General features: G+C 36.9%; 1 protein-coding gene across 1 annotated transcript; it reads left to right on the plus strand.

Moving 5' to 3' along the window:
* The first annotated feature begins 12,454 nt into the window (after window positions 1–12,454).
* On the plus strand, window positions 12,455–149,859 carry RFX7 (regulatory factor X7). Its single transcript, XM_063091316.1, has 9 exons — window positions 12,455–13,131; window positions 75,133–75,166; window positions 96,310–96,392; window positions 97,844–97,966; window positions 136,712–136,828; window positions 138,118–138,202; window positions 138,858–139,065; window positions 142,279–142,574; window positions 143,772–149,859. Exons 1-9 carry the CDS (start codon window positions 12,971–12,973, stop codon window positions 147,048–147,050), a joined length of 4,386 nt encoding a protein of 1,461 aa, XP_062947386.1. The 5' UTR covers window positions 12,455–12,970; the 3' UTR covers window positions 147,051–149,859.
* Window positions 149,860–261,755: the final 111,896 nt, after the last annotated feature.

A 261,755-nucleotide genomic window follows, 5' to 3' on the forward strand; every position in this document is an offset into this window, starting at 1 on the left:
CCCTTGGAAAATCTCTTCAAGGATCAGCAACATGGAAGGGTGATTGCTGGGCACAACTCCAGGGATAACATTGACAGTGCATTCTAAGGAGTCCTGTTCCAGGAAGCTTCATTTACAATGTGAATGGTGCCCTCTGGGGTTGTCTAAGGGAGGGACCCTTATCCAACAAGTGTCTGCCTAATAACACAAACTCCCTTGAAGCCTGCTTGGAATGGAGGGGAGGGAAACTATAAGGAGTACAAAAAGCAAATTAATAGCTCAGTAAGTTATCCTGTCACTCTTTTTTTTGTTTGTTTGTCTCTTGTATTTCACTTAAAAAAAAATATGGGCTGATATGTCTAGTGTTCAATTAGATTACAAACTTCTTTAAGATGAGAACAATATTGTACTTACTACTTATTTTTTAATCTTTCTGAGGTTCCAACATAATAATTTGTACATAGTAGGTACTTAAATGTGACTTAAAATTAATTGAGGAATGATAGAATTTGTGGATTATTGGTTAGGCTCCTTCAGTTCAGATAGCACCAGCACTGACTTCCTTATTGTAAGATTGGCTCTGGTATCTTTCCATTGCCACTTTTAGGGTTAGGTAAATATGCTTTTTCTTTATCTCCTTCTGTTCACAGTTGCTGCTGGCCTGAATTTCAGAGATACCAAATTTCTACTTGGGACCTTTTTGGCCCCAAATAGAAGGAAACACTTCCTTTAAAATTCAGACAGATATTAACTTGACCCTTCTTTAATATAAGGAAATTGAAAGTTACAACATAAACATATATATGGTAGCAACCGTGGAAAAGCCCTAAGTGAAATGAGAGCAGTACCTGGCATTCATTTTCATCATAACTTTCACTTGAAGAGCCAAGTACATTATGTGAACTTTATTCCATTAATCCTCAGAGATAAGTAAAGGGATCTGAAAGAATGGCTTGTATACATGGGCTCACACAGCTAGGTAGTGACAGTGTTATTAACAGCTTGCTGCTTTGCCCAGTAATTGAACAGTTAGGCTATTTTGTCATAACAGACCACTGTTTTAATGACGTAATGTATTATTTGTGCTCTAACAAGGGAACTCACATTTTAACATTTTAATTTTACGTTAGTGCTCCTGGCATCGAGAACATTTATCCAAATTTTCTAATATTCACTTAGTTTTGAACCCCCCAACTTCCCCTTCTGTGATCTTGCTTCCTCTTTATTTTTATTTTTCCCTCCCCAGTCTCCACTCCCCACTCCCGTCTCCCCTCTCTAATGCTATAAAAAATAAGAAATCACATTACAGCATTGGAATTTATTATGTCAGCCCTCCTAGGACTACTTGCATTCTGAAAGACAACAACTTAGCCCAAAGAAATTAACCATCACTTTTTGGTATCAGGGAAGAAGATTTTTTCAGGGTGAAAAGCCTCCTTTCCTTGTTTTGTTTACATAACCACATGTAGGTGATTACATATTCTACTTTCAGCTCCTAGCGGGAAAAGTTTGCAATGGAAGAAGGCAGATGAAGTAACAATCAGGGAAAAAGAGGATGAGGTTTACTTTTCAAGGGAGGAAAAAAGGAGAAGAGGTTAGAACCTTAACTTTTCTATATCTGGTGAACCACCATAATTTGTGGTAATGAAATGCACACTTTCAGCACTTAACCAAAATTTACCATTGATGAAAGCTATTTTAGGCCTCATCTTCTTTTGACAGAATAATCAACTCTAATAACATAGAGTAACATTTTGTAAAATGGGCTTGTTTCCCTTCCTTTATTTCCCCTCCCCTCTACTCTATTAAGGAACTGATCACAGAGTAAACACAGGGCTATGAGTTGTTCTCTCATCAAATTGTGCTCTTTCATGGCTTCACACCAGTGCTCTTGTTGCTCCCTTTACCTGAAATTGTCTTCCTTTGATGCTCTGCCTATTGAACTCCTATTCATTCAATGAAACCCAGTGCAGAATGCTAGCCAGGAGACCTTCTCTAAACAGCTCTTTTACCCTGAGCAGGATCGATCCCTCCCTCCATATGGCACTGTGGCACTAGTGGACATGATTATATTTTAGAACTCATCATCTTGTACAATTAATATATGTTAATATGTCTCTCATCATCTTGTACAATTAATATATGTTAATATGTCTCTCTGGAGTTTCAAGATGGCGGCGGCTGCGGCGGCTGGCGCGGAGTAGCTGAGGTGGAAAAGGTGGCCACTGGGCCTCAGGCAGCCAGGAAACTTGTGGTCCTTCCTCTGGCCATCTCTTAAGGGAGGACTGCTGCTGCTGGCCGGTCGTGGGGGCTCAACGCCACTTTGCCCCCGGCAGGAGAGGCTGCCTCATTTACCGGCAACAGCTTTGAAGTGTGGAGCAGGAAAAGAACTGATTCTTAGCTGCAAAAGCGAGTCTTGAAGCAGGGAGCACGGCGCCAGGGCTGCTGTGGATGCAGCCAGGATCCCGGAGGCTGGGGCCGCACTGAAGGCGGCCAGCTGCCCTATTCAGGATCCGAGGTTTCAGGCCGGCATTAAAGAAGATTCCTGGGAGCGCCCGAGCGGCGCGGCGACTGAACAGCCCGAGGCGGCAGCGCCGAGAACACGGAGCAGCGCCGAGAACACAGAAGGCAACAAACCAGAGACAGAGCGAGCGCCCGACCTGGCACAGCACTGTGAGTGATCCCTGGCACAGCTCTGTTCGGGGGGTGGTTGCCCACCCGGCACCCGCCTCCACCACCAGGCCACTCACTGCCCCAGTGCTGCCTCCATTTTCCCAGGTGCGGGCAGTTCCGCCCTGATCGGCCATCACTGAGCCCATTTGCTTGGCCTGGCGCGGGGCTTTCCGGACCCTGCGGGCCGGCCTCCTCTCCCACTCCCTCCGCGGTTCTCTGGCGGGGCTGGGGGTGTGGGGCGTCCCGACCAGTGTTGGGAGGGCTAGGAAATACGGGCGGGCCGACTGTCACTCCACCACACCCTGGACTCCGGCCCGGTAAACTTCCTGTTACTGGGAGGCAGATACCATCTCTGCGACCACCAGTTTGGAAAAAAGCCTAACGAATTTCTGGTTGGGAATAGTGTGGTAGGAGAGTTCCCAGGTCCGCTAGAACCTGCCGGAGAGCAGGCTGCAGGCGGGCACTAGACTCGGTTTATACTGGGGGGATACAAAGGTGAACAAGACCCGAGAAAGATCTACACAGTGCTACAAAGGCACCCAGAGAGACCGGTCGTCTGTGCCTAGCAGAATCCTGGTAGACTTCCTGGGCGAGGCGGTGCTGAGCAGGGTCTTGAAGGCCCAGCTGATAGACGAGGGGTGCAGAAGACACACCCCAGCCCAGCACAGTGTGCACAGAGGGGGGAGACGTGCGGCCAGGGAGGCGGAGACTCGACAGAAACCACACACCCGGTGGGGTCGCCACTGCACCATCTAACAGCCTGGGCCAGAGCACACGGAACGGGGAGAAGTCCTGTACAGAAAGTGAAAGCTCAACAGAGATCACACACCCTGTGGTGCGTGATCCACCAGCCCAGCAGAGTACAAGCTGACCAGAAAGGTGGATCCCCGGAGAAGCCCAAGACCCGAGGCAACCACACACACAAGACACTAGAGGCCAACTGAGCAGTCACGGCGGGAGCCATACCAAATTGGCAACCACAGCAACATCCTAGTTAGTCGTTAGTCTCAAACCGGTGGACTGTGAAACCCCCTGCCACAATGAATAAACACCAAAAAAAAGACACCAGAAATACAAAAAATCAAGAAAGTACACCACCAAAAGTTAATAAATCTCATACTCTAGATCCTATAGAACAAGAAGCCCTTGAAATAACTGACAAGGAATTTCGAGTGATAATTCTAAGGAAACTGAATGAGATACAAGAAAACTCAGCTAGACATCATGATGAAATGAGGAAAAGTATACAGGATCTGAAAGAGGAAATATACAAGGAAATCAATGTCCTGAAAAAAAATGTAGCAGAACTTGCTGAACTGAAGAAGTTATTCAGCGAAATAAAAAACACAACGGAGAGTTTAACCAGCAGGCTTGTCGAAGTTGAAGAGAGAACCTCTGAACTTGAAGATGGGCTGTTTGAAATAACACAAGCAGACAAAAAGAAAGAAAAAAGAATCAAGGACATGGAAGAAAATCTGAGAGAGATATCAGACAACCTCAAGCGCTCAAATATCCGAGTCATGGGTATTCCAGAAGGGGAGGAAAATGGAGATTCCATTGAAAACATATTCAACAAAATAGTGGCAGAAAACTTCCCAGGTATAGGAAAAATCACAGATCTGCAGATCCAGGAAGCTCAACGATCTCCAAATGTATTCAACCCAAAAAGGCCTTCTCCAAGACATGTCATAGTCAAATTGGCAAAACTCAGAGACAAAGAGAGAATCTTAAAAGCTGCAAGAGAGAAGCGTCAAATCACCTATAAGGGAGCCCCAATCAGGTTAACATCAGACTTTTCATCACAAACCCTAAAAGCTAGAAAGGAATGGGATGATATTTTCAAAATACTAAAAGACAAAGATTGCCAGCCAAGAATACTCTACCCTGCAAGGCTATCCTTCCGAAATGAGGGGCAAATAGTATATTTCTCAGACAAACAAAAACTGCGGGAGTTCACTACCACAAGACCACCCTTACAAGAAATCCTCAAGGGAGTACTGGGTTTGGTTCCTGAAAAATAACTACCACTGCCATAAAAACCTAAGAAAAATCTAAACCCGCTAGTACAATAAAAATGGCATTCATGAAGAGAAAACAAGCTAACAAAAACACTATCTACAACCTAAGGAACCAACAAACACAGAAACCAAACAGTAAATCAGAAAGCAAGGAACAAAAGACACCTAAGACAACCAAACAACCAATAAAATGCTAGGAATAAATCAACACCTTTCAATAACAACTCTTAATGTTAAAGGCTTAAATTCCCCAATTAAAAGACACAGACTGGCTGACTGGATCAAAAAGCAGGACCCAACTATATGCTGCCTACAAGAGACCCACCTCACCCATAAAGATTCACACAGACTAAGAGTGAGAGGATGGAAAAAGATTTACCATGCAAACAGAAAAGAAAAACGAGCTGGAGTGGCTATTCTTATATCTGACAAAATAGACTTTAAACTAAAAACCATAAAAAGAGACAATGAGGGACACTACTTAATGATAAAAGGACTGATCCATCAAGAAGACATAACAATCATAAATATGTACGCACCCAATGTTGGAGCAGCCAGATTTATAAAACAAACTCTATTAGACCTAAAGAAGGAAATAGACACTAATACCATAATAGCAGGGGACCTGAACACTCCACTGTCAATATTAGACAGATCATCTAGGCAAAGAATCAGTAGAGAAACACAAGATCTAAACAAGACTCTAGACCAATTGGAATTGGCAGATATCTACAGAACATTCCACCCAACAACCTCAGAATATTCATTCTTCTCATCAGCACATGGATCATTCTCCAGGATAGATCACATATTAGGTCACAAATCAAGTCTCAATAAATTCAAAAAAATTGGAATTATCCCATGTATCTTCTCAGACCACAATGGATTAAAACTAGAAATTAATAACAAACAAAACTTTGGAAACTATACAAACACATGGAAATTAAACAGCATTCTACTTAATGACATATGGGTCCAAGAAGAAATCAAGCAGGAAATCAAAAAGTTTATTGAAACTAATGAAAACAATGATACATCATACCAAAACCTGTGGGATACTGCAAAAGCAGTATTGAGGGGAAAATTTATTGCATTAAATGCTCACTTCAGAAGAATGGAAAGATGGCAAGTGAACAACCTAACACTTCACCTTAAAGAACTAGAAAAACAAGAACAATCCAAACCTAAAGTTAGCAGACGGAAAGAAATCATTAAGATCAGAGCAGAACTGAATGAAATTGAAAACCAAAAAACAATTCAAAAGATCAACGAATCAAAAAGTTGGTTTTTTGAAAAGATAAATAAAATTGACAAACCATTAGCATGGCTAACAAAAAAAAGAAGAGAGAAGACTCAAATAACAAAAATTAGAAATGAAAAAGGCGATATTACAACTGATTCATCTGAAATACAAGGAATCATTCGAGACTACTATAAACAACTATACGCCAACAAATTTGAAAATCTGGAGGAAATGGATAAATTTCTGGACACACACAAGCTCCCAAAACTGAACCGTGAAGACGTAGAAAATTTGAACAGACCAATAACAATAAAGGAGATTGAAGCTGTTATCAGAAGGCTCCCAACAAAGAAAAGCCCAGGACCAGATGGATTCACAGCAGAATTTTACCAAACATTCAAAGAGGAATTGACACCGATTCTTTACAAACTATTCCAAAAGATTGAAACGGACGCAAATCTCCCAAACTCATTCTATGAAGCAAACATCATCCTGATACCAAAACCAGGTAAAGATATAACCAAAAAAGAAAACTACAGGCCGATATCCTTGATGAATATAGATGCAAAAATCCTCACTAAAATACTAGCAAACAGAATACAGCAACACATACGAAAAATTATTCATCACGATCAAGTGGGATTCATCCCAGGGATGCAAGGTTGGTTCAACATACGCAAATCAATAAATGTGATACACCATATTAATAAACTCAGACACAAGGACCATATGATCATCTCTATAGATGCTGAAAAAGCATTTGATAAAGTTCAGCACTCATTCATGACAAAGACCCTCTATAAGTTAGGTATAGAGGGAAAGTATCTCAACATAATTAAAGCCATATATGACAAACCCACTGCCAATATCATCCTGAATGGGGAAAAGCTGAAAGCTTTTCCTTTAAGAACAGGCACTAGACAAGGATGCCCACTCTCACCACTTCTATTCAACATAGTGTTGGAAGTACTAGCCAGAGCAATTAGAGAAGAGAAGGAAATAAAGGGCATCCAGATTGGAAAAGATGAAGTCAAACTGTCCCTGTTTGCAGATGACATGATCCTATATATCGGACAGCCTAAAACCTCTACAAAAAAACTGTTGGAATTGATAAATGATTTCAGCACAGTAGCAGGATACAAAATCAACACACAAAAATCAGTAGCATTTCTTTTCTCCAATAGTGAACATGCAGAAGGAGAAATCAAGAAAGCCTGCCCATTTACAATAGCCACCAAAAAAATAAAATACTTAGGAATTGAGTTAACCAAGGAGGTGAAAAATCTCTATAATGAGAACTACAAACCACTGCTGAGAGAAATTAGAGAGGATACAAGAAGATGGAAAGATATTCCATGCTCTTGGATTGGAAGAATCAACATAGTGAAAATGTCCATACTACCCAAAGTGATATACAAATTCAATGCAATCCCCATCAAAATTCCAAAGACATTTTTCTCAGAAATGGAAAAAACTATTCAGACATTTATATGGAACAATAAAAGACCACGAATAGCTAAAGCAATGCTCAGCAAAAAAAATAAAGCTGGAGGCATAACACTACCTGACTTTAAGCTATACTACAAAGCTATAATAACCAAAACAGTATGGTACTGGCATAAAAACAGACACACTGACCAATGGAATAGAATAGAGAATCCAGAAATCAACCCACACACTTACTGCCATCTGATCTTTGACAAAGGCACCAAGCCTATTCAGTGGCGAAGGGACTGCCTCTTCAGCAAGTGGTGCTGGGATAACTGGATATCGATATGCAGGAGAATGAAACTAGATCCATACCTCTCACCGTATACTAAAATCAACTCAAAATGGATTAAGGATTTAAATATACACCCTGAGACAATAAAACTTCTTAAAGAAAACATAGGAGAAACACTTCAGGAAATAGGACTGGGCACAGACTTCATGAATACGACCCCAAAAGCACGGGCAACCAAAGGAAAAATAAACAAATGGGATTATATCAAACTAAAAAGCTTCTGCACAGCAAAAGAAACAATTAAAAGAGTTAAAAGACAACCAACAGAGTGGGAGAAAATATTTGCAAAATATACATCTGACAAAGGATTAATATCCAGAATATATAAGGAACTCAAACAACTTTACAAGAAGAAAACAAGCAACCCAATTAAAAAATGGGCAAAAGAGCTAAGTAGGCATTTCTCTAAGGAAGATATCCAAATGTCCAACAGACATATGAAAAAATGCTCAACATCACTCAGCATCCGGGAAATGCAAATCAAAACCACATTGAGATACCATCTAACCCCAGTTAGGATGGCTAAAATCCAAAAGACTCTGAGCGATAAATGCTGGCGAGGCTGCGGAGAAAAAGGAACTCTCATACATTGTTGGTGGGACTGCAAAATGGTGCAGCCTCTATGGAAAATGGTATGGAGGTTCCTTAAACAATTGCAAATAGATCTACCATACGACCCAGCCATCCCACTGTTGGGAATATACCCAGAGGAATGGAAATCATCAAGTCGAAGGTATACCTGTTCCCCAATGTTCATCGCAGCACTCTTTACAATAGCCAAGAGTTGGAACCAGCCCAAATGCCCATCATCAGATGAGTGGATACGGAAAATGTGGTACATCTACACAATGGAATACTACTCAGCTATCAAAACGAATGAAATACTGCCATTTGCAACAACATGGATGGACCTTGAGAGAATTATATTAAGTGAAACAAGTCAGGCACAGAAAGAGAAATACCACATGTTCTCACTTATTGGAGGGAGCTAAAAATTAATATATAAATTCACACACACACATACACACACACACACACACACAAACCGGGGGGGGGGAAGAAGATATAACAACCACAATTATTCGAAGTTGATACAACAAGCAAACAGAAAGGACATTGTCGGGGGGGAGGGGGGGAGGGAGAAGGGAGGGAGGTTTTGGTGATGGGAAGCAATAATCAGCTACAATGTATATCGACAAAATAAAATTTAAAAAAAAAAAAAAAAAAAAAAAAAATATGTCTCTCTGCTCCATAGAAGGTAAATTACTTCGAGTTGGGACCAGGTCTTATTTATTTATATTTTCTGTACTTGACACATTAATCAGGCATGATAAATATATGATCAATGTTTATGGGTTCATAAAGGAAGGAAGGTTTACAGACATAACAGAACAAGATGGTATAATGTACTGACTAGGAAAATTAAGGTTAGGTAACTATGAATTCAACAAGTATTTATTAAACACCAAGGAATCAGGAATTATGTCCTGGAACTACTAAGAGAAATAAAACATAGTCACTACCTTGAGGTGCTCACAATCCACGTTGTACAGCAGTCCCATGATTTACATATCATTTCATGTTGTTCGTTACAACAACCCTGTTAGGCAAGTCATTGTTTTCATTTTTATAGAGATAGAAACAGAGGGTTTGAATTTCCAGGTCTTCTGACTCTAAGACCAGGGTTTTTCTTCCCCACTACATCAGTGTTCCTCAAAATTTTCCACTGGTGTACCCTCTCACAGGGGAAAATAAATTTATACAGTATCACAATCTAGCGTGTTAGCTTAAAAACCCATGCTTCCTATAATGTTTTACATTACTTCCCACTGAGTCAAACGTAAGCTTTGAGAAAATGAGCCACATTGGTTTTGGGTCCTTGAGGGGTTTTAGTACAGGGTTTCATAACTAGAGGGGTACACACTCAATCTGAGAAGCACATGGCTACACTTCTGCCTTTATTCAGGGTTTCTGGGTTTGGCTTGAGTCCCCACCCCAAATTTTGGGTAACTCCAGGTGTTTTCAAGTTTCTTAGTGGCATAGTTTTATTCAGTCTTTTCTGAAGACTGTAACAAAACACACACTCTATGCCCATAGGTGAAGTGAGCAGTGGTGGCTGACCCTATCCTCTCTGAAAGGATGCCTCATTCTGGCAATAAGATCTCTCCGGTCTGATACTATCTGCCACCCTTCTCATTGTTGGCTGAACCTGAGTTCCAGATGTTTCCTTCAACCGCCTGTTGGTCCTTTGAAGGCCTGTACGGACCAACATACTCCCACCAGCACTGCCGCTAGAGGGCAGCTCCGGGTTGCAGCTCTGCTGAGCCCTCTAGTGGCTGCTGGGGCAACGTGGCTCTTTTATGGAACCTATTAAAAACTCAAAAGTTGCACTCGGGAAGCCAGCCTGTGTGACACCAGGTAGCGAACTTTCCAAAAAGTCTTAGTTCTCAGCTTCCTTTTCTTAAGGCCTTTGGCGGCAGGTCTCAGATACATTACCTTCCTTGGATGAGTCTCCCACTCCCTAAGGATCTCCCCCTCCCAGGGTGTGGCAACGTAGAGCCATCATTCTTTCTCCGCAAGGTAAAAAATTAGAACCTGGGGGACTTGGCAACTTTCCCCAATGACTTTCCCATCTTCCCCATGGATATAGAGCTTATATATATACAATCAAGATTTTTCCGTATAATCCTAGTTTCAGCATGACTTGTAGGCTCTGGAATTAAATTCCCAGGATTTAAACCCTGGCTCCTTGGGTAACTTTAAGGATATTTAACCTCTCTAAGATTCCATTTCATCTGTAAAATAGGGAGAATAATAGTACCTACATTGTACAGTTTGGGGGAGGAATAACTATGATAGTGTATGGAAAGTGCTACTCTGGCATACTGAAAGTGTTTAACAAACATTAGCTATTTTTATTCTTCTTCAAAGCTTCTGTCTAGTACACACCTTATCAATCTGGTCCAGAAAAATACTGTTTACATAGGACTCAAGGGCACATATGCAAAATGAATTTAATAAACAACCTATAGTATCCTAAAGAGGCTGAGCTAATAGGCTAAGCTTAGGTTATGGAAAAGGGGGCTCATTTGTGTGATACAATCAGTGCAATGGGTATTTGGAGCACAAAGGAATCCAAGTGGCCTGGATCCTTACGAAGGAGTTGTGTTTTGCACACAGGTGTCCTTCTTCCATCCTCCCACCCAACCCACCCCCATATGCAAGCATTCAGGGTGAGTCTGGGCCTCGAGTCTGGGCCGGGCCGAAGGGCACAGTGGACAAAAGCAAAAGGTTTTCAGGCCAAGGCAGGGAACTGAGCACTCAAAGGCCAGGCAACCCAAGCCAATCAGATTCACCACTCACTAGGAGTTGAAAAGGTGGCAGAGCCTCACAGCCCAAAGTCCACGCACAACAGGAAAGTGGCCAGAGGTATCTGACAGGTAGGAACCTGATAGAAACTCTTTCAGAAAAGTTAAAGCTGAAGGGCTTATAACACCCACAGGCCCAGAGAAAAGGTCAGTGTGAGCTGAGCAGCTGTTCCATCTCGTGCCAGAGGCCTTGGCTGTTGTCTTCTACACCCAGGCAGCTTAGGCCTCCCTGATCAGCCCCCCCTAGAAAAGCCAATTCCTCTGCTCTTAAAGGGGACTGGCTTGTTTGTGACAGGGAGTCTTACTCTTAGAGGGCAAAGCAATCTCTTAAGTATGAATGGGAAGGGGGGGCGGGTAGTGGTGCAGAGTCTGCGTCGGGGGTGGGGGTCGTATTCAACTGGCTCCAAAGGAAGGAGCTTGTGGCTGAAGCTTGAGCCTCCATGTTGTGAATACTACATGCGTTTCTTTCAGATACAGGCAGGGGCCTTGGCTGCCAGGGACCCTGACAAGCCGCGACTTGAGCTATGCCTTGGAGCCTGGGTTGAATCCGGAGCGGTATAAAGGAAGAGGGAGGGCATTCCTGGAAAGGGGGTGGGGTGGGGGTGGAGGGGAACAGCATGAGCAAAGGCACGAAGGAAGAATGAATCTGCTGCGCGCTGAGGATGGCATGGAGACTTCACTGATTGGAGCCGGGAGTTCTTGCAGGGGGATGGAGGCAGCTATGATTGGATAGCTAAAGTGGGGCCAGATTTGGAGGGCTTTGAATGCCCGACCGAGGAGCATTCAACCCAGCTCCTGACTTGCGATTTTCGTTCGAGACAGAATTACCTAAAGGGTGGTTAATTCCAACGGGTGCTCTTCTTGGGGGGCTTCTGGAAAGTCAGCTCAACCTCTTACCTGCTATAGTTCTCTTCATTTATTCAAGGAGAAAGTAATCCTCATGTGTCGAGGGGAGGGAGAATAACGTTGATTTATGTCACTTTACTTGTTTTGAAAATGCAAAAAATGAACTTAAAATGCCATCTCCACACGCCAAATATTATTAACTGTGGTTTCTCCTCCCCCTCCTCACGCAAGTTGTCTTTCTCTCGCCAGCACCTCCCCCACGTTTTCTTACTATCCTCCACCAGCGCGGCCAGTCCCCCCGGCCCTTGGCGGCGCTCCCCGGGCCACCCGCCCTCTGCACCGGTGCGCCCCCCGCCCGGCCCCCCGCGCCCGTAGCCCGCACACACTCGTCCACGCCCCCCCCCTCCCGGCGGAGCTGTAGGTGTTGTGCCTTCTACGCCGGGCCGCAGTGCGGCTGCGCGCACTGGGCTGCCTCCGGGGCTGGCAGGGCAGCGGCGGCCGCGGCGGCGGCGGCAGCGGCGGCGGGGCCGGGAGCGAGCGGCGACGGTGTGGGGAGTGGCGTGGAGCGGAGCCTGGGGCTGCAGCAGAGCGGGGACCCCGGAGGAGAAAGCCCCGGGGGCGAGGAAGGAAAGCCGGGCCGCCAAGTCCCTGAGCAACCGTTCTCCTTGGATTTTGCGGGGAGCCTGTCCCCCCGCACGTCGTCTTCAGACGCCCCCTCCTCACCACCCCACCCCACCCCCAGGCCCGGCCGCTGACGGGAGGCGGCGGCGGCGGCGGGGGGCTGAGGGGCGCCGCCATGCCTTTCCCGCGGTGAAGCGCCCCGGCCGTGAGGAGCCGCTCGGTCTCCCCGGTGATGTCCCCCAGGCGGCAGGCGAAAGCGACTCACTCGAGCCCTGGGGTAAAGGCCTAGCTTATCCAGCTTCCTTCCTCCTCCTCCTCCTCCTCTCCTCCCCCTCCTCTTCTCCTCCCCCCTCCCCCTTCGTCCTCCCCTCCCCGTCTCTTCCCTCACCCTTCCCCGCGCCCCCATCTTCCCTCCCTCCCTCCCACCCCTCCAGCAACGATGGCAGAGGAACAACAACAACCGCCACCACAGCAGCCTGATGCCCATCAGCAGCTTCCCCCCAGCGCCCCCAACTCGGGGGTGGCTCTGCCAGCCCTTGTGCCCGGGCTGCCAGGGACAGAGGCCAACGCGCTGCAACACAAGATCAAGAACTCCATCTGGTAAGAGGATCCTCCATCGCTGGGGTAAAAAAGCCCAGGCACATTTCTGCTGCAAAGGGGGTGGGGGCGGCGGGCGAGGGAGCGGAGGAGAGGCTGATGTATTCATTGAATGTGGGTTTCCCGAGTCGGGTGCATATTTGTAGGATCTCTGGAGGTATGGGGACTTTGCATCAGCCCCTGGTGTCCTTAGCCAAAAAATGCTTTTAAAACCCTCACCTCAATTGTGAGTGCAGATAAACAAGTTATTTGCGTTTTTCATTTAGCGTAAAGAGGAATATAGGTCGAAATTAAGTCGTATTGCATGATGGTAGCATGAATTTGGAACTGGGAAATGTAAAATGTGTTTACTCCTTTTTGTAGTCATAGAGGGAGGAAGAAGTGTATTGTGAATTTTCACCAGACATTGTGCGTAAGAATATTAATATGCAGCACAAAACCTAATGTGTCTCTTCCTTTCAGTTGGGTTAGCAGCTGTTTCTGGGTGTTTTTGCTTCCTTTATTCTAATATTAAATTTCCCTTCCAGGGAGTTTTTTTGGTCTTGTATTGATTGTGAAGAAAGTGCTTCTTAGTATAAAATATTTTACTTTAAGGTAGTAATTTACACCTGTAGTGATATTTTGATTTTAAAAATGGGAAATCAAATAAAAGTCTTGCCATTTCGTGTGTCTTTTTAAAGAAACTATAGATGAAATATCCTTTGCTATTTCTGTACTTTCTTGTATGAGAATTTCCAACATTTCAGCATCAGGTCGAACTCTTAAAGACTGGTGGCAGTCTTTTAATAATACACCGAGTTAAGCCTATCCTCTGTTAGAGCCATTGCAAATATTCCTTGAACATGAACTTGCATTGTTTTGAAGGATTCTTCATTAACTGACGTTTTTTAAAAGTGTAGCACTATTTTTAAAATGGAAAGCTGTATTGCTTTTTTGTTTAAGAGATTGCTTTTAATAAACATTTAAAAATAGGATTAAATGTGGTGTTTAAAAAAAAGCCCTGATTTTGAAAATTAAATCTTGCAGGTCCATCATTGAAATATAGCTACTAAAATATCAAAACTCCTTACTTTTATATTGCAGTTTAAAAACAAACGTATCATAAAGCAGCTGGCATTGCATGTGCAGTACTTGCACATTTAAAAACAGTGACAATTTTTAAAAACAAAATTAAGATTTGTTATATAGCGATTTTCATTATCTTCTTGGCATACATCCATGTTGTCATGATGGTAATATGAAGTAGGTCAATGCAAGCTTTAATAGTTTCCTACTACACAGTAGTTGGCAGTTGAATATCTTGCTTTCAGTTTTAATTTTAAAATGAAGTTTAAATATTCTAAAGGAGAATTTTTTGGCTTTGACAATAGTCATGTTGTGGCATCTTGAATAGGTCAGATAAATAGGATTGTCTTGTGTATGTGTGTGAGTGTGAGAGAAAGCAGGCTTTATTCTTCAATGGATACCCTCATCCCCTTTTTAAAGGTGTAATTTAAAAGAAAAGATGGTTAATTTCCTGCTTACCATCAAAATTTCCACAAAACCAGTGTTTTTTCCCCATCTTAACTTGATGTAGCTTAGTGTCTTTGAAGTCATCATTAAATTGAATTAAGCACCTTGGTTTTTACATTCAGATGAGGGACATCCAAGTTAAAGGACTAAAATCTTTTGAGAAAGGCAAATTTTAAAAGTTAAGGTATACTTTAACTTATTATGAGAACAATAAGGAAAAAGAATCTTCGCTTTATACTTTTAAAATAAGAGTTTAATAGGCAATTGAGTAAAGCATTTGGATAATGATGATAATAGAGTACACTCTTTAGTAAATCATGTAATTTAATTCTTTTATTGATAATTGATATTTACACATCCATTACAACTTAACTGCCCTGACTTTAACATGAGAAAAACTTCCGGAGTAGAGTGCACTTCAGTTTTTGATATTTGCTCTGAAAAAGTAATGGACAACAATACCTTAATCCCAAAATGCATTTTATATCTTTATTTTTCAATTGTGATGGCGCAGTAACTAGCATTGAATTTTTAGCTTTAGAAATCCTATTTGCAATAATGGTCTCTTTATATTATATTTAAAACTTTAGAATAAGCAACGTTAGTGGTTAATGAACAACATTAGTGGATATATTTGATATATGGTCTCATACCCACTGCTCCACAGACTGGATTTATATTATTCATCAAATGACTATATAAAATAAAGATGCTAAAAATTGAAAACTCCTTTATCATCTATTCCTAAGAAATAATTTATATGTATTGAATTTAAATCTCTTTAGTAGATAGGATTGCAATTCTTTAGGTATATCATTTCACATTTTTCTGAGGCAATAATACCTTTTTATCAATTTTTTTATCTCCTGATAATCTTCTGAGAGATTATCAGTTTTGTATTACTTCCAATATTATCCTTTGGTATCATTTCTAATGAAGAACTTAAAATTACATTCAAAAGAAATGTGGCATTTAAAAATGATCAGATATTGGGTAAGAGGCATAAAGAATAATTATGATTTGTAATAATGAATATACTAATAAAAAATAAATTAAAAAATGATCGAATGGGTTTTGCATTTAGGTTGATCATGGTTTCTAAATTACTGGGCTTGCAGGTCACAAACAAGTCTGTACTTGTCTTCCTACTCTACAAATATAAATATAGTATGTGATGTAGGCCTTTAGCTGGACAATGGGTTGTTTATTATCTCAGTTCATAATTAATTTATTCTGTTTATTAAACTAAAATACTGTTTGATAAAAGTATGTCCATGGTAATTTCAAGCAATAAATGAGTCTTTGAAAAAGAGATGAAGTATTCACAGTTGAAACCACGGTACTTAATGATATTGGAAACTATATTTCTTAAGAGTTGGAAATATAGTATGTTTTTAAGGTAGTTCTAGAAAATAAATATACTGCTAACTTGATAGTGTTATGTTTGTATGTGTTTATGAATACCTTCAACGTAAATCCAGGTTAATAAGCCTGCACATTTATTGACCTACCTCATTCCCACTCGGTAGACAAAAGTTCTAAATCACACTCTTCACTTGAAAGGAGACTTACTTGTAGAGGTGTGTTTTAATACTAAATATGCTATAAGAATGTTATTTGTATTTTCTAAACAGTAGAATTTTATGAACTTTTTTTATTAAAAAAAGAAAACTAGTAACCTATGTCTTTTTTCTAAATGAAGACTCATTCTGGCACCTAACACAAAGCCACAACTCAACCTAACTGTACAGTTCTTTAACTTATATTGCACCCATCTTTGGTTACCTAAAAAAAGAATACTAAAGCAAGTTTTCCCTTCCTCTTATCTCCCAGTGTCTTCCTAGTTAAAAATGTATATATGAAAGTTTGTATTTAGTTTAAACAACAACAAAAAATTTACTAAGTGCTTTTCTTTTCCTTTTTTAAGCAGTTGTACTTGATAGAATGAAATTACTTATAGAATAAAATTGCTATGGAGAAAAAATAGGATAGAAAAAAATTACATTTGAGATCTCTTCTGCCTGTGATTAGTTAAGTTTAAGAGTAGCCCATACCTACATGTGTGGGAGTGGTTAACATATTTGAGTTAGGCTTTAACATTGATGATAAACTTTTACCTACAAATTTTTTAAAAAACCTGATGTTTTATTGTAGAAAAAATCCTAATACTGTATTTACTCAACAAACAAATTCAAGGATTCTTAAAAGAATTAGTTGTTATAATATGTGTAACTCTTTATTTGTAGGTAAGACCTTATAAACCGTTTCCTGAAACGGCCCTATAAGATGTATCATTGTTCTACCCACTTTATGGTAAGAGATAAACTGAGTGACCGGGAAGCTGTAGGATTCCTCTGATTCATTATCAGATCCTGGAAGCAGTGCTGGGTTCAGTGTTCCTTGTCTTTATTTAATCCTGTAAGTCATACAGACTTCTGAATCTTGTATGTTTTAGAATGATCATCAGAGTAGAATTATTTATCTGGTCCATTTTGGATGTTTTCTAAATTCTAATTTAAATCCAAATTGAGCAATATTTAGTTTCTTATTGTGATGACAATAAACATTAGATATTAAGTGATTAGTCTCTTGTTTCCATCTTAACTTACAGTAAGCAAAGTATGGTGATCCATAATGTTGCCATAGTTCTGATTTTTGTCTCCTGTCCTAGAGCTCAATAGTTCGGTTTTATCCTTGGTTCTGGATCAGTTTATTAGCTCTGTCTGAGAAATAGTTATTGTGCCTCTAACTGCAGTGGGAAATATTTACGGTAAGCTCATAATTTAGAGTTTACTTTAACCATAAGTCCATGATCTTCATTTTGCTTTAAAAATAGACTGACTAGTACACCAACTGCTTTTCATATATTTTTGATTAGTTGGTTGACATGCTGCCTACACTGAGTTCAGCCTGTCTTCAAAAAGACTTAGGGTACTTTTTGCTTGTCTGTATTGAGGCAAGTGTAACAGTTGTGTCCCAACACTAAGTGTTTCTGATTCCAGAAAGAAGGCAGTTACAATTTGGAACTGATGAAATTGTCTTCCCTGTTGACCAAAAAGGCAAATTAAGTAATTTCAAGCCCGTCGATTTTCTCGTCTATTTAGTTTAGGTAACATATATGTATTTATATAAATAATTGGCCAATTTGCTCTCTCCATTGGAAGGTGACTTGAATGATGGTATGTGCTGAACTGATCATTTTCTGTCTCACCATTAGTTTTTCGTATTAGTAGGTGTTGGGAAAATAGAATAGTTTGGTCAGGACCCTCACCTCTGGTCCAGTTGGGTATGATTCAACACTTCCTTTGTAAGCAAATTGTGTGTGTGTGTGTGTGTGTGTGTGTGTGTGTGTGTGTGTGTGTGTGTGTGTGTGTGTGTGTGTGTGTGTTAGTGCGCATGCGTGCCAATGTATCTTTTTAGTTTTGTTGCTATGCTTGTGTTCTTCAGAGTTTGTGAAGCAGGCTGGCTGGCGGTTGACTACCTCCGGTGGCCACCGCCACACAAGCACCCATGCCTTTCCAACCTGCGGCTTCCAAGGACCTGTTTGCCAGTTACCTAGCTCATAGACCTGTGTGTAAGGGGTCTGGTGACCCAGCCTGGCATGTGAGGGGTCTGTGACTCAGTCTGGACAATGGGCTTGAGGGGTCTGTGAGCTCCAGACCCAGCCCTAGCTCAGCAATTGGCCTAGTTGGAGCAGGATTACCAGCAGGTAAAAGAGTCCGACAACTGGCGTGGTCTCGTAGTTTTACAATTGGCGTCATGAACAGCATTAAGATCACTACAATTGGCGATGTTGGCAGGATGCTGATATTAGTCGTAGCGCCACAATAGGCATAGTCTGTGACAGGATTCTGAGCAGGTACAGGAACAAAAAGCCCTTGGAAGAAGGAGGAAATGTGGCTACTTTTGAATATGCTCTGCCCTATGGCCACCTTCCTGTTGACCGGGATCTGGTTGCTGCACCGTGTACTGCAGGGCAGCATTAGACCAGGTACTACAACACAAAACCGTTTGGGAGGGGGGGGAAATGTGGCTGTCCTTGAGCTTGTGGTGCCCATGGCCACTTTTCTGCTGACCAGAGCCTGGCTACTGTTAACTATGCTGCAAACTGATCAAGATTTGTGGCAGAAAGCAGAGTTGTTGGAAGCACGGATAAATGTCCTGGAGGATGACATGCAGTGACTGGCCACTCCTGCCTCTCACACCAGGGAAGACGACTAACCCAGTGGTGAGTTAGGGAAAACCATGCGTCTCCAGGCACGACCTGTTGTGCAGAAGAAATTGAGACAGTATAGCAGCAGAAACAGGGAGAGCCCATGGCTGCTGCAGCTATGGGACGTAGGGGTGGATGGTGTAATGTGCTTTAGAGACGACATAGTAAACGCATGTTGCATTTGTCTGAATGAAGGCAAATGGCTCGGAGGGTGCCACTTAAACCCAATGGCTCGATGGGTACTGTATAAACCCGAGAAAAGAGTGCCACTTGCAGATGGGCAGATGACACGAGGATGGGTGCCCCTGCATAATTTCAAGTATGTTTTCACCTGGTGAAAAGGTGGAAAAGTTAGTCTCTGATACTATGTGCCTGTTCAGTGGCAGCGGTTACAGGAGAGCTGCAGATATGCACAGGGGCAGGGCAGCCATTGCTTGATGGGCTGGGAAAATGCAGCTGTTTGAACTGTGGGCAAATGCTGCTGCAACTGCGTGAGACTGAGTGAGTAGCCGGTGTAAGTTGAGCTGATTGAAGTAATTCAAAAGCCAGAATTTAAAAGGGAAGCAGAGTGTAAAGATTCAGAAAATTTGCAGCCTGGCCATGTGATAGAGAAGCAGACAGCAGGAGAAAAATGCAAGGGTGAAGCAGATAAAGTGGTTGCTAAAGACATTATCTTGGCTGTGAGGCAGCCAGATGCTACTAACCAGGACAATGGAGAAAATGCCCTAAAGGCATTTGAGAAGTGTGGAAGGGTGCCTCACCCATCACAGACCCTGAGGCCTAGAAGGACTGAGTTGTCCTGGAGGACAGACCTGGGGTGCAGCTGCCCTCAGCAAACTGCTCCCTCATCTTAGCTGCTTTGGCTGGAGTAATCCTGCCTCAGCACCTCTGAAGAAAAAGAGCCAAAAACCTTGGTGACGTTCACGTTGTGTTAAGTTTGCAGGCCAGCAGTATGTGAGAGCAGTGGAGGTGTGGCAGCCTCAACCCAGATTTCGGAAGATGTATGAAAAAGCCAGGGGACTCAGGCAGAGACCTGCTGCCGGGGTGAAGCCACTGCAGAGGTCATCTACGAAGGAATGTGGAACAGAAAATTAGGGTCGGAGCCCCCACGGAGAACCCCCATTGAGGAAATATCTAGTGGGGCCAGGATGGCAGGACTGCCACCAGGAGCCCAGAACTGTGGGGCTGCTGACAGTGTGCAGCGCCAGCCTGGAAAAACTGCAGGCACCATGGCAGCTCAATGGTCTGCACTTGGCAGAGCTGTAGGAGTGAGGTTCTCCAATGCTTTAGGGGTCCAGGTGCCCCAGTGTGCTTAATGTTTGCCCTGTTTGGGTTTTGGATTTGTTTGGGGACTGTTTTTCCTTTCTATTCCTCCCTTCCGAAATGGGAATGTGTACCCAATGTCTGTCCCACTGTATCTTGGAAGTAGATAAACTTGTTTTTGACTCTTTACACGTTCACAGCTGGAAGGACTTTTGCTTTTGGTCTCACAGGAGACTTTGGACTTTTGAGTTGGTGCTGCAATGAGCTAAAGGCTTTTGGGACCAGGATGGAATGTGTAATATGTATATGTAAGGGTCATTTATCCTCGCTAAGGGAACATCGTGGAAGATTCTGCACACGTAGATTGTAGGCAAGGGACCTGAAGGGGTAGATTGTTGGGAAAATAGAATAGTTTGGTCAGGACCCTCGCCTTGGGTCCAGTTGGGTGTGGTTCAGCACATCTTTTGTAAGCAAATTGTGTGTGTGTGTGTGTGTGTGTGTGTGTGTTTAGTTAGTGCGTATGTATACCAATGTATCTTTTTAGTTTTGTTGCTATTGTGTTCTTCAGAGTTTGTGAAGCAGGCTGGCTGGCGGTTGACTGCTTCAGGAGGCCACTGCCACACAAGCAGCCATGCCTTTCTAACCTGTTGCTTCCAAGGACCTGTTTGCCAGTTACTTAGCTCATAAACCTGTGTGTAAGGGGTCTGGTGACTCAGCCTGGCATGTGTAGGGCCTGTGACCCAGCCTGGAACAGGCTTGAGGCGTCTGTGAGCTCCAGACCCAGCCCTAGCTCAACAATTGGCTATGTCAACAGGTTGCCGACATTAGCCTAGCATGACAGTTGGCACTGTGAGCAGGATTCCGACATTTGCCGTACTGCCACACTAGGGAAAAAAAGCTTCACAGTGGTAGAAAAGACAGAAGTATCATATCTATTACAAAAGATACGCTTTGAATAAAAATTTATGTCAAATTGCTTTTTGTATTAGAAAAATAATATTGCACACTAAAATTGTACAAATGAAAATTAAAATAAACATTGTCATATTCTCAAATTTGAACACTTCAACCAAAAACAATATGTAAGTACACAACTGAGTATCTGCTGTATACAAAGTGCTGTGCTAGAGACTAGCATTTAAAGAATGCCCTTTCCCTTGTGATAATAACCCTGTAAAATTAACTTAAGCAAAAACGTGCAATAAAACTCTTCTATTCAGTTAGACGTCCAGGGAAAGAAGTGACAAGTGTCAAAGTATGAATTCTAGGAAAAGTAGACCTTAGTTTCCTCTTTTATAAAATGAGAGTATCATACTAAATAACCTTGCAGGTTCCTTCAGCTTAAGTTTCTAAACTCTGTTACTAAAGTAATATTGGCAACAACAATAAATCATAAATACACATATAGCACAGTGAAAGACTAACATAATTAACTTATCACGTGCAATCAAGAGAACATTTTCAATGTATGGATTATTAGGATTTGTCAGTGGTTGCTTGGGTGTTAGCCCAGGAGGAGTATTTGAAGGTATTATTTGCTTATTGTTACCTTATGCAAGGGTGCCGTTAGGTGAGATTAAGTCTGCAAATATTTATTGAGCATGTATTACATTTAGAGTATTCTGAGAGCTGTTGTTTATTATACAGAACTATGTAAGGCTATGTGATTGTCCTGGTTATTGGGGAATTTACTAGCTGCTGGTTGAGAGATTGCAGTAGAGTGGCTATTTGTGTGCTGCTTTTGTTTTGTTTTCTTAATAAAGAAGCGCTCAATACTTATAAGCACCTCACATAAGAACCTTTACTTGTAGTAATAATTTAATATTTTACAAACTATAGAAATGATCCCTGAAAGTATAGTCTTCAAATTTAATATTTTAAGGCTGTAGCGAATGTTATATTGTAAATTTGATTATGTGAGTAAGAAAGGTATATATTCTTTTCAGAATAATTTAGTTTAGGGTTGAGCTTCGTAACTATTCCTCTTCATCTAGGGTAGAAATTTTAATGAGTGATTTTGACAGTGTTCTTTGTAAGCTATAAAGAACAAGACAGAAAGATGGTTAACTCCGTATCTCTGACCAAAGTAGACCACACTTAGGCAGTGCCTCCTTTTCCATCAGTCTATGTTTAGTCTTTTACTTACTCTTCTGCTTTCTGGAAGGTTCTAAGAGTTCAAGTTAAAGATGAGCATCATGGGCCAATAGGAGGAAGAATCTTCCTGCTCTGGGCAGGATAATAAAATAAGGAACAATAAATTCTAAGGCCTTAGTGCACTTAGTTGCTGACTGTGAGATTAAGGTAGCACTCAATCTTAACCCGCATGAATAAAAATTTTAAAACATGATTTAATTTTTCTTTTTTGAGACTATAAATGAGCATTTACTTTTTTCTGTCTCATAAACTATATGCCTTCTATTTATAACAGGAAATAGGAACATAATGAGGTTTTGCTACTTCTGTACAGTATCTCTATCAGGCTTGTATTGCAGTAGCTCCTAAATATATTACAAAAAGTTGTATGGGAGGCGAGGTTTTATATTTCCTCATATCTAAGAACAAACTGAAAACATGCAGATATTCCTTGCTATTTGAATCTCTATTTTGGTTCCTGAGTTGAGAGAATGAGAGGTCAGAGAGTGACAGGTTCTAACCTGTCATTTCTTGGTGTTTCAGAAGGCAGGAGTCCATATGCTGTGAAATACCATCTTCTCCAAATAGGCTTACCTGAAAAAAAAAATTATCTGAACTCATTTGTCATCTAATTTGGGTAGCAAAGGTTCAGATAGCAAAGGACACCTTTACACTCATTTCCATACAGTATTAACTAATTGATTTGGATTTGCATGCTAAGTCTGATTGATTAGTGATGTCTACTAAGGGCATGGGAATAGGAGGTTATGGTACATGTGCCCTAAAATTGCCTCCCTTTTTCTTAGAATTTTAGCTTTGTTATAAATGAAGCATCAGAGTGATTGGTTATCATTGGAGGGTGAGAGTCACTAGGGCTATTGTGTTGCTATTTATGATGCCTAATTTTAAGATACGAACCAAGCATGGAGAGCACTTGGGTTTGTATTTTTCTTTCTATTTTTCTGTGGCTTTTCAATTTTGAGCTCATTGTACTGCCAAATAGCTATAAGATGAGAACGGGGGATTACCATATTAAGTGGCTACTTCAGTTTGCACTATCCATAATGCTTTTTCTTCACTTTCATTATCTAGTTTCTCTGCTTATGCCTGTGCTGGTCCCTTTACCTGCTACCTTAGGAACGTTTCACTTTTTTCTGCTGATGTAAGTATCTAAGCTTAAGATCCAGCACATAAACCACTGCCTCATGGACCTTTCTTCAACTCCCAGGGAAAAATGATCGAGTTGTGTAATTTAATTTTTTTTAGGAATTTAAACTTGCCTTACCTGAAATTAGTCCATTTTAGTGGGTTTTTACTGAATTTAAATGAAACACTGTCATTTTCTAATATGTAAAGTTCATAGGAATTCAGACTGAATATCTCTGAAATAAAGCATCACTGCATAATCAGTAATTTACAGTATGATAGTAGAATGTTATTTGTATATGGGAAAGCCAAGAACTTGCCATTGTTTTTACAGTATATATGAAATTTAAAAATTTAATTGGATTAAAGTGTCACTTCAGTGACATCTTACTTGGATCATAAATTTGGTGCTTCTGGGAACCTGGGAAAAATGTAGTCTGACAAAATGTTTGGTTAAATGTAAGTGAATCACTTCCCTAATTTGATTGCAGTTATTATATTAATAGCATATATATATATATATATATATATATATATAAAAGCAATCTGTGATTTAAAATCTGTCAGATTATTAAATGCATGATCCCTACTTCTGAAGCAGGAGCTATTAGCAAGCAACATTTGGGCAAATTCTACACACGTTTCCAAGAAGTGAGAAGATGAAGGATTAATCCTGAATTTATAGAATCAAGTGGTCAGGGAAAACTGAATTCAATACATGTTTATTTTAATGTTTATTACATATAAAGCATAGGAAGATTAAAAGGTGATAAGACATTATCCCTACCTTTAAAACATTCGACCTCTTGTGTGGTAGATATATGTATTATCGATTGAATTGAGTAAAAGTAAGACTTTGTTTAATGCAGTAATGGTGTAATCAATGGTATAAACAAATAAAGAATTAGATGAGGGAGGGATCCAGTGAGAACATAATTTTTTTCTTGGCAAAGTTTAGGATAGTGGCCTTAATGAAAAATCAAGGGATAGGGTATAGATCAAAACACTCTTAACAGTGTGCTTACTGGGACATCTTTATTCTCACTAGCAGGAATTAGGTTCAGAGTTGTTGATGACCGTGAGCCTCGCCAATAGTGTGAATAGCTTGGAAGAAAATTTGTTTGACTAAGGAGTGGAGTTTCTCAACCAGTCACAATCCTCCCATCCAAATACTGACTTAACAAAGGTAGAAGAAAGAATATAAAGTAATAATAGAGAAGAAAAGGATGGGGGTGGATGGAAACTGGGACAGAGGAGCAGAATACAGTTAGCTACCACTGTCACCTTAAACTTGGCATTTCATAACAACCCTTCTTTTAGATCTTAGTATCTTGCCACCTCAGTTTGCTTCCATTTCCAGTTGTTTTACTCCTTTAAATAGCAGATGTCACTATTCCTTCTTTCTATCAGTCTGGCAATATTGACTTCATCTTTGATTTTTCTCTCTTGTCCCCATGTACAGTATTTTAACAAGTTGTCCAGTTTGCACTGTAACTTAAATTTCTTTTATGTTCCTATGTCCACTGCCAAAGTCATAGTTCAGTGCTTCACCGTCTCACTCATGGACAGCAACAACATAGCTGCTGTCTGCCCTTGGCCTTTCCCCCCCACTATACTATGCTGTATATTGCTTTCAAATTGTCTTCTAAAACATTCTTTTTCATGTAGTTCCCTTTTAAAAACCTACATTAATTTCTTCTTGCTCACCATATTGTGTCTAAAGATTTCCATCAGGTTTCAAAGGCATGTATAATCTAGCCCCATACAGTTAACCCAACCCTATTTCTCACACCAGCATTCAACATCCACTTCAGTCCAGCAAGCACCTCACTGTATTCCTTATATTTTGTGTCCTACTTCTATCTCTGCTTTGTTCCTACTTTATATTTTTTCTGGAATCTTCACTTTCCTGTGTCCACATCCCACTTAATCACATCTTAGTTGTTTTTGAAGTCACAGCTCAAGTCATTGTACTGTGAAACATTCTCTAGTGACCCTAGTCCACATTGGCCTTTTCTTGACCTCAGACTGTATATTGAGTTCTGTACAGTTAAGCACTTAATCACTCTTAATTTTTTTCCCGTGCTGTTCTAATAAATGAGTTCTTTGAAACTAGGGGCAACATCTTTTGTATCGTTTTATTTCTCATCTAGTGATAGGTACTAGTGAATATCTTTTTTGTTTACTGATTCTTGGAGGCACTTCATTTTTTTCTATGTATTAATGTTTCTGTATTTGATATATTTAGTGTGGTAATTTTCTCCTTAAATGAGTTATTAAACTTATGGTGCATTTTATAGAATAGAGGATTTAATAGCAATTGATCTTTTAAAAAATTGCATTGGTAAAACTGAAGTAATAATTTATTAAGAGTTTCTGCTCTACTAGTCCCATATCTTTTACTATATACCTAGATTAAAAAATGTGTGTCCCGAGTGATAGCCATTGTGTCCCTCATTTTAAAAATACTGAGCAGATGACTATTACATGATTCAATAACCTTTCATGACTGAGTATACAACACTATTTAGTTAGAGTTTTGTGGACTGATTAGTTATTAAGTGTCCCAGCGTAGTTCCCAAGAGATAAACTTGGAATTTAAAGATCCCTTAACATTGAATTGGTAATGGCTTCCTTAAAGTTTGGTCATGATGGAGGGTTTGAGCTAATTTTTTTAGTAAACAAGACCCAAGGTGAAGGTAACTTGTTGAATCATGGTCAGAGCCTGAAGATGGCAACGGAAACCTATGAGTGAGGGCAGAGAAAGAATGAGGCAGGTTTATCTGGCAAATGAGGAGGGAATAGGATAAAATAGGAAAACAACTCTGAAGTGTTTCAAATTCATAAAACTGGGTACCTAGGCTACTGTCATAGAGCCTTTGGAAGGGAGATGGGAAATCTTATAATCTTCCTTTTAAAGACCCTTTCTGCTTTAAAATTGTATTTTATAATATAGTACTTGGTTTATTAGAGCAATGGTTCTCAAATTCTGGTAGTTTAGCATCACCTGGGAACTTGTTAGAAATGTTCATTTTGGGGCTTCACCCCAGATTTATTGTAACAGAAACTCTTGGGGTATGATCAGCAAACTTTGTTTTAACTAGCCCTCCAGGTGATTCTGTTTCTCAAACTGAAGTTTGAAAAACAGTGATTAGAGGATTTATCTTCTAATAAAAAATATTAAGCCACAGTTCTTTGTGGCAAAGTTTTAGTATTTTCAGTCATTCTTAAGTACTCCAGGTGGAGTGAATAATTTCCTCATTTTGATTTTCTTAGTATTTGAATATAATTCTGCTATGGCTTCATTTACATTGTTTTGTAAATATATACCTTTCTCTACCACTAAACTGAAATATTTAATCTCAGTAATTGAATATTAAATGAATTGATGCATAAAAATCAAACACATAGTGCATAGTAGTCGTTGCACTTAGTCCTAGTCAAAAACTAAAAGACATACATACGCACACACACATGCACGCACGTACTCACACTGCCAATGATTCATGTGTGAGAAAGTATGGGATATATAATCCAGGAAACTTTTTTTGAAAGGGCTAGATAGTAAATATTTTTGGCTTTGTAGGGCATAGAGTCTCTGTTGTAACTACTTTACTTTGCCATTATACCAGGAAAGTAGCCATAGACCATATATAAATGAATGGGTATGGCTGGATTTGGCCCTCAGGCAGTAGTTTGTGAACTCCTGTAATCCAATGACAATCTTAGAAAACAAAAAATACAGATAACAGTTTCCAATCTTCTCTCTCTTTCATTGACTAACAATGGATAATGGTCACCTCACCTGCTTGCTATTAACTGTCCTGTAATTCTTCTTTGGGTAAACACAGGATTATATGCAAAGCATATTAGAAGGCAAATGAGTGAGAGTTTTTTTCAGAGATAGTCCTAACTCAATTCCTAACAACAACAACAACAACAATGATAATAACAATAATAATAATAATAAAGTATACTGACCTCTGGTTTCTGTTCCAACACATCAAGAGCTTGGAAGTCCTTACTTCTATCATCACAATAAGAAAAAATGCTGAACACATAGAAAATCAACTCTTCTTAGATCCCTCAGAGAATTGAGGTCACAGGGTAAATAAAGTGCTGCCCTGAAATCTGGAGAGAGAGACGATATAGAGAATCACAGCTTTACCCAGAGCAAAGTTCCAGGAGTAGAAGCTCACAGCTGAAGCCAGTGTAGTTAGGAGCTCTTTAATCTGTAATTGATGAATTGCTGGAGGCCTAATATAGACTATCTTGAGAGTTAAAAACTCCAAGGGGGCCCAGTTTTAGGGGAGCCCTGCACTTTCTCGTGTTTTACCTGCTGGATCCCTACCAAGTGCTCACTGTGAAGGGCAGAGAAAAGTCCCTTAGTGCTTCCTGCAGAGGGAGGAGAAAAGTAACCATTTTAAAATATGCTCAGAACTCTGTGTTCTCTTTAATAAGACCCACCCTCAAAGGAAACTATTTTACCAGAGCCTTAACTTAACTGAGGCTTTACCAAAGCTAACTGACCTGGAGGAAGGAAAATATCCAACTCCAGCCCTCTCTAGCCTTTGATGTGGGGGAAGGGAAATACTCAACTCAAGCTCTCTAAAAGACTGAAACTTAATCATAGGACTATAGAATGCTTCCCCTCTTACGGTTCACCACCACATCACTAGGGCTCCTGTGTAATAACAGGATTACAGCTAAAAGAACTGTAAACCTCACTATTTAAGGAGTCTCAAGGGACAACCAAAGACAATAGGGGAGACAAAAACAAGCACACTAGAAAACATTTTAGCCTCTGACACCACAGCTACAACAGACAATAAACACAGCCTAACTGCTAGCCAGATAAACATAAAACCTCATAATAAATGTCTGTCTATCTCAATTCCATTTGCCCAATATATCATGTCTACTTTCAACAAAAAATGCCAAGGTACACTAAAAGGCAAAAAAACGCAGTCTGAAGAGGCAAACCAAGCATCAGCACCAGACTCAGATATGGCAGATTTTGAAATTATCAGACTGGGAATTTAAAATAAATGTTATTTTTATGCTTAGAGCTCTAAAGGAAAAAGTGGACAGCATGTAAGAACAGACAGGTAATATAAGGAGAGAAATGAAAACTCTAAGAAAGAATCCAAAGGAAATACTAGAAATCAGAAAATACTATAACAGAAATGAAGACTATCTTTGATGGACTTATCAGTAGACTGGACATAACTGAGGAAAGACTCAGTGAGCATGAAGATAGATAGGCAAGAGGAATTTCCAAAACTGAAATGTAAAGAGAAAAAAAGAGTGAAAAAGTTGAAACAAAATCCGAGAACTGCGGGACAGTTATAAAAGGTGTAATGTACCCATAATGGGAATATCAGATGTACTAGAAAGGGAGTAAGGAACAGAAGAAATATTTGAAATAATAATGGCTTGAGAATTTTCCACAGTTGACAGACACCAAACCACAGATATAGGAAGCCCAGGGAACACTAAGCAAGATAAATGCTGAAAAATTGACACCTAGGCATATTTTATACAAACTGCAAAAAATTAAAGACAGAGAAGGTCTTGAAAGAAGCCGGAGAGGGAAAACCACTTTACCTACAGAGGAATAAGGATAAGAACTACATCAGACTTCTCTTCAGAAACTATAGAAGTAAGAAGAGAGTGTAGTGAAATATGAGTATTTAGTGTTGAAGGAAAAAGTACCACACCAACATAGAATTCTCTGTCCACCAAAATTATCCTCAAAAGTGAAGGGGAAATAAAGACTTTCTCAGAAAGAACAAGGGAATTTGTCGCCAGTAGGCCTGCCTTATGTGAAAAGAAGTTCTTCAGAGAGATGGAAAATGTTATAGGTCAGAAACTCAGATCTAAGGGAAGAGTGAGAAGAAATAAATGGAGATAAAATAACGTTTTGTTTTTCTTATATTGATCTAGACAGTGGTTTGTTCAAAATAATAGTAGCAGTGTGTTCAGTGACTATTGCTTGTGGATAGGTGAAATGAATGACAGCAGTGTTAGAAGAGATGGGGTGGGTGGAGGAGTTGGGAATACTCTGTTATAGGGTACTTGCACTAACTGTGAAGCAATATAGTTTTATTTGACAGTAGACTTGCATTAGTCATAAATGTATATTGCAAACTCCAGGGCAATCACTAAAAAAATTTTTAGAAGGAAGTGTAGTTAATATGCTAAGAGAGTAGAGAAAATAGAATTACATAAAATGCTCAGATAAAACCAAAGAAGGTAGAAATAGAGTGGAAGACAAACAAACAGAAACAAAGAAAAAGGAAATGAATAGTAAACAGTTACAAATATGGTACATATTAATCCAATTATATCAATAATCACTTTAAGTCCTTTAAATACACCAATTAAAAGACAGAGACGGTCAAAGTAGATAAAAAAAAAAAAACAAGACCCAATATATGTTGTCTACAAACATATCATTTACAGACTTTGGTACTTTATCATTTAGTAACAGTTACTTGTAACATACTTAATGGGTGTATTGTAACACTGAATTTGAAAACCTTTGCTATAAAAGTTGCAAGCAAATGTCAAGGTGCTTAAATTATAAAAAGTTCAAGGGAAAACGGCCATATTTTGTACCCAATTTTGTGTATAAACCACTTAATTTCTTCCATTTAGAATTAACTTTACAACTAATTATTGAGCATTTCTTAGGTAGATTCTGATTTTTTATGAAACAGCTTTACTGAGATAACTTACATACCGTTAAATTCACCTGTTTTAAGCATACATTTTAATGGTTTTTAATATATTTTCAAAGTTGTGCAATCATCAGTATGAACTGATTTTAAAACATTTTGATTTTTTAAAAAGCAGTTGGGAAGGAATTTATTGACTGGGTTGCATAGCAATTAGAAGTAGAAAAGTTATTTAGTTATAATTCTGGAGAGTCAAAGGCAGTAGGAGCACTTGAGATAGTGTTTTTGTTTTACATGTCGATGAGACTTCACAATCAGACATGGGTTTCTAGAAACTCAAAAGATGAAGTTGCACTTTGTTCTGTTCTTTTCCTCTGCAGTCTTGTTATCCTCTGTGAATCAGTCTTTTATTATTTTAGATATGCTATAAAGTGTTCTTTTACTTAGATGCTTACTGCTACAACAGATGGTCAGTATTGTCTTGAGCTTCACCATAACTGATCAAATATTTGTGTTGGTCTTCCGATGGTCTGCATTATTTTTAGACACTTCTACTTTATGTATTTGTAATTAAAGAGCGCTGTATGTCAGCTATCTTTTTTTTTCTGGAACATAGTTTGAACCAGTGAAGTATTGTACTCACCTAAGTTAATTTTCTCTTTAAAGTGGATTTAAAAAATTTCTGCCATCCATAAAAACTCACAAAATAGAGTAACTTTATTTTTAAAAAGTTTGTGTGTTTAACAGTTTTAAAGTGAAAAAATTACCAAAATCACAAAGAGGCAACCTAATGTAGTCATTATAATACGTCGCCTAGGTTTGCCACTCAAGTCATCTAACCTTTTGAAGCTCTTTCCTTTTTCAGTAAAATAGAAGTAGTAATAGTGCTTACCTGGTAGGGTTATAGGGAAGATTAAATGAGATGATTCATATAAATCAGTATAGAATCTGGCGTGTGGTAAGTACTTGATAAATGATGGCTGTTATTTTTTAACCACAATAAAATTCAAAGAACCTTTTCACTTAGACATACCATCTATATAGAAGTTATATGATTACTTCTGATTATCATTATTGTATTACTGTACTGTGATGGAGGGAACAGTAATGATATATGAAGGAAGAGTTTTCCAGGCAGTGGAAACAGCAAACACAAAGGTCTTGAAGGCTGCATGCAAGGAAGCTGGGTGGCAGAAGTGCCATGAGTGCAGTGGAGTGTAGCAGATGAGGTTGGAGGTAAAGGAGAGGCAGATTTGTGTAGGGCTTTGCCATCTTGCAAGCACTAAGATGAGTGCTTTCAATCTGAGTGAGATGGGTGCTGTTAGAGGGCTCTGAGCAGAGGAGTAACATGACCTGACTGATGGCTTTAAAAGGCTCACTTGGCTTCTGAGAAGAGACTGTAGACTACAGAGCAAGAGCAGAAACAGAAAGACCAGGCCGGGCAGGGTTACTGAAATTTTACACTGGAGGTGTGTATAAAGGGTGAAGTAAATAAATCTAAATATTAATAAATGGCAGTCTTAGGGTCTTGCAGTTAGCTGTGAGTGGTTTTATTTATACTATTCTCTATTTTCCAAAAATTATGTGACATATTAGGGTTCTTGATTAAAGGGATGTATTTTCATATTAAGTACAATATTATAGGTGCTATTACTAAATTTGAAAGATTTGCTGTTTAAGAGAATGAGTGTTTATAATCTGTCTACTGGAATACAGTGAAGCATCAGCAGTCTTGAATAAATGGCTTACATAAATTAGTAAAAAGTGAGAATTAGAGAATAAAACATTTTACATATAATTCAATTATTTTGAATAAGTAGAATGAAACTAAACTAGAAAGAATATAATAACAATAGACGTACTAGTTTGAAGAAGATGCAAGTGTTTATCATTGTAACAGTCTGGCAACGTTAATACTACTCCTGTTTTCCTCTTGCAGGGGAGTTTTGTAAATTACCATTTTGAAGTCTCAAACTCTTAAGTAATTACATTTAGATAGTGGTTTTAATAGACCACTCTAATTGGCCTTGTTTCTTTCTTCCTTCAACTGTTGTCCTTTTGCCTAGTCCACTCTCTGCCAACCCCACTTCCTTAATAAATTTCTGTTTTTCAGAGCTCAGCTCAATTAACTACAAAAGGAGTCTTTCTTGAGTCCTTTAAGTAAAGTTCTAATTCTTGAGCTTTATTTAAAGGACCAGAATTTAAGTAAATTCTAGTTAAATTCTCAAATTTAACTAGAATTCTTGTTACCATACATTTTAATGGTTTTTAATATATTTACAAAGTTGTGCAACCTAATTCCAACTCTTGTTACCACACATTACATTTGTAATAAAATAATTATTTGTATAATTGTGTAGTTTCCTTTGTAAGATTATCAGCACCATAAAGATGGATTGTGTCTCCCTTACTTAAAGATGTTTCCCCAATGCAGAATGAATGAATACCTCAATGAATGGATGAGCTAAACCTAGTAACTACCAAACTTCTCTCAGACTTCAGTTGGGGATCTGGTGCAGTTTTCCTGCTATTCCTCCTCCCACCTCCCTTGTCCACCCCTCATGTGGTGTTTTAAATTATAAGTAACTAAGTGTGGTTGAAGTTATAAATGAAAACAGCAAAGTTTAGTATTTCTAACCAGTAAAAATTTTAAGCTTTCTTGGTATGCCATTTTCAACATCATAAAAGCATAGCTTATTGTAAATTTCTGTTTACAGATGACCTTTTTGAATGTTTCATTTAGTGTTAATGTAGACAGCATTACCAAAATAATTTCTTAGAATTCAAGTAAGTATGTATAATCCCAAGTGTTTTTTTTTTTTTAGCCTGAAGTTTGAAACTTTTTTTTTTGAAATTTACCTATATATTCTCCCTTTTCCCCCAGTGTGGTAGATTTTAGTGGTATACTTCCTTATAATATACTGTTTGATTATGAGGAAGTGTTTAGTGCTCTTAATAAAAATATGTTAAAATTTTTAATGATTTCTCATTGGGGACATAGGTGGAGGAAGCAAAATCAACTGTGGTGACACTGCCACACTTTTTTAAATTTTTTAACTTCTGAAAATTATGACATGTCAGATTAGTATAGCCTGACTTCTGTTGAAAACAAAGTATGAGGGAAGTCTGGCAAATTGACAGTGGTGACACTTAGCTGTGATCCTTAAGGCTTAATTTTGGGGGGATACAATTTCTGTCTTGAAGGCCATTTCCAAAGAATTCAAGATTAACTGAACACATGTTTTTTTTTAAATTTATTTTATGTTTAATTGGCAAATAATTGTGTTTATTTATGGGATACAATGTGATGTTTTGATACATGTATATATTGTGGAATGAGCAAATCAGGCTAATTAAAATATCTATCACCTCACATACTTACCATTTCTTTATGGTGAAAACATTTAAAATCCACTTTTAGCATTTTTGAAATATACAATACATCATTATTAACTGTAGTCACCTTATTCCTCCTGGCTGAAACTTTGTACCCTTTGAACAACATTTCCCCTTGCTCTTTCCACCCCCTCCCCCAGCACTTATATTTTTATGTCTGTCTCAGTCCATTAAACAAACTTTCTGATCCTTTTTTTTTTTTCTTGTAGACTCATAGCTTTTGTTCACTATTTCTTGTTCCCAGGGGCTTTTTAGAGTTTTAAAAAACAAAACACAGAGAACTTCACAAAGTTTCTCCTGTATAAAATGGATCTGAGGAAGCTTCAAACAGAAAGCAAGCTCCCTTTTGTTCTTTAGTGGTTGACCAATCCCACTCCCATCCCAGTGTTGTGTGCCACTTTTCTCTGGGGCTACAGTTTTGTTTTTATGCTCTTCCTCTGTGGAGGTTTTCATACAGTATATGCACAGCTAGCTTTCATTCTGTTCATGGAGATAAGGAAATCTTTGGGTACAGACTTGAATACTAGTGGATAGTTTACATCAGGGTCACACTTTTGTTAAATAGCAGGTCTTAACACAATGCTTAAGTACAGTCATGCACTGCATAAATGACTCTTCAGTCAAGGGATGATGTCCCATAAGATTTTGATAACATATTTTTACTGTACCTTTGCTATTTTAGATATGTTAGATAAACAGATACTTACCATTGTGTTATAGTTGCCTACAGTATTCAGTACAGTAACATGCTTTACAGGTTTGTAGCCTAGCAGTTATACCATATAGCTTAGGTATATAGTAGGCTATACCATCTAGCTTTGTGTAAGTATACTCTGTGATGTTCACACAGTGACGAAATTGTAGAACATATCTCCGTCTGGGTTTTCTTTCTCCGTTTCTTTCATCACTTTCTTCTCTTTCTCCAGTTCTGTCTCTGAAATCGAGGGCCCAGTCTTTGTTTTCCTGATAATAATAATCGGGGTTTCTTACTCAGCAGTCTCCCTGAGCCAGTCTTTCTCTAGGGTATGTCACCTTTCCCTAATAAGTAAAGAGTTATTCCTTACTTTTAGTTCTTCTCTAGATGACTTGCCTCTGGATAACTAATGTACTCCTGGTGGATGCCTATACCTGTTAATTCCTCTTATCTTTATAATGAATCACTAATTTCCCACCTTTCCTTCTAGTCACTACTTAGGTAACCTCTCTGTGGCCTCAAAATAAATGCGTTGGCTATTATTACATCTACTACTTTAAAACTTGTATTTTATAAATATGGATAATCTTTTCATCTAGTCTAAAGCAAGCATGAGATAATTTCCAATAAATTGTGAAAGAAAGTATATCCTCACCACAATTATATTAATATGAGGGTACTTCAAAAAGATTGTGTAAAAATGGAATTAAAAGATAATACAAATCTTTCCATGAACTTTTGAAGCCCCCTGGTATAGTACAAGGTGTTTGTAGTGGGAAATTAAGAACCTACTAGTATCTCCCTGTCTTTTGATGATCTCTGAATTTTTTCTTCATTCCCTTTTTGTTCTGTTGTCTTTCCTTTCATGTTCTTATACATTTCCCCCCTTTTTACCTTTTTTCTTTGTCTCCCACCTTTCTCTCCTCATCATAAAAGAAAAACGTTTATTTGTATAACTTATAAAAATGCTGGGTTTGCTTTTCTTACATTAGAATCTGAGAAGCTGACAGCTTTATATTTTTTTATCAGGCTGCTTAAGATAAGATGTGATGAACCTTTGATATAACAAAGATTATGCAAAATCATTTAATAATTTACTATAGAGAAGGTATGAGTCAGTGAGCAAGTTTACAGAAGGAAAGTGTTGTGCAGGACTGCTTGCTTGCCTGCTGTAGTCTCCAGATACGAGTACAAGGCTATCACTTTCCAACCTGTTGAGGGCACCTGTTGAAGGCACAGAGGAATTAAGCTAAAAGGACAGTTTGGGACTCCCAACTCCTGAAGTGAGATGTCAAATGTTGTGAATTCCCTACATATTCAACCTATTTGGATAGAAGTATAATTTATGTCTTGCTTTAAATAATATAATGAGCTCTCTATAGTTGTTTTAAGTTAGTTTTTTAAGTAAATTGGAATATATTTTCCAGCAATGGCAGTGCAGTATGAACAGTTAGAGGTTGTTCAGACAACTGCTCTACTGGATGAAGACAATGATCTTTGAGAGACTATAACTGAAACCCAGCAATAGAAATCCAGTTTTATAGGAAATTGTTTTGGATGTCAGTGGTACAGTGTTTGCTACTTGATTATATAGCTGAGGTTGCATGTGTTTAATATTTGTGATGACTTAAAGATGTGAATGGGCTCTCGAATGATGGTGACAGATTAAAAAACAATAAACAGTTATATTTTGGACCTGCATATTTTGGCTGTTTTAGATTGCAATTGTTTATCCCTTGAGTTCCAAATGTAAAACTGTTGCATTCAGTAATATTTAATAATGAAATCTTGTTTGTTACTGCCATTCCTTTTCTTTTTTTTTTCATTTAGAATCATAATCATGTTGTATTTTAGTTATAATACAAATAAATGATAAAGGAGCCACTACAAATCAGCAGGATGATTATTTAAGAAATAGTATTAGTGCAATTGGTTAGCTGTTTGGAGGAGGGAAGGAATAAATTTAAAGCCTCAACTCATAGCAGTCATCGCAGAATTCCAGATGAATAAAAACATTAAGTGAAAGAAAAGTGGGATGATTAAAAACACTTAAAGTAGAAATGAACTTGTGATAGAGTGAAAGATTTTTTCTGTTAGAGGTAATAGAAGACATCTCAGAACAAATAAGCACAAATATATTTTACTACTTAAAATGAAAAACAAAAAACTTAGGTTTTGGGGGTTTTTTTTTCACTTATACCTAACCCAGATTAAAATATAATCAGGACAGAGTAAAATTTGAATGGTTATACAGTCACTAAAATGTGCAAGGAGAGTATGCCATTATGTGAGTAAATTCCTTTCATAGAATATTAGTGGGTTAAAAAAAGCAATATAATTACACAATTATATACACATACACACAAAAAACCCTAATCTTAGAAAAAGAGAATTTCAAAATATTTATTTTCTTTTTTAATGTATTTTTGAGGCTTTCTGAAATGAGTACTTTACTTTAAAAATATTTCTTTTAAAATTCCTTACAGAATCAAGTTCAATTACTTCATAATTTCTTTCTATCTTGACTTGCCAGCTTATCTTCTCTGTCCTCCTTTGTCTTACACAGTTTCCCTGCCAGGGACTACACAGTTCTTTTTATAAAATCTTACAAAAATTTTAATATGAATGCCTTCATCTTTTTTATTTTACTAAGTGGCCCACCACATTTTATTTGTATTGTGTCCAGCTGCATCACACATTTGAGTTATTTGACAATCTCAGAGGGATATTCTTGCCTTGCAACCTTTGCCTGATAGTTAAGGAGTAACTTGGAGTACTTGCTGTTCGTTTCAAAGTCTGTCCTACAGTCCTCTATTGCTTTTCCTTGGCTTTGGCTGTACCTTTTAATGTGCTTACCTTTTCCCTCTTCATATTGAAAGACAGCTTTTAAACCCATAATATGGCCACCCCAGTTACCCAGTTTACCTTATACTTTCCAGTGTTTTTTTACCCCAATTTACCTTGTACTTCTCTAGCATTTATCCCAGTTTGCGTGTACTATATTTTAAAACTATATGTTTTTTTTCCCCAGTAGATATTGGGCCCCCGATGGGCAGCGACTGTATCTTATTCATCTTTGTATCTCCCACAGTGCTATATTAGAAAATATTTATGGTCTTAAGTTGATTCCAGTAATGATTTGTCACAGTTTAAATCAATAGTCAGGAAGACGTTTTAGTCCATTTTCACCTGTACTCATTTCTTTTTTGTTTGTTATGTAATCTTAATGCATCTTTTTTAAAAAAGAACATTTATTTTTTACATATTAAAAGCAAAAGCTTATTAATTATAGAAAAAATTTAAAAACACAAAATAATTTCCACCATTTATTTAACATATTTTTGTTCTTTTTTGATTCTTCCCCCCCATATGCACTTTTTTGTTTGTTTTGGTTAGCTCTGAATCATGTTGTATAGTATACCCTTCCTTAATATTCTTATAATTTAACAAATACAATTAATGAATATTAATTAAGCACCTATTATCAGACAGGTCCTCTTTTAGCATTATAGGACTGTAGCAGTAAACAAAATAGTAAAAAATGTCTGCTTTTATAAAGCTTATGTAGTGGAGGGAGACATAATAAACAATAAATAAAGATATATATGCTATGTGGTGTGACGGTAAGTTCTCTGAAGAAAAGTAGAACAAGGGATTAGGGAGTATGTACGTCAAGAAGAGGATTACAGTTTTAAATAAATTGGTTGGTCAGGCATCCTTCACCAAGTTAACATTTGAATAAAGACCTGAATTATGGAGTGAGCCATGTGGGTATCTGAGGACAAAGCATTTATTTATAGTGGTGGAAAATAAATATTAAACAAAAAGAATGCTTATTATCATTTTAAAATTACTATCAAGATTTTATTGTGTAGCCATAAAAAGATGTTGCAGTCAATGAATGTATAATGACTTGGGAAAATGCCCACCATACAATGTTAAATAGGAACAGAAAAATATATAATTAATTTCTTTCTAATTTTTAAGAAGATTTTATATGCATGTATGTATAAAATATCTGAGTATGTGCAGAAGAAAATACACTGAGAATTAGCGTATATTCTTTGTGGGGTGTGTTTTTGCTTTAAAAAACTTTTTTTTTTACATTTTTACATTTCTCAATTTTCTTAATGAGTATGTATTAAGATAATCTTTAGAAGGCATTTAAAAATTAATTTGCTACATTTTAACTTGCAGGTCTGGAAGTAATGATTATTGAACTCACCCTCTTTCTGTGATCAACTGTAAAACTGGATAAAATACATGAAGCAATTAGGTTTTATTTAGCATTAGATAGCACAGTAGAGGGCTGTGATCCTTAAGAGAAGGGAAACCCAAAAGATGAGCTCATCCTGGTTATCCAAACTATAGTTCAGGGAAGTAAAGCCCAAACAGAGACCAGAGGCCTGGCAGGAAGGAGGAAACAGTGATTGGAGTGCATTGTTGCTGAAACAGCTGAAATTTGTGAGGTCAGGTACTGGAAAGGATGGAGCTGCTTAGTTAGAGAATAAGCTTCAGAAACCCTTATAGGGGTTCATCCCACTGATTCTTTAGATGAATGCTGAATTCCACACATACAGAGTCAATATCTTCAGAGAATAACTACCAGGGCCTATAGTCAAGAGGAGATTCTGGAAGTCACAGAATGCTGAGAGACAGAATTTCAACCAGCCAGATTGGCAAGACCTTGTTGAGCACCTTGGGCATCGTTGAGACCTCTGAAAGTCTATATCATAGGACTAGGGTTACTTGGTAGAGTAAGAGCTATTCTAGACCTATTCTAACAAAGTGTTAAACTAACCTTCAGAAGAGTTGGGTTGAGTTGCCAGCAAATTAACTTTATGCCAAAAGAAACACCTTTTGAAGGAACTCCAGACTTCCAGCAGCATAGCACCCACAATGTCCAGCTATACAAAAATTACTGGAGAAATGAAGTGGGGAAAATGGCTATATGAAAAAAACAATGGGAGCAGACCCAGAGATGACAGAGGTGCGAAATTAGCAGACAGAAATTAGCAGACAATTTCAAATTGTCTCTGGTGACTATGTTCAAGGATTTAAAGGAAAAAATGGATGTAATTCATGCAAAGATAGGGAATCTCAACAGAAGTAGAAATCTACATAACAATCAAATGGAAAATCTAGAACAGAAGAATTCAGTATCCAAAATGAAAAATTGACTGGCTGTATTTAATGGCAGGCAGATTGGAAACTATGGAAGAAAACTTTAGTGAACTTAATTTAACCACATAGAGAAAAAGGGGAAAAAATGAACTAGCCTCAGTGACCCATGGACCAGCGCATTGAGTGGTAGTACATATGTGTAAATGGAGACCCAAAGATAAAGAGAACATCTTGAAATCATCTAGAGGAACAATAATAGGAATAAACACTGATTTTTCATCAGAATAATGGAGGCTAGAAGACAAGGGAGTGCCCTCTTTAAAGTGCTGAATGAAAAAGAAAAAACTATCAACCTGAAATTCTAAATCTAGCAAAAGTATCTTTCAGAAATGTAGGCAAAGTAAACATTTTCAGATGAGCAAAAGCTAAGAGAATTCATAAGGCTTTCACTATAAGTAATGCTAAAATAAGTCCTTCAGGCCAAAGGAAACTAATATTAGTCAGAAACTCAGATCTACGTGAAGGGATGAAGAGGGCCAGAATTGGTCTCTCTACAGGTAAATATAAATGGCATTTTTTCTTGTTTCTTATTATCTGTAAAAAATAATTTCCTGTTTAAAACAAAATTGTTGACAATGTATTGTGGGCTTATAACATGTAGAAGTAAAAAGTAAGGCACAATAGCAGGGAGGATGATAGGAAGGTAGATTGAATTGTATTGTTGTAAGGTGATAAAGTGGTATAATATTAATTGAAGGTAGACTGATAGACTAAGGATATATATTGTAATCCCTAGAGCAGTCACTAAACAAAATGGTACAGCTAAAAAGCCAACAGAGGTGATAAAGTGGAATGCTTTTACCAGATGAATCAAAAAGAAAGCAGGAAAGAAGGAACAATGGAACAAAGAACAGAATGATAGGTAAACAAATAAGAAGGTAAACTTAAAGCCAGCCATATTAATAATTTGCTTAAATGTAAATGTACTAAACATTACAGTTTTAAGACAGAAATTTTCAGATTGTATAAAAAAGCAAGACCCAACCATATGCTATCTACAAGATATGTTCTTTAAATATGAAGATACAGAATAAATGTAACAGGAAGGAAAAAAGATACACTAAGTAAACATTAGAAAGCTGAGAGGTTCTATTGATATCAGACAAAATAGTCTTCTGGAGAAAGAATATTACCAGTCATAAAGAGGGACATTTCACGATGGTAAAAGTACCAGTTCATCGAAAAGACATAAAATCCTAAATATTGATTTGCATATAACAATGGAGAGTTGGTATATATGAAGCAAGATCTGATTGAACTAAGGAACAAATAAAAGTTAATTTTGTAGTCTTGCTGGTTAATACTTGAGAAATTATTACATTTTAACTTTTTATAAGGAACCTGAAGAGAATATTAATGTTGTCAACCTGTATTTCTCCCAGTACCATCACGCTCACTTTTTTATCTGAACTGAGTTCCTTCATTCATTTACATTTGTTTAGTTGCTGTTTTAATATACATTTATTCTCTAATTGTGCAATTAGGTCTTTCTGTTATCTTATATTGGTACATAGTAGGAATGTCGGTGTGTAATAAGACAGACCTAGATTTGAGATCTGTTCCTTTTACCTTCTAGATTTGTATTTCTTTATACCTCATTTTGTAAGCAATGTGTATAAAACACAATGTATTGACACTTGGTAGATGATAGCATTATTATCTGGGAGGGTTTGCTTCAGTAAAAGAATATTGATTACTGTCATTCGCATGAGCTATTTAGTATTCATGCCTGAGTACATTGCTACAAAGTGACAGTTATGCCTATAATTCAAATTGTATCAAATTAAAGCTATAATCAAATCTTAACATATGCAATTCAGTTAATGTGTATCATAGCTAGTGCTCAAGTTATATGGACATTGACTCAGGACTTAAAATGTTTAGTGCAAAAGATGCCCATTTATTATGAAGGGTACGTTATATATATATTTTATTTATATATATATAAATAAAATACATTTGCTTTAGAATATTCCACACGTTCCTTCATGACATCACAAGGAAGCAATCACACAAATTCAGGGTATATGACATTCTCAAGACAACTGTCCTGGGCTCTTCAAAAAGGGAATATCATAGGGGAAAAAAAGGTGGGTGGACTGTTCTAGAAAAAAGATGTAACAACCACTTACAATGAATGAACCTAGATTTGATCTGGTTCTGGTTCTTCTGTCTTAAAAGCACTGTAACACATTGTTGAGATAGAGAAAATGTAAACGTGGACTTCATGCTATGTTATATTGTGGAATTATTTAATTTTCTTAGGTGATATAATGGAATTATGGTTATTTAGGAGTTTTGCTTATTCTTAGGAGATGTATGTGTCTCCTTATTTTTAGGAGATGTCAAGTGTTATAATGTCTACAACTTACTTTTAAGTGGTACAGCAAAATACATGTATTATATATATGTGTATGTGGAAAGAGAAAATAAATTTGGCAAATAATGTATCTAGGTGAAGCGTACAGTTTTTTGTTGTACTGTTTTTTCAATTTTTTATTGTTTTAACCATTTTTATAATAAAATGGTGGAGAATACCTTCATACATTTGGCAATTTAAAAAAATACCTCCAAAAAAGAAATCATGAGGAAAATTAGAATATACTAAGAATTAGATGGTAGTGAAAAGATTCCATATCAGAACTTAGAGATGTAGCTAACTGGTATTTATAGCAAAATTAATAGCTTTACTGGTTTGTACCAGGGGGCAAAAGGTTGAAAATTAATGAGCCACGCTTTCAATTTCACGTGAAAAGTGAGCTACAGAATCTAACCCGAAGAAAATAGAAGATAAGAGTAGAAATGTATTAAATGGAAAAATTAAGGTATGATAGGATTAATAGTATCTGATTTGGTTTCTTTGAATAGCAGACTCCTGTTCAAGACTCAGGAATGTCAGATCAAAAAAAGGTAGATATAAGTAATATTTGGAATTTAAAAATGTGACATAACTATTGATGCAGCAAAGATTAAAATAAGGGAATATTATAAGAAACTTGATGCCAATAAATTTTAAAAATTGAATGCAATAGATAAATTCCAAGAATGCTTTAAATTACTTCAGTAATAGAAAATCTGATTGTCCTTTAACCATTGGGGAAATGGAATCATTTTCAAAAACTGCCTTCAAAGAAAATACCAAGGCCCAGTAGTTTTATATGTGATATCTGCCAAACATTTAAGGAACAGATAATTCCAATCTTACACAGACTCAGAAATTAGAAAAGAGAAAATTCTCTGTGGTAGTTTAAAAACATGTTTACAAACTTCTAGAGGTGGAGCCTAAAATTCCCCTCTGCTTGAGTGTGGGCTGGGCCTGATGATGCAGTTCTAACAGAAAAAAGCAGAAGTGGTGATGTGGGACTTCAGAGAATAGTTCACAAAAGGTACTGCAGCTTCTTCCTCACTCTGTCTTTTGCATTATTTGTTCTGGGAGTGGGCAGCTACAATATCATGAGGTAAAAAGCCTACTCATGTGGTGAGTGAGAAACTGAAGCCTCCTGCCAGCAGGCATGTGGGTGAGCCATCTTGGAAGTGGATGGTGCAGCCCTGTTGACATCCTGACTGATCTGTCATGTGAAAGCCTCAAACAGAACCCACCCAACCAAGCCACTCCCAAGCTCTTGACACACAGAAACTGTTAGGTAACAAATGTTCATTGGTTTAAACCACTGTTTTTGGGTAATTTATTACACAGCAACAGATAACTAATACACACTCTTACTCATTTTGTGAGGTGAATATAATCTTGGCACCGAAATAGAATATAAGAATGGCTTTTAACTTTACTATCCCACTCATAAACATAGGAACAGAAAATCCAAAACAAAAATTAGCAAGTTGAAGGCAAAAAATATATAAAAAGGGTAATGCATCTTAGCCGGCTTGAGTTTATTACAAGAGTATAAAGTTTGTTCATTAGAAAATCTTTTTATATAATTTACCACATTAACAGATGAGGGAATGGAAGTTATTTGATTATCTGAATTGATGCAGGAAAGTAATTTAATAACATTCAATATCTGTTTGTGATAAAACTCTTAGCAAATTGGCAATATAAGGGAACTTCCTTAACTTGATGAAGAGTGTCTATAAAGAAACTACAAAAAATATACTTATTAGTGAAAAGATTTAAAATACCCTCTTTAAAATTAGAAACAAGAAATGGACAGAGTTCTTAGCACATTCAGAAGTAAAGAAAGAAATAAAAGGAGTAAAACTAAGGAATAATTAGAAGAAACAAACTTACCATAGGTTAACCTATATAGAAAACTCTCAATCTACACAAAAATTATTGAAATTATTAGTATAGTCTAGCAAAAGTCATTTACATATCTATATACAACAATAAAACATATAAATGTAATTTTAAAACATTTTTAATAACAAATAGGTTCCTGGAAATAAATCTAACTAGAGAGGCACAAGAGTTTATTATAGATTATAAAGCCTTATTGGAAGATTTTAAATAATTTAGATCCAAATAAATAGAGACATGTACCATGTTTGCTGAAATAAAAACTACCATAAAGATTTTTTCATTTCTCACTGAATGTGTGTACAGGCAATGCAATTTTAATCAAAATAGTATTTTTCAAAAAACTAGACAATCTGATTTAAGCTTTTTGTGTAAGAGAAAATGGCCCAGAACAGCCAAGGTGCTTGCTCCTAAAGAATAAGGTCAAAGTCAGGAATTGCCATACCAAATACCAAGACTCATTAAGATTGCAGTATTTATGGCAGTGTGGTATTCACACAAGGTTAAATAACTGGAGGAGAGGGAAAATAGTTTAGAAAGAGACCCATAGGACAGAGGTGAGCTTTCACACAGTGGGAAGAATGGACTATTTAATAAATGGTGCTAGGATAATTGTTTATCAATGTAGAAAAAAATGAAACAACTATTTTATCCCTTCATCCATGGTCAATTCTAGGTGATTGGAAGACTATAAAAGAAAACCTTGAAAAATATTAGAAGAAATACAGAGATTTTTTTTATAGAACAAAAAGATAGTCTCAGAGAGGGAAGGACACAAAAGCACATATCAAGAAGGAAATAATTATTACATTTAATTATATTTTATTTCTTAATTTAACTTTTTAATTTTTTAATTAAAGTTTTTATTTTGAGGTAACTTCACATGCAGTTGTAAGAAATAATATAGAGATCCTATGTACCCTTTACCCAGTTTCTCCCAATGCTAACGTTTTATAAATCTGTATGTTTATAAAGCTGCTATAAACATACATGTGCAGGTTTTTGTGTGAACATAATTTTTCAGGTCCTTCAGATAAATGCCAAGGAGTGCAATTTCTGGATCATACGATAAGAATGTTTATCTTTTTAAGAAACTGAAAAAAATGTCTTCCAAGCAGCTATACCATTTTGCATTCCCACCAGCAATGAATGAGATTTCTGGTTGCTCCACATTCTTGCCAGCGTTTGGTGACAGTGTCCTAGATTTTGATGATTTAGTAGGTGTGTATTAGTATCTCATTGGTGGGTTCCCACCCCCATTGGTGTTTTAATTTTCATTTCCTCGATGACACATGATATGGAGCAATTTTTTTGTATGTTTATTAGCCATCTGTACATCATCTTTGGTGAGATGTGTTCAGATCTTTGCCCCATTTTTAATCGGGTTGTTTATGTTATTATTGTTGAGTTATGAGAGTCTTTGTTTTTTGTTTTCAGTTTTATTTATATTTATTTTTTGTGGGGTACAGTGTGTTGTTTCAGTACATGCATATACTGCACAATGATTTGCTTAGGGTAGATATCATAGTTTTGTACCTATTAGCATACCACTTCCCTTCCCCCTCACCCCACCTCCCCTCCTGGCCTCTCCTAACCATTATTGTACTCTACCTCTATGGAAACTACTTTTTTTTTTTTCTTTTTTTTTTTTAAGATTCCACATATGAGTGAAACCATGTGGTATTTGCCTTTCTGTGTCTGCCTTACTTGAATTAACATGATGGTTTCTACTTCCATCCATGTTGCTGTAAATGATAAGATATTTCTTTTTATAAGTGAATAGTATTCCATAGTATATATATACCACCATTTTTTATCCATTCATCCACTGATGGGCATTTAGGTTGATTCCAGAGTTATAAGAGTCTTTGTGTATTTTGGATAACAGTTCTTTATCAAATGTATCTTTTGCAAATAGTTTCTCTCAGTCTGGGGCTTCTCCTTTCATTCTCCTGACAGTGTCTTTCACAGAACAGAAACTTTTTATTTTAATGAAGTCCAGCTTATCAATTCTTTTTTTGTGAATTGTGCCTTTGGTGTTACATCTAAAAAGTCATCTTCAAACCTAAGGTCATCTAGATTTTCTCCTGTGTTATCTTCGAGGAGTTTTATAGTTTTGTATTTTACATGTAGGTCTGAGATCCATTTTGAGTTAATTTTTGTGAAGGGTGTAAGGTCTGTGTCTAGATTCACTTTTTTTCATGTGGATGTTCAGGTGTTCCAGCACCATTTGTTGAAAAGACTGTCTTTTCTCCATTGTGTTGCCTTTGCTCCTTTGTCAAAGATCAGTTGACTATTATTTCTGTGCCTCTTCTGAAAGAGATTATAGAAAATTGGTATAAGTTCTTTAAATGTTTGGTAGAATTCGTCAGTAAACCCATCTTGACCTATTGCTTTTAGTTTTGGAAGGTTATTGATTATTGATTCAATTTATTTAATAGATGTGGGCCCCTTCAGATTTTATATTTCTTTTTTAATTTTGTCATATAGTCTCATCCAAGGGATTGGTCTGTTTCATGTATGTTATCAAATTTGTTGGCATAGAGTTGTTCATAGAATTCCTTTCTTATCCTTTCAGTGGCCATGGGAGCTGTAGTGATGTCTCCTCTTTCACTTCTTATATTAGTAATTTGTATCCTTTTTTTTTTTTAAATCCTTCTTTTCCTAGTTTCCTGAGGTGGAAGTTTAGGTTATTAATTTTTAGATCTTTCCTTTTTTCGTTTTTAAAAAAATTTTAACATTTAATTGTACGTATTTGTGAGGTACAGTGTTTGTTTCAATATGTGCATATACTGCACAATGATTCACTTTAGAGTAGATATCATAGTTTTGTACCTATTAGTCCACAAATTCTCCTCCTTCCAGCTCCCCTCCCCTTCTGGCCTCTGGTAACCATTATTCTACTCTCTACTTCTCTGAGAACCACTTTTTTGTTGTGGTTGTTAGATTCCATATACGAGTGAGATCATGCAGTATTTGTCTTTCTGTGCCTGCCTTTCTTCACTTGACGTGTTTTCCAGTTCCATCCATGTTGCTGCAAATGATAGGATATCATTTCTTTTTACAGCTGAATAGTATTTCATTGTGTATATATACCACAGTTTTTTAATCCATTCATTGATGGGCAATTTCATCTCTTGGCTGTTATGAATAGTGTTGTGATGAACATGTGAGTGCAGGTGTCTTTTTGATATATTGCTTTCATTTCCTTTGGATATATACCCAGAAGTGGGATAGCTGGATAATAAGATAGATCTAATTTTAATTCTCTGATGAACCTCCATATTGTTTTCCACAATGGCTGTACAAATGAACATTCCCACCAACAATGTAATAGGGTTCCCTTTTCTCCACATCTTCACCAACATTCCTTATTTTCTATCTTGTTGGTAATAGCCATTCTAATTGGGGTGAGATGATATCTTGTGTTTTTAATTTGCGTTTCCTTTATAAGTAGTGATTTTGAACATGTTTTCATGTGCCTGTTGGACATTTGTATGTCTTCTTTTGAAAAATGTCTGTCCAGGTCTTTTGTCCATTTTTTAATTGGGTTATTTGTTTTTTTTTTGCTGTTGAGTTGTTTGAGTTCTCTATATATTCTGGATATTAGCCTCTTGTCTGATGTGTAGTTTGCAAACAATTTCTCCCATTCTGTAGGTTGTATCTTCACTTTGTTGATAGTGGCCCTTGCTGTGCAGAAGCTTTTCCACAGAAGCTTCCATTTGCATATTTATAGTTCCATTTGTGTATTTTTGCCTTAGTTGCCTGTGCCTTTGTAGTCTCACTCATAAAGTGCTGCCCACTCCCATTTCACATTGCCTTTCTCCTGTATTTTCCTCTAGTAGTTTCATAGTTTAAATTTAAGTAATTAATCCATTTTGAGTTGATTTTTGTGTATGGTTAGAAATAGGGGTCTAGTTTCAATCCTCTGCATGTGGATATCCAGTTTTCCCAGCACCATATATATTCTTAGCACCTTTGTTGAACATCAGTTGGCTGTGAGTGCCTGGGTTTATTTCAGGGTTCTTTATTCTATTCCATTGGTCTATTTTTCTGTTTTTATGCCAGTACCATGCTGTTTTGGTTACTATAGCTTAATAGTGTATTTTGAAGTCAGGAAGTGTGATGCCTCCAACTCTGTTCTTTTTGTTCAAGAATGCTTTACTGTGCAGGGTCTTTTGTGGTTCCATACACATTTTAAGATCATGTTTTCTATTTCTATGAAGAATGTCATTTGTATTTTGATAGGGATTACCTTGAATGTGTAGATTGCTTTGGGAAATATGGACATTTTGATGATGTTGATTCTTCCAACCCAAGAACATGGGATATCTTTCCATTTATTTGTGTCCTCTTTAATTTTTTTCAACAGCGTTTTATAGTTTTCATTGTAGAGGTCTTTCACCACCTTGCTTAATTTTACTCCTAGCTATTTCTTTTTTTTTCCCCCCCAGTAGCTATTATGAGTGGTATTACTTTCTTGATTTCTTCTTCAGGTATTTCATTATTGGTGTATAGAAAGGCTATTGATATTGTGTGTTGATTTTGTATCCTGCCACTATACTGAATTCATTTATTAGTTCCAGTAATGTTTTGGTGGGGTCCGCAGGGTTTTCTGTGTATAGGATCATTGTTATCTGCAAGCAGGGATAGTTTGACTTCTTCCATTCCAATTTCAATGCCTTTTATTGCTTTCTCTTACTTTATGTCACTGGCTAGAACTTCCAGTACTATGTTGAATAAGAGTGGGGAAAGTAGGCATCCTTGTCTTATTCCAGATCTTAGAGGAAAAGCCTCCAGTTTTTGTCCATTAAGTATATTAGTTGTGGGTTTGTCCTATATGGCCTTTATTGTGTTGAGGTGCATTCCTTTTATACCCAATTTGTTGGATGTTTTTATCATGTAAGGGTGTTGGGTTTTACCAAATACTTTTTCTGCATTTATTGAAATGATTGTATGTGGGTTTTTTCCTATATTTTGTTCATGTGGTGTATCATGTTTATTCATTTGTGTATGTTAAACCATCCTTGAATCCCTAGGATGAATCCCACTTGATCATGATGAATGATCTTTTTAATGTGTTGTTGGATTCTGTTTGCTAGTATTTTGTTGAGGATCTTTTCATCTGCATTAATTAGGGATATTGGTTTGTAGTTTTCTTTTCTGTTGTTGAGTCTTTTTCTGATTTTGGTATGAGGTTAATGTTGGTTTTGTACAATGAGTTTGAAAGTATTCCCCTCTTGTCTTAGTCCGTTTGTGTTGCTATAACAGAATTACCTGAGACTGGATAATTTATAAAGAACAGAGGTTTATTTGGCTTAGGATTCTAGGACAGCTGCATTTGCCATGGGTCTCAGGCTGCTTCTACTCATGGCAGAAAGCAGCAGGCAGTTGGTGGGTACAAACAGATCACATGGTGAGAGGAAGCGAGAGAGAGAGAGGAGGTGCCAGGGTATTTTTAAATAACCAGCTTTCATGGGAACTAATAGAACAAAAACTCACTCATTAATTTACCCTCCCCCGGGGAGAGCATTAATCCATTCATGAGGGATCCACCGCCATGACTCAATCAGTTTCCAACACTGCCACATTGGGGATCAAATTTCCACATGAGTTTTGGAGGGGACAACATATCCGAACTCCATCACCCCTCTTCAATTTTTTGGAAGAGTTTGAGAAGAATTGGATTAGTTATTCTTTAAATGTTTGATAGAATTCAGCAGTGAAGCCATCTCATCCTGGGGTTTTCTTTGTTGGGAGACTTTTTATTACTCCTTCAATCTCATCACTTGTTATTGGCCTATTCAGGTTTTCTAGTTCTTCGTGATTCAACTGGTAAGTTGTGTGTGTCCAGTAATTTATCTATTTCTTCTAGGTTTTCCGGTTTGTTCTCATGTAGCTGTTCACAGTAGTCTTTTGTGATCCTTTGTGTTTCTAGGGTGTCAGTTGTAATGTCTCTTTTAGCATTTCTGATTTTGTATATTTGAGTCTTTTTTTTTCTTTGTTAGTCTAGGTGTTTATCGATTTTATCTTTTCGAGAAACCAACTCTGTTTCATTGATGTTTTGTATTTTTTTAATCTCTAATTTATTTATTTATGTTCTGATCTTTTTAATTTCTCTCCTACTTATTTTAGGTTTGGTTTCTTCTTTTGCTAGCTCCTTGAGGTGTGATGTTAGGTTATTTTTTGAAGTCTTTCTTATTTTTTGATGTAGGCATTTATAATAAACTTCACTGTTAGAACTGCTTTTGCTGTATCCCATAGGTTCTGGTATGTTGTGTTTTCATTTTCATTTGTCTCCAGGAATTTTTTGATTTCTTCTTTGACCCATTCATTCTTTAGGAGCACGTTGTTTAATTTACGTGTATTCATACAGTTTTCAATTGTCCCTTTTGTTGTTGATTTCTAATTTTATTCCATTGTGGTTGGACAATGTAGTTATGATTTTGATTTTTTAAAATTTGTCAAGACTTGTTTTGTGTCCTAACATATGGTCTATTCTAGAGAATGTTCCATTTGCTGCTAAGAAGGATATGTATTCTGCAGCCATTGGATGAAATGTTCTATATATGTCTGTTAGGTTTCATTGGCATAGAATAGAGATCAATTCTGATGTTTCCTGGTTAATTTTCTGTCTGAATGATCTGTCCTTTGCTGAAAATGGGGTATTAAAGTCCCTATCAATTATTGTGCTAGAGTCTGTTTTTCCTGTTAGGTCTAATAGTAGTTGATTTATATAACTGGGTGCTCTGGAGTTCAGTGCATATATATTTAAAGTTGTTATATCCTCTTATTGAATTGATCCCTTTATTGTTATATCATGACCTTCCTTGTCTTTTTTTGCTTTCCTTGGCTTGATGTCTATGTTATCTGATATAAGTATAGCTTCTTCTGCTCTTTTTTGATTTCCATTTGCATGAAATATCTCTTTCCATCCCTTCACTTTCACACAGTGTGTGTCTTTATAGGTCAAGTGAGTTTCTTGTTGGCTGCCTATTGCTGGTTCTTGTTTTATAATCCATTGAACCACTCCATATCTTTTAATTGGGGTGTTTAATCCATTTACATTTAAAGTTATTATTCATCTGTACAGACTTGTTACTGTCATTTTGTTCCTTTTTTTCTGCTTGTTTTGTTGATTTTTTTTCCCAATATTATTGTCTTCCTTTGTGATTGAGTGGTTTTCTCTAGCAGTGTATTTTGATTTCTCACTATTTATTTTTAATAATTCTTTTATACATGTTTTCATGTTATGGTTACCACGAGGCTTGCAAAAAACATGTTATAGTTATAATAGGTTATTTTAGACTAATAACAACATAATTTTGACATCTAAGAACAAAGCCAACTTTACACTTTGGGATCATTCCACTCCCACGTTTTGACAATTTGTTGCTTCAAGTTACATCTTTTGATACTGCGTATTTCTTATATAGTTGTTTGATATGTTAGTGTCTTTTAGGTTCGTCTTTTAGTCTTCACAGTAAGGATGTGAGTGGTTTTTTTCACCACCCTTACAACATTGAAGTATTCTGAAGTTGTCCATGAACTCACTTAACTAATGAATTGTGTGCCTTCACGTTTTCCTACTGCGCCTTAGCATCATCTTTCAGATTGAAGAACTCTCTTTAGCATTTCTCGTAATGCAGGTTTGCTGTTGATGAATTCCCTTAGCTTTTGTTTGTCTGGGAAAGACTTTATTTCTCCTTCATAGTTGAAGGATAGTTTTGCTGGATTCACAATTCTTGGCTAACAGTCTTTTTCCTTCAGCATTCCGAATATATCATCCCATTCTTTTCTGAGCTGTAGGGTTTCTACTGAGAAATCCACTGAGATGAATTGGAACTTTATTTAATGTTATGTGTTTCTTTTCTCTTGCTGCTTTCAGTATTCTTTCTTGTCTTCGGTTTTTGAATAATTTGATTATGATGTGCCTTGGGGGGTATTCTTGCTTAGATTGAACTTGATTGATGACCTCTGAGCTTCCTGTATGTGGATGCTGTCACCTTTTCCATATTTGGGGAATATTCAACCATTATTTTCTTGAATATTCTTTCTACGTTCATTCTTTTTTCCTCTTTGAGTATGCCAATTATGCAGAGGTTATTTTGCTTGAGGGAGTCACACATTTGCTGTATTTCTGTTTCATTTTTTCTTATTCTTTTTTCTTATCTGATTGGATAATTTCAAGTGTTTTATCTTCTAGTTCACTGATTGTTTCTTCTGTTTAAATCTGTTCATGCAGCTTTCTATTGAGTTTTTCAGTTCAGATATTGTATGCTTTATTTCTAGAATTTCTTTTTTTTTTTTTTAATCGATTCAACTTCTTTGTCACATTTCTCATTCTGCTTCTGGATTGTTTTCCAGATATCATTTAATTCTCTATCTGTATTTTTTGTGACTCTCTGAACATCCTTAAGAGGGTTATTCTGAATTTTCTGTCAGACATTTCATAAGTCTGCTGTTTCTCTGGGTCTGTTACTGGTGCTTCATTTGTTGGTGTCATACTTCTCTGTTCTTTGTTGAATTTTGTGTCTTTACATTGATGCCTTGGTATTTGAGGAGACTGCTACCTCTTCTAGGTTTTATAGGTGTTCTTTGGTAGTGTTAGACCTTTACTGGTTAATATCAGAGCTTTGTCTTCTAGTTTTTATAGGTGTTCTTTGGTAGTGTTAGACCTTTACTGGTTAATATCAGAGCTTTGTCTCTGGTCTGGGTTTTGGTTAATTCCAAATTTGGGGGAACTTCCTGTGGGTACCAGCACTTGACCCCTGTTGTTGAGCTAAATTGCTGCTTTGCTGCTGATTTTCTGGGGAAGGATTTTTGTGCAGACCAGATTTTAATTGTTGGCCTTTTAATCACTTCCAAGTCTTGTAAGGTAAGATACACCTGGGGTGTGTGGTAACTCTGGCCCAGGACTGAGAATTCCCAGCAAACTGCACCCCTCTCAGTTCTGTCACTGTGACCAGTCTCCACTGAGTAGGCTTGTGCCAATCAGAAGGCAGATCAGCTGCCCGCTGTGCACCTTGATGTTCTCCAAGGGGGCCAGCCTCCCCCACACTGGAAGCACTTCCATGGTGTGGGCCATGTTAGGACCCTGTGGTGACTCACTGGCCTCTAGGTGATTCCTTCAGTTGGCTGCAGCCCCTTGCTCCTATGTGGGTCCACAGGAACTCTGTCAGTGGTCTCACTGGCCTGGGGGCTGGTATGGTATGTTTTGAGGCCCTCTTCTCCCCTGCAGACTCCAGGAAACATCATGCAGTGTTCACCTGTGTGTTTTGCTGGCTCCTGTTCCATGTGTGTTGCAGCTTCTTTCTGCCTCTCACAGGGCTGGCCCTGAAGCAGCTGGGGATTAAAACGGTCAGAGTGGTTTTTCCTTCCTCTTGCTGTGGCTTCTCCTGCCTTCACAGACTCCACGTGTCTCTCCTATTCCCCTGAGCTCCGGAAGTCCCAGGTTGGCAGTCTTTGCTTTTTAATAGTTGTAAATTGGTTGATTGTGGAGAAGAGTGACACTGGGGACTGTTTATTCTGCCATCTTGATGACGTCTGTCTAGATCTTACATGTTTAACATATGCATTCAATGGTATAAATTTCTTTCTAAGAACTCCTTTTGTTGCTTCCCGCAGTTTTGAATTGTGTTTTCATTTTCATTTAGTTCAAAGGATATTTTAAGCTATCTCAACATTTCTTCTTTGACCTATGTGTTATTCAAAAGAGTGTTGTTTAATTTTCACATATTTGGGGGTTTTCCAGCTATCTTTCTGTTTTTTATTTCTAGTGTAATTCCACTATGGTCTGAGAGCAAGTATTATATGAATTGTGTTCTTTTAAATTTGTGAAGGTATGTTTTATGGCCCAGAATGTGGGGTTCATCTTGGTGAATGTTCCATGTGAGCTTAAGAATGTGTATTCTGCTGTTGTTGGATGGAATTCTCTCTGTAGGTGTTGATCATATCCAGTTGATTGATGGTGTTGTTGAGCTCAGCTGTGTCTTTACTGATTTTGTGCTTATTGGATTTTTCCACTTCTGCTGGTGGGTTGTTGGAGTCTCTAGCTATAATAGTTGATTCATCTGTTTTTCCTTTCAGTTCTTTCAGTTTTTTCCTCACATAGTTGGATGCTTTGTTATTAGGCTTACATACATTAAGATTTATTACGTCTTCTTGGACAATTGACCCCATTATCATTATACAGTGACCCTCTTTATCCCTGATAACTGTCCTTGCTTCAAAGTTTGCTCTGTCTGAAATTAATGTATTTACTTCTGCTTTCTTTTGATTTGTGTTAGCATGTTATGTCTTTCTCTCCGTATAGTTTAATCTACATGTGTCTTTGTATTTAAAGTGGGTTTTTTGTAGAAAACATGTAGTTGGGTGCTCTTTCTCAATCCACCCTCACAATCTCTGTCTTTTAATTGTTGCATTTAGACCATTGACATTCAAAGTGATTATTGATATAGTTGGATTAATATTTGGCCATATTAGTTATTGTTTTCTGTCTGTTGCCTCTGTTCTTTGTTCATAGTTTTGTCTTCCACTTTTTTATGTTTTATGTAGGTTTATCTGAGCATTTATGTGATTCCATTTTATGTCCTATATTAATGTATTAGTTCTACTACCTTTTTTTAACATTTTTTACTGTTTGCTGTAGAGTTTACAATATACATTTACAACTAATTCAAACCTAGTTTTAGATAACACTATACTGCTTCACAGGTAGTGTGAGTACCTTGTAATAACAAAATAATCCTAATTCTTGCCTCTAGTCCCTTGTATTATTGCTGTCATTCATTTTGCTTATACAGAAACATACATAGGGTGTGTGTATAAAACCATAAATAATTGAATACATTATTTCTGTTATCATTTTGAACAAACTATTATCTGTTGAATCAATTAAGAATGGGAAAAATAAAAATTTCATTTTATCTTCACTTTTTTCTTCTTTGTTGCTCTTCCTTTCTTTATGTAGATCTGAGTTTTGACCTCTAAAGAGTTTTCTTCTCTGTAATGAATTTCTTGTAACAGTTCTTACAAAGAAGCTCTACTGGCTACAGTTTCCCTCAAATTTTGTTTGTGCAAGAAAGATTAGTTTCTCCTTCACTTTTGAAGGATAATTTTACAGTTTTTTGTATTCTGTAGCTTGGTGGATTTTTTTCTGTCAACACTTTAAATATTTCACTCCACTCTCTCTTTGTTTTCATAGTTTCAGAGGAGCAGTCAAATGTAATTCTTGTCTTTGCTACTGTGGTATTTTTTTCCTCAGGCTTCTTTCAGGATTTTTTTGTTATCTTTGCTTTTCTGTAGTTTGAGAATAATATGCCTAGGTGTAGTTCTGTTTTGTTTTTTGTTTTTGACATTTATCATGGTGAGTGTTCTCTGAGCTTCCCGGATCTGTGATTTCACATCTGACATTAATTTGGAGAAATTCTTTGTCATTATTGTTTCAAAAATTTCTTCTCTTCCTCTCTTTCCTATCCTTTTAGAATTTCCACATTACACATATGTTACACCTTTTGTAATTGTCCCATAGTTCTTGGATCTTCTGTTCTTTTTTTTTTTAAGTCCTTTTTCTCTTTTCAATTTTGGTGGTTTCTACTGAAATATTCTCAAGCTTAGCTTCTTTCCTCAGCAGTGTCTGGTTTACCAATAAGCCCATCCAAGTCATGTTTCATTTCTGTTACAGTGTTTTTGATCTCTAACACTTCTTATTAGTTCTTATAATTTCTGTCTCTTTGCGTGTATTGTCTATCTGTTCTTGTAGGCTGTCTACTTTATTCATTAGAGCCCTTAGCATCTTAATCATAGTCTTTGAAAATTCCTGGTCTGATCATTTCAATATCCCTGCCATATCAGAGTCTGATTCTGATGCTTGCTGTGCTCTTGAAACTGGATTTTTCCATTTACTGTCTTATAATTTTTTATTGATAACCAGACATAATGTACTAGGTAAAGGAACTGCTGTAAATAGGCCTTTAGAAGTGTAGTGGTAAGCTGTGGTGGTAAGGTGTGCAGGGAGGGGAAGCATTCTATAATCCTGTAAGTGGATCTCAGTCTCCTTCACCCCCCTTTACATTCAGACATAATGGCTAGAGAGGTCTAGAGTTGAGTTTTTCTCTTCTCCCGGGTCAGTTAAACTCTGATAAAGCCCCCGCAGGTTAGGCTCTGGTTTACTAGTCTTCCCTAAGGAAAGAGCTTGTTAAGAATGCTTTGTCATAAAATACGACAAAATCCCCTTCCCCTGCCTGAAACATGAGATTTTTCTGCAGTATTCACTGTGAAAACCTGATTGAGCTCCAGGAGGTAAAATTCCAAAAAGTATGGGGGCCTTCAATTATTGGGTCCCCATGGAGTTTTTGTCTCTCAGACTTGTTCACACTGAGCGTTCAGCAATTTGTCAGTTATAGTTCAAGTTTCTCTGGTATGGTACTTGTTTCTGCAGAGGTTTGTGCTGGTAGGTTTCTGCTCCGGCAAGCTGCAGTTCTGTGCATTTGCCTTTCTGTCTCCAATTTTAATGGCTGTGATTTGCCCTGTGACCTTACCACTCTGATGAATCTAAGAAGAGTTGTTGATTTTTCAGTTTGTTCAGCTTTTTTTCTCATAGGGCTTAGTGGCAAATTCTAGCTTTTTACATGCTAGAGCAGAAACTAGAAGTCCTCCTTTTTTTTTTTTTTTGTCCTCTTCACAGTCTTTTGCAGAACAAAAGTCCAGTTTCTCTATTTTTCTTTTTTATAGATAATGCTTTTGATGTCAAGCCAGAAAACTGTGACTTGCCCTAGATCTGAAAGATTTTTCTTTTTTTTTTTCTGTCTAAAAGTTTTGTAGTTTTATATTTTAGGTTTAAGTCTGTGATCTGTTTTGAGTTAATTTTGTATAAAGTATGAAACTTAGCTTGAAGCTCATTTTTTAAACTTGTTTTATGGTAAAATATAACACAGAGTATACTATTTTTAAGAGTACAGTTCAGTGACATTAAGTACATTTACGTTGTTCTGCAGCTGTCAACACCATCCATCACAGAATTCTTTTCATCTTGTAAAACTGAAGCTCTGTACCCATCAAGAAATATCATCCCATTTCCCCCTTCTTCCAGTCCCTGGCACCCATGGTTTTACTTTCTATGAATCTGACTAGGTACCTCAAATAAGTGGGATCATGCAGTATTTGGCCTTTTGTGACTGGCTTATTTCACTCAGTATAATATCCTCGAGGTTCATCTGTGTTGTAGCATGTATCAGAATTTCTTTCCATTTTCAGGCTAAATACTATTCTATTGTGTGTGTGTACAATACATTTTTTTGTCCATCATCCACCAGTAGACAGTTGGGTTGCTTCCATCTTTTGGCTGTTGTGAGTAGTGCTACTATGAACACGAGCATTTGCATTCCTGCTTTAATACTTTTGGGTATATACTCAGAAGTGGAACTGCTGAATCATGTGGTAGTTTTATTTTTAATATTTTGAGGAAACACCATATTGTTTTCCATAACAGCTGCACCATTTTACATCCCCACCAGCAGTTCACAAGGGTTCCATTTTCTTTACATTCAACACTTGTTATTTTCTGCTTCTTTTATTTTTAAATAGTAGCCATCCTAATGAGTATGGAGTGGTGTCTCTTTTTTTAATCTAGGTTTGTCCAATTGTTCCAGTACCATTTGTTGAGAAAGCTGTCTTTTTTTACAATCTCTTTTGTACCTTTGTCAAAAATCACTTGAACATATGTGAATGGGTTTTTTTCCAGGTTCTCTGTCCTGTTCCATTGATGTTTGTTTCTGTGAGTCTGACCATGCCATGGTAATAACCAGCTTCATAAGATTGGGAAGTTTTCCTTTGTCTTCTGTTTTCTGGAAAATAGTATGCAGAATCGGTGTTAGTTCTTAAACATCTGATAGAATTCTCTAGTGAAAACACCTGGGCATTTACATTCAATTTTAAAGTTTTGTTAGTCAAACTTGTGTCAACATAATGAAAGTGAGAGGATAAATCACAAACTGGGAGAAGATAGTTGCAATACAACTGAAGAAGATTACTATTTAAAATACATGAAGATATTCAAACTAATTACTAAGAGAGAGAAATAGGCAAATAGAAATTTGGGGCAAAAAATGTAATCAGGTATTTTGTAGAAAGGAAATATGGTCAAAAAATGACTAAAACTTGCTCAGACTTGTTCTTTCTCAAGGAGAGGCAAAGTAAGACAACCTTTTCATACCCACCAGAATTGGTAAAAATTGGATGTCCTCTGCCACTGTCAATTATAATGATCTGTCCTGAGGACTGAAGTATTATTCTACTTACAGCTTCATTTTGTTTTCTCTCCCTTGATCCCACAGAAAGAGCATTCAATCCATACTAGGGATTTGTAGAAATCAGAATATTTTTCAGTGTGTGCTTTATCTTACATTTTTGAGATACCTCTGCAAGCCATAGATAAATCTCCCTCCTTAGGGGAAATAATTCTTTTTTGCATTATTGTCTTAATTGACACTCTTATAAGTATTTAAGGTCCCTTTTGGTTCTGGACAATGTGGTTGATTGAGATTTGTCTGTGTACCTTACTGCTGTGGTTTGAATGCTGGTTCCCTCCAAAGTTTATGTGGAAGCTTGATCCCCAATGTGGCATTGTTAAGAGTGTGGAAAATCCAACTATGGTATTTGAAAGGTGGTACCTTTAAGAGATGATTGGATTGTGAGGACTGTTCCCTCTTGAATGGATTAATACATTCGTTGATTAATGCGTTGATGGTTTAATTGATTATCAGGGAGTAGACTGGGGGCTTTATAAAGAGAAAAAAGCATGTGGAAATGTGCTTTTGCTCAGCCTTCGCCATGTGATACCCTGTGTTGACATGGGATTCTGTACACAGTTCCCACCAAGAAGAAGGCCCTCATCAGATGTGCTCCCTCAACCTTTGACATCCCAGCCTCCAAGACTAAAAGAAGTAAATTGTGTTTCTTTATAAATTAGCCAGTTTCAGGTATTCTGTTATCAGCAACAGAAAAATAGACTAGTACAGAAAATTGGTACTGTTGCTCATAATGAGTACCTGAAAATGTGGAAGTGGCTTTGGAACCAAGTAACAGACAGAGGGTGGAAGAATTTTGAGGAGGGCTTAGAAGACGAGAAGACCAGAGGAAGTTTGGAATGTCTTAGAGACGAGTTAAGTGGTGGTGAACAGAATGCTGATAGAAATATGGACAATGAAATTCATTCAGAAGTCTTAGATGGAAGTGAGAAGGAGTTTATTGGAAATTGGAGCAGAGGTCATTCTTGTCATACAGTTACTCTCTTTCGCTGGTTACTTCTTTAAACTTTGTGCTGTGAGGTTTCATAATGTTTTTAAGCATGCCTAGTTTCAACTGTAGCAGCTTTAGAGTTGATGAAAACCCTGACTCCCATATGATTTCATAAAGTTCTTTTTTTGTTCTGCAGAAACATAAGACTAAAATGAGATCATCTGGGGTAGGACTTTAATTAAATTTATTCTATGGTCCAGAGCCATTATTAGTTAAATGTAGATATGGGGTGGATATTATAGCTCTGTAAATAGATTACTGCCTTTTGTTCTTGGTCAAATAAACGTTGTATTAGTCCGTTTCTGTTGCTTATAACAAAATACCTGAACTGGGTGATTTACAAGAAAACAAAATTTATTGCTTACAATCTCTGAGGCTAGGAAGTCCAGAGTCCAGGGAACACAGCTGGTGAAGGTCTTGGTGGTGGTGACAGTGATGGCAGGGTATCACATTGTGAAAATGGCAGAGCAGAGAGAGCAAGAGACAGACTCTCCTCTTCTTTTAAAACCCTGAGAACCATGCCCCTGACCACCATTCTTAATCCATTCACTACTGCACGGTCCTACAATCCCATCATCTCTTCGAGGCTCCACCTTTCAATTACCATAATAGGATTTCCCACCCTCTTAGCAGTCACAGTAGGGTTTCTGATACATAAAAGTTGGGGACACAGTAGTAAGTTTCTGATACATAAAAGTTGGGGGACACAGTAGTAAATTTCTGATACATAAAAGTTGGGGGACACAATTCAAGCTTCAGCAAGTTTTGGGGGGACATAATTCAACACACTACAAAGGTATTCCTGATAATTTAAGTCCTTAGAGTTTATATTAGAATATTGTTAGGAACTAGACCCTGAAAGCTTTAGACCAGAAATATTCTTTTCCTGAAAGCCTTCGCCAGTATTCTGGCATTAATTCTTCCTGGGGCTGTGGGAGTAGCCTTACCTTTGCTTCTAGATCAACATTTCTCAACTTGGGATACTAGTTCCTCAGGATGATCCATGAAAATAAAGTTTCTTCATTAAATTGGTTTTGGAAATGCTGCATAGAATAGTCTCTAACCCACTCTCAAATGGACACGGTACATGTTAGAATATTAAAGTCCATGAACAATCTTGTATTAAAAGGATGGGGAAACTTAATCCTTAAATTACAATCCAGTTTTAAACAAAATAAGAATCCTGTCTAATTTTGTTTAAGCCAGCAATTCCTACATTTGCTTGAACATCAGCTGCTTTCTTTATGGGTTACCCATGTATATTAGGAGGAACAGTCCTCACAAAATGCACTTCTAGAATACTGGCAATATGTCTCTAATCTGTACTAATCCTGCATTTGTATATCTGTTCCAGGTGGTCAAATAGTTGGTTTCTAACATTTTCATACTCCTTTATATTTGACAGCTGTCTTCTGCCTATGTTATGTCATAATCCCTTACTGACCACAACACATAAATGCTTTATTGTCTGTGCCTGTGATTCCTGGTTTTAAGTGAAGGACAATAGGATATTAGTGACTTTTTTGAGGGGATAGATACTGGAATACCGATCATCTTACTGTCTTAGTAAAATAGAAAGGAATTATTCTGCATTTATTAAAATTGATGGCAGTCTACTCAAGAAATTGGCAGTTTTATGTACTTTATAGGGGTAAACCCTATGATTAAAGAATATCAGATAACCTCTTTTGTCTCTGCATGCTCACCCCTGAAGCAATCATCAAACTTTCTTATATTCTTTTAAGTATAGCCCACGAAACCTGCTGTGCCATAGAAATGCACTGTCCAGTACACTAGTCATTAGTTGCATGTGGCTGTTGAGCCCTTGAAATGTGGCTAAATGAAATTGAGATGTTGTAGGTATAAAAAACACACTGGAGTTCAAAGGCTTAATATAAAAAAAGGACCTAGAATATCTCCATTTTTATGTTGATTGTATATTGAAATGGTAATATTTTAATATGTTACTAGTAAAATATTTTGTTAAAAGGTTTTTATTTGTTTTTGACTTCTTAATGTCACTATTAGGTAATTTAAGTTTACAATGTGGCTTGTATTGTATTTCTATTGGACAGTGAGACTTAAGGCACTTTTCCCATGAACTGATAGGTCTCAGAGACCAAACCTTATTATCCAGGTTTTTATAAAGCTTTCTGGCCCAGGGAAAATTCTGTTTTTTGATTGTGTTTGTGTGTGTCTTTTAACTTTTGGCCTAGGAACAAATGATCCTTCATCCCATACCTCTCTTTGAAGTATCCCAAGAAGCGATTACTACCAGACATTCCTACATGGAATTATGCTTTAGGCATGGGGAGAAAGATGAAAAATCTGGACCATTGTAACCGTATTGTTAAAAAATTATTTTAATACTTCCATTGATAAATATTCTACCTTTATAATATATCAGTCTTGGTATCTTCCTCTCTAAAGCATCATTTGAACATTGAGGAGATTAATTTATAATTCTTTGATCTCCTTAGTCTTGTTTTATAGACTAGAATAATGTTTTTAGATCAGGCTTTCCACCTTTGGTTTTCTTACTGCTTTGTGGGAGAGAATTTTAGTATTAACTATCAAATTGGTTTTCAAATTTGTCTGTGTTTGGAACCTGCAGCTATCTCTGCAGGATCAGCACTAGAGAGCATTGAAGCTCAGCAAAAACTGTATGGTTTGAGGGCTAGTCAGAACCTTTATACACTTACTTACTGTCAATACGTAATGTTTTTATGGAGAAGGAAGTTCCAAAATGGTGAAACTGGGGCACAAAATTTTTTTTTTTTTATTAAAATCCCATTGTAAAGTAGAGGCATGATTTTCAGTTATAATAATAGCATTTTTACTGGATAATGGGACCAAGTAAAAAATTAATGTGTGAACTTTTACAAGTCATTTAACTTTTTTGATCTTCAGTTTCCTTATCTGTAAATAAAAGGATTAAACTAGATTTAGTTTCATGTAGCATTTATTAGGCACCTATTACATGCTTATTATTGTGATATGGCTGTGTGTGGTTTTCTTTCTGATTATCCTGCTTGGGATTTGCTGGTTTCTTGGATCTGTAAGATTGTGTTGTTCATGAAATTTGGCCATTTATTAAATATTTTTTGGTCTTTTTGTCTCTCCTCTCCTATCACATAGTTAGACCACTTGATATAGTATAATAAACTTCTGAGGCTCTCTTAATTTTAAAAGTCTTTTCTTTTTTCTTTGGAATTAGTAAGATTTATTGAGTTTCCAGTTGTGACCCTTTTATCTGATCTCCTACTAAGGTCATCCAATGAATTTTTCATCTCAGATATTGGACTTTTTAAGTTCCAGAATTTCCATTTGGTTTTTTTTTTTTATAGCTTCCATTTCTCAGCAGAGATTCCCCATGTGTACATTTTTGATGACCATATTTTCCTTTTAATACTTGAACATACTTATAATACTTGCTCTGAAGTCCTTCCCTGTTGATTCTGATATCTGTCTTATTCAGAATTTGATTTCTGTGAGCTGCTTTTTCTCTTGACTCATTCTTTTTTTCCTGTTTCTTTAGTAAATTTTGCTTGTGTCATGAGCATCGTAGGTGACATTGTATGTTGTAGACCTTGGATTCTGTTATTTTTCTCTGATGAGTGTTGAATTTTTGTCTTAGTAGACATTTAATTTGCTTGGATTTAGACTTCAGCTTTATCTCTTCTGTGACAGGCAGCAGCAGAAATCTCATCTCAGATCTTTCCACCTTCTAGCTGTTTCTTTTTGCTGGGATCCCTGGAGTCTTACCCAAACAAGGGTTATTGAAATATTTGGGCATAGTTTATACAGAGATTTTGCAGCACCTTCCTATCCAGGATTTCATCTTTCACATTCTAGCTGCTGTGACAACCCCAAACTGTCCTGCTTAAGCTGGCAAGACAGCCCATTTCTGCTTCAGTTCTAAGTGATCGTCTCCATATGGATTGATAAGTACCCTCAAGCAAAAGCCTTATAGAAATTCTACCAGCTACAGTTTCTTCATTTAAGGATGATTTCCCTCCTTGCTACCTGCTCTTGATTACTCCCTTTTTCATTAATGTTTGTTTTTATATTTTGTGCAGAGTATATAATTGTTATGTGTGGCAAGTTTACTCTAATATGTTGACTTGTCATTATCTGAAGCAAAGCAGTGAAGCATTATTTAATTTTAATTGAAACAATCAAAACATTCAATATTCAGGGAGTATTTTAGGAAATTATGAAGCAGCCAGTAAAAATGGAATATAATAATACATTATATTAAAATTTTGAAGACTGTCATTGGAAAGTGCTTTTGATAAAAAAAATTTAAATAATACCCTGCTTTGATTATAGCTGTGTTAAAAACTGGATATATATTCATGAATAAAGACTGGAGGTAATATGGAAAAAAGGAAAGAGTTTATTGGTTAGAGTGAACTTTTTTATTGGTTTCCATGAACTTTTTGAAGTACCCTCATATATAGGCTTAAAATCAAGAAAGAAAAATTCATAGGTGCCTTTAACAAGGGGTAGGGGGAATTTATTTAAGAAAGGTAAGGAGAAACTAAATCCTAAATGGCTTATAGTGGTTTTCATGTCTTGATGCAGACCTTAATTCTGGGGACTGATGTCTTAATTTTCATAGGAAAGTCTAGGCCACATGCTTTGTGCCCTCACAGTTGGTTGGAACTATATAAAGTTTAGAGCCTGAAGAGAGATTTTACTTATGAAATGGGACTAAAAAGGGAATCCACAAATACTTTTAGGTAAGCTTGCTGTTTGCCCAGGAAATGGAGAAGGATAAATTTTGAGATCCCGAGCCCTAGGCCTGTATTACACATGTATGTAGGGTTTGATTTGAAAGGCTTCTTGTGGTATAGGGACTCTAAGTCAATAAATTAGCACAAATATTGATCTGAAACCATTAAGACCTAGGAACTCAGCAGAGGCAATTGAAACTGTTTCCCTAACCCAGGAAATGTAAGACTCTTCTGATAAATAATTCTTGCTGAAGGTAAGTTCATAACTAAAAAATTTCAAATCTCAATAGAAAATGGTGCCAACCAGGATATATAGGACTTCCCTGGGAAGCAATCCTCATATAAAATGAACTCTTGATTAAATTAAAAAGTATGAATCACATGAGGTAATGAACTATCTTGAGGAAGACTGACCACAAACTTCTCATCAGTAGTAGATACTAGAAGACAACAGAAAGAAAAGTGGTTTAACACAAGTAATCTGAGATAGAATAGAGTTTAAGGCAAAATGGCATTACTGAGGATAAAGGACACTAGATCATGATAAAAGGAATACACTAAAATTATAGTCATATGAAACCAAATAGTGGAGTCTTAGAGTTAAGAATGCAAAAATTAGTGGTTACAAAGAAGAATTAATAAATGGACAGTTGTAGTTGAATATTTAACATTTCTTAGAAACTGGTAGGTAAAACAGAAAAAGAGTAGGCAATAAAATATTTGAAAATTAATAAGTTCCCAGTTGTAGTTGAATATTTAACATGTCTTAGAAACTGGTAAATAAAACAGAAAAACAGTAGGCAATAAAAGATTTGAAAATTAATAAATGCCTAGTTGTAGTTGAATATTTAACATGTCTCAGAAAATGGTAGATAAAACAGAAAAAGAGTAGGCAATAAAAGATTTGAACATTATAATTAATGTACTTGATTAAATAGATACCTATATAGTAAGCCTTCTAGCAAATAGAGAATATGGATTTACTCAAAGCATACATGGATTCTTTCAAAAACTTGTTTATAACCTGGGTGGCAAAGGAAGTTTGCATCATGAAAACTACATTCCCTGGCTAAAATGAAAAAATAATTGATCAGTAGTAGATAGTTTAAAAATAGAAAGTATACCCATATATATGTATGCACACTGAAAGCTAAATTACAAAACATTTACAATTAAATAACTGAGAAAATATTTCATAGCAAAATTTGTAGGGTGCAGTTAATAGAGGAGAATGTTTCAGGAATAGAAAGAAAGTTATAGTCTTTCTCCAGTGTGCTTATCAAATACAAAGAAGTGTGGGGGAAATTGTGTTTTATATGCAACTTTAAAGTAACAGCATAAATAGAAATAACATAGAGAAAAAACCAAAATAATTAAAAATCAATGAGATACAAAAAAGCCAAAAATACCTAAATCAAGAAAACTCAAAGATAGTTTTTAAAAAAGATACATAGATGACCATCTTTGCCAGGTACTAATCTGAGTGCCTAGTATATAGTAGTAAACAAATCATACCAACTTCTTGCCCTATAAAGCTTATAGTCTAGTGGGGGAGACAAACAGGTAAATGCCAGTGGCAATAATTACAGTAAAGATAAACAAAGCAGCATAAAAGAGATAGAGAGTGACAAGAGGTGTTATTTAGAAATGGTCAGGGAGGGACTCTAGGAGAAAACATTTGAACCATGAGCATATAAAGGATGGGAGCAAGCCAGGCAGATGTCACTTTTGAAAAGTGCTCCTGACAGAGAAAACAGAAGAGTAAAAGTCTTGACTATCACATCAAACTAGGACTAGAAGAGAAGTGCCTTAAAATGATAAAGGATACTTATCAAGAAACATGCCGCTAGTGTTTTTCTTAATTGCAGAAAGTTTACAGGTAAAACGTTTTAATGTGGAAACCAAACACAGATATCTGCTGTTGCTACTACTTTTCACCATTGTCCTGGAGATTCTAGCCAAAGTAATTACATAAGAAAGAGGAGGAAAAAAGAGACAAAGATTGGAAAGGAAGAAAAAGATTACCAGTTATAAGTGAAATAGTTATCTACAAGGAAGTCTAGATACTGTTAGTTCAATCTATAACATTAGTAGAGTCCAATATATATCTTAGAACTTTTGTGGAATTGGAAAAACTGATTAAAAAATTCACCTGGAAAAGTAAAGGTCCAAGAATTATCAAGACGTTCTTGAAAATTGACCAGGAGGGTCATGCAATCAAATAATAGGACTTAATTTTTATTTTATTTATTTATTTTTTTATTTTACTTCTCAAAATACATTGTAGTTGATTTTCATGCCCCTTTACCTGTTCCTCTCCCCCCCCACCTCCCCCTCACATCATATCTGTTCACTTGACTTAAATAGTTCAAGGAATTTTTGTGATTATTCTGTCTTCTTCCACCCCCTTTATTTGTTTGTTTATTTATTTGTTTATTTTTAGCTCCCACAAATAAGTGAGAACATGTGGTATTTCTCTTTCTGTGCCTGATTTGTTTCACTTAATATAATTTTCTCCAAGTCCATCCATGCTCTTGCAAGTGGTAGTACTTCATTCTTTTTTATAGCCAAGTAACTTTCCATTGTGTAGATGTACCACAGTTTCCTTGTCCACTCATCAGATGATGGACATTTGGGCTGGTTCCAGCTCTTGGCTATTGTGAATAGAGCTACAATAAACATTGGAGTACAGGTACCCTTCAGCATGATGACTTCCTTTCCTCTGGGTATATTCCCAACAGTGGAATAGCTGGGTCATATGGTAGATCTATCTGTAATTGTTTGAGGAACCTCCATATCATTTTTCATAAAGGCTGCACCATTTTGCAGCCCCACCAACAGTGAATGAGAGTTCCTTTTTCTCCACAACCTCTCCAGCACTTATCATTCTCGGTCTTTTGGATGTTAGCCATCCTAACTGGAGTGAGATTGGTATCTCAAAGTCATCTTGATTTGCATTTCCCGAATGCTGAGTGATGTTGAACATTTTTTCATGTGTCTGTTGGCCATTCGTATATCCTTCTTTGAGAAATGCCTATTCAGCTCCTTTGCCCATTTTTTAATTGGGTTATTTGGTTTTTTGCTATAAAGTTGTTTGAGTTCCTTGTATATTCTGAATATTAATCCTTTGTCAGATGTATATTTTGCAAATATTTTCTCCCACTCTGTTGGTTGTTTTTTTACTCTCTTGATTGTTTCTTTTGCTTTGCAGAAGCTTTTTAGTTTGATATAATCCCATTTGTTTATTTTACCTTTAGTTGCCTGTGCTTTTTGGGTCCTATTCATAAATTCTGTACCCACTCCTGCTTCCTGGAGTGTTTCCTCTCTGTTTTCTTTAAGGAGTTTTTTTGTTTCAGGATGTATATTTAATTCTTTAATCCATTTTGAGTTGATTTGGGTATATGGTGAAAGGTACAGGTCTAGTTTCATTCTCCTACATATGAGTATCCAGTTTTCCCAGCACCACTTGTTGAAAAGGCAGTCTCTTCCCCAGTATGTAGATTTGCTGCCTTTGTCAAAGATCAGATGGCTGTATGAATTGATTTCTGGGTTCTCTATTCTATTCCATTGATCTCTGTGTCTATTTTTATGCCAGTACCATGCTATTTTGGTTATTATAGCTTTGTAATATAGTTTAAGGTCAGGTTATGCCTCCAGCTTTATTTCTTTGCTCAGGATTGCTTTGGCTATGCGTGATCTTTTGTTGTTCCATATAAATGTAAGACTTAATTTTTAAAGCAGTAATAAATTCAAAGTGTGGTGTTAGCTCAGGAATGGACAAGTAGATTAATAATAAAACAGAAAAGAAAGGCCAGAAACAAATTCAAGGATGTACGGAAACTTGGCATAATAAAATAGGGAGCAACTGGGTTGCCAGATAGAAAAAATATATATATTATACCATGCCTTACACAAGAATAAATTTCAGTTAAAGATCAAAATTGGAAAAGCTAACTACAAAACTTTTAGAATAAGATATAGAATGCCTTTATAACCTTAGCTAGCTAGAATTTCTTAAGACAAAAACACAAGTAATAAAGAAAAAATTAATACATTTGACTAAATAAAAAGTTTAAACTTTAGTAAAACAAAAGGTATCATTAATAAAGATAAATGTAGGAGGATGCTTCAAAAGTTCATGGAAAAATATAATTGAAAGATAATACAACCTGCTGCACCACCTGCAAAGAAGACAAGACACCATGCTGCTGACACTGGGCAGGCCCCAGGCAGGCAGAAAACCCGACCAGCTGCTCCTGCCATGCTGCCCATACAGAAAGTAAGACCCAACGCTGCCAACACCAGACAGACCCCACACAGACAGAAAACCTGGCCAGACACCCCTGCAGCACCATGCCACCATACAGAAGGTAGGACCATACACTGCTGACAACAGGCAGGCACCAGGTAGGCTGAAAACCTGGCCAGCTGCCCCATGGCCCCACCCCTCTGACACAGATGCTAGGACCCTGAGATGCTAATACTGGGGAGCCCTTGCACAGCTTCCTTGGAGATGGTCCACAACAGCCACCACCACAGCTTCTACTGACACAAGTATGGCTCACTGCCACAATGACATCTACTACCGTCATGCAGGAGTTCCACCACATGTTTGACTTCATCGACACAAGAACAGTCACTTCAGAAGCCTGGAAAAAGAGGAGGAAGTCTTTCTACTCAGAGTCTACTCCAGAGTAGTAAAACAGACATCTGTTCTACTAGATGACCAGAAATCAACATAGAGATACTAGAAATACAAAAAAAAAGCACACAAAATATGGCACTACCAAAGGAATTTAGTAACTCTCAGGTACCAGACCCTTCAGAACAGAAAACCCTTGAAATGACTGAAAAGAAGTTCTGGATAACTATTTTAAGGAAACTCAATGAGATAAGAGAGGATTCAGTTAGACAACACAATGAAAGGAGAAAAAATATCCAGATATGAAAAAAGAAATTTACAAAGAAATTAACACCCTAGAAAAGAATGTAGCAGAACTCCTGGATCTGAAAGATGCAGTCAATGAAATAAACAACCATGAGCCTAAGTAGCAGACTGGAGCAAGCAGAAGTTAGAATTTCCAAACTCAGAGATGGTCTTTATGAAATAACCCAGGCAGAAAGAAAAGGAAAAAAGAATTTTAAAAAGTGAAGGAAGTCTAAGAGAGCTTAGCAGACAACCTTCAATGCACAAACATTCAAAACATGGGTGTTCCAGAGGGGAGGAGAAAGGTAAAGGCATTGAAAATCTATTCAATGAAATAATAATGGTAAACTTCCCAGGTATATGGAGAGATACAGACCTTCAGATCCAGGAAGCTCAGAAATCTCCAAACACATTCAGTCCAAAAAGATCCTCTCCAAGGCACATTATAGTCAAACTGTCAAAACTCAAAGAGAGAATTCCAAAAGAAGCCAAAGAACAGTGTCAAATCGCTTATCAGGGAGCCCCCATCAGTCTAACAAGAGACTTCTCAACTGTAACTCTACAGGCAAGAAGAGAATGGGATGATATATTCAAAATACTGAAAGAAAAAAACTGCCAGCCAAGAATACTATATCCAGCAAGGCTATCCTTCAGAAATGAGGGAGAAACTGTGTATTTTCCAGACCAAAAAGAAACTGCAGGTGTCCATCACCACATGACCAGCCATGCAAGGAATCCCAAGGGAGTTCTGCGTGTGGAATCTGAAAAACAATAATCACTACCACAGATACACAAGATATAACAAAACCTACTGTAAAACACAAATGCAAATGAGAAAGAAAAAAGAAACTAAATCTCACCACCTCAAAAAGAAAAAAAACAGTAAACATTGAAGACAAATAATAAAAGGGGAGGAAAGGAACAAAGAAAGATATAAACAAAAAGTGATAAAATGCCAGGAATAAGACAGTACCTCTTAGTAACAACCCTAAATGTAAATAGATTAAACTCCTACTCAAAAGACAGACTGTCTGATTGGATTAAAAAGCTAGACCCAACTATATGCTGTCTTCAAGAAATTTTTACAGGTGAGGTAAGTCTTTTACCTCACCTGTAAAAATGAACACAGACTAATAGTGAAAGGATGAAAAAAGATATACCATGCAAATGGAATCCAAAAACAAGCATGAATAGCTATTCTTATATCTGATAAAATAGACTTTAAACCAAAAACCATAAAAAAAGACAACACCGCTGTGTAATGATAAAGGAATCTATCCAGCAAGAAGACATATCATAAATATATATGCACCCAACCTGGAGCACCCAGATATATAAAGCAAACACTATTAGACCTAAAGAAAGAGATAGACCCCAATACAGTAATAGTGAGGGACCTAAACACCCCTCGGTCATCATTGGACAGATCATCCAGGCAACAAAGCAGTAGAGTAACAAAAGTATTTAAACTACGCTCTAGGTTGATTGGACTTGGCAGATTTCTACAGAACATTTCATCCAACAGCTACAGAATATACATTCTTTTCATCAGCACATGGAACATTTTCCAAGATAGACCACATGCCATGTCACAAATCAACTCTCAATACTCTAAAAAAATCTAAATCATCTCAAGTATCTTTTCAGACCACAATAGATTAAACTAGAAATTCATAACAAGCGAAACTCAGTACTCTATACAAATACATGGAAATTAAACAACAGACTCCTGAATGAACCTATGGGTCCAAGAAGAAATTAAACAGGAAATAAAAAAAATTCTAGAAACCAATGAAAATAAAGACACATCATACCAAATCCTGTGGAATACTTAGCAGTACTAAGAGGGAAGTTTACAGCAATAAGTGCTTGCATCAAAAAAAGAGAAAGATTTTAAGTAAATAACCTAATGCTACACTTCAAAGAACTAGAAAAACAAGAATAATCCAATCTTAAAGTTAGGAGACAGAAAGAAATAATTAAGATTAGAGCAGAAGAAAATGATAGAGACCCAAAAACTGACACAAAAGATTAATGAAACAAAAAGTTGGTTTTTGTGAAGGTAAGCAAAATAGACTAATTGTTAGCTAGATTAACAAAAAAAAGAAGAGAGAAGACCCAAGTAACAAAAATCAGAAGTGAAAAGGGAAACATTACAACTGATACCACAGAAATATAAAAAATCATTAGAGACTATTACAAATAACTATATGCCAACAAATTTGAAAACCTGAAGGACATGGATAAATTTCTGGATAAACACAAACTGCCAAGATTGAACCAAGAATAAATAGAAAACCTGAACAGACCAATAGCAGGCAACAGGATTGAAACACTTGTCAGCTGTCTCCCAACAAAGAAAAGCCCAGAACTGAATGTCTTTACTGCTGAATTCTGTCAGACATTTAAAGAGGAATTAATGTCAGTTCTCTTCAGTCTATTCCAAAAAATTGAGACAGAGGCCACACTCCCAAGCTCATTCTTTGAGGCCAGCATCACCTTGATACTACAACCAGTTAACAATACAACAATAAAAACAAACTGCAGGCCAGTATCTCTGATGAACATATTTGCAGAAATCCTCAACAAAATATTAGCAATCAGAATACAGCAACACATTTAAGAAATTATACATCATGATCAAGTAGGATTCATCCCAGGGATGCAAGAATGGTTCAACAAACACAAGTCAATAAATGTGATACACCACATCAACAAAATCAAAGACAAAAACCATATGATTATCTCAACTGATGCTTAGAAAGCATTTGACAAAACTCAACATCCTTTATGATAAAGACTCTCAGCAAATTAGGTATAGAAACTATCTCAACACAGTAAGAGCCATATATAGCAAAACCAATCACCAATATCATTCTGAATGGGTAAAAGCTTTCAGAACAGGAACCAGACAAGGATGCCCACTCTCATTACTCCTATTTAAAATAGTACTGGAAGTACTAGCCACAGCAGTCAGGCAAGAGAAAAAAATTAAGTGCATCTGGATAGGAAAAGATGAAGTCAAACTGTCCCTGTTTGCAGATGACATGATCCTATATATAGGAAACCTTAAGACTGTACCAAAAAAACTCTTGGAGCTGATTAATAATTTCAGTAATGTTCCAGGATATAAAATCAATGCCCTAAAATCATTTGCATACATATTCTTCAGTAACAAAAAGAGAAATCATGAAAATAAGCCCATTTACAATAGTTGCCAAAAAAGTAAAATTCCTAGGAATCTATTTAACCAAGGAGGTGAAAGATCTTTACAATGAGAACTACAAATTGCTGCTGAAAGTAATTAAAGAGGACACAAAAAGATGAAAAGACATTCCATGCTCTTGGATTGGAAGAATTACCATTGTGAAAATGTCCATACTACCTAAAGTGATCTACAAATTCAATGCAGTCCCCTTCGAAATACCAATGACATTCTTCACAGAAATGGAAAAAACAATCCTAACATTCATATGGAACAACAAAAGACCCTGAATAGCCAAAGCAATCTAGAGCAAAAAAAATAAATAAAGGTGAAGACATTCCACTACCTGACTTCAAAGGTATAGTAACCAAAACAGCTTGGTACTGGCATTAAAAATAGATACTCGGACCAATGTAACAGAATAGAGAACCCAGAACTCAACCTACGGACTTACAGCCAACTGATTTTTGATGAGGGCTGCAAGAACATACGTTGGAGAAAAAACTGCCTCTTTAATAAATGGTGCTGGGAAAAATGGATATCCATATGCCTGCATAGACCTGCATGTCTCACCATATACCAAAATCAACTCAAAATGCATTAAAAACATAAGTATAAGACCCAAAACTATAAACTGTTAATGGAACACAGGCAAAACTCTTCAGGAAGTAGGACTGGGCAAAGATTTTATGAATAATAACCCAAAAGCACAAGCAACAAAAGAAAAAATAAATAAAATAGTTTAAATCAAACTAAAAAGCTTCTGCACCACAAAGGAAATAATCAACCAAGTGAAACAACAACATACAGAATGGGAGAAAATATTTGCAAATTATACATCTGACAAGGGATTAATATCCAGAATATACAAGGAACTCAAACAACTATACAGTGAAAAAATAAATAACCCAATTAAAAAATGGGAAAGGAGCCGCACAGACATTTTTCAAAGGAAGACATATAAATGGCCAACAGGTACTTTAAAAAATGCTCTACAACACTAATCATCAGGGAAATGCAAATTAAAACCACATTGAGTTATCATCTAACCCCAGTTATACTAGCCATAATCAAAAAGACTGAGAATAATAAATGCTGGTGCGGATGTGGAGAGAGGGGAACTCTCTTAAATTGTTGAAGAGACTGTAAATTAGGGCAGCCACTATGGAAAACAGTATGGAGGTTTCTCAACCCGCTACAGATAGATCTACCATACAATCCAGCAATGCTACTTCTAGCTATATATCCAAAGGAATGGAAATCATCATGTTGAAGAGATACATGCAGTCCCATATTCATCACAGTTCTATTTACAATAGCCAAGATATGGAACCAACCTAAATGTCCATCGACAGATGACTGGATAAGGAAAATATGATATATATACACTATGGAATACTACTCAGCCATAAAAAAGAATGAAATTCTGCCATTTGCAGCAACATGGATGAGCTTGGAGAAAATTATGTTAAGTGAAATAAGCCAGGCACCGAGGGAAAAATACCTCATGTCCTCACTCACAAAGGGGAGCTAAGAGTGAAAGAAGAAAGGAAAGAAAGACCACAGTGGTACATTGGACTTGCAGAAAAGGCCAGTGCCTTGAGAGCTAGCATGGAGGTCCATGTGGTTGAAGAGTTAGCATGGTGGTCCACGTGGCTAAAACTGAATGAAGAGTAGAGTAGTAAGAGATGAGATCAAAAAGATAGCACAGGGCTGGATCATACAGGGCTTTTTTGGCCATGATAAAGACTTTTTGGAGCAAAGGACTAATGTGGTTTAGACAAAGAATCGCTCTGGTCACTTTGTTGAGAATAGTCACAGGGCATGGTGGTTGGTGGTAAGGTAAAGATAGAAGTAGAGAAAGCAGTTAGAAGGTTATTATAACATTTTAGACAAGAAACAATGGTGGTTTAGACCAAGGTGGTGAGAGATGGTTGGATTCTGGATATAAGAGGGATCTTCAATCATAGGAAGATTAGTATAAGCTTTTAATTTTATTTTTCCATTAACTTTTTGAAGTACTCTCCTATTACTTTTTAGCCACATTTCTTAATCTATAAATTACTCTGTGATATCAGGGGAAACTGTGGGACTTATTGAGAAGAGAGAAAAATAGGACACATTAGCTGCCAGTAAGTGATAAGTTGTACATGTGATTCCAAAAGGAGGTTTAAAAACCTCTAAAACGTTTTGTAGGATTGTGGAAAGGGGATTTTCCTAAAGTGATATCCGTTACTTTTCCTGGTCCTTTTAGTCATTCTGAACTTTGTAATCAAACTTAATCCAGTCATACTTTGTTTTAAAAGATGAAACTTGAAGTCTGGATACAATTAAAATTTTGATTAATGATTGCATTAACTGAAATGAGATTTTAAATACTGATTTTTACTTTTGTAACTTAGTGCTCTATATGTATATACAAAGGAAGATAACTAGTTTTTGTATACATCTATTTGGCTCTAGAACCTTTTCTGTAAAATAAGTTGGTTTGTAACATTTTTTAAAGATTGTGTATAAACTGAGAACATTTTGCATGATTTCTTTGCATTTGTACTTTAATGTGTGTTGTCACAAAATCCAAATGACAGTTAAATTATTTTATACTGGCTTCATCTTATATTTAGTAGTTCAGTTAAATTGATGAATAGTGGCTTTATTTATATTATTTATTTCTAAATATGTTTTCCACTCTTCCAATTTATTAACCTATTAGTTCATCTTTAGTATTACTTTTATGTCTAGAAAATCCTTTTACTGTGTGTGTGTGTGTGTGTGTGTGTGTGTGTGTGTGTGTGTGTGTGTGTGTGTGTGTGTGTGTGTGTGTGTGTGTGTAGAGAGAGATGGAGGGAGAACAGGAGGGAGGGAGAGCAGAGGGAAAGAGAATCTGTTTCATATCAAATCTTTAGAACTACAGATTATATTACATCATTGTGGCTTTTAAATGCTAAGCAAATCATTGTCCAGAGCAGCAGGCAATTGGTAAAAATCATCATTTATTGTAAACTTTGTGCCTTATTCCTTAGTAATATGTCTGCACTTAAACACCATTAAAAACTTAATTGTTTATTCAAAACGTCTATTATAGTGTAACAACAATAGGTTGACTGTAGCAGTAAATTCAGAAGATATTTTGATTGTGCTTTATGATTGAATTTGGTACAGTAAATGGGAGGTAAATTTTTGTTTTGCTTTGTGAAAGATGTAGTTTTAGGATAGAGGATACAATGTCTAATCTTAATTAGGAGTTTTACTTATTTTTCATAGTAAGGAGGACTAATTATCATATCTGTTTGAAAATATTTCAAATACTTAATAAACTTCATTCTTACTGACCTAACTTTCTTTTTCTTTTAGCAAAACTGTACAATCTAAAGTGGAGTGCATTTTGGTAAGTGAAATAACTAATCTTAAAAGTTCTTTTGTAATAAGTCTTTTACCACTATATAAAATATGCTGTTCTTAAGTAAATATTGCTTTTAAATATAACCCGACTTTAGTCAATAAACTTTGACATTTAATTACATTTAATTGGCTGGAAGCTATCTAGATACTTTTCTGTATCTCATCATTACTAAAATCAAATCACAATCTAAAGTAATTGCATGTTTTTTAATCTTCTGGCCTTTACCGAAAGATCACTTAAACAAACAATTAAAGTTAACATTTACTTTTCTGTTCTAATAACTTTAAGAATTTGTTTAAAAGAAAAGTTTTTAAGATGTTTGATGGGTTGGTTTTGTTATAATAGCTTATTTTTCATGTTTCGGTTGCTAGCCTTTAGAAATTAAGCCACAGTAATAGTTTAAGTTTAGGTTGTACTTACAGAACTCTGTGAGAATTTGTTTTAAAAAAGCTTTTAAGATGCTTGCAGGGTTAATTTTTGTTAGTATAATATATTTTTCATGTTTGGGTTCCTAGCTTTTAGGATTCAAAGCCACAATAATAGTTTAAATTTAGATTGTATTTGTAGTTCTTTAGGTCTTCTTTTAAACATATGAGGAAAGAAGCATGCAGCTACTGGGACAACTGAAGTAATACTGACTTCTTTCATGAAATCTATGCTTATGGAATACCCTCTGGATCATTCAATGGCTCTGCACTTTTAGATTCCCCAAAGTGTCAGTGTAGTTAGTCTTCTTTCCCTACTTGTGACTTCACAATTTTAGAACTTTCTCTTATCCAACTTTGGGTCTTCCTTATAAGCTGACCGTCTTTTTGGGGGGGAGTGGGGGGTCTTTAGTGTCTGGTGCTAAAAAAGTATGTGATATATATATCAGCTTATTATATTGCTATTAGTTTATTGGCCCTCTAGGTAGGTGAATAGATAGGAATAGTTCATAGGAGAAGTAATTTGATAAGTTCTCCTGTACTTTTCTAACCTAAATAACTGAAAGAGGACTTAATGGGAGTGTTGTCCCCTTTTCCTTTCACTTTTTCTTTTCTTTTCCTTTTCTTCCTTACTTTTTTTCCTTCCTTCCTACCCTCCCCCCCCACCACAATAACCTCTGAAATAGGCAATCTCTTTTCTTCCCTCTTACAAATGAAAAAACTGATGCTCTTGCATTTCATTCAAAAAATAATTATGGAACATCATGTTTCTGCCATTTCTACACATAAGAGATACAAAATAAAAAAGATATATTTCCTGCCCTCAAGAAATTCAGTCTGTTGATATATTCAAGAGTGCTCTAAAGACCTGGGAAAGTGGTGATTAGGGATAGAGGGGGTAACATTGCTCCCAACCCCCAGAGCACTTCCTATCTCTCCCAATTATTAAGAGTCTCATTATTTATGTGTCCCTCAGTTGTTATTGTATAATTACTATGTACTGGGCCCTGTCTTAGTACCAGAGTACAGTGGTAAGCAAGATAGTTACACTTTCTATCTATCTAAGGTTACCTGCTTTCTTTGTAGTACTTTAGGTAACTTTGAAAGATTACTCATTTTTTCCCTTCATTGAGAAAGCAGCAGCAAAAGAAGACTGAGATAAATTATAAAATATGATGTTTATAAAATGAAGTGTTTATATTTTAGTATAAGGTTTAAAATATATTAAGGTCTTCAAAAAGTTCATGGAAGAATTTGCATTATATTTTAATTCCATTTTCCACAAACTTTTTGAGGTACCCTCATATACATAAAATTTTACTCAATATTTTTTTAATAGTGTTTTAGGCCCTGGACATAAAGTGATGAGCAAGATTTAAGATCTCTATCCTTGTGATCCTTATATTTTATTGGGTGAGTTGGACATTAAACAAGTGGACAAATAAATAAGCATTTATAACATCAGGTAATGATAAATGCTATTACAAAATTTTAAAAAGGTAAAAGGAAGCAAGCGATGGTGGATAGGGTAACTTTAGCATGTGTGATCAGGAAAAGCCTCTTTGAGGAAATAACATTTGAGCAGAGACTTGGATAATAAGAAGCTAGTCTTTTGTGATGATCTGCCAATGACACACTAGGCAAAGGGAACAGTAAGTACAAAAATTCTGAAGGAGGAATGAATTTGAGATATTTGAAGGATATAAGGATCTCAGTGTGCTAGAACTTATGGAGGGGAGGAGAGAATGATAGAAAAGTTCAATAAAGGAGTAGTTTATATATGGCATATTTAACCATGACAAGTAGTTTGGATTTCATCCTAAGTGCATGGAAAGCCAATTAGAGGGTTTTAAGCAGAACAGTATGATCTGATTTTTTAAAAATACCCTGGCTGTTGGCAGAATTTACTGTAGGGGGACAAGAGTGGAAGCAGGAAAACCGGTTATGTATTGCCGAAGTCCACTAGAAAATTCAGAGCTCTTGCTTAGATGATGGCAGTGGAAGATGTAAAATAAAAGTAGATTGCATTTGAGGCATTTTAAATATAAAGCTAGTAGGTCTTTCTTGTAGATGGATTGAATGTGGAGAGAGAAACAAAGAGGAATCAAGAATAACTCCTTTCGGTCTAAAGCATTCTTCCAGTATTTCTTATACAATATTTCTTATACAACAGGATTACTCATAATGAATTCTCTCAGTCTGTATTCATCTTTGGATATCTTTATTTTGCCCTCAGTTTTAAAAGATAGTTTTGCTGGAAATAGAATTCCTAGTTAACAGTTTTGTTTTTCTTTCATTGCTTTAAATATGTTGTTTCATTGCCTTCTGGACTTCATTGTTTCTGATGTGAAGTCAACCATTAATAATATTGGTTTTTTCCTGTACATGTTTAGTTGTTTTTCTTTTGTTGCTATCAAGATTTATTCTGTATTCCTTCTGTCACTCGCTTGTTCACTTGTCTGTTCACTCTGGCTTTCAACAATTGGATTGTTGTTTGTGTAGGTTATTAGTGGATCAGTTTGTATTTATCCTACATGGGTTTGTTGAGGTCATACCTGTAGATTAGTTAGGTTTGGGATATTTTCAGCCATTATCTCTTCAAATACTTTTTCCATCCCTTGGATTCCTTCTAATAAAACTCCCACTACATATATGTTGAAAATGGTTGGTATTATTCTTCTGGTCTCTAAGGCTCTGTTCTTGATTATCTTTCTCTGTGTTCTAGTTTCTCTATCTTTATTAGGATTCCCTATTATGTGACTCATTGTCGTCACGTTTTCCTTTGTGTGTGTAAACACAGGCAGCCTTATCCTGACAGCACTACTGTCCAAACCATGGGAGAAGACATAGGGAAGAATAACAGACTTTCATTGTAATAACCCAAAGTTCAGTAGTTTTCGGTGACTAAACACTACTCAGTATGATGTTTGCCTTTAGTTGGCTTCCAGAGCCCTGATGTTCTTTTTGACCACTTTTGTTCTTTTTGAGCATTCTATGTCATTTTGTAGTTGGTTTGGGGGAAGATTTGCCAACTTCTTCATGTCATCTTTTTCAAATCACAACCTTCCCATGAAGATTTTATAATATGTTTTCTTCTAGAAGTGTTATAGTTTTAGTTTTTTCTTTAGATCTGTGAACGATTTTGAGTTAAATTTGTGTTTGGTTTAAGGGGAACTTAAAGATTTTTTTTTTTTACCATATGGATTCCCAATTATTTCGGTAACATTTATTGAAAAATCTACCCTTCCTCAGTCACCTCCTATATCAAAAATCATTATGTGTGCGTCTTTTTCTAGACTCTTTTTTTCCTATCAATTGCTGTGTCTGTCCTTCTGACATTATTATACTGTCTTGTTTACTGTAGCTTTATAGAAGGTCTTGACATCAGGTAATGTAAATGGTGCAAATTGTTTTTGGCATTTCCATACAAATTTTAGAATGACCTTGCCAATTTCTGTTTTTTATTAAAAAATCAATTCTACTTGGATTTTGATTGGAATTACACTGAATTTATATATCAATTTGAGGGCAGTTGACATCTTACTAATGAGTCTTAATCCGTGAGGTTGGTATATCTCTACATTACTGGTTCTGTTATAATTAATGTTAGCAGTGTTCTGTAGGTTTCTGTGTATAGGTTTTGTATATATTTTGTTAAAACTACTCCTAAATATTTAACATTTTAAAAGTTTTGTGTGCTGTTATGAATGATACTTAAGTTTTTTTGTTATCCAATGTTTTATTGATAATATTCATATTGACCTAGTAGCCTACAAACTTTTAACTTCATATATTAAATCTAGTAGCTTTTATGTAGAGTCCTTAGGATTTTCTACCTACTCAATCATATTATCTATGAATAAAGAAAATATTAATTATCTTTTGACTTATATATCTATTAATTTCTTTTTCTCACTTTATTGCACTGCTAGGACCTCCAGGACAAAGTTGAATAGAAATGGTGAGATTAGATTTCCTTGCCTTATTACCAATCCAATCTTAGGAAAAAATACAGTCATTTATTCACCATTTAATAAAATGTTAACTTTAGCTTTTTGTGGATGTTCTTTATCAGGTTGAATATGTTCCCTTCTGTTTCCATTTTGCTATGAGATTTTGTGTTATTTTAATCATAATTACATCTTGGATTTTTTCTTTTTTCTTTTTTTTTTTTTGATTGAAGCGTAATTGATTATACATATTTTGGGGGTTCTACATTGACTGCCCTCACCTGTGTACAACATATGTTGATCAAATCAATATTATTAGCATATTCATTATTACAAATTGTACTTATTCTTTATGCCATTTATCCAATCTCTTCCCCTCCCCCTTTCCTCCCCCACCTCTAATAACACTACATTTGTTCTTTCCTTCTGAAAGATTAGTGGTTACTCTGTTGATTTGTTGCCTAGATGATCTGTCCAGTGCTAGGAGAGGGGTGTTCAGGTCCCCCACTATTATCATAGAGCAGATGCTTCTTCTATTACTGTAGAGTGGGCTTTGTGGAGAGAGACATCCTCTTCTTTTTTTTGGTCTTCGCTGGTGACTCTCCTTGTGTCAATGCAATCCAATGGCCAGAGGGCCACCTGCAGAGTAGCTGTGGCGACTGTTGTGGTATCTAGCCACTTTTGCGGTAGCCATGGCTATTGCGGTGGCTGTGGTGTGCCACTCACATGGAAGTGCTGTTTTTGGCATGCTCCTTGCCTGGTTGTCGGGGGGTATGGCAGACCTCAGCTCCCTACACAGGACCCCAGCCTGGCCCGTGGCGCTGGCGTGCCTGGTTGTGGGAGGAGGGGTTGCCCCTTGCTCTATGCCTCAGGATCCTGCGTGGGCCCCATCTATATCTTGGTTTTTATCAAATGATTTTCTTGCACTTATTGATAGTTTATATTTATATATTGTAACATTCACTAATCCTTTTCATTGTCGTGTCTAATCTACTATAGATCCCATTCAACAAGTTTTCTTTTTTAGATCTTTTTTTTTTTAGCTAGAAATTCCACTTATAGTGGAAATTCTTTTTTATATCCTCCATTTTGTTCCTCATTATGTTCATGTCTCCCTTTAAATCATTGGGCATATTTAAAACATATGTATAATACCTGTTCTAAAGTCCTTGTTTACTAATTATATTGTTTCTGTCATTTCTGGGTCTGTTTTACTTACTGATTTTTGTTGCACTTATGGATCATGTTTTCCTTCTCCTTTGCATATCTAGTAATTTTTAATTTTGTGCTAGACACTGATTTTTATGGGTTTTGTTTTGTTTCAGTTTTGAGCATCTGGATTTTGTTCTCTTACTTTGAAATGTATTGAAGTTTGTTTCCGCAAGCAGCTAAGTTGCTTGTATATTAGTTTGAATTTTTTGAGGCTTGTGTTTAAGCTTTTTTAGGGCAGGTCTAGAATTACATCTACCCTAGAGGTAGTTTAGCTTTCATACTAAAATGTTTCCCCTTTGGTTTCTCTACTGCATTCCTCAGTTACTCACTGAGATAGCTCAACTCTGCCTAGTTAGAACTGGAACATATCAGCCATTTGCACATCCCTTGTAGTTCTTTGCCCAGCCTTGTGGAATTTTCCTGTACACATAAACAGTTTAGTATTCAGCAGTAGATTTTAAATGTACATAAGAAGTTGTATAGATTTTGAAGATCTTTATCTTCCTTCCATATGATACTTCACCTCCTCAAATGGAGATCTCTGTCTTTTTAGCTCAGCAATACTCCCTTGCTCTGCTTAGGTTGCTCCTCTCTGCACCACAGTCCAGAAGTGGCCTTCAGGTAGAATCATCTCTTTTTTTTTTTTTTTTCCTCTCAGGTCTAACAGTTCTGTGCTCTTTTGCTGTCCAATTTCTGGAAATAGTTGTTCCTTAACATTTTGTTCATCTTTTGGGTTGGTAAAGCTGGGAGAGTTGCTCCAGTATCAGGTACTCCAGTGTGGCCGTATACAGAAGTCTGCTACCAGCTATTTTAAGGATTCAATAAAATATATAGGCCCCTTTATACCTTCTTTGTTTCCTAGTGAGTTATTTTCCAGTATTCTCTACTAAAGCTATTTCAAAGTTCTTTTGCTCAAGCTACTAAACCCACATCTTCCTCCCTCACTGTCAGCAAATGATCTCACCTTCTATTTCTCTGAGAAAATAGGAAGTTACGGTGTAGGTTCTCCACCAAATTAACACCATTTTTTGTCTTCTACTCTAAAGTTGCTCAATTCTGTACCTTTTCTTGTCTTCCTTTCCTGCTCTCCCAACAGAAGATATGTTCTTCTTTTGTTTGAAGTCTGATCTTTCTCTGTCTAGGCTCTGGATCCCATTCCTTCCTGTCTCAGAATTTACTTCATGATTTACACTTCCTCCTATTTTCAATTCTCTCATTTTCTACTGGCCCTTCCCCATTAATAGTTAAATGCTTATTTTTTCCCCCATCTTTAAAAAAGTCCTTCCTGAAACTTAGAGCCCTTCTCTAGCTACCACCCTATCTTCCTTCTTCCTTTTGAAAGAAGAAAGTCAAAGTTTAGTCAAAGTTGATTGAACTCAGTCTCATATCTCACCTTCTGTTCACTTTTTAACTCCATAACAAAAGTCTTTTCCTAATACCACTTTTCTGGAACTTGTATTTATCAAGAATACCATGAGCTCTTATGGCTGAATATAATGGATAATCTCAGTCTTTTGTTGTTGTTGTTGATGGCTGGCTGATGTGGGGATCCAAATCCTTAACCCTGAATCCAAACCCTGGTGTTACAAGGCCATGCTCTAACCAACTGAGCTAATTGGCCAATATTTGGAAGGTTCATTTATGGTTTTTTTGTTTTGTTTTAGTTTTTGGCAGCTGCCTGGTATAGGGATCTGAACCCTTAACCGTGGTGTTATAAGGTCATGCTCTAACCAGCTGAGCTAACCAGCCAGTCCTCAGTCTTAACTGACATCCCTTTTTTCAGTTGACTGTATTGGCCATCCCCTTACACAACACTATCCTCCATCCCCCCAATTTGGTACATTCTCTCTCTCTCTCTTTTTTTTTTTTTTTAATTGTTTTTTTGTGTGTGCTGGCCAGTACAGGGATCAAATTGTAGAGTATGGTGTTATCAGCACCATGCTCTAATCAACTGAGCTAAGAGGCCAGCCCCTATTCTCATTTTTTAAAAAATTCCTTAGATGCTTCATTACTCTGGTTTTCATATATATATATCTTAGGCTGTCCCTTCTCACTTTCCTTCAAGGGCTTCCATTTATCCGCATTATACTCCGTCTATATTTGCCAATCGTAGTCTAATCTATTTTGGTGGTTTCAATTAATCTCAATATACTGATGACTCCTATGTATATGTCTGCAACCTAATCTTCAGATCCATATATCCAACTGTATATCAGTTGATTGATTTTACCTGGATGTTCCATAGGCACTATAAACTCAAGTTTTTCCGAGTCAAACTCATGGTATCATACCCTAAATTGTGTACCTGTCTATATTAGTTTCCTATTACTGCTGCAACAAATTACCATACATATATTGGCTTAAAACAACACAAATTTGTTATTTCAAAGTTCTGTAGGTTAGCAGTCTGATATGGGTCTCACTAGGATAAAACTAAGATATCAGCAATGCTATGTTCCTTTTGGAGACTCTAGGGGAGAATATGTTTTCTTGCCTTTCCTAGCTTCTGGTGGCTGCATCTTCAAAGCTAGCAGTGGCTGCTTCAGTCTTTCTTACACTGCATCATTCTGACACTTCTCTTTTTTGTAGTCAGATCTCCCGCAGCCTCATTCTTGTCAGGACCCCTGAGTTTATATTGGCCCTACCCAAATAATCCACGATAATCTCCCCATTTTAAGGTCCTTAATTTAATCACACCTGCAAAGCCCCTTTTGCCACATAAGGCAATAGATTCACAGGTTCCAGGGATTAGAGGATTAGGACATGAACATTAGGGGAGGGGACATTATCCTGTCTGTCATACTATCTTAATGAATGGTACTTACTCATCCAACCTAAAAACCTGGAAGTTAGAAATGACTTCCTCAGCCTACCTTACAACTAGTCAATCACCAGCTCCTATCAATTCTGACTCCTTGGTTGTTCTATTTTTGTCCATCCCTACTGCTACTACATTAATCCAGATCATCATACTTGTTTAAGATACTGCAGCTGTTTTTCTGCTTCTAGTCTCTCCATGTCCATTTCATTCTCCACAGTACATCACAGATGTCTTTGTAAAATTCCATTTGTTTCACACTCTTGCTTAAAAATCTTTCATTGGCTCCCCATTGCTCTAACTTATGACATGGAAGACCTTTCATATTCAGGCCTTCCTTTTTTTTTGTCTAATCTCATCTTTCTCCACTCCCTCCACAGGCTGTCAACAAGCTATAGTGAGCAGTGATGGGATGGAAGAAGAGACTGTTTATTCTCTCAATCTATATCAGCATTATCCATTAGAATTTTCCATAGCAGTAGAAATGTTCTATATTATAAACATACCATTCATTGTGATAGCCACTAGCCACGTGTGGCTGTTGAGCCCTTGAAATGTGGCCAGTGTGTCTGAAAAACTGAACTTTTAATTTAATTTTATTTTAATTAATTTGAAGATAAAAAGCCACGTGGCTAGTGGCAACCATATTGAACAGGACAGATGTAGAACAGTGGTTTCCACTGGTGGGTGGGGGTGGGAGGACACATTTGACAATATCTGAAGACATTTTTGGTTTTCACACTAGAGAAGTGCTATTGGCATCAAGTGCTGCTTAAACATCGTGCAAAACTCAGGATGTTCTCCAAAGCAGCCTTATCAGACCAAAATCTCAGAGTACTGAGACTAAGAAACTCTTGTGTAGACTGATCCCTCATTTTTTGCTATACCTATTTGTATTTTAAGATTTATTTCAGATATCATCCCTTCTGGAGAGCCTTCTATGCATTCTCAGTTCTGAGTTCGACACGTCTTCTGTCCCATAATATCCTGTGCTTACCTTTATTTGTGTGATGTAGTCATCTCTGTGGAAATTATAATTAGCATTTTAATTTGTTCTTGGCTTCTTGAGTGTAGGAACATATTCATTGGAATATTACCCAGAGGTACATGAAGATAATCATTAAATATTTGTTGAATGTATGAGTATAAACTAATGAATCAATTATTAAATGTATTGTAATTTAAAATATAAAGAACTGTTGCCACCTCCAATTTACACCTGTTAGCACTTACTAAAATTTTGGAACTATTTTTTGGAATTACTCAGTTTGCCAGTAAGAAAAGAAAATTTGTCTCATTCCCTTAGAAGGAAAGAACATTTTTTTCCTTTTTCTGTCATTCTCCTCTTTTCTCCTGCTCTGCTTAGCTTAAGTATGTCCTTTCCTTCCATTGTCTCCTGTTAAAGATAACCAGTCTGAAATGAACCCCCACTCACATCCCTAGAGTGCTGGTAGGAAACTAAAACTTTACTGCATAGATGCAGGGAGGATTTAAGCAGGTGAAGTGGGACAAACAGGCCAGAAACTAAAAGAAACTGAATAGCAAGATAGCACAGTAGCTCAGAGCTGAGGGTATAGAATGAAACAGACCTGTGTTTAAATGCTTGCCCTGCCATTATTGCCATTATTGTCTGCCTTTGTGCAATTTTAATCTAACTTAGCTCTGTAAAAAGGGGGATAATAACAGTACCAACTCCACTGAGTTGTCATGTATATTAAATGAGATAATTGGTGTAAATACAGTGGTACATAGTAAATACACATGGCAGCTTTAGTTGAAGATGATATATATGTAAGTTGATAATGTGTAATGTGTATCTAATTGGCTTAATTTTCATAAATGTGTGTTTCTGGAAGTCTAAACAGTCTAGGATCACATTTTGTGTTCATCATCACAGAACTTACTATTTTAAGAAAGAATGCTCACCATATGGAACCACTGAGGGTAGAGTATTGAATTCCTCAAACATAAGGAGTGGAAAATGGAGAAGGTTGGGTATCATCTGGCTAAAGCCATCCAAGAAGCTGGAAGGCACGTATTGCAGAGCAGACGCCAGTCTGAGCAGTCCATGCTCTGTACCCTTCCAGGCCTTTGTAGATGGTGTTTCCTCTGCCAACCATGCCCTTCTCAGGTTTCTTCACTTGGATGAGCCCTACTCTTTCTTTTGGACTCAGCTCAGAAGTGATCTTTTCCAGAAACCGTTGTTTATCTACTAGGAATTCATTCAGCTGCAAATAACAGTAAATCTGAACTACCCATGGCTTAAAGAAGTAAGAGTTTGTGTCACCATATAAGAAGTCCAAAGTTAGGCATTCAAGAGTGGTGTAGTAACTCAGCAATGCCACAAAAGCTCTAGGTGCTTTTTTATTTGCTCTGCCATCTTTTGTCCTGTCACATCATTGATGGCATGCTGCACTACAATGCCTTTAGTCCAAGTGCTAAGGCAGAAAGAAGGGAGGAAGGGTAAAAGGCCTTTCTTTTGGGGAAGTTGTCTTTTTATTCAGGACACCTACTTCCATTCAGGAAACTCACTGCAGGAACTTCAACTTCCAGAGTATGTCACTTGGGTACCTCTAACTGCAAGGAAACTAGGGCTTGGAGTATTTTGTTTTCTAGCCTCTTTATCAGAGGAAGACAAAGAAGAAGGTGGTTGGCAAGATATTTACCATGAGTCCAGCCTATTAACCATACCATCCCATGTTAAGGGCCTCTGCTTTCATGCACCCTATGTATACCTCTCTATATCAGAGCTCTTACCACAGTGTATGCTAATCACCAGCTTAATTTGTTTTCTTCTCCAGAAATAAGCTTTTGGAAGTAAGGACTGGGTCTTAGTCTTTGTATCTCCAGTGCCTAGCACAGTGTTTAGTACCAATAAATATTTGCTGGATGATTATTTACAAACAGTAATTATCAAAAAGTATGTATAATATGTACATAATATCCCCTAAACAGAGAGTTTATTTATATTTGTTGTTGTTGTTAGTATTTATTGCATACTTACCATATGCCAGAAAAAGGCTTTATAAGTTTTATCATTCAGTTCTCATAATTTGCCTGTGAGGTTAATATGTTATCATGATTATTTTACAGATGAAGAAACAGGCTCAGACAAGTTAAGTAACTTACCCAAGGTCTTAAAATTTACTTATTGGTAGAATTAGGCTTTTAATCCAGATAGTCTGACTCTAGAGCCCAGGCTTTTAAAAGCTATGATATACTATATCATTCTTTTAAATTTTTCACATACTAGAAGTAAAAAATATAAAGTTGTATCTATGTTATTTTTAAAGCTATGAAAAAATTTTGCCTGGCTATTAGTAAAGACTAATGAAAATATTTGTATTAGCATAATCACGAATAAATGTTTTGTTAATGTTTTAGCACTTTTGCAATAAAAACATAGTTGATTTTTACTTTAATCATAACCAACATATCTTAAACTAAATTTCTCATATGAGTTGTACCACTTTTTGATCTATAATATCATTATGCACTTATAAAGCTGATCCAATTATATTTTTTATAATCAATTTTATAGTCAAGGTAAAATCATACCTTTGCTGTATCCAACACCATAGCATTAGCTAGACCCAGCAGAGTATGAAAGTTTCTTAGTGCATAATACTTAAGAGTCCCACTATCTTATTTCAATTAAACTGGACTACCTGACAACTGTAGTAGGTAAAAATGTAAGAGAAATAATTAAAATGTAAGGGAAATAATTCCTAATATTTGATGTACAAGAGTCCTAGTCTGGTGAGAGTCAACCAAAGGAGGATGAAAAATAAGTCTAGTGTTTCCCAAAATATGGTCCTTGGAGTAGTAATTCCACAGGATGTTAATATGTTATACATAAAAAGTTTCTGTAAGGAAATATGTTTTATGAACTCTGGATTAAAAGGTGTCTTAAAAGCTATATCATTTGCTGTATTTCATGAATCTTAAGTATTCAGCGTGTTCCAAACTTTTTTCCCCTCTGAATTCCTCTTCTCCCTTTTTCTTCATGAAACTGGTCTTCTGGGACACACTATTTGGGAAACAGTTGGTAAAGTCTATAGGGCAAGTCTTTAGAATAGAAAAAGAAATTATTTTCCACATGTTACCATTCAGAATTAACAGGATGTTAAGAACTTCCTGTTTATATTACTGCCTTCTCGGTGTGTGTATCACCAGGAAGCACTAGTTCTAATGTTCAGGTCCCCTAAATTGACTAGTTCTGCTTTGGAGTTATTAGAACAAATAAAGGTTAAAAGGGCTATATACTTGTATTTTGGTTCCCTTTAGCAGGGCTAATGTAAATATTAAAACAAGCAACATTCAGCTTGCCAGGATATCAGCTAAAAGGAAGAGAAAAAGATTTCTGTCTCATGGATTAGGTAATTCAACAGCAGTCCTAGTGAGATTATAGAGATAAGAGTAGACAACCTTTGTTTACATTTTCCACATCGATTGGAGAAATAAAAGCCTTTAAACCAGGAATAAGGGAGGCTGAACATTTTAAATGCATTTAAGTCTATATTTTATAGCTCCCAGGAAGAGTATTTTATTTTACCTCTAGTAAGCTCTCTAAACAGCCAGTGTTCTAAGAGAGGACTCTTATGTATTGCCAGCTACTTCTAGGTTTAAAAAGCACAGTATTAACCTTTTTTGGTGACTTAGTGTAGTCAAAAAAGCATCTGCTTTACAGAGCATGCTATGCTTAGCACCTAGAAGACCAAGTAAACTCACCTGGTCAAAGAATGAACATGTCTAATGAGTTCCTTGTCGCAGGTGTCTATAGGCTTTCTAACTCAGCTCTATTGGGGTAGAATTTAGTTAGAAGAGTTGACCAAAGTAGGATTTTCTAGGACTATCATTAGGGGAGAGAAATTGGAAAATGATGTGGGGTTGCCAGAATGCCTGTTCCTTCTGGAACACTAGGGGAAGTGTCACTTACTAGAACTAGTTGACAGTTGGCATCATTCAGATAATTGAGTAGTGAGGCAGGTTCTGTGCAAGGGAGAACTCTCAATTGGGTCCTCTTGCAAGGGAATGTAGTAGAACACTTGAATCTGTAGTCAGTATATCTTATTTCTGAAAACTGATTAAGTATTTCTTTAGGGACTCTGCTGTCTTCTTCCCACTCTCATAGTGTTTGTCTCCCCAGGGAAATGAATAAAATTAACAGCCTAAGCTATGTTTTCCAAAAACTTTTCCACTTTAGTGGGCACCAAAGCCTATTATCAGATAAACCTTAAGAACCAACTTTATGGGCACACATAAGTTGTTCATTACAAAAATCTAAAACCTTAAAAAGAGAATCACAGCAGAGGTACTAATGACCTCATGTAAAAAATCCAATTTATCATACTATAAGTTGGTTAGAATCAGGCAGGAGAAGGCAGTGCAAGCAATTTGTCTGTAGGAAGTCTATTTATTTACCTTGGTTTATTCTGTTCAGTAGTACCTGAGTTTTCACCAGGGTCCTATCTGGAATGCTGCAGTAGAGAATATTTCCCCAGGTATAACCTTTCTAGTGTCATTTCATCTTGGCTTACGGCATCTTATTGATATGACTTGTTCCATATCTAAATACAGTACATTACAGAGGTCCTGGATTTTAAAACATATGATTGCTCATGTGTGGTCTGGATGGTAATAATAAACAGACCTGGCCCAGCAAATCAATCATCCTGGTGCTTATGACCCAGGAAGGAATAAGCCCTTGACCCTGTAGATAGATTATAGGAGCTAAGCTGGAGACCCACAGGCTAGATCTATTACATTAAGGTGTTTTGTTTAGCCCACACTGATGTTATAAAAATTTTGAATTGCTTGTTATATTTCAAGATTGAGAAAGTTCACAGAAAAAAATTAGGTGTCTGATTTCCATATGACAAAAGTAGAACGTAAGTAGCAGTTATCTCTTTCAAACGTGAAATGTACTCTCCAATCTTCTCAGTCCCCACCATCTTTTTTACCTCCTCAACATAGATATTTTTCTTGCCTATAGTGTTCTTTATTCATTTGCATTACATGCCTGGTATTTGAGCTTGTTGTCTCGGTGTTAGATTCTTTTTGAGCAAGGTTCTTCTAAAAGCCATTCTTTACAGGAATGGGAGAGCCATAATAGTATATATGACGACAGCACACTATTTTTGTCTCTTAGTAATGTGGACTCTCTTTACTATCAGTTCTTGTCCTGCCTGTAAAAAGCAAAAGTAAGATATAATGAAGAATAATGATAACTCTTTTGAGAGTCTCTGCTATAGTTCAGCCATTATGCAAAAAACCATTTTGCCTTCTCACTTTCCAGTGAGACCTTCTCTGTGATTACTCTATTTTAAATTGTACCCCCTCCCCACATTTTTTCTTCATAGCATTTATCATCATCATGTAAGATATGTTTTACTTTTAAGTTTTATTGTCTGTCTTCCTGTTACTAAAATACAAGGCTACTTCAAAAAGTTCATGGAAAGATCCATATTATCTTTCAATTCCATTTTTCCCCAGACTTTGTGAAGTACCCTCATATAAGGCGGGTACTCGGTGCTGGATGAATGAATGAGTGATATCATTTAATTTTTTTAATTTTCCAAGTCTATTTCATGGTTAGAGTTTTTATTCAGAAGCCAGTTCTCTTAATGTGCTTACTGCTGAAGTGATTGAATGGGAACTAAAAGCTATCTGGGACATTAGGGTATAGGCTGTCTGCTTCCTAAGAACCAGACTAATATTAGGATAGAGCCTTCTAAGAGAGATGACACTCTCCCAAGCAATAAATTTGAGTAGCTCACTCAAGTAGTAATTCTTAACAAGAGGCACACCTCCTCTCCTGCCCCCACCCCCACCCCGAGATATATACTGTATCATTGAGGGGGTGGGTATAAAGTTTATGCAATTCAAAAAGATTCCCTTCCTCCCTTCCTGCTTTACAGGAGAAAGCATGCTTTCTCACCTCAAATCCTTGCTGTAATGAATGCTTTATTATTATTAAATTATTTTTAATAATTATTTTTAATTTTAATTTATTTTATTTATTGAATAAAAATTGATTATAAATATTTTGGGGATTCAATGCTGACATATGTTGATCAAATCAATATTACTATATATATATATAATTACAAATCATAATCATTCTTTATGCCCATTGTCCAATCTCTCCCCATTACCCCCTCCCCCCTCTAATTACCCTAGATTTCTTCTCTCCTTCTAAGAGAATAGTGGTTACTCTGTTGATTTGTTGCCTAGATGATCTGTCCAATGCTGAGAGGTGTGATCAGGTCCCCCAATATTATCATAGAGCAGATACTTCTTCTGTCACTCTGGAATGGGCTTTGTGGAGAGAGACATCCTCTTCTTTTCTTTATCTCTGCTGGTGACTCTCCTTGTGTCAATGCACTCCAGTGGTTAGCAGACCATCTGCATGGTGGTTGTGGCATCTAGCTGCTTTCATGGCAGCCATAGTTATTGTGGTGGCTGAGGTGGGCCACCCACATTGAGGTGATGTTTTTGGCATGCTCCTTGGCGCTGGTGGTGGGCCTGGTTGTGGGGTGTGACTGGTCTTCGGCTCCATGTCTCGAGTCCCCAGGCAAGCCCCGAGGCGCTGGCATGGTGTGCCTGGTTGTGGGAGGGGGCTTCGGTCCCTTTCTCCATGCCTTGGGTCTCCAGACAGGCCCCAGGGCACTAGTGTGGTGTGCCTGGATGTGGGAGTGGGATCTGGTCACCTTCTCAATGCCCCGAGTCTCTGGGTGGGCCCCAAGGCACTGGCGTGGTGTGCCTGGTTGTGGGAGGGGGGTCCAGTCCCCAGCTCCAAGCCCCCAGTTCCCAGGCTGGTTCCAAGGTGCTGGTGATGTACCTGGGCTGGAACTAATTTTTTGTCCTTTGCTTACTTCTAAAATGGGGCAACTTCCTGTGGAAACCAGTACTTGAGCTGGTTGAGCTAAATTGCCACTTTGCTGCTGTTGCCGTAGGGAAGGCTTTTTGTGCAGCTCAAGGTTTAATGGTTGACCTTAATAGGTACTTCCAGCTCTCCAGAGACCTGGTGGATCTGGGTTGTGTAGAAACTCTGATCTGGGCCTGAGCTGTTTTTTTTTTTTTTTTTTTTTTCATCAAACTGCATCCCATGCAGTTCTCCATTCCCAACCAGTCTCCTCAGAGTGGTCCTGTGCTGATTGGGGGGACAGGTCGGCTGTCCTTGCTGTTTCCCAGTGTTCTCCCAGTGGGCCCATCTCCCCCATCACTCGTGTTCCAAACACTTCCCATGGGACGGGCCCTGCGCCAGTCCCTTGCAGTGACTCATCATCCTCTGAATAGCTCCCTTTTTTCAGTTGTTCTGGCCCCTTGCTCCTGCGTGGGTCCACGGGAACCCTATTAGTGGACTTGCTGTCCTGGGGGCTGCCAAGTCCCTCTTCTCCCCTGCCGCCTGCAAGTAACACCATCTGAAGGGCACAGCTGCAGCTTCTGCTGGCTCCTGCTTTATGTGCTCATCAGCTCCAGCCTTAAAGTGGCCATGGTCTGAAACACTCAGAGCAGTTTTTTCTTTCTCTCATCACGGTTTTTCCTGCCTTCATGAACTCTGTAGGTTCCCCTGAGCTCTCTTCCTCTTCCCCTGAGCTCCAGTGGCCCCTGCTTGGCTGATGTTACATTTTTATAGTTGTAAATTGGTTGATTTGTGGGAGAGAGTGACACTGGGAACCGTCTGTTCCACCATCTTGACCGGAACTCCCTGCTGTAATGAATGCTGAATGATGACCAAGCTCAAGTTACTGACCCAGACTTGATTGAAACTAAACATTTTGTTTGGAGTAATCTAATTAAAACATATCATAGCTTGAAAAAGTTTCATGGTTAGAGGATAGGATTTATTTTGTGATATGGCACTGTTAGTAAAGACTTATCTCAGAATCTGACTTTTTTCTTTTAGACACTTGGTAGAGAATAGGCAATAATCTAAGGCCATGCCATTTACAGGATTTTGAACCTTTTACTCTTATCTTGTTCTACATTAAGCACTTGAGTTGTTTTATCCTTCCTTTAGTATGAGAGGAAAACATAGTTATTAATGTTTTTGGTTTTCTTCCTTGTTAGGGACTCAAGTGGACTCAGTTGCCACTAAGGCCCACATCATGAGTTCTGATAACTTCTCTTTCATAATTATGAAGAATGCCCTCACCATTGTCAGCTAGTTTTCAAATTCATTTTATAGTCTCAAAGAGGAATTGGAAAAAATATGATGGTGATCTCTCACCATTACCTGGAAAGAAACTCAGTTTTCATTAAAATCTTTATATTTGAAGAACGATGTAATTCACAGAGGTGTGCTCTGATAGAAACAAATGAATTCTTGTAGTATTCTGATTTTTCTAGCTTTCTATTTTAAGTCATTTCAAACTTACAGGAAAGTAAATACTAGGGGAGAAAGGAAGGAAAGGTTACTAGGAGCAGAGAGACAGGGATTAAAGAGCTGACTTTTCTTCTGCATGGCCTACATCTTTGTTAATATGGCTGTAGCTTTGTAATCTTTAAGAATTAAGTAGAAATCCAATTTTTTGGAAGCGTAATGTTTGCTGGGCAGTCAAGCACTATCCTTTTTTTTTTTTTTTCCATGCTGAAAAAAGTTAAAAACACAGTGACTGGAAGGATCTAAACCTTATACTTCTGGCTAATGTCCCCTCCCCTTTACCAACTACTAGTAGAAACCTGAGGCCTTTTTAGATAGCATACAGGAACATCAATAATAACTTTTGCCTTACCTGAGTGATCCAGAGAAATGTTACATGATGATACCATGATGGTCACTTTTTGTAGAATTTACCTATGGGAAGAAGTGTTCTCCCTGGAGATGGCTGTCACTTGAGTCCCATTTAAAAGATACTCAAATCTTTTGGCTTTATGTACCTTCTGCTTACTTGAACCGTAATACCTACTATATGAGAATTTTAGCAATATGCCCTTGTCTTAGCATTTCATTTGGTCCTTAGTTACTTTGGCACTTATGTAGCTATGGAGATTTACCCTTCTATTTGTAAACCTACCTTATTAGTCCATTTTGTGTTGCTATAACAGAACACCTGAGACTGGGTAATTTATAAAGAACAGAGGTTTATTTGGCATACGATTCTGGGACAGCTGCACCTGGCACAGGCTTCAGGCTGCTTCTACTCATGGCAGAAAGTGGCAGGCAGCTGGTGGATACAAGCAGATCACATGGTGAGAGGAAGCAAGAGAGAAGAAGCAAGAGGTGCCAGGGTCTTTTTAAACAACCAGCTCTTGCGGGAACTAATAGAGGAAGAACTCAGTCATTAATCCTCCATTTCCCAGGGACAGCATTAATCCATTAACGAGAGATCTGCCCCCATAACTCAATCAGTTTCCAACACTGCCACACTAGGGATCAAATTTCCACATGAGTTTTGGAGGGGAAAACACATCCAAACTCCATCACCTACCATGTTATTCCTTATTTCAGTTTCAGAGATTCAGCTTCCTTTTTTATTATTAAGCTCTAAAACATTCCTTGTGGTTTGCGTTTCTTTCCTGGATTTATATTTTGATTTGTTACCATCAATTTGTGAACTCAATTTTTTAAAAATATTAAACAGGCAAACACAAGGGTACTTCAAAAAGTTTGTAGAAAATGAAATTGAAAGATAATACCAATCTGTCAGTGAACTTTTCGAAGACCCCTCTTAGTTAAGAAAATCAAAGTCTGTTTTAGACTGCATTCATAAAAATGACAACTGTGTATGTTCAATGAATGTCCTTGGCAATCTCTTTAACTTTTTTCTTTTATTATTTAATCTATAGTCATCTCTCAGTATTTACTGGGGATTGGTTCCAGGAAATAATACACACACACACACACACACACACACACACACACACACACACACGTTTTAGTGTGTTATTACTATTTATTATACATTATTATTTGTTACTTATTTCTATTTACTACTTTATTAGTATAACATAACCTTCTCTGCATTTAATATGATAGGCATTGTTGGGATTAAGTAGGTGATGTTAATAGTATTTGACAAAAAGTATTTTAGGAACCACATTTAAGACAGATTAAAGTGGGGAGAGGTTGGAGGCCGGGAAACCAGCTAGTTAGGTGTCTTAGTAATTTAAGTTTTATTGTAAGTTCCTTAATGGCAAGCACTTTGTTGTTGTGTTGTTCATCTGTGTTGTATTGCTCAGTGTTTGTATAATTTATAATACACAGTACAGTTTTATAGTTATCTTAGATCACTTGTGGAACATGACAGAAAACAAAATTAATGAACAAGCAAATGAGTAAATGAATTCTCCTTCATTGTTTAAAGACAACTAAAGACTTATATTAATGTGGTGGCGGTCAAAATGAAGAGAGTGGAAGAGTGTGGGGCAAAGAGTTAGAGGGATAAATTAAGGATTAATGTGGAATGCACCAAGAAGAAAGAACTAAGGAGACTCCAAAACTGAACACTCTGGAAACTAGAGAAAAAAAGGTGATGATAAGTAGCAATTAAAAAAGGAATGTCTCTAATTTGTTTTTTCTTTGTTGGAGGAGCTATATAAGGTATAGCTGGTAAATCTGTTAGGTATTGGAGCAAGAGCTAATTGGAAAATACCCATAGACAATGGCATTGAAAAATGTAAATTTGGGAGCTATTTGTATGTAATGGATAGATTAAATCATTCTGTGGATGAATTCTAAGACTAAATTTTTGTGGATGAATTCTGAGACTAAACTTTTGTGGATGAATTCTGTTAAGAATAAGAATATGCTCAGTTACATCATTTTAAGCTTTTTCAAATATTGGATTTATGTTTAAACTGTGCTTTATTAAGTAAGAATAAATTCTGCCAACAGGAATGCCATTAATCTGTCCACATTTTTCTGTTACAATGGAGTTTTGTTTGAATTAGGCAACCAAAATTTTGCTATGGATATTTTTATCATAATTGGATTGGTGGCACATTTGAAGCTGTTAGGTGGCAAACTCATCTGGGAAAGAGTTTTAAGAGGAGTACAGAAATTATTTTAAAGGGTACATTTATACACAAAATGGCATAGTTGCAGAACAGTAGCAATAGAGAATCTTACAAATAGGTTCTCTAAATAGCAGCCACTGTTGCAAGTCAAAGAATTATTACATCTGCATAGTTTGGAAAAGGTTGTTGGTTTTATTTCAGTATTTTTAAACTCAGTTTCATCCACAGGTAACAGTAGTATCATCAGTCACATGTTCAGTTTTTAGAGTATTTGAGAACTAGAAAAGAATCCTAGAAATCATCTCATCCATTTTACATCTCATTCAGTTGTAAGGAAAATTTGCCAGAGCACCAAAGCCTTGATTTTGTTAACCTCTTAGCCTTGATTAGGCTAAGACTTAACTAATAAATGTTTCTTTTGACTCCTTGGTACTTGCCCTGCAATCCTCCTGTAAATGTGATTAAAAATGAGAATTTTTTCTAAGTATTGATCTAGGATTTTATTTGTACCTGTTATATAAAAATTATATGGGAAGTCCATTTTCTTTTATTAACCTTTTGTATATGATAAATACATCAGACAACTTAACTGCATTATTTTAGTGATGGGAAAAAGAGCCTAGGTTTTGTTTTGTTTGGCAGGTGATTTATTTTACCTTTTTAAAATTTAGAGTAAGTATTTTTTAGAGAGATGTTAGTAAATTTTGGGAAAACAAGTGTTTTAAAAAATAATGTTTCTTTTTAATTCTTTGTAACCAGCAAGAAGTTGAGAAGTTTACAGACCTAGAGAAACTCTACCTCTACCTTCAGCTGCCTTCTGGTCTCAGCAATGGAGAGAAAAGGTATATCTATTCTTCTCTTTGCTATAATTACATTATTTATAGGATATCCCTAGGATGTATATGTGGTGTATGTTTTGTGGTTGTTACTGTTTTACAGTATTTCTAAAATTATTAGAAAACAGAATGACAAAACAACAGATCATTTTAGTTAGTTTGGTTAATTGTGTACCTGTAGTTTTTGCTAATTCATTTGTACAACTGGGTAAATGCTACAAAATACAATTTGGGTTATGTTTCATAGACGGATATATTTATGCATTGTGAGGGATTGTGAAAATTGAACAGAAAACCAAAGAATAAACAGGTTAGTATTGTGAGGAATAATGTACAAGAGATTTTTTAGGTAGTAATGGGTAAACACATCACAGAAAGTAAAACGGAGGAAAAAAACCCTGAAATTACCTGTATAAAACATGAATTCATTGTAAATTTAAGGTTTTTAAGTGCTTGGGATTTTACTGTAGTTTTATCATTAAAAATATTTGAGTCTCTTTCTAGAAAATGTGGAGAGAAGTTGTTCATTTAGTCATCCTATTCTTTAAAGAGTTTCTTTACCTTTTTATATATTTCTCAAAATTCATTTTATTTACATGTTATCCTTAACATTCTGTTCCCTTAAAATTTTATATAAAAATAAATTGAATAAAAATTCTGTTACTTTGACCTTTTCTCCCTCAGACCAAATTTTATAGCTATTTTAATCATTTTATGTCCTAGAAACTTGCTTTGTATCTTTTTCGGAATTAAATAAATTATTCTTATTGGTACCTGAGATAGATGTCAGAATCAGTAGAGCAGCTTCCCTCATGCTCTCTTTGGTGTCCATTTCATGGGATTAGTGTATAAATGATACTGTCATATAATAAAAAACTTACGATGTTTAGTGTATGTGTTGGCCTGGGGCAGGGGTCCTGGTTGCAGGAAGGATTATAGGGGCATATTTGTCCTTTCAAGATCTGCCTGGTATGAATTCCATTCTGGAGCACAGAATGCTTTAGTAAAATTTCTGGGTAGTTACTTCTATTTATATCCTTTGAGAATACTGAGCCAATAGAAAATAAATAGTTTTTCCATAATTTTTGTTTTAAAAGCTTGATTTGGTAAGTGTATGCAAATGAACAGGCAAGTAAGTAAGCAAATATCCACTTAGAGGGAATTTTGACCAAAACAAATACCTTATGTTGTTGGTGTTCCATCATCGATGCCACTTTAGAGACCATGGGAAGGTCAGTAACTTCATTCTGACTCTGGCTATAGAAAATAGCTCAAAACCATAGGTGGACAATTTATATATTACAGGGCATCTACTATATGTCCGAAGTTTGGTTTGGTCATTTACACGTATCGTGTGTTTGCACACAGTTCTTTAGTGAAATATCTAGGCCTGGCTCTAAAATAATCAATGAATTGATGCCTAGTTCAGCTAAAATATGTTTTTATTTTATAATTAGTGATCAGAATGCTATGTCGTCTAGTCGGGCACAGCAAATGCATGCCTTTTCTTGGATTCGGAACACCCTAGAGGAACATCCTGAGACTTCATTGCCCAAACAGGAAGTCTATGATGAGTACAAGTAAGTATGATACAGCATGCTGATGTATTCGAAAATTAAGTACTATACTTGGCCATGCTGATTTGTTTTGTCATTGGTGACTATCAAGCTGATATATGGGAGTTAAACTTAGAAATCTCTTAAGATTCCTTCCAGCTCTTAGCATCTGTGGTAGCATATGTAATAATGGGTAGGATTACTGAATAAAAGGGTTTCTCCAGAGGTCTTCAGGATGACTTGAGGGATGTGTGAGGGTAGAGGAATAATGGCATAGGAGAGCTAAATAAAAATATTCCTGTACAGCTTTTAAGGATGACAGGAAGAGTGTGTCTGGGGTTAAAAGGAAAGTGGAAAGCAATGAATAAGTCAGTGCGTAAGGACAAAGTAAAACATATGTTTTACTCTGACTTTTTAAAGGCCCTTTTCATGAATCCCAAACTCTTCTAATCCTTCTCTGTACCAACCAAAGGATAGTGTGCAATGTTTACTCATGGACAAGGATGTTCAGTGACTTACAAATATTAGACACTCAAATAAATTTGGTTATACAGATAATTTATTTAAAACAGGAAACAAAAGTATAAAGGCCATGGCCCCTTCTAGATAGAGAAAGGTGAACAGGTGCTAAATCTAATCCTGTTTAAGATTTTTAAAATTGATTCAAAAGAGGAAATTTATTCTGGCAGAGTAAAAAAACTAAAATTTTCTGGGTATTGAAATTCGTGAATTTTTCATTAAAATTAAGTTAATTAGAAATAACGCTCTGAAACTTCAAAGAAGCAAAGAATCTAGGACTTCCACTTAATGTGGATTAATAAGCAGCTCAAAGTATGAACTAGTTTGCACACAATTAGTATACATGCATGCACATAATATGGGTATGGCAAGAGACGCAACATGGTAACATGACATGTGCTAAGAAGAAAGTATGTTGTTGTTCCCACGAAGTTACAGCATGTGGAAGCTGCAAATTATTCCCTCGTTTGATAATATATTGCATAAAACCATAATTTGCCATGTAGGTTTAAATAATTTGGGTGATATGAAATATTTAGAAAGACTACAGAAAGGCAAAAGGTAGATCAAAGTATTAAAGAATGGCTAGTTAATAATTTCTAAATTATATTGTCTAAAGAAAACAAAATAGCTATTTTTTTCAAAAGAACAAGAGTTTTAAATCACAGGACAGGTTTTGGTTAGACACAAAATAGCACTTCCTGTCAGTAAAGATTTTTAGAGAAATCTTGTCCTTTCCTAAAGGCCTTTTAGACTATTCAGTTTCCTATTTGGAGTCCCTAAATGAAGTTTTTTGAATAAAAAGTTAACATAGAATAACCAGTCTTAACTTGATTCTTTTCCAAATATTCACTGAAAAAAATATTAATATGAAATATACCTTTATTTTAAGCTGTTTCTGTTGTGTATGGACCTTTTACAATTCATTGCAGCAATGTTTAGATGGATTTGTGAGAAAAGAGTTCCTTTAATGGTAATTAAAATCAAAATTCCTTTGAAGGAAAAAAATGAAGATGAAATCTAAGACTGTAATGACTGGCTTCTTTTAACTATATTTTCATGCTAAATTAAGATATTAATAGAACTAAAAAGCTTTAAGGAGCTTTGGCATGCAAAGACAGTTTAATTTACAAACCACTTTGAGCTTTTTATATTTGTTGGAACTTTTGAATTCTGATAATCACATGTATTTATGAAAATGATCATTAATGTGTTTGTTTTTATGTTATTTTTCTAATTATAAAAGTAATGTGTATTTATCAGTGAAGTTTTGGCAGATAGTTATAAATGTATAAAGAGGGAAAGTAGCACTGATAATCTCACTACCTGAAAATAAACTTTTTCCATTTATTTCCTTTTAGAATGCCTTCTTTTCATGTGTATATGCTTGTTATTGTTTAATCAAATTTGACCCCACTGTTAATGAGATTCTTGGATGGGGGAGCAGTTGCAAATAACAATACAGTAAACATCCTTGACTATATAATTTAGTGTAGATTATTATAATTTAGACTTGGGATTACTGGTTAGACATTATATAATTATTTCTTTATTATTCACTAAATGCGTTTCTTTCTGATATGTCCATTCTTGTCTTTTACGTGTCTATTTCTTAATGACTGTGGACATTTATATTATAGACATTAATTAATATTAAAATGTAAATGTTTTTCCAAGTTTGCTCTTTGTTATTTAATTTTAGTTAATTTTTTTGTAAGTAGTCTGATCTGTCTACTTTCTTCGCAGCTTATAACCTTGCTATTATGGTTAGAAAGAACTTCTCTCTGCCACTAGCTGCTGAACACTCACCTGTATTTTTCTTAGGTATTTTTCATTACATTTTTCATATATAACCCTTTAGTCCATCCATTATTAATTTTAGTAAATGCCATGAGATAGGGAACCAATTTTAATTTTTTCTGAATTGTTAAATAATTCTCCCAGCCCTTTTATTGAATACTTTTTCTCTTAACACTAATCTGTAATGTAACTATCATCTTATGGAAACATTCTGGACTCAGTTTTCTTCCTTTATGTTTTCCGTTCTTATGCCAGTACCATACAATTTAGGCATTTTAGTATTAAATATTTTAAATAGCTAGAAGGACTAGTCTTCTCTCCTTTCACAATTTTCCTTGGTTTTATTTTATGACCAATTTATTTTTTCATGTGAAATTTACTTTTCTAGCTTTGAAAACGGAAACCCCAAAGGGATTTTTGATTCAAAGTACATTAACTGTGAAAATTTATTTTAGTAAAATTAAGTTCAGAATAGAAGAATGTTTCTTAATTTACATCTTCCTTTCATGCCCTTCAATAAAGTTTTACTTTTTGTCCTTCAATTAAGTTCATTTATTTTTCCCATTAAGTTTCTTCATTAGTAATTTTTAATTGTGTTATTTGTATTATTAAAAGTATATTTTGCATTGTTTTACTATGGGTTTGTTTTGGTTTATAGAAAATCCATACTTTTCTGTTATATTTATGTTGCACATTTTATATTTACTGAATTTTGTTTAGTCCTTATTTTTCAGTTGTTATTTTTGACTTCTGGGTAAAGTTAATCCTGCGCATCTTCCTCATTGTTTTTATTTTGTTATTACGTTTAATAGACTTTCCTTCTGATTTTAAATATAGCAGTGATAGGCATCATTTCCTCTTACAGTAAGTTCTCTTATATTAAAGATATATTATTTGTAGTTGACCAACACTTTATTTCTTTTTTATGCGAAATGGATATTGAAATTCATCAAATGCTTTTATGGCATCTGTTGAGATTATTTTGCAGTGCTGTTTTTTGACCTATTGATGTGCTGTATTTTATAAAGATATTACTTAATGTAAACTCATCTTTTATTCCTGGAATGATTGTCCTCCTCATATCAATCTTATAATCTTATAATGGACTACTGAGTTCTATTTTCAGGCGTATTATTTAGGATCTTTGCATCTATATTCACAAGTGAATTTGATCTGTAATTTTCTTTTTTTGTGCTCTGTCAGGTTTTGATATCAAAGTTAGGCCAGCTTCGTAAAATGAATTGGAACTCTTTCCCTAATTTTCTGTGCTCTGGAACAGTTTATATAGCATGGGACTTGTTTGTTCTTGAAAGTTTTAAAGAACTCAGCTATAAAATCATCTAGGTCTGGAGCCTTTGTTGGAGGTAATTCTTTGACAATTTTTTGTGTTTTATTCTGGTTAGGGTTTTATTTCATTAGTTAATTTGGTAATTTGTTTTTCCTGGAATTCATTCATATTTTCAAATGTAATGGCATAGGATTATATATACTATTATTTCATAAATTTAATATCTTCTGTATCTGTTACATACTTTTTGATATTTCTAGTTTTGTACGTTTTTATTTTTCTCATTTTTCCCCCAAATTTCACGTAGCCATAGTTTATTTTTATTGGTTTCTTTTTTTTTTAAGAAAAAAAAAAATCAAATCGACATATGAGCTTTTTTTTTTTGTCTGTTTTTCATTTATTAGGTGCCTTTATTTTTGTTCCTCCTGGTTTTCTTGGGTTTTTTCCTTACTCTTTAAGTGGAACGCTTTGCTTTCATTCTTGTATTTAAGATATGGACATTTATATTTATGAATTTGCCTCTGATTATAGTTTTGGCTATATCCTATAGGTATGGATATGAGTTGTTACAGTTGTCATTATTTTCTAATAGTGTGGAATTATAGTTTTGATTTACTCTTTGACTCAAATTAATTAGCAGTAGTTGTTTTATTTTGGTTTTAATTTTTCATGTGCTTGGGGAAGTTTGTTTCACTTTGTTTTGTTTTACACTTTCTTATTAATTTATAGTTTTACTATACTGTGGTCAGAGAATGTGGCTTACTTTCTAATTTTTTATATTGAGATTTAATTTCAGTCTAACAGATTACCAGTTTTTGTAATATTTCTGGACATTCTCTTTATATCAGACTGTAGATTCTGTTGATACCCACTAAATCCATTTTCTTGTATTTTTCAAATTTCCTGATTTCTGCAAAAATTCGTACTTCCTCTTTGTTTATTTAATCAATTGAAGATGAGTAGTGTGTTAATTTCTCACCAAAAAAATGATGTTTCTTACAGTTCCTTATATTATTTTTAATGAGTTTTGCTTTACAGATTTTCAGCCTGTTTGATACAAAAAAGTATCATGATTTTATATCATTATAGTTTTTGCCTAGATAACAAAAAAAGATTCTATGTCAATGCCTTGAATTCTCCTTTGATATCAATATTTGTGAGCCATTCTGGATGTCTGTCTAATACATTTATGTGTCCATCCTTTTTGCCATTTGTGTCATTTTGTTTTAGATGGTTTACATAATATGTTTCTAAAATTGTCCCTGGTCTTGAAATCTGACTGATAGAAGAAGCTGGTGGGATGAACCAATCCAGAAACTGTTGTGTATGCAAACACATAGCAATCCAGAAACTCTTGTGTGTGCAAACACATAGCAACAGAGGCAGTAGCAACCACAGCTCCTGCTGCCTTTTGCTGCTGCATGATGAAGAAATACAAGCATTAATCTTAAATGGATTTCTTACTAAATAACATATGGCCTATTTTAGCAGTCCTGAGATCTGTTTGCTTTCATTTTGGGTGGAATCACAAACATTCAGATTTGTAAACTTAACAACTTTGGCTACAGTGTTTCCTGGTACAGAAATATTCTCTCCAAATCCTTTTAAGAAAATAATCTAATATTTTAAGAAGTGTGAATGTTTCAGTCACTTTAGTTTGTGTATAATCATTAATTTTGAGTCTGATACTTTTGTGCTTATTGCCTAAGTTTGTGATATCTCTTATATTAATTGATATAAATTAAACTCTTAGGAGAATCTTGTTAGGTAGAGACAGAGATTCTAGGAACATATTTGCTTTAAGGGCTTAAATAATGAGCACTTTATGAGTTAAATAACATAGCTATGTTTTACACCTGTCTAAAATCAAGTTCAGGCCTAAGCGTATGTGCATAATTTATATGTTTCTTAAATGTATGGTATTATTGTTTAACGTTGTGACATCTGTATAAGATAGAAAGAAGCAGAGATTATCCCTACTTTATGGATGAGATCCTTATGGCTCAGAGACATGGATTGCCTTAAATAAATCAGAACCCAGGTTTTCTGACTGCAGGGCTGGGTGGGCTCTTTTTGCATTAATCCCTATTACCTCTAGAAACTCATTCTAAATGCTACTCTTTTTAAAATTAAAATTTTTAGAATAGCGTTTGCTAAGTCTTAATTATATTTTAAGTATTTTTGTTTAAAAATAGCAAACTAAAGTATGAAAGTGGTCAATTTCAACATTACGAATTTTATGTTTATATTTGACAGGTAAATATAGATATTAAATATGCCTTAAGATATAAATTGGTTTAAGATTTTATCACTTAAGTTTATATTATTAGTTGTAATGTCTGCTTGTTATCCTAAATATGTTGTCTATTGTTTGTTACTACGTTTTGGGTAAGATTTTTTTTTTCACCCTTCCTTGGTATGGTCGGTCTCATAGAATCCCTTATCCCAGTTTTCTCTTTTCTCTGTTTCCATTGGCTTTACTCTCAAGAGTTGCATTAGTCTGCTTCTGTTGCTTATAACAGTATACTTTAAACTGAGTAATTTATGAAGAAATGAAGTTTGTTTCTTAGAAGTTTTGGAGACTGGGAAGTCCAGAGTCCAGGGAACACATCTGGTGAGAGTCTTCTTCTTGGTGGGAACTTTACACAGTCCTGTGGTGACCTGGGTGTCACATGGCAAAGTTGGTCTGAGCAAGAGAGATCTAAGCTTCTTACTCACTCTCCTTATAAAGCCATCATAACCACACCCATGACCACCCACTAAATCCATTCATGAGGGTACAGTCTTCACAATCTAATTACCTCTTAAAGGCCACACCTTTCATTTACCATAATAGGATTTCCCACTCTCTTAACACTGTTACAGTAGAGATCAAGCTTCAGTGAGGTTGGGGGGGATACACAGCAAGGGTATAGTTGATAATATGTCTTTTCTCTCACCCTCTCCATGTTTCTGATTTCTGACCACTTCTGTTTTCATAGATTCCTCATTTACTCTTATCTTTCCCATCTCAACTTTTTAAAATAATAGTAGAAAGAGCAGTAATAAAGCAGTGGGAGAATAGAGCTGGAATAATGATCATTATAGTAGGAAAGGGCCTAGTCCTCTTACTTGACACATTTGTAGAGAATATTGACTTGTCCAAAATCAAACTAACTGTTCTAATGTATGTTGCAGTTATAACTAAAAACAGGAATCAAGTCTCCTAATTTAAAATCAAAGTTTTTTCCCAATACACCTGTTCATCTAAACTACATGTCTGTGAGGCCAAGTTTCCATATCTTGAAACTTGCAGTTATCACTTCAGCACTGCTCTTACTGCCTTAACTTTTTTATCTGCCCTTAACATGATATGTGGCAATTAATTCATAGGCACTCATAACTTTTTACAGTAACTAAAGCAATTAAGACTTCAACATTACCACTCCTAAAGACAAAGAGATCATGGCAGAAATTATTAGTGCTTTCTAAACTGATTAGTAGATTGAGTCATTAGGTTACGATGCATTAAATATGCACTGTGCCTGCTCTCAAATAGGAGAAACAAACCAGTAAATAAATGGGACACAAAGAGTTACCAGCTCAACTTGGTGGAGTGAGGCAGACATCACAGAAAAGGTGACTCAAGTTAAATTGTAAAAACTGAATAGAAGTTTACCAAGCAAACTTGGGATTCAGACAGGCATACACATGCGCAGAAGGTGTAATCATAGAATTCAGGGGAAGATGTCAGAAACCAGGCTGAGAAGATTAGACTTTATCACATGTGTGGGTCATGGAGAGTCACTGAAAACTCAAGCAATAGAACAGCATCTCAGAGAGTGAGAAATGATAAGATTAAGGAGACAATATTTAGAGAGTAGGCAGAGGAACAAGAGCTCTCCAAAAATGAGGAATTTAAAAGAGAAACAAAAAAGCATGATATATTGTGATCTGAGAAAGGAGTTCACTCCAGTCTCATGTGCCTCAGACAGCTCAAGGAAGAGGAAGACAAGAAAAAAGTCTGTTATTGGTCAGTTAATAGGCCATCAGGATCTATTGTCAGAACAGTTCCCATATTATATTGGGGAACAAACCTGATTGCAATGCCCTGAAAGATAAAAAGGTGGTAAGTAAAGGCCTTGGATAGAGACTAGTTTTTAAAGGGATGGAGAAAGAGAAAGTTGTTAGAAGTATAGGGGAGAGGTAGTGAAAGTGGATTTTTTTTTCAGACTCGTCCTGTAGGGATTAAATTCATTTGTATATAACAGAACATCCAAGTAACAGCAGTTTCAACAAGAAGAAAGAGTTTAATTTTTCTTTCAGCAGCTCTGTTATACCATCAGAGACTCAGGCTCCTTCCAAACCCCCATTCCACTACCCATAATTTACTTGTTGACATCTGAAATAAGCTACTGTGGGTGATGGAGGAAGTAAGTGACCATTAGAATTCAGATTCATTAATGGGGTGTATTAGTCCATGTCTGTTGCTTATAATCAAATACCTGAAACTGGGTAATTTGTAAGAAACAATATTTATTGCTTACAGTTTCAGAGGCTAAGTCCAAAGTCAAGGAAACACATCTCATGAAGGCCTTGTTCTTAGTGGTTGCTCTACAGCAAAACAGGGTATCACATGGCAGAATGGCTGACCAAGAGAAAAAGAGTGTCTCACAGCTCTCCTTTTAAAGCCATCTGAACTATGCCCATGAACACCCTTAAAACATCAATAGATTGATCCATTCACCAGGGCATGGTCCTCACAATCTAATCACCTCTTCAAGGCCCTACCTTTCAATTACCATAATAGGATTTCCCACCCTCTTAATACTGTCACAGTGGGGATTAAGTTTCAAATACATGAAAATTTGGAGGACACAATTCAACCCATATCAGGGGGACTTGAAGATCACTGATTTATGTTATGCATTTGAAATTAATTATACTGTCTTCTGTTTTTCCATACTGCCATATAGTGTTTGTTTTCTGCCATATAGTGTTTTTGTCTTCCCAAATAGATAAGATACTGTTTTAACCTTGCACTAAGGCTTGCTTATAATAAAATCACAATAATATTTTTTATTACTATTTTTAATTGTGGTAAAATGCACGTAAGTTTTACCATCTTAACCATTTTTAAATGTATAGTTCAGTGACATTAAGTACATCCGCAATGTTTTGCTTCCGTCACTACCACCCATCCACAGAACGCTTTTAATCTTGCAAAACTGAAATTCAGTACCCATTAAACAATAACTCCCAATTACCTCCTCCTCCAGCCCCTAACCACCATTCTACTTTGTGTCTGTAAATTTGACTACCTAGGTACGTCAACCAAGTGGAATCATACAATATTTGCTCTTTTGTGACTGGTTTATTTTACTCAGCAAAACATCCTCAAGGTTCAACCATGTTTTAGCATGTATCAGAATTTCCTTCCTTTTTAAGGCTGAATAATATTACATACATTGTCTATATCACATTTTGTGCATCCATTCTTCTGTCAATAGATACTTAGTTTGCTTCATCCTTTTAGCTATTGCAAGTACTATAATACTACTATGAACATGAGTGTACAAATATCTGTTTGAGTCCCTGCTTCCAATTCTTTCAGGTATATTCCCAAAGATAGAATTGCTGGCTCATATGGTAATTCTATTTTTAATTTTTTGAGGAATTGCCGTGCTGTTTTCCATAGTGGCTTCACTGTTTTACATTCTCATCAACGGTGTGCAAGGGTTCCAATTTCTCCACATACTTGCCAACAGTTATTATTTTCTGGTTTTTTGGATAGTAGCCATTCTGCTGGGTGTGAGATGATATATCATTGTGGATTTGATTTGCATTTGAGCATCTTTTCATGTGCCTTTCAGCCATTTCTTCTTTGGAGGAATATCTGTTCTGTTCCTTTGCCCATTTTTTAATTGGGTTGTTTGTTTTTATGTTGTATGTGTTGAGTTGTGTGTGTTCTTTATGTATTCTGGATGTTAATTTTTTATCAGATATGTAATTTGCAAATTTTTCTCCCATTTCATGGGTTGAAAAACCCTTTCAACCATGAAAAGTGAAAATTTCTTTCTGTTCATTATATCCTTTGATGCACACAGGTTTTTTATTTTGATGTTGTCCTATTTATCTATTCTTGTTGTTACTATCTTTGCCTTTAGTAAAACCACAATAATATTGAGAGGTTTCAAAGATACCTGGATGCTCTCCAGCAAAAAGAAATAAGTAACTTTATGATTTGTTGCCTTTGTAGTTATTATCCTGTTTCTTGTTATCTCTTCATTGTTAGCTTTTATGAATGGTCTACATTTAATGCTTAAAACTTTGCCATTATTCAGCATTCATTCAAGCAATATTTATTGAGCTCCTATTTGCAAAGTCTCAAACAGTAATCACAAATCAATGTCTGCCTGTAGGAAGTTTTCAGTCTAGTTTATTAATTCTTTTTTTCTCATATGAAGTACCTTTCTCTTTCTCTTCCACTTTCCCATTTACTTGTCAGAGGCTAGTTTTTTAGTCTCTACCTGAAGTCACAACCCTTCCATGAGTTTTTTTCCAGCTGTCCATCTTGTACTTGTGTCTCTTTTCTAGTTGGTTATTAACATGAATCCTTTTTTTTCAATGACTGATTTTGGTTTGGATTTTTCCTTTCCCCCACTCTGCTGTAAATAATATATTCACATGGTTAAAAATGCAAATGGTAAGGAAAAGCTTTCAGAGGAGGAAAAAAACTGCTCCCATTTGCCAGTCTCATGCTCCTGAGGCAGTTACTCTTAATTGTTAATTTAATGGTGATCCTTAACATATTTCTAACAAACAGAGCTTATAATTGTTTCATTATTATCAGTTACTTTCTTGTCTTTATTACTAAATGACTTAAATGACTTTCTGCTCTCCCATACCACTCACACTCCCCTACCCCCACCATCCCAATATGGTTATAACACTTGGGGGGGGTTATGAATATTCATGAGCTACAGAGCTGATTGTCACTCCTTGTGCCCAATATGTGAAGGCCAGATTCCTACTAGCAGCATGCCCATTACCACAAACTGCATTTGTACCCCATTTCCCTCACCCAATTGTCCCCAACCTCCCTCCTCCTCTTTCTTCTCCCCACAACTCCACTTTGTATCCCAAGGTGTGTTCTTTCCCTTTGTAAGTTCAACACACCACTGTGGTTTTTATTTCCTTCCTTCTTTCTCTCTTAGCTCCCACATATGATTGAGTACATGCAGTATTAATCCCTCTGTGCTTTGCTTATTTCACTCAATATAAATTTCTCCAGACTCATTCATTTTGTTGCAAATGGGAGAATTTCGTTCTTTTTTATGGCAGAGTAGTATTTCATGGTGTATATATACTACAGTGTCCTTATCCAGTCATCCACTGATGGACATTTAGGTTGGTTCCATATCTTGGCTATTGTAAATAGAGCTGCAATGAACATGGGAATGCAGGTATCTCTTTGACATGATGATTTCCATTTCTCTGGGTATATACCCAGAAGAGGGATTGCTGGATCGTATGGAAGATCTATCTATAGTTGTTTGAGAAACCTCCATACTGTTTTCCATAGTGGTTGTACTAATTTACAATCCCACCAGCAGTGTAGGAGTGTTCCCTTCTCTCCACACCCTCGCCAGCATTTGTTATGCACCATCTTTTTGATTATAGCCAGTCTAACTGGGATGAGGTGGTATCTCAGTATAGTTTAAATTTGCATTTCCCTGATGACTAATGATGTTGAGCATTTTTTCATATACCTGTTGGCCATTTGTATGTCTTCCTTTGAAAAATGTCTATTCAGCTCCTTTGCCCATTTTTTAATTGGGTTGTTTTTTTACTGTGTGATTGCTTGAGTTTCTTGCATATTATGAATATTAATCCCTTGTTGGATGCATAGTTAGCAAAAACTTTCTCTCACTCTAAAGGTTGTCATTTCACTCTGTTGATTATTTCCTTTGCTGTGCAGAAGCTTTTTAGTTTAACATAGTCCCATTTGTTTATTTTTTCTCTTGCTGCTTGTGCTTTTGGGCTCATGTTCGTAAAGTCTGTGCCCAGACCTAGTTCCTGAAGTGTTTCACCTATATTTTCCCTTAGTAACTTTACAGTTTTGGGTCTTCTACTTAAATCTGTAATCCATTTTGAGTTGATTTTAGTATATGGTTAGAGATGCATATCTAGTTTCGTTCTTCAGCATATAGATATCCAATTTTCCCAGCACCACTTATTAAACAGGCAGTCTTTTCCCCAATGTAGTTTTTGTAGCCTTTGTCTAATATCAGAAGGCTGTAAGCCTGAGGGTTGATTTCTGGGTTCTCAATTCTGCTCCACTGGTCTGAGTGTCTATTTTTATGCCAGTACCATGCTGGTTTGGTTACAATAGCTTTGTAGTAGAATTTGAAGTCAGGTAGTGTTATGCCTCTGGCTTCATTTTTTTTTACTCAGGATTGCTTTGGCTATTCAGGGTCTTTTGTTGTTCCATACAAAAGTTAGGGTTGTTTTGTCCATTTCTGTGAAGAATGTCATTGGTATTTTGATGGGGATTGCATTGTATCCGTAGATTGCTTTAGATAGTATAGTCATTTTCACAATGTCAGTTCTTCTAATCCAAGAGCATGGAATATCTTTCCATCTTTTTGTATCTTCCTTAATTTCTTGCAGAACTGGTTTGTAGTTCTCATTGTAGAGATCTTTCACCTCCTTGATTAAATTGATCCCTAGGTGTTTTTTTGTGTGTGTGAGACAATTGTAAATGGGCTTACTTTCTTTATTTCTCTTTCTGTTAGTTCATTATTTGAGTACATAAATGCATCTGATTTGAGGCATTTATTTTGTATCCTGCAACATTACTGAAGTTATTTACCAGCTCTAGGAGTTTTTCGATAGAGTCTTTAGGTTTTTCTGTATATAGTATCATGTCATCTGCAAATAGAAACAGTTTGACTTTATCTTTTCCAATCTGTCTGATTTATTTCTTTCTTTTATTATTTCTTTCTCTTGTCTGATTGCTCTGGCTAGAACCTCCAGTACTATGTTAAATACAAGTGGTAAGAGTGGGCATCCTTGTCTTGTTCCTGTTCTTAAGGGAAAGGCCCTCAGTTATTCCCCATTCAGAATGATATTGGTGGTGGGCTTGTCATAAATGGCTGTTATTATATTGAGATGCTTTCCTATATATAATTTATTAAGAGTCTTTATTATAAAAGGATATTGAATTTTGTCAAATGTTTTTCAGCATCTATTGAGATAATCATATGGTCTTTGTCCTTGAGTTTGTTGTGTGAGCTATCACATTTATTGATTATTGTATGTTGAACCATCCTTGCATCCCTGGAATGAATCCCACTTCATCATGGTGTATAATTTTTTTAATGTGTTGAAAGATGACCAGTAAGGGGATCTTAACCCTTGACTTGGTGTTGTCAGCACCATGCTCTCCCAAGTGAGCTAACTGGCCATCCCTATACAGGGATCTGAACCTGTGGCCTTGGTGTTATCAGCACCACACTCTCCCAAGTGAGCCACGGGCTGGCCCCAATGCGTTGCTGTATTCTGATTGCTAATATTCTGTGGAAGATTTTTGCATGTATGTTCATCAAGGATATTGGCCTGTAATTTTCTTTTGTTGTGTCTAGATCTGGTTTTGGTATCAGAATTACGTTGACCTCACAGAATGAGTTTGGGAGAGTAGCTTCTGTTTCAATTTTTTTGAATAGTTTGAGGAGAATTGGTATTAACTCCTAAGATGGCAGAATAGTCAGTCCCCAGCGTCACTCTCTTCTACAAATCAACCAATTTACAACTATAAAAATGTAACAGCAGCCAAGCTGGGTCCACTAGAGCTCAGGAGAAGAGGAGGAGAGACCTATGGAGTTCATGAAGGCAGGAGAAGCCACCATAAGAGAGAGAAAAAAGTGCTTGGAGCATTTTCAGCTGCAGATGCTTTAAGGCTGGAGCTGCTGGATGCATGGAGCAGGAGCCGGCAGAAGCTGCAGCTGTGCCCTTTGGATGGAATTGTTTAGAGGTGGAAGGGGAGAAGAGGGCCTTGTTGGCCCCGCAGGCCAGCAAGACCACTAATAGGGTTCCTGTGGACCCACAAAGGAGTGAGGAGCCAGAACAACTGAAAAAGGGGAGCCATTCAGAGGCTGGTGAGTCATTGCAAAGGACCAGCGCATGGCCCGTCCCATGGGAAGTGTTTGGAGCACAGGCAGTGGGGGAGATGGGCCCACCAGGAGAACACTGAGACACAGTAAGGACAGCTGACCTGCCCCCCCCCCCCCCCAGTCAGCGCAGGGCCACTCCAAGGAGACTGGTCGGAAATGCAGAATTGCATGGGATGCAGTTTGATGAAGAAGAAAAAAAAAAAAACAACTCAGGCCCAGATCATAGTTTCTACAAAACCCAGGTGCACAAGGTCTCTGGAGAGCTGGAAGTACTTATAAGGTCAACCATTAAACCATGAGCTGCACAAAAAGCCTTCTCTATGGAAACAGCAGCAAAGTGGCAATTTAACTCACCCACACAGCTCATGTGCCTACAGGAAGCTCCCCCATTTTAGAAGTAAGCAAAGGACAAAAAATTAGTTCTGGCCCAGGCACACTGCCAGCACCTCAGGGCCCGCCAGGGGACCTAAGGCATGGATTCAGGGACTAGACCCCCCCCACCCACCCACAACCAGGCATACCGCCAGCACCTCAGGGCCCCCCCTGGAGCGTGGGGCATGGAGCCAGGGACCAGACCCCCCTCCCACAACCAGGCACACCACTAGTGCCAAGGAACATGCCAAAAACATCACCTCCATGTGGGTGGCCCACCACAGCCACTGCAGTAACCATGGCTGCTGCCAAAGTGGCTAGACATCAGAACTACCACGCAGATGGTCCACCAGCCACTGGAGTGCATTGACATAAGGAGAGTCACTAGCAGAGATAAAGAAAAGAAGAGGATGTCTCTCTCCACAAAGCCCATTCCAGAGTGACAGAAGAAGCATCTGCTCTATGATAATATTGGGGGACCTGATCACATCTCTCAGCATTGGACAGATCATCTAGGCAACAAATCAACAGAGCAACCATTACTCTTTCAGAGGAAGAGAAGAAATCTAGGGTTATCAGTGGTGGGAGTGGGGAGAGACAGGGGATAGGGAGAGATTGGACGAGGGGCATAAAGAGTAAGTACAATTTGTAACAATATGCATACTAGGAATATTGATTTGATCAACATATGTCAGCATTGAATCCCAAAAATATATATAATCAATTATGATTCAATAAAAATAAATAAATAAATAAAATAACAACAAAAGTACCTTGATTACAATAAGGAGAAATTACACTTTGAAGCTTAGAAATTGTAAATTTAGTAGACATCAAAAGAACTATTTAAGCAAGTAATACATTTGGGAGTTATTTCCCCAAGATGTCCTATAGACATAAACAGATACAAAAACGTTTTAGTTACATTCAGATAAAAGCTACAAAATGAGTCATAAACCATTTTTCTGGGAAAATTCAGAAGTTAGGTTGGCCATTTTCTTTTGCCCTTTGTAGGGAGTCTCTTGCTATCATTAGGTTTCTTATAATGCAAAGCCTGCCCATCCACAGAGGTTATATAGAAAAGATCAAGAGATATAGTATAAGGGGGCTTTCTGTGCCCCATTTCTCCAACATTGAGGGCTTTTACAACAACCGTGCTGCTCCTTCTCTGTGCCTTGTTTTCAGTTTTGCTGCGGGTTTGGCTGTGTCCTTGTTTGTTTGTTTTTATTTAATATTTTACTTAATTTGGATGTTTGTTTTATCAATAAAATATTTTAGATCTACAAAAAAAATAAAGTCTGATAGAATTCAGCTGTAAAGCCATCTGGACCTGGTCTTTTCTTTGTTGGAAGATTGCTGATTACTGCTTCAATTCATTGCTTGTTATTGGTCTTTTCAGGTTTTCTATCTCTTCTTGCTTCAGTCTGGGTAGTTTCTATGTGTCTAGAAACTTATCCATATCTTCCAGATTTTCATATTTGTTGTCATACAGTTGTTTAAATAGTCTCTAATGATTCTTCATATTTCTGTGGTATCAGTTGTCATGTCTCCCTTTTCATTTCTGATTTTTGTTATTTGGGTCTTCTCTTTTTTTTTTTTTTTTTTGTTAACCTAGTTAATGGTTTGTCTATTTTATTTATCTTCTCAAAAAACCAACTTTTTGTTTTGTTCATCTTTTCTATTGTTTTGGGGGTATCTGTTTCATTTAGATCTGCTCTGATCTTAATTATTTCTTTCCATCTGCTACCTTAGGTTTGGATTGTTGTTGTTTTTCAAGTTCTTTGAGGGATAGCATTAGGTCGTTTATTTGAAGTCTTTCTATTCTTTTCATGTAAGCATGTATTGCAATAAATTTGCCTCTTAGTACTGCTTTTGCAGTATCCCACAGGTTTTGGTATGATGTATCTTTATTTTCATTAGTTTCAAGAATTTTTTTTATTTCCTGTTTAATTTCTTCTTGGACACAGAGGTCATTCAGGAGTCTATTGTTTAGTTTCCAAGTATTCGTATATTTTCCAGAGTTTTGCTTATTATTAATTTCCAGTTTTAGTCCATTGTGGTCTGAAAAGATACTTGGAATGATTTCAGGTTTTTTAAATTTGCTGAGACTAGATTTGCAACCTAATATGTGGTCTGTCCTGGAGAATGTTCCATGAGCTGATGAGAAGAAAGTGTATTTTTTAGTTGTTGGGTGAAATGTTCTGTATTTATCTGCCAGGTCCACTTGGTCTAAGGTGTAGATTAAATCCTGTGTCTCTTTGTTGATTTGTTGCTTGGAAGATCTGCCCCATACTGAGAGAGTGTTGTTCGGATCACCCACTATTAACATATTAGGGCCTATTTCTTTCTTTAGGTCTAAGAGTGTTTGCTTTATATATCTGGGTGCTTCAGTATTGGGTGCATATATATTTATGATTGTTATGTCTTCTAGCTGGATAGATCCTTTTATCATTATATAGTGGCTTTCTTTGTCTCTTTTTATGTTTTTTGGTTTAAAGTCTATTTTGTCTGATATAAGAAAGCTACTTCTGCTCATTTTTGGTTCCCATTTGCATGGTATATCTTTTTCCATCCCTTCACTGTTAGTCTTTGTGTTTCTGTACAAGTGAGGTGGGTCTCTTGAAGATAGCATATACTTGGGTCTAGCTTTTTAATCCAATAAGTCAGTCTGTGTCTTTCGAATGGGAAGTTTAATCCATTCACATTTAGGGTAGGTATTGACAAACGTTGTTTAATTCCTGTCATTTAATTGCTTCTTGTTTAGATGATTTAAGAATCTTTTGATCATTACTTCCCTCTTTATTTTCTTCTTCAATGTTATTGGAAATTTAAGGTGGCATGATTAGCTTCTTTCTCTTTCTCACTGGCATTTTTGTTTTAATGGTGGGTTTTGCTCTTGTGTATTTGTGATAGTGGTCATCATTATTCAGATTCCAGATGAAGGACTCCCTTGAGAATTTCTTGCAGGGCTGATCATGTGGTGGTGAACTCCCACAACTTTTGTTTGCCTGGCAAATACACTATTTCTCCCTGAATTCTGAAGGAGAGCCTTACTGGGTAAAGAATTCTTGGATGGCAAGTTTTTTCTTTTAGCATTTTGAATTTATCATTCCACTTTATTCTGGCCAATAGGGTTTGGGTTGAGAAGTCTGCTGTTAGTCTGATGGGTGCTCCGCTATAGGTGACTTGTCCCTCTTCTCTTGCCACTTTTAGAATTCTCTCTTTGTCTTTGAGCTTTGCAAATGAAACTATAATGTGTCTTGGGGAGGATCTTTTTAGATTCAATCTGTTTGGGGACCTTCGAGCTTCCTGAATCTGAAGGTCAGTTTCTCTCCATACACCTGGGAAGTTTTCTGTTACTGTTTCCTTGAATAGGTTTTCAATATCTTTTCCTTTCTCCTCCCCTTCTGGAATACCCACAGTTCGGATGTTAGAGGTTGTCTATCTCTCTTAGATTTTTCTCTTTATTTTTAGTTCTTTTTTCCTTTTGTTGTCTGCCTGGGTTATTTCAAAAAGACCATCTTCAGGATCTGAAATTCTTCTGCTTGCTCTACCCTGCCGCTCAAGCTCTCTGAGTGAATCTTTCATTTCTAGAAGTTCTGCTACACTCTTTTTTAAGGTATTGATCTCTTTGTAAATTTCCTCCTTCATATTCTGAATATTTTTTCTTGTTTCATTGTGTTCTCTAATTGAGTCTTCTTTTATTTCTTCCAGTTTTCTTAAGATCATTGCTCAGAATTCTTTTTCAAACATTTCAAGGATTCCCTGTTCCATGGAGTCTGAAATTTGAGCATTACTGTAATCCTTCAGTGGTGTCATATCTTCTTGTTTATTTGTAGTTCTAGTATTTTTTCATTGATGTTTGGTCATTTGGTAGAGGGTTCGCTTCTTCTGTTACACTGAGGTTGGCTATGAGGATAAATACTTCTTCCTCTATTTGCAGGCTTTACTGGTGACTCTTCTTATACCAGTGTAGTCAAGTGAGCAGTAGGTTACTTGTGGAGTGGCCCTGGCTGCTACTGTGGTGGTGTATTGTCTTTGCTTGACAACAGGTGTTGTAGTGGCTATATTATACCACCTTGGGTCCTGTTCCACAATCTGTGGCAGTAGAATGTGCCCCCAGTGGGTCTCCTCGACTCACCTCAACAGGGCAGGCCACAGATCCTGGTGCCCCCCTCCGGGTACAAGGAGTGGGGAGGGGTCGGTCATGCTGCATGCATCTCTTCAGCTCACCTCAGCAGGGCAGGCCAGGCCAGGCCACAGGTCCCTGGCGCCTCTCTCCAGGTCCGGGGGGGGGGGGGGTCCTATAACACTATTTTTAATTGAATCACTAATCAGTGTTGACATCAATCTGATAGATATGGTTCACTGAAGAAGTAGTTTATCAAGATTGCATTTCTTGTAATGCTCTTGTGTTAATAATTGCTTGTTTTTTTCACTTTTTAAATATATCTATATCCATCTATCTGTCTGTCCTTAATTCTATCCATATGCTCTCTCATAACACCAAGTGTATGATACCTTCTATTGAGCCTCTTACTTTCCTATTTTTATTTCCTATTTTCCTGGAGACTTACCAACTTTATTTTCTAGTCTGAACTATTGCCTCTCTACACTGTTGTTACAAAGTTAGTATCCTAGAGTTTCTCTTTGATATGCTCCAGTTGGATCACACGTTTTCTTTATTCTTTTGATGTATTTGGTTAACCATTGATTTGTTAATAGGTTTTTATCTTTTAATAATATTTTAATAATACTGAGAGCCAATTCTGAGTATTTACGATAAGCCACACTCTGGTCTTGGTGCCTAACATACACTATGGATCTTCTAGGTAGGTGCTGTTATTTTGTAAAAAGTGAAACAGCTAGTAACCAACAAATCATGGATTTGAACTAGGACTGTCTGATTACAAAATCTGCCTTCATACCCCTTTTTGGTTTTTCTTTTCCTTCATATTTTTCTTCTCTACTTCATCTTCTATTGCTTCTGGTGAATTTATTGCTGCCTACCTTATTTTTGATTCTCAAGAGCTCATTTTTTTCATAGCATCCTCTTGTTTTATGGTTATTATGTCTTCCTATATCTATGTGAACATACTAACTAGAAGGGTTTTCTTTTTCAGTTCAATTAATTAATTTTTAATTCTACAAGTAACATGCAAATATATACATATAATAACAAATTAAAACAGCCTAAAAGTATAGCATCAAATTAAGTCATTCTTTACTCTCCCCTTCATACCACTTCCCTCCCAAGATTTAAATATTCTTAATTAACAGCTGTAGTTTTTCTATGAGTTAAATCAATTATTCACAAAATTTTTTTAATTCAAATGAAACCATATTATACATATCGTTCTGACTTCTATTACTAAGTAGTATGTCTTCAGGGCTGGCCAGTTAGCTAACTTGGTTAGAGTGTGGTACTGATAACACCAATGTCAAGGGTTCAGATCCCCTTACCAGCCAGCCCAAAATAATAAAAAATAAAGTAGTGTGTTCTAGGTAACCTTTCTATATATGTAGAGTTATTGCATTTTTTAAATTCCTTCATGGTATTTTATAATATGAATGTGTTATGGTGGGCTTTAAGCCTTCTATTCATGAATATTTAGGTAATTCCTGACTTCTATTAAATTAATACTGCATTAATCGACCTAGAATATAAATCTTTGCACTTATATGAAAGTAATACTGAAGTGAGATTATTGGATCAAAAGCTACAGAACTTTATCAGTTCTTAATTTAATTTTTGAACAATTACTATATTCATATGATTGTAAATCAAAAAGTATAAAAGATGTGCAGGGAAGAAATTTCATCACACCTTTGCCTTTCAACCACCCATTTTCCATCCCCATAGACAACAACTCCTATTAGTTTCTTTTGTATCATTCCAGCAATATTTTGTAATAATGTACAAGTAAGTACTATTATATATTTTTGTTTCTCCTTACTTTACACAAATAGTAGCATATTATCTTCATGTTTTTGTACTTTTCATTTGTTTACCCAGCAGCATAACACAAGATCATTCTGTAACAGAACATTAATTATTAATTATTATAATTAATTATAGGTATTATTAATGGCAACCTATTCTATGAGTCATGAATTTAGACTTCAATTAATGGACGGCTAGATTGTTTTAGCCTTTTGATAGTACAACTATACTGTGAATGAACACACACACATGTCAGTATCTCAGTAAGATAAATTCCAGTATGTGAAATGACTAAGGATTTGTGTATTTGTAATTTGGGGAAAAGGTGCCTAATGTGAGGCGATGTGAGTTTTTTGTTTATTTTTCTTTCATTTCCTGCATTGTCTCTGCTTCTTCTGAGTTTTTAGTGTTGTCATTGTTTGGGTTTTTTTGGGGGGGGGGTTAATTCTTTTTATTGGGGATTTTCTTTACATATCTCGTTATCTTTTTATCTGTTCATATTTAAATGTGGCAAGCAAAAAAACGAAACAAAACAAAACAACCTTTGGAAGTTCCAGGTACTGCCAGAGCTTGGCTGCTGTTGGACTTTACCTTTAGGTGATCAAGGTTAATAGAGGGAGATAAAAATGTCAGTGTGTTCTCCACAGGTCAGAGAATCCTCCAGGCTTCTGCTTAGGAGGCATACACTGGCTGCTGGTAGCAGTTCTGGACCCTGGGCAGGGAAGGGTCCCCAGAATAGTCCATTCAGAGAACAATTCATTTGCAGAAATGGACTATTTTATTAACAGATTTTTAACAAATCTGTGTTCCCACTCTTTTTCCCCTTTCCACCCTACTACCACCCAAACTGGCTTTAGTTTCCAGCTCACTTTTGTAGTCTTCTAACTCCCACCTACGCCTTTTAAATTTCTCCAAAGGGTTATACTAGTTCTGCCTTGCAGGGGATACATGACTGTTGTCACTCTGCCTTGGGGATGGGGGTATTTATTTCTTATATTGACTTTAAAAAAAAAAAAACAAAAAAAACGTGATCTGTTACCGCATTTAACCAAAATCCTTCATATATTTTGGCATTTGGCAGTGTAGCACATCATATGATTAAATAACCATCTCAAGTTTTCTTGTCCTCCTGGTTACTTAAATCCCTGTAGGAGCCTAACATCTAATAAACACTTAAATTGTTTAAGTTAATATCCTGACAGCATAAGTCAGAGTAACTTTTAGATCTCTGAGCCATTTGTCAGTAGAGGCAGTTCAGTAAAGTAAATTCCTCATCTCTCATTCTCTCTACAACTCAGCATATTCTATCTTCACTAAAATCATTTAGGCAGAGTTCATCAATTTTCTAATAATTCAGGTTTTGAATTTGATGGGATAATATAGTAAAACTATGTAAAATGTATGCTTAAGAATCTTTAATTAACTTTATGAATTGTATTTGTATGCATTACATTCTCTCCCACAAACCTCTGGAAGAAATTAGTCAACCAAACAATCAAGATATAAAATCCCTGCATGTATTTGGAAAGACATACCTTATTTACTTTATCTTCTCTTTTTTTCTTTTTCTAACCTTCCTACCTCTTCATTCTCCCCTCCCCTGAGCAGTCTGCCAACTATCAGCAGCAGTACTGTTGAATTTCTAAATGCTTGGTTAAAAATTGAGTTAGGTGTCTTGGTTTAAAATTTGTTTACTGAAAGTAAATGAGTTATAACAGCTGTCCTCTTTCTCAGCTTTTACACCTCTTCCCTGAAGCATACCACTTCATTTAGTAGCCAGAGTAGAGATGCCCAGGGTTTACTTATTAATGCACCTGTCCTCTTTTTCTGAGAGTTCATAGATATCCTGGAAAGGAGAGAAAATTATATAAATAAGCTTGTCACTTTAGAGCAGTATTACAGAATAGAGAGTTTTCAGCTACCATTTACAAATGGTTTAGGAAAATATCTATAGATTATATTCTGGGAAGAGTAGCCATAACTTATGCCTTGGCCAAAAAGATCAACCTTAGTGGGCATCATCAGAAAAAGAACAAAAACTAGGAATGTTTCATCCTTCTACAAAACCATGATGTTGCCAGGTAATTGCAGCTGGAACTTTGTCAAGTAGATAATGCAAGATTTTCATGAATTTCTAGTACCATTACTGTTTTACATCTCTTCACTTTGTTTTCAGGGCAATTTCCCTTCCAACTTCCTATTATAAAAATTTCCAAACATAACAAAAATGTTGAAAGAATAATATAAAAATATACATATATGCTTTACCTGGGTTCAAAAGTTTTTTTCCTGTACCATTTGGAAGTAAGTTGTAGTGTCACGAAACTTCTAAAAATAAGGACAGTAACTTTTATAACCATAATATGTATATTATATCTAAGAAAATTAATGACAGTTCTCTAATTCATCTGTTATCTAATTTGAAGTTATTTTTAACATAGAAAAAAAATTTTTTATCACTTTTGGAGACTGCATAGGACTTGATGATTTGAGAACAGTAAAGCATCACTGAGATGCAAACATGATTGGCTAGACCCACATCCCTAGCAAGTGAGTCATTTCCACATACCAGTCTTAAAGCATGTGATTCAGATTCACACAGCAGCAAAACTCACAATGTACTACATGTCATAGATTAAGTGTTATTCACAGATAGTCAAAATATAACTTCTTTGTTTTGATTCTTATTTTTGAGATATAAATCACCACTGAGATATGAAATTCACTGTTTTAAATTGCACAGTGCATTGGTCACCATTGATTTTAGAATATTTTTGTCATCTCTCAAAATCCCCATATTCATTAGCAGTCATTATCTGTCTTCCCTTCTCCTATGTCCAAGCAACAAATATCTAATTTATATCTCTGTGAATTTTCCTGTTCTAGACATTTCACATAAATGGAAGCATACATTTTATGGCCTTTTCTGTCTGGCTTCTTTCACTTAACATAATGTTTTCAAGGTTCATCTATGTTGTAGCATGTATCAGTACTTCATTCCTTGAAACAGCAGAGTAATGTTCCATTATATGAATATACCACATTTTGTTTATCCATTCATTAGTCGATGAGTATTTGAGTTGTTTCCACTTTTTGGTTATTATGAATAATGTTGTTATGAACATTTATCTATAAATTATTGTGGTGGATGTATGTTTTCAGTTCCCTCGAGTGGAATTGCTGGATCATAAGGAAACTCTATGTTTAATTTTTTGAGGAACTACAAAATTGTTTTTTTTAATGGCTGCACCATCCACATTCACACCAGCAGTGTACAAGGATTGCAATTTCTCCACATCCTCACCAACGTTTGTCATTTTTAATATAGCTGTTCTAATGCATGTGAAATAGTAGCTTATGGTTTTGATTTGCATTTCTCTGATGACTAACAATGCTGAGTATCTTTTCATGCACTTACTGGCCATTTGTATATTTTCTTTGGAAAAATGTTTTTCCAATTCTTTGCCTATTTTTTAAATTGTGTTTTGACTTTTTTATTGTTTAATCATAGTGTTTCTTTATCTATTCAGAATACTAGATCCTTATTAGATATATTATGCTTTGCAAATATTTTTTCCCATTCTGTGGGCTGTCTTCATTTTCTTGATCGCATCCTCTGATGAACAAAAGTTTTAAATTTTGATGAAATCCAATCTATTTTTTCTTTCGTTGCTTGTGCTTTTAGGTATCATACCTAAGAAACTGTTGCCTGATCAAAGGTCATGCAGATTTATACTGCATTTTCCCAAGTTTTATAATTTTAGCTTTTACATTTGGGTCTTTGCATTTTGAGTTAATTTTTGTATATGGTGGGGGGTAGGTACTAAAATTTATTCTTTTGCACATGGATATCCAATTGTCCCAACATTGTTTGTTGAAAACAGTGTGGAGGTTCTTCAGACAACTACAGATAGAACTACATAAAAACTAAAAAACATCCTTGAAAGAAACCCATTTTTAATATCATCAAGAAAAGTATTTAGGAATAAATTTAACAGAAGAAGTGTAAGGTGTGTACTTAAAACCTACAAAACATCCTTGAAAGAAACCAAAGATCTAAGTAAATGAAAAGATATCCCATCTTCGTAGATGTATGTACTTATTTCTGGACTTTGAATTGCTCTATACAGGTTGAGTATCCCTTATTCAAAATGCTTAGGACCAGAAGTGTTTCAAATTTTTTATTTTGGAATATTTGCATTATACTTAACAGTTCAGTATTCCTAATCCAAAAATCTGAAATTCACATTGCTCCAATGAGCATTTCCTTTGAGCGTCATGTTGGCACTTAAAAAGCTTTGGATTTTGGATCATTTTGGTTTTTTGATTTTGGATTATTGGATTAGCAATACTCAATCTGTATATCTGTCATTATGCCACTACTAACAACACTGTCTTGATTACTTTAGCTTTGTGGTAAGTTTTGAAATTGAGAAATGTAAGTCTCCCAACTTCATTCTTTTTCAAGATTATTTTGACTCTTCTGGGTTGCTTGAATTTCCATGTAGATTTTAGCATCTGCTTGTGCATTTCTATAAGGAAGGCAGTTGGAATCTTCATAAGGATTGCATTGAGTCTATAGATAAGTTTGAGAGTATTGCCGTCATAACAATACTACATCTTCCAATCCGTGAAGATAGGATATCTTTTCATTTACTTAGATCCTTCATTTCTTTCAAGGATGTTTTGGAGTTTTTATGTATACATCTTACACTTCTTTTGTTAAATTTATTCCTAAATATTTTGTTCTTTTTGATGATAATATAAATGGAATTACTTTCTTAATTTTGTTTTTGGATTATTTGTTGCTAGTTAGAAATAAAACTGATTTTATATATTTATTATGTGTCCTGCAACCTTGCTGAGCTAGTTTATTAGCTATAATAATAGTTTTTGGTGCATTTCTTAGGATTTGCTCTATACAAAATCATGTCATCTAAAAAACAGATAATTTTATGCCTTTCTTTCTAACCTGGCTGTCTTTTATTTCATTTTCTTGCCTGATTGCCCAGACTAGAAACTGCAATACAATGTTAAATAGAAATGGTGAGAGTGAACACCCCTTGTTCTTTTACCTGATTTGAAGGGGAAAGCTTTCAGTCTTTCACCATTAAGTGTGATGTTAGTTGTGGGTTTGTTATAGATTATTTTATCAGGTTGTGGAATTTCCATTCTATTATTAGTTCAGTGGATGTTAGTCATGTTTTTTGTGTATTTATTGAGATCATATCAGATTTTTTTTCTTTGTGCAGTTAATATGGTATGTTATAGTAATGATTGTTTTTGCATGTTGAACCTATCTTGCATTTCTGGGATAAATCACACTTGGTTATGGTGCATAATATATTATGTATGCTGCTAGATTCAGTTTAGCAGTATTTTTTTTTTATAGGTTTTAGTGTCTGTATTCATAAGGGTTATTGGTCTGTAGTTTTCTTTTTTGTGATGTCTTTTGTTTTGGTATCAGGGTAGTTCTGGTCTCATATAGTGAGTTTGAAAGGGTTCCCTCCTCTTCTGTTTTTATGAAAATGTTTATAAAGGATTGCTATTAATTTTTAAATGTTTAATAGAAATCACCAGTGAAGCTTCTGGTTCTGGACTTTTCTTTGTAGGTACTTTTTAAGTTAGTAATTCAATCTGTGTTAAGGTCAGATTCTTTATTTTTTTTTTATTTCTATAGTTTGTGTCTTTCTAGAATTTTGTGCATTTCATGTAGATTATCCAATTTGTTGGCATACAGTTTTTCATAATGTTCTCTTTTACTCTTTTTTATTTCTGTAAGATTAGTAGTAATGTCTGCTTTTCATTTTTGATTTTAGTTATTTGAGTCTTCTCTTAGCCTCCTCCACCCCATGGTCAGTTTAGCTAAAGGCTTATGAGGTTTTTTTTTTCTATCTTTTCAAAGAACCAACTTTTGGGTTTTTAATTTTTTCTAATATTTTTCTATTCTCTATTTCATTTCTTTTCCCTCTGATCCTTATTATTTTCTCCTTTCTGCTTGTTTTGGGTTTAGTTTCATCTTATTTTTCTAGTTTCTTAATATGTAAAATTAGGTTATTGATTTAAGACCTTTCTTCTTTTTTAATGTAGGCATATGTTGCTGTAAATACCCTGCTAAGCACTGCTTTCATTACATTTCATAAGCTTCGGTGTGCTGTGCTTTCATTTTTATTTATCTCAAAGTATTTTCTAATTTTTCTTGTGATTTCTTCTTTGACCCATTGATTATTTAGGAATTTGTTGTTTAATTTTCATATATTTGTGAATTTCTACTTCCATCAGTTATTGATTTCTAATTTCATTTCATTATTATCAGAGAAAATACTTTGTATGATTTCAGTTCTTTAAAATTTATTGAGACTTGTTTTATAGCCTAACATATTGTCTATTCTGGAGAATATTTCATATACACTTAAGAAGAATGTTTATTCTACTGTTGGTGGTGGTACAGTGTTCTATACATGTCTGTTAGGCCTGTAGTTGGTATAGAGTATTAATTCAAGTTGGTTTTGTGCTTATTGTTCTGCTTATCTCTGGTATTGAAAGTGGGATATGACATCTCTAACTATTATTGTTAAATTGTCTATCTCTCCCTTCAGTTGGTTGGGTTTTGTTTCATGTGTTTTGGAGATCTGTTGTTTGATGCAAAAAAGGTTATGATCATTACAGCTTCCTGATGGATTGATCATTTTATCATGAAATAATGTCTTTGTGTCTATTAAAATTTTCTCTTAAAGTTTTTTCTTTGATGTTAGTGTAGCCGCTCCAATTCTTTTTCCATTACTCTTTGCATGCTATATCTCTTACTTTCAACCAATTTGTGTCTCTGAATCTAAACTATATATGTAGTATATAGATAACATAGTTTGATCATATGCTATCTTAAATTCATTCTTCATTTCCCTGCCTTTTAATTGGGGAGTTTAAGCCATTTATATTTAATGTGATTACTGAAAAGGTAGGATCTACATTTGCCATTTTGTTACTAGTTTTCTATATGTGTTATGTCTTTTTTCATTTCTCTGTTTCCTTATTATTGCCAACTTTTGTATTAAATAGGTATTTTCTTGTGAGGTATTTTAATTCCCTTGTTTCTTTTACTATCATATTTTAATTATTTTCTTTAGTGGTTGTTCTAGATGTTACAATTAACAGCTTAATAAAAAACTAGTTTGGATTAATACTAACTTAATTTCAAAAGTATACAAAGACTTTTGCTCCTTTATATCTCTGTTCTCCCAACCCCCATGCATCTTTATATATTGTGTACCCATCAACACAGATTTATAATTGATGCTTTATGCAGTTGTCTTTTAGTTCAGATAGGGGAATATCAGAGTTACAAGCAAAAAATACATTTACTTTGTATTTTATGTTTATCTTTACCAGTGCTTTTTTTTTTTTTTTTTTTAAATGTGGATTTGAATTATTCTCTAGTGTCCTTTCATTTAAACCTGACTGGCTGTTTTTAGGATTTCTTGTAGGACAGGTGTACTAGTTTTGAACTTTTTTTTGTTTGTTTATTGTTGAAGGATAGTTTGTTTTGCTGGATATAGAATTCTTAGTTGACAGTCTTTTTTTTTTTTTTTTTTAGCACTTTGTTTATGTTATCCCACTGCCTTCTGTCCTCCATATTTTCTCATGAGAAATAAGTTGTTAATCTTATTGAGGATTCCTTGTACATGATGAGTTGCTTTTCTCACTTCTTTCAAGATGCTGTCTTTGTCTTTGGCATTCAGCTGTTTGAGTACGATGTATGTAGGTGTAGGACTCTTTGGGTTTGTACTAATTTTTTTTTTAAGCTTTTTGGATGTGTAGACTAATGTTTTTATTAAATTGGGGAAGTTTTTAGCCATTATTTTAAAGGTATTCTTCCTTCTCTCCTCTTCTTTGGGATTCCCACTATGTGAATTTGTTATGTTAGTTGATATCCCACAGATCTTTATGGCTCTTCATTCTTTTTTATTTCTGTTCTTCAGACAGGGTAATCGGAATAGATCTTCACATTTTCTGATTCTTTCTTCTTTCTTCTTTCTGTTCAGATCTGCTGTTGAGGCCATCTGTTGAGTTTTTCATCTAAGTTATTGTACTTTTAACTCCAGAATTTTATTACATACATTACATATGTATAATGTTTCAATTTGCATACATAATTTCTGTCTAATGATATTTTCTGATTGGTGAAACATGATTTCTTTTAGATCTTTGAACATGTTTAAAATAGCTGATTTAGGGGCCGAGCCTGTGGCGCACTCAGTAGTGTGCGGCGCTGGGAGCGCAAGGACGCTCCTGCCGCAGGTTCGGATCCTATATAGGAATGACCAGTGCACTCACTGGCTGAGTGCCGGTCACGAAAACGACACACAAAAAAATAAAAATAAAAAATAAAATAAAATAGCTGATTTAAAGTCTTTGTGTAGCAAGTTCAACATCTGGGCTTCCTTGGGGACAGTATCTATTGGTTACTTTTTCCTATGTAAAAGCTGTACATCTTGATTCTTTGCACATCTCATAGACTTTTTGTTGCAAGCTGGGCATTTAAAATAATATAATGTGGCACTCTGGAAATCAGATTTACCACCCCTCTTTCCATGGTTTGTGGTCGTTGCTGCTTGCTGTAGTTATTTGTTTAATGACTTTTCTGAACTATAATGTCTGTATTATTTGTTTGGTCTGGCCACTGAAGTCTCTACTCAGTTAACTTAATGGGCAGCTAATGATAGGACAGAGATTTCCTTAACCTGGAATCAGTAAACCTCTCAGTCATTGCCAAGGGGCTCTGTGAGTGTGGTGGGATACATCATCAGTGCTCAGTCAAGCAGTTGACTGCTTTTCCTTATGCTTCTAGGAAACCTCAAGTATAGCTAAATGTGAGAGCTTAGGACCTTCTCAGTTCTTTCCTGAGCATGCACACAGACCTTTGCATGTGTGTGTGTACTTCTAGACTTCCAGGAATATATCAGAGTTTTTGAAAGTTCTGTGTATATCTACATTGTATTTCCCAGCTTTTCTTTATGCTTTTTGGTTAGTCTGTTCTTTGCCCCAACTGTTATCTCCTGTCTTAGGCAGCCCTGAAGTTAAGACACTTGACTGCAGTTGTTTTTGACAACTTTTCCTCTTCTCCCTCCCTCACACACATACCCTGGAGAAGGGTTTTCACAGTGGGAAGCTCCAAGTCAGGTCAGATATAGACAGTTTCAAAGGTGGATTATTCTGGGGAATCTACCACACAAATGAAATAATGACAGCTCTTTGGGATGAGGTTTTGAGAGAGCTCTAGTTATGTTACATTTATTCCAGTGGCCACCATGCTGCAATGGGAATATGAGCTGTTAGTTTTCAAGGCTCCTGCTAGAGAATGGGGGATTAGACTAGGACAAGGTAAAATGGTGCAAAGCTATTCTTGCTGAGATTCAGACTCTTTGTTTTGGTTGTTTTTTAATAAATGCTCTCAGTTTGCTGCAAGCTTGTGGATAATTTAAAGAGTTCTGAAAAGTTTATATCAACTGCTTTTGCCAGTTTTTTCCCATTGTTTTATAGAGGGGTGGATTTCGGGGGTCTCTGTTATGCAATTTACTGATGTCAACAAACTAGAATTTAAATTCATGAATGTTAGAGAACCAGATATGTTCAGTTTTAGCTGGTATACTTTATTCAAAAATTAACCTAAATGATACAACTAATGGAATTGTCATTTTAACCATTAGAAGTAAAAACTGTAAAAGCCTGGAAGATGAAACCTTTATAAAGACTTCCTTAAAGTCTGTCAGAAAGCATAAATTATGAAAAAGTCTCCTTCCAATAGTATTTAATGTTTCCCACTGCTACAAAGTAAAGCCCAAAACCTATTTTTCAGGGGAAGGCAGACTTATACAGTGAAGAAAGACTGGACTTTGAAAGTAGACGTATATGAGTTTGAGTACTAATTTAGACATGTACTGGGATTTGTAGCCATAGGCACATTGTTTTATTTTTGTTTTTCCGTATGCAAGTTTTTAACTTTTAATGCTTGTCTACTGGTCCTTTGTCAAATGGAAAAATACCATTTTTTTTTCTTTAGATTAAAAACTGTATATATAAAATGTTTATCACAATGCCTGGTACATGGTAAGCCCTTGATATGTGGCAGCAATTGTTATCATTCAAAATCATCCATATTCTAACTTTTTAACCTAACCTGGTATGAACTTTATTTTGTATCAATCTTTCTTCTCCCTTTTTCCCACCACTTATCCTACACATTAGCTATTTTGGACTTCTTAGAATTTCAAAAACAGACGCTGCTCTTCTCAGTTTTTTGTTCACATTCTTTCTTCCACATGAAATAGACCTGCCTCACTCTCAACCCACCTTAATACCTATTTCATGAAATCTACTTGTTTTCTAAGACCCAGTTTTAATCCACTTTTTCCATATACCATTAGATCCTCAGTTCCCTAAGTTAAAATTACTCCCTTCACTGTGATCACATGACATCTTATTTGTATCTGGATCATAGCATTTTATTTATAGTACTTTATCTAACTTTTATTGAAAAGTAACATACACACTGAAAGTGTACAAATTGTAAGTGGGCAACTTGGTAAATTTTTATAAAGTGAATACATCTATATTACCAGCATCCAGATTAAGGAACCAAGCATTGTGATAATCTCAGAAGACCCCCTCGTCCTCCTCTTGTTACTGTTCTTATCACTACCACCAATCTACCAAGAATAACTGCTTATCCTACCTTCTAACACTACAGATTAGTTTTGCTTATTTTTGAACATTGCTTGAATGAAATTATACTATATGTTCTATTTTGTATCTGGCTTATCTTTTACTCAATCTTATGTTTGTAAGATTCATGCATTTTGTTTTGTGTATTTTTGGTTCACACATTCTCATTACTATTTAATATTTTACTTATGAATATATACAACAGTTTCTTTGTCCCTTCTACTGTGTATGGACATTAGCTTTTTTTCCATTGTAGTTTTAATTTACATTACCCTAGTGACTAATAAAGTTGAGTGCTTTTTTATATATACTTGGGCCAGTTGGATGTCCTCTTATGTGAGTAACCTATTCAAGTCATTCTCCATTTTTCTCCTCTATATTCTCATTAAAAGTAGATAAATATATTTCACTCCTCATTTTCTACTGACACAGATTATAAAAAATGCCTTACTATGTACATTATAGCTGTATGCATTTATTAATTTTAGATTTTATGCAGGAAATTAAATTGAGAACTGATCAGTATTCTTCAGAAGGAACCTTTTGAAAATGTTGCAGTGCCATCAGTCAATAAATATGTATTGAGTACCCATTGTATAAAATTCTTTTCGAGTCATCAGTAATATAAGGAAACATTCACTAATTAACTACCCTTGTAAATCATCTTTACTTCTCTTCCTTAGTTTTTTCTTCTACGGAATGATATGATTACACCAAATGATGTTAGAGTTTGGTTTTTAAACATGTGTAACCTTATTTATAATTGGAATTTATCCTTTTACTAACATGATTTCAAAACCAATTTCAATTTTTGAAGAACTAAGCATAGTAAAATTGGATTTAGGTGGAAATTCAGAGAAGAGAAATGGTTAATCAGGAGTTCATTCTACAATATTTTTGTTAATTCTTAATCTATGGTTGGTTACTATCTATATTCATATAATCTGAATATTTTATACGCAGTTAATTTAAAACAAAGAACTGAAGCAATCCAAAAATGAAAGTAATTGTACAAGTAAAGTTTGTATTACGTGCAGAATGTGATCAACATATTTATATTATATGTATTTGTGTGTGTGTGTGTGTATATATATATATATATATATACACACACACATATTTTTGCTTAAAGCGTAATAATCCAAACTGACCAAAAGAATAGTCATTTTAAATAGCACTTTTCACAGACAGTAGTGAGAAATCAAGCCTTTCTTTAGAATTTACTTTTTACTGTAATTAAATAATTAAGGACACAAGTTTCTTTTTAAAATATTGAGGATTTATCAGATGACTATCCCTAAAGTTTATGGGTTTTTAATAGTAACTTATAAACTTCAGGATAAGGTCCTTGACCTATCAATCATGATTCACCATGACTGAATCTTTTTCATAGGATTATTAACTAAAATGGTGGAAATGGAAAGCAACTTGGAAGGAAGGACCTGGTTAAGAAGGTCACACATGATATTTTTTACATATACATGATAATTTAACTCTTCTTGAATTTTGTAGACTTCAAGCAAAGTAATCTTTTAAGATATATTGTTCATTGTATAGTTATCACAAAAATAAGTATTATCAAATGAGTTTCAAAGGTGATATTTGATCTTAGTCTTAGCTTAACAGTACTAGTAACAACTCTAAGTTTCTCATCAGGGCATAGGCTCAAAGACATCATAATTAACCAACAGATTTGGATAGTCTTTTCCAGCCATGCTATCTCCTAGGACACCAAATCACCACATATGGTACATTGTGCACTTCTGTGGTATTCTTGAGTAGCATGCTATTCCATGCTAAATGCCAGAGCCTAATGGTCTCAGCTATGTATCATTTTTCTGCCTAGAACAGGAAGCAATATGAAAAATACAAATTTCTTTATGGTCAAAGTCAGGCACTTTCAAAAGGTTTTCTCTCCAGAGTCTCAGGATATAATTACTTACTCCTTAAAAACATTGGAGGATTTCAACAACTATTCCATTTTTGCTGATTAGATATTTAACCATATTGCTTTTACCTCATTTTGTCTTCCAGATTACCTAGCAAATGTATTGTTGAATTAATACTTTCAAGGGACTGTAATTCTACCAAGTCTTTGGGACCTCCCTAAATTCCTATATCCTTTATTGTCATCTGTAATATATGAATGCTAAGACTCACCAAAAAAACAGTGTGTGTCTGGGTAAGAAGATGGCTTTTAACAGAAAATTGATAATTCTTACAAATTCTTCTCTTTATAAATATTAGAAAAAAAATTGATGATATAATTTTGGTTATATTCCAAGCATTTGGTATGCTTACAGTCATTAATTAGCAAAAAAAGTGTCTCATCTGTAAGATAAGTGGATTAGACTAGACTAAATCCTTTCTAGATGCACCTCTCTATGCAAGTTCCTCATGTATAAAATAGGTTTAATAGAAATATCTTCCTCAAGGTTGTTGGAAGGATTAAAGGAGGTAACACATATAAAGCATTCAAAAAATGTCAGGTATAGTTAAGTATCCCATGACTATATTTTGCTATCAGTATTTTGTGATTTTTTTTTTTTTGCCATTAAACAATATTGACCTTTAACTTACATGACTAATTTGTAATTTATATGCATAAATGTTAAAACTGAATTGCTACTGAGAATTTTGAATGAAATGTTCATTGTCATGTTGAATATTAAGCTTAATTTCAGTCTTAAATACATATTTTTAAATAAAGAGCGAGAGAGAAAAACAAATGATCTTATTTTAAGAATGACATCAGAGTGTTAGTTATACTGTGAATAGAACATTCTCTGTTCCTCACCCTTTTTTGAGTCTTGCATAAAAATAATCTGACACTGAGTTAGGTGTTAACTAACACCATATCTTGCTTGACTGAAATGCAGTTAAGGTTATGAAGCAAGAAAATGAGATGTAAACTAACCAAGATCTCCCCTTGACTTGGAATGACCTATGGCTTGTTGCATCACATTGGTTTCAAAATTATGAATAGATAACCTCTACTTACTTAGATTTAAAACAGAATCATCAAATTGGTTTCAAAATTATGAATAGATAACCTCTACTTACTAACTTAGATTTAAAACAGAATCATCAAATATCTAGATCTTCCCAATGGGGAAGGGGCTCTACTAATGGAATTCTTTTTCTTTGAGAATTAGAACTGCTAAAAATTGGATGGCCCTCCTCATCAAGGAATGTGTTCATACTGAGGTAACCCATCATTTAGGAGTATGACCATTTCTAAATCTGGTGGAATTTTAAAATATTTGGCAGGAAGTTGAACTATACAACCTCTGAATTAATTTCCAATTCTAAGCTTTTACAAAATTAAAGAAATTGAAGAACTATTTTAGGTATTGTTGTTATTTTTTTACATTAAAGCTCTCTTTATTTTCTATTTGACATGTGAGATGTCAAAGTATAAAATTTCGAATCCTAAGCAGTTTTAACAATGCCTCTTATTTGTTTCAAGAGGAATAATTTGTGCTGTTAATTACCACGAGTCTTTATCCACTAAGGAAAGTATCTCATCACAGTAAAGGCCATATATGACAAACTCACAACTAACATCATACTGAATGGAGAAAAGTTGAAAGTTTTTCCTCTAAGAACAGGAACAAGACAAGATTGCCCACTCTTCACTTTTATTTAACATTGGAAGTTCTAGCCAGAGCAATTAGGTAAGAGAAAGAAATAAAGGGCATGCAAATTGGAAAAGAGTAAGTCAAATTTTCCCTGTGTGCAGATGACATGATTTTATATAGAGAAAAATCTGAAGATTCCACCAAGAAACACTTAGAACTGATAAACAAATTCAGAAAAGTTACAGGATACAAAATCAGCATACAAAAGTCAGTAGCATTTCTATATACCAACAAACTTGCAGAAAAAGAAATCAAGAAGTCTATCCCATTTATAATAGCTACTAAAAAAATAAAATATCTAGGAATAAATTTAACCAAGGAGGTAAAAGATCTCTATAATGAAAATTACAAAACACTGATGAAAGAAATTAAAGAGGACACAAAAAAAATGGAAACATATTCCATGTTCATGGATTAGAAGAATTGTCAAAAGTAATACTACCAAAATGATCTACAGATTCAATGCAATCCCTATCAAAATACTAATGACTTTCTTAATAGGAATAGAAAGAACAATCTTAAAATTCATGTGGAACCACAAAATGACCCCAAATAGCCAAAGAAATCCTGAGCAAAAAGCACAAAGCTAGAGGCATACTACAAATCTATAGTAACCAAAATAGCATAGTAGTGACACATGGACCAATGGAACAGAAGAAAGAACCTAGAAATAAAACCATCTGTCCACAGCCAGTTGATCTTTGACAAAGGCACCAAGAACATCTATTGGGGAAAGGATAGCCTCTTCAATAAATGGTGCTGGGAAAACTGGATGTTCATATGCAGAAGAAAGAAACTAGACCCCTGTCTTTTACCCTGCACCAAAACTAACTCAAAATGGATTAAAGACTTAAATATAAGACCTGAAACTATAAAACTACTAGAAGTAAATGCCAAGACAATGGTCTGGGCAAAAATTTTATGGAGAAGAGTTCTAAAGCACAGGCAACAAAAGCAAAAATAGATAATTAGGATTATATCAAATTATAAAGCTGCACAGCAAAAGAAACAATCAACAGAGTGAAGAAGTAACCAGCAGAATGGGAGAAAATATTTGCAAACTATTCATCTAACAGTGGATTGATATCCATAATGTACAAGAAACTTAAACAAGACAACAGTAAAAAAAAAAAATCCAATTAAAAAACAGGCAATTGACCTGAATAGACATTTCTCAAAAGAAGACATACAAATGGCTAACAGCTATATGGAAAAATTCTCAACATCACTAATCATCAGGGAAATGCCAATCAAAACCACAATGAGATATCATCTTACCCCAGTTAAAATGGCTATTATCAAAAAGACAAAATATAACAAATGCTGGTGAGGCTGGGGAGAAAGGGGAACGCTTATACACTGTTGGTGAGAACGTAAATTAGTATAGCCATTATGGAAAACTATATGGATATTCCACAAAAAAGCTAAAAGTAGAAATATCATCCCCTGCTGGGTATTTATCCAAAGGAAAGGAAATTCGCATACAAAAGAGATATCTTCACCCTCATATTTATTGCAGCACTGTTCACAATAGCCAAGATATGGAATCAACCTAGGTATCCATCAACAGATGAATGGATAAAGGAAAGGTGGTACATATACACAATGGAATACTACTCAGCCATGAAAAAGAATGAAACCCTGTCATTTGCGGCAACATGGATGAGTCTGGAAGACATGTTAAGTGAAGTAAGTCAGGCCCAGAAAGATGAATACCACAAGTTCTCACTCACATGTGGGAACTAGAAAAAGAAAAGAAAGAAAAAGTTGAACTTTTAGAAGAAGAGAAGAGTATTTTGGTTACTAGAAGCTGGGAAGGGGAGAGAAGGGAGGGATACAGCGAGGTTGGTTAATGGACACAAAATTATAGCTCAGTATGAAAAATAAGTTCTAGTGGTGTCCAGTAGTTCTAGGCATCTACAATGAATTCTGATTTACTGTATGTTCTCAAATGTATAGAAGAGAGGGGCTCAAATGTTCTCAACACAAAGAAATGATAAATTTTTGCAATGGTGAATATGCTAACTACCCTGATTTGACCATCACAGATTGTGTACACGTATTGAAATGTAACTCTGTACCTCATAAATATATACAATCAATACATTTCAATTTAAAAAAAATTCTTAAGTATTTTGAAGGAAGGTCATTGTAAAAGAAAACAAAAAAGTATCCTTCCAAAAGGTAGAATAAATAAGAAACAAAAAACAGATGAAATCAGATGATCATTTTGTGAAATCACCACTCAATACATATTCTTTTTGAAAAACAAAATTTGCATTTGCCAACCCTTCTTCTACCCCTTCTGCCAAAGTAAAAAATTTTGGTGTGCTAATGTAATGGAAAAAAATCTAAATCACAAAAGAAGAATAGAGTGGATGTATTCTCTCTCCTTGGTCTTGCCACCTTGCTTTATTTGATTTCAGTTTTTTAGGCCCATCAGCTACTGCTGTCATAAGAACCAGTAGGCAGTGTTTTGGTTTTGTGTCTTTCTTTGTATTTCCTTAAAGTTTCTTGTAGTTTTAATTATGACACACAGGTAGGCTTAATAAATCTTTTTCCTGGTACTGAGAATACATTGGGATAGATATGGTGGTCACTGCCCTGGTTCAACTTACAGTGAAATGGAGAAGACAAACAAGTAAATTATGTAAACTGTTACATAATTATAAATCATGAGAAAAAAAGAAACAGTACACTGTCAGGAAACGTGGTGAGGGTGTGGCAGGAGGGCACTGCTTTAGATAGGTTAGTCAGAAGAAACACTTTTAAAATCATAACATGTAAGCTGAGACTGGAAAGATAAGAAAAGTAATGTTCCAGCTAGAGCAACCAACATGTGTCAGGTCACTGAGGTGCCTCATTTTATTCACATTTTCTTTCTGTGCCGGTTTTAACCATAAGTGACGAATTTAACTTGCTACTGAAATTGTTATAATTTGATGCAATTTATTTTCATTGTCAGCTCCCAAAAATTGTCACCCCTTTACCTCGTACCTAGAACTTTGGCCCCTGAACCTCTCAGAGTATCACATTTAGTCTCAATTTAACTATGAGGTAGCTACTACTTTCTATATAGGACATTTTTAGTTTAGTTAGTTCCCTTTTCCCTACTCTTCAGCATTGTTGGTAACATGTTTCCCCTCCATCCCCAGAGGTATGTGGGATTTGTTGTGGGGATAGGGAAGGAGCAACTGAGAGAAATACTGTTATCTCCAGACCTGCCCCCATTCTATTTGAGGCTTCCAGGAGTCTCTGCCTTCTGAGTATTTCCCGGTTTGACTTCTTGAGCTCATGTCACTTCAGTAATGTTGTCAGGATGTTTAGCAGTCCACAAAGACCCACGTCCTGGTTACCATTACACCCTGTCAGCCATGCATCCTGGTTGTTTTCATTTCATTCTTCGTCCTAAATCTCTCTTGGGCTCCACCACATGACTTCTTCATTAAGAAGCTGCCCTGGTTGATTCTGATTGGGGGATGAGATGGAGATATATTGAGTTCCTCTGACTTCCTCTTTGGTTTTTCCCAGGTAGTGGTTCTCCCAAAGGCCAACAAGTTACAAGAAAGGCCTTGGCAGCCAGAACAAGGTGTGGCCTTGGTCTACTGCTGAACTGGCAGAGGATTGGCATTTTATCTATGACTGCCAGCTCTAGAGAAGACAGAACACCTGATTCCAGTATTAGTTAAGATTTGGCTTGTTTCCCTTGTCCTACTTGAAGTTATTGTCTTACAAAGTAACTTTTTTCCTGGCAATACTAGGGGTGGCGAGAGTAGAGAACAGGAGAACACTGGACCTTCAAACCTCTCTGTATGCCTTTTTTTCCCTTATCAGTAAAATGAGTGTGTTGGTGTAGATGATCCCTAAGGTCCCTTTTAGTTCTAATGTATCATGTTTCTAAATTGTAAACTAGTAGTGTGTCTCTAATGTCTGACATGCATGATGTTTATACTGGAAATTATCCCAGAATGTGAGCCTGATACATGTGTGGAAACTTAGAGCCCTACTGTTTGAGCTGGATATACTCACTTTTGAGCACAGGTTAGATTGTAGTTGGAAAACTTTGTACCAACACTATATCTTCCCACAAGGTTCTTGAGTGCTATTGAAAGCAGTGCTGTGTACCTTGAGGGTGAAACCAGCTGACTAAACCTGAGTTAATACGTGTTTCCAAAGAGTGATGATCATATAAATTATGGTGAATGACTTGAAGATCTGTTGCTTCACTTTATCAAAGGGATCAGATTATATTGATTATATTGAAGTGGCACTGGGCTATATAATTCTGAATTCTGTTACTCTCTAAATTGGTCCCTCCTTTTTTTGCAGGAGCTATTGTGACAATCTTGGTTACCATCCATTAAGTGCTGCTGACTTCGGGAAGATCATGAAGAATGTCTTTCCAAACATGAAGGCACGTCGTTTGGGCACGAGAGGCAAATCTAAATATCCTTTACCAGAATAGTTTCAGCAATATCTTTAGGTTCTCTCTTACTATAGAACATCTGTTGTTGTAGTTCAACTGACAACTCTATTTAGAAATATATCTAAATCAACAAATACAAACAACACAGAAGTATTTAGTAGAATAATTACAAATGTTATTTTCCCAGCTATTTATCAGACTGCAAGAGAAATAACAAATGATGGTTCATTTGATAGATTTTGCCTTACTCTTATCACTGTAAAATGTTATTAATGGTCTGATCTCCTTTGCTTTAATGATAAGGATTATTGAGTCATGCCATATGTTCAGCAGTTGTAAGTTGTAGCAGTAAAAGTGGAGAAAGATATTAGCTTATCTTTTTTCCTTCCTCCAATTTAGAAACATTGGGATCTCCTTGGCCAAAAAAAAAAAAAAACCCACAACAGTCAAAAAATTTTCTTGTGGAACTTGTACTGAAATATTAGTGTTCACTTTAAAGTATTTTTCATTCAACCATTTAATGTCCATATTAAAATTAAAGCCAGGTCATAGAAAAGATCCCTTTTGTGATAGAAAAATACTTAGGAGCAAACAGAAGAAAATGAAAATTAAGAATTGAAAAATTGAGGGTCTCTGTATCATTTGAAGTAAATTCATTTTCTCCTTGCTTAGCTCTTGCACTTTTTCAAAGCATAAAATTAGCTGTTATGGAGGAGATGGGAGGAAGGGGTAGGGAAGAAGGCTGCTTTTCTAAAATGGTTCCAGGTGTTCTTTAATCACTTGTTGCATGACCTGTCCTTGTATCCTGAATACAAACAAAAATTTGATGTGTCTTTGGCATGTTACAGGCAATAATCCTATGTGTTTCAGTGGAAAAAGAGAAATGAAAAAGTTAAAGCCCTTGTGACACTCTTAAGAGTTGTTTTTTGTCTCAGTGCCCTGGGCTAAAGTTTCCCTTCCGTGTGCCAGGTTTCCATCTGGCTATTCCTTTCCTTCTGGCCTGTTTGTTAATGGTGGCTGGCACAGCATATTAGGAACATTTATTCACAAAATTTATAACAGATGAAAATCATTTCATTTCATATAAAACAGTAATATTTAACATTCCACAAGGACTGTTCTGGTTTTAAAAGAGTAAAAAAAAGTGTCCTGAATTTCTAATATTAAGATTTTTCTTACTGAAGAATTTAGAAAGTAGATGTTATCTCATGCTGATTTTATTCCCAAATTATATATGTTTTCTTCTCTAGTGCTGTCTGAATAAGCAGTTCATTTCATTTAGAGTACTTTAGACCTTAACTTTTTTTACATATTGCTACAGTGGACTAAGAAAAAAAGCTTTTGTTCATATGCCAACACTGCCCAACCTTGATTTTCACAAAACTGGAGATGCGGTAAGAATTCTGCCCATATTTTTCAATAAGTAGAATTGTATCTTTATATCAACATTGAAGTGCTTCTGCAGAGTCTCATTTGGATAAAACCAGGGACCAGGAACTGTGCCTTTACAAAGTAAATGAGCAAGAAAATCCCACAGTGGCTGAAAAATGTTAGCCTATATGACCTACATCAACACGAAATTCAGCAGAACAGAGACCTAAAGTTACTGATTTGTAAATATATCCTTGATATATCTCGACTATATATATACATACACACATGCACATGTGTGTGTGGTCAAGAGGAAAAAGTAAGTTGGAAAGTCGTATGCGTAGTATTTCAGGAGAGAAAATAGGGTTATTGGCATAGTTTTATTTATGTTAGGATAGGCTTCCAGAAAGATTCAAAAGATCTGTTAGTCTTCATATATATTTAACAACCATTTGAAATGTTATTTGTATTCATAGTGCTGCTTGTTGCTGTGCATTGCTGAGCATGGGTCTCTTATTTGCAAAGCTCTTAAATGTCTGCCAACAAATTACTTCATCCTGCCTTGACCTAACAAGTTTAGATTGTATTTGTAATTAATATACACGTCTCGAATATGCTTTAATTTAATTTCCTCAAACTTTCTTTGAAAAGTTAACTTTTCCTTTTTCTTTTGTTTAGTTGGAAGGAGCTGAACCTTCTGGGCAGTTTCAAAATATTGATGACGAAGTTATCTCTTCTGCTTGCCGTCTTGTGTGTGAGTGGGCCCAGAAAGTATTAAGCCAGCCATTTGACACAGTCTTGGAATTAGCCCGCTTCCTTGTAAAAAGTCACTATATAGGCACCAAGTCCATGGCAGCTCTAACTGTAATGGCAGCAGCACCAGCAGGTATGAAATTATTGTTAACCACTGAAACTAACAGGTGTGTTACCATATTTAGAGTTGGTAACAAAAGAAGATTGACCAGAGAACTTCATCTTTTTAGTATTTGTATGAATTCACTTACTCCACTTAACAGTAAATTCAAGTGGGTTTGTTGAGCCAACAAATATTAGCAATAATCCTTTCCTTATGAAGCTTATTGTTATATTTTTGTAAATTGTTCTGCTGGAATATGAAACTATTTAGATTCCCCAGCTGATATTTTATTAATTTTTTCCTTGCTATTTTTAAATTTAAAAAATGTATATGTACTTTTAAGTCTATGTGTATCTAAATTATTAAAGTAAATATTAGAAATAAAATAATATTAAATTTTTTAATTACCTGCTAGACTCCTACCCCACAAACTAAGGCTTATAAATAAAATGATCATTGGACACTGTGACAGGTAACTTAGTCTCACAAAAAATAAACTGTATGAATCATTACTATAAAATAGCAAGAGTGATAATTTTTTTTTTTTTCTCCTTTTTGTGACCGGTAAGGGGATCGTAACCCTTGGCTTGGTGTCGCCCGCACCACGCTCAGCCAGTGAGCGCACCGGCCAGTCCTATATAGGATCCGAACCCGCGGCGGGAGCACTGCTGTGCTCCCAGTGCCGCACTCTCCCGAGTGAGCCACGGGGTCAGCCCAAGAGTGATATTTTTAATATGCATTCAAATGAGTATTTTTATTCAAACAGGAATTTTGGGGATGGATGTTTTAGGAATCAACAGTGTTTTGGAATAAATGACTCCCTCTTAAATTAATAGCTGTGTAAATAATCAGTTCTGATGAAATTTTTTAAATGTTTGATTTCAGTCATATTTTATAAACCTAGAAAAGAGTGAGTCAATTGCATTATTATAATTTGTATGAAAAATGTATTAACATGAAACTTGCTTTCCAGGGATGATTCTTCTAAGCATTAAATCTAAATATTTTTAATCAGCAATAGGTTTATTCTGGCCAGAATTATTGTCTATTAATTAACTTCACTTTCTTTTTAGTATCTTAATTTGTACATTTTAATAATGAATCGGTTTGGGGTTGGTTTTTTTTTCAGTTTGCATTTATCAGAAGTTTTAAATATCTCTGTGTGTGTGTTATCTGTGCTCCCATTTTATGGTTGTTTGAGGACCTATTTCAGCAAAATAGTCTCTTACAAGAGCTAGTCACAATTTTTCCTGCTTACGTGTAAATTATATCACCTAAATCTGTTTGTTCATGTATACTTAAACACAAGCAGAAGAGTGCTTGGCCGGCCTTATCTAGAGAGTTCAAGTACGTCATTTCATTTAATTCCCCCAGCAGTCCTGTGAGATAGGGGATATTTATTCCCAATTCGCAGGTCAGGAAACAGATCTGGAGAAGTTAAATAACTTTTGCATGGTCAGATAAGTAATGGAGGCAAGATTTGAATCCTGATTTGTCTGTCTCCAAAGCCTGGGTTAACTCAATTATGTCATAGCATCTTCCTATCATCTGGCAAAATGAGGCCCTAAAGGGTATGGACCCTTTAACCTTCCCTGTTCTTTCTCCTACCCCCTACTGACACCTAGAACAGGTTGAGTACTTAGGAGGCATCGTGGGGAAAAGAAACATCTCTGTAGACCTTATTTCTCACATTATTTACAAAGTCTGACTGAAAGAAATGTTGAATGAATTGAATGAATTTTATAAGGCCTAAGTGTAAACGGTGTGGTTTGTTTTTTTTAAAACAAAAGTACTAAAAATTATATATATAAACAGGTGTTTTCCCTTTTTGCAAGCAGTCAACCTGGGAGGCTAAACTCTTTACCAATTGTATCAATATAGAAAACATTTTTAGAATCTTTCTTGAAATTTTGTTCTTGGTCCTTACTACATTTTTAAAAAATATCCTTGTTAGTAGATTAATTTTCATTCTTTGAAGTTGAGTTTGGTTTTTTATAAATATAGTCTCCATATGAAAAACAGGTTGTGTTACAAATGTCCTTTTGTAAGTCAGCTGCTTGGAACTCATTTCTGTCCAGTAACCCTGGCAGGAGGGATAAGACAGCCGAGTTGTGAGCTGTTGGCAGAGGCACTTGGTGGTGCAGGTTCTGAGAAGCCAGAGCTGAGACTGGAGGCCAGGAGGGACCAGTACAATTGGAGCTGGATTTGAAGAGAAAAAACAGTACTTAAGTGATAAAAAGGGGGTCAAAAGATGAGGGACTATTGAAGAGCAAGTGTGTAGGAGAGAGTTAGAGTCTTTTCTTTCTCTTTTTCTTGGTCCCACCACCAAGTTGTTGCCATTAACTAGAATGATGAAAAGCAGAAACTGGGCTGGGGAAAGGAAGGGCAAGGTGTACTAGCAGGATAGTGTTTTCGCCCTTTCTTCTGTCCACTGTTTTTACCAACCATTTACTTTGTAATGATCTTAATGCCATACATTAAATGTAAAAAGAGCTTTTAAAAAAATTAATTTTATTACGTAATCAATTTTACTTAAATTAAAATTTATATCTTGCTTATTTTATCTTTCCTTTTTTTCAGTGTATATCTTACTACTGTTTTAAAAAGTTTTCTCAGCAGCACATTTTCAGAATATCTTAACTTTAGTCTTATTAAGAAATTTTGCTTCTTAATTTCTTCTAGGTCATACTGGAATAATTGTACAGTAGCAATTAAAATAGTAGAACCTGTTTTCTTGAATTTCTAGTAGGATTAAAGACTTGTTTTCCCCATACAATTTTATTCTAAGATACAGAGTGGTTTCAGCAAATATTTATTGAATGCGCCTTGTGGGCCAAATATTAAAACCATAAAAAATGCATAAATTTTTTCCTAATTACAGAAAGAGGGGGGAAATTTTATTGATATTTGATAAAATGTAAAAATGCTATCTTGGCATTTATTTGTTTTAGCTTCTACACATTTATGAGGGAGCTACACTTTTCAGAATCATCTGTTATTGTTAATTTAATTGAAACTGTCACCTGAGTTGAACCATGTTTCAAGAGGTCTATTAAAACCACATTCACAAATGTTTATATATTGGAAGTCTAATATTTATGCTTTATAAAAAAAATCATGAGTTAAAATTTGCTGTTTTGATTGATTTGTCCAGTAGATGGCCATATATTCAAAGAAATTGAGTTGTAACTGCCTTCTATAAAGGAGAGCATTACTTTAGCTTTCCCTTCTGTTTATTTTCAGGAATTAAAGGAATTACCCAGCCTTCTGCTTTTATACCTACAGCTGAAAGTAATTCCTTTCAGCCTCAAATGAAGACTTTGCCATCTCCTATTGATGCTAAACAGCAATTGCAACGGAAAATTCAAAAGAAGCAGCAAGAACAGAAACTACAATCCCCTTTGCCAGGAGAATCCACAGCAAAAAAATCAGAAGGCGCTACAACCAATGGAGTAACTAATCTTCCTAATGGAAATCCTGCAATCCTTTCTCCTCAACCTATTGGCATCGTTGTGGCAGCTGTCCCTAGTCCCATTCCGGTAATATTAAATAGTGTTTGGCCTTACTGGGATGGCAGGAAATCAATTGTTTAATTAAAAGTGGCAAATGAGAAGGAAGCAAGTATAAGTGTAGATACAGTCAGAAGCTGGTTTTGTGATCACAGATTCGCCTTCAGTCAGTTGTCTTTCATTTAGGATGTGTATTGTTGATTACAAAGTAAAGCTATACAGATCCAAGACATGCACAGTATGCACATAACCAGTCAGAGCTTTATGTAAGAGTGAGTCATTTTCAGAGCTGTTTCATCCCTGGCTGAACCAAGATCATACAGTTGCAAAATTTTTTTGGTTTAAACTTTTTCCTTTTTAACATTCACATGGAGAAAAATTATAGTGTGTATTGATAATACTTAAATATAAGTCATTATCTCTGGCTTGCTGGATGTAGGAATAGGACCTTGGGCAAATCCTTTAGCTACTCTGAGTTTGTTTCCTTATCTACAAATAGAGGTTAATAGTCTTCCTCTCTTATCTCACACAACTGAGGTTATAATTAAGGGGCTTTTAAAATGGGAGTGCATCGTGCTAAAGTAAGGTAGTAGTCTATGTTATTATTGATAATACTAAGGAGATATTTTACCTTGTTGTTTTTCCTCTCATAATTTTCATGATCAAACATATAATTAGAACATGAAATACCTGGTAACTGTGCTGTTCACTATCAAGCAGACTTGGGTAGACAATAATTTTATGTGGAACCTTATCCATGGTGGTTTAGTTCCTTGAGTTCAAGGTAGACCCCTTTATAAGACAGTCTCCCCTATGAGTGAGCCATCTTCTTTGCATAGATTACAGTTAGATACCTTTATAGTTGTATGCTTCTTCAAGATTTTATCTCCTCTTCCTGTAACCTCCTTAAATCATTGTTTCAGCAAGTATTCATCACCAAGTATGAAGTTTTTAGTCTTGTTATATGAAAAGTATATTAATGTTCTTATGTATTATTGTGTTTTGTAACTATATTTCATTAAGTTGGCATTTGTTATAATACTTTTGTGTCTACTTGTATAGAACATGGTTTAGAAGAACTCACTTTTAACGTAGGAACTGTCTTTTTTTCTTTTTAACATTAATATTTAATAAATGCCTTAATACTATACAAATACACAAATTACTGTTTCTGTCCTAGGTTTGTTAAGTCTGATTTTTTTTTTTTTTTTTTCTGCTTTGCAACAGGTCCAGCGGACCAGGCAATTGGTAACTTCACCAAGTCCAATGAGTTCTTCTGATGGCAAAGTTCTTCCCCTCAATGTACAGGTAGTCACTCAGCACATGCAGTCTGTGAAACAGGCACCAAAGACTCCTCAGAACGTTCCAGCCAGTCCTGGTGGGGATCGTTCTGCTCGGCACCGTTACCCTCAGATCTTACCCAAACCAGCCAACACCAGTGCACTCACCATCCGTTCTCCAACTACTGTCCTCTTTACTAGTAGTCCCATCAAAACCGCTGTTGTGCCCGCTTCACACATGAGTTCTCTAAATGTGGTGAAAATGACAACAATATCCCTCACACCCAGCAACAGTAATGCCCCTCTTAAACATTCTGCCTCAGTCAACAGTGCTACAGGAACAACAGAAGAATCAAGGAGCATTCCACAGATCAAGAATGGTTCTGTTGTTTCACTTCAGTCTCCTGGGTCCAGGACCAGCAGCACTGGGGGAACATCTGCTGTGGAAGTCAAAATGGAACCTGAAACATTATCAGATGACCATCCTGTACAGTGCCAAGAGAACTCTGATGGGGCTAAAACTCCCCAAACAATACCGAATGCTCTTTTGGGACAGAAAAGTCATACAGATGGAGTAGTGCAAAAACCTTCAAATGAAGGTGTCATTGAAATAAAAACAACTAAGGTCTGTGACCAGAGGACCAAATGTAAAAGTCGCTGTAATGAAATTCTGCCAGGCACTTCAACAGGCAATAATCAAAGCACTGTCGCTCTCTCAGTTGCTTCTCAGAACTTAACTTTCACCAGCACCAGCTCACCTTCTAATGGTGACTCAATAAATAAAGACCCTAAATTATGCACTAAAAGCCCAAGAAAACGACTGTCTTCTACATTGCAAGAGTCCCAGGTGCCTCCTGTAAAAAAACCAATTGTGGAACAGCTTTCTGAAGTTATCATAGATGGTCAGAAACCAGGCAGTGTTAAGAAGGATCAAAAGGTTCCACATTCAGGGAAAACAGAAAGTTCAACAGCAGGTGCTCAGATTCCTATTAAGGTACCAATAAATGTCAATTCACACATAGTAGCAAATCAGCCCTTGAATTCTTCTGCTCTTATTACCAGTGATTCAGCTTTGGAACAGCAAACAACACCATCATCATCTCCAGATATAAAAGTAAAACTTGAAGGGAATATCTTTCTCTTGGATAGTGATTCAAAGTCAGATGGCAGCTTTAATCCAAATGAATGGCCACAAGTCACTAAGGATTCTGAGTTTTTATCTTCCGGCTGTGAACAACAGCAAGATATCAGTGTTATGACAATTCCTGAACACTCTGATATCAATGACTTAGAGAAATCTGTTTGGGAATTAGAAGGAATGCCACAGGACACGTATAGCCAGCAGCTACATAGCCAGATACAAGAATCTTCTTTGAATCAAATACAAGCACAGTCTTCAGATCAGTTACCTCTGCAGTCTGAACTGAAGGAGTTTGAGCCTTCTGTTTCACAGACAAATGAAAGCTACTTTCCTTTTGATGATGAACTTACACAAGATAGTATTGTGGAAGAGCTGGTACTTATGGAGCAGCAAATGTCAATGAACAATTCGCATTCTTATGGTAACTGTTTGGGAATGACCCTTCAGAGTCAGTCAGTAACTCCAGGCGCTCCAATGTCATCTCACACCTCCAGCACCCACTTCTATCATCCAATCCATAGCAATGGCACTCCAATACACACTCCCACACCCACACCCACTCCTACACCAACCCCAACCCCAACTCCAACCCCAACATCTGAAATGATTGCTGCATCTCAGAGTCTGTCGCGGGAGAGCCCTTGCTCCAGGCTAGCCCAGACTACACCTGTGGATAGTGCTCTAGGAAGTAGCCGACATACACCCATTGGTACTCCACATTCTAACTGCAGCAGTAGTGTCCCTCCCAGCCCCGTTGAATGCAGAAATCCATTTGCATTCACCCCAATAAGCTCCAGTATGGCATATCATGATGCTAGCATTGTCTCAAGTAGTCCTGTGAAACCAATGCAAAGACCCATGGCCACACACCCTGACAAAACCAAACTTGAATGGATGAATAATGGGTATAGTGGTGTTGGTAATTCATCAGTTTCTGGCCATGGCATTCTCCCAAGCTATCAGGAACTAGTGGAAGACCGTTTCAGGAAACCTCATGCTTTTGCTGTGCCTGGACAGTCTTATCAGTCTCAATCCAGACATCATGACACTCATTTTGGTCGCTTGACTCCTGTCTCTCCTGTGCAGCATCAAGGTGCCACTGTAAATAACACCAACAAACAGGAGGGTTTTGCAGTCCCTGCTCCTCTTGATAATAAAGGAACTAATTCGTCTGCCAGCAGCAACTTCAGATGCCGGAGTGTGAGCCCTGCTGTTCACCGCCAACGTAATCTTAGTGGAAGCACCCTCTATCCAGTGTCTAATATCCCACGATCTAATGTGACCCCCTTTGGAAGTCCAGTAACCCCAGAAGTTCATGTTTTTACAAATGTTCACACAGATGCATGTGCCAACAACATAGCTCAAAGAAGTCAGTCAGTTCCATTGACGGTCATGATGCAGACAGCCTTCCCGAATGCTCTTCAGAAGCAAACAAACAATAAAAAAATAACCAATGTTTTGTTGAATAAACTTGATTCTGACAATGATGATGCAGTGAGAGGTTTGGGAATAAACAACCTGCCCTCCAATTACACAGCCCGAATGAATCTCACTCAGATTCTGGAAACTTCCGCTGTTTTTCCTAGTGCCAACCCACAGAACATGATTGATTCCAGCACTTCTGTTTATGAATTCCAAGCACCATCTTACCTCACCAAAAGTAATAGCACCGATCAGATCAGTTTTTCTCCTGGAGATAATCAAGCACAATCAGAAATTGGAGAGCAACAATTAGATTTCAATAGCACTGTTAAAGACCTGTTGAGTGGAGACGGCTTGCAAACCAGCCAGCAGCTAGTAGGTCAGGTAGCATCTGATCTCACTAATACTGCATCTGATTTCTCTAGCGATATCAGGTTGTCTTCTGAGCTCTCAGGCAGCATCAATGATTTGAACACTTTAGATCCAAATCTACTGTTTGATCCAGGTCGTCAGCAGGGACAAGATGATGAAGCTACACTGGAAGAATTAAAGAATGACCCATTGTTTCAACAAATTTGCAGTGAATCCATGAACTCTATGACTTCATCAGGTTTTGAATGGATAGAAAGCAAGGACCATCCTACTGTTGAAATGTTGGGTTAAATTGTGTTTTATAATATGTAGCACACTGTATCTAAAGACATATGTATTGTATTTGTCTTAATGGAAGTGCCTCCCGCAGCAGAAACACTTACTATTAATTGTGACATTTTAAAAGCGTTTGCTGCAGAAGTGGTTTCTTCTTCAGTAGGAAATGGTTAGACTTGCCTCAGTTCTTAACAAGTTTCTGAAGACAGTAGGCTGTAGAAGAACAAGTATTAGGTTTTAAATTTTATAATGTTTCCCTTTTAATCACATTGTTTGGTAGTAAGCAATTGACTATCCAGCTTTTACATGAGCAGTATAGATTTTTATTTTGTATAAGTTCGTTTTAATTTATCAGTTGATCTGCACAGAATTTAGAAGAAACCATCAATTTTAGACATAGGCTATTTTGTTGTTGTTGGCATTTTCCTTTAGATATGAAATCATAGCTAAGGTGAACTGTAGACAAGAAGGTCTTCCTTGAAACAGGGATAATATTCAGGTTATTATAAGTATTTAGGCTTGAAGCATAGAGCTACTATAGGATGAAAAATCTCTGTTAGACTTTCTGGGGCTTCAGTACCATTTAAACCCACAATGAAGGGCTTAATAGGAGAAAATAATGGAAAATTAAATACAAATTTAAGGAAAGCAAAAGTTGCACTAAAATTTTTAAGAGGAAAAACTAGTAGCCATTTATATTTCTGACCTTGCATTAGTCTTACTTTAAAATGTTGATTTTAATATGGAGCTAGCACACACATAAACGAGCAGGCACGCACACACACAAAACAAGTAAGTAACTCCAGACATTGTAACTTAATAGAATAAATACAAGCATGTTAGAAAAATATTTTATGTTTTAATTTTTGGTAGTCGAGATAGGGGAATAAGAAGGAAAATAAAAGCATTTTCTTAGTTTCACCATAAGTGCTGCATGCAAATATTAAAATTCTATTTAAGATTTATTTTGAAATTTTTTCATCATAATATTCTGTAGTGGTCCGTTTTTTTCCTCCTCAATTTTGTGACTGACACCTTTGCTCTTCCAAAATATAGTAATGCAATTTGATCATGGGATCCCCTTTGAAAAACAAATAAGCAGGAAGGAGATAACATAAAAAACATTTCACCACCTAAGGTCTGAAGCCACAAGTCTTTATATCACTGATAAAACAAAGGAGATAGCAACAGTACTTGAAGAAGGGGAGCATTTTATTACATGTTTAATTTATTTATTGCGCTCAATTTATTTTACAATTGCAAAAAAAAGCACTCAGGATTTGTTTTAAAATGTTTCTCTCTATGGCTCCCATTTTGTTTTATGATTAATTATTTATGAATTTCATGTTGACAAATCTACTCAGTAGCTGACAGCTCCATTTAAATGAGTTTTAAGATCGCTTTCAAAGATTTTTAAATTGCCATTAAGTTTTTAAAGCTAACATTAAACCATTTGCTATGCTACCTTGAACCTAGCTAAGCTTTCCTTTACCTTAATTGGTAAGCCAGTCAGAAGATTGCAATCAATGAATATTTACCAGATATGATGAAGGGTTTAATTTAATAAGGTTTCATTGTTCAATAAATTTGCAAGGTAGGGTATTAACATATTTTGATAAACAAATGGTGCTAGGGTTGGCTCAGAGTTTTATATATTGATATGTCCTAGTTATTGGCATTTGTGAGTGTTTGCTGTTACCTTGATTTAAATGATCTATTAGATCTTTTTTTCTCAATACTAGTTATTTCTTCACTGTACATTGAGACACAGCACTACTGCACACCAAAGTATGCAATACCCAAAGGAAACTGTGTGATTTCTTCTAACAAATGATAGGAGCCTTTCTATATGAGATACTCTGAAAAGGAGATTTTGAGGCCATTCTAATCCCTTGTTTACATTATTAGCTTCCTACTAATATAAAAATAACGGAAATCTTTTTTGATAAAAATACAGACTGGAGGATTTTTAACCCCTTGTACAGTATCGCAGCAAACTCTTTAAATTTGATTGAATTCGTCCAGCAAACTTTCTGGGGTTCATATATTGCACTAAATTTGTTGAACCTGTGGTAGGCACATCTCTTAGGATAAATGCAACCAATACAGTCCACAGATTAAACTTTTTAAATGTGTTTCATTATGAAAAGACAAAATGTCATCAAAGTGACAGATAAAATTGTCTTATGTAGCAATGTGCATTGATCTCAATGAGATATTTCTATTTCTTATTCTCTTACATGAGAATATTACAGCAGGAAGAATTAAGTTTAGTTTGCTTCACCATGTTAATACATGATCACAAAATGTGCATGAGTGTTATTGACTTATCTTGTACAGTACTAGGTATTCCTGTAACCACTTTTTTTTCTTGGCTGTATTGAAACTGGTTCACTGTCAACCAGGCAAACATAGTTATTCACCAGTTATTTACTTTTTTATGTTTACTAATTCTGCTTAGTTATTGTTGAATATGTTCTTTTCTTGGATTATTTTCATTGTTTTGATGTTTAAAACATTTTACATACTGTTTATCATGATAGGACTTCATGAAGTAAATAATTTTGCATATAATTGCAATAAGCACTGACTTTGAACTGAAAAGAAGGAAAGTGTTTTTTGTGCAGTGCATCTGAGGTTCATATAATAGTCTTGTACTATAATGTGCTTTACTACACCATAAATGACAAAAACAAGCCCTGTTTCATGTTTTCATTTAGTGCAAAAAGTCAGATTTCCCCAGTGTTTTGTTGTCTGTTGTACCTGCTGAAACTACAGTAGTTGAATATTGCCGTAGCATTTCAGTTCTCTTTTTTTATTGAAAGTGCTCAAAAATTGTTTTTTAAATGTTTTCAAAAACAATTAAAAACATTTTATATTAAACTGACTGGATCTTAAGGTGATTTATGGGATGTATTTTATATATGCAGCATGCCATTTTGTTAACAGACCCAACGCCATTCTTTCTTTGATCTCACAAAATTTGGGGAAGTGGGTAAAAGATCAGCACAAGGCAGAACTGTGCTTATCTGCTCTCTGCTGTTAATCCAGAAGAATACACAGACCTTACTTCATGCAATGGAATTTTGCTGTTCGCTTAGGATTTATTACCAATGAATGGTGCATGGCATAGAGCTTTATGTTATCCAAAAAACTATCTTTTCGTTTGCTCTTTCGTATAATGTTTGCTTTAAAATGTTAGCCAATTGAGTACCTGCATACGTGTATTTCTGGAGCTTCAAACAGGGAAATAATAGGAAAAGAAAATGTAAGAGCACAGCTATGTTCAAAAGCAATATAGGCATTTTCATGAACCAGAAGACAAAATGATAAGTATACTAAACTTGTAAGCCAGAACTGAGCAATAGGTCTGTAAGCAGGCAGAAGTAGCCAGAAATTTCAACTCCTGTAAAGTAGTGAAACCAGCGTCTGGGGTGGAGTTTTCTAACTCTTGAAACTGAGAAGCAGCAACAACCAGTGACTGGGACTAGAACTTACATTGCAGACAGGTCCTGAAACAAACAGCCTGCTCATCTCTGTAAACTGATCTTTGTAGATCTGTGATAGCCCCACTATCACCACAGGACTGGAGCCCTGACTTTGGATGGGTGGTGGAAGCAATTACAAAAGGATACAAGAGTGGTGACTGGAAAGGGAGGAAGTAAAGAGCAGGAGACTCCCACACAAGCCAAGCCTGCAAACTAGAATTCCAAAGCACTTGAGGAAAATGAAGCTAATCTTGAGAAATCAGTACTCACTCAAGATAAAAGTAAAAAACTACCTATAAGTTAACTTTAAAATAAGCATGTTAGGATCCTCAATGACATGGAAGGGGAAAAAATTATATTCATACATATATAGATTGTGTGTGTGTGTGTGTGTGTGTGTGTGTGTGTGTGTGTGTGTGTGTGTGTGTAATCAAGAGCAGGCAAACATAGAACAAGAACCAGTGTATATAATGAACCAGTAAGATATTCGGGGGGGGGGGAGATTGTATAACACCTGAGGTGCTTTGGTTGCAAATAATACAAAACCTAACATTGGCTTCAATCATAGGGACACATTTTTATTTTAGCTTAGTAAGAATTATGGAGATAGGAGGTTCAAGGGTTGATTCAGTGGCTCATTGTTTATAAGAAACAGGTTCTGCTTTTCTGTGTTTATTACCTAATGGTCACAATATGGCTGCCACAGCTCGACTACATCCTCATACATCCCAAGCAGAATAGTAAGGGCCATTCTCATTGCATTTTATCTGAGAGAAAAAAATCTTTCCCAGAGTCTCCTATTAGGTACTCCTCATATACACCTTCTTAGTCTCATTAGACAAAACAAAGTCACAGTACAGCAAAAGAAGGTTCTTATTAAGGACTAAATTTAGAAGTATAAATTTACTGGTATAACCTGTTAACTGGTATCCTCTGTGAGGTGGTAACTTCTATGAGCTAAAAAAAAATCAGTATTATTGAGTATCATAAGTGCAGATTGCCTCAGTTCCTATTACTGTAATAGAAAGCCAAAATTTTTATTGTGTTAAATCTGTGAAGTAGAGATTGGTTTTGACATGCATTGCTATAAATGTAATTTTAAGTTAAAATTACAGTTTTTGTGGATGGCATTTATCGGTATCATATAACTTGGGATTCAAAAAATATGTATGCCAGCTATGAAACTCTTATAAGAGAGGACTACACTTTTCAAGATAGTTCTTATTTGAGAATTGGAAGGAGGAGGCCAGAAAGGAAAGAAGGTGCGGCTGGCCGGTGCAGGGATCAAACGCTGGACCTTGGTGTTATCAGCACCACATTCTGACCAACTGAGCAACCGGCCAGCCTAAGAATTTTTTTTTTTTTTAGGATTGTCTTTATTTGAAAGCCCAGTTCTTAACCATATGTTATATTTAAGACACTTGTTAACACTGTCCCACTGTCCCTACTGCAGTAGGTTTGATCTGTTGGTTTCTTTAAAATTTTCATTTGATTTAAGATTTAGGATTAAGTTTGATTTTTGTGGGGGTCTTATTTCTCTTTAACCTCCAATCCTTATATCTCTTAACAATTCCTTTTCATTTTTGTTGCTTTTACATTTTACCTGTATTTTGTAACTTTCTTCTAAATTATTCGAGTCCCTTTCCCTCACCCGTTCTGTGGATATATACACCCTGATGTATCTGGAGAAATAAGATTTAAATACAAAATGTTGTTTTACACACAAATTTTCATGCACATTTCTTAGAGGTATACCTAGTCATTTCTTTTTAAGCCACTTCTAAAATTTCATCAGAAATTAAAAATTAGACTGCTTCTTTGAACAAATGATAAAGTGCCTAAAATATGTCAGTCCCTGTGCCAGGTGCTAGAGAAGACACCTGCCATTTTGAAATTTTGCTGTATAATGAGGAAGATACACAATGAACAAGATTGCAGGATGCAGTGAGGTCACTGTAGCAGAGACTGCTGTTTACCACTATGCATAAAGTCTCTGCTTTTTAATTGGGCATGTAGCCATTTGAATGAAAGGCTGCATTTACCAGCTTCCCTTGTAGTTAAGTGGAGCTACTTACTGAGGACTCAACCAAAGGGATGTAATCAAAAACTTTGTGTGCTACTTCTTTGGAGTGTTCCTGTGCTTCCTCCCTGCTGCTGGAATGCAGATGTGATGGCTAGAACTCAAGCAGCTTTATTGGACTTTAAGGTAAAGCCACATGCTAAGGATGAAGAAGTAACAAGATAGAAGGAGCCTGAGGCCCTGATGATTTTGTGAGGGAAGCAGCCCCACTAGTCCTGACTACCTACTGTTGGATGAGTTTTACTTAAGAGAGAAATAAATCTCTTTCAAGCTTAAGCCATACTTATTTTGAGTTTTCTGTCACTCAACACAATTCCAAATTCTAACCAACATAGCCACCAGAAGGTTTTAAGAAGGAGTGGGGACTATTAGATTAGGATGAGCATCACTAAACCATCACGGATCCCCCCAGGAATGGTAAACTGCCTTTCCTTTTCATTGGGATTGGTAAATCAGGAGAAGGCCTTAGAAAGAATGCCCTGATTTTAGCACAGCATTGCAATACTCTTTCATAACTGTTGGGGAAAGAAAAAGAAAAAGATCAGGTGGCTTCTAAACTACTTAAACAAGAGAATTAATGGATCAAGTTGAAAGACAATATAGCATTCTAGTCATTGGTGTCAGATCTGGGTTTCAGTCTCAGCTCTGCTGATTATAACCATGACCCTGGGAAAGTTATTTGAATACTAGTATTGATATTCATCTGGAGAGCATTTTCTAATAATGTGCCATTTGGTTCTGGCCTGTTCATTATTTTTGCCAACATCTTGAATGAAGACTGAATGTTTATGGTGGCAAGTGTTGTGAATTGGCTTGTTCAATTTCTATTCCAGCCTCCTCCTAGTGTGCCAAAAACTACATTTTTTAGACCTCCCACAGTATTAGTTCATTTCTGTTGCTTATAACAAAATACCTGGAACTGGGTAATTTGTAAGAAAATGAAATTTATTGCTTACAGTTTCTGAGGCTGGGAAGTCCAAAGTCCAGGGAACACATCTGGTGAAGGCCTTTCTTGGTGGTGACTTTGGCAATGCAGTGTCTCTCACATGATGAGAATTCCAGAGCAGAGAAAGAAAGAGGCTCTCATGTGCCCTCCTTTTAAAGCCCTCAAAACCACACCCCTGCCCACCATTATTAATCCATTCACTAGGGCATGGGCCTCAGAATCTAATCACCTCTTCAAAGACCCACCTTTCAATTACCGTAATAGGACTTCCCACCCTCAACAGTTACAGTGGGGATTAGGCTTCAGTGACTTTGAGGGACCATTCAGCCCACTGCATCCGCCACTTGGGTTCTGGATATGAGTTATCCTCCATCTATTAGATTCGTTCTTGAAAGATTTGGAGGATGAAAATGAAGCAGCAGCTATCTTTCTACTTCTTTTTGGTGACTTTTTTCTTGCAAACAAGCGTGGAGATAAAGTTTTCAGCAAACATCAGTTTCTAGAATCCATTCTTATGATTCTTAGTTACTGAGGGCCCATGTGCCAGTGCCAAGTCACCAGTTTTGTGAATGTCCAAGAGGCAGTCAAATGGTGCCAGTGATGGCAGCAGCAGTATCAGCAGCTTCCTAGTCTGACTTCCCGATCTCTGGAGTGAGTCCAGGGATGAACTCAGAGGTGATTTTCCTGATGTTCAGCTCTACCATGTTGTTCCAGGAGTCGTTTCTGGAGGCACAGTCTGGAGCCTGTTTTTCCATTTATTTATAAACACCTAATTCTCTGCATTAAATCCTTTCCTGTTCAAAATACCTAGAATAATTCATTTCCTTCGCTTCACTCTGACTCATTACATATGCTGAGAGCATAGGGGTCAAGAAGATCTAGACTTGGTTGAGTCATTCTTTTACCCTCTTTGTGCTTCAAGAAATAATGGTCCCTGTACTTCCCAGAATCTTTTGTGAGGATCAGTGAGATATGACAACATTTTGTAAACCCTAAAGCTAAGCTATTATAATTGTTATAAATACCTATGTAAAAGGACAAACATTTAGCTAAGAGTGGGAAAAATTCTTGTCCTTTTTAGCACACAAATGGTATGTTTTACTTGAAGCCAGACACACGCATGCACACACACACACACACACACACACACACACACACACACACGTCTATCAGAAGGTAAAGTATGAATGTATATTCAGGTAAAGGACTGGACTTTGACTTAATGGCCATACACAAGAAATAACTGTTAGTAAAAATTTAAACCAAGCTATTTATATCTGTGCATCTTTGTTTAATATCAACATAGATTATTTGAATCATGAGACCTCTTTTATTGGGACTTTACATGTTTGAAATACAGACAGTTTAAATTTCCTATCATGAATTTACCCTTAGTCATTATGATCTCTTTAACTACTTAATCCTTCACAATCTTACATCACCCTTATAACAGTTCTGAAATTGCTGTCTCAAAAATTACTGGTGATTTCATAATTGGTAAACCCAGGTCCTGTTCCTTTGGTTTTTATGACTCTGTATTCTGATTCACTGTCTACCTCTCAGACTCTCACTTCCAGTGTCTTTCAGGGACCAGCTTCCTCTGCCTCTTATTTAAATATAGAAATTCTTTGACTTTCTGTCATTGGCTTTTCTCTTCCTATTCTACTTTCTCTCCCTAGTCATTTAAGAAAAAACTCCTGCAGCTCTGCTTCATGGTTTCCAAATCTAAATTTTCAGATTTGACCTCTCTCTGACTTCCAGTCTCAAAATCTGAATGCCCCAAACTGAAATTTATTCTCTTTTCCCCAAACCTTCTCTTCTTCCTGTTATCTGTTAACAATGTTATCATTGCAGTCACCAGCTTAAAGCTCACATGTCCTTTTCTTCACTCCTCAACATCAAATTTGTTTCCAAGTCGTATACCTTTGAAGTTTATATTTTTTTGTTTTCTCCCTTCCTCCTGATTCTGCCCTGGTTCATGGATTCATTCTCACTGGAAATACTGAATTGTCTATCATTTCTCTAATAATTGCTGTATAATGTTATCATAGCATTCCTTAACTCAAAACTCTGTGATATTCAGAAGTCCATAATCTTCGCATATGTAAGCAATAACCTATTAAATGATATAACGGAAGAGAAGAGCTTTTCTATGCTAATAACAAAAAAGATAAAATATCTGGTCATAAACTTAACAAGAAACATGCAAAACTTATATAAGGAAAACTTTTAAAAACACTTTTACTGAAAGGCCCAAGTAAAATCAGAGCAAATGGAACAAGAAAACATGCACTTAGATGGGAAGACCTAACATCCTAAGAGACATCAATTCTCCCCAAGTTAATTGATAAATTTTTCAATTAACATGATCTGAACAAAAATTCAAGGATTTTCTAGAGCTAGAAACATTGAATATATATTCTAACTGGTAACAAAAACAATTATGGCCCCCAAAATCTGGGGGAAAAAAAGCGGTGTTTGAGGGACTAGCCCAACAGAGTGTTAAACATATTATAGAGTCAATTGCCAAAAAATGCCCTATAAGTAATATCAAACAACAAATGATAAACTAGGAAGAGATATTGCAAACTGTATCACATACAAAGAGGGGATGACCCTAATATGGAAAGAGGTCCTAGAATGTGAAGGACGGAGAAGGCCAAAAACACAACAGAAAAACGGACAAAAGATACGAACACACAGCTTACAGGAAAAAAAGTGGTCCTTAAACAGGAAAAAAATGCTCAACCTGACTCGTAAGAGAAATACAAGTTAAAATTACACCAAGGTACCACTTCTCACTTATCAGGTTGGCAAAAATCTAAGTTTGACAGCATTCTCTGTTGGAAACATTGTGAGATATAGGCATACAGTATTGCTTCCTTGCACATTTCCTAAGGAATCTACTAGAGAACAAACTTCATACATCCAAATGACTAGAGGGAGGTTGACCTAAGGACTGGTGGTGAACATTAAATACCTATTGTGAAGCCTACATAAAGATTGAAGAGGAGAGAATATACTATGTTCTGGATATATGCTCTGAAAATGTAGATAAAATACAACTATAGAAAAGGGAAAGAGTAGGGGACTGCTGCTGGTGGCCGGTCGTGGGGGCTGACCGCCACTTTGCCCTTGGCAGGAGAGGCTGCCTCATTTACAGGCAACAGCTTTGAAGTATGGAGCAGGAAAAGAACTGTTTCTCAGCTGCAAAACCGAGTCTCTAAACAGGGAACACGGCGCCAGGGCTGTGGTTGATGCAGCCAGGAAACTGGAGGCCGGGGCCATGCTGAAGGCGGCCAGCTGCCCTATTCATGATTCAAGGTTTCAGGCGGACATAAAAGAAGATTCCTGGGAGCACCGGAGCTGCGCCGCGGGACCGAGCGAGCAGCCCGAGGTGGCGGGAGCAGAAAAAAGGGAAGGCGACAAACCAGAGGCAGAGAGGGAGCGCCCGACCTGGCACAGCCCTGTGAGTGACCCCCAACCCAGCCCTGCTTGGGGGCTGACGCCCGCCTGGCTTCCGCCTGCATCACTGGGCTACTCACCGCCCCCAGGGCTGCCTCCATTTTCTCAGGTGGTGGCAGCTCTGGCCTGGCTCAGCCAAGCCTGTCCTCCTCACCCGGCTCGGCTCCTCACTGAGCCTTCCCACTTGCTTGCCCTGGCGCGGGGCTTCCCAGGGCCTGCAGCCGGCCTCCCCTCCCACTCCCTCTCCCTCCACAGTTCTCTGGCGGGGCTGGTGGCGTGGGGCATCCCCGGCCAGCGTCGGGAGGGCAAGGAAGTACGGGCGGGGCTGACTGTCACTCCACTGCACCCTGGGCTCCGGCCCCTGGTAAACTTCCTGTTACTGGGAGGCAGATACCTTCTCTGCAGCCAACAGTTCGGAAAAACGCCTAACCGATTTCTAGTTAGGAATAGTGTGGTTGGAGAGTTCCCAAGTCTGCTTGAACCTGCCGGAGAGCTGACTGCAGGCGGGCACCGGACTTGGTCCGCACAGGGGGGATACAAAGGTGAACCATGTGCTGCAGGCTCCTCCCCCGAGGAGCTCACGCTCTGGTGTGGGAGATAAGAAAAGTAAAAAAATAACCACGATACCAGGAGGAAGGTGATAAGTCCCGAGAAAGATCTACACAGTGCTACAAAGGCACCCAGAGCGACCGGTTGTCTGTGCCTAGCAGAAACCTGGTAGACTTCCTGGGCGAGGCTGTGCCGAGCAGGGTCTTGAAGGCCCAGCTGATAGACGAGGGCTACAGAAGACACGTCCCAGCCCAGCCCAGTGCGCACAGAGTGGGGAGATGTCCGGCTAGGGAGGCGGAGAATCAACAGAAACCACACACCCTGTGGGGTTGCCACTGCACGACCCAACAGCTCGGGCCAGAGCACACGGAACAGGGAGAAGTCCTGCACAGGAAGTGAAAGCTCAGCAGAGATCACACAACCTGTGGTACGTGATCCACTAGCCCAGCAGAGTCCAAGCTAACCAGAGAGGTGGCTCCCCGGAGAGGCCCAAGACCCGAGGCAAACTTATACACACAAGGCACTAGATGCCAACTGAGCAGTCACGGAGGTAGCCATACCAAATTGGCAACCACAGCAACATTTTAGTTAGTCAAAAGTCTCAAACCAGTGGACTGTGAAACCCCCTGCAACAATGAATAAACATCAAAAAAAAGATACCAGAAATACAAAAAATCAAGAAAGTACACCACCAAAAGTTAATAAATCTCAAACTCTAGATCCTATAGAACAAGAAGCCCTTGAAATGACTGACAAGGAATTTCGAGTGATAATTCTAAGGAAACTGAATGAGATACAAGAAAACTCAGCTAGATATCATGATGAAATGAGGAAAAGTATACAGGACCTGAAAGAGGAAATGTACAAGGAAATCAATGTCCTGAAAAAAAATGTAGCAGAACTTGCTGAACTGAAGAAGTTATTCAGCGAAATAAAAAACACAATGGAGAGTTTAACCAGCAGGCTTGTCGAAGTTGAAGAGAGAACCTCTGAACTTGAAGATGGGCTGTTTGAAATAACACAAGCAGACAAAAAGAAAGAAAAAAAATCAAAGACATTGAAGAATATCTGAGAGAGATATCAGACAACCTTAAGTGATCAAATATCCGAGTCATGGGTATTCCAGAAGGGGAGGAAAACGGAGATTGCATTGAAAACATATTCAACAAAATAGTGGCAGAAAACTTCCCAGGTATAGGAAAAATCACAGATCTTCAGATCCAGGAAGCTCAACGATCTCCAAACGTACTCAACCCAAAAAAGCCTTCTCCAAGACATGTCATAGTCAAATTGGCAAAACTCAGAGAAAAAGAGAGAATCTTAAAAGCTGCAAGAGAGAAACGTCAAATCACATATAAGGGAGCGCCAATTAGGCTAACATCAGACCTTTCATCACAAACCCTAAAAGCTAGAAAGGAATGGGATGATACATTCAAAATATTAAAAGACAGAGATTGTCAGCCAAGAATACTCTACCTTGCAAGGCTATCCTTCCGAAATGAAGGGCAAATACTATATTTCTCAGACAAACAAAAACTGTGGGAGTTCACTACCACATGCCCACCCTTACAAGAAATCCTCAATGGAGTACTGGGTTTGGTTCCTGAAAAATAACTACCACCGCCATAAAAACCCCCCAAAAATCAAAACCCACTAGTATAATAAAAATGGAATTCATGAAGAGAAAACAAACAAACAAAAACGCTATCTACAACCTAAGGAACCAACAAACACAGAAACCAAACAGTAAATCAGAAAGCAAGGAACAAAAGACACCTAAGACAACCAAACAACCAATAAAATGCTAGGAATAAATCAACACCTTTCAATAACAACTCTTAATGTAAAAGGCTTAAATTCCCCAATCAAAAGACACAGACTGGCTGACTGGATCAAAAAGGAGGACCCAACTATATGCTGCCTACAAGAGACCCACCTCACCCATAAAGATTCACATAGACTAAGAGTGAAAGGATGGAAAAAGATTTACCATGCAAACAGAAAACAAAAACGAGCTGGAGTAGCTATTCTTATATCTGACAAAATAGACTTTAAACTAAAAACCATAAAAAGAGACAATGAGGGACACTACTTAATGATTAAAGGACTGATCCATCAAGAAGACATAACAATCATAAATATGTACGCACCCAATGTTGGAGCAGCCAGATTTATAAAACAAACTCTATTAGACCTAAAGAAGGAAATAGACACTAATACCATAATAGCAGGGGACCTGAACACCCCACTGACAATATTAGACAGATCATCTAGGCAAAGAATCAGTAGAGAAACACAAGATCTAAACAAGACTCTAGACCAATTGGAATTGGCAGATTACTACAGAACATTCCATCCAACAGCCTCAGAATATTCATTCTTCTCTTCAGCACATGGATCATTCTCCAGGATAGATCACATATTAGGTCACAAATAAAGTCTCAATAAATTTTAAAAAATTGGAATTATCCCATGTATTTTCTCAGACCACAATGGATTAAAACTAGAAATTAATAACAAATGAAACTCTGGAAACTATACAAACACATGGAAATTAAACAGCATTCTACTTAATGACATATGGGTCCAAGAAGAAATCAAGCAGGAAATCAAAAAATTTATTGAAATTAATGAAAATAATGATACATCATACCAAAACCTGTGGGATACTGCAAAAGCAGAACTAAGGGGGAAATTTATTGCATTAAATGCTCACCTCAGAAGAATGGAAAGATGACAAGTGAACAACCTAACACTTCAACTTAAAGAACTAGAAAAACAAGAACAATCCAAACCTAAAGTTAGCAGATGGAAAGAAATCATTAAGATCAGAGCAGAACTGAATGAAATTGAAACCAAAAAAACAATTCAAAAGATCAATGAATCAAAAAGTTGGTTTTTTGAAAAGATAAATAAAATTGACAAACCATTAGCATGGCTAACAAAAAAAAGAAGAGAGAAGACTCAAATAACAAAAATTAGAAATGAAAAAGGCGATATTACTACTGATTCATCTGAAATACAAGGAATCATTCAAGACTACTATAAACAACTATACGCCAACAAATTTGAAAATCTGAAGGAAATGGATAAATTTCTGGACACACACAAGCTCCCAAAACTGAACCATGAAGACGTAGGAAATTTGAACAGACCAATAACAATAAAGGAGATTGAAGCTGTTATCAGAAGGCTCCCAACAAAGAAAAGCCCAGGACCAGATGGATTCACAGCAGAATTTTACCAAACATTCAAAGAGGAATTGACACCGATTCTTTACAAACTATTCCAGAAGATTGAAACGGACGCAAATCTCCCAAACTCATTCTATGAAGCAAACATCATCCTGATACCAAAACCAGGTAAAGATATAACCAAAAAAGAAAATTACAGGCCGATATCCTTGATGAATATAGATGCAAAAATCCTCACTAAAATACTAGCAAACAGAATACAGCAACACATACATAAAGTTATTCACCACGATCAAGTGGGATTCATCCCAGGGATGCAAGGTTGGTTCAACATACGCAAATCAATAAATGTGATACACCATATTAATAAACTCAAACACAAGGACCATATGATCATCTCTATAGATGCTGAAAAAGCATTTGATAAAGTTCAGCACTCATTCATGACAAAGACCCTCTATAAGTTAGGTATAGAGGGAAAGTATCTCAACATAATTAAAGCCATATATGACGAACCCACTGCCAATATCATCCTGAATGGGGAAAAGCTGAAAGCTTTTCCTTTAAGAACAGGAACTAGACAAGGATGCCCACTCTCACCACTCCTATTCAATATATTGTTGGAAGTACTAGCCAGAGCAATCAGAGAAGAGAAGGAAATAAAGGGCATCCAGATTGGAAAAGATGAAGTCAAACTGTCCCTGTTTGCAGATGACATGATCCTATATATCGAACAGCCTAAAACCTCTACAAAAAAACTGTTGGAATTGTTAAACGATTTCAGCACAGTAGCAGGATACAAAATCAACACACAAAAATCAGTAGCATTTCTTTTCTCCAATTGTGGACATGCAGAACGAGAAATCAAGAAAGCCTGCCCATTTACAATAGCCACCAAAAAAATAAAATACTTAGGAATTGAGTTAACCAAGGAGGTGAAAAATCTCTATAATGAGAACTACAAACCACTGCTGAGAGAAATTAGAAAGGATACAAGAAGATGGAAAGATATCCCATGCTCTTGGATTGGAAGAATCAACATAGTGAAAATGTCCATACTACCCAAAGTGATCTACAAATTCAATGCAATCCCCATCAAAATTCCAAAGACATTTTTCTCAGAAATGGAAAAAACTATCCAGTCATTTATATGGAACAATAAAAGACCATGCATAGCCAAAGCAATGCTGAGCAAAAAAAATAAAGCTGGAGGCATAACACTACCTGACTTTAAGCTATACTACAAAGCTATAATAACCAAAACAGTATGGTACTGGCATAAAAACAGACACACTGACCAATGGAATAGAATAGAGAATCCAGAAATCAACCCACACACTTACTGCCATCTGATCTTTGACAAAGGCACCAAGCCTATTCACTGGGGAATGGACTGCCTCTTCAGCAAATGGTGCTGGGATAACTGGATATCCATATGCAGGAGAATGAAACTAGATCCATACCTCTCACCGTATACTAAAATCAACTCAAAATGGATTAAGGATTTAAATATACACCCTGAAACAATGAAACTTCTTAAAGAAAACATAGGAGAAACACTTCAGGAAATAGGACTGGACACAGACTTCATGAATACGACCCCAAAAGCAAGGGCAACCAAAGGAAAAATAAACAAATGGGATTATATCAAACTAAAAAGCTTCTGCACAGCAAAAGAAACAATTAACAGAGTTAAAAGACAACCAACAGAGTGGGAGAAAATATTTGCAAAATATACATCTGACAAAGGATTAATATCCAGAATATATAAGGAACTCAAACAACTTTACAAGAAGAAAACAAGCAACCCAATTAAAACATGGGCAAAAGAGCTCAGTAGGCATTTCTCTAAGGAAGATATACAAATGGCCAACAGACATATGAAAAAATGCTCAACATCACTCAGCATCTGGGAAATGCAAATCAAAACCACATTGAGATACCATCTAACCCCAGTTAGGATGGCTAAAATCCAAAAGACTCTGAACGATAAATGCTGGCGAGGTTGCGGAGAAAAAGGAACTCTCATACATTGTTGGTGGGACTGCAAAATGGTGCAGCCTCTATGGAAAATGGTATGGAGGTTCTTCAAACAATTGCAGATAGATCTACCATACGACCCAGCTATCCCACTGCTGGGAATATACCCAGAGGAATGGAAATCATCAAGTCGAAGGTATACCTGTTCCCCAATGTTCATCGCAGCACTCTTTACAATAGCCAAGAGTTGGAACCAGCCCAAATGTCCATCATCAGATGAGTGGATACGGAAAATGTGGTACATCTACACAATGGAATACTACTCAGCTATAAAAACGAATGAAATACTGCCATTTGCAACAACATGGATGGACCTTGAGAGAATTATATGAAGTGAAACAAGTCAGGCACAGAAAGAGAAATACCACATGTTCTCACTTATTGGTGGGAGCTAAAAATTAATATATAAATTCACACACACACACACACACACAAAAAAAAAAAAAAAAAAAAAAAACCGGGGGGGGGAAGAAGATATCATAACCACAATTACTTGAAGTTGACACGACAAGCAAACAGAGGGGACATCGGTGAGGGGAGGGGGGAGGGAGGAGGGCGGGAGGTTTTTCTGAGGGGCAACAATAATCAGCCACAATGTATATCAACAAAATAAAATTTAAAAAAAAAAAGACTAGATACAACTTTTGATTATTCATAACAGATTGTCTATTTTTCATTTTCATAACTGCACCAGAAAAGCAGGAGCCATTTCTTATCCACTGTGTATCCCCACACCTAGCACAGAGCCTCCAACAGTGGAAGTAACTCAGTAAATATTTGTTGAATGAACGAATGGTCAGGCATTCGGCTTAATTAAGTACTCCACTGGAAAAAAAAAAGAACCTTTCTTTGTTCTCATCCAACAGGAGCTGAAAGAAAAGATCTTTTAAGAGAAAATAATTACAGTCTACTCCCTTTTACCCAAAATCTAAACAACTGAATAGTTCAATTAACCAAAAAAAATTTCGTAGGCAAAAGTTGGGGAAAGCAGCCAAATAGATAAGGCCTAAAATTCAAGCAAGCACCAACATTTGTTCAACTCCCACAGGGTTATAAAAGCCAATGTTGCTGGCACCAGAGGGGGAAAGAAGGGAGGGGTTTGGGGAAAAAAGGAATCTGGAGGTGGAGAGTAGGAAAACAGGGATCAGTCTCAGATTAGCTTCCACACCTTCAACAAACTGCTATTTTTTTAAATGTCCAAATTTTAGAGGTGAGGGTCAATTTCTTACACAAAGGCTTGACTTACAAATTACTTTTCCAATGGAGATTAGCAAAATCATTAAGAACATTTAGAAAGATAATTTGATCACACTTTTGTTAATTTCTGAAATTCCTCCATCTTTTTTTTTTTCCAGTCCCACAGGACAAACAACAGGTTCCCCAAAGGCCAAGTAAAAGACACTCCATTTATTCCTTCAGTCTAGCGAGATACTTAAGGCCCACTTCCCATCAACATGCTTCTCTCTGTAAAAGATTTTACCACTTTCAGCATTCTATTCCTGAGAGAAAAAAAAAAAATCAGGTAAATTGTATTGTGAAAATATGCTATTGTTTGTACTGTTGCCTGTGTACAGAATGCATATACGAACATTAGCAATGGTACACAATAGTGTAAATAAATGCATTTTCATCAGTCTTTGAGACCAAAAATCTATTTCCACTTAAATATTTCCAGTTTGACATTTCCAGTAAGCAAATAAAGTAATTATCTTATTTAAAAAAAAAAAGAAAGAAAATGGAAAGTGTATAAGCAAACAATTTTTTAATGTTTTCAGAAATATTGGGGTTGCAACAAAATCACCTGATATAAATCAAATGCTGAGATTTTGTTGCGTGTGTAATACAAGACAAAGCAAAGTAATTGTGTGATATTCTAGTTCTATCGTTCGGGGTCCCTGAGAACCTGGATTCTCAGAAGAAAGGAGATACCAACATGAGACAGAAGATGTTAAGTAAAAATCCTACAGTCCTGACTTTGAATTGGAAGTATCAGTATGAACTCAGGAAGCTTTCAAAGACTGAGGTCATGTCAAAAGAATTTAAGACACATCTTGAAGAAGCCGCCACTGGCCAAAAATGGGACATTCTAAGCTCAATAAGGATAACTTCGACAGATGGAAACACTTAAAATATGTTTAAATCCATGAGTTTTAATGACCCTAAAAAATTAATTGATCAGCTTTTGAGGATGATAGGTAACCAACTCATTATTTTTAAAATTGATAAATAAAGAAAAAGAATCAGATATTCATCCTGCCTTTCCTATATGAGCTGTACCACTGGATAACCAAATAATGGATGAAGGGAAACTGCTCTATATAGAAATATTAGCTAATAAATGAGGAAGGAGTGATAGAATTGGAATATCATTTTATAATCCCTAATGAGTCAAATTGAACTGAATTCAATTTCAAATCAAATCGAATTGAATTGATGGCCATCAACAGCTACTAAGATTACAAAAAGAGAGACAAGCAGACATTATGCGCCTCCTAACAAATGAACACAACCCACAATGAAGTGGGCTTACTTCCCCAAAATTAAATTTAGTCGAGTCTGTATATTCAATGACCAATTTATAAGAAGTATGTAGATGAAGATACAATCAGTAAAATCCAGAGTCTGGAAAACTGTACAGATCAAACAGTCCAGTTTCTTTAACAAATAAATGTCAATGAAAAAAAAGCAATGGAAGGGGAAGCTGTAGACTTTTAAAAGAAACTTTTTTAAAAGTCATACTAAAGTTTATATCAAATAAACACTTGAAGCTAAACTATAGTGTTTATAAATGCACATTTGGGTGATAATCATGAAGAAAAGCAAGGAAATGATTACTATAAAAAAATAAAGACACACAGGGGGCTTCTAGGGTGTCTACCAAAGTTCTGTTTCCTCACTTAGGTGGTAGTTACAAGGATGTTTGCTTACCAGAATTTAATAAGGTACAGTATTAACTTGTTTTATGTGGTTTTCTGTGTCTGTGTTATATTTTACAGTTTTAAAAGGTTATTTTTTTTAAATAGAAATTTTAAAAATATTTTTAAATATGTATTTTAAATGTTTTTTTTTTAAAAAAGAGAAATGGTACCCTGAAAACCAGCAATTATAAGAAAATTTGCCTTTTCTATGTCAACTATATTTAGGATAACCAAACAGTTTGTTTGACACAGAGAAATTTTTCTTTGATGAAAAGTTTGAGGTAATAAGTGTGGTGAGAATAAGTTTAGAAGACCACTTTGTGAGCCCTAATGAAAAAGACAATTCAGGCAAATCAATGATCATCAGTGGATGAAACAAATATGTAGTAAGTAGATAGGAAATTTTATAGTAGAAGGATCAGGCTGTCACCACCTGAACCCACTAATCAATCTTAGCATTACTGTTAATAAATATGAGACAAGCAGACATTGGGCAATTTCCATTTAAGAAATACAAGAGATAAAGGGAAAATGTAAACAGTGCCACAGGGAAGCAAACAGACCAATCCAGATTTGGGAGCATTCGAAGGGACAACTGACATGGTTTCCTCAGCAAGTCAATGACATAAAGAAAAAAAAGTGGTATGAGGGGCACTGCTCTAGATTAAAATAGATTTAAGGGTATAAAAGCCACATGCCATGTGTGGACCTTGTTTAGAACATGGTTTAAACAAGCCAGCTTACAAAGACAATTTTGAGATAATCAGGGAAATTTGAATATGGACTGGCTGTTCATTAATACTAAGGAATCATTAGGTGTGATAATGTCATTCCATTTGTAAGAAAATGATCATACTTTTTAGAGACGCATACTGAAATACACAGAAGTGAAAACACAGGATATCCAGGATTTACTCTGAAATACTTTGGCAGAAAGAGGGAGACAGAGACAGACAGACACAGACCCACAGAGAGAGGAGAATAGAGAAAGAATATCTGATAAATTCTTGATAGTTGTTTAATCTGAGTATGAGTTTATGGGACTTCGTCAGGGTTTTGTTTTGTTTTTTACTTCTATATATGTTTGAACATTTTTCATTAAAAAACAGGTTTTTGTGATTCTTCACTCTCTATCAGATAAGGGACTTAAAAGACATAATTCAAAATCCAAGCTCCTTTGGAGAGTATTTGCGACATTCGCTATCGTCTCCTTCCAGTCACAAGGGCTGAGAAGAGGGTAGGCATAGCTTCCCTAAGGGAAAACCAGGTTGCTGTTTCCAGAATAAGGGGAGTCAAAGTCAGGCAAGAAGCATGATAGATATCCACTATTGTTCCCACAGAACTTTTTGAGCTTCATCTTACGAAATGTACCCAGCCAAACAGAGAACCACTTGCTATTTCCTAAGAAAAACACATATTCCTGTGCCTCGAAGTCTCGCTCAGGCTATTCTCTGTATGTTTCAAAAATACTTTTCCTTTAAAACCCACTTCAACTGGCATGTGAGGAGAAGCTTTGGCAATCCTGCCTATAGCCATAAGAAGACTCCGATGGCACTTGATTCAGGCTTCGATGATAATATTTTGCCTTATATGCGCAAATATGTATGCACCCACTGCATTGGAAGCCCTTTAGAGGTCCTTTTCATTGTCTGTGTCGAAGAACAAAGCCCAGTCACTTGTTTACAGCAAGGGCACGATGCTTGTTTGCTGAATAGAATTAATGCTAATGATTCTCAGACAGATTTTCTCAAGAATGCACCAACTCATAAATGAAAGATTGTTGTCCTTTATAACAGCTAATAAATAGAACATTTATTATTTAATATCTCTTGCCTATTTAAAGACATTGAGTAGCAGTTTAGTTTAAGGACTAGGTATTAGATCCAAATTATCTATAGCCAAGAGGCCCGCTTAGAGATCTGTAGGGGGAGACTGACATGTGTTCGCATCTTGAAATATGTTAATTTCTTTGCCAACCACAGCAGATGGCCACCCTTACTGCTTGTAACAGAAATTTAACTGATTTGACAATAGCCTTATGGTCTTTCTGGTAGGATGCCAAATATTTGCATTGAACTAATCTTTGATTAAGCTACTATTTTATTGTATAAGCCTGTGAATGGGAACAGCCTCAAATCGAACTGAATTTGAATAAGAATGTAATATTTTTATTTTTTATTTTTAATTTGGTGACTGGAGTCTACTGTAATCTTTGTGAAATTATACTATGTAAAAGAACTTTTAAAAAATTTTAGTAAGCTTTTTTTAAAAGGGAATCTTGCTATAGGCCTGTGTTTGCATTCATACATCAGGAGTGCTTCTCTCTTGTCTGGGTGAGGTGGTCCTACACATGGAAGGTGGGCTTCACCTTAGAAAGAGAGCAGGAGACTAACATTCATTGAGCACTGTGTAGATACCTTCCTTTAACTTACTATAAAAAGTCAGGGTCAGTTTGGGGCTTTGGATGTAATTGCAAAGTGTGAACTAGTTCTTCCCACTTCTTGATGATCTCACCCACCCACAGGAGGCCCTAACTACAAAACCTCTCCTAAATTTGCCCCTCTGCAGCATTCTACACGTTTTTATCTCAGCCCTTATTAATTTCTGGACCTTTAGAACCGGGTAATATCTCGGAGAAGTTAGACTTCTCTTTCTGTCTTCAAGGGAAGATGGAATTTGGAAAGGTGAAGAAAGTAATGAGTCAGAGTCAGTACTCAGCGGCTTGGCCCTGGGCCCAGTGCTTTTTCCAGTACAAATTCAGGGCCTCCCTGAGAACGCACAGCTGCTGGGGAGGGTAGACGGGATGAAGCGATCCACGCTCATAGTTCACTGCTACCTGCGGCTGACAGCACCGTGAACTAATGTGCCTCTCTTACCCCCGGTTTCTTCCCTCCGCACACTTCCATTTCAGTTTCTTTTCTTTCTTCTTTTTTTAGAATTTGGTTTATTCACTCGTTTTCCCTCACATTCGATTTTTTTAATGCTTTATATTTTTTTAGAGCAGTTTTAAGTTCAATGCAAAATTGAAAGGAAGATACAGAGATTTCCCATATACTCCCCCATATGCACAGCCCCCTCCATTATCAACATCCCCCACCAGAGTGGTACATTTGTTACAACCGATGAACCTACATTGACACATCATCGTGACCCAAGTACACAGTTTACATAAGCGTTTACTCTTGGTGTCGTGCATTCTGTGGTTTGGACAAATGTATAATGACGTGTATCCATCATTGTAGTATCATACAGAGCAGTTTTCCTGCCTTAAAAAATTTGTGTGCTCCACTTATTCATTCCTCCTCCTTCCACCCCTCAACCTCTGGCAACGACTGATCCTTTTAGTGCCTCCACAGTTTTGCTTTTTCCAGAATGTCATATAGTTGGAATCATACCGTTTCAAACTGGAATCATACAGTTTTCAAATTGGCTTCTTTCACTTAGTAATGTGCATTTAAGGATTTTCCCATGTCCTTTCATGGTCATTTATTTTAGCACTGAATAATATTCCATTTTCTGGATGTATCATAGATTATTTATCCATTCCCGTATGGAAGGACACCTAAGTTGCTTCCAAGTTTTGGCAATTATGATAAAGCTGCTATGAACATTCATGTGCAGGTTTTTGTGTGCACTTAAGTTTTCAGCTTCTTTGGGTAAATATCAAGGGTTGCAATTACTAGATTGTATGGCAAGAGTATGTTTAGTTTTGTAAGAAACAGCAAAACTGTCCTCCAAAGTGGCTGTACCATTTTGCATTACCATCAGCTATAAATGAGAGTTCCTGTCATTCCACATCTTCACCCGCATTTGGTGGTGTCAGTGTTCCAGATTTTGGCCATTCTAATAGGCGTGTTGAGATATCTCACTGTTGTTTTAACTTGCATTTCGCTGATTACACATGGTGTGAAGCATCTTTTCATATGCTTATTTGCCCTCTGTATACCTTCTTTGTGGTGCATCTGTAAAGGTCTTCAGCCTATCCTTTAAATTAAGTTGTTTGTGTTTTTGTTGAGTGTTTTAAATTTTTTGGTATATTTTGGATAACAGTCCCTTATCAGATTCGTCTTTTGCAAGTATTTTCTCCCAGCTGTGGGTTATCCTTCCATTCTCTTGACAGTGTCTTTTACAGAACAGAATTTTTTAATTTTAATAACGTCCAGCTTATCAGTTCTTTCTTTCATGGATGTGCCTTTGCTATCATGTCTAAAAAATCATCGCCAAACCGAAGGGATCTAGATTTTCTCCTATGTTACCCAGTAGAAGTTTTATAGTTATGCATTGAGTTAATTTTTGTGAAGGGTGTAAAGTCTGTGTCTAGATTTACTTTTTTTGCATGTGGATATTTGGTTGTTCTAGCACCATTTGTTGAAAAGACTATCTTTTCTGCATTGTATTCTCTCTGATCCTTTGTCAAATATCAGTCGAGATATTTATGTGGATCTATTTCTGGGCTCTCTGTTTGGTTCTATTGGTCTATTTGTCTGTTCTTTCACCAATCCCACATTGCCTTGGTTACTGTAGTTTATCGTAAGTCTTAAGGTCATGTAGGGGCAGTCTTTCAACTTTGCTCTTCTTCAATATTGTGTTGGCTACTCTGGGTCTTTTGCCTCTGTATATAAATTATGGAATCACTTTGTTGGTATCCACAAAATAACTTGCTTGGATTTTTATTGGGATTGCATCGAATCTATAGATCAAATTGGGAAGAACTGACATCCTGATAATATTGAGTCTCTCTGTGAATATAGAATATCTCTCCATTTATTTAGTTCTTTGATTTCTTTCATCAGGGTTTTATAGATGACCTCATCTAAATTTGCACATATTTTGTTCAATTTATTCCTAAGTATTTCATTTGCATGGGTGCTAATGTAAATGGTATTGTATTTTTAATTTTAAATTCCACTTGCTCATTGCTGATATAAAGGAAAGCAGCTGACTTCTGTATATTAACCATATATCTGCAACATTGCTATAATTACTTATTAGTTCCAGGGGGTTTTTTGTTGTTGTTGATTCTTTCAGATTTTCTACATGAACTATCTTGACATGTGTGATCAAAGAATTTTATTTCTTCCTTCCTGCTGTGAATTGGATGTCCCTCCAAAGCTAATTGAGGCTTGATCCCAACTGTGACTGTTGGGTGGATGGGAAATCCTACTATGGTAATTAAAAGGTGGGGTCTTGAAGAGTTGATTAAATTGTGAGGACCATGCCCTAGTGAATGGATTAATCCATTGATGGTTTACTGGTGGTCATGGGCATGGTTCTGATGGCTTTAAAAGGAGAGTGCATGAGAAGCTCTCCCTGCATGGCTGAATAGAGTCACCACCATCAAGGCCCTTACCAGATGTGTCCCCTGGACTTTGGACTTCTCAGCCTCTGAAACTGTAAGCAATAAATATTGGTTCTTTCCAGATTACCCAGTTTCGGGTATTTCTGTTATAAGCAACAGAAATAGATTAATACACTTCCCAATCTGTATACATTTTATTTCCTTTTCTTGTCTTACTGCTTTAGCTAGGACTTTCAGTATGATGTTGAAAAGGAGTGGTGAGAGGGAACATCCTTGCCTTGGCCCTGATTTTAGTGGAAAAGATTCAAGTTTCTCATCATTAAATATGATGTTAGCTATAGGATTTTTGTAGATATTATTATTTACCAAATTGAAAAAGTTCTCCTCTATTCCTAGATTACTGACAGTTTTTATTATAAATGGGTACTGAATTTTGTCAAATTCTTTTTCTACATCTGTTGATATGATCATGTGATTTTTCTTTTATAGCCTATTAATGTATTGAATAACATTAATTGATTTTCAAATCTTGAACCAGCCTTGTGTACCTGTGATAAACCCTTCTTGGTCATGGTGTATAGTTCTTTTTATACACTGTTGGATTCAATTTACCAATGTTTTGTTGAGGATTTTTGCATTTATGTTCATGAGAAATATTGGTATGTAGTTTTTTTTCTTGTAATATCTTTATCTGGATTTGGTTTGTTAGCCTCATAGAATAAGTTAGGTATTCCCTCTACTTCTATCTTCTGAAAGATATTATAGAGAATTGGTATAATTTCTTACTTAAATATTTGGTAGAATTCACCAATGTACCTATCTGGGCCTGTTGCTTTATATTTTGGAAGGTTATTAGTTATTAATTCAATAACTTTAGTAGCTATAGACCCATTTGGATTGACTATTTCTACTTATGTGAGTTTTGGAAGATTGTGTCTTTCAAGAAATTGGCCAATTTCATGTAGATTATCAAATTTGTGAACATAGAGTTGTTCATAGTATTTGTTAATTATTCTCTTAATGATCCTAAGATCTATAGTGATGTCCCTTCTTTCATTTCTGAAATTAGTAATTTATATCCTTTCTCTTTTTTTTTTAGCCTGGCTAGAGACTTTTTGATTTTATTGATCCTTTCAAAGAGACAACTTTTGGTTTCATTAATTTTTCTCTATTAATTTCCTGTTTTCGATTTCATTGATTTCTGCTCTAATTTTTATTATTTATTTTCTTATGCTCACTTTGGATTTAATTTGCTCTTTTTTTAGTTTCCTAAGGTGAAAACTTAGATCACTGATTTTAGATATTTTTTCTAATATATGCATTCAATTCTACAAATTTCCGTCTAAGCACTGATGTTGCTGCATTCCACAAATTATGAGTTGTGTTTTCATTTTCATTTAGCCCAAAGTATTTTTTAACTTCTCAAGATTTCTTCTTTGACCCATGTGTTATTTAGAAGTTTGTTGTTTAATCTCCCCATGTTTTGAGATTTTCCAACTATCATTCTGTTTTTGATTTCTAGTTTAATTCTGTTGTAGTCTTAGAGCAGACATTGTGATTTCTATTCTTTTAAAATTGTTAAGGTGTGTTTTATGGCTCTAAATGTAGTCTGCCTGAGGGAATGTTCTCCTTGAGCTTGCAAAGAATGTGCATTCTGCTGCTGTTGGATGAAGTGCTCTATAGATGCTTGTTGTATCCCGCTGACTGATGCTGTTGTTGACTTCAGCTGTGTCCTTACTGATTTTGTGCCTGCTGGATCTACTTTTGATAGAAGGGTGTTGAAGTCTCCAAATATAACAGTGGATTTACTTATTCCTCCTTGAAGTTCTGTCAGTTTTTGCCTCACATAGTTTAATGCTCTGTTATTAGGCTTAAACACATTAAAGATTATAATGTCTTCTTGGAGAATTGACCCCTTTATCACTAAGTAATGCCCTTCCTTCCCTCTGATAACTTTCCTTGCATTGAAGTCTTCTCTTTCTGAAATTAATATAGTAACTCCTTCCTCCTTTTGATTAGTGTTAGCATGGTATATTATTCTCCATCCACTTACTTTTAATCTATATGTGTCTTTGTATTTAAAGTGGTTTTCTTGTACACAACATATAGTTGGGTCTTATTTTTTGACACACTCTGACAATCTCTGTCCTTTAATAGTGCATTTATACCATTGACATTCAAAGTAATTATTAATATAGTTGGGTTAATATCTACCATACTTGTTTCTGTTCTCTATTTTTTTCCCTTGTTCTTTGTTCCTTTTTCTGCCTTCCACTCTTTTTCTGCCTTTTGTGTCTTTAATTGAGCATTTTGTTTGATCCTTTTTCTTTTTCTTAGCATATCAGTTATACTTCTTTTTAAACTTTTTTTAGTGGTTGCCCTAGAGTTTGTAATAAATATTCACAACTAATCCAAGTCCACTTTCAAATACCACAATATTGCTTCATGGGTAGTGTGAGTGTACATGATTTAAAAAAATCCTAATTCCTGCTTCCCATCCCTTGTATTTTTCATTTCACTTCTATATAAAGACACATAAGTGCATGTATATACAGTTGACCCTTGAATAACACAGGTTTAAACTGCATGGGTTCACTTATACATGGCTTTTTTTCATCTTGTAAACAGATGTAAACTTACGGTATCGATAAATACAGTACAGTACTGTAAATGTATTTTCTCTTCCTTACGTTTTTCTTAATAATGTTTTCTTTTCTCTAGCTTAATTTATTGTAAGAATACAGTATATAATATGTGTAACATACGAAATATGTGTTACTCAACTGTTTATGCTATTGGTAAGGCTTCTGGTCAGGAGTAGGCTCTTAGTAGTTAAGTTTTTGGGTAATCAAAAGTTATATGTGGGTTTTTAACTGTGTGGAGAGTCAGCATTCCTAATCCCTGTGTTGTTCAAGGGTCAACTGTATATATTTGTATTTTTCTCAGGATACACACACACACACACACACACACACACACACAGAGATATATACATAAGCATACATAATTGGATACATTGTTGCCATTATATTTTGAATAAACTCTTATCTGTTAGGTCAATTAAGAATAAGAAGTTTTTTTAACCTTCATTTATTCAATGCTCTTCCTTTCTTTATGTAGATCCAAGTGTCTGACCTGTATTATTTTCCTTCTCTCTAAGGAACTTCTTTTAACATTTTTTGCAACACAGGTGTACTGGCAATAAATTCCTTCAATTTTTGTTTGTCAAAGAATATATTTATTTCTCCTTAACTTTTTTAATGATGATTTATCAGTGTACAGAATTCTAGGTTGGTGGGGGTTTTTCTCTTTACACTTTAATAGCCCTTAGCATATTAATCATAGTTGTTCTAAATTCCCACTCTGATAATTCCAACATCCCTGCCATGTCTAGTTCTGATGCTTTCTCTGTCTCTTCAAATTGTGTTTTTTTGCCTTTTAGTATGCCTTGTAATTTTTTCTTAATAGCAAGACATAATATTCTGGGTAAAAGGAACTGTTGTAAATAGGTCTTAATAATGTGGTAATATGGTGTGGGGGAAAGAGAACCATTTTTAGTGCTATGATTAGGTCTCAGTCTTTTAGTGAGCCTATGCCTCTGGACTGTGAACTTCACAAGTGCTTCTAAGTTCTCCTTATTCACACCCCCAAACTTAGATGGAACATGATGGCTACAGTGGACTACAGTTGAGTATTTCCCTCTCTCAGGTCAGTTATACTCTGATAAAACCACAGCTGGTTAGGCTCTGGTGAAATCATGTCTCGTGATTGCAGAACATTTTAGCAAGAATGTAGTGCTCTGGTGTATTTCAAAATGACTTCTTTCCTCTCTCTCCTTGCGAGAAGCACAAGAGGATTTTTCTCTGATATTTACTGTGAGGCCTTGGCCAAGCTCCTGGAGGTAAAACTCACAAAAGTGCAAAGGTCCCCCTAAGACCAGTTTCCCCTGGAGTTGTTTTTAACTCTCAGACTTGTTCACACTGAGCCTCCAGCAATTCATCAATTACATTTCAGGTTTTCCAGCCCTGGCACTGGTTCCAGCGGTGGTTTTCACTCGTGAGTCTCTGCTCTGATAAGCCATGGCTCCCTGTATTCATCTGTCTGTGTCTGCAACCTTAGGGGCATCAGTTCGTCCTGTGTCCTCATCTCCCTGATAAATCCAAGAAGAATTGATTTTCTTCTTTCAGTCTGTTCATCTAGTTAATTATAGGACCAAGTGGCAGCTTCAAAGCTCCTTACATTTGAATCTGGAAACCAGAAGTCCCCCATTTCTGTTTCTTGACCTTTTCCCAACCTCCTTTGTAATCAGACAGCATTATATGAAGAATGTGTGTGAGCTGGGCGTGAGGACAAATCCCCCGGCAAAGAGACTTCCATTAAAACGAATTCACATTTGGCTCCTTATCTCTGTTCCAGAGGCAGAAATGCCAGCAGAATGGGTCTTCCTGAATGGATTTCCCTGGTTCTAAATCTAGGGCTGTTTAGAAGTGTTAAGAGCAGCAGCAGCATCTGTCTAAAAACCAGCCACCTGGTCCTCTGCTGAAAGGACCCCATTCCATTGCTCACTCAGGGATAGGACTTTGTCACTGGATGATTTTTGCGCATGGGCCTGATCCTTTAAACACATGCCCAGGATATGGTGGCATTCAGCTTTGTAATGGTTTTCTTCTAATTCCAGTGTGGCTTTGGGTGGAAAATATCAGATTATGCTCTAAGGCTGGACTTGTTCTTGGGCCCTTTAAGTCTTCAGGTTCCTTAATACCAGGGAACAAGATATACTTCTTTTATATTCTCCAAAATTAAGACTTGTGTGGAAAATGTATAATAATTAAAAGCCCCTTATTAATTGAATTCTGCAAACAGATGAGAAACTCCCTGGACTCATTGTCAGAGCCAGCAAAGCGGCAGCATCGGCTTGAGGATGGCATCTGTTGGTGCAAACTCCTTCTCTCCCTGGCTTCTTCTTAATCAGGGCAGAGAACATAAAAATTTGTTGCATCAGATACCTGCCTTGAGCCCCGCATTAAGTCAAAATGCCAGTGCTTACGACATGAGCTTCTGCAGTTTCTATCTCCTGCCTTGAGCTATAACTAGCAGACAACAGGAGGTATGAGAACATGCCTTCAAAATTGAATGGAAATAAACTAGGAAATGATTTGCTTTACAGAAATTTGTTCTGTATTCAAAGTTCCAGGAATATGTGAGACATACACTGGAGGATGAGAGTGCATACTGGACAGTCCAGTGCTAGCCGAGCCCTTAGATGAATGCAGCCATGACACTGCAGTCAACCAACAAGATCATGAGAAATGATAAATCATTGTTTTTAGCCATTACAGTTTTGCAAAGCAATAGATAACTAAAACAGAAATTAGTATCTGGAAGTGGGGTGCTGCTGTAACAGAAATCTAGAACATGTGATTTTGAGACTGAGCCACAGGGGAAGGCTGGAAGGATGGCAAGGTGGTGGGGCTAGGAAGATGGTCATCTGTGTTTTTAAGTAGTGGGACAGTTAGTGAAGCTGATGACTACAGTAATATGGAAGATAGAAAATGTCCTTAATCAATTTGTGGATCTGGCCAAAGGAAATTTTCAAGTAGAATGCCAAAGGGCCAATTTGCTTCTTTTAGCTGCCTGTGATAAAATATGAGAAGGAGAGATGAACTAGAAAAAGGAGCAATTCCGTTTTCAAGCAGAATTTAAATGTTCCAACCTAGGGCTTGCTGGGTTGGAAAATAAAACTCTTTCTTTTTCTCAGACTCTTCTGCCCTCCCGGGATTCTCAAAGTAAGAAATGGCCTCAGGAAGCTGCCGGCAAAATGTGACCTTAGTCTACAAGATCAGATTGAGGATGTAGTGATAAGACCTGTCTTAAGACCTCACAGCCCAAAGCAGAGAGGTCCTGCTCCAAGAGATGTGTGGATGTTGGTGTGACTTTTGTCTAATGGAGAAGAATGTAATTTAATATAGTGAAAATACACATTTTTAAACGAGTCTTATGCCCTTAGACCAAAGGAACAAAGACAATTCAAAGTGAAAAGAAACCTCTGGGCCGTCAACTTTCCAAGAGCAAGATGCAGACTGAGAAATTACTCAGCTACAAAGATGAAGCATTTCTCATGGAAAAAGTTCTCAGGACAGAGTTAACAGCTAAGGAAAGTGGATTAAGGAACCATTTCCAGAGAGTAGAAAGAGGCCCTAATCAAGTAACAGTCCCTGCCTCTGGAGTCAGGGGAACCGGCAACATGCGTGTGGCTGGATTTCAGAATTGCTAAGGACCTGTGCCTGCTATGTGCCTTCGGTTTCCTCCCCTTGGGAATGGGAGTATCTGTTAGTTAGTTATCTTATCCTTAGCTCATCACTGTATGTGGGGCTGGGGGGAGGGCAGTGATGGTGGCAGATAACTTGAATTTTTAGTTCACAGGTTTCCAGACTGAAGAAAGCTACACCCAAGCAACCTCATCCACATCCAGACCTGATGCAGATGATGAAACTCTGAACACTGAACTGCCACCATATTGAATGAAACATGGGGGGTGGGGGGTGGTTGGGAGGAGAGAATGTATTTTGCCTGTGGGAGAAATGCAAGTCAGTGGTCAGCCCAGATTCAAGAAAAGGAGATCTACTAGAAAACTGAGTAGTTTCTCCACCTACTGATGGGAAGAGCTGCAAAATATTTTGGCTATTTCAACATATCACAAGAATTGCAATCAAGCCAGATATTTTTTGCTTAAGAATATAAGTGCTAAATAGAGCAGAACTAGAATGGTGTCTACATAATAAAATATACGACATTTAAAAATTGATGTCATGAGAGCTCATATCGTTTTATTTTAGCCCTAACATCAAAACTACCTTTACCTTCCTTTTTTTTAATCTTTTTTTTTTTTTTAAGGAAGCCTATTTTAAAAGAAAGACACTAAACCCTAAAGCACGGTCTCCAAACTGTTCTATGAGTTATCAAATATTTCCTCAAGTCTTAAGACCATCCCACATGTTTCTCTAACCAGAGCTGACACCATTGCTGGTATGAGCTGTTCTCCCCTGAACTCCTGTTAAACCTGGGAAAGCAGAGTAAGGAGAAAGTGGAATGCGAAAGCAACGAGCCCTTGAAGCTCCATCACACAAGACCCCCAGATCATGGGGAAGGCCCTGAGCTACTAGCAATCCTGCTCTGAAAACTTCAATAAAAACCTACTTGTCATGGTGTTAACCTTAGCTTTTCTAGAGTTTTCCTTGGGTAATTATTAATTAGAATTGTACTGAGAACCAGATCTTGTAGAGAATCCTTTAGTTCACAAATTCCACAAATACGAGTTTGCTAAACTAGAACAGTCTGAGAATTATCTACATTTAGTCATGGGTCAGAAATCAGTGACAACAAACACTTGTCTAAGCTTGATATAAAAGTAAACTTACCTATTTACAGGAATCTTTATGGCTGTGTGTATTATCTTTTATTATCTAGAGAAATTTCTTAAATAAAGTGTTTTGATCAAAAATGATATAAGAAAGATTTATGTCTGCTTGAAAAGTAATAGTTATTTTTTTACAGTTTTACCAAAATAGATTAAGTTGAAACAGTCTGTAGCATCAATGATGCATTTTTTTTTTTTTTTTAATTTTTGGTATTAGTTCCGATTTTACATAATGTGTTAAAGGCAAAAGTTGCATGCAGTTTTAAGTTTTACCAGTAGGTGGAGAATGCATCTTCTCACCAGTTCAAGACAGAAAAAATCTTTTTTAAAATTTTTATTTATTTATTAGTATCATTAGTGTTTTACATTCTAAGATGTGGTGGTGAGCAGAAGGGTGAGAGGAGTAGGAAGGGGGGGCTTGGTTGAGGCCCATGGCACACACCCCCCATTCCAGCAGGGGAGACCAGGGCGGTTCTGGCGGTGGCTTGGTGGTCATTGCTGGGTTGGTTGCAGATGTCAAGGGGGCATGGCTGAGGCCATCAGTCCCCCACTGCCCCAGCTCGGAACCCCAGGGCACTTCATGCAATAGCTTGGTGGTCACAAGACAGAAATCTTTTAAAGAGTGTCAACTCTGTGCAAACCAGAGTGTCAGGCCCTGCTGATGGTCAAAAATAAGGTGCAGATGATGTCCTAAATGTCCTTATAGTCTTGTAGGGAAAAGACAAAAACCCAAGAATCCGCATTTCAAAATGGAATATACATGTCAAAATACAGACAAGATGTTCTATGGAAACTCAAACAAAAGAATAACTCCATAAAATTAGATTTTGGGATGCAGTGACATTTGAATTTTGAAGTTCAAGTAGCATCTCAACAGGTGAGGTGGAAAGTGCTGCACAAACAAACAGAGGCAGAAGAGCATGATAGCACAGTTTTCTCAGCAAAGGTAAGATTTGAGATGTAGTGTAAGGCTATCTTGCTTTAAATTTGGAGATGAAGAGATTATAATTAATTTAATCAGTGATGGGGGTGCCCGTGGAGGTTTCTTTGAAGCACCAACACACAAACCAGGCTTCCCGACATCCTCTGCCTTCAGGCAGAGTCGGGAATCCCCACTCCACACAGCCAGAGCCCTCCTACCCACTAGAATGACTAGAAAGTGAATTTCTTAAGGCAGGGATTTTTTTTTTTTTTTTAGTCTATCTTTGAGTCCCTAACATTGTGCTAGATACATATTAGCTGCTCCAAAATAAGATGCTTATCTTATTTCTCTGTACTTGGGAGCCCAGAGAAATAGGAAGTTACTGGAATGGTTTGCTAGAGGGAACTGAATAATGATTGCTTGAACTAGGATAGTAGCGATGAGAACGCCAGAGGTACGAGTGTTTTAAGAAAGACCCAAAGATGTGACAAATGTGTATGAGGTGGCGAAAGTGAGAGGAAAAAAAATAACAATTTTTACTACTTTTTCTCTGACTATAAAAGGCACTCATGCTGTTATTTGGCTATTTTCAAAAATTTGGCCTACCATTAAAGAATGTAGATATCATACAAATGAGAATATTCAAAAGAATATGCCACATTATAAAGGTAACTCTAAAACATCAGTCTGCAAGGCAGCATAATTTGAGCACATAATGTATATTGCTCCAATGTAAAATGTCCATTTAGGACAGAGTTTACAAACTGGTGACTTAGGGTCCCATGTAACTTGAAACATACTTTGTTAAATTTATACAACTTTTAAAAATGTTTTTAGTTCATTGATATTACCTTAAAGTCATGAGATTTCCACATGCAATCTACATTTCTGGTTTCTCTTCAAAACTTGGAAAATGGCATAATTCCAAAATAAAACTTGGAAAATGGTCCTTGTTCTCACATGGCATAATCAGCTGGGGCTGAGAGGTGACCATCTTCCTATGAGATAATACACATACTCTCCAGTGTCCACAGTCCCACTGCTCCCTTTGTAATACATAGGATCTACTTTCTCATTTATGTTACCTGTCTGACCCCACAGACATGTGACCTCTGTGTCCGTTCATTTGGATCTTCGAATTTTACTAACTTTGTTGAGCTAGTCATTGCCAATCATTACACCCTGATGTTCTAACACTCTTTATTGCATCCACATTTTGGTCAGCGTGTAAAATTGTTACATATGTGCATATATGCCATTACTTCACTAAGCTGAGTTCTCCAAAAAGTTAGCAGAAGATTATTGGATGCTATTGAGTGGGATATAGTCTGCTAAAAGTAAGAAGTTAGAAACAGAGTAGTACCAAAGAAAGATCACACGGTTATGGGAACCTCTGAGAATTTGTCTTCCTGAGCATATGGGGTGTACAGTCAAGGCAGCAAAAATGTCTGTTCAAGAAGCAATACAATGAATGCAAGACTGTAGATGCTTTGGTGGTAAGTTTTTTTTTTTTTTTTTTGGAAATACATTATTGTGCCTTTTATTTTTATACTTCTTTGATCATGACTTTCCCCCTAATTTAGCATCCATTGCCTTAGGAAGAGTTAGGCTTTTTATAACAGGAAGGCAGAGATACTGTTGAACTAGAGTTCCACTTCAGAAGCAAGAGCCTCGAAAGCCACATATATCAGTCAGGGTCTAACTAGGAAAGCAGAAGCTACTTCAATATCTTACAGGAGAGGGAAATTGACATAGGTAATTGGATACACAGTAAACAGAGGAGGTGAGAAACCAAAGAGTAGATGATGAAGTCACCCAGAGAAGTCACAACATCATCAGGACTGGAGGGGCCGAGGAAGGAGGTGGTGTTCCGACAAGGAAGCTGCATTCACAGCGAGACAAAGCGGCCCCTGCCAGAGACGCTGCATGCTTCCCACCTCATCCCCATCACCTGCTAGTGTCTCCCAGGGGCTGAAATCGACCAGAGCCAGCTGCCCTGGGGGTCTGCAAGCATTGGGGCCCGCAGCCCAGAGAACTGGGCAGGGGCAGGGCAGGAGTGGACTTGAGAACAGACAGGCTCAGGACCTGCACGGCGTTTGCAGCCATTTGAGATAGAACAGGGCTGTGTTCTGTTTTTCACTTACAAAACATTCTCTTTAAATATCTAGATCGAAAGCATGGAGGGCTAAGTTTAGAGTTTTTAATATAAACCATAGGTTATAGGACATGAGGTCATGGCAATTTCCTGTCCCACAAAAAGGCAATAAAAGCCCTTCCTGGTTTGGGAAGAGGAACTTGGAGGAGGCTCACAAGGGTGGATTCTCCAACTGTGGGAACAGGGAAAGGCGGGAAGGAAGAACTCGTGCTCGAGATTCCCAGAGCTGGGGGCTCACTCACATTTCTGTCTGGAAGTTGGGAAGTGCACCGCCTTAAAGAGTGGCCCACGCCAACACAGGGACAATGATGGAGTTGTTGGGGTGGGGTGTTGAGGCAGAGACACAGTCTGTGATTGTGGTTTTCCGTGGGGTTTTCAGGGTCGTGTGTGTCCTGGACAAGATCCAGAGGTCGTGCGCCTCTGAGCAGGATGCACAGCTGCTGAGATAGCCTGTGAGTCCCCGAGGACTGGGTTCTGGTTGAGGAGGGGCACACCTCGAGTGGGAGGCCAGGGCGAGCTCCACATGCATCCGCCGCGGGCATGGCAGGACCAGCAGCTAGTGGTGCACACAATAGACAGGACTTTAGCTGAGGCCAGCAAGGAGCAGAGGTCAGCAGGTGGGCCAGGCCCTTCCCTCCACAGCACCGTGTGGGACACCTGCCACCCATCACCTGCTCTCAGAGCACAGCAGCACAGCCCTAGGGGCAGAGAGAAAGGGAGATTTAGACAAGTCTAAACATGGAGTATGGACTTAAATGAACTAAATTGAAATCCTGAATTGGTTATTTTTCCAAAAGAGATGAGGTTTTAAATGAGAGGTGTCTGAATTACCTTAAAGGGCAGGATAAAATGTTTCTTCTGTTTGTAGAAATGAGGTGCTTTCTATTTTTATCGACAAATAAAGAAACTTACATTTTTTTGCATCTGAGTCATTATAACCATAATCTTCAGGACCTGCACGTGTAGGGTTTCAGGCAAGTTGTGCCTGCTCTGAGTTTAAACATACCAACTGCACACACAAACTCGTGCTCACATGCAACGCAGATCTCACACACACACACAGATTAGACATAATATACGCACCGCATAGACTGTGCTCACACCTGCACACACACACACACATTTTCAGTCCATCAGTCAGAATCAGCCTAAAGCAATGAATGCCATTCTAATGGGTGAACAATCATAGGGCAATAAGTATCATTTTTGAACAGAAAACAAATCTTGGTTTAAAATTTTCAAGTATCATCCAAACTTCCAAATTCATTTCTTCTCTCAGTAAATTATCTGCAATCCCCCAAAAGACATTTGCTCTAATCTAGATGGCCCTGAAATAGGAGGTTCTCAGTTACCAGTGGCTCAGGTTTCAGGACACACCTCTGGGTTTCAAACCATTCCCCAAGGTCTCAGGCCCCTCCTCAAGGCCCTCCCCTAGAGGAGAGTTACTGTTGCTAGTTAAACCTATTTTTGGCACCAACATAGGGAAATTGAAACCACAAGGGGCTGGCTTATGCAAATCTAGTGGCTGAGCATGCTCAGTAGAGAGGGTTTATATAACCTTGGTAGCCAAGCATGCTCAGTAAAGTGGAGTTTACCCTCTGAATGACCTTCCACTAGAGGCGCTAAAGAGCAGAGGATATTCTTGAATATGTCTGGTACATGTGATAGAATTTGATCAATGAACATGCTCCAAAAGGAGAGCAATGGAGCATGTGCAAACCTGTTACATAACTGGGAACCATCCTTAGTTGACTATGCATTAGTGAAACTATAAAAGCTGAATTCTGGCAGAAGGAGGGGTTGTTGCTCACTTTACTGGGGCCAACCTGCACTTTGGTAATCAAGGTGCATGTTCTTTACTTTTGTGTAAAACTTACTTTCAGCAAGCAGATGCTCTCTTGAGCCCACCAGCACTCTGTACTGAACTTTGAGTGTGTATTTCTTACTTTTGTATTTAATTTGGTGGGGGGCCCCATTCAATCTCAGGAGCTAAGCCGTACTTTCTCTGTGAAGTCTGTGTCTCTTGTGTTACGTTAAACCTATTCTCACTCTCTACTGTGACTCTGCTCTTGAATTCTTTCCTGTGGCAGAGTTAAGAATGTGATAAGAGGACAGGGTGGGATGAAGCCACATACCAGGCCTCCCCAGACCCTTCCTCCAGCATCAGCCCCACTTCCAAGAATGCCACATGTAGAATCTGTTTTATATCTCCCTTTGCAAGCCCTCTAGGCTTACCTAGGTGGTCTTGGTCTTAAGTAAAACGCTCGCATCCCTTCATCAGTGTCTTTCCTTTGTTCTCCCGCTGATGCCACCCCTCGTGAAGTTTTCATCATGATGCAGACAGAGTCTCTTTGATGGGGGATGAGCTCTGGATAGGCTTTAGACAGGGACCCTAAGCAGATCTGTGCAGGTGTGCAGCATACAGACCTAGGGGCATCATTTTTATTCTAGCCTGTGTATGTAATATTCCCCCATAGGGTTGTGCATGGTGCACATAGTGGTCCTCACTTTATATTGACGGAGTAAGCAGCTGTCTTTCCTTAAGAGCAACAGAAAGTGTAAGCTGATTCCTCAACACAAGTCTCCTCTTTGCCCCACTAGGGACAGAATCCTCCTTGGCTGGCTGGCTAAGAAAAGGCTATGGGAACCTACTGAGCCAAGGTTCACCCAGACAGGTGTGGTCCTCCCCTGTTTCTTCTCTGCCCTCATCTCCCAAGTCAGCCTCACTTCTGCATCACTAACAATGAGTTCTCTTCCAAGCCTAGCTGTAACATTTTGTCCCTTTCTTCAAAATCCAGTCTTTCCAAATATCCCTTAAACCACTATACTTACAGCCTGAGTTGTTTTATGACTGCTTGAGGCTTCATTTCTTTATCTCTCTAAAAAGGCATTCATTTCTTCGAACTATTCAGAGTCCAAGAAAGAAGGCTTCAATAAAGCATTCCATGTTCTTTTCTTTTTTCTTCCACCAGCTGTCCTGTGTCTACCTCCAGTTAGTACTCCTTGTCTGCACCCTGTGCTCTCTCCCAACCTGAGGCTAACTCAGGAACTCACAGATCACATCCAGGTCATGGGGAACCAATGGGGGCATGAACTCAGGCTGTCTTCATACACAAAACACATCATGGTACCATTTCTACTCTACAGAAGCTACCCATAGTGGTATAGGCCACTGCACACACGATCCGCTCCTAGACTTTCATGTAGAAAGTGGGGAATACAGAGACTCCTTCTGCTCTGGTTACTGGTGATATTTGCTTTATATATCTGAGTGCTCTGGTGCTGGGTGCATACATGTTTATAATTGTTATATTCTCTTTCTATATTGATCCCTTTATCATTATATAATGCCCTTCTTTTTCTCCTAGTACAGATTTTGATTTAAATTTTGTTTTATCTGATATAAGCATAGCTACTCCTGCTTGCTTTTGCTTTCCATTTGCATCGAATATCTTTTTCCATACCTTCACTTTCGGTCTATGTGAGTCTTTGTAGGTAGGGTGTGTTTTTTGTAGGCAGCATATGGATTGGGTCATTTTTTTAATCCATTCAGTCTATGTCTTTTTATTGGAGGATTTAATCCATTTACATTCAAGGTTATTATTGATATGTGAGGTCTTACTTCTATCATTTGCTTGATTGTTTTCTGATTGTTTTGTGTATCCTTTGTTCCTTTCTTCTTCTCCTATTGTTTATACTTGTGGTTTGGTGGGTTTTTTGTATTGATAAGTTTTAATTCCTTTCTCTTTCTAATTTGTATATCTACTCTAAGTTATATATATATGTTTTTTTTTTTTTTTTTTTTTACACCAGTAAGGGGATTGCAACCCTCGGCACGGTGTGGTCCGCACCACGCTCAGCCAGTGAGTGCACAGGCCATCCCTATATAGGATCTGAACCCGCAGCCTCGGCGGGTTCTTTCTTTTTTTAATGTGTTCGTGTGTTTTGTTTTGTTTTTGTTTTTGTTTTTTTAGCTCCCATTTATAAATGAGGACATGAGATATTTTTCTTTCGGTCCCTGGCTTATTTCACTTAACATATTTTCTCTAAGTTTATCCATGTTGCCACAAATGGCAAAATTTCATTCTTTTTATGGCAGACTAGTATTCCGTTGGTACATATACCACATTTCCCTTATCCAGTTGTCCGTCAATGGACTTAGATTGGTTCCAACTCTTGGCTATTGTAAATAGAGCTGCAATAAACATGGGAATGCAGGTATCCCTTTGACATGCTGATTTCTATTCCTTTGGATATACACCCAACAGTGGGATTGCTGGGTCATATTGTAATTCTACCTGTAGTTGTCTGAGAAACCTCCATACTGTTTTCCATAGTGACTGCACTAATTTACAATCCCACCAGCAGTGTAGGAGGGCTCCCCTGTCTCTACATCCTCACCAGCATCTGTTATTCTCTGTCATTTTGTTAATAGCCAGCCTAACTAGGATGAGATGATATCTCAATGTGGTTTTAATTTGAATTTCCCTGATGCTTAGTGATACTCAGCATTTTTTTATATGTCTATTGACCATTTGTATATCTTACTCTGAGAAATGCCTGTGCAGCTCCTTTGCTTATTTTTTAATTGAGTTACTTGGTTTTTTTTTCCTGTTAGGTTTTTTTAGTTCCTTGTGTATTCTGGATATGAATCCCTTGTTGGATGCATAGTCTGCAAATATTTCCTCCCATTCTGTAGGTTGTCTTTCTGCTCTGTTAATTGTTTCTTTTGCCATGAGAAGCTTTTTTGTTTGAGATAATCCCATTTCCTTCTTTTTTCTACTGCTGCCTGTGGTTTGGGGGGTCTTTTTCATAAAGTCTTTGCCCAGTTGTACATCCTGAAGTATTTCCCCTATGTTTTCTTTTAGGAGTTTTACAGTTTCAGGTCTTATATTTAAGTCTTTAATACATCTTAAGTTGGTTTTAGTATATGGTGAGAAGTATGGGTCGGGTTTCATTCTTCTACATGTGGATGTCTGGTTTTCCCAGCACCATTTATTGAAGAGGCGGTCTTTTCCCCTTTGTCAAAGACTGGTCAGCTGTAAGTCCATGGGCTGATTTCTGGGTTCTCTATTCTGTTCCATTGGTTCAAGTGTCTGTTTTTATGCCAGTACCATGCTGTTTGGGTTACTATAGCTTTTTTTTTTTTTTTTTTTTTTTTGGTAGTGTATTTATTCTGATATTATCTTATTTATTTATTTATTTTTTAAGAAAATGAAACTTTATTAATATTGTTTTTTACATTCTAGGATGTTGTTGCAGAGCAGTTGGGAGGGAGGGGAAGAGGGGAAAGAGGAAGGAAATGGGATGGAAGGAGGGAAGAAGAGGAGTGGGATTGAGGCCTGTGGCACCCCCCTCATTCACATAGGGGAGACTGAGGGGCTTCCAGCAGTGGCTTGGTCATTGCTGGGCTGGGTGCAGATGTCGGGGGTCTGGAAAAGCCCTCACCCTCCACCGTCCCAGCTTGGGAACTCATGGCCCTTCTTGCTGCAGCTTGGTGTTTGTCGCTGGGCTGGATGCACGTGTCAGGGGTGTGTGTGGCTGAGGCCCAAGGACCCCCACTGTCCCAGCTCAGGAGAGTCTGGGGCCCTTCTTGCTGCAGCTCAGTGGTCACTGGCAGGCTGGCTGCATGTGTCAGAGGGGCAGAGCCAAGGCCTGAGGCCCCCATCACACCGGCTGGGAGAGCCTGGGCACTTCCTGCAGTGGCTCGGTGGTCACTGCTGGGCTGGCTGCAGGTATGGGGGGGCATGGCCAAGGCCCTCAACCCCCACCTTCAGGATTGGTTGCATGTGTTGGGGGGCATTGGTGAGGCCCACGCCCTTCCCCCTTTCTGGCTTGGTATCCCAGGGGACTTCCAGTCCTTCTGGGTGTTATAGGTGTTCTTAGGTGAAATGAGACCTTTACTAGTTAATATGAAACTTTGTCTCTGGTTACAGATACTTTGTTTTTTCTTTCAGTTCTGTGTTGTATTATTTGCTGTTGCCATCATATAAACTCTGTGCTGGAATTAATTTGTTGTCCTTTACTTCTAAAATGGGGGAAAGTCTTGTGAGGACCAGTACTTGAGCTGTTTGGTTGAGCTAAATTGCTGCTTTGCTGCTGATTTCCTAGCGAAGGCTTTTCATGCAGCTCAGGTTTTAATGGTTGACTTCATAGGTACTTCCAGCTTTGGAGAGATCCGAAACTCCGGTCTGAGCCTGAGTCTTTTCATCAAACTGTACCCCATGCAATTCTATATTCCTTATCAGTCTCCTCTGAGTGGTCCTTCACTGACGGGGCACAGATCTGCTGTCCTTGCTGTGTCCCAGTGTTCTCCTGGTGGGCTGGTCTTCCCCACCACCCGTGCTCCAAACACTTCCCATGGGACGGGCCATGCACCAGTCCCTTGCGATGACTCACCAGCCTCTGAGTGGCTCCTTCAGTTGTTGTGGCCCCTCACTCCTATGTGGGTCCCCGGGAACCCTATTAGTGGTCTTGTTGGCCTGAGGGCCACCAAGGTCCTCTTCTCCCCTGCTGCCTCCAAGCAACTTCATCCAAAGGGCACAGCTGCAGCTTTTGCCAGCTCCTATTGCATGTGCTCAACAGCTCTAGCCTGGATGTGGCTGGGCTCAAAATGGTCAGAGCAGTTCTTTCTTTCTCTCATCATGGCTTCTCCCACCTTTTTGCATTCTGTAGGTCTCTCCTCCTCTTCCCCTGATCCCTAGTGGCCCCAGCTTGGTTGTAGTTGTTTTTTTATAGTTGTGAATTGGTTGATTTGTTAGAGAGAGTGATGCTGGGAACCATCTATTCTGCCATCTTGACCAGAAGTCAGGTTACTATAGCTTTGTAGCTATAATTTGAAGTCAGGTAGTGTAATGCCACAGTTGTTTTTTATTTATTTATTTGTTTGTTTGTTTGTTTATTCAGTTGCTTGCTTTCTTGCTTATTTGCTTTCTTGCTTGCTTGCTTGCTTGCTCAGGATTGCTTTGGCTATTTGGGGTCTTTTCTTGTTCCATATTAATGTTAGGATTTTTTTCCTACTTCTGCGAAGAATGTCATTGGTATTTTCGTGGGGATTACATTGAACCTGTAAATCACTGTGGAGAGTATGGACATTTTCACAATGTTGTTTCTTCCAATCTAAAAGCATAAACTGTCTTTCCATCTTTTTGTGTCTTTAATTTTTTCAGCAATGATTTATAGTTCTTGTTGTAGAGATCTTTGACCTCCTTTGTTAAATTGATTCCTAGGTGTTCTGTTTTATTAGTAACTATTGTCAGTAGGCTGGCTTTCTTGATTTCTTTTCCTGCTGCTTGGTTATTGGATTATAGAAATGCTACTGGTTTTTGTGTGTTGGTTTTGTATCCTGCAACTCTACTGAGGTCTTTTTATCACCTCTAAGAGTTTTTTGGTAAAGTCTTTAGGTTTTTCTATATATAAGCTTATGCCATCTGCAAACAGGGACAGTTTGACTTTTTTTTTCCCATGTAGATGCCCTTTATTTCTTTCTCTCCTCTGATCTCTCTGGCAAGTACTTCCAATGCTATGTTAAGTAGGGTGCTGAGAATGGGCATCCTTGTCCAGATGATATTGGTGATGGGTTTGTTGTTTATGGCTTTTATTGCTTAGAGATACTTTCCTTCTATACCTAATTTTCTGAGAGTCTGTATCAGGAAGCAATGTTGAATTTTGACAAACGCTTTTTCTGCATCTATTGAGATAATCATATAATTTTTGTCTTTGATTTTGTTGATATGGTGTATCATGTTTACTGACTTGCCTATGTCGAACCATCCTTGCATCCCTGGGATGAATCCCACTTGATCACAATGTATAATTTTTTAAATGTGCTGCTGTATTCTGATTGCTGATATTTGTTGAGGATTTTTGCATCTAAGTTCATCAGATATTGGCCTGTAGTTTTCTTTTTATTGTTGTATCGTTATCGGGTTGTGGTATCAAGGTGATGCTGGCCTCATAGAATGAATTTAGGAAAATGGCCTCTGTTTCAGTTTTTTGGAATAGTTTGGAGATAATTGGTATGAATTCCTCTTTAAATTTGGTAGAATTCAGCTGTAAATCCATCCAGTCCTGGGCTTTCCTTCGTTGGGAGACTGCTGATTACTGCTTCAATCTCATTGCTTGTTATTGGTCTGTTCAGGTTTTCTGTGTCTTCTTGGTTAAGTCTTGGTAGTTTGTATGTGTCCAGAAGTATATCCATGTCCTCCAGGTTTTCAGATTTTTTGGTATGTTGTTGTTTATAACAGGCTCTAATGATTCTTTGTATTTCTGTGGTATTGGTTTTAATGTCTCCTTTTTCATTTCTGATTTTTGTTATTTGGGTCTTCTCTCTTCTTTTTTCAGTTAGTCTAACTCATGGTTTGTTTACTTTATCTCCTCAAAAAAACCCAACTTGTTATTTCAATGCTCTTTTGAATTTTGGAGTCTCTATTTCATTCAGTTCTGCTCTGATCTTAATTATTTCTTTCCATCTACTTATTTTGGGTTTGGATTATTTTCATTTTTCTAGTTCTTTGAGGTACAGTGTTAGGTTATTTATTTGAAAACTTTCTATTCTTTTGATGTAAGCACTTATTGCAATAAACTTTCCTCTTAGTATTGCTTTTGCAGTATCCCACAGGTTTTAGTATGATGTGTCTTTATTTTCTTTAGTTTCAATAAATTTTTTGATTGCTTATTTAATTTATTCTTGGTCCCATAGGTCATTCAAGAGCATGTGTTTAATTCCCATGTATTTATATAATTTCCTGAGTTTCACTTGTTATTGGTTTCTGGTTTTAATCTGTTGTGGTCTGAAAAGATACTTGAAATGATTCAATTTATTAATATTTATTGAGACTTGATTTGTGACCTAACATGTGGTCTATTCTGGAGAATGTTCCATGTGCTGATGAGAAGAATGTATATCCTATAGTTGTTGGATGAAATATTCTACAGATACCTGTGATGTCCAATTGGTCTAAAGTGTATTTTAAATCCTGTGTTTCTCTGTTGACTTGTTGCCTAGATGATCTGTTCAATGCTGAGAGAGGGGTGTTCAGGTTCCCAACTATTATCATTTTGGGGGTTATCTCTTTCTTTAGGTCTAATACTGTTTGCTTTGGATATCTATGTGCTCTGTTGTTGGGTGCATGTATTTTTATGATTGCTATGTCTACTTGCAGGATAGATCCCTTTATCATTATATAATGGCTTTTTTTGTCGCTTTTTTATGGTTTTTGGCTTAAAGTCTATTTTATCTGATATAAGAATAGCTATTCATGCTTATTTTTGTTTTCCATTAGCATGGTATATCGTTTTCCATCCATTCACTATCAGTCTGTGGTGTCTTTACAGATGAGGTGAGCCTCTTGTAGAAAGCATATAGCTTGGTCTAGCTTTTTAATCCAGTCAGTCAGTCTGTATCTTTTGAGTGGGAAATTTAATCCATTTACATTTAGGGTTGTTGTTGAAAGGTATTGTCTTATTCCTGGCATTATATCAATTTTCATTTGAGTGTTTTAAATATCTTTTGTTCCTTTCTTTCCCTTTTATTGTTTGATGTTTATCGTTTTTTAGATGGTAAAATTTAGTTTCTTTCTCTTTCCCTTTTGTATTTCTGTTCTACCTGTGAGTTTTGTTCTTTCTTGTGTATTTGTGGTAGTTATCATTTTTCGGATTCCACATTCAGGACTTCCTTGAGGATTTCTTGCAGGGCTGGTTGTGTGGTGATAAACTCCCATAGTTTATATTTGTCTAGGAAATACACTATTTCTCCTTTGTTTATAAAGGATTGCTTTGCTGCATATTGTATTCTTGGCTGGCAGTTTTCTTCTTTCAGTGTTTTGACTATATCACCAAATTCTCTTCTGGTATGTAGAGTTTCTGTTGAGAAGTCTGCTGTTAGTCTGATGGGGATTCTTTTGTAAGTGAGTTGATGCTTTTCTCTTGCTGTTTTTAGGATTCTTTCTTTGTCTTTGAGTTTTGCCAGTTTGACTATATTGTGTCTCAGAGAGGGTCTTTTTGAATTGATTCTGTTTGGGGATCTTTGAGCCTCCTGGATCTTAAGATCCATGTCTCTCCCTATAACTGGGAAGTTTTCCACTATTCTATCATCGAATACATTTTCAGTGCCTTTTCCTTTCTGCTCCCCTTCTGGAACACCCATGATTCAGATGTTTGTGCACTTAAGGTTTGTCTGCTAGCTCTCTTAGATTCTTAGATTTTCTTTTTCTTTTTCTCTTTGTACAACTGGGTTATTTCAAAAAGACAGTCTTCAAGGTGAGAAATTCTTTCTTATACTTTCTCTAGCCTGCTGCTTGTCTTTGTTGCATTTTTTTATTTCTTTGTAGGAATTCTCCAGTTCCAGGAGTTCTGCTACATTCTTTTTTAAGGTATTAATCTTTTTATAAATTTCCTCTGTTCTATCCTGAATAGTTTTTCTCATTTCATTGTGTTGTCTAACTGAGTCTTCTTGTATCTCATTGAGTTTCCTTAAGATTGTTGCTCAGAATCTCTTTTCAGTCATTTCAAGGGTTTTCTGCTCTCTGAGGTCTGGTACTTGAGAATTATTGTATTCCTTTGGTGGTGTCATATTTTCTTTTTGTTTGTTTGTTTGTTTGTTGTATTTCTAGTACCTCTGTGTTGATGTCTGATCATCTGGTAGAGAGTTGCTTCTTCTAGTACTCTGGAGTGGGCTTTTAGGAAAAAGACCTTCTCCTATAGATATGTTTTATATTGACCATTGAGTAGATTGTTTTAGTGTTAGTTCCAGGTAGACTCCATGTGGGTACTTCAGCCATAGTCAATGTTAGAGTGTATGTGAATGCTTGTGGTGCCTAGGCACTGGGGCACTTAGTGATTCCTTGGTGTAGTGGATTGAATCATGTCCCCCCAAAATTCACTGAAGCTTGAATTGCATCCCCCAAGTTTTATGTATTAGAAACTTGGTCCCCACTATGACTGTGAAGAGGGTGGGAAATCCTATTATGGTAATCAAAAGGTGGGACCCTGAAGAGGTGATTAGTTTGTAGGACCATACCATAGTGAATGGATTAAAAATGGTGGCCATGGGTGGTTTGTAGGGCTTTAAAAGGAGAGTGAATGAGGAGGTTACTCTCTCTTTCGCTGCTCTGTTTCCACCATCCTGCAATGTGAGAACCCAGGGTCACTGTCACCACCACCAGATGGACTTTGGACTTCCCAGCCTCAGAAACTGTAAGCAATAAATTTCATTTTCTTTATAAGTCAGCCAGTTCCATGTGTTTTGTTATAAGCAACAGAAACGGACTAAGGTGAGGTTAGTGACACTGTGTTAGGTTATTGAGGACATGGGTTAGCTCTTGAGTTCTTGGGAGAAGCACCTGGGTGACCTGACACTCTTTGGCTGGGGTGGGTGACCCTGGGAAGGCTTGTTGGCACCCCAGCTAGTGATCTGTGACCCTGACATGTGCACTGGGATATACTGGAGCTCCTCAGTTTGAATAGGTTAGCCTGTGTGGGGTTTCCCTTTCCTCTCTCTTATAGTCAGAGGCTCCTCCTGGGTCCTTGCTTCCCCCAGTTGGGGGATGGATTGGTGGTGGTTTGGAATTTTCTTCCTTACTCTATTTGTCCATCCTGGGTTTCTGCACTCTCTGGGGGTTCTGCATGTGTCTCTCCCCAGACCAAGGCAGGTGGGCTGTGCACATCCCTCCCACCCACAGGTGCACTACCACAGGGTGGAGGGTGACAGCATAATTTTCCCTGTGGGTTGGGCCACTGGGTCATGTGTCTGCACTTGCTCACTTTTCCCCCAGGCTTTGCTGGTGACCCTCCTTGTGTCAATACAGTCAAGTATTTGGCAGTCCACCTGCATAGCAGTGGTGGCTGCTGCTGTGGCAGTGGCTGTGGTGGAACACCTACATGGCAGCAATGTCCGTGGCAGCAGTGGGCCACCAACACACTGTTGCCCTGCACTTTGGCTGTCATCAGGGGCTGCCTTCATCTCCTGAGGTCTCAGTGCTCCCACCATGTGTTGTCAGGGGCTGCTCTTGGCTCTTGAGGCCCCCTTGCTCCTGCTGTTTGTTTGTAAGGGCTGCCCTCCTATATAGACATTCAAATAATCCCCTGCCTTTGGTTTTTACACACATGTGCACACACACACACTCACACTTGACACACCTTACCCCTGCCTTATGAGATACCTGGTACCTCCAATTTCTGAGCACTTCCAGGTTCTTTGGGGGGCAAATCAGCTCAATTCTCCATAGTATCACTCTTTACAGGAACTTTTTCATCTTAAAATTGTAAGTCTACTGATGACATTTAACATGTCATGGCAGGGGAGAAGAGGGAGGGATAAGAATTTATCTTCAAATAAGCCATAATCAAAGCATTAACTGTGTTGGGTTCATTGTACATATGTCATTATAAAGCGTTCTTTTCATTTAATTAGAATATAAAGTAAAGAGACTGTCCTCCATTAGTTAGGCATGACATATCTTCTTTTAAACAGAGGTAAGTCTTGATAGATAAGAAAAAAATCTTGACATAGCACTTGTCTTGTGCTGGAGGCCTTAACAGGACAGTGGTCTGGGCCCTTGCACTATAGATGAGGTCAAAGAACATTGACTTTAACCTCTGAAACATTCTAGCAGCTCCAAGAACATGTGAGACCAAGAGTTGCACTCTGTGTCGCAAGAATAAACTGAGGTAGTAAAAAAGCCTCAAGCTGGGATTAACTCTGAATATCCAATTCCTTCCTTGGCTAGAAGGTATTTGAGATGCCTTGCAGCCAGCAGTAAGCTTAGGCAATCAATCTATAGTCACTCTGTGTTTCTTCCCTTTTGGTGACTTGCCAGTAGTCAGTCATATGTGGTTGGGATTGGTGCACCTACCAAGTGGAACTGTTACACCAAAATGTCCAGGGCTGAATGGAATCCATCATTAATATGGCTTCCATGATTGTTACATATTTATGGTTTCCTCTATTCCTATATAATGAAAAAAAGTGAAGGACATGTTGGTTTTGAATTGTGTGGCACCTAAAGATAATTATCGAACCAACATATTCTTGGCTTTTTTTTTTTTTTTTTTTTGATCTCTTACTTATATCAATATTGATATTAAGTCCAGGACAAAATAATGGGCTGTAAAAGATGATAAAGATTTGATCATTTGCTTTTAACTGAAAATAATTTTAGATTGCTCTTAGTATTTTAAGATTGCCTTTAGTGTTTTACCTTTTTCTGGGTAAAACACTAAAGGCAATCTTAAAATACGAACAGCAATCTGAACCAATAGAAGAAAATAAAATTTTAAATAGAATTAAAGGAAAGCTGTGATTTGAAGGTTAAACATGAATGACCAGAGCATTGAGCATGGCACCATGGTGGGCATGTGCTTTCTATGAGTTGGACTTCCTGGAAGACTTAGATACAACCTGAGCACTAAAGGCAAAGATCCTCGGGAATGAGTCTCAAAGAGAAGAGTCTGACATTTTCTCCTGTGTGACCTAAAACAGTTACATAGAACTTTTGCATCTCAGTTGCCTTATCTGAAAAATGGGCTGCCTACATTGTTGTGAAGATTAAGAGTGGAACTCTTAGATGAGAGTAGGGCACAATGCAACTGTTAGCAATTATTATTCTCACCTCACACCAAAGAAAGAAGGAAATAGACAAATGCTAAAAAAAAGCAGGGGGGGTGGCCCTAGGATGCAAAGGTAGAATTAGCGAAAGGAGAAGCCCTAATCAAACAGCCCAGGGCCTCTCCCTTCTGGTTCTAAACAGTATTTCAATTCAGGAAATTCCAGGATTGCGTCAGTCAAATGAGATAACTGAGATAACTGGCCTGTTGCCTAACACTTTGCCAGCACGTGATGCTCTTATTACATTAGCTTGCTGTTCCAACATGAGTCATACATGTGAGCTACAGCTACTCATGCAGATGGAATAAAGTGTTTCATCAAGGTACAGGAATTGCCCTTTCTCCTTTTTTCTCACCTTTAACCTGAAAATCATGTGGGAGTAATTTCCTAAGTATTAGCTCTACAGTTAACTCCAAATTATCCATGCTAGCAGAGGAAAGACACAGATGGTCATGAAGAATGACTGCTTCAAAACTCCCTAATAATTTGTGCCTTTTGTGTTTAGAATTTTATACTTGAGGATTGTTGTCTAAATGTCCTGGAAACAAAACTTCAAGAAAAATCAGGCTTGCTAGAAGACGAACCTCAAAGAAGCAAGAAAATTTATCCCGTCCTCCATCCCATAATCTAGTACAAAACCATGCTGTTTTCCTCTTCTGAGCTAGGATGCACTGTAGCATCTGAATGGGGGAATCCACCAGCCTAACTTGCATGGTGTTCTCTGTTTCACACCACCAGGGATAAGGAACATATTTAATCTTTCCTGACAGTTGTACCTAATTGTGAACAGAGTCTCAATCTCTATCATTCTGAAGATTGTGATAGAAAGAACTAACAAAGAAAATGGTGATATCATCTGGGAGTTTAAATTGTTTCCTTAAGTACATGAATAGTATAGTTTATGCAATATGTAGAAATTAGCTCTGGTAAACTATCGCTGTGCAAACTGGTTGATGAGATAAGTTTTTTCAAAAAGTGGGGGCAGGGGGAAGGAAGGAAGAAAGAAAGAGAGGGAGAGAGGGAAGGGGGGAGAGAGAACTTAAAATCAGCGGTATTTAAATATATATATACAGTTTTATTGAGTTATAATTTTTTTTAATTAACTCTACTGTGTGGTAAAACCCCGAATCATGATTTTCAGTAAATCCACTGCCAGTTCACATGAGATACGTTCTACATGTGAGCTATAACAAAGTTTAACTCTCCAACCTCAAGTATACAAACACTTTTCAATGTATAAACTTAAAAATGTTTGCCTGAACATCTGATTTGTAAAACAGAAGATGATATATCCTTTATGAATTTATATATCCCATTTCATTATGTCTTTCTCCAGAACATAAATTCATGGAGAAGTGTACCATAATTATTTAGCCAAGTCAGTCTCTTTGACTTGAGCTTAGATGACCATATTTTCTCTAAATACATACTTTGCTGTTATCAGCCATGGAAAAAAAGCTGAGTTTAGGATGAAAGTCCCTCTTCACATTCAGAAGCCATCCAAAGGCCAGTTTTTCATATTTTTCCTCTGTATTTTCAATCTATACTTCCTTTTTGTTCTTTCAAAATAGAGATAGTTTTATTACAAAAGAAATAGATAGCTACAGTTGAAAATACACTACAGATGTGTATTCTGTTCCTCAGAAATCACTTTGTGTGTAAGCTTTTATATTTTAATGCACATATAATTTGTTAATAAATGTAACCATAGCCTACAAATTAAGTAATCTAATTTTCTCATTTCCAATGTATCACAGGCATCTCTCCTGTTAAGGCTGTAATAAACACCTCAAATGTTGTGTGGGGTTGAATGCTTCTCAAAGTTGACTGCACATGAAAATTACCCAGGGCACTTTTTAAGAATGCAAACACTGAGCTTCACTCTAAAACACATAATCAAAACCTCTGGGGAGGGTCCTGGAATCATGATTCTTTTAAAGTGCTTATGGTGATTCACAGGGCAGCCAGGGTTGAGAATCACAGATCAATCTTTCTTTAAAGCTGCATAGAATTATAGATATAACATATTAACCCTCTCCTCCTGATGCACACTTAGGTGGTTTTGCATTTTTTCTACTATATGCAGTGCTGCAATCAACATTATTTTATATACATCTTTGCTTATTTGTCCTTAGGATAAATTCCTAAATGTGGACTATGCATATTTAAAATATTAATACGTTACCAGATTATTTTCCAAAAAATAGTTCCAAAGTACCATCTAACCAACTTTGCATACCCTGGGAAATACTGATATTTGTCACTTTGTCAGTTTGATGAATTGAAAACAATAGTTTGTTTTTGCTTTCATTATCATTTCTTTGTTTATTAGTGAGATTGAGAAACTTGTTTATGAGCCAGTATTGTGTCTTCTAAGTTAACTCGAAACAGCCATTAAAGTACCAGCTAAAGTGGAAAGCCCTAAATGGATTATTAATTTAGCAGGTAGAAGATGGAGAGAACAGTAGCTCCAAATAATCATGTAATTGCAGAGTTTAAAGGGACTTTGGAGATCATCTAGATTAATTTTGAGTAATGCAGTGATTTGCTTAGTTTCCTGTCCAAATTGCTGTGTAAGAGAACTCAGATAACGGTAGTGAGCTGAGGAAGAGAAGTTGCAAAGCGGGAGAAAATGTGAACTGCGTAGGGAAGACAAGAACAAAGTGGATGGTAGTTCACAGAGAACGGAGAGAAAATGTGAGTGCCACCCTGCGAGTGCCCCTGGGTGAGTCCTGCTAGGAAGTGGGAGTAAATAGGTCAGTGGGGACAGTGGCAAGGGCCAAGGGTACAAAGGGCCGTGGACGGGAGAGTGACTTCTCTAGGTCAGGGCAACTGGACCCTCTGCCAGCAACATAGGGGCCGGGAGTTGTTTCTAGACAGACAGACTGGTGTTGGTGTCCTAAGAAGTCGAGAAGGCACATCCTCTAACAGAAACCAAGGGCTCCTGTTCTCAGATGGGGGAGGTACGAGACAGCAGCCCACAGTCATTTTTATTTTTTAATTATTTTATTTTATTTCCGGATTTTAAAGATAACTCCCCACTGCACAACCTGACACATCGAGTCTGCGGGATCTCCCACAGTCATTTTTTAAAAAATGGAATCCAACCTGTGCTGCCAGGTGTGAGCGGACAGATGTTCGTAGGTATATGTTTGGTGCCAGAGACAGGAGTTTGCCTCAGATATGACCATCAGAGCTGATTCCCAGGAGGCCTGGCATATCCTGACTTTTTTTGTTTGTTGGTTTTGTTTTGTTTTGTTTTTTAAGACTATTATATTTGTGTGGAGAAAGTTCTGGACTTTGGTGGGTGTTTGAAGCTGCTCATTTCAGCTTTCTTGCCTCTCTCCTGAACTTTGGTAACATAGATGCTCCTGTACCCACTTTGGGTTGATTATATGCTGAGCCTAATATCATTTTTGCTCTCCTTTGATCACTGACGGAGAAGTGGCTGCTTCCACCAAGGGAAAGAACGTTGTTCCAGGGTGTGAGGACAGCTATAAAACCACGGTTCTTAAATGAGATGGTAGCCCTGGAAAACTGATAGAGGGGCAACTTTATAGAACATAACTATCACAAAAAACAAGAACTGTTTGTGTTTGCTAACTAAAAAAAAAGAACTTGTACAAATCTGCCAAATCTAGCCTCTTTAGGTCCAGGGATGATAACAACTACAGCAACAACAACAAAAAAAAATATTTAAACACAATAAGAAGGGGATCAAGTAACATTTATTCAGAACTTGCTACATGCCAGGCTCTAGTCTAAGCATTCTATGTGTATTAGCGCATTTTAAGGATATTAACTAACAGCTCATTACAAAGAGAAACAAAGAATAAACCAAGAAAATACTCATATTTTTAGTAACTAAATAATGCAAATTAAAATATTGTGTACTTCTTTACATTTAATAACTAAGCAAAAATAAGTGAAATGCTCAAGCTGTTTTGAAGGTGTTATGGGGAAATATGCGTTAACAATAAGTGGTATAACCTTTCTGGCACTGTGGAATAAGGGCAAGGCAGCCGTGCTACATGACTCCAGGGGACACCATCCATGTTCTAACTGTGAGTGGTGCCTCCTGGAAGTGGGCATCGACATGGTCCCCCAAAAGTCATGTAACCATTCAGACCTCTTTTATTCTGGCAATCTCCCTTTCAGTAATATGTTCCAGGGAACTAATTCAATAAATGACAAAAAGTTAACCATGCAAAGAAACTGATTACAATGGAAACAACACAAGGATAAAAAATCTGAGAAATACCAAATGAACTATTTTAAATTAAAGTTAGGGTGCTCTTTAAATAATCAGTAGATGGATTATGTTACTACATGAAAAAGTCAGTATATGTGTAATAATACTAAATTTTAATTGTTAATTAACGTAGTTGATTTTAAGCATTTTGTCATTTTTCTCTAAAAAATATTTAAGTGGTAATGTTTTTAAAATCACCTTAGATATTTAAATATATCCTGTGAAATTGAAGTATCTGATGCTACTAAGCTGTTTGGAGTTTTTAAAAATACAGTTTAAACGCAATTTTCATATCAACGTTAATAAACTAAGAAGACAAGATATATTGGTTTTATAACGTATAATGCACTGATAATAAAGAATATTTTGAATGCTGGAAAAGGTCAGAGAGAATATTACTGATAAAGGCAATGAGGAGTAAAAAAATAGTAATGGGGAAAAATAATTTGAGAAGGTCAAATCAGCTTTTGATAACTCTTATTACAAAACCAATGAGTAAAGGAAGTTAGCAACCCATATCACATATTTTTAGGAGTAGCAAGGGAGCCCCTGACCAGGTCAATAACCTATTTAAATTTCCCCATTTGTGATATACTGATACCTTCATTTCTTTTATGTTGAAATGTAATTACTCCTGGGTGGTGTAGCATTCTAAGTCATACTGGTTATTGCACCTAAGTTAATAAATTCCTTTCATGACAGTTGGTATTGATAGACAGTAGGTATTGATAGGAAAGAGTATAAAGGCATTAAAATCAGATTATACAGGTTCAGATAAAACTCTACCCAAGTGGAGAAAGTATGTAAGAACATAGAGAAGAAAGGAAGAGACAAGGACTGTGTCTACTTTACAATTTTTCTGGGACACACCATAGATGTGAGTCACATTGACTATCTACATGGTAGAACCAAAATGACTAAAAACAAGAACATGTGAAGTAGGAAGGCCTGATCAGAATCCTTGTATTATTTTGGAGGAGACAGATATGGTTAATTTCATATTTTAAGTCTACAATGAGTGTTAACATTTTAAGGGTAACTATTGAAGAATAAAAATAAGATATATAACTTCCCAAAAAGTTGAGGGGGGAAAGAACAAAGAAACTATGGTTGATCCCATAGATTGCAAGCCAGTTACATTAAGAAACTCAGCTCCCCTAATTCTAAATAAAGTATTAATAAACTGAATCCAACAATGAGAGGAGATGGAGGCAGATTTTGAGGCAGCAAGTGCATCAAACAGTAATCCATTCATTCATTCAATAAACATTTACTGAGTGACTCGTGTATGCCAGGCACTGTTATAAGCACCAGAGACATAACAAGGAGCAAAACAAACAATCATCTCTGCTGCCATGAAGTTAATATTCTAATGGAAGAAAAACACAATAAACAATAGGCAAAATACACAGTATGTGAGATGGCGATCATAGCTATGGAGAAAAATAAAACAGGGAAGGAGGTAAAGGAACAGGGGGGCATGATTGTAGTTTTACATATTGTTGTCAGAAACATCTCACACAGAAGGTGATGTGTGGGCAAAGCCTAAGAGTTGAGGGATATATGTAGACATATGTACATAGGCTAACATATATGTAGATTTGTCTATATGTAGACAAAGGGATATATGTAGATATCTGTGGGAGAGAATTACCCCAGCAGAGGTAGAGGAATCAGCAAGGGCAAAGGCCCTGAGGTGGGAATGTGCTTGGAGTGAGCTGGAACAGGGAAGATGTGGGCCACTGAAGGTTTTGGGCAAAGGAGGGGTATAATTGGACTTACATTTTTTAAGGAGCTTTATGGCTCCAATTTGAGAATCAACTTAGAGAGGCAAGTGTGGAAGCAGACAGACCAGGAATGGATCAGTTATTTAATCTAGGCAACAGATGATTATAACTTGAATTCAGATGGCAGAAACAGTAAGAAGTGATCGGACTCAGGGTATGTTTTGAAGTAAGGACTAATAGGATCTGCTAATAGATTTAGCAGAATAGAGGTGTGTTATGAAAGTGTGTGTGGTTTAGATCGAATAGGATTTGTCCCCAAAATGCAAGGAAAAGCCATTAATGCTGTTCACCAAATTAGCAGACTAAAGGAGAAAAACAATATGATCCTCTTATAAGTGCAGGAAAAAAATAGATTTTTTTGCAAACTGATTCCAAGTGAAATGATGCACTGTGCTTATCAGTCATTTAAAGGGTCTGTGATTTGGTTGGTAGGGAATAGCAAATGGTGGGGAAAAAAATCTCAGGGATACTTAAAACATATTTTAAAAATTCAATTGTTAAATTAAAAAAATGGCAAGTTAGGCAAAGTTTTAAGAAATCCTAGTTAGACAAAGTTAGAATAGAAGGAAAGTTGCTTACCTTTATAAAATACGGCTATAAAAAATATGCAACAAACACCGTCTTTCATGGAAAATACTAGAAGTAATATTTTCAAAGTCAGAAGAAAACAATGATTCTCACCATCACTGTTTCTGTTCAGAGTTGTCTTGAAGGACCCAGCCAATGTAATAAGACAAGAAAAAATAGGTATGAGGATTGGAAGTGAAGAACAAAAGATAATTATTTGTAAGTGATATGATTATCTACATTGAAAATCCAAGACACTTACAACTATCCCAACTAATGAGAGTCCAGCAAGTTTGATTTAAGCTCAATAAACAAAATTCATTACATTTCCATACAGTAGCAGCAATCTGAAAATGTTATTAAAGAGAAATGACCCCATTCACAGAAGCAGCCAACTTGGCTAGATAGCTGTAAGTAAATTCAGCAAAAGATATGCAAGACCTTTACTGATACAATTTAAAACTGTTATTGAAGTTTAAAGAAATCCTAAGTAAATATGAAGGTTTGCCATGGTCTTAAATAGGAATACTTATCCCCATCAAGATGTCAGTTCATCACAAATTAGCCTACACAAGCAATACAATTCCAAACAACATCATGACTGGGTTTTTATGTAATCTCAGATGGCAATCCTAAAATTCGAATGCTAAAAGCCTGAGAACAGTAGAGGTATTTCAAGGAAGGCTTGTACTACCCAAACATCCAGATGTAAAGATGCGCTGTAAAATTATAGTAATTAAAAGAGTAGATTAGTAAAAAATGGCAGAAGCATACTAACTCTTCCTTAGTAGGGGAATGTATATACTCTCATATATTCATAGAATGGAATTATAATAAACAACGAATAAAATGAATAAACCCAGTTTACATGTATCAACTTGTATACTTAAAAAAAATATTGCTGAGTTAAACACGTTGCAAAAGAATTTGTAAACTATGATACTATTTATGTTTAATTTAGAAATACATAGAATAATTGATATATTCTTTATGGATACATGCATATGGACTAAAAGCAAAAAAAGAAAAAGTAGTGGTTGCTTTTAGAAGAGAAGGAGGAGGAATGGGGCCAGGGCAGGGCAATATGCTTTGTCTGTATTTATAATATTTTTAAGAATGTGTTTGTCACCTCTTGCAGAGTGACAGAGATGCAAAAGATTACTCAGAGCCCATGTATTCAGTGCAATGAGAAGCCTGAAGGGACGGCACCCAGGGAAAGCTCCTTCAAGAGAGGAGAGCCCAGGCACAGCCCTAAGTCAGGTTTTGCTTCAGTTTTTATTGTAAAGACAAAAATTTACAGAAGAAACACAGGTGGTTAATCAATCATAGTGAGAACATAAACAAACTGGCTACATGACAATCTTCATGAAAGCAGGTGTAACTTAAAATAGTTCAAGCAATTTACCATGAGAAGGAGTCATAACACTAAGCTATGTGACATACAAAAGGAAACAATGAGATAATCACCATAGCAGCACTTAGCTCCCCAAGAAACTCAAAGAAACAGCTGAGGGTAAGATATGGGACTTCCCGCAACCACTAACTAGCAGAATATCCCTGAAGATTTTAGCTTACATACTTTCCCATCATTTAGGCTTAGCTGCCCCAAGGGCAACTGCCCCCAGAGCAATCACTTTTTGCTGTGCTTCAATTTTCTTATCTATATCAAAGGCTTTAGTCCTGTGAAAGTTTTATGGTCTTTCCTTTCTTAGCATTTCTTTGTGTTTTCCTAAAGAGTTGGGGTTTGGCTTAAACTAAGGATTTTGATCCTTCTAAACTACAGGACTTTGGTCCCTCTAGACTACAGGCTAGACTAAGGACTTTGGTCCTCTACACTATAGGACTTTGGTCCTTCTATGCTATAGCCTTTGGCCCTGTGAAATACATGTGTTTTATTTCTATCTCATTAATGTCAATATCCTCCACAAGTGTTCTAAAGTAAAAGTGGCAAAATATCAAGATATATTTGATCTGGGTGCATGGCTGTCTTTGTACATTTTCTGACTTTTCTAACAGAGATAGCTGACGTAGCATGGCGGAGGAAAGCACAGGTCTGTGGTCAGACTGCCTAGGTTTGAATCCTGGCTCCACCACTCGCTAGCCCTGTAGCACTGAGAATGCTTCACTTCACTTCTCTGTGCCTTAGTTTCCTCATATGTAAAATGGAGTGATGATAAGACATGCCTCGTAGGGTTGTTGGTAGGACTAAATGGGTTAATAATAGGAAGTGCTTAAAACAGCGCCTGCCTCATGCAAAGCATGTACACACTGTCAAGTGGTATGCCAAATGAATATATTTTCTTCCTTTTTTTTAAATTATACTTTTAAAAGTTTGTTGGGTTTTGTTTGTTTGTTTGTTTTTTCTGGTGGCTGGCCAGTAAGGGGTCAAACCCTAGGCCTTGGTATTATTAGCACCATGCTCTAACCAGCTGAGCTAACTGGTCAGCCCTAAAAGTTACTTTTTAAAAGAATTTTTTAAAGTATAATATAATACTTTTTAAAAGTATTCATTTCAGGGAATACTAAAAATGTGCCAATTATAATTAACACATGTTAATTTTATCCATCTGTGCTCCTTTCCCTTTCTTTTTATTACAGAGCCTTGTCCACATGGTTCAGGTGGGACTAACACACTTCCACCTGCCATGGAGGGGGCATGGGTACAAGAAGAGCCAATCAGTGTCTTCCCTCAGATGAAGTACACAGAGCTCAGGAGATAAAGGGATTATTTTTCTCCTGGGTTTGTGAGTGAACTAAGAATCACATAGACTTGGGACTACTAGCAGCTGTTGTCTGCTGGGTAGGGAGAGCCTTTTCAAGAACAAAGCCATGAAAAGGCAAAAAATGGATGGAGAGAGACAGACCTGGAATTCTTAGATCCGTCATGCTGGGCATCAGATTTACCTTCTTGGACTTTCCAGGTGAAAGAATATACAGTTGATCCCCATTCTTTGTGTTCCGCATTTGCAGATTTGCCTACTTGCCAAAATTTATTTGTAACCCGAAAATCAATATTCATGGCACTTTCACAGTCATTCATTGACATGTGCATAGGAGTGAAAAATTTGAGTCACTTGATGTGCATGTTTCCAACTGAGGTTGAACAAGGCTCTGCTTTCTTGCTTCACCTCTCATGCTGTAAACAAATGTCCTTTTTGCGGTCTATTTAGTGCCAAGATTTTTACATTTTTGTGCTTTTTGTTGATTTCACTGTTTAAAATGCCCCTAAAGCATAGAGCTGAAGTGCTGCTTAGGATTCCTGAGTGCAAGAAGGCTGTGATGTGCATTATAGAGAAAATACATGTTAGATAAGCTTTATTCAGGAATGAATTGAATGCTGTTGGCCGTGAGTTCAATGTTAATGAGCCAACAATATATATTAAATACGTTTCTTTAGATAGAAACACACATAAAACAAGGTTATGTAATGATTAGTTGATGAAAATGTTGCGAACAGAGACTTCCTGGAACCTAACCTTGTATCTCCCCTAGGAGCAATGAATGGTTCAGTATTCACTAATTTGGTGTTTATGACAACTCTATAGAACATAACTACTGTGAATAAACAGAATCGAATGTGTTCTTTTTGCTTTAGTTTGATTTTAAAGAAGCACATGGGCTAGTATAAGGCAGAGGGAAGGCTTTACTAAATAAGTGACCTTTAAGTGGAAAGCCCACAGATGAGTATTATTTACCCAGGAAAGAGGGTGGGAGAAGAGAATTCTATGCTAAGGGAATAGCCCGAGCAAAGATCTTGGGGTGTGAAGGAGCAAAGCTTCTTTGAAGATCTGACAGGTGGCTCACAAAAAGCAAGAGAAAGAATAGTGTAAGAAATTGAGGAAGTTTGAATATATATATATACATATATATATGTATATGTATATATATATATATATAGGATATTCTTGGTGCTTACCCATAATCCATTTCCCCTTCCTTCTCATATATCCCCAATTTTTTTCTGGTTCCTGTCTTTATCCTACCCAGCTTTTGGGACTCAGGGAAAGCTAACTCCATCCTCAGCCCACAAGTGAGGACTGTTAAGGTAAGATAATCATGTAATGCCATCCCTCGCCAGCAAATAGTTTAAGAATGGAAATGTGCTCCAATGTTGCTCGATAAAATTTGAGTTATTAAAAGCTTTTAGGAAAGTCCTTTCTTGTATTTGAGTGATAGTAATGGAAAGTCAATCTTATTTATCGATATTGAATGCAGGCAAAGAAGCCTGTTGCCTCATTTGTTGCTGGCAACCCTTTTGTGACCTTGAGGCAAGCCAGTCTGAGAACAAAACCTACACATGAAGGAAAATGGACTTACAAGAACTGCAAGAAAATCAGGCAAGAACCTTGATCATTTTGTACCTGAAGCCTGCATACGTCTAGACTTCTAGTTGTGTGAGTTAATTTCATTGTTTAAGGCTTAGAGCTGGTTTTCCTTTAATTGGAGTAGAAAGCCTCTTAACTGAAAATAGATATCCAGGTAGAGTTCCCTGAAAGATAAAACTAAGATGGATGCAACTCAACAGAGGACTGGGAGCTCTGGTGAGCAAATCATAACCAGACAATCTAGTTTGGTGTTACATAATGTGTTTATTTCCCCTTCGTTATTTCCTAGCCTTTAGTAAAATCTCATGTATGCCGTGTGCAGTTGGAGTTTCCTTGACTGTGAGATTATGGTAAGAATGCCTTGAACCCATTATTCCAGGCTCTGTAGAAATTCAAAGTAATCCCTTAGATTTCTTTGAACTCTAGATGGACTCATGTTCATAAGTTCACCACTGGCTCTGGTTCAGTTTATGGGTCATTTCACTCTCTAGCGTATGTTGAACACTGTGTGTCTGCTGAACATCAGAACAACTTTTATGTGAAACATACCCCTTTATTCAAGATCCACACATACACAAAAGACATATTTATGTGTTTAGTAAACTTGATTAAATATTTTAGGGGACAGGTAAGGGACTTACATTGTAAAAATGCAAACAAATTTAATGTTAAACTCCTTTATTCTTAAAGGGGTATGTAACCAAGGGGATTTTTTTCCTGCCCATTTATCCCCAGGTAATCCTTAGCTTCATGTCATTCTTTTCCTTTCTTTCCTCCACGTGCACACTCACTAAGCACACCGGGAACTCCAATTTTTTCTTTCTGTAAAATGCAGAACAATTCAACTCTTCAATCCCACATTTAGCTCTAGGCTCACTCTGCATATCCAAACCTAGCAAGGTATTCAGCAGAACAAAAGGGACTTTCTTGTAACAGAATCCATCCTCTTTAGAAGAGAATTATCCTTACAAGTTAGCAATTTTAAACATTCTTGTTTAAACATTCCAGACTTCATAGTTGAGAATATTAAGAATCAGTTAATCACTTTTAGGTCAGTGTGCTCAAGAGTGGTAATTGGCAAGAGACCCCCAGTTGTGGCTGCTCTTGCCCATGTAGATATTATTCTTTCAATTTTGATCTTAGAGCTGGATTTCATTGCTGTCAAGGTAGATGGCACTCACTTACAGTACAAATGCCAGTTATATAAAGTTCTTGCTTGAAGTCAAACATTCCAATGTACTCAATTAGGTTTCTATCACTTGTAAGAGAAACAAATTTTTTTCTGCCACTTTACATACAAGTGTACTTCAAACAGTTCACGGAAAAATAGAATTAAAAGATAATATGAAACGTTCCATGAAGTTTTTAAAGTACCCTCATATAAGGTATTTTTAAGAAAAAAAAAAAAAAACATTACTATTTACCTCCAGAATAATATCAACAATTTTCCTACAACACAAGTTGGGTCTCAGTAAAAAACCAACTCTTATTGTGTTAGGGGAAAAATTTTATTGTAAGGATCCAGAGAATCAAAAAAAGAACTTAACCAGTTTTGGGGAAGGACAGAAACTAGAACAGCTCTGGAGCTCTGGGGACTTTAGAAGTGGGAACTTGTGGGTAATCTTTTAGGGATGTCTTGGGATATCTCGACGCTAACTGCCTTCTATCTCCATGTGTCTCTGCTACAGATTTTATTTTATAAACCTTTTAAATTGAAATATAACACACATGAACTACACAGATCTTAGTTGTACAGTTCGGTAAATTTTTACCAAGTGAACACACCATGTAATTTGCATGCAGATTAAGATACAGAACATTATCAGTGCCCTGTAAGTCTTCATAACCCCTACCAGTCATAGCCCTCAAAAAGTATCCACTATTCTGACTTCTATCATGTAAATTTGTTTTGCCTATTTTTGAACTTCATTTAAATGGAATCGTACAGTATGCTTTAATGTCTGGCATCTTTTGCTCAACATTATGCCTGTGAGGGCTGGCCAGTTAGCTCAGTCAGTTAGCATGCAGTGTTGTGACACTGAGGTTAAGGATTTGGATCCCCATACTGGCCAGCCACCAACACCGCCCCCCCCCAAGAAACTATTATGCCTGTAAGATGTGTCCTTATTGTTGCATATAACTTTAAGTACCTTGTTCTGATTGTTTTATAGTATTCCTCTGTATGATATAATACTTAATCTTATGATATAATAATCTTATAATATTATAAAATGAAATAATACTTAACCTTGATCGAGATTTGGGTTGTTTCCAATTTGGAGATGCTATAAACAAAGCTATAGATACATGTTCTTGCACATGCCTTTTGGTTCACATATGTTTTCATTCTCTAAGAGTGGAATTGCTGGGTGATTACATAAGCATATATTCAGATTTAGTAGATTATTTCCAAATAGCTTTCTGAAAAGGCTGTGCTAATTTACATCCCTGCCAGTACAGGATTACAGATCCAGTTGCTCCTGATCCTTGCCAACACTTGGCATTGTCATTTAAAACATTTTATCTTTTCTGGTGAATGAGTAGCGTTATCTCACTTTGCACATCTCTCTGATGGCTAATGATGCTGAGCACTTTCCCATATGCTCATTGAACAATTAGATAAGTGAAGTGCCTGTGTAAGTATTTTGCCTCTTTTTATTGGATTGTCTGTCCTTTTCTTAGGTCATTCCTTAGATTTCACACCTAAAATTTAAATTTCCTGGAGGGAGTTTGATTGGCCCAGCTTGAAGCACAATCTCATCACTGTGACCAGGGGTGTGGGAGCTTGTAATTGGCATTCTTCCAGAATTATATGAAGTGGGAACAATGGGAGCTTTCCAAAGGAAGATCTATTGAGCAGTCAAAAGCAAGTGGCAGTTTTCATTTAAACAATGATCTCTTGTGCTACCTTCCTTTTAAGTGACATTTTCCTGTCATCATAAACCAGCATTTTTGTTCCTCATTTGAACACAAATTTTAAGCTATCCTAAAAAAGTCCTCTGGTTCTTAGTAATTCTAAAATGATTTTCTTATAATACTATCATTAAATAAGGATCGGGGTAATTTTGGTTAAATCTTATTTCTTATTACACCTGAGAAAGAAAAGTGGCCCAGAACAATCTGAGCCATGTGAGGTCTGCTAAATTTATCAGGCACAGAGAAATAAGAACATGGAGCTTCAGTCACATCCACCTTGCCCATGTCTGGGTTAATTGCAAAAAGGCATGTTTTGACAATAGTTTCCAGACTAGCTGCCACCACCAATGGGTATAAGCTATCCAATGTTATCACAAGTTGTACAATGTGACCCTCACTCTTTTTTGTTGCAATGTTCCTGGAATTTATAACACAAAGAGCAATGTATAGCCAATCAGTAGTTCATGTTATTTTAGTGAAACAATGTAAATTCTTGGCGATCAACTTTGGAACTGCCCCTTTACTTTTTTTCCCCTTAAAAGTCTGTCTATAACTGCTGCCAGCAGGGGGAGCACATATTCAGGGAAACTTGAATTTGTGTTTTCCTGGGCTGCAGTCCTCCACCTTGGCCCAAATAAACTCATTGTCTTATATATTTTTGCCTCAGTTTCTTCTTCTAGGTCAACACTCCAAATGTCATCTAATATTCTATGTGTTTTATTAAAACCTTATATTAATGGAGCACAGTATATTTAACAGTATTTTTATTCATTATCTCATTTAAAGATGTTTTAGTTAATTCTTTATATTACAAAAAGTAGACTAAAGCATTCTTCTTTTAAAAAATAAAACATTATAGATAAGGCTGAAGTTTCTTTTGACTTTAATTCCCCAAATCCCGGTACCTTCTTCCTGTGTCAGAAGCAACGGTTGTTGTAAGTTTAATATGCACAGTTCACATATGCAGTCAACGGTGTATACATTCTTCTGCAACTTGCTTCTTTTCCTTCAACACTTTGTCTTGTAGTCTATGGTGTTGCATATTCATCTTGTTTATACATTTCAGCAGGTTTATGGAAATGTGCCGTATCAATCAATATACCACAATTTATTTAAGCTATTCCCCTACCGATACTAACTGGGTTATTCAGATTTCACGTTGTTTCCTGTGACTTTTTCACATAATAGGGAAAACATTTGTATACATAAGATTGATCAAAAAACTCAATGTAGAACAGAGAGAGAAAAAAGAACATTACGTTTGCAGTCAGCATTTTTGTGTTTATTCTGCAACAACTTTTATGTCCTTTGGCATCAGCTGACACATACAATGAGGAAATGTACTCCCCACCCCATCCTAAAATTCTATGATTCTGTAAGTGTTCTCAAGAAGAGATGCCAAGTTGTCTTTTGTACTCTCACCTGTACACTAGCCAGGTATAGTGTTTTGACCTCAAAAATACCTGCTTAGAAATGACTTTACTTTTGGCCTCCAAATTGAATCAAGAGGAGGAACAGTTCAAATGCAACATATTTACTTAACAAATTGCTTGCAAAGTATGTATCTGCTCTCGAGTATCTTCAACCAAAAGCTAAACAAGTTTGGGCAGGTAGATAGGACCTTTAGCTTAATGTGTAAGTGGTTTCCAGCAAAACCCTCAAAACCATTTTATCACTCACCATCTCCTAATAACAAAACTGGAATGTTAATCTATATTTGGTAAGAAAACTTGAAGACAGTTTTCTCAATGGTTTAGGCATTTGAGGCTATGTGTAACTTAAAAATGATTTCTTTGCCTCGAATGTTACATACAAAGAAGACAAAACTACACACACGCATGCATGCACATACTCACACATCACATTTGCCGATAATACTGAGCACTCCTAATTGCTCACCAACTTGTCTTCTTGGTCTTATGTGGAGATGTTATTTTCATTCACACATTTGAGTCATTTGAAATAATAATGTAGAAATACAAAACCTTTAGTGGGAATCCTCACTTATAATGCTTTTACTTTGCATGTTATAATAAAATAGAAGCAGTATCTTAAATGTTTATCTAAAAATCACTTTTATGGATAGATTATCTAATTCAGAATTAAGAATACTAGTATAAAAGAACCCACAACACAATTTTTTTTATTTTTCCAGGGAACAATATAAAACATTTTACATTTCAAATTGTTACTTTACTGTCTTTTTAATAATTCAGGAAAATATCATTCAAGTCCTAAATATTACTCATTTTAACTAAAAGCTAAAAAAATTATAGAAAGACCATACTTCTGTAGTAATCATTGGTATTTTTCTTAACCCCCCTTTTCATTTTACCATTCAAAAATGATTAATAACAAAAATTGAATATTCTTTGTAAGTTTATTTTATATTTGGGAATTAAAACTAGCAATAACATTTGCTCAAAGTTTTTGAAATACGGAGTATTAATGATATAGATATGGCTTGCCTATTATAGAACTGAGTCATGTGCAGTAAGAAAACATAAAATCCATAAATACAGAGATTTTATGAGGAAGAAGTATCATTGTTACATATGCATTTTTCCCAGTTGCTGGTAAATATTATCTTTCATTCATTTAACATACAACTGTTGACTGGCTACTATGTGTCCAGGGGTAAGATAAATACACACAATGCCTACATTCAAGGAACTCCCAGACTAATTCAGGGGGAGCAATAAGAATTTATAAGACAATGTCTTAGGTCCTGTAAAAGAGGTATGAATAATTTTTTTAAAAGAATGAAAGTTAATTAAAGTAAAAAAAATAAGAATAGAGGGTTGTGATTACACAGAAAACAGCAACTAACTCTGGGGAAGTTGTGAGAGACTTCTGGGAGTAGATGACATTTGATTTGGATCTTGAAAAATGAGTAACTGCCTTCCAGCCAAAGAAAGATGAGGCAGAAGGACACCCCAGGCAGAAAGACAGCACAGGCAAAGGTATAGAACAGGGAAAGTCAGAAATCTTCCATGGCAGCATTTAAAGAGACCTATATCTTCTGCAGCTCTAAGGCAGATTGTGCTGAAAACAAGGCTTGAGATTTAATGATAAAAGTGGCAAAGCTACACAGGGGACTGAATATGTAGCCCCAACAGGTTAATCACGCCAAGGTCAGGGCTCTGATAGGGAAAATACTGGACCCTAAAACTCATATAGGGACATTTGGTTGGAAGAGCCTGAGAATCCTGAAACCACGGTGTATTAAGTTGAATAATGGCCACCCAAATATATCCAGTCCCAATCCCTGGAATTTGTAAATGCTGCCTTATTTGGAAGAAGGGTCTTTGCAGATGTGATTAAGTTAAGGATCTTTAGATGAGATAACTCTGGATTACCCAGGTGGGCCCTAAATGCCATCACAAGTGTCCTTATAAGACAGGCAAAGGGAGACAATTCAGAGACACAGAGGAGCAGAGAGAGATTCAGCCACAAGCCAAGGAATGCCAACAACCACCAGTAGCTGAAACAGGCAAGGAACAGATTCTCCTCCAGAGCCTCCAGAGGAGCGCAGACCTGCTGACACCTAGATTTTTGACTTTGGACCTTCATAATTGTGACAGAATAAATTTATGTTGTTTTTGTTTTGTTTTGGTGGCTGGCCAGCACGGGGATCTGAACCCTTGACCTTAAATTTATGTTGTTTAAGCCACCCAGTTTGTGGCAATTTGTTATGGCAGCCCTAGCAAATTAACATACTCACATTCCCCAGAACCCTCTGGACTGGCAGAAGCAGTTCCTTTGCCCTTGCTAGAGTCAAACAGCCTCCCTCATCTGGAGAGCCTGCAAAGGTGTTACATGTGGCATGTGCCTCTTGAGATGATGCTTGTCCTCTTCAAGATCCTGTCCCATCAATGTCTCCAGATAAATAACAGATATATTTGGGGTAAGATAATAGCACAGCCTAGAAAAAGAACTACGGTCCTGGGAGGAAATTCTTTTTTTTTTTTTAATTTTATTATGTCAATATACATTGTGGCTGATTATTGTTGCCCATCACCAAAACCTCCCTACCCCCCAACAATGTCCTTTCTGTTTGCTTGTCGTATCAACTTCAAGTAATTGTGGTTGTTATATCTTCTCCCCCCCCCCCCGGTTTCTTTTTTTTTTGTGTGTGTGTGTGTGTGTGTGTGAATTATATATTAATTTTTAGCTCCCACCAATAAGTGAGAACATGTGGTATTTCTCTTTCTGTGCCTGACTTGTTTCACTTAATATAATTCTCTCAAGGTCCATCCATGTTGTTGCAAATGGCAGTATTTCATTCGTTTTTATAGCTGAGCAGTATTCCATTGTGTAGATGTACCACATTTTCCGTATCCACTCATCTGATGATGGACATTTGGGCTGGTTCCAACTCTTGGCTATTGTAAAGAGTGCTGCGATGAACATTGGGGAACAGGTATACCTTCGACTTGATGATTTCCATTCCTCTGGGTATATTCCCAACAGTGGGATAGCTGGGTTGTATGGTAGATCTATCTGCAATTGTTTGAGGAACCTCCATACCATTTTCTGGGAGGAAATTCTGTACACACCTAAGAATTACCATATCTGACAGAAACCAAGAGAGCATATGCAAGAGTAGATCTTGAAAGTGTTGGTCCAAGGGCAGACTGTAAAGGCCAGATGAGTAGAATTCACTAACAGATGAGCATTCCCCCCTGCCTCAGGGTTTAAAGTCCTGGTCTGGACACCGAAATCCAGTCTTAATATGCTGCTAGGCGGTTCCTTGAAGTCTGGACATGACTATGGCATAGAGCAAATGAGGAAGAGGTTTCTGAGTTTTCCTGGCAGAATCCTTGAAGAAGAAACCAGGAGGCTCAGGGAGAACGGGATATTAGAATTGCTCTATAATGTGGGGCCAGAGAACTCACCACCCAACTCCATTCCTTAAGAGGACACAAAGGACACTCCCTTCACTAAGGAAATATGGAATGCACTGGTGAGGGAGCTACTGACTACCTAGAGCTCTCTGGCTAGCCTCTGTAGGGTATGGATGACAACAGTAAATACTGTCATGAAACTATATTTATAAGGATGATAGGATTCTGGAAGATCAGAGGCCTGTGGACATACCTACTATAATAGGCAGTAATGTGGCTGACATATTGTTGCTTTGCCTCCCATGTATTTGTCACCCCTTTTCCCCTGGGTGACAGAGCTGCCAAAGATTACTCAAAGCCCATCTCTTCTGAGCAGTGAGAAGCCCTGAAAAGGGGTTAATCTCCCAGAACCCTCAAGAGCGAGGCATTCCTTGCATCTGGGAAACTCACCCTGAATTGGGGTTCTCCTCCTGCATTTATTCTCCAGACAAGGAAGTTACAGGAAGAGAACATAGGTGGGGGTTTTGTTAAGTACAGTTTAACAAGTTTACCAATAGGAGCTGGTAACATTCAGTAAGGTGACCTTCTATAATGCAATTTGCAACAAAAGCTTGATTTTAGCAAACATTCTCTTCTTACAGCAATTTCCCAGTATCTTTACATATCAATCAGTAACCTGTCTGTCTTTGAGCCAGCAACCTTGCTGTGTTACAATTCTTTATCTTACAACAGAGACTAGATAGCCTGGGGAAAATTTCCTATCCTTTGCAAGGTCAATATTTGAAACTGTAAGGCTTTGGAAAACCAGGCCTTGTGAAGTACATTTGTTTTATGCATACTTCATAACATATGGTGGTGTGTCCTGTATTAGGGTTCTCCAGAGAGACAGAATCAATAGGATATGTTATAAATATATGAGAGGGGATTTATTAAGGGAATTAGCTCATGAGATTGTGAAGAGAAGTTCTACGATAGGCCATCTGCAAACTGGATGCTGGTAGCATGCTTGGTCCAAGTCTGAAGGCCTCAAAACCAGGGAAGCCAATGTTCTTGGTCCTGGAACCCAAAAGCTGGAGAGTCTCGAGCTCTGATGTCCACAGACAAGAGAGAAGAGTGTGTCCCAGCTCCAGTGGAAAGGAAGAGATTTGCCTTTTTTCTCCATTTTTTTGCTCTCTACAGGCCACAGCAGATTGGATGGTCTCCGTTCATACTTAGGGCGGATCTTTCCCACCCAGTCCACTCAGGCTCTCATGCTCATATCTTCTGGAAACACCCTCATGACACCTAAAAAGATAAATTTATGAGGTTTCTCGGCACTCCTTAATGTAGTCAAGTTGACACCTAGAATTAACCTTCACTTTTCCCTAATAGCTAGACTCTCAGATCTGTGACCCAAAAGGTAGAAGGCTGGATCTTCTAATAATCATCTCAGCAACTCATTTGTGGAATTTGTGCTTCTTGCCCTCACACTTTGGTCACTGCTGAATTAGAAATCCTACTGAGCCATTCTATACAAAAGAATATGGAAAAGTAAGAGTTAACATCCCTTCAAGTTACCAACATAACATCACCAAATCTGCAGTTGGATAGAGGTGTGCACAATTGGACCTTGGGAGCCAGTATGAGCTGAGTCCAGCACACCCCTGCATGGGAGCATGTCTCAGGATAAACTACCTGCATGCAAACCTTTGTCTCAGAAGACTTAAGGTGAGACATAAAAGACAAAGGGGTACGGGTCTGGGCCAATAACCAGAGAATGATGAGTGCACTGACATTAGTATGGACACCAATAAGATAAGGAAAAGAATTCTCAGGTAGCAGAGAGAAGAATTTCTATGGTATAACAAATTGGTAAGGGGGGAGGGGGGAGAGAAGTGGAGGAGGCAGGGAGTAAGAATTTGAGGATATTCAGAAGTTTCTAGCCTTTGAAACTTGATAGGTAATAATGCCATTTCCAGAGACAGAGAATATAGGATGACAGTAAGTTCATTTTTGGATCTATTAAGTTTGAGTATTCTTCATGATATTCAGGCAGAGAAAGTCAGCTACGTGGCTAAAGCTTAGGAAAGAGCTAAGGGTGTGGAAGATGTGGCAAGATATTGTGAAATTGTGTTGTTGATAACTAACTACTTATTATTTCTGGAATATCCTGCCAGCCTCCCCCTCCCCCACCCAAGCAGCATGAAGCTCTCCATATTACTGCCTTCAGGGTACGACTGTTCTTGCAGAAACGAAAAGAGAAAGACGAGTCAATGCTTAGCTTATATGTTTCAAAATAGAGCTTTTAATCTTCTGGAACAGAAAGTAAGTTGAGAGAAAAGGTTTTTTTTGACTCTCAAAAGCCTGAATTTTGGGTCCCAAGGGCCAAAGTTGATGCCATAAGCAGTAGACTTGGGCAGAAGGAATGGTGATAAAAGGACCAGCTTTCCTACCCTGAAGAGAGAGTTGTAGATGAAAGCAAGACATGAGTATCTCCGAAGAAGGACCCTACTTCCTGCCTACATCCTCACTGCTGAGATTCAGTAGGGGGCAATTATAGAATTCCCTAATAATTGTGGAGATCTAAGAGAAAATGCAGTGTGCCCACTTGCTGTCAGGAGCTGGGTGAGATGGTGAACCCCAGACAGTTCTCCCTCAGCTGGCATAGCCTAGCAGCAGTAGTTACAGTAGCAATGACAATACGCTATGATTTGACATAGTGTGCTGGAGTCCAGCCTCCAAGAATTCTGTCTCCAAAGTAGTAAGAGATAACATCTGGAAGTTTCTACAATCCTAAAAGAGGGTGGAAAAGGGTTGAGAGGGCCGGTTAACTACAGGATTCCTTACAGATGGGACCAACCAGATAATAACGGGTAAACGGACAAAAGCTACGTATTCCAATACAGAGTGACAACAGTGAAAAACTAGACACCCTCCTCCACTGCAACCATGCATAAGCTTCTAGTACTTAGATTAAAACTGTTAAAAGACAAACTCAGGCACATTGTTATTTTAAGGAGTTTATCTGAGCAAAGAACGATTTATGAATTGGGTAGCACTCAGAACCAGGAGAGGTTCAGAGAGCTCTGCCCCAGCATCATGGGCAGTGACCTTTTACAGGCTGAATGCAGAAGTAAAGAAATCACTTGATTGGCCACACAGCTAGGCGTTTGCCTTGTTTGGGTGTAATCTAGTAGAAAGGCCTAGTTAGAGGTTAGTTGGCAGTTTCTGTGTAGTTAAGCTTAAATTTCATTTTATTGCTTACATTGGGCTTCAGTTTGCTTGCCTAGGAACCCAAGGTTCTGGAGCCCAAGGCACTATAGCCATCTCAGACTAATCGCCTCCCAACTAATTGTTTTAACACACTCATGAGAGAATGAAGAGAAAAGAAAATTATTTTATTAAGTTAAAACCTGAAAAGACTGGGAAAATCTGGAATGACTATGTCATCATACCTAAAATTTACATAATTAATTACCATACGTATTAGGTTCTCCAGAGAAATAAAACTAATGGGATATATGTAAATATATAGAAAGAGATTTATTATGAGGGATTGGCTCACGTGATTATGGAAGGTGAGAAGTCCCATGATCTGCAGTCTTCAAGCTGGAGGCCCTGGAAAGCTGGTAGTGCAGTTCCAATCCAAGCACAAAGGCCTAAGAATCTATGGTATAAGTCGTGGTCTATGTCTGAAGGCCCAAGAACCAGGAGCTACAGTGTCTGAGGTCAGGGCAAGATGGATGTCTCAGCTCAACAAGAGAGTAAATTCTCCTTTCCTCCACCTTTTTGTTCTAGTCAGGCTCTCAAAGGATTGGATGATGCCTGCCAGCATTGGTGAGGGCTATTTTCTGTATTTAGTCAATTGATTCAAATGCTAATCTTTTGTGAAACACCCTCACAGACATACCTAGAAATAATGCTTTAGCAGCTATCTGAGCATCCTTTAACCCAGTCAAATTGACATATAAAATTAACTATCACAACCATAGTTTACGAAAATTTACTACACTAAAAGATTAAAGAAAAAAAAAAGATCATCTCAAGAGATACAGAAAACATTGTTAAATAAAATCCAATGTCCACTTATGACCAATAAGCTTAGTGAACTAGGCATAGAAGTAAACCTCTTAACTATAAAACGTGTAGCAAAAAAAAAAAAAAAGCTCAAAAATGAAAAGAAAGGAACAAAATAAATGCCTATGGCAAACGTCATTCTCTTTAAAACCAGGAACATGACAATTATGCCCGTTATCATGTCTATTTAAGTATTAAGAGACTAATAAAAGAAAAAGAAATGCAAGCTAAGAAGATTGGGAAGGAAGAAACAAAATTGTCATTCAAAGATGTAAATGAGTGTCTACATTAAAAGTGAAAAGAATTCTTATAGACATAATGAAGTTCAGTAAGTTTGTTTTAATACTAAAATATACCAAACTCAGTTGTATTCTTGCACACCAGCAATAAACTGTTAGAAAATGTAATTTAATAAAAAGATATTACATTGACAATAGCAAGGAAAAATATAAAGTATGTTGGAATAAATGTAGCAAAATATGTGCAAAACCTTCGTAGAGAAAATTATAAAACTTTTTGAAAGACATTAAGATAGATTTATTTAATAAAATTTATTTTTTATTTTTTTTATTTTTCGGGTTGCTGGCCAGTTTGGGGATCTGAACCCATGTCCTTGGTGTTATAAGGCTGTGTTCTAAACAACTGAGCTAACTGGACAGCCTAAACCTCATTTTTTAGAACAGTTTAGATTTACAGAAAAATTTTGAAGATAGAACAGAGAGTTCCTGCATGCCCTATACCCAGTTTCCCATTATTAACATCTTATGTTAGTATGGTACATTTGTTACAATTAATGAACAAATATTGGTGCATTATTATCTAAAATACATACTATATTCAGATTTTCTTAGTTTTTACCTAATGTCCTTTTTCTGTTGCAGGATCCCGTCCAGAATACCTCATCACATTTAGTCATCTTGTCTCCTCAGGCTCCCCTTGGCTGTAATAGTTTCTCACTTTCCTCGTTTTTATGGACCTTCACAGTTTTGAGGAGTATTAATCTGGCATTTTTTTAGAATGTCTCTCTATTGGAATTTGTCTGATGCTTTCCTCATGATTAGACTGGGATGAGTCTTTTAATACCATAATTGCAAATAGGTATTTTTGTCTTTGAATATAATGCACCTTTGGGCAAAGTTTAGTAATCTCACATGCCTTAGTTATCTCAACTGATACAAATTTGAACCATCATTAAATTTCACAGGTATCATTGTAATTTATCTAAACAATGTGTTGCAAACATTTGAAACAGCTAAATCATGTAATAAAAGGTCTTTAAAAAAATGTCTTTACAAGTTAAAAACAAACGAAACCGAAACACCCCATATCCAGCAACAGGAGAACGATTAATTGTTGTAGAGCCATTTGGCAGAATATCACACAGCAGTGACAAAATTAACTACTACAACCACATTGACATGAATTAATCTCCAGATAGAATGTTGAGTGAAGAAAAAGCAAGTCATTTTGTAATTCCGCTTATATAAAGTTCAAAGAAGCAAAAATGAACAATGTATTATTTAGGAATACATCTACATGTGGTAAGACAATTTTAAAAAACAAAAAAATGATAAACACAATTCAGAATAGTAGTTATCTCTTAAGGTGGGGAGGAAAGGGAATGAAATAGGAAAATATACAGGAAGAAAGAAGTTTTGGTAATATTTTTCTTACAGTGGGTTATGTGTATACAAGTATTTATTTCATTATTATTCTTTACATCTTACATATTTTTAGTCTTTTGCATAACCCCAAAATTTAACTTAAAAAAAAGTTTCTACAATTTAGGACAAGTTAGACATAGTTCCTGTGTTGCCTAATATGCTAGCAACTAGCCACAAGTGACTATTTAAATTAATTAAAAGATTACTACTCAGTTGCACTTGCCATATTTCAAGCATTCAATAGCCATGTGAGTTAGTGGCTATGACACTGGCAGTGCAGATATAGAAGACTTCCTTCATTGGGGAATGCTTTATTGGTCAATACTAGACACAGTGACTATCTTTGAAAAGAGGGCCTGAGAACTCCCTTCCAGCCCTTGGGATTTTTCTCCAAGGTTGGAGAGTGACAGAACCCGCTTGTGTGGAATCCAAGAGCAGAGGTGACCTATATCCTTGGTACAATCTTACATGGAAAGCTGTGCAGAAGTGTCCACCATCCCCACCGCATATCAGAGTGGAATGGCAGCAAAACTGTAGAAGGGATGCAAAGGTGAGTATTCAGAGCAGGCTGGAGATAGCCCCAAATCTCTGCAGCCACAGAATGATGCAGAGGGACCAGGAGCAGATAAGACAGGTCAGAGGACCTGAAGGGACTTTATCATTGAGCCCAAGATTCCATGGCCTGAAGATCAGAAATAGATGGGAATACTCATTTCTCTGTGGATGTCAGAGGGCAAAAATGCTAGGGCAGAGACTGCTATATTCATTCCCCCTTTTCTCTTTAGGAACAGAACCCCAACAAGACTTCCCAGAAGAAAGTCTGTATTTGCTAGCCTACCTTGTAGATATAGCCATGTGACTTAGTTGTGTTCTATGCGTTTAAGTGGAAGACTCCATGAGCTTTCATGAAAAGATGAGCATGAGACCTGAACTCTATTCCTTCTTCTGCCTTGTTGCCTGGAACATGGGTGTAATGGTTGGAGCTTGAGCCAGTCTCTGGACTGATGATAAGGGCCACACCTACAATTAGCAGAGCAGCAGCTGTAAAATGCCTGAATTTCTCACGCCTTTCAAGAGCAAAATAGCCACATTTATCCCGGCTTGCCTACCTCTAGACTTTTATATGAGAGAGCAATATAACATGAATCTATAAATCCTATTAGTTTGGTTTACTATTACCACAGCCAAACATAATTCTACTTCATACAGATGTCCAGAACTAGAGACTAGTGGGAACAAGGATACATCTACTAATGCCAGGACAGAGCAATGAGAACCGTGTTATGCCATTCATAAGCAAGATCATGTAGCACTCCAACAGCCTGCTAGAATTAGAATCAACCTTAACAAAAAGAAGGTTGGGAGAGAACAGTGAATTGATTAGGACTGAGTTTTCTGCCACTGGGCAGAAAGGAAGCTTAAGGTAGGAACCAAATTCAATTACAGAAAATTAAATAGAAACATTACTAGTACTACTAAGTTCTGGGTCTGAGATGGACTCTACAAAGATTGTAGCTGAAACCATGGCCATGGATGAGGTCCAGGGAGTTTACAGTAGAAAAAAAAGGTAGAAAAAAAATGAACCTTAAAGAGTTCAAACGTTTAGTGTTAGAGAGAAAGGACACAGCCAGCAGTTACCCAAGAGTGAGAGAGAATTAAAGAACTTTCAAACAAGACTTTATTTTGTATTCCTTAGAGAATTAATAATCAACATTAAAGTACCATTCGCACTATTACCCTTGTTAGATCAGTCATTCAACACCAACATTTTTATCCCGAGGGGTCGTATTTAAAAAACTAAAAATACCTTCAGCTTCTGCATCACAATGAATACGATAAAGGTTAGGTACATAGACTACTAGAAGGCCTAAACCAGGTTTACTGATTTTCATTCATTGACTGCTCCTTTATCAGTTTAGAGGTTTGTGTAAAGGGAGATTTGAAGGTAGAATAGCTTCAAGAACAAGGGATAGAATGGTAATGCCATTGGAGGTTGCTAGAATTGCCTGGACTTTTACTTGGGATGATTCCTAGCAGAGGTATGAAGCTTGGAACAAATTGTTATGGACACTATCACGTTCTTTATGCACACCTCTTGCATGGTTATACACATAGTTACTCACATCAAACCTATATGAACTTAAGGTAACCTGTGTGGGCAAAAGACTTTTATGAGAGTACTGTGCAGATACATAGAGAAGAGGGGTTTTCTATTCCAAATAGATTTCTCCACAGTGGTTGTTTATTGGACCTCCAGCTGGTAGCACCTTCTCTATTTGAATTTGCTCTTAATTTAGGGTGCCAGCTTCACAAGCCTCCTCCTAGCTTTTGGCTGGGATATAATAATTACTCTAGTTCATCTTGTATCAGTAGCTGTCTGTTAAAATGATTTTGATTTTATGATTTTGGATCCAGACAGAAAGAATAAGAAATCATGAGTCAAATCAGTGGTATTTGGATTTATCTTGACTACTACCTGTCAGCTATATCAAATGCTTTACTTTATAACCTGGGGATTTCTCCTTGATTTTATTATCAATTTTAGACTGTGCACATACTTCTCATCCATTCATTAAATTTTAGTAGGAGTAATGGAAGCTGTTTCTATACCGGTTTGTAACTGTGCCTTGAAATGACAGGAATGGCCTACTTAAAATTAAATATAAAAAATGTGTATCATGAGAGATTAGGGAAAAATATTATACTCAAAATAAAAGGGCACAAATGATTTTCAGATCATTATATTCCTAACCCACAAAAAACATAGGTATGTGACAGTTTATAAAACAAAAAAATTAATGCTATGATGGCTTTTTAGATTTAGTTAAGGCAACAATTCCTTATCATTCTGGAATTTACATTCATGTTTACTTAATTGTTTCCTTTTTCTTCCTAATACAAATGATAAAATTTGGATTATGTACTAACAGAACTCTGACACATAATATGAATGAAATAGACCCTGCCAAACATAAAGTACAACAAAATCTTACATAACAAACCAATAATATGTGCTGTTGTCTTGTTCCCACCTATCAACATTTTAAACAGTTAATAATAATTCAGAATTATTCTGAATTCCTTGAAGAAAATTCGATTTGGAGATTCTAGAATTTTGTAAATTTCTACAACTGCCGAAAAATGTCAAGATATAAATTCTGATTTACATAATAGATGCTTAGAATTTTCCCCAGTCTCTTTTATGGTTTCTTTATTTGGTGGGAGTCTTCCTGTAATTATGTAACTATAAAACCCACCAGACACGAATATAATAATGCATGATTATTTCATAGCACAAGAGGTCCTAATTCATTTTCTTTTTTCCCCTTCACTACCTTCCAGTGGTGCTGCAGGTCAACGCTTAGCTTAAACCTTAAACCTGCTTAAAGTTTAGAGAGGATTAAGCCCGGAGGCCGGACGTTATTGGTGGGCTTTAAAGATGACAGATCATAGGACAGGAAAGAGTTTATGAACTGGCACAGTGTTTACAAATCACAAGGAGGGAATTTCAGATCCTGAGCCCAAGCCTGATGAGACCCCTTCAGGCCTGCCCATCGTTGCCACCCTCGGGCGGGGCTTCCCCTGGCGGTCCCACGCTGGTCCAGCTTCTGCTGGAAGCCACAGCCTTCACTGACAGGAGAGCGCCATAATTTTCAGTTTGGAATTTAGGCTGGGATTAAGCACGCCCACCCCCAGGCATCTAGTTGGAGGCCGAGTTCTGGGTCGGATCTCAATGAGACTTGTTGCCGAGGGAATCCGCACCTTTGTTTCCCCGGGGGAGGGCTGACGCTCCCGGGTGCTCCCCGGCCAGCTTGGCGCAATGCCCTGGGGCCTGTCAGCCACCAACCTCCCGGTAGCGGGGCGCGCCCCCGCCACGCGCGCTCTCCACACCCTGAGCCCCGCCACGCGCCCCGCCATTCCCGCTTCTCCTACTGGAGCCCCGCCGGGCGCGCTCCCCCCACCCCCGAGCCGCGCCACGCGCGCCCCCCGCCTCGCGCGCCGCCGCTCAACCCGGAAAGCGCGCGCAGCCAGCCTTTTCCCGCCGAGCTGCCTCACGCCGCTAGCGCCGGCTCGCCGGGGGAGGCGCTGCTGCCGTTGGGGGAGCGCTTCCTCCTCTTCCTCCGGGCCTTCCCCGCCTCCTTCCCCCCCACCCCCCCGCCCGTCCTCCTCACTACAGTTCTCAGCCCTGGGCGGGGGCGCCCAGTTTACAGGAAGCGTTCGGAAATGGCAACTTGCGCGGTGGAGGTGTTCGGGCTCCAGGAGGACGAGGTGCGGGAGCCGCGGGGGTGGGTGGAGGGGCGGGCTTCCTTCGCGCTGCGCCTCAGCCGGACCTGCGGAGGCGGCGACGGCGCCCGCGGCCGCGGCCACCGCCACAGGCTGTGCTGTCAGCCCCCTCCTCCCTCTGCGCGAGCCCGGGGATCGCGGGGGCGGCCCGGCGCGCGCGGGCTCGGGGGGCTCGCTGCCCGGAGCAAGCCCGCAGACTCCACACCCCGCTCCTCCCCGGAGCCGCCGCCTTCCTCGGCAGTTTCCTTCAGGAAGTGTTGAGGAGGGGGGCTAGGCAGCGGGCGGGGTGGGGTGGGGGTGGGGGACGCACATCACCCCGCCAGCCCCTTCCTGCCATCCCCCGCCCGGCGTGCGCTAGCTCCCCGGGGTGGGCGGATGTCCCTGCGGCTTAGCATCCCGGCTGTCGATTAGGCTGCTCTGGCAGAGGCCGAGCAGACTTAACTTTATGGACTTTAATCTGGAGTCTTCCAAGTGATTTGTCAGTAGCTGTTTTGGTTTTTTCTTCTTTATCTGAAACCCTTTTTAATCCCTTATCTAGAGTCAGAGATGGGAATGCAGGCAGAAAGATGTTCCTACTCCTGTTTAGCAACAAGTGTCAGATGTGGGAAGTTGATGCTTTGTTTCGCCGGTCTTCGCTGATGTTAAAAACTAGAGCCGAAAAAGTATAAACACTTTAAAGAACTTTCCACAGTGGTTCACTTTGAAAACTAAATTGACTTCTGGGATTTGAAGAAGGCAAAGCTCTCTCTTCTCAGCCAAATAATGCATGCTGGTTATGCTTTACGCTTATTAAAAATAAGGCCATTTGGAAAGGTGATTCCGTTTTCCATGAGATGTAGCTTCCCTGTGTTCTTGCTGATTGTTTCAAAAATGGAGATGGGTGGGAGATGAGAAGTCTGTAATAGTCTTAACAGTGACTGGTTCACATTGGGGGGAAAAGTTTATGCGTTCTTGTTGACTTATTCAGCTGTCACATGTACCTGTTATCAAGATTGGACCCAATTAACTGGAAATCCGTCAGCCTAATTTATATTGCTTCCTCAGGTATCTTCTAATAGTGTTGCAATAGTGCCTTCACGTAGTAACTTGCATTTTCAAATGTCTTTTACACTTCTCTTGAGAGTTCTTTGTTTATAAACAGTGGGCAATTTGTTAATGCAGACAAGATATTTCAGGATATTTTGAGAGTGTTTTGTGATACTACTAGACTTTAATTTCTTAGTTATTGCTGCCAGAAGAGAAGCAAAGTGGTGGTGGACAAATGGTGGCAGCTCAGTAGTCCCTCAGAAACAATAGCCAATATATTGTAGCTAAAGATAATAATCTAGCTAATGCCCCCATTATTCTGTAGAAGAGGTCAGAAGATAATGCGCACTGCATCTGTGATAGCTTTCTTATCCATCTGACTTTCCTGCTTGAGATTACCTCAAGCTGGCATCCAACCCATTGAGGTTGGCCTTGGATTTCTTTCCCTGTTGTTTTTGTTGTTGTTACTCAGATAAAGGCTCTGCTATTCCAGATTTCTCATCTCACCCCTTTCCAGCAGAACTGATTGATCATAGATGAACTATTGCCAAAGGTACCACTCACGGTCTGTTTTCTCCCTCTTGATACAGGATCTGTGTTTTCAATTATCTGCTTCTTACATCACCCCTCTACCCAGCTGAAATAAAACTAATTGTAGGAGTTCGTGGGTGGTCAGTAAGCAACTGGGGCTAAAGGCCAGAAACTCCACCCTTTGAAATGGGAATTTCCTGAACTTGCTGAAGGATTTGTTTCGTGGCATGGGGCCTACCCTATTCACATGATGTGGGTCTGGCTGTCTGCTCCATGACTCAAATTTCCTTTCATCTCCCTATGTCTACTTTGTCCACATGGAAGAAGAGAGATAGGAAGATAGGAAGATGAGAGGTGTGATGATGAAGCATCTCCTACTTCTTCCATTGTGGTTGGGTTATTAATTCAACAGACATTCATTAACTGCCTGCTCTGTATCATGCATTATGCTGGGCACCAAAGATACAGAGAGAAAAAAATCTCAGCCTTTAAGGAGCTCACCATCTGATGGGAAAGACAAAAATAGCTTATTTTCTGGTGTAAGTTCCCATCTCATAAGTGTCATTTGTCATTTATTTTCTGGTCCATCCTAAAATTAAAAGAGGCTTGGGGAACCTCACACACACACACACCCTGCTCCTTTTTTAAAAAGAAAAACATTATAGCTATGTCATTCCTAAAACTGGGAATAGGCAGCCCTCTGCTGTTGATTAAAAGTATCTTTCCTATTACAGCAAAAGGAGATGATTCTTATTTTAAATTTGAAACTGAAACAAGGAGAAAAATGATTTGACATGGGATAGAAGACAGTGAAAGAATTGTAATATGATTAGGATGTAGTGAATAGCCACTGAGTCACACTGTATGAGTGAATTAGTATTGAAGTATACTACGGTTTAGATCATAATACCTTTTTCACTTTTCAGTGAGTTTTAGCTCTTCTTTCACACGTGTCTTTCAGTAAGAATGGCCCTGGCTCCATGTGCAGAATTTTGCATTAACAAAATAAGGAAGAAATGTAATACAATTTATATCACATTTTCTCTGATAGTCACTTGGGATTAACAGTAGAGAATAACTCTCACTAACCTTTGGTGGGGAGGAGTGTGGTGGATGTGTGGACTGGAATTCAGCATCCCTTCCAACCGTTTTCCAGTGGACCTCCCAGCTATGCAGAGGCTAAAAAACTAAACACCATGTTCCCCAGACTTCCTTGCAATTAGTGTTCTAGATGTGAAATAGGTTCCCAAATTAGGTACACTTACTTGAGATTTAGGGGGTGGAAATGAGGTGAAGCGTATTGCTTTGTTTCCTGGGCTTTTTCTGCTGACAAGCATAGTCGTGTGACATTGAGTTTTTCTGCAAAGGTATTACAGTATCTGGTGACTTGTTTTGTGGGTATTGATAGGAAGTTGCAGAAGTACTGACAGTGGTGGCTTCCGGATGTCTAGATTGGGTTTATTCTTAAAGTCAACAGTTCTGGTGGTAGCTCCTGATTATCTGCCTTTCTGACTGAGGCAGAGGTAGCAGCCTCCTGGGTGGGCTAGCTCTGCACTGTTTTCTGGTCTTCTGGAAGTCCATCCTAGATCCTACTCCTCCAGCTCTTCCAATGGTTTTGTAATCCCTAATTCCCTGTATTAACTTCTTTCTTTTTAAAACATCTAGAGTGATTTCTGTTTCCTGTAACTAAAGCCTGAGTGAAATGAGAAAAAGAAAGGAGGAAATAAAAAGGAAAGAGTTGAGAGTCTCCACTGCCAGTTCGGGAATACACTTTGCACATAAAGAAGAATGGATACCTCTGGTGGCAACAGCTACAACAATGCAATAAGCAACAGGGTAACCAAGAAGGGCATATTCTGACACTTCTGTACCCACTAAGGCTGAACAGAAGCTGACCATGCCTGTCCTGGCATCATACTAAGTCTGGGAACAAAGTTCCCAAACCTTTATGCACTACACACAGCGGAGAAGCATAGTTTAAGCAGCAGCTGCATTAATAATCTATCCCAACTTTTAATGTATTGTTTTTGCCACTACTGTTTTTTTATAACTCTTTAATTCCAGGTTCATTCTAAAGTATTTTTCATGGGTTTCCATGGGACCAAAGAAATGAGTAAATGTAGTCTGTTTTTTAACTTATTTTTAAATTATTTATTTATTTTTAAATTATTTTAAACCAACAGAAATGTCGACAGTACAGCACGAAGAAATCCAATAATCTTTTCATGCAGATTCTCCAACTGTTAACATTTCCCCACAATTGCTCCATAACCTTTTTTTTTTTTTTTTTTTTGCCATTTTCATCAATCTTTTTCTGAACCATTTGAGGGCAAGCTGAAGACACAGTGCCCTATCATCTCTAAATACTCTAAAGTAGTGTATTTTCTAAAACAAGAACACTTTTCTACGTAGTAATCATACAACCTTCTAAGCTAGGAAATCAGCATTGGTATAAACAATACCATTCAATCCGTAGATACCATGCAAGTTTTGATAAATGTTCTAATAATTTCTCTTTTTCCTTTCTGATTCAAGATCCCATCTAGGAATATGTTGCATTTACTTATGTCTTTGCAGTCTCTTCTCATCTGTAACAGTTCCTCAGTCTTTCCTATCCTTGACAGTTTTAAGGAATAATGGCTGCCTTCAATTGAACACCTGCTATGTGCTAAGTACCAGGCTAGATGCTTTCATACTTAAACTGTAATCATCACAATAGTCTTGTAAGAGTAGATGATGTTATCCCTATTTTACAGATAAGGAATCTGAGACTGTGATTTGCTCAAGGAACCCTTCCTTATAAGTAGCAGATGTGGGATTGAAACCCAGATCTCTTTAGTAACAAAGACTCGATCTTTCCACTTGCCTGCTGCAAGTAATTGCCCAAATAAAATTATTTCACAGAAGAGACTCTTTCTCAGGAAGATGATGAATGAAATATATGCAAAATTAATTGTTCATATGTTCTCATTTCCACATCTTCTCTTTTCTTGTTATAGTTTTTAGGTGCATCTCTGAAATACTTGAATTCTGTGTTTGCTTAACAAATATTTGTCGAACATGTACTATGTCTCAGGCATTTGGGTCAGGCCATGAGGTTATAATTCAGACTTCACTGAATGTATAGCCTAGAGGGAGAGAGGGATGTTAAATACATGATCACACATCAATGTTTTATAAATGTTATGAAGAAAAAAGTGTATGATGAAGGTATGTATGTAAGAGAAAATTAGTCTTATATGGTATGCAGGAGGACAGAGAGTCAGAGAAGGCTGAGGAAGTCACATTTACACCGAACCTAAGGAAGAATAGGAGTTAGCCAGATGAAAAGGGGCTTCCAGGTAAATAGAGCTACATGTGCAAAAGTTGAGATGAAGAAGAACATAAAGAAGGTTAGAGCAGTGAAGCAAGAGGAACAGTATCAGGAGATGAGGCTGGAGAGGACAGAAGGGGATTCTGATCGGGCAGGGCCCAGCAAGCCACGTTAAGGATTTGGAATTGGATTCTAAGTAGAGTGGAAATTAATTAGACACGTGCATGGACACTCATCGTCATCATCCTCATCATCAACATTGTTACTGTTTTTTATAGTTAATATTTGTTCCTCACATATTTAACATTTTCTTTGCTTGTTATTTCATTTCTTCTCACCTCCCCAGCTTTCTATGTGGGATCACTTATTTTCCTGCCTGAAGTACCTCCTCTAGAATTTCTTTTACTGACTGCTTGCTGGTAATGAACTTTCTTGGTTTTTGTTTTTGTCTGAAAATGTCTTGCTTTCCTTTTGGGGGGGGGTTGGGGGTGGGGAGGAGTAAAGTTTACAAACAATGAAATGTATAGATCTCAAATGTGTAATGTGATGATTATCAACAACATGTAAAGCCAAGAACCCAATTAAAATATAGAATATTTACATCACTCCAGGATGTTCCCTAGAGTCCTCTTCTGGTCAAGTTCCCCCTCCACTCTCCATCGGCTACCTTCTATCACCATGGATTACTTTTGCCTGTTCTGGAACTTCATGTAAATGGAATTATGTACCCTTTGCATTTGTACACTGTGTGCTTTTTGTGTGTCTTTATTTTTTAACAATGTTTTTGAGAGTCATCCATGTGGTTGTGTCAGTAGATTATTCTTTTTATTGCTGAGTAGTATTCCAGTGTATGAATATACCAGGTGTCTTTCTGTTCTCCTTTGATGGATATTTTGAATGTTTCCAGTTTGGGGCTATAATGAATAAACCTACTGTGAACATTCGTCTACTAGGGGTGGAATTTCTGGATCATAGGGTAGTATATGTTTAACTTTATAAGAAACTGCCAGACAGTTTTCCAAAGTGGTTGTACCATCTTAAACTCCCATCAATGATGTATGAGGGTTCTGGTTGCTCCACATCCTGTCAGCAACATTTGAAGTTTCAGCCAAAGTCTTACTCTTACACATGTTTCCCAGCCTTCCAGTAACCAAGCTTATCAGCTTCATGTGTTTTCTTCCAGAGATATTTTATGTATAAATAAACAGAAATGGTGATATCACAATTAAAAGTAGTGTTAAGATGTAAAGTATTGATGAGTTGTTTTTTCTTGGGAATCATGTACAGTACTGATTGAATAAAGTTTAGTATTCTAAATGAGGAATACTCCTGTAACAGCATTAACTACAGCATTTTCCTTTCCTACCTCCATGCTTCTCAACTTTAGTGTCCCTCAGAATCATCTGGAAAGTTTGTTAAAACACAGACTACCCCAGAGTGTGTGATTCAGTAGGTGTGGGGCCTGAATATTTGCCTGTGTTACCGATTCTCATGTGGTGTTCATACAACTTGTCCAGGGAATACACTGAGAACTACTGATCTGTCCTAAATCTAAGGATTCTGGGATTCTTTATCATTGTTATCACTGTCAAAAACTCCTGAGAAGTTTTGACTCATGCATAGCAAATATATGGCAATCATTTACTCCAGCTTTACTAGGACAGTCCTGATTTCATTTATTTTATTTCCCAGGAAAGGTGATCTAGCATTTATATTTTTGTAAAATGTTTCAAATAAATTTATGCACCAGAGGAAGAAAACTATTGTCAATCCATAATCCATAAATTTCATCTTTAATTTGGAAAAGACAGTCACCATAAGTTATATAGCATGTGTTGCTAAAAAAAAAAAAAGTGGGGGAGAATTCCTCTCTCCCACTCTAGCAAGTTTTTTGTTAAATATTTAATGTTTACATTATTATACTATGTAAATACAGATTTATTCACATTTGAATCATTGTAACATGTTGATCTATTTTGCACATTTTTTTGTTTGCTTTAGTTTTCTGTACACCTATCACAAATTTAATTGTAAACTGTCAGACAGAGCTTTAAAACCACTCAATGCAGTAAAACAAAATTATACACACATATGTACAAGTATATATAATGCATGCTATCCATTTCCTTTTCCTCATTCTGGTTGGAGAAAGCTCTGCTATGTTGCATTCCATCCGGACTGCTCCTGTGGTATAGCCATCATCTGTGGGCTTCTATTTGTCATCATTGTGAAGGTTTTCTTGATCTTTTTATATTGAATCCATTTTCTTTAATTTTTTGTCTTCCACTTTCCTAATCTATTCTTATTTGGTGGCACATGTCCTTTTTATGAATGGGCTGGTACAATCTCTTAACAGGATGGTCTGCACCTGCCATTTCATTGCGGGATTCTCACATATCAGTGTTTGTAGCATTTTCCTCCCTTAGATCACTCAGTTTCCTCAGAGAGAAGTCTTCCGCCTCTGTTTGGTGGGTCTAGGTCTGGCAGCCAGTGTTCTTGGACCCAGATCAGGGGAGGGGGCTGAGGGCTGACTGGGCAAACTTTTCTATGCTTTTAATAAGGTCCCTTATTCCTACTTCTCAGCTACTTCAGAAAGGTTTGTTGTTAATCAAAAATTTGTCAACCCCTACTGTATGCCAAGTATTCTGCTGGGTTCTTTATAAAGAATGCAAAGATAATGAAAATGTTTCTTGAGTTTCAGAAATATAATTTTAACAGTGGAGAAAGGCACAAAGTTTATTGCCTCAGATACAAAATAGTATTTGATAAATGATATATACTTGTATGAGTCTCTGACAATGAGAAGATTCATGTCAACTACGAAGAATTTCAGAAAAGATGGCATTTGATCTTTGAAGAAAGGATAAATCTTTTTAAAGGAAAAATGTAATGTGAAATACACAAAATGTTTGAGAAGTAAAATAAAATTCCTCATGATCTCGTTACTTTAATAGCTATTTTTATTGTTGTATATTTCTTTCTAATGTTTACATATATTTTTACAGTTATCATAGAATATTCTACATTCTGATTTTCAATTAACATAATGATTCTGTCATTAAAAATATTAATAATTACATTTTTGATGGCTTCAAAGGATTACGCTCAGATGATATAGGACTTTAACAATGAAGAAGTGAGGGAACCCAGCTCATATAAAAACTCAGGGATAAGTAAACTCAGAGTATATTTGAAAAAAAAAAAAAAAAGACTTGTGAAGGTGGGGGGGGGCAACAGAGGGACGGGAGGAGGATGAAGACAGTGACAAAAGATAGATTCCCCTAAGACTCATGAGAGATGGAAAGACCTAAAGCTCTGCATTTCCTATTCCTGTTTATTTGGGTTGACAGAAGTTTAAGGAGCAGTTAGTAGATGTCTTCATGTGGAGAAAATCTCAGCCCTGGAGAGCTGCCTTAATTTTCTGAAACTGCCTGCAGAGATAACACATTACCCCACATTACCAATTTGTTTCTTGTATTCGTCCATTTCTGTTGCTTGTAACCAAATACACAGAACTGGGTAATTTGTAAGAAAATGTAATTTATTGCTTACAGTTTCAGAGGCTGGGAAGTCCAAAGTTCAGAGAACACATCTGGTGAGGGTCTTCTTGGTGGTCACTTTACAGCAACAGCAGGAAAACGGAACAGAGAGAGAGAGAGGGACTCTCATGTGTTCTCCTTTTAAAGCCCTCAGAACTATGCCCACGACCACTATTAAACTATCAACTTAATCACCTCTACTACCATAGGATTTCCCACCCTCTTAACAGTTACAGTGGGGATTAAGCTCCAGTGAGTTTGGGGGTACCTTCAATCCACTGCCTTCCACTCCCTTGACCCCGTCTAACTTATGTCCTTTTCACATACAAATACATTAATTTCATTCCCAAAGTCTTAACTTGTTTCAATTCAAAAGTCCAAAGTTCAAAGTCCCATCTATGAAATTAAAACAAGTTATCTACTTCCAAGATATAATGCTGGGACGAGTATAGGATACGTATTCCCATTCAAAAAGGAAGAAATAGGCCAAAAGAAAGGAGTAACAGGTCCTAAACAAATCCAAAATCCAGCAGGGCAGGTATTAAATCTTACAGCTTAAATATCCCATACCTCTACTTCATGTTCAACGTTCTCTGCACACTGGTGTTGGGGGTGGGTCCCCAGGTCTTCAGGCAGCTCTGCTTCCATGGCTTTCCTGGTCTGAGGCCATGCTTCAGCTCTTGCAGGCTGACATTGTCGCACACTGTTAGCTCCACAATTCTGGGGTCTCCATGGCACTCCCCATCTCGCAGCTCCACTAGACATGGCACTGATGGGTTTCTCTGCTGCAACTCCTACCCCACATTTTCTCTCAGCATTGCTCTAGGGAAGACTCTACAGGGTGAATCCACCCCTGTGACAGAGCTCTTCCTGGACCCTCAGGCTTTTCTATACATCCTTTGAAATTGGGGTGGAGGCTTCCAAGCCTTCCACAACTCGCATTTGGTGAGACTGCAAACTTAACCTCACATGAGCCAAATCTTCCAGTTTGTATTTTCCAAAGCTGTGGGTCCAGCTACACCTGGGGCCAATTTAGCCACAGCTGGAGCAGCCAAAGCAGCTGAAGTGCTGCTGTGGAAAGCAGCATCCCAAGGTGGCCCCTGGAGAACAAGCCCATGGAGGGTGCCCCCCTGGCCTGTTCCCCAAGCCCATTCTGTCTCCCTAGGCCTCTGGGTTTGTAATGGAAGACACAACCTCTGAAATACCTTCAGGGTCTTTTTTTACTTTCTCTTCATAATCCCTTTCTTCTGCATTAATCTCCTTAGCAAATGGTCACTGGGCTATACCATTGAATTGTTCTCCTGAAAATGCTCTCTGCTTCTCAACCACATGGCCAGGCTGCAAATTTTCTAAATCTTTATGCTCTGCCTCCCTTTTAAATTCTGGCTTTGCATCATGCCTTTGCCACCGTAACTCAGCATAGGCTGTTACAAGTAGCCATGAAGCTTCCTTAATGCTTTGTTGCTTAGAAATTTCTACTGCCAGATACCCTGGGTCAGCACCTTGAGGTTCCACATTCCATAAAACTCTGGGGCATGAACAGAATGCAGCCACATTCCTTGCTTCATAGCAAGGATGATCTTTGCCCCAGTTTCAGTAAGTACCTTCTCATTTACATATGAGATATCCTCAGTAAGTCCTTCACTATCTGTATTTCTATCAGCATTCTGCTCAGCACTATTTAACCAGTCTTTAAAAGTTCCAAACTTTCTTGGTTTTCTTGTCTTCTAAACTGCCACCAGCAGCTGGGCTTTTTCTAGGCTGCTCCTTGAAATTCTTCCAGCTTCTCCTCAACACTCAGTTCCAATGCTATTTCCACATTTTCAAGTATTTGTTATAAGCAACACCCCATTTCTCTGGTACCAATTTTCTGTATTAGTCTGTTTCTGTTGCTTATAGCAAGATACACAGAACTGGGTAATTTGTAAGAAAATGAAATTTATTGCTTACAGTTTCTGAGACTGGGAAGTCCAAAGTCCAGGTAACACATCTAGTGAGGGTCTTCTTGGTGGCAGCTTTAGGGCAATGCAGAGATCTCTCACATTTCAGAAAATGGTGGAGCAGAAAGAAAGAGGGATTCTCATGTGCTCTCCTTTTAAGGCCCTGAGAACCACCCCCACAACTACCATTAAACAATCAACTTAATCACCTCTACAAGTCTCCACCTTTCAACTATGGTAATAGGATTTCCCATCCTCTTAACAGTTACAGTTGGGGTTAAGCTCCAGTGAGTTTGGAGGGGACTTTCTATCCAGTGCATTTCTTTTTGTCAGGGAGAAAAGCCACATCTCTTTGCATGCAATTTGCAACTTTTGCATTTTACTTTCAAAAATCAATAAAGTTATCTTTGCTTATGAGTGGAAGGATGAAGATTCATGCTTTATTGAAGAGCTCTTGTCTGAGGGTAATTTTCCCATCTTTGTTTTGATCAAGGATGTTTAATTTTTGTCTTTTTTACTCAACTGAGCACTGTCCAGATTTCTACTAATAGTACTCTTAGTATTATAATTCTAAAATTATTGGAGAGTTTCATCTCTAGTTGCAGCATTTATGCTGCTGTCCTTCATTTTCAATGATGGTGTGAGAGATTATGATCTCTACATGGATGCAATTGAAAAGATCAGTTTCAACAACTTTCTAGCATAAAATTATAAAATGAAGTTAAAGTGAATGCAAATATGAAAATAAATGGCATTTCTTAGTTAATTTTATGAAATAATCTTTAGGTCAGTATAGCTTCTTATCAATTAACCATGGCATTTAAGATAACTAGTTCTAATTTTTGTGATGGGAAATGCAAGGAGGAAGTTTAAAAGTTAAATGTATTGTGAGTAATTGATTGTGAGTAATTGATAATCCTCAGGTGTTGCTTTTAATTAATGGTTACATTTTTCTCAGGTGACTGGGGAATGTTTCAGACAAGGCTAACATGGATGGTTTTCAATGTCAGGAGCTCTACAAATATGGGTTAACTTTTTAGAGGGATTTGATAATCAATTGAAAAAAATTATACTTATTAATTAAGCCATCACAAGAAAGATTTTTAATTTTCAGAATTCAATCTTGGAGATGGGTACCTATTTACTGTAGTATAGCCACTTACCAGTCAACTGGTATAGTGAGAATTTGGCCGTTAGGGCCAGTGGAATACTTCTGTGAGCCTATTTATTCAGTGACCAGCAGGAAAAAAAGGGTAATCTAAGTGTCTTCAGATTTGGGGGAATTAATCCCCTCACAAAACTGAAATTTCAATTTACATGTTTTCCTCTCTGGTTTCAGTTCTATTTTTATTTCTGATACCTGAGAATTTCCTCTCTTTCTTGCAAGATCAGCTATGTATTTCATGGTATTTGGTAATGGAGGAAGATTATATTTTATCTAGTATCTCTAGTCAAGGTTATTTTTGTTTTTGTTTTTTGTTATCTTAATCTACCATCTGGGTTTTGGAGCTAATAGAATATCCCAATTATCATATTTATTTAGTGAAACCTCCAGGAACAAGTGTGGTTGTAAATCTTTAGAAATGGAAGAAGGTTAAAATACTTTGTGATATGTATATTTTCTCCCACTCACCTGTCTTCAAAAGAGAACACAAGGTACTACTTGCCAATGGACTCATTTAAAAACAGAATCAGTTAGTTTGCTACCTGTTGTGCTACAGTATTTCACATTTTTGATCTTAAAAAATGTTACTGTGAATACTGTTGTATTTATGTTCTTGTGTACATAAATGAAAGTTTATCTAGGGGATGCATCTAAAAGTGGAGTTCCTGCATTCTTGATTTAGAACTTTTATAGATACAGTATTGCCAAACATCTCTTCAAAATGATTTATCAATTTGCACTCCCACTAATAGTGTATTAGAGTTCTCCCTGATTACTGGTGAGAATATCTTTTCATGTGTTTATTGGCCATTCTCTATGATTTCTTGTATTAGGTTGATTTTATTTTACTCATTGATTTTTAGGAATTCTTCACATATTCTAGATAATCATCATTTTTCTCAATGATATATATTTTAGAAACTTCTTATCCTTTGTATACCCTTGTTTTTTTATTTTATGCATGCTATCTTTTCTCATGCAAAGGGTATATAATTTTAATATTGTGAAATCTAACAATTTTTCTCATTGAGGTTTGTATTTTTTTTTATCTTTTCTTACCCAAGTATCATAAAAATATCTCAAGTTTCTTATGAATTTGTTAAAGTTTAAAATTTTTCTTTTTCACTATTAGACATTAATCTATCTGGAATTTGGTTTTGTATAATACAAGATAGTGATCAAATGTTACTGTTTACTGATTTACTCATTTTTATTCTTTTCTATGAATTTTAGAATCATTTATTAAGATCCATGAAGAAATCCAAAGGTGTAGTTGGAAATGTATTGAAATTATAGGTTACTTTGGAGAAAACAGACAATAATATTAAATATTTCCATCCATGAACACAGTGAATTTCTTCATTTATCAAAATTTTCTGTATGTTCTTCAGTAGTATTTTATAAAAAATTTTATTCACAAAGATTTTTACATTTCTTATTAACTTTATTTTCGTGTCTAACTGTGTTGTTTACTTGTAAATTTTTCTAAATACACATTCTGTTTTCTAATTTTGTTATGCACCTTTTTATTTTGAACAATTGTAAGTATACAAGACAGTTAAAAGATTAATATAATGAACACATCTAGACTCATAAACTAGATCCACAAATTGGTGATATTTTGCTTATTCTCCTTTATTTCTACACACACACACACACACACACACACACACACACACACACACACACGCTCACATTCAACTTTTTATTTGCTAAGCCATTTGAGAGTAAGTTGCAAACTTTATCACCCTTTATCCCTAAATACTTCAATATGTATCTTTTTAAACTCAGACATTCTTACATAAAACCTCAATACCATTATGATATCCAGATACTGAATATTTGATGCATTACAATATCAAAACATTATAATGTTATCTATAGTCTATTAAGTGGGATTTTTAAAAATAATTACCTTTTCTAACTAGTTATTGCAAATGATTATAAACTCTTGATCTTATGTTATATACATAGCAACAGTGATAAATTTATATTAGTTCCAATACTTTGGCTCTAGATTTTCTTGGAAGCAATGAAAAATTCTTATTCAATGTAATAATTTGTCTCTAGTTTTTTTGCATTTTGTAGATAATCAGGTCATCCACAAATAACAATTTAGTTTCCATTTTCTCCTATATAACTTTTAATCAAATTAATTTTTGACAAATATTTCTCTGATTAATTTTAATATCCTAATTACTTTAATATATATTTATTTAAAGGCTCGTGTCTTAATTAAGTTACAGGTACATGAAAATAAAATATAAATTTTTATATTTTAGGAAAATTCACGAATTGTGAGGGTGAAAGTTATAGCTGGAATAGGCCTTGCCAAGAAAGATATCTTAGGAGCTAGGTAAGTATATCAGATTGGGTTGTAATTTTAAAACTTTGCATTTGTTAATTTTTTTTTCTAAATTTGGTTAATTAATAAATGGTATAAAATTTTTAGTAAACTGTTGTGCAGACTGGAACTGTTTTGCAACTGGTGGTTTACTAAATCTCTTGCTATCTGAATTACTCAATTTGTGAAATTAGACAAAGGCAAAAATCAGAGTGATAGTTACAAGATAAATTATTGAGTTCTGCTTTCAGAAATTAGTAAAATTCTAATACACTAATCCTTTAGCAGATAACAACCATAAATTCTGGACATAATACAAAAAAGCAGGAACCTGAAGGCAGTGGAGAGTGAACAGAGCAGACAGATCCTGGTGGGAAGTCTACATTTGAAGGAAGGGAGTTGTACTGAGTGAGTTCCCAATTTTATGAATTAGTCTGAGGCCGGGTGGAATAGAGCCTGGAAAAATTGTAGTCTTCTTGGTGGGAAACTAGCAGACCGAATCTGAAGAGAAGATGGCAATGGTGAGGATTCAGGAAGGGAAAGAGGTGGAGAGCTCAGCAACTCAGCTGAAAACAAAAGATGTGAGCAGAGATCAGATTACCATCCAAGAAACAGGGTTTGTGGTTCTTATCCAAACAAGATAATTCATTGCATGATAAAATAGAATAAGCAAACAACATCAACAACAACTCATCAGAAAAAAATAGCAGAATCCCGAGCCTCTACAACTTAACATTTATAATGTCCACGATATAATACAAAATTACCTGATTTATAAAGAACCAGGAAAATAGAACACATTCTCAGTAAAGAAAATATGCTAACAATAAATCAAAGAATAGGAAATCTCAGGAACCAAATAGAAGCTATAAAATATTAAAATTCTAGAACTGAAAAATACAATATTTGAAATTAAAATTCTCTGATGGATTTAACAGCAGAATGGAGAAGAAGAGGAAAGATGAACTGAACTTAAAGATAGAGAAATAGAAATTACTACCCAATTGGAAAATGAGAGACAAAGATTGAAAAATAAAAAATGAACAGAGCCTTGGTGATGTGTCAGATAATATCAAACAGTCTAACCTACATATAATTGAAGTCCCAGAAGGAGAGGAGAGGGAAAGAATGAAGAAAACATTTTTTGAAGAAATAATGGCTAAATTTTTTCCAAATTTGATAAAAGACAAATTTATAGTACCAAAAAACATCAAGCAGGGTAAAAACATAAGAACACACTGAGGTACATCGTCAATCTTTTGAAAGCCAGGTAAAAAGAAAAACATCCTGACAAAAGAAAGAAAAAAAAGTGATACATTACATACAGGGGAACTACAGTTCAATTAAGGACTGACTTCTTATAATAAACTATGGAGGCCAGTAGAAAATGGAACAAATACAATAACAACTGTCAATCAAGAATTCTATATGCAGTGAAAATTATTCTTCAGGGATGATGACAAAATAATAACATTTTCAGAGGAAAGAGAAAACTATGAGAATTTGTCATTTGCAGACCTGCATGGTAAGAAATGTTAAAGGAACTTCTTCCAGCTGAAGAGAATTGATAACAGATAGAAACTCAGATCCTCAGAAAAGAATAAAGAACATCAAGAATGACAAATATCTGGGAACATATAAAAGACTTTTTGCTTTTTCATCATATCTTTATAAATAAAACATATGCCTGTTTAAATCACAACTTAGAATGTTGTCCTGTCGGTTTTATATTATCCGAGGAGTCTTTAAAAAGTTCATGGAAGGATTTGTATTATCTTTTAATTCAATTTTTCCATGAACTTTTTGAAGTGCCTTGTATGTATATGGATAATTTATATTATATGTAAATAGAATATATAACAACTATATCATAAAGGAAAGTGGCTGGTGTGGGTTATGGACTTATTTGGGAGAATGGTACAATATTAAGTATAAGTGGAATAAAAAATTAAGAATATACATTGTAATGTCTAGATAAGCCACTAAAAAATAATGCAAAGAATTATAGATAAAAAACCAATGGAAAATTTTAAATGCAATTCATAATAAAATAAATAAGAAAAAAAGCTAGGAAAGGAAGAACAAATGATCAGAAAAAGAAAAAGAGCAGGGAGAGAATGGAAAACAAATAATAAATTGGTAGACCTAAATCCAGTCATACCAATAATTACATTAAACATTAATGGACTAAGGTAAAAATGAGGCAGTGGTTTTTAGAATAAATTTAAAAACTGTCTATAAGAGATGCATTTAAAATATAAAGACATAGCTAAATTGAAAGAAAATGGATGTAAAAAGATATGCCATGCAAAAGGTAAGCATAAAAAGACTGAAGTGGATATATTAATATCTGATAAAATAGATTTCAACACAAAAAAATATTTCCAAACATTTCAGAATGATGAAGAAGAAAATAATCAGGAACATATAACAATTGTAAATGTGAATTTGGAAATAGGTGAATCAAAATTTGACAGAATTAAAGGAGGAAATAAAAATGCCACAATTATAGTAAGAGACATTAATACCTTTCTTTCAGCAATTGATAACATAACTAGATTTAAAAAATCAACAAAAACATAAATTTGAATAATATTATGAACAACTTTGGCCTGAAGAACACTATTTCTAATAACTGCAAAATATACATTCTTTTCATGTACACATAGTACATTCACCAGTATAGACCATATGTATATTATTTATCTATCGCTATATAACAGTATTACCACTTAGTGGCTTAAAAGAACATACATTTATTATCTCAGTTCTGTAGGTCAGAAGTTCCTGTATTGTTTAGCTGAGTTGTCTACTTCAAGGTCTTGCAAAGCTGCTTTTGTATTTTTTTTTTTTCCTCTAATTTGATCACATGGTTTCTCTCATGAGAGTGGCTATAAACTCTAACCCTGCCCTGCCCTGCCAGGACTCCAGAGATTTGATCATGAATGTTTACATTGTACCTTTCATGGTACTTCTTTATTCTGGTGGATGGCCTATTGCCTAAGTGTTTGGCCTGTGACCAGTGTTCCTTTCACAGGAAAGTTGCATATCCTGGCAGATACCCTTGTGACTCTTGTCTGACCTGTATCTAGTTTATTTCTATTAAGACAGCCACTTTCTAGGAGAGCCCTGACCAGAAAAGAAATTAGGTTTTGGTGTATCAGTAAGGTGAGATACAGAGGAGACAGCCCATGAAACAAAACACATGAGCCAGTATATTACTTATAGATCCCAGAGAGAAGAGGGCAGCACACCTCACAGAGCCAGTGGGAAGTGAGGAGCCCTTTGGGACATGCACATTCAGCTAGCAGGTGGTGAGCAAGAGAGAGAGCGAGCAAGGGACCTGTGGGCCATGGCCTTTATTGGGGTTCAGCATGTTACCCAAGCAGGCTTCCCCTGGGGAATTCTAATTGATGGATTTAGAGCAAGCAGGCAGGAGTTCTATAGAGTCATGCTGTGACTGAGAGGTGGTCACTGTGGCATATCTACACAGTCCATGCAGGGTATGGGGGTCGGTGAGATGAATCAGGTCAGTTGTCTATAGCTGTCCCATAGGGAGATGGTCACAAGGAGGTTGTTGTATAAAGTACATTAAAAAAATTAATCAATGAAGAAAAAATGCCTAGTCATTTCAATTGGTGTGGATTGCGCATTTGACAAAATCTAATACCCATTCATAATAAAAACTCTCAGCAAACTAGGAACAGATAGGAATGTCCTAAACCTGATTAAGGGTTTCTATGAAAAAAACAATACTTAACAAGATACTTAATGGTGACATTCTGAATGCTTTCTACTTAAACTCAGGAATATGGCAAAGTTGACTGCTCTTATGCTCTATTCAATACTGTACTGGATATTCTAGCCATACAATATGGGAAGAAAAAGAAGTAACAGTAAAACGGATCAAAAAGGAAGAAGTAAAACTCTTTATTTACAGACAACATGCTCGTGTATGTAGAAAGCACTGAGAAATCTACAAAAACCTACTGGAACTAATAAATGAATTTAGCAAGGCCACAGGATACAAAGTCAATGTACTAAAATCAGTTATATTTCTGTATCTTATCAATGAACAATTGGAGAATAAGAATTAAAACCTGTTTACAATAGCATAAAAATTAAATACTTACAAGTAAATGTAACAAAATATTTGCAAGAACTGTACACTGAAAACTGTAAAACATTGCTGAGAGAAATTGAAGAATATGTAGATCAATGGATAAATATGCCATTTCATGGGTTGGGAGGCTCAGTATTGTTAATGTGGTATTGCTCTCCAAACTGATTAGATTTTTAACAATCTCAATCAAAATCCCAGAATGCTTTTTTGGAGAAATTGATAAACTGATTCCAATATTTATAGGGAAAGTCAAGGCACATAGAATAGCCAAAAAAATTTCAAACAAGAAAAGGACTGGAAGACTTGTGCTACCTAATTTCAAGACTTGCGCTACAGCAATAGTAATCAAGACAGAGTGGCATCGGAATGAGAATAGATATATGATGGTCTTCAAAAAGTTCATGGGAATAGGACACAGGTCTGGACAGAGATTTTAGTACTTCTGGAGCACAGGGAACAAAAGCAAAAATTAACAAATGGGATTATATCAAACTACAAAGCTCCTGTACAGCAAAGGAAACAATCAACAGAGCTAAAAGACAACCTGCAGAATGGGAGAAAAATATTTGCAAACTATGCATCCAACAAGGGATTAATATCCAGAATATACAAAGGACTCAAACGACTCAATAGTAAAATCGCAAAAAACAAATAAATCATTTAAAAAATGGTCAAGGGAACTGAACAGACATTTTTTGAAAAAAGACATACAAATGTCCAACGGGTATATGAAAAAATGCTTAACATCACTAATCATCAGAGAAATACAAGTCAAAACCACAATGAGATATCATCTCACCCCAGTGAGAACGGGTGTTATCAGAAAGACAGAAAATAACAAACGTGGTGAAGATGTAGAAAAAGGGAAACTCTCATATGTTATTGGTGGAAGTGTAAATTAGTATGGCCATTATGGAAAACAGTATGGGGATTTCTCAAGCAACTACAGATGGAACTAGCATACAATATAGCAATCCCACTACTGAGTATATACCCAAATGAATGGAAATCAACAGGTCAAAGTGACACCTGTACTCATGTTTATCGTGGCTCTCTTCCCAGTAGCCAAGAGTTAGAACCAACCCAAGTGTCCTTCTACTGATGATTGGATAAGGAAAATGTGGCATATATACACAATGGCATTCTACTCAGCCATAAAAAAGAATGAAATTCTGCCATTTCCAGCAATATGGATGAATTTGGAGAAAATTATGTTAAGTGAAATAAGCCAGGCATAGAGAGAGAAATACCCCATTTTCATGCATAGGTGGAACTAAAAAAGCTGATCTCGTAGAATTAGAGAGTAGAATAGTGGTTACTAGAGACTGGTTGGGAGGAAGGGGGACAGGGAATGGAGAGAGAGTGGCCAGTGGATACAAAATAGTAGAGAGAGATCAAGAATGGGATCTAGTGTTCTACAGACTACAGTTAACAAAGCACCGTGTATCTTTGAGTAGCTCGTCAAGATGATGTTGAGTGTTCCTAGCACAAAGAAGAGACAAATGTTTGATGTGGTTGATATACTAACCACCCTGTTATGATCACTGTATACAATATGAATGTACTCAAATATCATATTATACTCTATAAATTTACACAATTACCATGGGTCAAAAAAAAGTTCATGGAAATATTCATATTATCTTTTAATTCTGTTTTTCCACAAACTTCTCGAAGTACCCTCATATAGTTCAATGGGATAGGATAGAGTAGAAACAGATGCATACACACACACACACACACACACACACACACACACACACAGAGAAAGAGTCAGTTCCTCTTCAGCCAAAATGCTAAGGTAATTCAAGGGGAAAGGACAGTCTTCTCAGTATATTGTACTGGAACAACTGGTCTGTATGCAACAAAATTAACCTTGTCTGTTACCACACATCATACAGAAAATTAGTAAGAGCTAAAATGATAAAACTTCTAGAACAACACATTGGAGGAAATCTTTGCTCTCCTGGGTTACAAAAAGTTTTCTTGAATAGTACCCAAAAACTTGAACTATAAAAGAAAGAAAAATGTTGAAATGGACTTTATCAGAATTTAAAATTTTTTTTCTTTGAAAAAGTTAAGGAAAAGGCAAGCCACAAATTAGGAGAAAATATTTTAAATGTATGTCTGGAAACAACCTAAATGTCCATCGACCAATGAATGGATAAAGAAAATGTGGTACTACATACAATGGAAAACCTTAAAAAATGGAGCCTTAAAAAAGAAAGAAATTCTGCCATATGTGACAACATGAATGGGCCTTGAGAACATTATGTTAACTGAAATAAGCCTGTCACAGAAAGACAAAAACAGCATGATTCCATTCATATGAGGTATCTAAAATAGTCAAATTTATAGAATCAAGGAGTGGAATAGTGATTGCTAGTAGGGGTGGAGATGGAGAATGGGAGTTGCTAATTAATAGGCATAAAGCTTTAGTCAAGCAAGATTAATAAGCTCTAGAGATCTGCTGTATAACATTGTGCTTATAGTCAACAATCATATGTACACTTGAAAATTTAAGAGGGTAGATCTCATGTTAAAGTTCTTACCACAGTAAAAAATAAAGACATATATCCAACAAAGGCCTTTAATCCACAATATATAAAATCCTCTTACAACTCAATATGATTTTTAAAAGCCAATTAAAAATGGGCAAAACTCATGAGCAGACAGTGTCTAAGAGGAGCCTGAGTAAGAAACTGAGAGGGAACAGTTAGAATGGTATGATGAGAACCAGAAGAGAATTGTGTCATGAAAGCTAAACGAGATGCGTGTTTCAAAGAGAAAATGGTCAGTAGTATCTATTATAGAGAGCCAAAAATAAGTACTAGAAAGTGCTGATTGTAATGGCAAGATTGGTGACTTCTCAAGAGAATTTTCAGAGGAATGGGTCTGAAGGGACGAGACAGAATCCAGGCTGCAGGGTTTTGGAAAGCAACGGGAGTTAAGGAAATGAAGAAAGGGATATGGTGTGCTGTAATGGTTAAGAATACGGCTTCTGGAGCCAGGTGCTGGAGTTTCAAGCCTGACTCTTCCTACTTTCTAGCTGTGTGATCTGTACAAAATAGAGAAAAGAATAGTACCTACCTTGTAGGCAGTTATAGGGATTCAAAGAGTTAATGTAGGTAAACTGCTTAGAACAGTGTCTGGCCCAGAGTTAGTGCTATGTAAGTGTTATTATTGTGGTTGTTGCTGTTGTTATTACAGATTATTCTCTTGAAAAGTTTGCCTGAAAAGGGAAGAAAATAATTGTTTTGCTTTGCTGGAGGAAGGAGGGAGAGTTGAGGAGAGTAGGAGTTTAAAAGCATTTACATGCCTAGAAAACCCTAGGTCAAAGGAAAAGCTGAAAGAATAAAACAGAGCAGTAAAAACAGATCAAGCAAGGTTCCAGGAGAGGTGGGAGGGAACTGGACAAGGGATATTGGCCTCAAACAGGAGGAGGACTCCTGAGTCACCAACGTTATGGGTAGGGATGGATTCTGATAAATATGTTGGGAGAGGTCTGATGGCTTTGATTTTTGTCAGTTAAAGTAAGAGGTAAAGTGGTATGAGGAAATAGGGGGAGAGGAATTGATGGATTGGGTTGGAGGGGAGTTAGTGATGGAGAACGGTGGGTACTTGGGATACCCAAGTGAAATGGGAGAAATTTGCCCGTGGACATGTAAAGTGTCCAGAGTCTTGTGCTTTGCAAATCTGTGTGTCACAAGGTTTTCCTTCTCCATGTCTCCTTGTAGAAGGGTTTTATGACAATTGTTTTTAACTGAAAGCAGTTTGCCTTTATTTTATGAAGGAGTTTATGCCCATGAGATAACTTGGATACCTGAGGGTTTGCAAAACCAGTCTTGGAGTCATTGAATTAACCATCTTACCTCAGAAGAAGAAAGAATGTAATAAAAAAATTTTTAAATTTCAAAAATCTAAAAAGGTTATAAATCATTAGACCTGTGATTAAAAGGGGTTTTTTTTTCTAATTCTTTATTTCACTAACATGGTACTTTAGATTTTTAACAAGATGTAAAAATTACTATAATTACTTACCCTGCCCAAAGAATCCTGACTTTTCTTGTAGGAAATAATTGTAGAAATTTTTAACAAGGAAAACCCTGTGAATTGTATATTTTGAGTAATCTGAGCTTGAGCTAAGCAACAATTAAAACTTTTTCTTTTTTTTTTTAATTCTAACAGTGATCCTTATGTGAGAGTGACATTGTATGACCCAATGAATGGCGTTTTTACAAGTGTGCAAACAAAAACCATTAAAAAGGTTAGACTTAACAGTATTCAAAAAAATTTTTAATGTACTTTTTTTGTTTTTATATGACAAAATATTAAAAAGTTCGTTATACTATGTTTATTATCTTTTAGAGTTTGAATCCAAAGTGGAATGAAGAAATATTATTCAGAGTAAGTATGCATTTTATTTTATTAAAATAGAAAAAATAAATTTTTTCTCAATAGGGTAGAATTATATGTTCTTACTTATAATCTAAAATGTGTCCTAGAATTTGCCTAGAATTTTAAAAAATTAAAGAGTTTAAAATTAGGTATGTCCATGAGGACATGGTCCTAGAATAATTTATCTTATTATGAAAAATGTAATATAAGGTAATGGAGAGGTAAAAGAGTATTGTAAAGCTGAAATTATCTTATTCTAATAAACAAAACTGATTTGGAGACTGTATAGTAGTCTCATTCCAATTTAGCAGATTTTGGTCTTTTCCTTTAAAGATGATGCAATATTTGTGTCCTCCCATCAAGTAGACTGATCCAGGCAAGAGCTGATGAGAGCCTGTCAAAAAGTGGATACATTTCTTCTTATGTACCCTTCATTCACATTCCTGTTTTCTCTCCTCACCCTACTTCACTATACCAAAAGAGCAAACTACAATCAGCAGTTTTTTCAGGCCCTCAAACCGACAATGTCTCTTTGTGCCTATTTATCAAGAGTCCTTACTGTTGCCAGAATCCGCACTCTATCAGCAGTGGTAAAGATATATATCAGTAATCTCCCCCTGTATGTTGGATTATTCCTACTTGTATCATCCTTAAAATGTTCTTCCTTGACCCCATATTCCCCTTTAGCTGCTGACTCATTTGTCTGTTCACCTGAATAACCAATATTCTAGAAAGAGTTGTCTGCCTTTGTCATTTCTGCTTCTCCAATATACACCTTAGCCCACTCTAATCTAATTCACACCCCCATCACTCAAATGAAACTGCTCTCACTTAGGTCACCAGTGACTTCCGTGCTGCCAGGTTCATCTCATCTCATAATTACTCATGCTCTTAGCAGCATCTGATGTAGCTGATGTTCCTGAAACAGCACCCTCTCTGGATGCTGCTGTGGTACCACACTGGACTCCTGTCAGGAAAGCAGAAGCCCCTCTTCTGGAGTCCACATATGAAGTTTTTATGTTTGTTTCATTTTGTTCAGTTTTGATAAAGTGAATTAGGGAAGAAATTGCTGAGGCAAAGGTCAGAGAAGCTGTTGTGGAAGATCCAGCCAACAGCTGGTTATATTAACATTAGTCAGAGTAGACTTCAAGATAGGGTATTACCAGAGATAAGGAGGGACATTTTTATGGTCATAAAAGGGCTAATTCATCAAGAAGACATACAATCCTAAATGTGTATGTACCTAATAATAGATCTTCAAAATTATAAAGCAAAAGTTGACAAAACTAAATAGAGAAAAAACCAAATCCACAGTAGTTGAAGATTTTATCATTCCTCTCTCAATAACTGATAAAGCAACTAGATAAAAAGAAAATCAGTAGGCACATAGATGATTTGAACAACAATATCAACCAACTTAACCTATTTGGCCTGTATAGAACACTACATCTAACATCTGAGACTATACATTCTTTTTATATGTTTATGGAACATTCACCAAGATAGACCATATTTTGGGCCATTAAAGAAGTCTGAACATATTTAAAAGGCTTGAAATTCAACCAGATATGTTCTGTGATCACAATAGATTTAAATGAAAATTCAGTAACATATATATATATATATATATATATATATATATATATATATATATGGAAAATCAACACACAATTAAAATTAAGCAACATGCTTTTTAAAAAGCCATGGATCAAAAAAGAAATCATAAGAGAAATTAGAAAACATTTTAACTGATTGATAGTTAAAGCATAACATACCAGTGTGGGATGAAGCTAATTCGGGTCTTAAAAGAAATTTATACCTTTAAATACTTACATACTGAGATAGATTTAAAATCAATGATCTAAGCTTCAACCTTAAGCTTAAATGAAAAGTAAAAGGAAGGAAATAAAAGTGGGAATCAATGGAATATGAAATAGACAAAAGTAGAGAAAATAAGTGAAACCAAAATAGTTCTTTGAAAAGATTAATAAAATTGATATACCGTGGCTAGCCCATATAATGGAGAGAAAGAGAACCCAAATGACTAATATCAGGAATGAGAGGAGGGAACGTCATACAGACATTATAATTTTAACAACTTAGTTAAAATGGACAAAGTCTTTAACAGCCAAAACATACCAAAACCAATATGAGTAGAAATAGAAAAAATAAATATGCATTAGAAGAACTGACTATAATTAAAAATTTTTTAAATTTTGATTTAAAACTTTACATTATTTTTGATGATCTCATTTTCCTATCAGAAGGAATTCTTGACAGTCAGGATTACTTTTGAATTAGAGACATTACTACAGAAATAAGAGAGAAGGCCATTTTTTAAAAAAATTTTTAACTGCTTTATTGAGGTGTAGTTGATATACGAAAAACTGCACATATTTAACGTATACGATTTGATGGGTTTAGACATATGCATACACCTGTGAAGCCATCACAACAATCAAGGTAATAAAAGTATCCATCTCTGAAAGTTTCCTCCTATTTCCCCCCTTTTCTTTTTTTGGTAAGAACATTTAACTTGAGATCTACCTTCTTAAATTTTTCAGTGTTCAATATATTATTGTTTGACGGTAGGCACTGTGTTGTACAGCAGATCTCTAGAATTTATTTATCTTGCATAACTGAAACTTTATACCTGTTGAACAACTGCTAATTCCCCGTCCCACCCCAGCCCTTGGTAACCACCATTTCACTCTGTTTCTGTGAGTTGGACTAGTAGATGTCTAATATAAATGGGATCATGCAGTGTTTGTTCTTCTGGGACTGGCTCATTTCACTTAACATAATATCCTTAAAGTTCATTCATGTTGTCACAAATGGCAGGATTTCCTTACTTTTTAAGGCTGAATAGTATTTTTATTGTATGTATATACCACATTTTCTTTATTCATCCTTTGATGGACATTTAGGTTGTTCTCATATCTTGGCTAAACTGAATGATGCTGCAGTGAACATGGGAGTGCAGATATCTCTTTGATTATAGTGATTTTATTTCCTTTGGATATATATGCAGAAGTGGGATTGCTGGATCACCTACTGGTTCATTTTAATTTTTTGAGGAATCTCCATACTGTTTTCCACAGACGTTGCACCATTTTACATTCCTGCCAACAGTGTAGAAGGGTTCCAGTTTCTCCACGTACTTGCTAAGATTTATCTTTTTTTAAAAAATAGCAGCCATCCTACAGATGTGAGGTGATATTTCATTATGGTTTTGATTTGCATTTCCCCAATCTTAGTGATTTTGAGCACCGTTTTACACACCTGTTGGCCATTTGTATGTCCTTGGAGAAATGTCTATTCAAGTACTGAGCCCATTTTTTAAAAATCTGGTTATTAGGTTTTTTGTTTTTTTTTTTTTTTTTTTGCTATTGAGTTATAGGAGTTCCTTCTGTATTTTGGAGATTAACTCCTTATCAGATATATGGTTTGCAAATATTTTCTCCTATTCTATAAGTTGCCTTTTCACTCTGTTGACTGTTTTGTTTGCTGTACAGAAGCTTTTCAGTATAATATAGTTCTGCTTATCTATTTTTGCTTTCGTTGCCTGTGCTTTTTATATAAGATCCAGGAAATCATGATCAAGATCAAAGTCAAGAAGCTTTTCCCCTGTTTTCCTTTAGGAGTTTTATAGTTTTGGGTCTTATGTTTAAAAGGGTACTTCAAAAAGTTCATAGAAAGATTCATACTACCTTTCAATTCTTTTTTTCTGTGAACTTTTTGAACTACCCTTATATATCTTTAATTCACTTTGAGTTGATTTTTTGTGTATGATTTAAGATGTATCCAATTTTATTCTCTCAGATATAGATATCCAGTTTTTCCAAGCCATTTGTTGAAGACTATTCTTTCCCCCATTGTTTATGCTTGTTGAAGATCAGTTCACTGTGTATCATGGGTTCATTTTGGGCTTTCTATTCTATTACATTGGTCTATGTCTATCTTTATGCCTGTGCCATGCTGTTTTAATTATTGCAGCTTTGTAATATATTTTGAAATAAGGAAGTGTGAGACGTTCAGTGTTCTTTCTCAAGATCTGGGATCTTTTTATAGTTCCATATGAATTTTAGGATTGTTTTTTCTATTTCTTTAAAAAATGCCATTGGGATTTTGATGGGGATAGCACTGAATCTGTAGAGTGCTTGGGTAATATGAACATTTTAACAATATTAAGTTTTTTCAATTCATAGATACAAGATGTCTTTCCACTTGTTCATGTCTTGAAAGAAGGCCATTTATAACTGATGAACTAGGCTCAGGACTATACTGCCTTTTACTTATTGTTTATTTTACCATAATTTTGCTATTAACAAATGTTCTAACTAGTTTTACTTTGTTCTGAAGTCATAGCCTGCACATTTGTTTGAATCAGAAATTTTGCAAATTTATGACAAGGATAACTAAATAAATGTGGGTGGATCAATCACATCATAGAAAAAGAACTGAACATACGTGGTGGTTTAATATCTTCCGTACAAAGGAAATTATTATGTGTGGTCCCCTATTTTCCTCTTTGACATTTATGTCATTACTTATAGCCCAACATGTTTTCAGCTGAATCTATTCACCATAAAAATGTCTGTTGAGATAATAGATTACATAAAAACTTGGTTGTTGGGCATTTAGCCAAATGGAAATTGTGGTCACAAGTTGAAGGGAGCTTTTATATCTTTAAGAAAACTTGAAGTTCAAAGAAAGTTTTTGTGGAGAACTGTAATCGGTAAGTTAACAAACAAGGGAAACTCCAAATTGAAGTTAGTTCTCAGTAGCAAATTATAGTAAAACCTGTATTTACGGTTGCTCAGACGAGACCAGGCAGGCAAGTTACAGGAGGGAAAAGAGTCCGACACATCAGGTGCAATGCACACATTATCTCTGTGCATAAAAGTAGCTCACAAGCATCTGGCAAAGACAGCAGCACTCCATTCCCTATATTCTCGTGGTTCTCTATCTATATTTTTAGCATTTATACTTATCATATTAGATAAACATAATGTGTGTATGTGCTTGTGTATATTTGTATTGTTAATAGAAGTAATGTAAATTGTACATGATATTTTTTATAGAGAAATGAAAATCAGCCATAGTTTTATCTCCATAAATCCACACTGCATTGTGTGATCTTCTGGTATTTTTTCTTGTATATTTTTTCTATATATTTGTACTCTACCACCTCCACACACACACACAAAATTTGGTGTGATATTTTTCTTTTCCTTTTTTGTTTTAAAGAAAATGAAATTTTATTAGTATTATTTTTTTCATTCTAGGATGTTGTTACAGAGTGATTGGGAGGGAGGGAGAGAGGGAAAAGGGGAAGGAAATGGGATGGAAGAAGGAGGGAGGAGGAGGGGTGGGATTGAGGACTGTGGCACCCCCCACATTCCCTCAGGGGAGAACAGGGGGCTTCCAGCCATGGCTTGATCATTGCTGGGCTGGGTGCAGATGTCAGGGGGGTGTGCAAAAGCCCTCGCCTCCTACCATCCCAGCATGGGAACCCAGGGCCCTTCTTGCTGCAGTTTGGTGGTCATAGCTGGGCTGGTTGCACGTGTTGAGGGGGATGTGCCCAAGGCCCAAGGTCCCCTGCCACTCTGGTTCGGGAGAGCCTGGGGCACTTCCTGCAGTGGCTCGGTGGTCACCGCTGGGCTAGCTGCAGGTATGGGGGGGCGTGGCCGAGGCCCTCATCCCCCACGCTTGGGATTGGTTGCAGGTGTTGGGGGCCATTGCTGAGGCCCCCAGCCCTCCCTCCTTTCTGTCTTGGTATCCCAGGCAACTTCTGGTCCTTCTATGCATTATAGGTATTCTTTGGTGAAGTGAGACCTTTACAGGACCAGCCTGTGGCTCACTCGGGAGAGTGAGGTGCTGATAACACCAAGGCCACGGTTTCAGATCCCTATATAGGGATGGCCAGTTAGCTCACTGGCTGAGCGTGGTGCTGACAACACCAAGCCAAGGGTTAAGATCCCCTTACCAGTCATTTTTTAAAAAAAAAGAGAGAGAGAGAGACCTTTACTAGTTAATATGAAACTTTGTCTCTGGTTGCAGGTACCTTGTTTTTTCTTTCAATTCTGTGTTGGATTATTTGCTGCTTCCACCACTTAAACTCTGCACTGGAACGAATTTGTTGTCCTTTGCTTAGTTCTAAAATAGGGGAACTTCCTGTGGGGAACAGCACTTGAGCTCTGTGGTTTATCTAAATTGCTGCTTTGCTGCTGATTTCCTAGGGAAGGCTTTTCATGCAGCTCAGGTTTTAATGGTTGACTTTATAGGTACTTCTGGCTCTGGAGAGATCTGAAACCCTGGTCTGGGCCTGAATCTTTTCATCAAACTGCACCCCATGCAATTCTATATTCCTTATCAGTCTCCTCTGAGTGGTCCTTCACTGATGGGGTGCAGATCAGCTTTCCTAGCTGTGCCCCAGTGTTCTCCCGATGGGCCTGTCTCCCCCACTGCCTGTGCTGCAAACACTTCCCATGGGATGGGCCATGCACCAGTCCCTTGTGATGACTCACTGGCATGTGAATGGCTCCTTCAGTTGTTGTGACTCCTTGCTCCTATGTGGGTCCATGGGAACCCTATTAGTGGTCTTGCTGCCCTGGCAGTCACCAAGTCCCTCTTCTCCCCTGCCGCCTCCAAGCAACTCCGTCTGAAGGGTACAGCTGTGGCTTTTTCTGGCTCCTGCTTTGTGCGCTCAGCAGCTCCAGCCTGGACGCAGCTGGGGCTCAATACGTTACAGTTTTTTCTTTTTCTCATTGTGGCTTCTCCTGCCCTCATGCACACTGTAGGTCTCTCCTCCTCTTCCCCTGAGCTCTAGAGGCTCCAGCTTGGCTGTAGTTGTTTTTTTAGAGTTGTAAATTGGTTGATTTGTGGGAGAGAGTGATGCTGGAAACTGTCTATTCTGCCCTCTTGACTGGAAGTACTGGTGTGATATTTTTCTATACTTGTTTCTCAGTACTTTGCCAATGCTTGTTAATGAGATAATCGTCAACACTATCCTCAAGGGATCCTCAAGGTTCTAGTGTGGACGACTGTGAACAAGTAACTCAGAATAATTACCAGCGTGCTAAGCATTATGAAAGGGCAGATACAGAGTGATGGGGAGTGAGGATGGGCTCACTTAGTCTAGAGGGTTTAGGGAAGGCCCCTCTGAGAAAGTGCATCACTTAGGATGCTTTCAGCTTCAAGTAATAGATTTGAAGTAAAAACTAAAACTGGTTTAGACAATAAGCACATTTGTTATCTCTAATCACAAGAAGCTTAGAGGGAGGTGGGTTACTGCCCTGGAGTGAGTCATATCTGACCCAGCTTCTCCAGAATTCTCTTGGCTTTTCTCTCCCTGGTCACAAAATGTTTACAGCAGTTCCAAGTCTCGTATCCTGACACAATGATGTCTAGAAGCAGCAAAGGGAGAGTTTTTGCTTATTTCTTTTGTTTTGTTTTTTCATGTGTCTCTTTTAAAAAGTGAAGGACCCTTTCCCAAAAGACCCATCACGAGACTTGGATTCTTATCTGTTGGGCCACAGTTGGGTCATATGCATATTTCTAATCTGTCATTGGTAGGGAGAGCGGAATTACATTGAGGCTTAGAGGAACCAAGACTGGAGTGGCTGTCTCTGTCTGACACACATTGTCATCCAATATTTGAATAAAACCAGAATTCTATTAGCTAGGTAGAATGGGGGCATTCCATCAATAGAATACTAAGTAAATTATGGTACATCCATACAGCAAAACCCTAATTGCTGTTTAAAAAGAGGAAGATCTATGTATTATCTTGATAGAGTGTTAGTTTCAGAATATATTAAGTGAAGGAATAAAGGTACAGAATGTTGTGTATAGGATGCTCCTATTTGTATGAAACCAGAAATTTTTTAAATGCTCTTTCATATGCTGGTATTTGCAGAAGATACTTCTGGAAGGACGTAAGAAACTTTACAGTATTTGCTCTGGGGGTTGCACCTGGATAATACAGAGATTTATATATATATATACATATATATTTTTTTTTTGACCAGTAAGGGGATCGCAACCCTCGGCATGGTGTGGTCTGCGCCACACTCAGCCATTGAACTAACCGGCCGTCCCTATATAGGATCCGAACCCAGGGCCTCGGCACTACAAGCGCCACACTCTCCCGAGTGAGCCACAGGGCTGGCCCCAGAGATTTATAATTTACTGTATATCCTTTTGTACTATTTGAGTTTTTCCCCTATTACCATGTATCTGTAATTTATTTTTATATTTATTGATTAGAAATAACTATCTGTATAGAGAAACAAAGTAGAGAGACATGTAAATAAAAATGTCTGAATACTTCCTATTTATATAACGCTTTATGCTTGTAAAAATACTCATCTAGAGTAATTCATTCAACTTTTTACACAGTTTTTATTTTAGAATGTACTTACAACATATGTCCACACAACACTTGTGCACAAATATTCATAGCAATATTATTCATAAGAGTCAAAAAGTAGAAACAACCCAAATGTCCATCAACTGCTGAATGGATGAACAAAATGAGGTATATACATACAATGAAATATTATTCATCAGTGAAAAGAAATGAAATACTCATACATGGTACAATATGGATGAATCTTAAAAACATTATGCTAAGTGAAAGAAGCCAATTACTAAAGACCCACATACTGTATGATTCTACTTATATGAAATGTCCTGAACAGGTGAATCTATGGAGACAGAAAGTAGATTAGTGGTTGCCTGGGACTGGGAAGGTTGAAGGGAAATGAGGATTGTCTGCTAAAAGGCACAGGGTTTCTTTTTGGGGTGGTGTACATTCTGTGAATATACTAAATACCATTGAATTGTATACTTTAAAGGGGTCAAGTGCATGGTATATGAATACATCTCAATAAAACTATTTTTTAAGTTTTATTGCTGGCAGAACTTCTGGAACATTGATTCATGTTCTTTGTGAACACGGCAGAATAATACACTTATCAATATCTTTGTTCTGTTTTGAAAATTGGGTACTTCCCTGGCAAATTCTTTCTCTGCTCTTTTATGTATTTATAGATTTACGTACTTAATCCTTTTTACAAAAAGCCTACCACGGTATTTTTTATTTCTTCTGCTTTCATTGTGTTGCTGTTGAAAAATATGGTTCTTGTTCCTTTTCTCTCTCTGAAAAATTTAATAATTATCTTTATCAAAGTGTTTTAAATTTTCACAGTGATACATCTTGTGTATACAGTTTTTAAAATTCATTGTATTGGGTCTTTGGTAAGCATTTTAATCTAAAGCATTACTATTTCCTTTCAGCTCAGAAAATTTTTTGTGTGAGTAATTTTTCTTCCCACTGTTTGTATTAGCATTTGGGGATTCCAACTAGTTGCATGCAGAGTTGACTAGACTAATTTTCTGTTTTCTCAATCAAAATTCCTCGTGTGAACCACAGAATCGGAAAATGATTTCAGTGACTGTCTTCTCACATCTTCCAAGGATGGTCTTAACCAGTACCATTCTAGATACATGGGAGAGGATTTAGTAGATAATGTGCTATGAATGTCTTACTTAGGACAGAGGTCAGCATACTTTTTCTCAAAGGGCCAGATAGTAAATATTTTAGGTGTTGTGGTACAGGAGGCAAAATTGAGGCTACTGTGTAGGTACTCATATATTCATTTAAAACATATCCATACAAAAAATCTAAAAGGCATTTTTATCTTTTGAGCCATAAAAAAAGGAGGGGGCTGGCTGGATTTGGCCCTCAAGCCATAGTTTGCCCAACCTGTTTTAGGGAATTAGGGGTTAATTCTTTCACTGAATCTGTTCAGAAAATCTTCTTTTTAATTTTCTCTCTTATTTTCCTTCAACTTAACTTTTTGTTCTACATTTTGGGAGATTTCCACAAATTTACTTTAAACTGCTTCTGTTTGAATTCAACAGCCATTTTTAGTTTCAACACCTCTTCTTTATGCTCCGCTTGTTCCCTTTTTATAATATCCTGTTTTTGTTTTATAGATGCAAGACTTTCCTAAAACTTCTAAGTATTTATATACTTACAGTTTTTAAAAGTGTTTTTTTCTTTTGTTTCCTGAATTATGTCTTTTTCCTTTGGGGTCAGTTTTTCTGTTTTGTATGTCTGTGATCTCTGGTAATCTAGTTATATACTTAACAGTGATAAAATAGAAAATCCTTCTATTGCTTCTCAACAATTACATGTTACATTTTTAGTTACCTTAAAACTGATGCTTACATTTTGTTAAATCTCTACGTGAAATTACACACAAAAAGAAAATCTCTAATAATGCTTGTGTGTGTGTGTGTGTGTGTGTGTGTGTGTGTTCCATCTAGAGGTTAAGATGGTATATGAGACATTCTCTCATTAGGGACAATTGCTCCCTTTCCTTCAACACTGTGTTCTTTGGATGGTTTCTGAATTCCTCTGCCTTCCTTCATCACATCCATCCTTGCTTCATCTGTCTACTAAGGAATAGTTGAAATTGCTCATCTATTGATGTCCCTCTCATATTATCTTTGCTATAATGGTTTTCTGTCTTTTTCAAACTCCTTTCCTATAATTTAAGTAGAATCTCAGGAGGGAGGGAATAAATATTTGTGTTCAGGTTACCATTTTGAATTAATATTCTCACTACACACTTTTTATTATATTTTTGCATTTATTGTATGCCTCTGATTTTTTTTCAATGTAAATAAGTTTTTTATGGTGTTTATAATTCAGTAGGGAGACATCACAAATACCTGTAAGTGTTGTAATAAACTAGTACTTTAAAAGCAGAGGAGTAGGAGTCAACGGGGAGAGAAGGCTTTAAGGAGATGTTGACATTTGAGCTGAGGCTTGAATGAAGGGTAGAATTTGGACATGTAGAGTAAAGAAGGTGTTGCAAGTAGAGAAACCTTAACATGTACAGAAGTACAGATCAGAAAATGCAGTAAGCAGTGAGTACTGAGTATCTAGTTTGATTTGAGCATAGGGTATATGTGTATTTGGGTTGACAGGGGGACAATAGAAGGAGACGAGGCCAGAAAGGCAAATTGGACTCAGCTCATGATGGATTATTACACGTTCAGGTGTTTGGATTTTATTATTTAGACCATTGGGAACAGCTTTTGAGTAGGGCAGTAAATATGGCCTAAACTGTCTTTTAGGTAAGTCACTTCAGATAAAGTAGGAAATATAGATTAAGATAGTCAAGATAGAGTATCTGTTAAGAAGCTGTTAATTACAGCCTGAACCTTGACAGCAGGTTATCTGTTTTCTTAGCAATATTCATTGAACATCTGCTAGGTACTTTGACAGACACTGATGCTTTTGAGTTTTTCCCTCAGAATGTTTTTAGAGCCCTGTTTCCCTCCTTACGCTCACTGGGGCTATCCTGGGCAAAGCTCTAATCACTTAATGTCTGAGTTACGAGAGCTGTAGTCACTGTGGACTCCAGGGTTTTTCTCCAGTCCAATAAATTTTGTGTACCACTGACAAAATAATATTTATACATGACCTAAATAATGTTATTTCTCCTTTTAAAACTGCTTTTTTCCTCTATCAATCATGTTTTAACTCCCTTTCTGTATTTCAATGGCCCAACCCAGCTCTACTCTAACCAAATTTTTCTTGCCACTCTCTAATACAAAAATATTCTTGTCTGATCTCCTTAGAGCATGCTCATTCTGCCCCCAGGCCTTCTTTCCTCATGTGACCTCCCTGCTATGAATGTTCTCTACACTTTCTTACTTAAATTCTTCCCATCTTTCAAGTCTCAGCTCAGTTTCATTTCCTCCCCAAAAGTTCTTCTACATCTTCTTTGAAGAGATTATTGTCTTATAGCATTTTTCTATCTCCATGGTGTCTAGCCCTTGAGTGGGGCTTCTATCCTCAGGTGCTCCATGGTTACAATATGGCTGCAAGTGTGCCAGCTATACCAAATTCCAGGCAGGAAAGAGAAATGCAGTGGGCAAAAGTGACATCTCTTCCAGTTGAGTCAGTTCCCTTCAAAGAGCCCTCCCAGAGTTCCCATCCAGTGACTGGCACTAGGTTGGCCTCATAGGTGCCCCTAGGTTCAAGGGATGAATTTTTAGATAGACTTCTTCAGCATCTCCATCTTGAACAAATCTGGAGGGCACCATTCATGTAGAAAAGAATACATAGAATAGAATGAAGTATTCAATATCTTGATCTGGGTGTTGAAGACACCCTATACGTATATAAAAATTTGTTGTGATGTATAAAGATTAGTACACTTGGTACTATACTGAATGTATATTATACTTCAATTTAAAAAAATTAATGGTCTTCTAAAGAGTTGTGCAGTATGATAAGCCTGGGCATACAGCTATAGGTGAAATTAGGATATGTTCTCAAAAGGGAGACATCGGGTTAGGTATCTGAACACGTTGTCACACGTATAAGACTTTTTTCAGAAGGCTGTCAGGACTTTTGACATCTACATCAAAGTTTTAAAATATTGTAATGTTCAATGTAATATATGTATTATAGGGCAAAAAATGAACCTAAATGTGAGTATTTTTTATACATCATAACCTCCTGGTACAAAAAAAAGTACTGAAGATTTTCTTTGTGTTTTATAGTAAGTAGATTTTTAACTTGATGTTGAAACATTTCAGCAAAAATGAAGGCACTGTCTTTGAAAAATAAAATACTGTGCATAATTTTTACTAGTGTGCCACAAAATCTAAACAGTAAGTGAAGACTGAGTGTATACTTTTGGCTGCTTATGTGCTTTTTGTAGTAGAACAAATGATTTTCTTAAGTCAATACTAAGAGGATTCAGAACACTAGTTTCCATAAAATCAAAATCCACTTTTAGTTATTCTAAACTGAAAAATAAAAGTGAGTAAATAAAATTGATCATAAGAAGTTAAAATCTAGTGTAGATTTTTAAGTGTTTATAAATATTTAAATAAGCTTTTGAAATTTTATTTTACTTCCTTTCATTCTATTTTAGAAAAATATGAAAAACAACCAAATTCACTTTGTTGTTAAGGTAAAATGATTAGAAAATGAGTGACACATGACTGGTTTGCCTTTGTATTAAATATTTCATGTAATTTAAAATTCATCATAAATAACAGGAATTACAAAATGGCACCATTTTCAAGCATTTATTTCTCAGTATCTGTGGATCAATGTTCACTTGCTTTTAAAGAAAGGTTGTGTTTTTCTTATTTAGGTTCATCCTCAGCAGCACCGGCTTCTTTTTGAAGTGTTTGATGAAAATCGATTGGTAAGTTGTGAAATACAAAGCAAGGATATGTTTCAGTAGACCAGTCAGGGGAAGTGGGTACGGAATCTGTGATTTGAGAGAGGATATGGGGTGGTTATGTAGACTATAGGCAAAATAGTAAGGGAAATACAATTTTTTTTTTTGCCTTCCTGGTGCTATCTCAACCTTTCCATTCTCCTCCCAAGCACCTGTCCTGATTCTCAACAGATTATAAGGTCTTACTCAAGGCCTGTCGTGACAGGAGGTGGCAGGGAAAACTGGCCCCTTTGTCTTGCCTCTCCTCCCGCTCTCCCCTGACCCTGGTTAGTAGTCCAAGGCTCCCAGAGCCTTCACCCAGACTGTCTTCATTTGTGCCTGCTCACTCCAGTGGCTTTCATAGGGTTACCTGTGTCCAGTTATGGCATCCCATCCTCTCTCTTATCCCCACTCTTCTGCAAAGGAAATTCGTCCTCTTTACACTGATGAGGGAATGAGCAGAAAAAGGCCTCTACAGGATCGCCAGCTCTTGCAGAGGCAAAAAGCAGAGTCACACCTGACTTTATTTTTATAAAATGATAGTTCTGATTCCTGGTTTCCTAAAGACTATCTTGAAATCCTACAGTTTTCCTAATTTTGTCTCTTTAGGATCCAATCTCAAACCCTCTTCTTAGCATCTTACATTTACATCTTATATGTAAGATTTAAACATATAAGAACAGTGTTATGTATTCAAAGTTTATTGATTACTAAACACAAGCACCCAAAAAATTAGTTTGTTTCATTTTTTAGCTAACTCAGAAACTGTATTTTTTTTTTTTTTTAAAGAATCTGTTTTTAGTGTTAGACTACATAACATGTTTTTTCCCCACCAGAGGTGATAATTATACTGGTAACTGAAGATATTACCAAGAAAATCTTTAATTACTATCATAATAGGCAAAGGTACATTTTTGCTGCCAAAGGAGACTCTTGGTTGCTGATTGCAATCTGATTTTTTAAGGCTGAGTGACAGATGTTGATGATTTGGTTATCAGATAAGTCAGTTGCAGAGCTTTTTGTTTTCTATTTGTGTTTTTGCTTTTTAAATAGAATAGGAAATGTTTCCCTTTTCTTCCCCTCTGTCTCTACAGATCTGTTTTCCTTCTAGATGGCACCTAATGAAATTTAGTATTGGTATTTTGTTTTTAAATCATGAAATGTACATACAAAAGAGTATATGTAATATTAATCTTTATTTTAAATAATTAGACAAATATTCACTTTTACTAAGCTTAAGAACTAGAACATTCCCCAAATCTTTGAAACCCTCCTTGTATTTCTCCCCAATAACATTTCCTTTTCTTCCCCCACAAGTAGTAGCCACTGTCCTCAGTTTTGTGTTTATTATTTCTTTGCTTTTAAAATGTTTTTTATCATGTATATATGTGTAACTGTAAAAAACATATTGTTACCTTTTGCATATTTTTGAATTTATAAAAACTGTCTCTGAATGCATTCCTCTGACATGCTTTGTTTGCTTAATGTTGTATTTGTGAGGATGATGACACATTTTCACGGATGCATAGTTTTGCGTCATCTGCAAATGTCATAATACCATAATTTGTGAATTTATTCTCCTTAATAGATATTAACATTGTTTCCAGTTTTTTGGTATTACCAATTGATAAACATTCCTGCTGTGTCTTCTTATGTACATGTCCAAGTGTATCTACAAGATACATGTTTTGGATTTGAATTACTGTTTCATGGTATTACTGTGTTATTTTTCCTGTTGTTACTGATACTGATGTCAATTTCTGCCTGATTCTTGGGTGTATTGTTGGTGAACTATTCGAACTATTTTATTTGAGTTATTTGCATGTTGCCCACAAGGAGGGGCAGCTTGTAACTGTGCTTTCCACCGTGTTTAGTTTTCTAGACCTTTTTGTCAGTAACTTTAGTATGGTGTGACTCTTTATCGCCAAAATTAATGTTTGTCAAACACTGATTGTTGGTGCATTTATGCATACAGCACTATACAGTGTGTCCATGATGAACTGGGAAAAAAAAGCATTGCCTTTGATATTAACAACTGGGTATTTCTAGATTAATAAATATGAAAAATAAAAATTTAAAATTTTATTAACTAAAGGCAAGAATAATGCACTAATCAAGATGGTATAGATCCCCACACCAAGGAATCAGAAGTTCTTTAACAGTTCTGCCTCAGATATGGAATATTAGCTTATAACCCTAGACAAATCATTCAGTCTTTTGGAAAATATTTTCTTGTGTTTAAAAAATAGGCTGGGTAACAATATTTGCCCTGCCTATCTCATAAGGGTATTGTGAGGATAAG

This window comes from Cynocephalus volans, chromosome 3 (assembly GCF_027409185.1).
Source record: "Cynocephalus volans isolate mCynVol1 chromosome 3, mCynVol1.pri, whole genome shotgun sequence".
Lineage (NCBI taxonomy): Eukaryota > Metazoa > Chordata > Mammalia > Dermoptera > Cynocephalidae > Cynocephalus > Cynocephalus volans.

Bases quoted from the DNA above. Each gene is read 5' to 3' on its own strand.
- RFX7 (XM_063091316.1), top strand. From the start codon at position 12,971: ATGGCAGAGGAACAACAACAACCGCCACCACAGCAGCCTGATGCCCAT. The intron at 96,393-97,843 runs GTATATCTATTC...TTTTATAATTAG, and splicing joins CTCAGCAATGGAGAGAAAAG to TGATCAGAATGCTATGTCGT. The intron at 139,066-142,278 runs GTATGAAATTAT...GTTTATTTTCAG, and splicing joins AATGGCAGCAGCACCAGCAG to GAATTAAAGGAATTACCCAG.